Genomic DNA, 222,500 nt, shown 5'->3' on the forward strand with positions numbered 1-222,500 from the left:
AACAAACCAAAACACCCAGTTTTTATTCATGCACTCCCATGGAGATCAATAAATATGCCTGCAACGTTTGGAGCTGATAGGTCTCATGTTTTTGGAGTTATGGAGGAGACACACACACTGACAGACTGACGGACAGACTCTCTTTTGTTATTATAGCTACAGGGGAAATGATGAAATATTTTTCCCTATTTCAATATTGAAACCAATGCAGAAATTTCGAAACTGGAATTTTCATTAATTGTGGGTGGGTTTGGGGAGATGAAAGAAACAATGACACCATTAAAGATTTGCTCAAAAGTTTTTTCTCAAAATTAACATTGAAGTCCATAGCAGAAGTGGGACTGGCTTAGAGCTCTCATGCTCTTGCAAACTGACATAAGCGCAAAACTCATCAAATAAAGTGTTGAAACTCGTCTCGTCATTTAATAGATAAAATAAAAAATTCAATTATCCGCCTCCAAACTTTCTCCTTCCGCATTCAAACATTTCTTTTAAATTAAATAAGTGGTCACAAATATTTTTGAGGACTAACCATGCACCATCTTACATCATACTCTTTGAAAACTTTATTGGAATACATTGCAACATAATGCACAGGTAGCATTATCTCTTTCTGGTAGATTATTACATTTTTGAAATATTTGTTGCTTTAAGGATATAGTAGCATTTAGGTATAAATAAGCACCCGAGGAAACCGTAAGCTGTAGCAATTATTCCAAACATTTCTGTAGCAATGCTCAACTTTCCTTGGGTGGAATTGTACGCAGGAACAAAAGCAAGAAGGACAAGAAAATAAATCAATATGCTAAATATGATAAATTTTGCATCATTTACAGCTGAAGGGTTCTTTTGTGCTACATTCGCTAAGACTAAGCAAAGAGCAGCAATAATTCCAAGATATACCAAGGCAGATATGGCCCAAGCTAATGAAGCTCCAGAACATTCCAGGATAATTAAACCCGGTTGAATGGCCGAGTTCCGAGTTGGTTCTGAATATCCATAAATGATCCACATAATAGTCAAAGTCAACTGTGGACCCATGCAAATGACAATGCAAAACTTTTCCAAACACTTTATTAATTGATTCCTTGCACTTGATGAGAGAGCTAGAAAAAAATAACAAAGTGATATACATGTGAGCACAGTCAATGAAAGTAACACTGAACAATTTCAATATAACAACAAGAAAAAGAGCAATCAGAGATTGCAAACCCTTGCCAGGATGTATTTTCAGTGGTTTTTAAGGCTTTTGTGTTAAAACAAATATAGCGGACGAACCACGTGACCGATGACGTCATCATTATTTTTGTCTAAACTAATTTATTCCAACATTATGCACAAGAAATTTCATCTTGATCAGATGAAGTTTTGTACTTGTCGAATTATGATGTCATAATGGAGGCACCTATGACATCTTCATTAACATATTTTATTCCCCATGGAGAGTTCTTTACAATAAGCAATGTCTCAATTTTTTCTATTCAACGCTTTCCGAGATATAGAGGTGCAAAGTTTTTCGATTTTTTCAAGATGGCGGCCGAACCACGTGACCTATGACGTCATAATTCTCATAAAAACATTATACAGGTGGAGTTGCACCTACAGTGAAAATTTCCTGTCAATCGGACAAACGGTTGCGGAGAAAATAATATTTATTCTGTGCGGACAAACAGACAAACAAACAAAAGAAAAATCGGTCAGAGTCCGAGGACTTGCCGGAATGTACTTTTTATCATCAATTTTGGACAAATATGGCGGCCGAACCACGTGACTGATGACGTCATCATTATTTGTTTTCTAAACTATTTCATTCCTTGATGATGCTCAAAAAATTTCATCTTGATCGGATGAAGTTTTGTACTTGTCGAATTATGACGTCATACTGGAGGCACCTATGACATCATCATTATCATATTTTATTCCCCATGGAGAGTTCTTTACAATGAGCCATGTCTCATTTTTTTCTATTCAGCACTTTCGGAGATATAGAGGTGCAAAATTTTTCCGTTTTTCCAAGATGGCGGCCGAACCACGTGACCGATGACGTCATCATTGTTTTTTTTCTCCACCAGTTTATGCCGACGTGGTGCTCAAGAAATTGCATCTTGATCGGATGAAGTTTTGTACTTGTCGAATTATGACGTCATAATGGAGGCACCAATGACATCATCATTAACATAATATATTCCCCATTGAGAGTTCTTTACAATGAGCCATGTCTCATTTTTTTCTATTCAGCACTTTCGGAGATATAGAGGTGCAAAATTTTTCGGTTTTTCAAGATAGTGGCCGAACCACGTGACTGATGACGTCATCATTTTTTTTTTCCCAACCAGTTTATGCCATCATGTTGCTCAAGAAATTGCATCTTGATTGGATGAAGTTTTGTACTTGTCGAATTATCAAATTATGACATCATAATGGAGGCCTTGGGCCGAGAGAGTTAAAAATTGGGCACAGTCTATACCAGGGCAAGACAAATATGTGTGTAAAGTTTGGCGATTCGAGGTGAAACTGTGTAGACGTAGTACTATGAACAAACAGACAGACAAACAGATGAAAAATCGGTCAGAGACCGAGGACTTTCCGGAATGTACTTTTTTATCGGCCATTTTGGGCAAATACGGCGGTCGAACCACATGACCGATGACGTCATTAATTGGGCACAGTCTATTCCAGGGCAAGACAAATATGTGTGTAAAGTTTGGCGATTCTATGTGCAACGGTGTACACATAGTGCTGCGCTCAGACAGACAGACAAACAGACAAACAGACAGACAGACAGACAAACCAACCGATCAACATACTTGCCGGAATCTTTTCCGGCAAGTAACAAACAAACGGTCTCAAATGCAATACCCTGTCCTCTGGCGAGGGTAAAAAGAAAGATTCCTCATTGACTTTCTTTTGAAGATTACATTAGTTGCTTTTTTTTATATACAAAGTCGAGGCTCATGTAAGAGCGAACACATTAAGGGTGTAGTACTGGTGAACAGGTGATTTTTTTTTTTTATTATCTTTTTTTTAGCTGAACAGTTTCCTTATAGTCTTATAAACAAGAATCATGCTATTAGAGGTCATAGAAGTACCCCTAATTATTGAAAAATTCAAATTTCAATTCAATTCAATATAATATTTTGCATGAAATTTGTTATGCCAAAGTTACACATTGGCGGATTTGTCGGCGACTACTGGCGACTGGAAAAATCGCCACCACCCGCCGACAATCGTAATGAAACCGTAATGGACGGTCACCTGTAGTCGTGGTTATCGTCCCCAGGTCGGCTGCAGTCGGCAAGAGCCGCAAAGGGGCCAAATATTTTTTTTTATGTTTAAAAACGGCGCGCTCAGTCGCACTCGAAAAAAATCCGCCATGCTGTCGTGATGGAACCGCCATGCTGTCGTGATGGAACCGCCATGCTGTCGTCGGTATCCGTAATAAGAGCGTAAAGCGGCGGCAACCCAGTCGCTCATAGTCTTCCGCAATCGCCCCACCAGCTAGCACGGCAGAGATGCGAATGCCATACGGCCTTCCTGCGGCATCTTCCCGACTACGGGCCGACACTGTTGCGGCTGCATATCGACTACAGAAGAACTGCCACGTCTCCCCTGCGGCTATGGGAGACTGACGACGACAGCAGTAGGACTAGTGGCGGCCGAGTTACGGCCACTGGCGACAGAGATACGACTACCTGGCAACTGCATTACGACATACCACGATTCCATGGCAAGACAGGATGGTGTGAGGGTCTCTGTGGAGTGAGGTCCTGTGGTGCCGACAAGGATATGGCTTTATTGTTTGGACTTGGGACTTTTTGCCTAGGTCACACATAGGCGGATTTGTCGGCGACTACTGGCGACTGGAAAAATCGCCACCACCCGCCAACAATCGTAATGAAACCGTAATGGACGGTCTTCTGTAGTCGTGGTTATCCTCCCCAGGTCGGCTGCAGTTGGCAAGAGCCGCAAAGGGGCAAAATATATTTTTAAATGTTTAAAAACGGCACGCTCAGTCGTCCTCGAAAAAGATCCGCCATGCTGTCATGATGGAACCGCCATGCTGTCGTCGGTATCCGTAATAAGACCGTAAAGCGGCCGCAACCCAGTCACTCATAGTCTTCCGCAATTGCCCCAGCATCGCCCCACCAGCTAGCACGGCAGAGATGCGAATGCCACACGGCCTTCCTGCGGCATCTTCCCGACTACGGGCCGACACTGTTGCGGCTGCATATCGACTACAGAAGAACTGCCACGTCTCCCCTGCGGCTATGGGAGACTGACGACGACAGCAGTAGGACTAGTGGCGGCCGAGTTACGGCCATTGGCGACAGAGATACGACTGCCTGGCGACTGCATTACGACATACCACGATTCCATGGCAAGACAGGATGGTGTGGGGGTCTCCGTGGAGTGAGGTCCTGTGGTGCCGACAAGGATATGGCTTTATTGTTTGGACTTGGGACTTTTGGGAACTTTATTTTTGGGACTTTGGTCCTTTGGAAACTTTATTTATGGGACTTGGGACCAGTGGAAATAATTTGTAGGACTTTATTTCCATTCTCTCTCCCTGCAGAAAAGTTTGATTATTACATTACAATGATACATCTTTATTAACTTTCTTATTGTACATCAAACATCTTTATGCTTCATGTCATACATCATTGAAATGAATAAAGTGAAATGTAAAATAGAGAAATAAAGATTTAAAAAGTTGTCTGAATCGTCTCCAATCGCCGGCGGTCTTATTGCAGTCTTGCGGACGTCGGAGTAAACCGCCATCCGCCCCAATGCAGTCGCCGCGATCCGCCATCGGTCGTAATCTAGCCGCCAGACTGTCGCCACGCTGCCGCCGTGCATCCGCAATGCAGTCGTCGTCGATCTTCAACAGTCGCCATCCCACTCGGGGCGTCGTCCCAATGCAGTCGCAATGTGGCCGCCTGCAATCGCCATACTGCCGCCTGACCATATTTGACCGCCCGAAATCGCCAGTAGTCGCCGAAAAATCTTGATCGCCGGCAGTCGCCAGTAGTCGCCAAAATATCCGCCTATGTGTGACTAAGGCATTATAACTTGGGAAATGCATCATTCTTTTGGGCTGAAATTTGGACAGGATATTCAGAATATCACTTCCTTTAAAATGATGAAGGCTTTTGTTTATAGGAGTAGCCATTGTGGATTTATTGAAGGACAACCAAGTTTTATCTGGTAATTGGCATAATTAGCTAATTAGTGAACATTTGACATAATTTAACAAAATCCTCTCATCAGGTAGTAGAGTAACACATGTATAATACATGTACCAAGTTTTGTGTGAAAAGAATGATAGGTGACATAGAAGATAGAAGTAGAAATGTGTTCTTTGTTTTTCCTTGTTTTTTATTGACGGTCTAATTTATGCAAATTATATGCATGTAATATGACAAAGAAGCGTTGAAACTGGTCTGAGTTAAAGCCAAGATTATATCTTTCAAGAAAAACTGAAAATTAGATATTAACTTGACTTTGTTTTTGTGTAAAGGCCTCTCAAAGGTACCTATGTAGTTTTCTCAATTTTTCACCAGTACTACACCCTTAAACACAAAAAACATAAACGGACACATAAAACATATAATAAATGGAACGGGAGACAAGATGGGGAGAGAGGGGGAAGCACACAAGTACAACAGTGGAGAACAGGGACAACCGGAGATCTGTGGAAGGGAGAGGGCTTGGGGGAGGGTGGGTGGGGGAGGGAAGGGGTACACGGTATAAAGCAAAAGGACACTACTAGGAATTTCAGGATTGAAGTCAGAGATTTAAAAAGGTGGATTTGGGGTAGATTAACGGGAGTAGAAAGTTCAAGGTTTTGGATTGGGGAAGATAAGAGATGGTGGTGAACAGCTGTTTTAAAGACCTGGGGGGAGGTGTGGGATTGAAGAGATTAAGGGAGTTTGTTCCATCGGTGGGAGAAAAGAGGAATGAAAGCGTGAAGGTAAGTGCTCCTGCGATCCAGAGCTAGGTCTTGATTTTGGCAATTTCACCAGAAAAGGTTGCTGGCAGATCTTGTGCGACCTGTAGGAATATTTGCAGGACAGAGCACAGACAGAGCTGGGGGAGCAAGGCCGGAGAGGAGTCGGTAGAAGATAGAAAGACCACCAACCTGCATGTGGTGAGTGAGTGAAAAGCCCTCAGAATCAGTTTCACCGCGGGAGATTTCAATGATCTTGAAAGCTTTGGTTTCAACAGCGTGAAGACGAGCTAGGTGTGAAGCAGAAGCACCCCCGTTAAACAACAATTTCAGAAATAGTCACTGCGATTTCAGAAAGTATTCACACCCCTTGACATTTTCACATTTTTTTGTGTTACAGCCTGAATTTCAAATGAATTAAATTGAGATTTTTTGTCACTGATATACACATAGTACCCTGTAATGTTAAACTGGATTTTTTTATTGAAACTTTTACAAAGTACTTAAAAACAAAATGCAGAAATATCTAATTTACATAAGTATTCAATGCTCTGAGTCAAAACATTGTTCAAGCAGCTTTGGCAGCGATTACAGCTTCGAGTCTTCTTGGATATGTTGGTCTTGGATATCTTACATCTCAAGGATGATCAAAGGAAACTGGATGCACCTGGGCTCAATTTGGATTGTCATAGCAAAGGGTTGAATAATTATTGACTCAAGACATTTCAGCTTTACATTCTTAATGATTTTGTTTCCACTTTGGTGATGATTTTTTTTCCAACTTTGACATCAAGGGGTATTATGTGTAAATCAGCGACAAAAAAAATCTCAATTTAATCCATTTTAAATTCAGGGTAGGTGATGTTGATATTTTTACCAGGCCCTTGCGCTAATCATGGATGCCCTTCCCTCAATTTTAACCTTCCTACTATACCCACATGTGAGGGCGGCATGTGGCATGTTATTACCATCGCCAGAGCAGAGGGTATTGCATTTGAGTCCGTTTGTTTGTCTGTTTGTTTGTCTGTTTGTTTGTCCGCACAGAATAAATATGATTTTTTTCTGCAACCGTTGGTCCGATTGACAGGAAATTTTCACCATAACTCCACCTGTATAATTTTTTATGCTAATTATGACGTCGTATGTCACGTGGTTCGGCCGCCATCATGGAAAAACCAAAAGAAATTGCACCTCTATGTCTCCGAAAGTGCTGAATATAAAAAATTGAGACATGGCTCATTATAAAGAACTCTCCATGGGGAATAAAATATGTTAATGATGATGTCATAGGTACCGCTATTATGACGCCTTAATTCGACAAGTACAAAACTTCATCCAATCAAGATGAAATTTCTTGAGCATAATCTAGGAAAAAAATAGTTTAGAAAAAAAAATAATGCTGACGTCATCTGTCACGTGGTTCGGCCGCCATATTTGTTTTACACAAAAGCCTTAAAAACCACTGAAAATACATCCTGGTGAGGGTTTGCAATCTCTGATTGCTCTTTTTCTTGTTGTTGTTTTATTTTGCATCACTAGAGAAAATTCTTTTTTAATGTTCAGGCAAGGTTTTCAGTTGATCATATTGTTACTCAACCTGATTATATGAAATTCCTTGATGGGTGCCAATCACTCCATATATTTCATACCCAGGTTCTGTTGACGCCAAGAAAAACCTGGCTCCAAGAAAATAACCTCTGTGTCTCTTATGTCATGAATTACATTCATCGTTCTTAATCTTTATTTGTTTGATCGAAGATTGTGGAAACAAAACGTGAAAATGTTTGTGTGTAATACATGATTTCATACCAACATTAGAACCTCAGCGGTGTTAAGCAGTTAATTAGTGATGAAGTAAGTTGTAAATACAATACATGTCTGAACAAAAGCAAGTTTTTGATCTATGACAGGTCAAACCTCATAATTATGAACCCCACCTCAGGGCCTGGAGCCATATATCCCAATCCCATTCTCTTGCACTTGTTTATGAAGGTTCAGACTCCCACATCATGTTTTGAAAAGAGCAGGCTTCGACTTGAAATATATTGTTTTCCAATCTGTCTCACTTGAAACCTTCCGAGTTATATAAATGCTATGGCAGGCTGGTGCAGCTCCATTAACAACAAGGCTTAGAAAGAACCGCCTTTCGAGGCCATTTTCCCCCACAGAGCAGGGGTTGGCCTTTTTCGGGCACATTGGTCCCATTTTTTGAAGCAATGTTTTACTGCCGGATGCTCTTCCTGCCGTCAACCCTGTTAGTCGCCGCTTGCGACACACAGGGAATTACCAGTGAACTTGTACTCAATTGGCCGACCTCGGAAGGATGACAGGCTGAGTCAACCCCCCTGGTGTTAATTCAGCGATCGACCGGGATTCGAACCCAAGATCCTTGGATCCCAAGCCGGCACCCTAACCGCTAAGCCAACACCAGGCTAAACCATTGACTTAAATGGTATTAAAGGAGAAAATTACAGTATTGATTGTGGTGCGTCAATATCCTAAACAATGGAAAGGAAGCAATTCACCTACGTGTGGCAACAGTAATGAGTGAGACGGTTTGCTGGAGAATACACACAATGGTGAGTGTAAGTAGAGTGAAAGCTAATGTTTCTCTCACTCGACAATGCACAGACCCTGGTTCTCCAGGGTAACTGACGGTGTTTACGAAACAGCCTGCAAGTGCACAGAGCATGATGCCATCGATCCACCAGGGGCCGCTGCTTTTCATTGCCGGTGAATTTCTGTGCCAGAAAAGCAACCCAAAAATATTCACGACAATGATGAACCCCAACAAAGCGAAAGACAATAGAATGAGGGCTGGTGCATCAACGTAGGCCAGATATTCCTCCGGCATGGGCAAACAAGCGTCACGCTGTTCATTGGACCAGTGATTCTCTTCACAACGATAACAATCTTGTGAATCTGCAATGAAATCAATTGTACATGTATAATGTATATACAGTCGTGGCCAAAAATATTGGTACCCTTGCACTTTTTTCAAATAATGCACCATTTCTTCCACAAAATTGTTGAAATAAAAAAATATTTTGGTATCCACATATGTATTTCTTTGGTTTGCAGTGGAACAAAACAAAAAAAGATGAAAAAATTATACTAAATCTTAGCTTATTCCGCACAGAAATCCTAAAATGGCCTGGACAATATTATTGGCACCTTTTAGAAGTTGTTAGACATAATTAGTTTTTAAGCAGGTGATTCTCCTTTACTTTGGAATTGAACTCACCTGTGGCGAGTTGCAGGTGCCTGCAATATAAAAATCACTCTTTCAACCAGTTTGAATAGAGAAAAGGAGCCTTCTGCTGGTTTGTGTCACCGTGTGTACCGCAATGAGCATGGAGAAAAGAAATAAAACTGGAGAATTGTCTGAGGAGGTCAAACACAAGTTTGTAGCCAAGCATGGACATTCTCAAGGCTACGAGTCTATCTCCAGAGATCTTGATGTTCCTGTGTCCACCGTACGCAATGTTATCAGCAAGTTTAAGGCCCATGGCTCTGTAGCCAGCCTCCCTGGATGTGGCCGCAAGAGAAAACTTGATAGAAGATTGCAGCAAAGGATTGTTTGAATGGTGGAGGAAGCTCCTCAAGCAACTGCAAACAGATTCAAGCTGACCTTCAGACACAAGGTACGACAGTTTCAACTCGCACCATCTGTCACCAACTCAATGAAAGGGGGTTCTATGGTAGGAGACCCAGGAGTACCCCACTGCTGAGAGAGAGATATATAAGAAAGCTTGACTGGGGTTTGCCAAAAAACACCTGAACAAGCCAAAATCCTTCTGGTGGAATGTCCTGTGGACAGATAAGACCAAATTAGAGCTTTTTGGTAGAGCACATCATCTCTATGTTTAGAGAAAACAAATGAAGCCTTCAAAACACCTTCCCTACAGTCAAACATGGTGTAGGTTCAGTGATGTTTTGGGGTTGCTGTGCTGCCTCTGGCACTGAGTGACTTTAACGTGTGCATTCCATCGTGAAATCAGGAGATTACCAAGGCATTTTGGAGAGCAATGTTCAACCCAATGTCAGAAAGATGGGTCTCCGTCGAAGGTCATGCGTCTTGCAGCAGGACAATGACCCAAACACACTTCAAAAACACCGAGGAATGGTTCAAGACCAAACGCTGGAATGTTCTGCAGTGGCCAGCAATGAGTCCAGATCTAAATCCCATTGAACACCTGTGGGGAGATATGAAAACATCATTTGGGAGAAGGCACCCTTCAAATCTGGGAGAACAGGAGCAGTTTGCACAAAAAGAGTGGTCCAAACTGCAAGTAGGGAGGTGTAGGAAGCTCATTCATGGCTATAGGAAGCGCTGGACTGCAGTTATTTCGTCTAAATGCTGTGCTATCAAATACTAAGTCTAGGGTATCAATAATTTTGCCAATGCCATCTTTTTATTCTCTGATTTAAAAGGATATTGTTGTGTCGTCCAGTCACCCACTGGGTGACGAATGACGATCGGTTTTTTACTCCCGAGGCGAACTCCGAATTATTGGCGGTTATTTTTATAGCGCACGTGCGACGGAGGGCATCAAGGTGCTTACCTGAATGAAAGCTCACGGATTTCTTCATAAACCCATAATAAACAGACACACACGACAAATAAAATGCAACAATAATGAATTTAATGAAAATAAATCAAAGACGAAATAAAGGTTGAGGTAAAATAATTGAAATTCCTACTTTGAGTATTTTCTACTCAGACACAAAAACAGACAAGGTGAAAGGCAAATTTTTTTTTAATGTTCCTTTTCGTGCCGGCCAGCACTTACCTGTGGCCTAAAAATGGTGATCGTGGTGAGGTCTGCAGTACAAGATGGCCCGCAGCCGCTCGCGCGGGAAATGCTCCAACAATGGCGTCGGAAAATGATGCGAGTGCACAGAGCAGTGAAGCAGCTGCTAAAAGGCCCTCCTCTCAATTCCCTGCCAGCAAGCATAACGTGACCCCCAGCTTTCCCAAAGAGCACCACAAACCACCGCCTTATTGCTCTTTTATACCGGCCGCAACAGCCTCCCCCTCCAAAGCATGAAAAGCCCACACAGCACAAGAGTAAATATCACACCAGTTCTGCTCATGCAAGAACCAGACGAGAGATGTGCGCTTCTTCCTCTTTTTCGAAGCTTCTCTATGATGTCATACTGTCTAATCATCGAGCTCTACTGAATCACCCCATGTCTTCTTGATCAATGACGAAACTCGGGGCATGGCCTGCCAGTTACGATCTCTTGGAGGCAAGGTTTAGTTGCCGACTGGGATGTTCTGGGTTCTGTCGGCAGTTATGTCGGTTATTGTTGTTTAATGGATGGTTTTATGGCCAGCCTTGTTGTAATTGTAAAAACATAGGGAGAAACCATCTAGTGCAATCACACACTGGGGGGAAACTAATCTTAACATTTATCCCTATCTAATCACCATAGCTTCACCCCTCGTGTAAAGACACGTAAATAATCTTAAGCTCTAGTTTCCCTACTTAAATACTGTACATCGAGATGTCTCCTACGTTTCCACAGTCCATGCTATACCTATACAATCCTATCTGTACTATCGGATTCCATCATCTATCCCCACAAACGTAACAATATATTAGGTTCTGAATAAAAAACAAAGGTTCTATAATATTGTTACGGATCTCTCCGTCGGACTTCTCCCCTTAAGAAGGGGGGGTCAATCCCCTTGTCCGCGACTGACCGACGTGAGTCCTGGGGGTCTCAATGCCCCTCCCGGTCGGGAGCAGCCAGGGTATTTTGTCTACAAAAAGTCCCAAGGACCTGAGTGCCACTCCTGACCGCGAGCAAGGGAGGGACTCCCGCTCGAACCCTGGTTTCAGATGTTATAATTGCCGAGCGGTGTTAGCAACCCGACGTTCGAGCCATTAGCAGAGACTAACCCGATCCTGAACGTTAGCCAAATCGTGCCACAGGTATTCAATGTGGAAACCTCAAAGACGAACGGATGTGAAGAAGAAGAAGAAGAAGCAGAAGAAGAAGAAGGCAAAAGGTAGGAAATACGAATATGATTTATTACTACTATTTACAAGTATCAAAGGAACCAAGGAAGAAGGAAGAATAAGAAAATAAAGACAGAAAGAGGGACGGACCAAAAGGACACAGTGCAACGCTAGCTTACCTATGGCAGTCTTACTTATTCCCAGGGACAAGACACACAGAACAAACTCACGCACACAGAAGGATGGACTGGCAGGAATGGTTTGGGACGGCAGAGGAGGGTCCCGGCAGATGGTAGGCGTCGAGGTTCAGCTTCAAGCGCGCGCTCCGATCCACGCTTTGGGGTCGAGGCGAAAACCCGGCAAACACAGCCCCGCTTAGGGCTGGCAGCAAGGAGCCGGCAGCTCCACGTATTCGGTTTCACACCGGCAGCTGTCTCACGCGTCCTCCACCTCCTGCGCTCGACCTCACTGCGCCTCCTCCACTGAACTGAACAACTCCACTCAACTCTCTCCCGGTGGATTGCCGACTCTCTGACGCATCTGAACTCATCTGCCGCCTCTCTCCCAAAAATGCTTGTGCGGGCGCTTTTATAACGCCTCGGCGATCAAGCCGCCGGCCTCCAGGACACGCCCATCGGTGAGCTCGCCTCGGCCCTGATTGGCCACGAGGGCCCACCGATCCCGCCCCCAGAGGAGGCGTTGGCAAGGCCACGCCTTGTTCCTGGTGCTGGGCTGACTCCTCCCACCTTCCACTCCGAGATGACCTTGTGGCTAATGGAGTCTTGCTGCGAAAAACCACAACCCCACAGCAGCGGCAGAATGCAGCAAACCACTCAATGCAGTTGGCAATTGACGAAAGGGGAATGTGAAGGGAATCTACCTTGTTTGAATTTGGTGCAATGGAGTGTTAATTAATGGAAGACACAGCCTTAATCTAAAACACATAATAAGGAGATAACTACTGAACAAGGAGGAAATCTATGATTTGCTACGTGATTGTTTATGGAATAACTACGGGCACGACCTTTGACCTTTATACACAACAAATGGTGGAAGGAGGGTGATATTTTACAACAACAATAAAAACACAATTCTCAAATCCATAACACTGCACCCTCCTCCTCTTAGGCACGTCCCGGGCCTATTAACTTTTACCTTTAGTGTGGCACGTAGGTGTAGTTCCCTCTACATTTAACCTGACCCTGAGTGAGACAGTTTTAAAACACAAATAAATATGTCCCGCTGCTCCATTGCACCCTACCTAACAGATTTATGCCCACAGCTAACCGAATTCCGGAATTGTCTTCAAACTAAGTCGTGTCTTCAAACTGTCTTCAATCCTGACAAATCTCACTCTCTTACTATGTCTCTCCGAAAAGATCGACTGGACAACCCTCCCATCTACTTTCTCAACAATCCTCTCCAGGAAGTTCTGTCGCTCAAGCTTTTCTCAAGCTCAAGCTCAAGTTCACTATCTGCCATGATCTTTCTTGGGAAAACCACATTTCCAAGCTGGCCTCCAAAGCCAGTCGCCGACTGGGCATCCTCCGTCGTGCGAAGTCCTTCCTCGACACACCTGAGCTCCTCACCACATACAAGGCTTTTATCCGCAGCTCAATGGAATACTGTTCTCCCCTATGGGCTGGTGCTCCTGCCTCACACCTGGCTCGGCTTCACGCTGTTGAATCCAAAGCTTTCAAAATCATTGGAATCTCCCGCGATGAAGCTACCTCTGAGGGCCTTTCACTCACTCACCGCAGGCAGGTAGGTGGTCTTTCTGTCTTCTACCGACTCCTCTCCGGCCTTGCTTCCCCAGCTCTCTCTGTGCTCTGTCCCCCAAATATTCCTACAGGTCGCACAAGATCTGCCAGCAACCCTCTGATGGTTAAACTGCCGAAATCTCGGCTCTCTGCTCACCTTCACTCTTTCATTCCTCTTTTCTCCCGCCTCTGGAACAAACTCCCACACTCCCTTCAATCCCACTCCTCCCTCCAGGTCTTTAAAACAGCTGTTCACCACCATCTCTTATCTTGCCCCATCCTAAACCTTGATCTTTTCTACCCCCACTAATTCACCCCAGATCCACCTTGTTTGAAATTCCAACTTCTTTCCTGGAAGTCCTGGCAGTGTCCATTTGTTTATACCTCTCCCACCCCCCCCCCCCTTCACATGCCTCCCCCCCATAGCCCTCTCCCTCCCACAGATCTCTCGATGTCTCCATGTCTCTCGGTCCCTGCTCTCAAATGTTGTGTTTGTGTCCTTCCCCCTCTCTCCCCATCTTGTCTACCGCTCCCGATGTTATTTGTTGTATGCATCTGTTTGTATTTCTGTGTGATTAATGTTCGCTCTTTCACGAGCCTCGATCTTGTATACAAAAAAAAAAAAAAAAAAAAAACGACAACATGAACGATGGGGGAGCATTATTTACAGTGACGCTACTTGTATTTACAAAACGCAACCCAGGACCTGCGATTGTTCTTTTGGGGGGTGGGAGGGGGGGGGAAGACAGCCTGTGCTGTATCGATGCACCAGAAAGCACCAAAACGCACCAAAACACCATCAAGCACCAATCGGTGCACAGTCACCACAGTTCATAATAAAAATAAACCAACAAACCCCTGGTGGTGTCTTGCTCTTCGGCTCCCTCTGCTGGCTAATGCTCTTTCTGATGTTGTCTTTCCTCTTTGCCGGCGGCCTATTTGGACTAATAAAAAGGCACACAATGCGTCCATTTTTTATTTATGGCCCACAGGGCCGACTAGGGGTGGTTCACCTGTGTGGCATAGGTGCCCTGTGACCAAGGTCCACCAGCAAGATCTCGGGCCATCATGGCCGGTTCCAGCAGAGGGGCCACGCCCCAACCCATGGGGTCCATCAGTGGTGCTCAGCCACAGACATGTGGTCCATACGTGGTGCATCGATGCAGACAGCTGGTTGCGGGAGTTTCGGGCACACAATGGCGGACTCCCGCACGCTCCCCTCGGCCCCCAGTGGCGCACAGTCCTCGGGTGGGAGACAAGGGAACAGAAAACAGGTGAGCGAGGGGTAAGGTCACAAGGGTACACATCAAACAAGGCAATGCAAGACGAGGTGCGTACGGAGAGCGAAGTGAGAAAGCTCATCCCTACCGTACGCCCCTCCCCCCCCCCCCCCACATATGACCTACACTACCGTTGCCATTACCCCATATTTACAACAATTTACACATTACAAATCCATCGCTACCGTCACGTCTTCCCCATATTTCCCCTATACCAAATTCGTCACCACAATCCCTTTAACCAAAATTTGCCATCATTCATATTCATCATCAATCCTCATAAGGAGGGAGAGATGGAACACAAAGCACAATGTCACACCCACGTCATGATGCATCTCACATTCCAAACATTTGCACCAAAATAATAAAAACAAACCATGGCATGGTGCGGAGTACCATCGTTACCTCAGGTGAGTGGATGTAGATGGTGCGAGGAGATCTCAATCCTAACTACCTTCTAAATGAATTTAATACACTTTACACTACCCGGGGTCTTTCCCTGCAAAACCATTGGCCAACTTACTCTATGGGTTCTAAAAACCAATTCCCATTGACAAACTGTGGTGCTTATAAATTTGGGGTCTCTCTCCCCCGATTCAACTCCCTGTGCCTTCGCACAATTTCCGGGCTGGATCGTGCAGCTCTCCCAGCAGGTCTACCCACCTGCACACCTCCACCACTGCAGTTGCCTCCAAGCTTACCTGCTCCTTGACCTAACCTATCTAACTGGGGAAGGCCCTCCTTGGTGCTTACCCCACTCGGTGCCCTCTCTGGCACTGGGCTACCCGGGTCCGTCCTCCGGATCCTCGGGCCCCATCCACAACTCTACCGGCTCCCAGAGCCCACCTGCGGCCTCAACTGGCCCACATCCTAACAGTGGCGGAGTGCTCAACCAACTACACACACTAACAGGCTACACGCCCAGCCATTTCCACGACACTAATGCACCCATCCAAACACCATTCTTCCACACACACCACAGATGCCAATATCCAACCACAATTTACCTGTACCCTCTACCTAACACTTACACTACCCTCCCTGGGTATTCGTGATAGGGGTCCACTCTCCCCCCATTCACACCTTCGCACCATCCACTCCACTCCACAGTTTCCACCATACTCACTCCATACCATCCATTCCATACTCCATATATTCCATACTCCATGTATTCCACACAACCATTCTCCATACACCTGTTGTTGCACACCTGTGCAATCACTCCTCCTGGTGCTTCCTGCACCCTCCTTCCTCCAGGACCATTTGGTCAACACAACACACATCACCATCACTTACTCATACGCTGCTCCATATACCTGTCCAGTTGCACACCTGTGCAATCTCACCTGGTGCCACCTGCACCCTCCTTCCTCCATGACCATTCATTCAATACAATGCACAATCAATAATTATTCCTCATAAGCTGCTTCATACACTTCCACGCTCAAAACCATTGCCTCAGGCACCCAGATTTTCCCACGCTCACACACACATCTCTCCCCAGCATTGCCTAGCAATTCCTCATTTCACCGATATCAATACTCTCACTCACACGGCATCATATAATCTACATGGTGCCCTGCTAAAACTCGCGCTTCCCAGTCGCCCCTTACATTATTGCGCTCCCTTGTCGTTATCATCCAACTACCCTCTCTATGTCCCCACTACCTGTTCAAAGTCGCTACCTAACCTTACCGTTACCTATGGTCAATCTCTAGGGCCCTACACACTATATCCTAACCCTCCCGGGCTAGTTTTCACTGCCATAAACCCCATAAACCTATTGCTCCTTTGCCCCCGCTGTGAGGGATGGCAGAGTTGCCATCCCACCACATCAGGCATCTCGCACTATAAATTTTGCTCACCAAATTCCAGCCAATCAAAAAATTTCCAATCATCTGCCAATCATTCTACCAATCATCAATCTGCCAATCATCAAATTTTGCTTTTCAATTTCGGGTCCAAAACACTATCATCATCACACGTCTACTCACTTGAGCCTCTCGGTGCGCCAATTCGTTTCCAAAGCCCGGCTTCGCACAGCCGTGCAATGAGTGCGGGTTGTTCGTTGCCGGCGGTTGGATCCGTCTGGCATTCGGTGCAGGGAAGGGGGTTCGCTCAGGCCGAGATCCCAAGGTCCACCTCGGCGCGGAGCCTTTCGGTCTCTCGCCTGATGACCCGATCTCGCCCTGCCGGAACGCCTCAACCGCAAAGGGTCGCCATGGCGACCCTTCCTACCGGGCCGCCCGCTCCGCTGAGCGGAGCACGGACGCGGCCGTTCGGAGCGAGGCCCGGCGTGGATCGCGTACGGCGGTTCCTTTGAAACTGCCATGGTTACGATCCCCGCTGGTTCCCGCTGCACGCAAACCCCGGCATGAAGCGAGGGCTCGCTTCGGCTATAAGTCGATCTAACCGCTATCCCGTTTAGCGTCGATGCTCCACTTGCATGCTTACACCCCGCAGCCCGTTCCTTGCTCACACATCCAGCTGTCTCCATGCTCTTTGTCATTGCACCTTCCCTGACACACCCTCCAGGTTCACTCGTAGACTTCATCACACACCTGACCACCGCACACTTTAGCACACACTCGTCGTTCACACACCTCACCAACACACCTCTTCGTGCCCCCTCCTCGGTCACATCCTCTGTGACAACCACGGGTGTGCACTCACTTGCACACCCAATCACGTGCTTTACAACTAACTTCAGCGTGCATTCCCACACGTACTCGACCATCTCAGGTGTGCTTCCTTTCATTCCAGGTGTGCATCCTCTCATTCCAGGTGTGCATCCTCTCTCACCTGGCACAACCAACTCGTGCTCCGTGTCACTTGCACTACTCTCGCCACCACACTCGGTCGCGCATTCACCCTTACTCTTGACAGCGCACTCTGTACTCATGCACCCGTCCGTTACACACCGTTCTCACGCATCCTCTTGTGCACACTCTCCCGTTACACCCTCCGTAACACTCACCACAGGTGTGCATTCTTTCGTTACATCCTCTGTAACACTCCCACTACGCGCCTCCATGTGCCCCCCCGCACACGCGCTACGACCATCTCACTCTCGACAGCACACTCACTCCTCGGCGCGCACTTTTTCCTCACACACCCCATAGTCGGACATTCTCGCACACCTCCTCCTTCACACTCTGCACCTGTCGCACACTTTACCAGCGGCCTCTCATGAACACCCGGGTCCAAACCAACCCCCAAGCCGACTGAAACTCCCCTCATACCATACACATTTCCGAGTATATCGCCACTCACCTTGGCACCTCGTCTCCGCACCTCCTTCACCACCTGCAAACTCTTTATTTGGTTACCGAGCACACCATCACGAGTTGAGCACCGACCTTGCACATATTCCATCACCTCCTCCCTTATCTCCCTCTGAGTTTCCCTCCGTCTCTTCTTAATTTCACTCACCCCTCTTCCACTTCCTCTAACGTTTGCTTCACCTCTTTTATTTCCCGGTGCGTCACCTCAATTTCGTCCTCTAAGGCCACCTTGACCATTTCTATATGCGTCCTCACCTCCCGGTCCTTTGTCTCCATTGCCTCTGTCACCTCGTCCAAACGCTTTGTCAACCCCTCACGTACCATCCGACAGTCCCTCTTCGTCGCTATTAATTCATTCTTGATTTCTTTTTGTGTCGCTTTAAACCCTCCTAGTACCGCAGTGTTCTTTTCCACCTGCTCCATGAGTTCCTTTTGTCCCACCGTCAGCTGTTCCACCTCCTGCGTCAACTCCTCTATGCCCCCCCTTGTAACTTTGCCGTCCCATTTCTCACCTCTTTCTCCATACGCTTCTCAACTCGCTTTACCTCCTCGCGTACCCCCGAGACCTCCTCGCTTACACCTCGTCTTATCTCCTCTCCCATTTCCTCCATTTCTTTAGTAGATGCCACCCTCATCTGTTCCTATTCATCCCTCTGAGCATACATCTTACCTTCCAACCCAATTTTCACCTCCTCTATCTGGTTTCCCATCCGTTTGATTTCCCGGGCGGATTGCTCACCTATTTCCCGCAATTTGTCTTCCATCTTGTCTTCTAGCCCCGTTAACCCATTCTTCACCCCTTTTATCCCGTTGTCTAACCCCTCAAATTTATTGTCTAAACCCTCACATTTATTGTCTAAACCCTCAAATTTATTGTCTAAACCCTCAAATTTATTTCCCATATTACTTAACCCGTCTCTCAATTGCTCACTAGTACCCCTCGCTTCGTCCCTCATTGCCCCCATATTATTTTCCATTCGTTCCATTTGGCCTCCCAGCCCCCTGTTCTCTTCCATGAGGGCCCGCATTTGCAGCATGAATAGGCCCCAGTCCATTGGCGGCGCTGCTACGGTCACGGGCGTGGCGAAATTTGGTGCCGCTGTAACCACGTGCGCGAGGGCGCCATTTTGCGTACCTGATACCCCCTCAACCACCTCCTCATTGTTCTCCTCCTCCATTTCTCCCACATACATTTCCCCGAGGTCCTGGGTCGACTCTACTCCCTCTAATTCCCCCACCGGCATCCCATCACCTTGACCATCCATGGCACGACTTAAATTTAGATGTTATTACAATCTCGGCCGCTCGTAATTTCGACCCAATTATTTATTTATTTTTTATGTTAAAAAATTTGGTTCGGGCCTCGAATCTCACGCCCAGACACCAATTGTTACGGCCAATAGTACAATTGGTGTCCAAAATTTGGGCTAAATAAAATTAGTCCCAGGTTCGAATCCCACTCCTGACACCAATTGTTACGGATCTCTCCGTCGGCCTTCTCCCCTTAAGAAGGGGGGGTCAATCCCCTTGTCTGCGACTGACTGACGTGAGTCCTGGGGGTCCCAACGCTCCTCCCGGTCGGGAGCAGCCAGGGTATTTGGTCTACAAAAAGTCCCAAGGACCTGAGTGCCACTCCTGACCGCGAGCAAGGGAGGGACTCCCGCTCGAACCCCGGTTTTAGATGTTATAATTGCCGAGCGGTGTTAGCAACCCGACGTTCGAGCCATTAGCAGAGACTAACCCGATCCTGAACGTTGGCCAAATCGTGCCACAGGTATTCAATGTGGAAACCTCAAAGACGAACAGATGTGAAGAGGAAGAAGAAGAAGGCAAAAGGTAGGAAATACGAATATGATTTATTACTACTATTTTTTTTTTTTTTTTTTTTTTTTTTTTTTTGTATACAAGATCGAGGCTCGTGAAAGAGCGAACATTAATCACACAGAAAGACAAACCGACACATAAAACATATAACATCGGGAGCGGTAGACAAGATGGGGAGAGAGGGGGAAGGACACAAACACAACATTTGAGAGCAGGGACCGAGAGACATGGAGACATCGAGAGATCTGAGAGAGGGCGAGGGCTTTGGGGGGGGGGGCATGGGAAGGGGGCGGTGGGAGAGGTATAAAACATATGGACAATGCCAGGACTTCCAGGAAAGAAGTTGGAATTTCAAACAAGGTGGATCTGGGGTGAATTAGCGGGGGTAGAAAAGATCAAGGTTTTGGATGGGGGAAGATAAGAGATGGTGGTGAACAGCTGTTTTAAAGACCTGGAGGGAGGAGTGGGATTGAAGGGAGTGAGGGAGATTGTTCCAGAGGCGGGAGAAAAGAGGAATGAAAGAGTGAAGGTGAGCAGAGAGCCGAGATTTCGGCAGTTTAACCATCAGAGGGTTGCTGGCAGATCTTGTGCGACCTGTAGGAATATTTGGGGGACAGAGCACAGAGAGAGCTGGGGGTGCAAGGCCGGAGAGGAGTCGGTAGAAGACAGAAAGACCACCTACCTGCCTGCGGTGAGTGAGTGAAAGGCCCTCAGAGATAGCTTCATCGCGGGAGATTCCAATAATTCTGAAAGCTTTGGTTTCAACAGCGTGAAGCCGAGCTAGGTGTGAGGCAGGAGCACCGGCCCATAGGGGAGAACAGTATTCCATTGAGCTGCGGATGAAAGCCTTGTATGTGGTGAGGAGCTCAGGTGTGCCGAGGAAGGACTTCGCACGACGGAGGATGCCCAGTCGGCGACTGGCTTTGGAGGCCAGCTTGGAAATGTGGTTTTCCCAAGAAAGATCATGGCAGATAGTGAGACCCAAAATCTTGAGCGACAGAACTTCTTGGAGAGGATTGTTGAGAAAGTAGATGGGAGGGTTGTCCAGTCGATCTTTTCGGAGAGACATAGTAAGAGTGTGAGATTTGTCAGGATTGAAAGACATGTTCCACTTGTTTGACCAGTCTGTGATTTTGTCCAGGTCTTCAGAGAGTGAGGAGGCAGCAGACTGCCGATCTGAGGGAAGAGGAATGGAGCGGCAGAGAGTGGAGTCATCAGCAAAGAGATAGAGAGGATTTTCGAGAGAGTCAGAGAGATCATTGATGAAGACCAGAAAAAGCACGGGGCCCAGAACACTGCCTTGGGGAACTCCAGCCTGAACAGGAAGAGGAGATGAGAGAAACCCATTCAGGGCCACACGTTGACGACGACTAGAGAGGAAGTCCGCCAGCCATGCGTGGAGATTTCCATGGATACCAAAGGAGGAGAGTTTGGTGAGCAGAGCGGGGTGCCAGACCGTGTCGAAGGCACGTGATATGTCGAGGGAGACAGCTCTAATTTCCTGTTTGGCATTGAGGACCTCCATCCATTGTTGAGACAGCAGAAGCAGCATGTCCAGAGTAGAGTGACCTGGTCTGAAACCAAATTGATGATCAGAGATCAAGCCATTGGAGAAGAGGAAAGATTTCATATCCGAAGCAATGATGGATTCCATGACTTTGCTGATAATTGGGAGAAGGCTGATTGGTCTGTAGTTGCTAGGATCTGTTTTTGCACCTTTTTTGTGCAAAGCGGTGATGTTGGCTGATTTCCAAGCAGATGGCAGTTGACCTTGAGCAAAAGAGAGGGTGAAGAGAACAGAGAGAGGGTGAGATAGAGCAGCAGAGCAGGATTTTAGGACCCGTGGGCTGATGCCGTCGGGTCCAGTTGCAGAATCAGAGTCGAGGGTTGACAGAAACTTTTCCACCTTGTCAGGAGGAAAGGACACAGAGTCCAGGAGCAGCAGGGTACGACTGGGTATGGTGGGTACAGAGAGGGATGGGTTTGGGACACAAGATTTAGAGGCAAACACAGAGTTGAGGCATTCAGCTTTTTCACGTGCGGAGTCAGCTGTGTAGCCGTTTGAGGTAAGGGAGGGGATGGAGGGGGAACAAACACCAGAAACGGATTTGACCAGACGCCACCAGGATTTGGAAGAGGGAGACAGATAAGAGAGTTCGGTCTTGAGAACGGAGAGATATTGTTTCCTGGCTCTCCTGAGGGTGGACACACACTTGTTTCGGGCTTTGTGAAAGGAAATGAGATTTCCTTCCGTTGGATTTGCTTTCTAGGAGACGAAGGCAAGTTGTTTCTGGGCAACAGCCTCACCACAAGATTCCGTGTACCATGGACGGGAGGAAGGGTATGACAACTGAAGACGAGATGGGATAAATCTGTGCATGAGAGAGAGCAATTTACTTTGGAAGAATTCCCAGGATGAGTTGATGTCAGAGGTGGTAGAGATGGGAGACCAGTCCAGATGATTGATGGCTGCTTGAAGACCGTTACAGTTTGATATTTACAAGTATCAAAGGAAGGAAGGCGGCAAAAAGGGTTGGCGTCAGGAAGGGCATCCTGCCGTAAAACATTGCTTCAAAAAGGGGACCGAAAAACAACAACAACCACGGTTCCCGAAAAAGGCCAACCCCCGCTTTGCGGGGAAAAATGGCCTCTAAAGGTGGTTATAAAGGAACCAAGGAAGAAGGAAGAATAAGAAAATAAAGACAGAAAGAGGGACGGACCAAAAGGACACAGTGCAACGCTAGCTTACCTTATGGCAGTCTTACTTATTCCCAGGGACAAGACACACAGAACAAACTCACGTACACAGAAGGATTGACTGGCAGGAATGGTTTGGGATGGCAGAGGAGGGTCCCGGCAGATGGTAGGCGTCGAGGTCCAGCTTCAAGCGCGCGCTCCGATCCACGCTTTGGGGTCGAGGCGAAAACCCGGCAAACACAGCCCCGCTTCGGGCTGGCAGCGAGGAGCCGGCAGCTCCACGTATTCGGTTTCACACCGGCAGCTGTCTCACGCGTCCTCCGCCTCCTGCGCTCGACCTCACTGCTCCTCCTCCACTGAACTGAACAACTCCACTCAACTCTCTCCTGGTGGACTGCCGACTCTCTGACGCATCTGAACTCATCTGCCGCCTCTCTCCCAAAAATGCTTGCGCGGGCGCTTTTATAACGCCTCGGGCGCCTCGGGCGGTCCGTCCCTTTGACCTTTATACACAACAAATGGAGGAAGGAGGGTGATATTTTACAACAACAATAAAAACACAATTCTCAAATCCATAACAATATTAACAGTGAAATTAAGAATTGTGGAGACCAAGTACTTTTGTCAATTTCAACTTATTTTTAGAGAAAATTGTGTTATTTGAAAAAAGTGCAAGGGTGCCAATATTTTTGGCCACGACTGCATGTATGTATACTGTATATATATATATATTGTACAGTGTGTCTGTGTTGTCACTAAACTACTCCCTCAAACTTTTCTGAACTCGTACCAAACTTCTGGTATCACCCCTACCTCTCCCGTGTGTATGTCCTAAGACCTAAGGTGTTTTTTCTGTGTAAAATTTTTCTTTTATTTATTTTTGAAAAAAAAAAGCATGTAAGACATCAGCAATCATAAAGCTTGCAGTGTTTACGTGAGAAATCTCTGAGGATGTCCTGGAGACTCAATAGCTCAGTGGGCTGTCACCACATAAGTGATGAGGTCTGTAGGTTTGAGTCCTGGGTTGAGTGAGAATTCTTTCACACCAGCCCCATGCAGGAATTTACTTCCTGTTTAATAAATACTAGCTGAAAGCACCCGTCATTGCCCGGGTTCTTTTTGAATGAATTTACTACTATAATTCAGCTTTTACTCGCAGCCGTAGAAGATTGACCAATATAATTCAGCTCAGCTTTTAATTGCGAAATGGGCCCAGCCCGGCCGATGTGGCCTCGACCGGCCTCGTCACTGAGCCTATAACCTTCCCGGGGCCCATCCCGACATTTTTAGTTCTTTTTGAATGAATTTACTACTATAATTCAGCATTTACTCACGGCCATAGACGATTGACTACTATAATTCAGCTCAGCTTTTAATTGTGAAATGGGCCCAGCCCCGCCGAGGTGGGCATTGACCGGCCTCGCCACCTAGCCTATAACCTTCCAGGTGCCCCTCCCGACATTTTTGGTTCTTCTTCAATGCATTTACTACTATAATTCAGCTTTTACTCGTGGCCGTAGAAGATTGACTACTATAATTCAGCTCATCTTTTAATTGCGAAATGGGCCCAGCCCGGTCGAAGCGGCCTCGACCAGCCTCGCCACCTAGCCTATAACCTTCCCGGGGCACGTTCCGACACTTTTAGTTATTTTTGAATGAATTTACTACTATAATTCAGCTTTTACATCGCGGCTGTAGAAGATTGACTACTATAAGTCAGCTCAGCTTTTAATTGCGAAATGGGCCCAGCCCGGCCGAGGTGGGCCTCGAACGGTCTCACCACCTAGCCTATAACCTTCCCGGGGCCCGTCCCGACATTTTTTGTATTCGAAGTTTCCTCCTATCTTTCACCGTTCAGGAGATTAGCGCGCGCAGACAAACAAACAAACAAACAAACAAAAACTTTCTTTTATATATATATATAGAAGATATATACTGTATATACGTATATATATATATATATATATATACATATATATATATAAGTTCAAAACACACCTGGTCACAAGTGTGCCGCACTGACCGGGTCCTCAGTCGAGGTCCTCAGCATCATCCCGTTTCGGCCCTTCAACCTCGATACGGTCAGCTAAGGTGGGCCAGCAGGGCACGTACACATCCAAATGCAGCAACTGCATCTGGATGCGTACATACCCCCACCCCCAGCCAGTGCGAACAACAACAACAACAACAACAACAAAAACAACAACACCTCCACATCCAGAATCCACAGCACCAAACAAACATGGTGGAACACTCAAACACCCACCTTTATACTCTTCACCACTCACCAACAAAACACACCAGATCATTCACACACACATACACACCCATACACACACATACATACAGAACACCAACCAAACAACCACCTACACTTACATCATACACCACTCAACACACAAAAACACACACCCATGCAAAAATTAATTCATGCAAAAACACACACCCTCACCCACTCACTCATATACACAAAATAAGAAGTAATAATGATAACAAAAAAAAACAAACAAAAAAAAAACCACCCACAACCAACCTCCACCGTTCGACGTGTCTCCATAAACTTCCTCCATATCCAAAATGAGCCTTTCAAGGCAACCTGGGCCACCTTGTCACACATCCTCCTTCTTTCTGTCCCACACACTCCCAGCCTAGCAAGAAATGCAGAAAAGGAATTGCCAATATACCCTCTACACCCCACCTCAAATGGCTGACACGAAACACGCCAACCCTTCTCCTGGCACTCTGCCTCCAGCTCACTGTACTTTCCTCTCTTCCTCTCGTGCACCTCCTCCATGTTCTCTTCCCAAGGTACCGACAACTCCCCTAAGATTACCTGTCTTGTTGCACTTGACCAAATGACAATGTCAGGCCGCAAGCTTGTCACACAGATCTCCTCTGGGAATACCAATTGTGGCTTTAGGTCTGCCACCACCTGCCAATCACAAGCATCTGACAGCCCTCTTGCTTTCCACCTCCTCCTCCTCTTCCCACCTCTTTCCACTTGGCCCTCTTTGACAAACCACACCTCTCCCCCATCAGTCTCCTTCTCCACTCTTCTCTCTCTCTCGATCTCAGCACCTCTTGTTGCACCATCTGCACCACCACCGCCAGCACCTGATCATGTCGCCACCTGTATCTTCCTGCTGCCAATGCCTACTGAGCATGCACTCAGTGCATGCTGCACCGTTCCCACACCTACACACAAATAACATCTCTCCTCCTGCAACAACCCCCACAATCTCAAGTTTACTGGTGACGGAAGCACATCATACGTTGCCCGCAACAGGAAATTCAACAATATTGGCTCCATCCTCCAAATCTCTTGCCACTTCAATATCCTCACCCGCACACCTTCCCACTTAGTCCAAGCACCTTGCTGTGCCTGACCGACTGCTTTCACATATCTCCCCTCCTCTTCCTTTCTTCTCAACCCCCTCTCAACCATCTTCCTCCTCTCTTTCACACATGCCTTTCCCCATCGCTCATGCTCCATCCACCCCAAGCCATGCTTCCCATGCTGTACCATCCCCATGACCTCCTCCTGTTGCAACCGCTCCTCCATCTCGTCCACCTCTGCTCTTGCATACCACTTCCGACTTCCCTTCTTCTCTGGGAGAGCATTCTTTACCACTGCATCACTTGAATCCCACAACATCATGAACTCCCGCACCCTCACCACCTTAAACTCCTCGGTTAATGATGTCAAGGGAAACTGGAGTTTTCCACCCTGACCATAAAAGTTCAAATTGACCCTGACCATACAATTTGCATTGTCAGCTGTGAGACCTTATATAGACAGGTGTGTGCCTTTCCAAATCATGTCCAATCAATTGAATTTACCAGAGGTGGACTCCAATCAAGGTGTTGAAACTTCTCAAAGAAGATCAAAAGAAATGGGAGGCACCTGAGCTAAATTTCAAGTGTCATAGCAAAGGGTATGAATACTTGTGTAAATGTGATATTTCAGTTTTTTCTTTTTAATAAATTTGCAAAACTTTCTAAAATCCTGTTTTCTCTCTGTCATTATGTGGTATTGAGTGTAGATTGTTGAGGGAAAAAATGAATTTAAACGATTTTAGCATAAGGCTGCACCATAACAAAATATGAAAAAAGTGAAGGGGTCTGAATACTTTCTGAATGCACTGTAGATATGTATATATCGACACGATAATACTCTTCTCCAGTCGGTCTGTCTGGTGCCCGTTCAGGGAGGGGCTTCACCCATTCAGGGAGGAACTTCAAAAACAAATCTTCGCAAACAAAGGGAGGTGCAAAGCGCCCCTCACTTCATATAAGGGATCGTTTCTCTGTTTAGGTTTAACATTGAACTGAAATTACGTTTCTTGGCTTCTACAGGACAAAATTGGCTGCATATTTCAGAAGTCAATGCTTTGTACGTTGAGGTAATATGTTCCAAATTTCAGCATCGTCCATTTATGCATTCTTGAATTTTATCTAGAAAAGCCTCAAAATCACATTGATGTCTTTTTTCTTTTTTTTGTATACAAGATCGAGGCTCGTGTAAGAGGAGTCGGTGGAAGACTGAAAGACCACCAACCTGCGTGCGGTGAGTGAGTGAAAGGCCCTCGGAGTTAGCTTCATCGCAGGAGATTCCAATGATCCTGAAAGCTTTGGTTTCAACAGCGTGAAGCTGAGCTAGGTGTGAGGCACGACCACCAGCCCAGAGGGGAGAACAGTATTCCCTTGAGCTGCGGATCAAATACTTGTAAGTGGTGAAGAGCTCAAGTGTGCCAAGGAAGGACTTTGCAAGAAGAAGGATGCCCAGTCGGCAACTGGCTTTGGAGGCCAGCTTGGAAATGTGGTTTTCCCAGGAATGATCATGGCAGATAGTGAGACCCAAAAGCTTGATTGACAGAACTTATTAGAGAGGATTGTTGAGAAAGTATATGGGAGGGTTGTCCAGTCGGACTTTTCGGAGAGACATAGTGATAGTGTGAGATTTGTCAGGATTGAAAGAAATGTTCCACTTGTTTGAGCAGTCTATGATTTTGTCCAGGTCTGCAGAGAGTGAGGAGGCTGCAGACTGCCGATCTGAGGGATGAGGTATGGAGCGGCAGAGAGTGGAGTCATCAGCAAAGAGATCAGGCCGATTTTCCAGAGAGTCGGAGAGATCATTGATGAAGATCAGAAAAAGCACAGGGCCCAGAACACTGCCTTGGGGAACTCCAGCCTGAACAGGAAGGGGAGATGAGAGAAATCCATTCAGGGCCACACGTTGACTACGACCAGAGAGGAAGTCCGCAAGCCATGCATGGAGATTTCCATGGATACCATAGGAGGAGAGTTTGGTGAGCATAGCGGGGTGCCAGACCGTATCGAAGGCATGTGATATGTCAAGGGAGACAGCTCTGATTTCTTATTTGGCATTGAGGACCTCCATCCATTGTAGAATGTCCAGAGTAGAGTGGCCTGGTCTGAATCCAAATTGATTATCCGAGATCAAGCCATTGGAGAAGAGGAAGGATTTGATGTCAGATTAGATGATCGATTCCATGACCTTGCTGATTAATGGGACCAGGCTGATTGGTCTGTAGTTGCAAGGATCTGTTTTAGCATATTTTTTGTGTAAAGAGGTAATGTTGGCTGATTTCCAAACTGATGGCAGATGGCCTTGAGCAAAAGAGAGGATGAAGAGAACAGAGAGAGTGCGGGATAGAGTGGTGGAGCAGGATTGTAGGACCCGTGGGCTGATGCCGTCTGGTCCAGTTGCAGAATAAGGAGTCTATTCTGTCCTTCTGTACTACCCTTGTGTTTTGAGGAGGACCAAGTAATGCTCTAGAAATGTTTATATGAAGGGGTGCCCTACATCTGGCAAATAAAATACATTTACTTCTTCATGTTTTTGTATGAATCAAATTGGCGCCCCTTTATATGAACTTTTCTAGAGCATTACTTGGTTCCTCCAAGAGCACAAGGGTAGTCCAGCATGTACAAGATATTTTTTGAATGCCCCTTATTTTGTATTGTTTGGCATTTTCTACAAGCTATGGAATGTCCCTTCTTTTCTTTACTTTGCCACATGGCACATACCCTTATATAAAGCGATCTTTTCTATGCCCCTGACATTGTACCTGTAAGGTATCTTGACAAACTACGATCGATTGTAGCACACGTTTATTCACTCTGCCGATACAGGCCCGATTAACTGCAGCGCCATCTGAGCTGGGGCGTAGGGATACAATGCGGTCACGGTGTAGGGATACAACGGTAAATATTTGCAGCTTCATACATGACATCCTCCCCTTTAAGTCCAAAATTACCAAGAGCAATACGTGCTGGATTTCCAGAATTGACATTTCAAAAGCAACATTTCCAAAACATGTGAAAATATGTGTGCAAACGATTCCTGAGAATAATGAAAATAAGTGAAAATAGAACATGTGTCAACGTGAAAATAGAACATGTGTCAACGTGAAAATAGAACGTGTGTCACGTGAAAATAGAACATGTGTCAATGAGAAAATAGAACATGTGTCAACGTGAAAAAAAACATCTTCAAAGATTCAACCGGTCGGGTGCTTTTCTCTCACGCATTGAGCGTCGCGGTGTACCAGTGGATACAGAGTCTGAGGCGATCCCTTTGGGTGGCGGTGTACCAGTGGATACAGAGTCCGAGGTGATCCCTTTGGGTCGCAGTGTACCAGTGGATACAGAGTCCGAGGTGATCCCTTTGGGTCGCAGTGGACCAGGGGATACAGAGTCCGAGGTGATTCCTTTGGTCTCCACGAAGGGTGTAGCGTTCACAGTGGTTTTCGGGGCATCCAAGCCGGCTGGAGCGGCCACGATGATCTCCGGCAGTGGCGGGTCGAACTGTTGTCCTGACTGTGACGATGCTGCAGGCTCTATCGACTCACAGTGACGGTAGGTTATGTGGTCCTGATGTCGAAGAATTTCGCGGCCGTCCTGCAGGCGAATCACGCAGGACAGTGGACCTGGCTTCTCGATGATGTCCCCCGGTAGCCACGTCGCACCTGCACCAAAATTTCGGGCAAACACTGGATCTCCAATGTTGATACAGCGACTGTTGGACGACGTATCGTGCACCAACTTTTGATTAAGCTGGCTCTGATAAACATTTGATGATATGTCTGGTTTGAGATTGTCAAGTGTCGATCTCAAGTGTCGTTTCATCAATAACTAAGGCGGAGCTGCACGGGTTGTTGATTGTGGCGTGATGCGGTATTTGAACAGGAGACGAGCAAGCTTTATTTCCAGGGTTCCCTCCTGAAGTTTCTGCAATCCGGGTTTTGATAATTCCCACGGATCGTTCGGCCAAGCTATTTGAAGCCTGGTGATGTGGGCTGACAAACTTATGTTTGATGCCGTTCCGACGTGTGAACTCGGCAAACTCGGAACTGGAAAAACACGAACCGTTATCACTCACGATCATCCTGGGCAGACCATGAGTGGCGAAACAACGTCTGAGTCTTTCGATGACAATGACTGACGTAGTACCACGCGTCACATAGGCATCAATCCATTTTGTGTGCGCGTCCGTGATGATTAGAATCATGCTGCCGTTAATAGGCCCAGCATAATCGAGATGTAGGCGATGCCACGGTTCGCTGGGCCATTCCCAGGGATGCAGTTGCGCTTTCGCAGATGTATTCCGGGTGCTCTGGCAGGGGTAACAATGTCGAACATGATGTTCGATATCAGCATCAAGATTCGGCCACCACACATAGTTTCTAGCGAGTGACTTCATCTTCACAATCCCGGGGTGACAGTCATGGATTTCATCCATGACCCTGGAACGCAGATTTTCCGGGATCACGACACGACATCCCCAGATTAGGCAACCATTTTCCACGCTGAGTTCGTTTTTACGTGCTTTAAAAGCCGCAAAAGCTGGGTCACCCTCAGGTAGCAAATGCCATCCAAGCTGTGCAGCCTGGACAGTTCTGGACAAAATGGGGTCTCGTCGAGTATGGGTGCGGATCTGGCCGGAATCGACAGCACAATCGTCCAGATGATCCATCATTGCAATAATGGATCCTTGTGTCGGCGAATCATCAACGGATTCTGGAAGGGGTAATGGACTCATGGCATCTGCATTTGTGATAGACGAACCGGGCTTATAACATATGGTGTAGTCATAAGCAGCGAGAAACAGGGACCAGCGGATGATCCTGGGCGGTAGAGTGTCAGATGTCGCCTTAGTTGGACCAAACAGACTGATTCGTGGCTTGTGATCAGTGCGAATCGTGAAATGATGTCCAAGAAGATACTGGCGAAATTTGCTGACGCCGAAAACGATTCCCAATCCTTCCTTGTCAAGTTGGGAATAGTTCTTCTCTGCCGGGGACAACGTTCTGGATGCAAATGCAACAGGTCTTTCCGTACCATCACGCATCATGTGTGATAATACACTCCCCACTCCATACCGACAGGCATCGCATGTCAGCACAAGATCCTTCTCTGGATCAAAAGAACGAGAACATTGGACGATTTGAGCAGATCCTTAGAGGTCTGGAATGCTGATTGTTCAGTGGACCCCCAGCTCCAGGAGACTCCTTTCCTCAAAAGCCGATAAAGGGGACCCAAAACGTCGGTCACATTCGGGATGTAACGACCATAGAACTGAAGCAAACCGTGGTATGACTTCAGTTCGGTCATGTCTCGTGGAGCAGGAGCATCCTTGATAGCTCGGACTTTCTCATCTGTCAGGTGTAGACCCTCGGCATCAATAGTATGACCCAGGTACGTGACTGATGGCACCATAAACTTGGACTTGTCTCGACGCAAAAGTAGGCCAGAGTCCGAAATCTTCTTCAGAACTCTATTCAGGTTTTGTAGATGTCCCGCTTATGGTGAGAATCAATGTGAAACAGGTCACACGATTCTGAGTTGTCGGAAACAGAGCTCATCTGGTCAAACTCAGGTTCCTCCGAACCGATAAACTGATGAATCTTCTTGTCAGCAGCTTTCCCTTTTCCCGATTTGCGAGTGATGCAAGCTGGAGAAATATGGCCAGTTTTCTAACAGAAACGGCAGGTGGCAGCTTTGAACCGACACGTCTCCAGAGGGTGCTTTCCGTTGCACCGAAACATTGGTTGTGTGTTTGAGACTGCACTGACTTCTGATGAAGAGCCTTGTTCCAACGTTTTGGCTGATCATGATCCAACCGATTCACAGCAGGGCTGGTACCAGACGAGCGAGTGGTCCCGAAGCTTGTAGCGTTGCGTTCAGCACTTTCCATGGAAATGGCGGTGTCTCTGGCATTTTGGAACATCAGTCTTCTCTCAGCAAGCAGGCGTCTACGAGTGCGGTCATCGGAAATGCCAACCACCAGCAAATCACGGAGCATGTCGTCAATCATGTCCCCAAACTCACACAGATGTGACATTTTTTTGAGGTGTGCAATGAAGTCTGCGATCGACTGACCTTGCTGCTGTCTGCACATGTAAAACTTAAACCGACTCAGGATGACTGAAGGAGATGGATTACAATGTTCCTTCAAAGCGGCCTTGAGCTCTGCATAAGTGAGCTCCTGGATTGTCCAAGGACGAATCAGGTTTTTAACGAGTGTGAACGTCTCACCCCCACAAACGGACAGGAAGACGGCCTTCATCCGGGCTTCGGTCGTGATGCCGTTTGCCTCGAAGTAAAAAGACAACCACTCAGAATACGTGTCAAAACCCCCTCATGAGGGTCGAATTCATCGATATGGCCGAAAGAAGTCATGGTCTAGATGTTTATCCTCGTCACCATGTCAGGTATCTTGACAAACTACGATTGATTGTAGCACACGTTTATTGACTCTGGCGATACAGGCCCGATTAACTGCAGCGCCATCTGAGCTGGGGCGTAGGGATACAATGCGGTCACGGTGTAGGGATACAACGGTGAATATTTGCAGCTTCATACATGACATCCTGAAAAGGATGTTTGCGTTTGCGGGGGTGAGACGTTCACAGAGGTTTTCGAGGCATCCGAGCCGGCTGGAGCAGCCACGACGATCTCCGGCAGTGGCGGTTCAAACTGTTGTTTTGACTCTGCCGATACAGGCCCGATTAACTGCAGCACCATCCGAGCTGGGGCGTAGGGATACAATGCGGTCATGGTGTAGGGATACAACGGTGAATATTTGCAGCTTCATAGATGACACCGACAATGCTAATTGTATGAAGCTGACAATGAAAACATGAAAGCACTCGACAATGCTAATCAATTGTGCTTTGCACGCGTGGGTTCGAATCCCATCCTCGTCGCCATGTAAGGTACCTTGACAAACTACGATTGATTGTAGCACACGTTTATTGACTCTGCCGATACAGGCCCGATTAACTGCAGCGCCATCTGAGCTGGGGCGTAGGGATACAATGCGGTCACTGTGTAGGGATACAACGGTGAATATTTGCAGCTTCATACATGACAGTACCCAAGAATCTTATTTGGTTTGAAGGCCTCAGAAGCCTCTTTTGTTTAATCTCGAACTTTCTGACTCTCTCACAGCTTTATGTCAACTGTAATTCACCATCTGGTTTCATTTTTTTGTAGTCACTAAGATGGTTTAAGACTCGGTTGCAGTAAAAAGTGAGAAAATCGGACTAATATTGCTGTTTTAAAAATGCATTTTAATGGCAGTTTTGAACATATTTGGTCGAACGTAGTGGGGATGGGGAGGGAGGGTGAGGAGGAGAGGAGGGAGAGGAGAATGGGGGGAAAGGAGAGAGGAATATGAGGGAGGAGAGTGTGGGTGGAGAGTGAGGGAGGAGAGAATGGTGAAGAGGAAGAGGAGAGTGAGGGGAGAGGAGAGTGAGGAGAGAGGTGGGGAGACAAGTGAGGAGTTGGAGAGGGATGGAGAGGAGAGGGGGGAGGGTTGGGTCCCCACTATGCAATTAGTTATTTATTATTACTTTGTAAAATTACAGCAACTGAAAACTGAAGTTAGGGATCGAACCGTAGTCTGATTATATTTTTTCATATTCCAGGGGTATATACAGACTTGGCATTTAATATGGAATATTTTTTTTGTGGGGGTGAACTTGCTTTTCAAGATGTCTTACAACCAAAAGTTCATTGGAATTATGTTGAAATTATTCTAGATTCTGTTAATGTGACCTTTAAAAGAAACAAAAACCACATTTGACATTTCGAAACAAATAAATTGATCCTTGAAAGTGGTGTAAACTGATATCGAACTCAATTCATGGACAGTACTGTGTTAAACTTCTATACGTTTTTGGGAAGTATCTCTTTATTTTGCACATGAGCCAAAAAATTTAATTTTAACAAAGTTTAATTACGACTGGGATTACAGACAGTAAAATTACAGTTCAGAACTTCGTGAAACCCCCACGAGCATTCAGGAGAGCACGTACACGTTGAGGCATGCTGTTCACGAGATTTGCCAAGGTTTGGACAGGAATCGCTTGCCATGCAGTGACAATAGCCTGCTGCAATTCACGCACAGAGGTCGGCTGCTGGTCCAAGTGGTCGATTTGACGTGTTAATTCTGCCCACAAGTTCTCTATCGGATTCATATCCGGGGACATGGCAGACAACTCCATATGCTCTACAACACGGTCAGCAAGAAAGTGTTGGATCATGCGAGCACGATGAGGCCGTGCATTGTCATCTTGTAAAGACAAAGTTTCCTCGAAAGGCTGCACGAGCAAATGGAAGCAATGTTTCTTCCAGAATGGCCCTGTACTTTAACTGGTTCAGGTTTCCATTCATAACAACCAGGTAAGTTTTGCCCCCTGCATGAAACGCAGCCCAAATGGTCACCCCACCACCTCCAGCTTGGACTCTTGGCACTATACAATCTTTGTTGTGGGCTTCATGCACTTGTCTGCGCACTCGGACGCGGCCATCTTGACGATAGACCAGAAATCTAGACTCGTCACTGAAGATCACGTGATTCCAGTGTCCTGGCTGCCATTGACGGTGCTCTCTGGCCCACTGCAATCGGCGCTGGCGGTTTTGTCTGGTCAGGCGTGGCTTTCTCAGGGGATGCCTGGCACGATAGCCTGCTTGAACCAGCCGTTGGTTGACTAGCCTTCTGGATACAGGCACATTTGTCAGTTGCTGCCACTCAGCCCTAAGCCGATTAGCTGACTTGGTACGGCCATTGCAATCTAACCGGTGCAGCTGGCGATCATCCCTCCTTGTTGTTCTGCGGTGACGTCCTGGCCTCGGTATTGGAGTAGGGACACCCCTCTGAGCATTTCGTTTCAGGATCTTTGACACCTGACCTTGAGTGATGCCATACTGCCGAGCAATAGCACGCTGTTTCATGCCGTAATTTCGTAAAGCCACCACTCCATGACAAACAGCATTGTCGAGTTGACGGACCATCTCCAGAGGAAGCGGCAATAACTTTTGGAGACGTGCAGCAGTTGTTTTCCACTAATACAGAACGCAACAACCCTTGTATACCCGAATGTGAAGCCAATCATCAAATGCACATGTCCGTACATTTTGCCACACCACCTGTGATATAATCCTGTTGTTGACTTCTTGCTGTGACACACAATCAGTGACATGGTTCTTTTAACAAATAAATCACCAAAGTGTAAAAGAAACTCACCAGATTGATATACTGAGTTAGGAAAGTAAACCCAAGTCAAGAAAAAAAATATATTCCATATTAAATCCCAAATTCTGTATAAGGTTTATTTAAGGTGAGTTAACTCTTTTCCAATTATCTAATTAAACAATACTTCGAAAAACTTTGTACGTCATAAAATGCATATGTGGACTGACTATTGAGTGCAATATTTATTAAATAATAACGTTTGGTTTTAAGCAATTATTTATTGCAAAGTGAAGTGTTTTCGATGCCTCAAGTTGAAAAATGAACAACAGAAGTAAATCAGTCCAGGCAGGTTCTTCGTCCTCTCTTCCCCCTCAGGTCAAGTTAGATGTGTCAACTTCCCCCTTCTCCCACTTCTCTCCCATTTCTCGTACATCCTCCCCCCCCCCCCCCCCCCGCACCCCCCCCCTTCAACCTGTCTGGGATACAGAATATAGAACCAACGACAAGTTTGTGAATTCACTTAAATGTGATGAATTTAATGTGCGTGAAGGAACATAACACTTCCTATTTGCATTCAACGCCATCTTACTATAATTCACCAAATGTCTGTCCGTCTGTTTGATGGTACCGCAAAAATGGCTCAACCGATCGAAACGATATTTTGTGTGGGTAATCCTGGGATCTCCAGGAGTAAAATAGGCTATTTAGTTTTCCCAATTTCAGCTTTGGTCTCCAGTATTCTCAGGTTTGGACTCCCGCATAACATTCATGTTCGCATAACGTCCATTGTGATGATGTTCTCATTGTGACGATGTATGTGTTCATGGTAGTGTTTGACATGACGGTGTGAACGTAATTTCGTAATGTTTTTCGTTTCGTAATCCTTTAATGAACGTTTAATGCCCTTTGATGTCCGGGGCCGCACGCGCGCTACACTGGACGGGCCAGCGTGTGCCTTGCCCTTCGCCGTCAGGCTCGGGTAAACCGCTGAGCCCCATCCGTGATGGGGCCTGGGGCTTGAGGCAGTGTCCTTTATGAAAAGTATAATAAACGCTGTCTCCATCGATCTTGCCAAGGCCGTAACAGCCGTAACGTTTAATCTCTACATGAGAGAATTCCACATAGCTATTTGGGCGGTGAATACGCCAACAGATCGCTGTCTCCATCGATCTTGCCATGGCCGTAACAGCTGCAACGTTTAATCTCTACATGAGAGAATTCCACATAGCTATTTGGCTGGTGAATACGCCAACAGATCGCTGTCTCCATCGATCTTGCCAAGGCCGTAACAGCTATCGGCTCAAAATCCTTTTAACTGTTGATTTGGTACAGTTACATGTATCGGGAATTTGGTACACGTATCGGGAGTACATATGACATAGCGATTGTGAACACGATTATCGATCACGAATTCACGATCACGATAATAGTGTATCGATCACGATTTGAAACACGATGGAATAACATTTACAGATATGAACAGTGATGGGGCTTTTATTGAAATTCTAAAGATACTGTTCAGATTTCGATGATTTGCGTGTGAAATGATTCAACGGATGTTTATAGAATCGTTTAAAATAAAAAAAACCTTCAATTTCTGATATTTTGCCATCGCCATATGCAGATTCCCCACGGTCCCACGATCGATGTTTCTGTACGTAAACGTACCCGTTTGTTTGTGAACGGGTACGTTTTTCATGGAAGTCCTTCACGAGATTGCTGTCCATGTTTGACGTGCGACTGAAGGTGCTACAGGAATGTGGAATTTATTGGTTTCATGCTTTAGCATTCACAGTATCTGCATGGCCTGTTTGCTTCTGGCCTCCCACCCATGCGTAGCACCGGGTATCTCCTGTTCCGCACAAACGGCTGCACCGATCGCTGCACAGCTGCACCGATCGGACTCGGTGACCTCGGACAAAGACTTTTTATAAGGATACGGGTTGAATCCCGGCTTGAGAGAATTCCAACCCCCTCGCCGCCATCACGGCCGTCTCTCCAACTCACAATCCCACGAGAATGCGGAAAGGATGACCCAAAACAAATATAAACATCATTAAACATCATTCGTATATAAACATCATTAAAAGTAAATAATGACCTCGGGCAAAGTTCAAACGACATTTATTCTCTACATGAGAGAATTCCACAAAGCTATTTGCGCGGTTAATACGCTAACAGATCGCGAGCACGATTTGAAACCCGATGGAATAATATTTACCGATATGAACAGTGATGTGGCTTTTATTGAAATTCCAAAGATACTGTTTAGATTTCGATGATTTGCGTGTGATATGATTTAACGGATGTTTATATGAATCGTTTAAAATAAAAAAGCCTTCAATTTCTGATATTTTACCTTTTCATTTGGGCCTCCAAATTGAAGCCCCGCCCCGAGGGCGGGTACCGTTGCTAGTTTCACTTAATTTCGTGTTTTCAAGAACGTAACCACGATGTTAACCGAGGACCAATTGTACTACGTGCCACCAAAAGCTTCCAGAGAAATATTTTTTATTTTAAATCAAATGTTCGAAAGTCATTTAAATCATTATTATACCAATAAAACATTTTCACCAGTTATTCTGATTAATGGACCCATGTTGTAATTGTTTTCTGCAACCAGAAAAATTCGGGGATGTTGAGTTGAGAGGGGATTTATTTACTTATTGTTTACATATTTACCTCCGCCAGTGAAAGTGGATGGAGGTAATGTTTTCACCTCTGTCTGTTTGTTTGTTTGTGTGTGTGTTTGTTTGTTTGTTTGTTTGTCAGTGAACAGGATATCTCGAAAAGATTTTGGTGAGTATCCAGATACAGATGCGGCCTATCAGTAGGATACAAAACGTAAACTGTTCAGCTTGGTTGGGATATGTGCTCTACTAGAGTGCCAATCTAGTTACGTATTTATTTGTTGTGCTACCAGGGAACACAACCTAATGCAACATGTTACAACAACTATGTGTATCAATGTAGTATCACTCCTCCATTTATATGTTGGTCACATTGCGGCCTAAATTAAAAGGGTTGAACCACAAGCTGTAGGAGGTGTAAAACATTGAACAATCCAATTAAAACAATTGTTCGTGTGCATACCGAGAGAACTGGAGATTTCCCCGGGATTACAGGATACACAATCAAAGCAGCAGAAAGGTTCACCTTTACGGGCCACCTTCCGTGTTCCAGGTGAGCACGGCTCACTGCAGATTGACCGAGGAACCTGCGTTGCAAATGAAAATTTGAATATACTCCATTTTTTAACTTGCTGTAATAACTTTGTATGCATTTACTTTATTACTTGTAAAACAGAAGATCTTTCAAGTATATTGGTTGGTCTTGTGCGTTATTCTGTCTGTCTGCCTGTCTGTTTGTTTGTCTATCGCCTACAGGTCACAATTTTCAACCCGATCTTCACGAAACTTCACCAAATAGTAAAGTTGGTCATAATCAAGAAGCCTATTGTTTTGGGGGTCAAAACGTCAATAGGTCAACATAGGCCAAGGGTCACCAACTTGTGTCAAATTTCTAAAATCCTCAATTTTCATCCAATTGACTTGAAATATGAACAGCATTTGCAGATTGAGTCACTGAATTGGGAAACCAACTATTTTTGAGGTAAAAAGGTCAAAGGTCAACTCAAGGTCAAACTTCCAGAATCATCAATTTTCATCGGAAAAATCATCAATTTTCACGCCATTGACTTGATAATTAAACAGCAATTGCATGGTACCTCACTGAATTGGGAAAGCAACTATTCTGGAGTCAAAAGGTCAAAGTTCAACTCTAGGTCAAACCTCTAAAATCATCAATTTTCATCCGAAAAATAACCAATCTTCATCCAATTGAACCAAGCTTTGATTAAGATCATCAATTTCAATCTTAATGAAATAGATCATTTGATGTATCCATGACAACGTTTTGTTGCCCGGGCGGCGGGAGGGGTGGATTTTGCAAGGATCTTGCTCTGCACAACGTCTTTCTTGTTTGTATTTGTTCCCATGACATATAGCGAAAAGTGAAAAAACATGCTGAATATGGAAGTAGAGTTAAGGGTAAAATGTACAGAGTGGCCACAAAGTCCCTACGCATAATAGTGTGTCCTCTGTTATTTATTTGTTTTATTTGTTTTACAGGTACGGCTTCAGCATGATGGACACCAGTGAGTACAAGACAGAAGAGACTGATAACTTGTGTTTAGGTTCACGGCCACACGCGAGTAGGAGCAAGTTTTGAAGACATAAGGACAACTTTTTCACAGAGGTTCAATGAGCCAGCTGTTAAAATGTGTGAGAGAAGTCTCGAGGCAACAGCTATCCTGCAACAAGATTGAGCACCAGCACATTATGCTCTCACAGTTAGAGAATATCTCGACGACAAATTCAGTGGACAATGGATTGGACGTGGATCTTGAGATAGTGTGGCCTCCTCGAAGTCTGGACTTAACAACATATGACAACTCGCTTTGGAGCATTTTGAAAGAGGAAATTTCTCATCTCCACCTAACAACAGTTGAAGACCTCAAAACAGCTGTCAGGGGCTGCTTTTATGACCTCCAACCCTCAACGTGGAAGACGTCCAGAAGAATATGGATAAAAATTCAAATTTGTGTGGAGAATGGAGGGGAGCATACAGATAAATTCCAACTAAATTCTAACTGCGTGCATAGGGTCTTTGTGGCCACTCTGTAGAATCAACTATTACATTCCACAGCTAATGTTGGCCACATGCTTCAATGATTCATCTGGACAAATCCAGAGGAAATTCGCTCAACTTTGCTGAGACTTTGTTTCATTGGTAAATGATGTTTCTTTTCACAGTTGAGTGTGTATCCCATCAGATCTGTTTGCAAACACGGGGGTCATTGGTCAATTGGACCAAATTTTCAATGGTCTTCACCACCCTGTAGCTTCACCGAAATGCTTGCCAGACTCGGGGGTCTTTTGGGTCCACAGAGTATTTTGGGTGCTCGGGGAATATTGGGTCTTTTGGGTCTTCAGAGTATTTTGGGGACTTCTGGGCCTTTTTGGGTCATCTGGGTCGTTTGGGTCTTCGTGGTCATATGGGTTTTTGGGGACTTTTTGGGGTCATCTGAGAATTTTGGGTCCCCATAGACTTTTGGGTCCTTGCGGGCTATTGGGTGTTTTGGGTCCTCGAGGTCTTTTGTGTCGTGTGGGTCTTAAGGATCTTAGGAGTCCTAAAGGGTCTTGAAAGGTCGAAGGGGTCTCAGCAGGCTAAAGTCTAAAAGGTATATTTCAATAGTACGTAACACTAATTAATACACGTTTGTAATTAACAGACACAAAAAGTTTGACACACACACACACACACACACACACACACACACTTTGTCCATTTGTACTCTTTTGGGTCTTCGGGGTGTTTTGGTCTTTAGAGTATTTTGGGTCTTCGGGGTCTTTTGGGCTTTTTTTTTTTTTTTTTTGTATACAAGATCGAGGCTCGTGAAAGAGCTAACATTAATCACACAAAAAGTCAAACCAACACATAAAACACAAAATAAGGGGAGCGGTAGACAATATGGGGAGAGAGGGGGAAGGACACAAACACAACATTTGAGAGCAGGGACATCGAGAGAACTGTGGGATGGAGAGGGCTTGGGCGGAGGTGGGAGGGGTATAAAACATATGGACACTGCAAGGACTTCCAGGAAAGAAGTTGGAATTTCAAAAAAGTGTATCTGGGGTGAATTAGCGGGGGTAGAAAAGATCAAGGTTTTGGATGGGGGAAGATAAGAGATGGCGGTGAACAGCTGTTTTAAAGACCTGGAGGGAGGAGTGGGATTGAAGGGAGTGGGGGAGTTTGTTCCAGAGGTGGGAGAAAAGGGGAATGAAAGAGTGAAGGTGAGCAGAGAGCCTAGATTTTGGCAGTTTAACCATAAAAGGGTTGCTGGCAGATCTTGTGCGACCTGTAGGAATATTTGGGGGATAGAGCACAGAGAGAGCTGGGGGAGCAAGGCCGGAGAGGAGTCGGTAGAAGACAGTCTTCAGGGTATTTTGGGTCTTTGGGGGCATTTGGGTCTTCAGGGTCTTTTGGATCATCAGACCTTTAAGGGTATTTTGGGTCTTCAGGGGCTTTTTGGTTTTCGGGGAATTTTGGTTCTTCATCATGTTTTGGGTCTTTAAGGGTATGTTGGGTCTTCAGGGCTCTTGGTGGTCTTAAAGGTCTTGGGTGACTTCAAGGGTCGTCAATGGTCTGAGCGGTCTCAGTGGTGTAAACGTAATTAAGAGGTCATGGACGGTATTTGGGTGTGAATTTTATTTGACGAATAAGAAGCCGTTTCGGTCGCATATAAACAAACACAAGCGTTACGCCTAGGTCCCCCGTCGGGGATGTGATGTGAATTGACAAAGTGGAAGACGCAGAAAACATGCTCTGATATGATATTTTACTCACAAGGGTCTGTAATACATGGAGGCGGCTATCTTGGATTTTGACGTGGCGACCCCATTTTCAATAGCGTTCTTCCTTATGCCTAGATACACCCACACACCAGATTAGAAGTTGGTACTTCGCTTATTTTTCAAGATATTCCGCTCACAACGTTCAGACATACATGGCGGCGGTCATCTTGGATTTTGACGTGGCGACCCAATTTTCAATAGCGTTGTTCCTTATGCATAGATACACCCACACACCAGATTAGAAGTTAGTAGTTCGTTTATTTTTCAAGATATTGTTGCGGATTCGGGGGGTCGGCGCTCCCTTTACCAAGGGGGGGGGGGTTAATCCCCTTGTCTTTTAAGCTGGCCGTCCCCCAATCCTGGAAATTATAACGCTCCTTTCCAGTCGAGATTGGCCAGGGTGATTGGTCAATGGAGTCCCAAGTACCTGAGTGCCAATCCGACCGCAAAGCAAGGAGATAATTCCCGCTCGGACCGCGGACAAGATGGAAATTTCTGAGCGGTTTAGCAATCTGAAGCCCGAGCCATTAACAAAGGACTAAACCTGATCAAAGTGGTTCCGAATCATGCCACAGGTATTCAATGGAGAGAAAAGACGAAGACGATCGAATAAGAGGAAACCAAAGTAAAGAAAGAACAAATATGATTTATTACAACAACCAAAGAAGAGGAAACGTAAGGGAAAGAATATACAAGAAGAAGAAGAAGCAACCTTACAGGGCAACCTTACCTATACAGTCTTACTTAACACCAGGACAAACAGACTGACTTACACGGGAGATGGTAATGGGTAGGGGAGGAAGGCTCAGGCAGATGGTAGGGTGTTGAGGTCCAGCTCCGGTCCACTCGAGTCCGGCTCTGGGTCTGCGGCGAAGAACGGCCGGCAGCTTCACGTGGCTTTGGCGCACGACCGGACCTTTTCATATGTGAGGGCTGGACTCCTGCGTACGTAATAGGTGCGCCTGCTACCTCTCTCTCTCTCAATGTTCATACGCGCCTTTCAAACGAGATCATCAATCACCAGGTGCGCTCTGCGCAGTCCGTACTATTCGAGCTCTCCCGCGCAGTCCGTGAAAGGGCTTGGCGCATGCGCTTATATAGTGCCCCTTTGAAATCAAGCCGCGTATTCTCGCACTCCGCCCACCGGTGAGCTCACCTCAGCCCTGGTTGGTCAGCCGACAGGGCCATGCCTCGTTCTGGGCACTCCGCCCCCTTCTTCTCTGGCTTGACCACGTGCGTAATGGCGGCCGGGAGAGGCAGCGAACACTGCTGGCAAGGCGCGTACCACAATTTGGAGAGAGTCAAGCCGCAAATTGAATGGAACCGAAAAGGACCTATCTTATTTAATTAATGCAACGCAGATGCAACTATTGGGAACACAGCCTTATCTGAAACACATATTAAGGAAATAACTAAAGTCCTATGGTGTCCTATGTGTTGCTTGTGGACTAACTATGGGTGTGACCTTATTAAATGAAGAGAATTATTTGCAAGAATTATTTACAAGTATTTACAAGTGAGTGGTTCTAAAAACCGCAACAATATTTCGCTCACAAGGTTCAGAGATATATATGGTGGCGGCCATCTTGGATTTTGATGTGGCGACCCCATTTTCAATAGCGTTCTTCCTTATGCCTAGATACACCCACACACCAGATTAGAAGTTGGTACTTCGCTTATTTTTCAAGATATTCCGCTCACAAGGTTCAGACATACATGGCGGCGGCCATCTTGGATTTTGACGTGGCGACCCAATTTTCAATAGCGTTGTTCCTTATGCATAGATACACCCACACACCAGATTAGAAGTTAGTAGTTCGTTTATTTTTCAAGATATTGTTGCGGATTCGGGGGGTCGGCGCTCCCTTTACCAAGGGGGGGGGGGGTTAATCCCCTTGTCTTTTAAGCTGGCCGTCCCCCAATCCTGGAAATTATAACGCTCCTTTCCAGTCGAGATTGGCCAGGGTGATTGGTCAATGGAGTCCCAAGTACCTGAGTGCCAATCCGACCGCAAAGCAAGGAGATAATTCCCGCTCGGACCGCGGACAAGATGGAAATTTCTGAGCGGTTTAGCAATCTGAAGCCCGAGCCATTAACAAAGGACTAAACCTGATCAAAGTGGTTCCGAATCATGCCACAGGTATTCAATGGAGAGAAAAGACGAAGACGATCGAATAAGAGGAAACCAAAGTAAAGAAAGAACAAATATGATTTATTACAACAACCAAAGAAGAGGAAACGTAAGGGAAAGAATATACAAGAAGAAGAAGAAGCAACCTTACAGGGCAACCTTACCTATACAGTCTTACTTAACACCAGGACAAACAGACTGACTTACACGGGAGATGGTAATGGGTAGGGGAGGAAGGCTCAGGCAGATGGTAGGGCGTTGAGGTCCAGCTCCGGTCCACTCGAGTCCGGCTCTGGGTCTGCGGCGAAGAATGGCCGGCAGCTTCACGTGGCTTTGGCGCACGACCGGACCTTTTCATATGTGAGGGCTGGACTCCTGCGTACGTAATAGGTGCGCCTGCTGCCTCTCTCTCTCTCAATGTTCATACGCGCCTTTCAAACGAGATCATCAATCACCAGGTGCGCTCCGCGCAGTCCGTACTATTCGAGCTCTCCCGCGCAGTCCGTGAAAGGGCTTGGCGCATGCGCTTATATAGTGCCCCTTTGAAATCAAGCTGCGTATTCTCGCACTCCGCCCACCGGTGAGCTCACCTCAGCCCTGGTTGGTCAGCCGACAGGGCCATGCCTCGTTCTGGGCACTCCGCCCCCTTCTTCTCTGGCTTGACCACGTGCGTAATGGCGGCCGGGAGAGGCAGCGAACACTGCTGGCAAGGCGCGTACCACAATTTGGAGAGAGTCAAGCCGCAAATTGAATGGAACCGAAAAGGACCTATCTTATTTAATTAATGCAACGCAGATGCAACTATTGGGAACACAGCCTTATCTGAAACACATATTAAGGAAATAACTAAAGTCCTATGGTGTCCTATGTGTTGCTTGTGGACTAACTATGGGTGTGACCTTATTAAATGAAGAGAATTATTTGCAAGAATTATTTACAAGTATTTACAAGTGAGTGGTTCTAAAAACCGCAACAATATTTCGCTCACAAGGTTCAGAGATATATATGGTGGCGGCCATCTTGGATTTTGATGTGGCGACCCAATTTTCAATAGCGTTCTTCCTTATGCCTAGATACACCCACACACCAGATTAGAAGTTGGTACTTCGCTTATTTTTCAAGATATTTCGCTCACAAGGTTCAGACATTTATATGGTGGCGGCCATCTTGGATTTTGACGTGGCGACCCCATTTTCAATAGCTTTCTTCCGTATGCCTAGATACACCCACACACCAGATTAGAAGTTGGTACTTTGCTTATTTTTCAAGATATTTCGCTCACAAGGGTCAGACATATATATGTTGGCGGCCATCTTGGATTTTGACATGGCGACCCAATTCTCAATAGAGTTCTTTCTTATGCCTAGATACACCCACACACCAGATTAGAAGTTGGTACTTCGCTTATTTTTCAAGATATTTCGTTCACAGTGTTCAGACATATATATGGTGGCGGCCATCTTGTATTTTGACGTGGCGACCCAATTTTCAATAGGTTTCTTCCTTATGCCTAGATACACCCACACACCAGATTAGAAGTTGGTACTTCGCTTATTTTTCAAGATATTTCGCTCACAATGTTCAGACATACATTGCATCAGACATACATGGCGGCGGCTATCTTGGATTTTGCCGTGGGTTGCACCCACACACCAAATTCGAATGTGGTCCTTCGCTTACGCATGCATGCACGCACGTACGCACGCATGCCCGCACGCACAGACGGACGGACGGACGGACGGACACACGGACGGAGGGGAAAGCCATAGTCCCCCTTTCGCTCTGCGGTGCAACGGGGGACAATAACCATACTGGTGAGGTCACCCGTGGGAATCCCACGGGCATCGACGTGTGTGACATTTCGACATATTGAGTTCCATGCTGCACCTGCATATTCAGTTTTACGAAATGGTTACTGGCAATTTATCAGATCCACAAATGATGTAATCTACACAATGTATTTACATCTGATAACATGTGAATGCATGTGCGTGCACATGGGAAATACAGTTTGAAATGTGTGATTACACATCTTGGAAAACGTGAGTTCAAGAGCTCAAATCCTCTCCCTCCTCGTCCACATCCCTCCCACATTACGCACACTGCACCAGGGAGTGGATCACCCACATGGGAGTGGGTCACACACACACACACACACACACACACACACACATACACACACACACACACACACACACACACACACACACACAACTTGTTTTTTTATTTTTGTTTCTCACAATTCTATCTCTCATGATTTTATATTCTTATGTCAAATTACACACACACACACACACACACACACACACACACACACACACACACACACACACACACACACACACACACACACACAACTTGTTTTTTTATTTTTGTTTCTCACAATTCTATCTCTTATGATTTTATATTCTTATGTCAAATTACACACACACACACACACACACACACACACACACACACACACACACACACACACACACACACACACACACATTATCCAATACTTCATCCGGATTCATTGCAACTGCTCTTGTATATGTTTGCTGAGCACACATTACCTTCCAATGTCTTTGTTGCTCAGCATCCCGTGCAAATCTGGGTTAACGTTCATTGGCGGTCTTGTTCTGTTCCCTCATTATTTTATTAATTTTGGAGATAGCATTTACAAACGCGAGTGGCAACACGTAAACGATGCACCGCCTTTCTCCCTACGTGCAGAGTACCTATTTGCAACTTGTTATTGTGACTATGTCTAAAGAATGAAACATTCCGATGATATAAAGAATACAGCTCAAATGGAAATGTCCCTGGGAAAAAAGTATTTTGGGCGGTGTATAAGCCCATTACATTGCACCTTTGTGTCCCACAAAAATAAAAGTTACTCTTTTAGTTACAGCATACAAAATGACATTTTTTAAATTAAAGATTTCAAATAAAGTTATTTTAAGTGTACGTGGACATAACGTATAAAATAAGAACGAAAAAATATCTCACGGCAATCTCCCATCTGTGTTTATTTATTTATTTTATACTTGTGAATTACATGTCCATGCACACGTGAAATGGAGTTTGTTTTTCAATCCTGGATGTAAGAACACGGTTCAACCTTGAAAGCTCGTGTGAAAAAAAAAGCATCGATGGAATGAATGGAGTGTTTAAAGAGGATTACCTCTACTTCCGTATAATAATGATGAATGAAATTAGAACCGGAACGAAGAAATATCTGTCGGCAATTTCCCGTCTGTGACGATACGTGAATGAAGCTGTACCCCTCTCCCCACATTATTGTGACGATGTATAAATTAAATATTTCATCATGACGACTGTCATCAAATGGAAAAGTGTGCCACAAATTTTAAATATGTCTCCGCATTTTCCAGTCTGTTATTTTAGGCGGTATATGACAGACCGTGCGGCGAATTTCTAAAATGTCTCAGCGATTTCCCGTGTGTGCGTGAATTTTCTCAATTATTGCTGACACCGAGTCTAAAATCATCGCTAAAAATGAAATCAGATGGTGAGTTAGAGTGGAGACAAAGGCGTGAGAGAATGTCAATGGCCTTCTCTGTTATAGGCCTTTGAAAATTCATTTCGTTCTATAAACGGTAACTTTCATCGAAGTTTCTTCCCGTTTTTTTTTCAACCGAGTCTAAAACCATGTTAGCGCCTGTGAAAAATGAAATGAGATATCGAAATAGAGTTGAAATAAAACTTTGAGATAGAGCAAGACACAGCTGACCTCACAAAAGAGGCCTTGAAGCTATGCGAGTAAACAAAATAGTGGATATTTGTTTTTGAAGCTCCTCACAGACCGTGTGTAGCCACTCCCCCGGACAGAAATATCACAGACAGACAGAATCACCAACGGAGAATATAATATAAAAACGTTTGCTCTATTATAATAAGATTCCGTCGACTGTGGGTTTTGCACGGTTGTCCATTTCTAAAATAACACACTTTTTCTGAACTTATTTTGCTTTATGTCTTGTTTCTTTGTGCAGCTATCAAGATAAATTATAAATAACTCCATATGGGGAATAGGTGCAGTTAACAATGATGTCATTGGTGCCTTAATTATGACGTCATAATTCAACAGGTAGAACGCTTCGTCTGATCAATTCGAAATGTATTGAGCGCGATCTACGAACAATTATATTAGAGAACATATATTTAGGATCCAATCGCTCACATGGTCTGGCAGCCATATTGGATTAAAGGAAGAAAAAAAACCTTCAAAAACAGGAGAGTTGGCTCGCACAAAGTTGACGGTGGAGGGTAAGTATTCTTTGAATACCAATTAGTTGTTAATGTGCTAGCTTTGTTTTATTTCCTGCCATGTACAGGGTGAATGATTTTGTGTTTGAAAAGTAGATTTTTTTAGAGCAATCTCAAGGATTATTTTAACTCAATAACAGTGAGAATATAATTCGGTCAATTACAAATGCGTCTCGTAACTCGTCGACGGATTTAATGTGGACCTCTTTGATATGTCCAGACCTGGCTTGTGACGATTTCTCTATTATCGGGTCATTTTATCATTACAAATCCAAGAACATGGAATGGTGATATTGCTTTTCTTCAATGGTGTTCCAATTGTTTCCAAGGTGATAGCAGTTATGCACCCTTTCCAAAAAATATAAAATACATATAATGTGGGGTGATCTACAACAAAGTCCCTATTTTCAATATTGAAACACTTTGTTGTTATTATACAGTAGGTAGAGCATTAAAAGTTTATTTAAAAGCTTGTTTGTTGCCATTGATATTTCCATCCTGTTGGTCAGGAAATAATCCAAAAACGACAGTCAAACACAGCCAAAGTGGAACAAAACTGCTTGTTTGGTGTGGAATAACATCGACGCAACTCATTGAACATTACAATCTCTACAATATGACTAACGGACAGAGATACCAAAGTTATATCCCCAAAGGCTAAAAAAAAACTTTCTGCCAAAAATTCAGAAATGGGACAACACAGGTGAAACGATTCTTCTGCAAGACTAGCAAGTTGCCCGTGCCCGCAAGAGATTTTTAAACAGTGTAGGGATGGTGGGGGCAAAAACACAAGTGGCGTTCTCCGCCATGAGCCGACAAGCTGGGAGCAACAATTCGCATTTATTGCCACATCTGATTTCAATTTAAATGAATTAATAGTAGTGATATAACAATTTCTCCATTTGAAACTGTTCGATATTTGTATGTTTTTTTTTTAAATAATAAAAATGTAATGAAAAAAAAAATACTTTTTTTTGTATTGGTGGCAAAACCAGTGACCAATTGCAAATTAATAGTGGGATGGTGCCCCTCCACACTTGTCGACTGAAGTTTGTATTTCGTTTTCGACTGAAGTTTGTATTTCGTTGGATACCTGTTAAATAAATCAATTAGAAAGTTATATCCCCAAAGTTTTTTCTGTTTTACCAGAGGAGTTTCTCAGGCGTTCAGTGGAAAATGTTGCAGAACTGTTGAAAAAAATGTGATAAGAACGAATTAGATTAAATTGAAATTTGATGTTAACTATTTTGGATTGGTCACTTCCACCTTGGTTGTTATTATATGCCTGTAGGATTTTTTTTAGTTTCAGATAATATTGAAGGTAATATTTCTTGGTGAAATGGAGATGACTTTAGTCAAAGGTAAAAATAAATATTTGTGAAGGAAAAACGAAAATGCGACAAAGAGACTGGAAGAGGAGAGAGGAGGAGATTGGAGGGAGAGGAGACGGCCATGAGAGAGACAGCCGTAAGCCACATCGAGGCTGCAAGAAGACTTTTTTGATATTGGTCGCAAATGAGTTGAGGCTTCCCGTGAAAGGGATTACCCACGACATCATCCTATATTGCAATTTCAATTAAACCTGCACGTCATGTTTTATTACCGCGCGTGAGTTATTCTTGGAGAGAAATCAAGCGCCTCCATTACAGGTCGATCGGCCATTTTTTCCTCGATGAGGCCGTCTGCCTGGTGCTCCGTGTTTTGTCGTTGGGATTCCAATATCGACATCATCGTGTGGATTGCCATTGGTTCTAATATCAGCTCGATTCCCATAGCAACCTCTCACCTCATAACTCCTCTTTGAAGCCATGCTGATAACTGCCTGTTCTTGTCATTCTGCACGACTTCAACCTTCACCCCACATGGGGATATGTGCACGGACTTTGGGAATGTTACATTCCACTCACGTTTGGCGTGTCATGAGTTTATTGCTTTGAGAGCATTGGGGAATTATGGTACCATCACATGTATTGTTAATTTGATGCAAGTGACATTTTCATTGTACTTTCTTTAAGAGTGTTATCATTGTGTATGTGAGAGTTCTGAATACAATTACTTGTTTTGTTCTACAATTGCATTGGTGTGGTTTTACTATGGTTTATTAGAACACTCAAAATAATATCTTTCTCCCGCGTTCCCTCTCGAGACTCTGAGGGGAACCGTAACCGGAGTTTGGGGAGGTAACTCGTAACATTAACAAATTAAAACAGCAATAAATGCCCTTTAGGAAAACAACAGTATTTTGTTGTTTTATTTACATTAACAAATTGATATTTCTATATCGAAAATAGCAACTTAATTACGTATCACACGCTGAGCTCTCACATCTGCACCGACATATAAAATAGCAGGAAATATAACAATCTCACCAAACTGTTGGCACTGTTCCACATGATGTTGTTGGTATCAATTCTCAATCCACTTCCCTGATCCTCTGAGGAATCGAAAGATCCAACGACCTTGATGTAAAAATTACTTGTATTGTCCATTTGCCAGTTGACAAGTTCATAAATTGCTGGTGGATCTCCATTTTCATCGAAGGTAATCGTTTCTCCTATGTTGTTGATGTAACGTACCCTCCACAAGTAATACAAGAGCTTAAAAACAAAGGGAAAATGGTGAAAATATTAGTTAATAGATGGAGACCGGCAAACTAGAGATGTGGGTAAGCGTGAGGAGTCAGGTGAGTAAGCATGAGGAGTCAGGGAAGATTTAAGGGGTGAACGAGATGGATATAGGAACAGACACTCAGAAGGGAAATATATGAGCTCCATGATGCGAACGCATCCCCAGAGGAACGTAACGGTTTCACTGCGCACACTACTCTCAACATCTCCAAGGAAGAGAACAAGCTTGGTATCGAAACGTCAAGCTTTTAATAAAAAATTTAAATTATTTTACTGCTCAGTGTCCTATTGGATAAGTGGCATCAGGTTTCAAAGATCAATCAAAGACATGTCATGACCTTCACCAGGACATGTGTTTTTTTAGTGTTTTAAGGCTTTTTTGTGAAAACAAATATGGCGGCCAAACCATGTGACCGATGACGTCATCATTATTTATTTTCTCCACCAATTTATCCATAGATGACACAAGAAATTTCATCTTGATCGGATGTAGTTTTGTACTTGTCGAATTATGACATCATAATGGAGGCAACTATGACTTCATAATCAATACATGTTATTCCCCATGGAGAGTTCTTCACAATGAGCCATTTCTCAATTTTTTAGATGCAGCGCTTTCAGAGATATAGAGGTGCAAAGTTTTTCAGTTTGTCCATGAATGCACCCATACCATGTGACATATGACGTCATCATTATGAATAAAAATTCTGCAGGAGGAGATGCACCTCCTCCTGCAGAATATTGTGAAATTTCCTGTCAATTGGACCAACGGTTGCAGAGAAAATCATATTTATTCGGTGTGGACAGACAGACAAACAGACAGTCAGACAAACAATCAGACAGACAGACAAACAGACAGACAGACAAATGGACTCAAATGCAATACCCTCTCCTCTGGCGATGGAAATAACAACACTTATGAAAATAGTATAACTTAATGGTATTCCCAAAAATATCCCCCCTCCCCAAGGAGTTTTGCGACTTACCATATTTCCCCCAACCCTCTGGACACCCATTCAGAAGTAAATTTCATTGTAGGGAATTTAGAATGGTGAGGCAAGGTCTGATCCTTTCAATGACATGATCTAACATATGATAATGTCATGAATGGTCTGATCCTAAGTTTAAAGAAGCCTGTGCCCCAGTAGCGATGTACGGTGAGGCGAGCGTAGCGAGCCTTTCCACACTCGTAAATAAAATCTACAAATATATATATTTTTTCGCTTTAGTTGAGGTGTTTTACCTGCCAAGGCTGAAATTTGATACCGTCAGCACAGGTTCCATTGGAAAACGGTCCACGCCCATTAACACACAATTGCAGATCATATAAAGCGTTCGCGTAGGTGTACACAGCCATGTACGTGTTGTACGTCACTCTCAGCTGTGAAACGTCAGTGAACGTTGTATCAACGTTATTGAGTTGTTCGAACCCGGAGCAAGGCTGTTGATTTTCACGCTCCTCATCCCATGTGCAGTTAAAAACAATTCGCCACAAGTCCATGATGAAAAGATTCAGTGATTTATTGTTCTTTTTCTCATCCATTGTTGAGTTAATTGTTTGTGTCCACAAGGGTTTGTTGGAATCATTCTCTGATTTTTCCAACATCAATTTTATTTCTGATTTTTTCACCAATATTGTTTCTTTTTTTGTAAGCAAGTCACCATCATACTTGGCAATGTGCTGAACATATTCGTTAAAATGAAAATAATCTCTCCTATTTATTGTGTCTTTACTTTCACTGTGCGTGTAAGTTGTAACATTTTTGCAACTTCTGGAATGTTTCATTGCAATTTGGGTTGTTTCACTGCAATTGCCGTTCGTGCTCAAGTCTGTTCCTGCAATGACATTCAAATCTTTCTGCAACGTTCTTGCTACGAATTCAGTGATTACAGATTTCCCAGTGGCATCAGGTTTCAAATTCTTCAAGAAATACTCCAAGCCAGGAATTTTTGCTTTACGCAGTGCAAATCCAATAGTCCCTTGGAAAATGTGCGCATACCTTTGCACAGCAAACATGGAGGAAGAAACCCATGCTTCGCTGGCTATCCAAGTCCTCCTCGAGATGTTGCGTAAAAGAAGTTCATTCACGAAAGGTCTGAAACTCGAATCTCCTGTAAAAGCTACAATCACCGTTACCTTCGTAGACTCCAACGTTTCTCCTAAAATGTAAAAACTTCATATAAACTTCATATAAGATAATGCATTTAATAATAAATGTACATGGTAAAATTAAAAAATTTAAAATAAACATTTTGATGAAATGGTTTAAAAATAAGAAATTGCTAAAAAATATTACCAAGAAATCTAATCTTGTTAACCTCATGTTCTTTGGGAATTATCCTCCGAAAAGCTATGCAAAGACCATTCGGTTCTGCCTCCAATAAAAATTGTGACATTCCTTCCCGACCATAATCGTCATCAAATTCTAAAGTTCCTACATAGATCCATCCAAAGTAGTTGACCAGGCGAGCTATTGCTGTGGCCTGGAATGCATCACTTGGTATTGTTCGCAGGAAGGATGGGTATTCCTTCTTATTGCTGAGGCATTTGCAGGACGATGTGTAGCTTATCTGCAGCAGAAGGATTATAAATAACAAGTGAAAATAAATACAATCAAGTGGTAATAAAACAATTATAACAATAATAAAGATTATTTAAGTTTAAAGCAAGAAAAGTTTCATCAGTTGCTATCACACATACACTGATTTTACACAATTAATTTGCAGCTGGAAGACAGACATAATCAAAGAAGATGAGACCACAGGACAAAACTGATGTCCTTGGATGACAAATCATGCAAGGCAATGTAATTACATAGAGTGCCTTCAGAAAGTATTCACACCCCTTGACATTTTTCACATTTTGTTATGTTGCAGCCTGAATTTAAAATGGGTTGAATTGAGATTTTTTTGGTCACTCATCTACACATAATACCCAAAAATGTGAAAATGGATATTTTTTTTATGCCTCCGGCGACGAGGAATTATGTTTTCAGGTTGTCTGTCCGTCCGTCTATGATAGGTTTTCGTTAACGCGATAACTTGAGAACGGCTAAAGGGATCTTAGTCAAACTTGGTGCAGGTATGTATAATGAGGTAAAGATGAACTGATTCGATTTTGGGGTCACGAGGTCAAAGGCCAAAGGTCATGTTAGGTAAAAATCCTATTACGGCGATAACTTGTGAACCAGTGATGGGATTCTGACAAAATTTGGTACAATTATGTAGAATGATGTAAAGATGAATTCAGACTGTAGCACAACAAAATGTGAAAAACTGATTAAATTTTGGAGTCAAGAAGTCAAAGGTCAAAGTCCGTAACATGTCTAAAACATGAGAACGGATGAAGTGATCTAATTCAAGCTTAGTACAGGTATGGATACTGATGTAAAGATTAACTGATGAAATGTTGGGGTCAAAGGTCAAAGTATGTAATCGGTCTTTAACTTGAGAACAGCTAAAGGGATTTAATTACAACTTGGTACAGGTATGTATAATGATGAAAAGATTAACTGATTAGATTTTGGGGTCCAGAGATCAAAGGTCATGTCAGGTAAAAATGTGATAACTTGTGAACAGCTGAAGGGAATTAAATTAAAACTTGGTACAGGTATGTATAATGATATAAAAATGAACTGGGGCTGAATACCCTATTGACTCAAGACATTTCAGCTTTTAATTCTTAATTATTATTTTTTAATTCCTATAAAAAAATCCACTTTTACATTATGGGGTATTATGTGTAGATCAGTGACAAAAAATCTAGATTTATTCCATTTTAAATTGTAAATTCAGACTGTAGCACAACAAAATGTGAAAAAGTCAAGGGGTGTGAATACTTTCGGAAGGCACTGTATCTATTTTAAAATTTGACCTAAATATTTCACTTTATAACATTTATACAACCATTCAAAATACGACAAAAATGTGCTCACCTGTGGTATGTGATAAAGGCTTATAAATCGAGAAACGATGCTTGAAAACCCTGATCGAGCTTCTCCAATAATGACCTGGGGTGTGCAGGAATCTGCTGGAGTGTCCTGCCTTGTTTCCCCAATGAATGATAGAGTTGCATTCATGAGTCTGTTTGTACTTAAGCAGGTGTCATACATGATATATCCAAGTGTGGTGTTTGGGATCAGTGTGGAATTTTTATTTATTTCATTTATTGCAAAGACCATAACCATAAACCAGCGGAAACGCCTTTCACTGAACCTGTGGTGAAAGGATTTCAAGTTATATGAAACGTCATAATTATGTCATAATTCCCTTTGTGAATTATCTCATAATAGTATTATGTCATAATTCATTATATGAATTTTAAAAGAAACTAGCCGAAAGCACCCGGCGTTGCCCGGGTTCTATTTGAATGAATTTACTACTATAATTCAGCTGTTACTCGTGGCCGTAGAAGATTGACTACCGTACTATAATTCAGCTCAGCTTTTAATTGTGAAATGGGCCCAGCTCGGCCGACGTGGCCTCAACCGGCCTGGGCACCTAGCCTATAACATTCCCGGGGCCCGTCCCGACATTTTTGGTTCTTTTTGAATGAATTTACTACTATAATTCAGCTTTTACTCACGGCCGTAGATGATTGACTACTATAATTCAGCTCAGCTTTTAATTGTGAAATGGGCCCAGCTCGGCCGAGGTGGGCCTCGACCGGCCTCGCCACCTAGCCTATAACCTTCCCAGAGCCTGTCCCGACATTTTTGGTTCTTTTTGAATGAATTTACTACCATAATTCAGTTTTTACTCGTGGCCGTAGAAGATTGACTACTACAATTCAGCTCAGCTTTTAATTGCGAAATGGGCCCGGCCCGGCCGAAGCGGCCTCAACCGGCCTCGCCACCTAGCCTATAACCTTCCTGGGGCCCGTCCCGACATTTTTTGTATTATAGATTTCCTCCTATCTTTCACCGTTCAGGAGATTAGCTTGCGCAGACAAACAAACAAAAACTTTCTTTTATAAAATAGAGAGAAGAGATTATTTGAAACACAAAAATGTAAAGAAGTAACACCAATATCTAAAACACTTCAACAGCAACATCGAAATAATTAAATCTACTCAATTGTTGTGGAGATAACGAAATATCAGAAATTGTGTCATTAGCAAAGATTCCTCAAAGTTTCGGATACATCGTGAACTAGGACGACACTCGGTAGAGAGCATAACTATGTCAGGCTGAACAGTTTACGTTTTGTATCCCACTGATAGGCCGCAGATCTGGATCTGGACCTGAACCAAAATCGAATCAGCTTGTTCTAGTCAAATTACCAAATCATCCACCAAGTTTTGTTATAATCTATCCACAACTTTTTGAGGCATCGTGCTATAGCATATATCGTTTATGGCCCTATCTCTCAATGTTTAAGAATCACTTTATATAAGCATCTAGTCTACCTTCGCTTAGCGGTTAGGGTGCCGGCTTGGGATCCTAGGATCCTGAGTTTGAATCCCAGTCGATCGCTGAATTAGCACCAGGGGGGTTGACTCAGCTTGTCATACCTTCCGAGGTCGGCCAATTGAGTACCAGCTCACTGGTAATTCCCTGTGTGTCGCAAAAGGTGACTAACAGGGTTGGTGGCAGGGAGGGCATCCGGTCCATAAAACATTGCTTCAAAAAGGGGACTACAGTGCCCGAAAAAGGCCAACCCATGCTCTGTGGGGGAAAACGGCCTGTAAAGGTGGTTCTAGTCCACCTTCGATGGAGGAGGTAATATTAACAGAAATTATCTTATTCGGATCCGGATCTTCACCAAAATCGAGTTAATACGTCCGTGACAGACATGTCACAGAATTAAACCTTTTTCACTAAGTTTCATCTGAATCCGTCCATAACGTTTTGAGATGTTGTGCAATATATCGTTTTTTGGCCCTATCTCTCAATGTTGAAGAATCACTTAAATTATATAAACTACAACAAAAACACGAAAACAATTGAATGGACTGTAAATCCTCAAAGCACTTGAAATTTGGAGATGGAATAGCAAGTAGTCGTAAACTGTCGAAAGTATAAATATTTTACCTTCTTATGATGTCATAATAACATCTGACACTAATGCTTCTTGAACAATATTGGTTGGTAACAGTAGTTAAATGCAATTCTTATAACATTATTACACATGCTCATATAGAGTAACACAGTGAAAATTTTGTTTCAAAGACAGCAATAACCCAACGTATGAGGCTTGTCTCTACATATCCATGTTTTAATCGCAATCCAAAGGAATGTTGAACTCTAATTAAAGTTTTTAGAACTTTGAAAACTCCTTTAATAGCTCAATGTCGTGAGCATACATGGATGCACTATGATCTCAAAAAGTTTGAATAATTACCGAAAAACATAGAAAAATGTGGAATATCATCATTTATTACTTGCAAAATCGAAGATTTTTCAAGTATATTGGTCGGTTCCGTTTGTGGTTCTGTCTGTTTGTCACCGGCCTACAGGTCACAATTCTAAACCGATCGTCACGAAACTTCACCAAGTTGTATAAGTCGTCCCAATTGAGAAGCCTATTGATTTTGAGGGCAAAGGTCAAAGGTCATCTGGAGGTCAAATTTCTAAAATCGCCATTTTAAATCCGATTGACTTGAAAATTGAATAGCATTTGTATATCAAGTCACTAAATTGGGAAATGAACTATTTTTGAGGTCAAAAGGTCAAAGGTGAACTTAAGGTCAAACTTTAAAAATCATCAATTTTCATCTAAAAAGCCGTCAATTCTCAACCGGTTGACTTGAAAATTGAACAGCATTTGCACATTGATTCACTAAATAGGGAAACCAACTATTTGAGGTCAAAAGGTCAAAGGTCAACTCAAGATCAACCTTCCCAAATCATCATTTTCATCTGAAAAATCGTCAATTTTCCTTCTATTGACCCGAGCTTTGATGAAGATTGTCAATTTTAATCTTGATGAAATGGACAATTTGCTGTATCAATGGAATTTTTTTTTTGCTTGGGGAGAGGAGGGTTGTATTTTGCAAGTATCGTGCTCCACATGACGTCCTCTTGTTGTTTTGTGTTGTGTTTGCTTAATGTATAATCTCACAAGAAAATAACATCGTTAAACAAGGTGAAATGTAGAGGTTGAATGAAGGAAAGAGAATGAGGCAAGGGGGTTGCATAGGTCTACCAGCAAAGAAATGTTTCATGTTCTCAATGTGATTTTGTGGAAAAAATGGGAAATGGGGAAAAAATGTAGCAATAAAAAAAAATAATTATTATTTAGTTAATTTATTTAAATAGTTAATTTTAAATAAATAGCCAAAAAGAATTATTTTTGCACAACAAAACATATTACATGAGGGTATCCAATGAATAGCATACACATATTTACATCAACAAGTGTATCAACTCAACGACCATAGCAGAGTGCAAATCTTGTTATGAGTTTAATGAACGAGGGTTATGATAAATCACACTTACTTGAAACAAGCACTCAACTGCGGATTCTCCCGAAGAGACAGTCCCTGTGTCTGTGTGCCCGTCAGTGGGAAAAGGGCACCGATCATGACGTCTCCGGGTGAAACTACTCTGCGCAAAACTTGATCTTCACCTGATTTGCACAAAGCCGAGTCCGAATGACAAACCTCCATCGGGAATAACGACGAGGAAAATGCTGCCCAAAATACGATGATGTGAACGAACACACAACGAGATGCAAGAAATTTGATCTTCCTGGATGTGTCCATGATTTACAAACTTTTCCCGGAGTGAAACAACCCAGTAAGATTCATTAAGGATCAACTGATATATACTCTGGGTTTCATTCCATGGTGAGTAAATCCGAACCCCAAAATTAGAAATTCCCAAAACACTAAATTATATATTTTATAAATTCTCATCTCCCAAATGTGTTAGCTCAAAGTTAAATAAAAACTAACCACATATTAATAAATATCCACATCATATATAATAATGATAATAATAATGATGCCCTTCATGTTTAATTACAAACAGTTTTTCCAAAGAGATGTTTATGATGGTTACGAACACAGATTCCCACAATTGTGTGGATTTTAATGTCATCAGTAAATCTTGAAACAGTAAGTAAAGTAAAGCTTGTACTGTGTTATTGTATCAACTACATAAAGTTTACTTTTTCAGTTGCAAATTGCGCTTCTGATCATCGATTTGTTATTTCAATCTTAAAACACGAATTATAAAATTTCCTAATAACTATTTTTGCTGATCATGGCAAGTTTGTGGGAATTATTACTAGTTTGATTTTTCTCCTGGATTTGTAAATGCTTGTTACCCTCGCCAGAGTTGCATTTGGGTCCATTTGTCTGTTTGATACTTACGAAAATCGAAGTTTTTAAAGTATATTGGTTAAAATTGTGCGTTATTACTTTGCAAAATAAAAAATAAAAAAATTGGACAAGTTTGTTGATCACTCCGGTTTTGTGTTTGTTTGTGTGTGTGTTTGTGTGTGGGTTTGTTTGTGTGTGTGTTTGTTTGTGTGTGTTTTGGTGTTTGTCTGTCCGCTCACTTATACTTGCCTACAGGTCACAATTTTAAACCGATCTTCACGAAACTTCACCAAATGTTAGAGTTCGTGGTCCGACAAAATCCTATATATATTTGAGGTCAAAAGGTTAAAAGGTCAACATAGGCCAAAGGTCAACAACTTTTTTTCGAATTACTAAAATCCTCACTTTTCATTTGATTGACTTGAAATTTGAATAGGATTTTCATAGCAGCTAACTGAATTCAACCACCAACTATTTTTTGAGGTCAACATCGGTCACAAGGTCAACATAGGCCAAAGGTGAACCACTTTTTTAAAATTTCTAAAATCCTCAATTTTCATCTGATTGACTTGAAATTTGAATAGGATTTGCATATCGGCTTACTGAATTCAACCACCAAGTACATTTGAGGTCAACATTGGCCAAAACGTCAACATAGGCCAGATTTCTAAAATCCTCAATTTTCATCTGATTGACTTTAAATTTTAAGAGGATTTGCAAATCTGGTCACTGAATACAACCACCAATTATTTTGGGTTCAACATAGGCCAAAAGGTCAACAAAGGCCAAATTTCTAAAATCCTCAATTTTCATCTGATTGACTTGAAATTTTAAGAGTATTTGCATGCCAGATCACTGAATTCAACCACCAATATTATTTATTCATCATAGGCCAACAACTTATTTTAGGGATTTCACAAGTATTGTGCTATGCAGGACATGTTTCCTGTTTGTTTGTTTGTCTGTCTGTTTGTCCACACAGAACGTGATTATGTGTATTAATTACATTCGATCCTTTAGAACCCAAAGACCCTTAATGATCCTTAAGACATTTTCAAACATTTGCAACCCTGAGACCCATTAAGACCATGACTACCCTAAGGAACATGAAGACCCGCAAAGATGCTAATACCCATAAAACCCTGAGAATCCTGAAGACCCGTAAACCCTTCAAGACACCTAAAACACATTAGTGCCTTCAGGACCCTAATATTATTTGAGACCCCTAAGACCTTGTATATCCATTATAAGCTCAAGACCATTTCAGACCCCTAAAACCCCTATCCAAACTCTAAGAACATTTACCACCCTTTATAACCATACCACCCTTGACACAAAAGACCCAGAGGATTCAAAATACCCTTAAATACTCCAAAGACTGAAAAGACCCCAAAAGACCCTTAAATACCATAAAGATCCTGAAGACCCAGAAAACCAAAAAACCCTGAGGACCAAAAAGACCGTGAAGACCCAAAAGACCCACAACGACCAAAAAGACCACAAATACCCTTAAATAGTCTGAAGAAGCTAAAGACCCAAATGACCCAGAAGACCCAAAATATACAGAGGACCCAAAATACCTCAAAGACCCAAAGACCCATAAATTTGATCCTCAATTTCTAAAATCCTCAATTTACTCAAAAAAGACACAAAAGACACAGAGGCCAAAAATACCCCGAGGACCCAAAATAACTATTATCCTGAGGACCCAAAATAACTAATATCCTGAGGACCCAAAGGACACAAAAGACCCAAAAGAAGCTGAGGAACCAAAATATTCTGAGAACCCAAAAGACACAAAAGACCACGTGGACCTTGAGGACCCCAAATACCTGTAAAGACCCCCAAACACAATTGAAGACACAAAATACACTGAAGACCCAAAATACTGTGAAGCCCCAAAAGACCCTTGAAGCCCCAAAATACCCCAAATACCCAAAAGACCCTGATGATCCAAAATATACTTAAAGACCCCACAAACCCAAAAGACCACAAAGACCCTTTTCTTTTCTTTTTTGTATATTCAGTTGAGACTCTTATAATAGCTAACACATGGAACATATAATATAATAAAGGGAGCGATAGACAAGAGGGGGAGAGAGAGGGAAGCACAACAACAGTAGAGAACCAGGACAATGGGAGATCTGTGGAAAGGAGAGAGCTGGGTGGGTTATATGGTGCAAAACATGCTGGACACTACAAGGATTTTCAGGAAAGACAACGGAATTTGAAGGAGGTAAATTTTGGGTGGATTAACAGGGATAGAAAGTATCAAGGTTTTGGATGAGGAAAGATAAGAAGAGATGGTGGGGGACAAAAAAACCCCAAAAACCATTAAAGACCACGAAGACCCAAAATATCCAAAATACCCCAAAGACAATGAAGACCCTTAAGGATCCAAGGACCCATAAGACCATTTAGACCCATTAGACCAACTTGGACCCTTTATACCAATCGACCAGCTTGGACTCTTGACCACTCGGACCTTTTTTAGATTACAAATAAATTACAAATAAATAATATCACGAGTATTACAAATAAATTTGTACAAAAGAAATGTTTGTATTATGATTGGTGCAAATCATAACAACACAGTCAGTCACGTCATTATCCTCAGCTAAAACAAGCCCATGCCTATGCAGCGATGACTTGTGGTGAGGCGAGATAAGGGGAAAAAGAGAAAATCTAAGAAATAAGCAATACAGCGAAGGAAAGAACTTAAATTCACAAAATACCGATGGGGGGAGTGAAGCCTCGAGCGACCAGGCCGCGCACGTGGTGCGAAAAGAAAACGATGAATTATACACAAGTTTGCATGAATTGCAAATCAACACCAACTAGAAAACACACTGTAACACATACACAACAAGAAAAATAGCAATCAGAGATTGCAAACCCTCGCCAGGATGTATTTTCAGTGGTTTTTAATTGCTTTTGTGTTAAAACAAATATGGCGTCTGAACCACGTGACCGATGACGTCATCATTTTTTTTTTCTAAACCAATTTATTCCTAGATTATGCTCAAAAAATTTCATCTTCATTGCATGAAGTTTTGTACTTGTCGAATTATGACGTCATAGTGGAGGGACCTGTGACATCATCATTAACATATTTTATTCCGCATGGAGAGTTCTTTACAATGAGCCATGTCTCAATTTTTTCTATTCACCATTTTCCGAAATATGGAGGTGCAAAGTTTTTCGATTTTGCCAAGATGGCGGCCGAACCACGTGACATATGACGTCATAATTATCATTTAAAATTATACAGGTGGAGGTGCACTTATGGTGAAAATTTCCTGTCAATCGCACCAACGGTTACAGAGAAAATCATATTTATTCTATGCGGACAAACAGACAAACAGACGAACAAACGGACTCAAATGCATTACCCTCTCCTCTGGCGATGGTAATAAACTAACGAGTGGAAATTTGACGAAGACAAGAATGGAAAAAATACTTTAACTTTGCTGCCGTGCAGAGGTCGAAGTCGCTTCCTTGCTCGAGGGACCGGAAACGGAAGTTTACGGACTGATGTACTGACGGACCGACGGTGCGCTATCTCATAAGCTCCCCGGAACTACGTTCAAGTAGTGAACGATAATGTAATATCAGATAATGTAATGAATCCATTTGAGAAAGTTTTTCTGATTGTCCAATCCCAAGAAAGACAATTAAACTGCATCACCTCAGAGTGTATGACCACGTTGTCATGGTCCTCGTTTATTTTTCAACAGCAGAACATAACATTTTGGTAAGAAAATACAACCGAGAGCACCATATGACACAGTGACAACTGCAAATGTGATTATCACAACGTTAAATTTCCCACGAGTGCTAATGTAAGCTGGAAAGAAAGACATGTACACCAAACAAAAGAAGAGCATACTGAAAGTGATAAACTTGATTTCGTTTTCCAGTTGTGAGAGTTTTCTTGCCTGAAAAGCCAGGGTGGTACAGAAAGCAGTGAGCAATCCTACATATGCCATGGCACAGGAAGGCCAGATGGGCTCGCTCCTCACGCATTCCAAAATGCTCGTCCCGACACGGGATTCCATATTTTGGGAAGGTTTGTCGTGACCGAGGAGAATCCATCCCGAGCAAATGACCAACTGTGGTAACGTACAAGCACTCGCGAATACAAAGGGTTTCTTCAGGATAACCCATACCCTGGAGCTTGGTAATGTCACTGCGTGGATGTAAGACACAAATTTCTAAAAACTTGCATGCAAGCAAAAAATTATGGTGAATGATGCATTGTACAAAAGCAACACAATTTATGGTTACAGAGAGTCGTTACAAAAAAATTGAGGGTTACAGAGAGTCGTTGCAACAAAATTTAGGGTTACAGAGTCGATACAACAAAATTTATGGTAACAGAGAGTCAATGCAACAAAATTTAGCATTACAGAGGGTCGTTACAGCACAATTTAGGGTTACAGAGGGTTGTTACAACAACATTTAGGGCTACAGAGCATTGTTACAACAAAATTTAGGGCTACATAGGGTCATTAGAACATAATTTAGGGTAACATAGGGTTGTTACCCATAAATTTAGGGTTACAGAGGCATTACAACAAAATCTAGGGTTACAGAGGGTCATTACAACAAAATTTAGGGTTACAGAGGATTGTTACAACAAAATATAAGGTTACAGAGGGTTGTTACAACAAAATTTAGGGTTACAGAGGGTCATTACATCAAACTTTAGGGTTACAGAGGGTTGTAACAACAAAATTTTGGGTTACAGAAAGTCGTTACAACAAAATTTAGGATTACAGAGGGTCATTACAACAAAATTTAGAGTTACAGAGGGTTGTTACACCAAAATTTAGGTTTAGGGTAACACCAAAATTTAGGTTTAGAGTTACACTAAAATTTAGGTTTAGGGTTACACCAAAATTTAGTTTTAGGGTTACACTAATATTTAGGTTTAGGGTTACACCAAAATTTAGGTTTATGGTTACACCAAAATTTAGGTTTAGGGTTACACCAAAATTTAGGTTTAGGGTTACACCAAAATTTAGGTTTAAGGTTACACCAAAATTTAGGGTTAGGGTTACACCAAAATTTAGGTTTAGGGTTACACCAAAATTTAGGTTTAGGGTTACACCAAAATTTAGGTTTAGGGTTACACCAAAATTTAGGGTTAGGATTACACCAAAATTTAGGTTTAGGGTTACACTAAAATTTAGGGTTAGGGTTACACCAAAATTTAGGATTAGGGTTACACTAAAATTTAGGTTTAGGGTTACACCAAAATTTAGGTTTAGGGTTACACTAAAATTTAGGTTTTTTTTTTGTTTGTTTGTTTTTTGGATACTGAATCGAGGCTCGTGAAAGAGCTAACATTTATTTCACAAACAAATCAACCAGACAAACAAAACACACAAAAAGAGGGAGCGGAAGACAAGATGGGGAGAGAAGGGGAAGCACACAACCACAACATTTGAGAGCAGGGAGAAGTGTGGGAGGGAGAGGGCTTGGGGGCAGGAGGCGTGGGAGGGGGATGGCGGGGGGGGGGAGGTATAAAACACAAGGGGACCGAAATTAGCGGGGGTAGAAAAGATCAAGGTTTTGGATGGGGGAGGATAAGAGATGGTGGTGAACAGCTGTTTTAAAGACCTGGAGGGTGCAGTGGGATTGAAGAGAGTGAGGGAGTTTGTTCCAGAGGCAGGAGAAAATAGGAATGAAGGAGTGAAGGTGAGCAGAAAGTCTTGATTTTGGCAGTTTAACCATAAGAGGGTTGCAGGCAGATCTTGTGAGACCTGTAGGAATATTTGGGGGACAGAGCCCAGAGAGGGCTGGGGGGGCAAGGCCAGAGAGGAGTCGGTAGAAGACGGAAAGACCACCAACCTGCCTGCGGTGAGTGAGTGAAAGGCCCTTGGAGTTAGCTTCATCGCGGGAGATTCCAATGATTCTCAACGCTTTGGTTTCAACAGCGTGAAGACGGGCTAGGTGTGAGGCAGGAGCACCAGACCAGAGGGGAGAGCAGTATTCCATAGAGCTGCGGATGAAAGCCTTGTATGTGGTGAGGAGCTCAGGTGTGCCAAGGAAGGACTTCGCACGACGGAGGATGCCCAGTCGGCGACTGGCTTTGGAGGCCAGATTTGAAATGTGGTTTTCCCAGGAAAGATCATGGCAAATAGTGAGACCCAAAAGTTTGAGTGACAGAACTTCTTGGAGAGGATTATTCAGAAAGTGGATGGGAGGGTTTTCCAGTCGGTCTTTTCAGAGAGACATCGTAAGAGTGTGAGATTTATCAGGATTGAAAGACATGTTCCATTTGTTTGCCCAGTCTGTGATTTTGTCCAGGTCTGCAGAGAGTGAGGAGGCTGCAGACTGCCGATCTGAGGGATGAGGAATGGAGCGACAGAGAGTAGAGTCGTCAGCAAAGAGATAGAGAGGATTTTCAAGAGAGTCAGAGAGATCATTGATGAAGACCAGAAAAAGCACAGGGCCCAGAACACTTACAGCACAGGTTTAGGGTTACACTAAAATTTAGGTTTAGGGTTACAACAAATTTAGGTTTAGGGTTACACCAAAATTTAGGTTTAGGGTTACACTAAAATTTAGATTTAGGGTTACAACAAATTTAGGTTTAGGGTTACACTAAAATTTAGGTTTAGGGTTACAACAAATTTAGGTACGAAACTCTTTTACAGAGCATCAGTGCTGCCGAATCAGTTTTTGGGAAGGGCTATACTTGGTGGTTTTGCATGACTTTACCAGGAGTAGTTGGGGCAGAAAATTTAGAATTTGTTCATTGTGTGGTTGATAGGTCGCCTTCTCTTAATGAGGGACACCGTGGGATCTTTAACATCCACCAAATAATTCCAGCAGATCAGATGACATAGTTTATGTCCATCCGAGGGACGACACACACATTGATGAATCACCTGCCTGTTAAATAACGTGTTGGTAAATTAGGGCTGGGTCGGGATTCGAGCTCAGGCTAGACAGCTTAGAGGTGAGTGCGCACATCTCTAGGCCATCCTGCCAGCCCAAGATGGTGATAGAGATACGATTAGGTAGAGCATGGGAATAATGTGTTGACATGGGAAAGGAGGTAGCAGTGAAGGTAAGAGTGGATATGTATGGAGCATATGAGATTGGGTGTAGGATGTAAACAAAGTATCTACCATATTTACTCATAAGTAGGTCGAGGAGCTAGGCCTTCACCTGTCCCACCGCATACACTTTGGTGACCGAGCAATTTTTTATCTTCTCCTTTGTGCTCTTAGTCCCCTTCCATTTTTTGTATAAAACATGAATTTTTTTCTATAAAACAATAGCCCTTGAGCAGTTTGTCCCTCACAATCCTAAGCCGGTCATGCCCGCTCGCTCAGCTACCAATTGAAACCTGACACTCCCTCACCAAATGCAAACTGTCTGGTTCCACCTTTTAGTCTCCTTTCAAATGTGGAATTGTCTCCCTGGATCTATCTGATTGTGTTCTTCTCTTTGCTCCTTTAATGGTGAACTTTTGCTGTCTCATTTTATACTCTCTTCCTCTTCCTGACCTTCTGTATTGTCACTGACAACAACTACCAGAAGAGCAGAGAAACCGGAAGTTGCATGAACAAGCAGAGAAACCGGAAGTTGCATGAATAAGCAGAGAAACCGGAAGTTGCATGAACAAGCAGAGAAACCGGAAGTTGCATGAAGGAGCAGAGAACATGGAAGTTGCATGAATGAGCAGATAAACCGGAAGTTGCATGAAGGAGCAGAGAAAATGGAAGTTGCATGAATGAGCAGAGAAACCGGAAGTTGCATGAATGAGCAGAGAAACCGGAAGTTGCATGAATGCACAGAGAAACCGGAAGTTGCATGGATGAGCAGCGAAACCGGAAATTGTATGGATGAGCAAAGAACCCGGAAGTTGCATGAATGAGCAGGGAAACCGGAAGTTGCATGAATGAGCAGAGAAACTGGAAGTTGAATGAATGAGCAGAGAAAATGGAAGTTGCATGAATGAGCAGAGAAAATGGAAGTTGCATGAATGAGCAGAGAACCCGGAAGTTGCATGAATGAGCAAATAAACCGGAAGTTGCATGGATGAGCAGATAAACCGGAAATTGCATGAATGAGCAGATAAACCGGAAGTTGCATGGATGAGCAGAGAAACTGGAAGTTGTATGAATGAGCAGATAAACCGGAAGTTGTATGAATGAGCAGAGAAACTGGAAGTTGCTTGAATGTAATCTGACTCAATTTATTCTCAAATGTATAATTTTAATTGGCTGGTATTATCAACCCCTTCTCTCACATGTGGAACGGTCTTCGCAAGTCTGAGGTGTCATGCTCTTACCCCCAAGACCTGAATCCAGAGGCCGCCCGCCAAATCATCGTCTGTTTCGTTTCTATTTCGGAGTTTTTCTATGCCCACGGAGTCTCTAACCCCACGTAGTCTCTAACCCCACTTTATCGTGGACCTCCTTCCCACATTGTCTACCACATTATTTTCCTCTTACCATCCACATATTGTGGATATACCACATATTGCCTCTTAGCCCTCTATTATATTCTTATATGAACCTCGACCCATATAGTAAACAAAGTAAGCCAGAATCTGCTTCTTTGTGTTTGCACAGACTTCTTAAATTGTCCGACTCACCCTGGCTCGAGGAGGGTCAATTATCTGTAAGATCTATGTGAATTATATTGGGAAATGGAAGTGAAATAAGAGTCTTCGTTACGTTAAATAATGAATGGCTGGAAGACTTTATTGTGAGTTGAACCGGAAGTGATTCTTGAGTATTTCTGCAGTGACTATTGCACGGCCAAATCACTCCAAACTAGTCTGGCCTTGCACAATTTTACATTAAGTGCTGCTATAGAAATACTGTTTACCTCGTAGATTAAGGAGCACCTGAGCTATCATGTTTATAATAGTGACAATCACCAGTGAGAGAATAAAGCACATTATGGGCTCTTTCAATTGGCAGCCCATCTTATTTGGCTTGCCAATGAACATTGCACTCCAACCAAAGCAGCCTGCCAGCACCAACAGCAAACAGGCCTTCGTCGCCGTCATCATGTGATGTTGTACCATGATCGATGCCACTGATATGATCAGAACAATCCCCAGCAAGTCCATGGTGAGCAATATCATGGCCAGTGGCTCGGAAAATGCCAGAAATTCCTCAGGCATGGGGATGCAAGTGTCACGGAGGTTGGTCGACCACGTCGTCATTGGGCAACGATGACATTCCGCAGAATCTATTGAAGAGATAGTCAAAATAAGTTCACTCGTCAGGAGAGTAATCTTTATATGCGTAGGGTAGAGTAGATCTGACTCCTCTGAGCTCGCAAGGTCAACGTGACAAAACATTATTGGATCACATTTTTTTACGACGATGCACCTGATAAGAATTTTTGTCATTTTCTCACATTTTATAACTTAAAAAATCCGAGCCACCACCTGACGCCATGATATCTGAGGATAGATCCATATAAACAATGCTTAATTTTTTTTAAAGCCCAAATATTTTTGGATTTCAACATGGTGAGTTGGCGAACTCCGATCATCAAATATGGTATCAGATGTGAAAAATAACTGTTAATTAGGACTTTATAACGAGCGGTAAGATTGGCGAAGAAGGAGTCACCTGACCTCTCGAATGCACTAATTGCTAATTATTCAAAAAACGAAAATAGTACAAACACAACCTGTACGTCGTCGATGGAAAGGTAATTTCACTGCCCATCCAACAACATCAAGGGTGAAAAAATGGTTTGTAGAAAAAGGTTACCAACTTAGCTAACTTCACCAAATATACACCCTGCAAAATCTTTAAAAGAAGCTATTTTGACCCATACACCGATATAGTTGTTTAGAGAGTGCATTCCGATTGTCTGACAACAAAATAGATTTAAAATATCCAATTTAATTAAGCTGTAATTATTTATGGTGATTGTGAGAATTGGTGTGTTTTTAACCAAAGCTGGTATAAGATCCCATGCTCTACAGTTGGAACACCAAACAATTTACATGTTCTGGCCCTTGATGGAAAAACATTTAATATTGTCTCCCCAAAAGCATTACAATATTATGTTCAATTTTGTTGATATTTCTGTTCAATATTTTGCAGCTTGATAAATAAAATGTTTGTCTCAAAATATGTGCTTAAATATGGTAATCAAACAGATGTACATTTGATCCCGGGCAATGCCCTTTGTAGGAGGAGGAAAGGTGGAGGTGGGAGGAGAGAGCGGAATTGGAATTGGGTGGGGTGGGTCCCACCGGAGGGAGGGGATGGGGTGGGAAGAGGCAGGGGAGGAGGTGGGAGGAGGGACTCAGCGTTGCCACGCCGGATATCTTTGCTAGTATATTATATAATTCCTCAGCCTTGTTTTCCGAGGCTTAGACATGTGGTTCAAGCCCACTCTAAGTCATTCTAAAGAATTAATAAATGGTACGAGCACCTTCCTCGTTTGGCATTCAGCATAGAGCTCAGCATAGAGCTCAGTATAGAGCTCAGCAAAGAGGCAGCTTTCTTGCTTGGCATTCAGAGTAGAGCTCAGCATAGTAACAGCTTCCTTGCTTGACACCCGACAAAAATAGAGCAATTCTGATCGGTTCATCTGATCATGTGCTTGTGAAAGAGGATATCTATCTGACCATTCTCAGAGAGCCTCCTCAGCGTCGACGAGTCTGGCATTTCACACAGGCCAACTGGCACGGTCTGCAAGCAGCCACCAATCATCTGGACTGGTTTCCCATCACTACCGCCTCAGACATCAACTCTTCCTGGGAATTCTTCCAAAGTAAACTGATCTCTCTCATGCACAGATTTATCCCATCTCGTCTTCAGTTGTCATACCCTTCCTCCCGTCCATGGTACACTGAATCTTGTGGTGAGGTAGTTGCCCTGAAACAATTTCCCTTGACTCCTGGGAGGCAAATCCAACTGAAGGCAATCTAAGTTCCTTTCACAAAGCTCAGATCAAGTGTGTGTCTACCCTCAGGAGAGCCAGGAAGCACTATCTCTCGACTCTCAAAACTGAACTCTCAAACATGTCTTCTTCCTCCAAATGCTGGTGGCGTCTGGTCAAATCTGTTCTGGTGTTTGTTCCTCCTCCATCCCCTCACTTACCTCAAACGGCGACACAGTTGACACCACACGTGAAAAAGCCGAATGCCTCAACTCTGTGTTTGCCTCAAAATATTGTGTCCCAAACCCATCTGTCTGTACCAACCTTACTTAGTCGAACCCAGCTGCTCCTGGACTCTGTGTCCTTCTCTCCTGACAAGGTGGAGAGGTTTCTGTCAAACCTCGACTCTGATTCTGCAACTGGACCAGACGGCATCAGCCCACGGGTCCTAAAATCCTGCTCTGCCGCTCTATCTCAACCCTCTCTCTATTTTCTTCACCTTCTCTTTTGCTCAAGGTCATCTGCCATCAGCTTGGAAGTCAGCCAACATCACCGCTTTACACAAAAAAGGTGCAAAAACAGATCCTTACAGCTACAGCCCAATCAGCCTTCTCCCAATTATCAGCAAAGTCATGGAATCCATCATTGCTTCGGATATCAAATCCTTCCTCTTCTCCAATGGCTTGATCTCCGATTATCAATTTCGATTCAGACCAGGTCATTCTACTCTGGACATGCTGCTTCTGCTGTCGCCCTTGACATATCATGTGCATTCGATACGGTCTGGCACCCCGCTCTGCTCACCAAACTCTCCTCCTATGGTATCCATGGAAATCTCCATGCATTGCTTGTGGACTTCCTCTCTGGTCGTAGTCAACTTGTGGCCCTCATCTCCCCTTCCTGTTCAGGCTCGAGTTCCCCAAGGCAGTGTTCTTGGCCCTGTGCTTTTTCTGGTCTTCATCAATGATCTCTCCAACTCTCTGGAAAATCCTCTTTATCTCTTTGCTGATGACTCCACTCTCTGCCGCTACATTCCTCATCCCTCAGATTGGCAGTCTACAGCCTCCTCACTCTCTGCAGACCTGGACAAAATCACAAACTGGTCAAATAATTGGAACATGTCTTTCAATTCTGACAAATCTCACACTCTCAGTTTGTCTCTGCGAAAAGACAAACTGGACAACCCTCCCATCTACTTTCTCAGCAACCCTCTCCATGAAGTTCTGTCACTCAAGCTTTTGGGTCTCAATATCTGCTATGATCGTTCTTGGGAAAGCCACATTTCCAAGCTGGCCTCCAAAACCAGTCGCCGACTGGGCATCCTCAATCGTGCGAAGTCCTTGTTTGGCACACCTGAGCTCCTCACCACATACAAGGCTTTTATCCGCAGCTCAATGGATTACTGTTCTCCCCTCTGGGCCGGTGCTCCTGCCTCACACCGAGCTCGTCTTCACGCTGTTGAAACCAAAGCTTTCTGAATCATTGGAATCTCCCGCGATGAATCTGATTGTGAGGGCCTTCCTCTCACTCACCACAGGCAGGTGTGTGGTCTTTTTGTCTTCTACCGACTCCTATCCGACCTAGCTTCTCCAGGCCTCTCCCTCCCACAGATGTCCCGATGTCCCTTTTCTCTGCTCTTGTGCTTGTGTGCTTCCCTCTCTCTCGCGATCTTGTCACCAGCTCCCTTTATTGTATGTTTTGTGTGTCCGTTTTTTTGTGATTGATGTTAGCTCTTACACGAGCCTCGATCTTGCATACAATAATAATAATAATAATAATCATAATAATCATAATAATAATAACCATAGGTTGGTAATAACAATGCAGGCTTTGATGAGCCTATAGTGGCCGCTCCTCCTGCATCAAAGTTGTTTGTCAGGAAACTCATATTAATACAAGGATATATTTTTCATTTTACACGTTTTCCTTCTTTCTTTCATGTCTCTCATGTCATTTAATGGGCTTTCAGCACCATCCCATTATAATTGGAGACTGCAGCTGTGTGCAACTGACTCTAATGAATCAGATGGATTGGGGTCAATAAACAAGTTTTCAACACTCTTTGGTACCTTCTTTCGAGAGTTCCTCTTGCTCACCAGTGGGTGCATGCAATGTGTTCTGATGAGTTCCTGACATGTCCATGAGATGCACTTATTTTGTATGTGTGGTCGAGACTTATAGGAAGGAAATCACCTGAGAGTGAGGGCAGTAGGGGCCCCAGTTTTACAGAGTAAGCAAGAGGGAGACTAAGGGAGACAGAGGGATAAAGGTGGGCGCGATTCGGAAAATTTTAAGTCCGCTTACCGCTTATCCGCTCCGCCAGCCCGTGTAGTCCGATTCGCTTATCCGCTTCAGCGGCCGAAAATCTTAGTCCGCTTACCGGTTATCCGCTTATCCGCTTCGATTCGATTTTTTAAAAGCACTTCGACGTTTTTAAAGCGATTTTTGACGTTTCTAAAGGGAATTTAATGCTTTTTAAGCCTAAATAGCCATTTCTAACTACTACAAAGACAAACAAAGCTTTTAAGATCAAAAATATACATTTTTATTTAAATAAAATTTATTCAAAATTTATTGAAATAAAGTTTTCCACTCGACTCTACTCTACTCTACAGTTAATTTAAATATAATTTTAATATATGCAAGTTACATTAAAGAAAAATCAATTTGCCCATCCTTTCTTTGACAAGAGAGTCTACTAGTCAACAGACTAGCAGTCTGTTGACTAGTCCTCGTCTTCCTCCTCCACCTCGTGGGCCTTCTTGAGGATTTGGAGGTTGCCCTTCATGAAGACGAGGGCCTCGAAGTTCGGTGCAGCCAGGGCCGACCTCTTAGGCCTGAGGATGTCCGACCCGTAGCTGAACACGCGCTCGACCGAGGCAGAGCTCGGGAGCGGCGTGTTATGCCTGAGAAATAGTTACCCAAGCATCAGGGAACTCGAGCGGGAAGAGATTGGGCGAGAGCCCCGGGTTCCCCCTCAGCGGCTTCCTCGACCAGTTGTTGACCTCTTCCCTGATCTTCTCCTCGAGGTTCTCCTCCTGCTGCCCCTCCTCCATGGCGAACAGGTAGTCCGTACTGCTCGAGCCGGGCTGGGGTGCTGGGACTGCTGGTTTGCGTCGCTCGTGTGCCTGTCCCTGGCACTGCCGCTGGGCTGGAGAGTCAGAAATCTCTCCATCTTGACGTTATTGCCGCTCTAGCGTCCAATAAAATATTCAGTTTTCACTTATTATTCACTTAAATAAATATTCACAATTCTAGAGTAACGGCTCAGGCTAACAGCTGATTTGGCGAATCGCGATGCGCTTTAATTTTTCGGTAGTCCGCTTACGCTTATCCGCTTCGGTTTCCGGGGGTTGTTCCGATTCGCTTATCCGCTTCGAAAACGTTAGTCCGCTGCAGCGGATAAGCGGATAAGCGGACTTTCGAAGCGGACCGCCCACCTTTGCAGAGGGAGAGAGAGGGAGAGAGAGGGAGAGGTTGCGTACGTGTGCCAGAGTGGCCAGACGGAAGCTTCTCCTCAGTGAAAGACACATGAAAGCACGCTTGGAGTTTGCAAAAAAAGCACCTAAAGGACTCTCAGACTGTGAGAAACAAGATTCTGTCGTCTGATGAAACCAAGATTGAACTGTTTGGCTTCCGTCTGGCCACTCTGCCATAAAGCCCAGATCGGTGGTGTTGCAGTGATGGTTGTCCTTCTGGAAGTTTCTCCCATCTCCACACAGGATCTCTGGAGCTCAACCAGAGTGACCATCGGGTTCTTGGTCACCTCTCATACCAAGGCCATTCTCCCCCAATTGCTGTTTGGCTGGGCGGCCAGCTCGAGGAAGAGTCCTGGTTGTTCCAAACTCCTTCCATTTAAGAATTATGGAGGCCACTGTGCTCTTGAGAACCTTCAATGCAGCAGAGATTTTTTTTTGTAGGCTTCCCCAGGTCTGTGCCTCGACACAATCCTGTCTCTGAACTCTGCAGGCAGTTCCTTCGACCTCATGGCTTGGTTTTTGCTCTGATGTGCATTGTCAGCTGTGAGACCTTATATAGACAGGTGTGTGTCTTTCCAAATCATGTCCAATCAATTTAATTTACCACAGGTGGACTCCAATCAAGGTCTAGAAACATCTCAAAGATGACCAAGAGAAATGGGAGTAACCTGAGCTAAATTTCAAATATCATAGCAAAGGGCCTGAATACTTATGTCAATGTGATATTTCAGTATTTTTTTTTAAAATAAATTTGCAAAACTTTCTAAAATCCTGTTTTCTCTTCGTCATTATGGGGTATTGAGTGTAGATTGATGAGAGAAAAAATGAATTTAAACGATTTCAGCATAAGGCTGCAACATAACAAAATGTGAAAAAGTGAAGGGGTCTGAATACTTTCTGAATGCACTGTACGTTGATGTCTGTGAGTCGGGGTGGGTTCTATTTTACACAATGAGAACCTATCAAATTTAACTAAAAACCAGCATCCAGACCATCACAGATATCATCAATATCACCCATCGAGAGCAGTGGTTACTTGTTGTTGGGAAATCTTTGAAACATTCAGATTATTTGAATCATGACATACTTGTTAGGTTGGAGTATTCTCCTTCAGTGCAGGGGATGCAGTCGAAGCAGCAGAAAGGTTCTCCTTTACGGGACAACTTACGCGTACCAAAGGGACAGGCCTCACTGCAAATCGATTGTGGAACCTAAAAATATGCACTTATCATATAGAACCACAAATATGTGAAAGATATCGCAGGAAATATCACAACAAACATGCTAGAATTGAAAACTTTCTGAGGTTTTGGGAAATTCCATGAAACAGCCTTTGGAACAAATACTGTATATAACAGGGAACACCTGAAAATGTTTCTCAGCTTGAACGAGAAAATATCACAAAATCGTCCCCGAAATCAGAAAAATAAAAACAAGGTGGATCCTTTGGGCCTTGATATGGCCTCCCTCTTCTGTTTGATAATGCGGAGATTGCAACGAGCAAGAAACAATGTCATCGTGACCACTTCCGTAATCCTTCATGCTGTAACTCAAAAACAATTCCAAGAACGATTTGTGACACCTACATAGTAACATGACTGACATCCTTTTATCACCCATCAAATAATATGCATATCACCCATCATAAATATAAAACAGGAGTGTCTGTCTGTCTGTCTGTCTGTCCGTCCATCCCAAAACTACTCCCTCAGTTTTGGGGCTTTCCAATTTCTCCAAACTGTTCTCCCCTCTGGGCCGGTGCTCCTGCCTCACACCTAGCTCGTCTTCACGCTGTTGAAACCAAAGCTTTCAGAATCATTGGAATCTCCCACGATGAAGCTAACTCCGAGGGCATTTCACTCACTCACGGCAGGCAGGTTGGTGGACTTTCTGTCTTCTACCGACTCCTCTCCGGCCTTGCTCCCCCAGCTCTCTCTGTGCTCTGTCCCCCAAATATTCCTACAGGTCGCACAAGATATACCTGCAACCATCTTATGGTTAAGCTGCCAAAATATAGGCTCTCTGCTCACCTTCACTCTTTCATTCCTCTTTTCTCCCGCTTCTGGAACAAACTCCCTCCCTCTCTTCAATCCCACTCCTCCCTCCAGGTCTTTAAAACAGCTGTTCACCACCATCTCTTATCTTCCCCCATCCAAAACCTTGATCTTTTCTACCCCCGTTAATTCACCCCAGATCCACTTTTCTGAAATACCAACTTCTTTCATGGAAGTCCTAGCTGTGTCCATGTGTTTTTTTGTTTTTTTTACCTCTCCCAACCCCCTTCCCATGGCTCCTCCCGCCAAGCCCTCTTCCTCAAACAAATCTCCCAATGTCCCTGCTCTCAAATGTTGTACTTGTGTGCTTCCCCCTCTCTCCCCATCTTGTCTCCCGCTCCCTTTATTGTATGTTTTATGTGGCCATTTGTTTTGTTGTGATTAATGTTAGCTCTTACACGAGCTTCGATCTTGTATACAAAAGAAAAAGAAAAAAAGCGAAAAGCGGGGTTAAGCAATGGGGTGCGTACGTGTGCCGTACGTGTGCTGTGTGCCGTACGTGTGCCATCTCTGCCTTTTTTTTAATTCATTTTCTCGGCAATCATTGGGAGCCTTCTCCCAATTATCAGCAAAGTCATGGAATCCATCTTTGCTTCGGATATGAAATCTTTCCTCTTCTCCAATGGCTTGATCTCTGATCATCAATTTGGTTTCAGACCAGGTCACTCTACTCTGGACATGCTGCTTCTGCTGTCTCAACAATGGATGGAGGTCCTCAATGTCAAACAGGAAATTAGAGCTGTCTCCCTTGACATATCACGTGCCTTCAATACGGTCTGGCATCCTGCTCTGCTCACCAAACTCTCCTCCTTTTGTATCCAGTGGGAAACCTCCACGCATGGCTTGCGGACTTCCTCTCTAGTCGTAGTCAACGTGCGACCCTGAATGGGTTTCTCTCATCTCCTCTTCCTGTTCAGGCTGGAGTTCCCCAAGGTAGTGTTCTGGGCCCTATGCTTTTTCTGGTCTTCATCAATGATCTCTCCAACTCTCTGGAAAATCCTCTCTATCTCTTTGCTGATGACTCCACTCTCTGCCGCTCCATTCCTCATCCTTCAGATCGGCAGTCTGCAGCCTCCTCACTCTCTGCAGACCTGGACGAAATCACAGACTGGGCAAACAAGTGGAACATGTCTTTCAATCCTGACAAATCTCACACTCTTACGATGTCTCTCCGAAAGGAATGACTGGACAACCCTCCCATCCACTTTCTGAATAATCCTCTGCAAGAAGTTTTGTCACTCAAGCTTTTGGGTCTTTTGGGTCTGCAATCATCTTTCCTGGGAAAACCACATTTCAAATCTGGCCTGCAAAGCCAGTCGCCTGCAAAGCCAGATACATATATCTACGACAAACCTCCTGTGGAACGTCTTGGGGTCCCAGCAGATGTTCTAAGGTCGGTAGGAGGTTTCAAAAATTCCTAAATAAAATTATGATTTTGAAATTGACTCCGTACAAACCTTCCGCGAATCCGGAAACCCGATATTGTGGTGTACCAATATGGCGGCCCGCCATCTTGGTCATCCCACTGAACCTCACTGAGTTCTTAACACGCCATTTTGTTTGGCCTACTCAAAAGTGCCTTGCCTTGGAAAGACGATCGATAATTATCATTACATAATTCTTGGATCTGACTTGACGTCACTTCCTGGCATTGGCCCTGGATACAACCTCGTATCGCTCGGTGTGGGTGAAAACAAAACTCTCCGCTGTATTGATTGCGTCAGCGTTGCAGTTGGTTCACCTCGGTTTTTAGCTTCTGTTTCGTGTGTTTTGATCGCTTGTTGCTTATACATTGTATATTTTAATCAAGAGTGTAACATTCTGGGACCAACAAAGTTTGTAACCGCATATTATGGCATATAATTATGCAGACGAATTGGATACTGTCGCTCGTGAGCGGTACGAGGAGAAACTCCGTGCTGTGGGTATGGGTTGGGATAGTTTGCCCGTCAGTGTTGAGAGGTAGAGGGGAATCTGAGACAGTAGTTGGGGTAATTTGTCCATCTGTGTTGAGAAGTCGAGGGGAGGTAGAGGTCAGTCCCACCACGTCGGTCATGAATATGCACTTGAGTTTCTGATGTCATTTCGGATATTTCTGGCGGAATTTCATATTTTATTTAATCTGTGAACATGGCAAATAATGATCAGACTCTCATGGATTCATACCCGAAATGAAATGTTCAGAACAAACGCAGGTGTATTTTGATGAAGGCTCCCACCGCTTGTTGGTGTCTGGATTTTTCCTACCGACGGCGTTAACCTATTTGATTTCCCCCATCTTTCGCGGCATTTCACACGATCGGGAAATATGCAAAATGACAGTGATTTCCTCACCATCATATTAAGATTGTGGCAACCAACAGCACAGCAACTTTTCGGCATTTTTCGTGGTTTGTATTAGACAACACAAGAAAGAAAGCTATGGCACGGCACGGCACGCGACACTTCCTAACACTGAACGCCTTCGTTGCTATGTGTTACTACGCAGTTGTTTTCACCCAGTGGATTATAGACCGGTCGCTTCCGGTAAAAGTACCCGGATGTTCGGATCCAATAATTGAAGCGTATCACCAAAATCTGGATTCTGATATGAGAATTGGATGCTGTAGACTAAATAACTCCAAATCTGGAGTGAAATCTGACAAAATTTAAATTAAATCGATAAAATTAAAATATCGATTAAAAAAATCGATTAAAATCGATTTAAAAAATTATATAATTAAAAATTATATAACTAAGTGTATGTATGCATTTATTTAAGCGAGGCTGTGATTGTCGTTCTGGTGTTTTTTTTTAATTTAACTTAATTGTTTTTAACTTAATTCTTACTTCCAGGGGAACTGCTCGGACATGCGTTTTTGAATGAAACGTTTTTAGCAAAGAACACTTTTTTAGTAGTCGGGACAGCTGTAACTGTGAGAGTCAATTCTGAAGTTGGAATTTTAAAGATTGGTTAGGATTAAGAGTTTGTGGAGCTTTTCGCATTGTGGTTTTTAACCGTGTGCGGAAATGAAATAAATGGGTGGTGTGGGGGCAGGGGGAGGGGGTGGTGGAGGTGGGACCAGTTGCAACTGCTAAATCAGAAAGCATCTGAAAATGCAAAGCCTGTCCTCGTCCGTTTGTATCTCGACATCTTCTTCTTCTTCTTCAATTGGCTCAAAATAACGAAAATGGTTAAAAATAAATAAATTGATGATTTATGCAGCCTTGACCTTTGAGCTTTAGAGCTAAAAAAACAATCTGCTTCTAGCTTTTGATTGGTGAACAAATTAATTGACCCAATATGCAAATTATAAAAAATTCACATCAATCACATGAAAATTGATGATTTTATTTAACTCTGACTTTTGACCTTTTGACAAAATTATTAATTTGCCTTCTCCATCTTCTCATAATAAAGCTTTGGGGAAAATTTGATGATAAAACTCAAATGGTAACTAGAACGCCACTCAGTAGAGCATATACTCCCGCCGTGGGTTTAGTTGGAATAATACTGTTACGGTTCTAAGCCGCCCTTCTTCCCATTACCAAGGGGGGATTAATCCCCTTGTCTTTGCTGGGCTTGGCGAAACCAAGGCTTGATACGTCCCTTCCGGACAAACGCGGAGTAGAGTCTCGGGACCACTTCTCGCTCGTACCTAATTCCCCGTGCTGCCACGGAAGCGAGGAAGCAAGCCTCGCACGAACCATGTGTGGTTTGAGTATGCCGAGCGGATTGGGTACCACGTGATCCGTGCAGTTTTAATTAGTGGAACCCGATTTAAGCGGTTCTACCCGTACCACGCTTAGCCAATGAATAAACCACAGGAAAGGTCGAATGGAAGAAAGGAAGAACACAGGTTTAATTATTCCCACACATATGTACAATGATCGGGGATGCAGAGACACAGAGCAGCCTGAGACAATCTTATCTTAAGCCCAGACAACAGGCCCGTCTCACTCACACAAGGAATTACAGATGGGTAGATGATCAGCCAACGCGTCGACGTGGTCATCCAGAGACGGCCTCCGTTCGGCTCTCCACGGTCCCGGCACGTCCCGAGAAGATGGTAGCAGGCGATGGCAGGAACCCATAGCGCCTCTCCCGAACAAGGCAGATGGCGAGGTGGGACGGCAAAGGGCGGGACATTTAGCTTGGCTGGCGATTACTCAGCCGTTCTCACTCGCACGACTTAATGTGCTGTATATCGGTTCATGCGCGTCTGGCTGCGCCCGCGTGTCTGTACAGTTCTCGGATGCTGCCAACTTCTCTTCCTCGATCCTCTGAGCTGGTTAGTGCGTGCGAGTTCTTTGACGCTCTACACTTGTGAGTCCTCTGTTCAACAGCTTTCCCGCACGAGTCCTTGTGCAAGTCCTTCACCACTAGTACTTTCATGCAAGTCCTCTTTCTACTGCCGTGTGCACGCCAGTCCTTTAGGCAGCAGTCCTTTCATGCAAGTCCTCTTTCTACTGCCGTGGGCATGCCAGTCCTTTCATGCCAGTCCTTTCATGCAAGTCCTTTAGGCAGCAGTCCTCCCGCGCTAGTCCTCTCGAGGGCTTTGTGCAGCGGGTTTTATAGCTATGCCCGCGAACCTTCTGGAACACTCTCGACCCTTCTCACCACGCGCTGTGATGCAACGCCGCCGTCACCACCTCTGAGCCCTGATTGGCGGCTCGTGCTTACCATCAGCGCTTCTGCTGCTCTGCCCCGGTCCTCCTAGCCTGCCTCGTGTTAACTTGCCCAAAATGAACCAACGTTAGCGCAAAAGAGATTGAGGCTACGGACATTGGATAATCAGTGGCAGTAGGGCCTATTCTCCTGACTCTACTTCAATGCAGAACTAACAATGGAAAGGAACTAAGCTCACAAATACTAAGACATAACCTATACGATCGCGAGGCTACATGTTGCTTGTGTGACTAACTATGGGGGGCAAATTTTAACCTTTATTAGACTCTCTTTACAAACTCAAAACCGCAACACTGCCCCCCTCCCTCGTCAGACTCATCCCTGAGTCGAACCTACAAAAACTGGAACGACCGGTTTTGAGAAAGATCTGGGACTAACTTTTAATTATGTGTGACATTTAGATGTGGTTCCCCCTAACATTTACTCTAACCCGTGTATGCGACAGTTTTACAACACTAAATATGTCCCATCTACTGCGTTGAGTAATTGACTAACAGACTCACACCCACAATTAACCGAATTGCGGAATTGTTTCCAAACTAAACATAAAGACAGTGGGCAGCATTTTTATATGCAAGCACAAAACTTAACCTTATTTACAGTTCTATGACCCAGGACCTGTCCTTTTTGGAAAGAAGATTGGAGGGGAAGAGAAAGCACAGCAAAGCACAAATACACATTCCAAAATCACATTGCATTTGCTGTTGGTGTCTGAATGAATGAATGAATGATCGTTTTAAGGCCATTTTCCCCGCTAGAGCGGGGGTTAGCCTTGCGGGTCCCATGACAATCATGGTTCCCTGTTTGAGGCAATGTTTTTATTGCCGGATGCCCTTCCTGGCGCCAACCCTTAGTCACCTCTTACGATGCGCAGGGATACGGTGTACCTATTCTAAACCGGGGTACACACCGGGAGCTGTTGGTGTCTGGCATCTTCTATCTTCTGTGTGCACATATCGAACCGGCAAGCCCCCGGACCGGCATACAGGCCATTCCAGCTCTTCGGGGCTTAATAAACTTACAATCTTCTCGGCCCTAGCACACAAAAATTAAAAAAAATGCACAACAAGTGTGTTCGTTTATTTGCCAGCAGGGCCAATCCTATGTGGTCCAACTGTGTGACATTGATGCCCCTCAAAACAAGTGGTCTGAAGATGCAAGGTGAGTTTGCAGCAAAGTGCTGTACAGCAAAAGTGTAAGGCCACAAAACTTGTGGTCCATAAGTGTAATGTGATAATGTGCAGCAAAGTGTCTGCGGAGGCAGGGTGCTGCACATGTGCAGCAAAGTTATAACAAACAAAAAGGATATGGCAGCAAAGTGCTGTGCAGTTCAGCTGCACATGTAAAGCAAAAGTGCAGCAGGGGTGCTGCACAGGTGTAGCAATGTGCAGCTGCAAGTTCCACCTCCAAAATGGTCCTGGGGTGGGGGGAGAGACACAGCACCACCAGCAAAGTGGAAAGGGCACAAAAGTACACAGTCAAACAAGGTAATGCAGCGCAGGGGCGTGGAAGAGCGAGCAGAGCAAGCTCGTCCCTAACCGTTCGTACCCCCCAATGTCAGCTTACACTACCCTTGCCATTCCTGGTATTCACAAATTCAAATCCGTCTCTAGGTCTTGTCTCCCATATCCCCCTCTACTCCAAATTTGTCTCCCAATCCCTCCCTGGAAGGAAGGAATGGAACAAACACAATGTCCCATTACGTCATAATGCGTCTTACACTCAAATATTGCACTTGGTCTTGATGTGGAGCTTCATTCTCCTCGGTGCATGGATGTGGATGGCGCGAAGGGGACTTCTCTCATCCTAACTACTCTACTGATATTAACTCTTAAACTACCCGGGGTCATGCCCTCCCAAACGGCCATCTTTAAACTATGTGGTTCTAAAAACCGGATTCCCATTGACCACATGGTGCCTTCCAAAATTTGGTTCTCACTCCCACTGAATTTTCATACTGTGCCCTTGCACAATTTCGGGGCTGGGTCGTGTGGCTCCACTAGCAGGTCTACCTACCTGCGCACCTACACCACTGAAGTCGCCACCCGAGCTTACCTGCTCCTGCTACTACCTAACTGGGGAAGGCCCCTTCTGGCTCTTTACCCCTCTAATGCCCTCTCTGGCATTGGGCTACCCGGGTCCTTCCCTTGGATCCTCGGGCCCCACTGAACAACTCACGACTACCTTAACTGGCTCCCAGAGGCTACCTGCGGCCTTACCTGGCTGACAAACTACCAGTGACGGAGTGCTCCAATAACCATACGCACCAATTAAGCCACACGCCCAGCCATTTCACTGACTCATGCACCCAACCAAAGCACTACTTGCCACTTCTAGCACCACAGGTGTCAATATCCAAACAATTTACCTGAGCCCTCTACCTGGCTTTAAACTACCCACCCCGGGTGTCCGTGAATGGGTCCATCTCCCCCATTCACTCCTTTGCACCATTCCTTCCACACCTTTTATTCCACACCATTTCTTTCACACACCACTACTCTCGCAGGCCTTTTGTGCTCACACACTACTTTCCTCGCACACCTCAAACACAATTGCTTTTGTCTCCCATACAACTCCTCACACACACAGCATCATCTAGCTAGCTGCTTTTCCCCTAAGACTCGTGCTTCCCCGTCATCCCATTAAACTAAGCACACCCTTTGTCATTATGAACCATCTAATCTCTCTACGTCCCCTCGAAAATACAAATGTCATTACTTAAATCTTGTCTTCTAAAGTCAGCTAAATTCCCTATCAATTATCCTAGCCCGCCCTCGGCTAGCTTCCGTGCCCCATGGAGGTAACCATCGCTGGCCCCCCATGTGCATGTCACTGCCATCCCCCTAATCTAATCCTCATGAGCCCGGATGTGAGGAATGGTACAACTACCATTCCCCCCACGCAGGGTACCATTCCCCAACACTACTGCTATTCGTCCACTATACTCGAGCCTCTTCATGCGGAAATACATCGCCATTACGGCTCGACCTTGAGAGGCCGAGCGATCCATGCAGATGGTTTGTCTACTGTTGGTTGGGTCCGTCCGGCATTTTCAATTCAGGGGAGGAGGCATTGAAGGGCCGAGGTTCACAGCTCCATCTCTGCGCGGGGCCTTGCGGTCCCACACACGATGGCCCAACCGCCCATGGTCGGAGCACCGCAGCCACCAGGGGGCGTAGCTCCGAACTCTCCTACGTCCCCTTGAACCTTGCCGATCGCCGCCACGGCGCGGCACCAACATACAGGGTGGGGGCCGGCACGAACCGTGCACGGCAGTCCTTGTGAAACCGCCGCGGCATCGATCCCTGCCGGTCCCCGCTGCAAACAACTCACCGAGGGCTCACGTCGGCTATTCGTCGTGCTAAACGCTACCCCGGTCTGCGTCGATGCTTGAGCCGCGTTCTCGCCACTCGCGACCCATTCCACACTCGCACACCGAGGCGTCCCTGCACCTCCCATACACTCCCTTCATTTTGTTACAGCACTCTCCTGTGCACACTCTTCCCTTACACACTCAGGTGCACACCACCCAGGCGCACTCATGCCATTCACACACTCCATTATCACATACCCTCGCGCACACCCTGGCGCACTCATACCACTTGTTGTGAAAAACCAGTCGGGTCCACAACTTTAGTCCATCTGGTGGTTTAATTCCATTAAGACCATGACATCATTCTGTAATACAGGAAATGCAATAGGAATAAGGTTTGGCATCACATGGGTCCATCCATAACATTCAATGCAAGCAAGCTTAATATTCTATGCAGGCGTACCGTTAGCGAGTCCACTAGATGTAACATGTCACAGGAGAAGTCCCCATGAGCACCGACCGCAGGGGGTCTTATAGCCGTGCCCCTAGCGGTGTCAGCGAGCAATGATCATCACCTGGGTTCAGCATTAGTACGAATACGATTTCACTACACCACTCATGCACACCGTTACACACGCTCTCGTTATGTACTCCGTAACGTCCACGGGTGTGCACTCTCCTGGTACACACCCAATAACACGCTCTGGTGTGCACTCCTGCACACTCTCTACAACATGCGCTGGTGTGCATTCTCTCTCACTCTCCTCGGCCATCGCACACTCTTTTTCCATACACCCTTCTCGTGCACATTCCGTCATACACTCGCGCTCCGTTGCACACTTCTTTTGCACACGCGCGCCATTCACCCTCGTACACTGTATAATGGACCTTCCACGACCGCCCGGGTTTCGTCTCGATCCCAAGCGTGCCAAAAATCTTTTCCCGCCAAACACATTCCCGCTCACCTTAGGGACATTTTTCTCCGGCAACACCACCTGCAAACTTTTATTGGGGTTAGCAAGCCCGACATCACGATGCAAACACAGACTTTGCGCGGAATTCCATTTTTCCTCCCACGATTCATTTCCCGATTCTATCTCTGCTGTCTCTTCGGCCCCAATCATTTCTTTTTCAATTTGAATTATTTCTTTTTCTAGCTCGACAACCGCCAGCGCGCAACAAATTTTATTTTCCAATTCGGCGGCCATCAGCTCTTTTACACCCCGATTCCCGATTTCTATTCCCTCAGACAATTTAGCCGCGCTCTGCTCTACCCTGCTCTCCATGTGCTCCTCGCACCGCGTTACCTCGTCGTGTACCAATGCGACCTCCTCGCCCAGCTTACGCCTTTATGTCCTCCCCCATCTCTTTTATTTCTTTCTTTGATGCCACTCTCATTTTTTCCAATTCCCGGGTGGATTTGTCCCCCATTTCCTTCAATTGACCACCCATTTTGTGTTCCAATTTTTTCATATCGCATCTTGCTTCTTCCCTCATTTCCTTCAAGTTATTCTCTTGGGTGTCCATTTTCCCATTTATTTTATTTATGTCATTCTTTTGGGCGTCAATTATTTCCCTTTTTGATTTGTCCCCCATTTCTTTCATTTCTTTGGTGGCTTTGTCACCTTGGGTGTCCATTTTTGCCTTCATTTCCTTCATTTCTGCCATGAATTGCATCATGAGTGAAGACAGGTAAGAAACCGCTGGCACCGCGGGCTCGGCTCTCGCCGCCACGTGCGAGGTGCCGCCATTTTCTACCCCTGCTGCCGGCCCCTCATCAATGTCCTCCTCTTCTCCCAATTCTTCCCGTGGGTCCTGGGTCATTAATTCCTCCTCATCTACCTCATCCTCTACCCCCACCGGCATTCGACGCTTTGGCTAGTCATGGCACGAATTTAAAATTTTGAATTTTAAAACGAAATTTCGGTCGCTCGTGATTTTGGGCTGAATTCGTCCAAAAAAAATTAGTTAGGGTTCCAAATTCCACTCCCGGACACCAACTGTTACTGCCAATATGTAAAATTGGTGTCCAAAATTTTGTCTAAAAATTTTGCCCCAGGTTCCAAATCCCACTCGTGACACCAATTGTTGCGGTTCTATGCCACCCTTCTTCCCCTTACCAAGGGGGGATTAATCCCCTTGTCTTTGCTGGGCTTGGCGGAACCGAGGCTTGATACATCCCTTCCGGACAAACGTGGAGTAGGGTCTCGGGATCACTTCTCGCTCGTACCTAATTCCCCGCGCTGCCACGGAAGCGAGGAGGCAAGCCTCGCATGAACCACGTGTGGTTTGAGTACGCCGAGCGGATTGAGTACCATGTGGTCCGTGCAGTTTTAATTAGTGGGACCCGATTTGAGCGGTTCTACCCGTACCACGCTTAGCCAATGAATAAACCACAGGAACGGTCGAATGGAAGAAAGGAAGAACACAGGTTTAATTATTCCCACACATATGCACAATGATCGGGGACACAGAGACACAGAGCAGCCTTAGACAATCTTATCTTAAAGTCCCAGACAACGGGCCTGTCTCACTCACACAAGGAATTGCAGATGGGTAGATGGTCAGCCAACGCTTCGACGTGGTCGTCCAGAGATGGCCTCCGTCCGGCTCTCCACGGTCCCGGCACGTCCCGTGAAGATGGTAGCAGGTGATGGCAGGAACCCGTAGCGCGTCTCCCGAACAAGGCAGATGACGAGGTGGAACGGCAAAGGGCGGGACTTTTAGCGTGGCTGGCGATTACTCAGCCGTTCTCACTCGCGCGACTTAATGCGCTGTATATCGGTGCATGTGCATCTGGCTGTGCCCGTGTGTCTGTACAGCTCTCGAACGTTGCCAACTCCTCTTCCCCGATCCTCTGAGCTGGTTGGTGCGCGCGAGTTCTTTGACGCTCTCCACTTGCGAGTCCTCTGTTCAACAGCTTTCCCGCGTGAGTCCTTGTGCAAGTCCTTCACCACTAGTCCTTTCGTGCAAGTCCTCTTTCTACTGCCGTGTGCGTGCCAGTCCTTTAGGCAGCAGTCCTTTCGTGCAAGTCCTCTTTCTACTGCCGTGGGCACGCCAGTCCTTTCATGCAAGTCCTTTAGGCAGCAGTCCTCCCGTGCTAGTCTTCTCAAGGGCTTTGCGCAGCGGGTTTTATAGCTGTGCCCCCCCGAACCTCCTGGAACACTCTCGACCCTTCTCACCACGCACTGTGATGCAACACCGCCGTCACCACCTCTGAGCCCTGATTGGTGGCTCGTGCTTACCTTCAGCGCTTCTGCTGCTCCGCCCTCAGCTCCGCCCCGGTCCTCCTAGCCTGCCTCGTGTTAACTCGCCCAAAATGAACCAACGTTAGCGCAAAATAAATTGAGGCTACAGACGTTGGATAATCAGTGGCAGTAGGGCCTATTCTCCTGACACTATTTCAACGCAGAACTAACAATGGAAAAGAACTAAGCTCACAAATACTAAGACATAACTATACTATCGCGAGGCTACATTTTTCTTGTGTGACTAACGATGGGGGGCACATTTTAACCTTTATTAGACTCACTTTACAAACTCAAAACCGCAACAATACGTTTTGTTTAACATCCCCTCTCCCCAAAACAATAAATGAAAAAGAAAGTAAGCCCCAACTGTCAGAGAATTAATTTTGATATATCTAGGAATTAAAGGAGAAAAACATCATTTAAGAATAAGAATAAAAGCTTTAATGCAGTAAAACAGAAAAATCTTTCCCAAAAAAATTTCCCCAAAATATTCCTGGATCTGGAAAAATATCCTGAGCTTCACCAAAAACTAATCAATTCTTCCTTATCGCAAGGGCAATCATCCCACCAACTTTCATCCAAATCCGTTCATAACTTTTCCAGATATCTTGTTCACAAACACACGAACACACGAACACACGGACAGACATGATCGAATGCATTACTCCCTGGCGGGAGAAAAAAGGTTCCATCCCAGACACGGACACGGACACGGACACGGACACACACACACACACGCACACACGCACGCACACACACACACACACACAGGGACACACACGGACACACACACATGGGAACACACACACACACTCACAGGACACACACACACACACTCACGGGACACACACACACGGGACACACACACATACACACACGGACACACACACTCACGGGGACGCACACACTCACGGGGACACACACACGCACAAACACACACACACCATTCAAGCTTATGGAAAGTTACGAGGAGCGGCAATTTGACATCTCACCCCAAGCGTCATTTTTCCTCGATACGCCACTGCTCCTGTGCACCTGGATCTGTTTTTATAATTCCCTCCAGAATGTCTCGATGACCACAGCATTTGACCACAAGAACCTGATACCAACTGTAAAGCATGATGGGGGAAATGTTGTGGTTTGGGGCAGCTTTGCTGCATCAGGGCCTGGGCAGCTCACCATCATAGAATCCACTATGAATTCTTCATTGTACCAGAGGGTGCTTGAGGATAATGTGAGGCCATCCGTTTCAACAACTGTCGGAAAGTTGAAACTCAACCGAAGGTGGACCATGCAACATGACAATGACCCTAAACATACCAGTAAATCCACCAAGGAATGGCTGAATAGAAAGAAATGGAGGGTTCTGGAATGGCCAAGTCAAAGCCCGGATCTAAATCCCTTCGAGATGTTGTGGGGACATTTGAAACGACCTGTGCCTGCAAGAAACCCCTCAAACATCGCACAGCTAAAACAAGTGAATCCACTTGGATTCCGCCCAGGTTGGCACATGGAAATTATGATGTAGCATAATTATCATCTCGGGTCAAGATTTGAAATTATGCCATGGTTTTTGTAAAATTGCTACTAGTATTCACATTATGTACTTTTCTTTTGATTTAAACATCCATAAATACAAAACAAATAGTTTTGTAATCTTAAAAATTTATTAAATGTACAAAAAATGGCCTCTGGGTCCTCTGGGTCATTTGGGTCCTCTGGGTCATTTGGGTCCTCTGGGTCATTTGGGTCCTCTGGGTCATTTGGGTCATTTGGGTCCTCTGGGTCATTTGGGTCATTTGGGTCATTTGGGTCCTCTGGGTCATTTGGGTCCTCTGGGTCATTTGGGTCCTCTGGGTCATTTGGGTCCTCTGGGTCATTTGGGTCCTCTGGGTCATTTGGGTCCTATATTCCTATCCTATAACATATATATCCTATAACCTATCCTATATATATCCTATATCATATAACATATATCCTATATATCCTATAACATAACATATAACAAATATATCCTATATTATGTACTAGCGAGCGGCCGCGTACCAGCCAAAGGGGTAGCCCATGGTTAGCCTAAATATAGATTTGATGACGTCATGTTTACACATCTGAGCGACAGAAACTGTCTACACATCTGAGCGACAGAAACGTCTACACTGTTGGAGCTTCACTTTTGGAGAGACAGAAATTCCCAGGCAAACGCTATAACGCACCAGGTTTACAACCTGTGCGTTAATAATTCTGCATGGAGGAGTGGGCAAAAATTTCTCCCAGTCGAAGTCAGAGACTGGTAGACAGTTATAAGAAACGCCTACTTGAGGTTGTTTCTGCCAATGGGGGCAATACCACCTATTAGAGCCAAGGGTGTACTTACTTTTTCCACATGCGAAATTTGCATTTATGTTTATTTAAATTATATAATGGGTGACAAAATGTAAATGTTTCATGATATTTGTTATATTATATCACCTTTATCTCTCAATATTGTTGAAATGAAGATCAAATAGCTGTATGTTGAAATATGTTAAAAAAGTCAAAACTTTACATGGGGTGTACTTACTTTTTCACGTGACTGTATATAAGGTCTCACAGCTGACAATGCATATCATAACAAAAACCAAGCCATGAGGTCGAAGGAACTGCCTGCAGAGTTCAGAGACAGCATTGTGTCGAGGCACAGATCTGGGGAAGCCGACAAAAAAATTTCTGCTGCATTGAAAGTTCCAAAGAGCACAGTGGCCTCCATAATTCTTAAATGGAAGAAGTTTGGAACAACCAGGACTTTTCCTAGAGCTGGCCCCCCGGCCAAACTGAGCAATCGGGAGAGAAGGGCCTTGGTAATAGAGGTGACCAAGAACCCGATGGTCACTCTGGTTGAGCTCCAGAGATCCTGTGTGGAGATGGGAGAAACTTCCAGAAGGACAACCATCACTGCAACGCCACCGATCTGGGCTTTATGGCAGAGTGGCCAGACGGAAGAAAAAACAGTTCAATCTTGGTTTCATCAGACCACAGAATCTTTTTTCTCATAGTCTGAGAGTCCTTTAGGTGCTTTTTTGAAAACTCCATGCGGGCTTTCATGTGTCTTTCACTGAGGAGAGGCTTTAGGCCACACTTTAGGCCACGAATCCGCTTTATTAAACTTGTTTTCAGAGTAAGATTACGATTTTACTCGCAGTGTTAGTGTGAGAAATTTCTGAGGAGATCCCAGAGATTCAATAGCTCAGTGGGCTGTCACCACGTAAGTGATGAGGTCCATGGGTTTGAGTCCCGGCTTGGGTCAGAATTTTTTCATACTATTCCGACGCAGGAATTTGCTTCCTGTTTATTAAAATTTTATATATATTATATATTATATATTATATATATATATATATATATATATATATATATATATATATGTATATATATATATATATATATATATATATATATATATGTATATTGCAATGATTTACCATAGTTCTCATGTCACTTACCACTCGTAGGCCACGATTCCATTTTATTGAACTTGTTTTCAGCGTAAGATGTCGATTTCTCGGTGCAGATGAATTGAAGGTGCCAACAACATAAAACTTCAGTGAAGCTCCCACCATTTGCCAGTTAATGATTTCATATATAGCTGGCGGATCTCCGTTTTCATCAAAGCTCACGGTTTCTCCAAGGTTGTTTAAAAAACGAACTTTCTTTAAATAGTACAGCAACTGAAATGATGCAACAAAGTGTGTCGTCACTATAACATCACATTAACCATCTGTAGATATTGTTAAACTGTAATTGGTAGCACGTGACTTAAAAGGGAGAAATGGGAGAAAGTTGTGTTGTAAATGCAAGTTTAACAAAGGTTTACAAAGAAAGACATTTGGTCAAAATACGACCTTCAAGACAAAGAAAGACATTTGGTGATCATTCAATTCGCCTTCTGTATGAGACCGTCTGCATGTAATCGAACATCTGAGGTCTTATTCGTTCGTCTGCAGCACAAAGCTGTGGGGTAGCATCATTGGCTGAGCGTGCAGCTGTGCTGATCATGCAGTGCCCCCTGCTGGTTAGGGCAGGAATTTGGAGAAGATGGCTTGGAAAAGAGTATACATACCTCTGAGCCATCCTCTCAGCCCATAATATCTGAGGTGCATATATTTAACCCTTGGATGCAGTGATTGGGCCTCGGAGGCCCACAAGGTTTTTTTGTTTGCAAAAACTATGCAGTACAATTTTTTTTTGGGAATGAGCCTCATTTTCACCGACTTTCATGTTGTTACATAAAATTCAGTGACATAAAAAATTAAAAAAATTCATTCAGGTTCGTGGGAAAATCTTCATTCTTCACTTGTAACCAGAAAATCCGACACGAATGCAGGCCTGGGGCCTTCGAGGCCCCGCATAAATGTTGATTGTACTACTATGTTATATCATTATTTTCTTGATATGAGCCTCATTATATGCTCCGATAACTTGGTTACAAATAATTCAGTGACAAAAATATGAAAATTTCATTCAGGTTCGTGGGAAAAGCTTCATTCTTCATTAATAACACTAATGCAGGCCTGGGGTATTAGAGGTGCCTCAGAATTTTTCTTGTGTTATATCCATGTTATATATATATATTGCTTTGCATCGACTTGGATTGAAAAGGGATATGAAAGAAAAAAAAATCTAAAAAAATCTAAAAATGAAAAAAACATCACACGAATACATCCGTTGGGCCTCCGAGGCCCAATGGCTGCGTTTATGTAGGATTTTTGACGCCTGCATTAGGCTGGTCCACAGATATATGTAATATTTAATACTATTAATCATCCATGCTCCACAAGGCTGCCCTTGTTCCTATGTTTATAAGGATCATATGGACCAAATATGAGGTCCATTAGAACTTATTTAGAGGTTGCTCAAAAAATAACATTTTTTATTCATCCTGTTTTTTTTCAGATGGCAGAAATTCGCAGCTCTTCCACGGTTTGGTTGCTGGGCAAGTCTGAAAAGGAAATAATATGTGGGAGACTACCAACCAAAGGACACACATTGCAGAAAATGGTGTACCATCACATACAAGAACACCATACAGTTCGTGAAAGTGCCAAACATAGTGTACAAGCTGTGTGTGCATACTGGGAGAAAGCACGAATTCCAGTGCAGAGAGTAGATTCCTGTGAGCGCCAACTTTTGAAGTTGTGTGATGCCTACAAACTGGTAAAGAAAAATAGAACCAAGACATTCGAAAACTATACAGTGAAGGAGCAGATGTTCAAAGATGATCTTCAATCCCTCATTGATATCTCACCAAATGATGCGCTTGAGAAAATGATGAATGAAGAAGACAAAGCATTCCTTATCATGCAGCGTGAGGATCCCTCAAGTTCACGTATGGGATCTGTGGACAACACCCTGGCAGTGAAGGAGAACAGAAAGCATATCAGGCTTGAGAATGAAGATAAAAGAAAGAAGAAACATGCTGCTGAGACTCTAACAGCACTGCAATCTGTTCCATCAACATCGGCTGTGGTTGATGATGATGATGAGTCTGAGATTGAAAGCTCCGATTCAGGGGACAATGAATTCAAACTCCAAAGTCCATCTTCTGCCAAACAGGTGAAAAAGGCTCCCATCAAGATGATCACTCCAGCAATAGTGGCAACTCTGGACAGAGTAAATCTCTCAGATCGGCGTGCTATGTTTGTGGCCAGTGCTTCTGCACAATCTCTTGGTCAAACCATTGAAGACAAGTGCAAGCCAACAATAATAAATAATTTGAGTAATTGAAAATAGATAATTATCTATGAATTGATGTATGATGCTAAAAATTCTGTATCTTATTATTCATTAAAATTTGTCAACATTTTGAGCAACCTCTAAATATTGTCCAATCAAGCTCAAATTTTCAACACAAACTACTTTCTTCAATAGGAATAGGGGCAGGCTAGTGAAGATATGAAAATCCAATCTTCAAATTATTGGATCACCCTAGCCTGCATTTAAGGGTTAATAGCATCGATCTTCCAGGTGTACCAATTAAAACACAACTTGGGTATGTTTAAATTGCATCATGTAATCTCTATTTTAATTACTAGGTCATTTAATTACTAGTACTTTAATTACTCCCTACAGGAGCGGCAGGAAGTACAGCATGTTATTATATTATTTGGGGTATATAGATTACATTAGATCTAGGCTCGTATCTGTGGTGGACACGATAACCATAGATTGCCTCAAGGATGTCGGATTCCTGCAGATTTTTTAAAGTTTCATGTTAAACAGCAGTAGTGACTGTTTAAAAAGGTAATAATATGTGTTTGTGGTTTATATATAAATATATTTTTACTTCTTGCAGGGTTGCCCCCACCATACGCGGTGATATGCTATTTATACTTGTTAACATGGCATTTGTTGAAGGAGGAAAATCCCCTGGGGAGAGGGGATATTACTAGTATTAATATTGTTTTGTAATAACATTAAGATTATGCGATTATCCATCGTGTTGTTATTACTTTTGTTATTATAAGCGGGCTTGGAAAAACGCCATTATGAGCTATCTTTACATGGGTATACACCTTAGCATTGATTTCGCCCAAGGTGGAAAACCCCTTAATGAGGGGAGCAAATTAAGTCGCTACAGACTCCGTCATGTGACCTTTAGTCATCCTGTCAAGTGTGGTTGAGATTGGAAAAGTAACGACCGAAATTTTCACGGTTGGACAGACAGAGACAACCTATTGCGTATTTTTGTATGTCAATGATTCTTACCCATCCCCAGCACCTTACTCTCCTTCAGGTTAGGCGGAATCTGCCAATCTTTTGCCCAATGTATGAAAGCATCTAAACGTTCCTGAGTGTCTATGCCATTCCCTCATCCACCCAATCAGGAAGTTCTTCATAGAACTCTAATAAATGTGTTCAGCATGACCTAGCTTCAGTATTGTAAAAGTTAAGGCCCCTGTGAGGTTCGAACTCATGACCTCTGGTTTACAAGACCAATGCTCTAACCCCTGAGCTAAGGAGCCAGTGGATATGGACGCCACAGTGACTTCATTTCCTGTCTCCTTTGACGACTTTTAAATTCCAATGTTCTCATCCTGTACGGTTTTCACTTGGATATTGTGCAGATTAATTTATCCAAGCTTCACCTTGTTGTAACATCCAGATCTGTATGCCAAGCAAATGATAGAGCAGATGTCTATCCGTCTGAGAAACCCCAACCCACATGAGATTAAGCTGTAAATAATGGGATAATAAACTCAATGAAGGTGAAAAATAGATATTAGGCCGGCAGCCCAGAGCATTTTGGTCAAACGAACAAGGTACCAATATCCGAGTTCAGAAACATTTATTGTGTAACCCAACATATTCAGATATGGATGTCTTCCGGTGTGGACCCCTGCTGCGTGGGGCCCCTGGGGCCCAAAGAGGGGGGGGGGCAAATAATGGGCTGGATAAAACATTGGGGGTACCACATGAACCCAAGTGGAAATCAACAGGTACATCTCACAGAGCACAGAGTGACCACCGGCAGACACATTTGCCTCTGCATAGGCCCCTTCAAAGGGTCCCAAAATTTGGGCTGGATTAAACATCGGAGGTACCACATGACACCAAGTTAAAATGAACAATTGCACCCGACTAAGTATAGAAAACCCATCGCCAGGCAGATTGTCTGCTGCATAAGGCCCGCCAGACACACCCCAAAAGTTGACCCTGGGGGCACTGTGGTAGAATTGGCCGAGAACATATATCAAAAGTACCACATGAAACCAAGTGGAAATCAACAGGTACATCTCACAGAGCACAGAGTGACCACTGCCAGACAAATTTGCCTCTGCATATGCCCCCCAGACCCCCCTCAAAGGGTCCCAAAATTTGGGCTGGATTAAACATAGGAGGTACCACATGAAACCAAGTTGGAATGAACAACTACACTCTCCTAAGTATAAAACACCCATCGCGACAGATTGTCTGCTGCTTAAGGCCCGCCAGACACCTCCAAAAAGTTGACCCCGTGGACACTTTGGTCGAGTTTAGTTGGCCTAGAACATATATTAAAAGTACCACATGACACCAAATGGAAATCAACAGGTACATCTCACAGAGCACAAAATGACCACTGCAAGAGAGCCTCTAAAAAGGTCCACAAATTTGGGATTTTTTTTTTTTTTTTTTTTTTTTTTTTTTGTATACAATATCGAGGCTCGTGAAAGAGCGAACATTAATCACACAGAAAGACAAACCGACACATAAAACATATAACATAGGGAGCGGTAGACAAGATGGGGAGAGAGGGGGAAGGACACAAACACAACATTTGAGAGCAGGGACCGAGAGACATGGAGACATCGAGAGATCTGAGAGAGGGCGAGGGCTTTGGGGGGGGGGGGCGTGGGAAGGGGACAGTGGGAGAGGTATAAAACATATGGACACTGCCAGGACTTCCAGGAAAGAAGTTGGAATTTCAAACAAGGTGGATCTGGGGTGAATTAGCGGGGGTAGAAAAGATCAAGGTTTTGGATGGGGGAAGATAAGAGATGGTGGTGAACAGCTGTTTTAAAGACCTGGAGGGAGGAGTGGGATTGAAGGGAGTGAGGGAGTTTGTTCCAGAGGCGGGAGAAAAGAGGAATGAAAGAGTGAAGGTGAGCGGAGAGCCGAGATTTCGGCAGTTTAACCATCAGAGGGTTGCTGGCAGATCTTGTGCGACCTGTAGGAATATTTGGGGGACAGAGCACAGAGAGAGCTGGGGGTGCAAGGCCGGAGAGGAGTCGGTAGAAGACAGAAAGACCACCTACCTGCCTGCGGTGAGTGAGTGAAAGGCCCTCAGAGATAGCTTCATCGCGGGAGATTCCAATAATTCTGAAAGCTTTGGTTTCAACAGCGTGAAGCCGAGCTAGGTGTGAGGCAGGAGCACCGGCCCATAGGGGAGAACAGTATTCCATTGAGCTGCGGATGAAAGCCTTGTATGTGGTGAGGAGCTCAGGTGTGCCGAGGAAGGACTTCGCACGACGGAGGATGCCCAGTCGGCGACAGGCTTTGGAGGCCAGCTTGGAAATGTGGTTTTCCCAAGAAAGATCATGGCAGATAGTGAGACCCAAAATCTTGAGCGACAGAACTTCTTGGAGAGGATTGTTGAGAAAGTAGATGGGAGGGTTGTCCAGTCGATCTTTTCGGAGAGACATAGTAAGAGTGTGAGATTTGTCAGGATTGAAAGACATGTTCCACTTGTTTGACCAGTCTGTGATTTTGTCCAGGTCTTCAGAGAGTGAGGAGGCAGCAGACTGCCGATCTGAGGGAAGAGGAATGGAGCGGCAGAGAGTGGAGTCATCAGCAAAGAGATAGAGAGGATTTTCGAGAGAGTCAGAGAGATCATTGATGAAGACCAGAAAAAGCACGGGGCCCAGAACACTGCCTTGGGGAACTCCAGCCTGAACAGGAAGAGGAGATGAGAGAAACCCATTCAGGGCCACACGTTGACGACGACTAGAGAGGAAGTCCGCCAGCCATGCGTGGAGATTTCCATGGATACCAAAGGAGGAGAGTTTGGTGAGCAGAGCGGGGTGCCAGACCGTGTCGAAGGCACGTGATATGTCGAGGGAGACAGCTCTAATTTCCTGTTTGGCATTGAGGACCTCCATCCATTGTTGAGACAGCAGAAGCAGCATGTCCAGAGTAGAGTGACCTGGTCTGAAACCAAATTGATGATCAGAAATCAAGCCATTGGAGAAGAGGAAATATTTCATATCAGAAGCAATGATGGATTCCATGACTTTGCTGATAATTGGGAGAAGGCTGATTGGTCTGTAGTTGCTAGGATCTGTTTTTGCACCTTTTTTGTGCATGGATTAAACATGGATGGATTAAACATTGGAGCTACCACATAATATACAACCAAGTTAAAATGATCAATTACAATCTACTATTAAGTACAATATATCTATCGATTGTCTGCCACATAAGGCCTGCCGGATCCCCCCCCACCCCCCCAAAAAAGAGTCCCAAAATTTGAGCTAGATTAAACATACCACGTGAAATCTATTTTACATGACATCCAACAGAATTTACAATATATATGCTTAATGCATCCAATGAGTAGATCACTATCAGAAAATCCTTATGATTCTTGAGAGGGTTAGATCTCTGTTTCACTTTCCGAGTCATCACTCCAAGCATTTTTGGAATTTGAATCATCGTCAGACACATTAGCAATATCTTGTTGGTCACTCTCGAGATCCTCTATACTGTCCTCCTCTTGTTCCCCTTCCTGGAAAAGATAATCTGGCAGGGCAGGTCCCAAGAACCAGTCTGGGGTATAGCACCCGTTCTTTTCCTTCCATCCGTAGTTCACAGGATCCAAACCATGTCCTGGATGTGCCGAGTCAGCATTTCCCCAAAGGATGCTAATGAAGTGTGCCCGTTGCAATTTGTTGTGTACAGTCTTTGCACAAGGTGGAAGAAGTGCGCAGTCAACCTTCTTCACATTTGACATCGGGTTTTCCTGAAACAAGATATGTATGGATTCAAATTTAGTTATCCACAATCAATTTCAATTCATGCTGAACTATTTGTATTCAAGATGCCCTTTCGTTTTTCAAAGTCAGTGTTTCCTCAAGTCACCACTTGGATAACACTTAGCTATTTTCTGAAAATTTACTCTCTTCAAAAAGCTCCCTTTGTGGGCATATCTGCTGTCGGGTGCATAGAAAGAGGATTTCACCATAATGCTAAAATATAGCCCCAGAACAAATTAGTGATGCAATAATATACTAGTTTAGTTTTCTGAAGTTATGTCGATTCATTCCCCTTCCCTCAATGAAATTATTTCTTTGTGAAAGACTACTTAAACAATAGAAATAGCATAGGTATACTAGTACCTTATCCATTTTCCCAGTCATCTGACACAGTTTTACGCGTCTGGCCTCATTGACATCCTTCACCTCACCCTTCATGCCATACAAGGAACAAACAAACTCTTCTGCTCTACTCTGGTCTGGTTGATCTTCAGAAGCTACTCTGCCGAAGAACTGGATGAGTGGTCCTTCTATGTCTTTCTCTAGAACTTCTAGAGGCTTCCTTTTACCCTTCCTGTAGAATGCAGTGGTGAAGTCAGAGCTGATAAATGCATGAAGACCTGGCATGGCTGCAGCTGGCAAGCAGAATAAAAGAGTGTTGTGTTCCTGGAATATTTTGTCCAAGACTAGTTAAACAACCTATGTCGATCAGGTAGCCTAATTGTGCAACAGTGCACATGCCTAGCTGAGCATAGCCTAGCCTAGGCCTATATTATATAGTAGACCTGCTTTCATTATCTGATCAGATACATTTAGTCACAAGAAACAGTTCCATGCCATTTCCATGACTTTTTAACAGTAGGCCTAATCTATGATGCCATTATTCTATTTTACATGTAAGCTCATAAACCTCAATTTACTTACATTCATCTCGAAGAAGATCCTTCTATCTTTAACAACAAGACATGGCCTTGACCATTGTTGACTCTCAAAGCAGATGTTAAAAGCTCTGCTGCCACCTATGTTTCATTACAAAGGCTGTGGCGCCCTCTTTGGAAGTGCAGACTCAGATTGTCTGGTGCTCTCTACGCAGAGGAAAATTTGTCTGGTAGTGGACATTCTGTGCTCTGTGAGATGTACCTGTTTATTTAAACTTACTTGCAATTATACCATACCATAGTGTCCACGGGGTCAACTTTTGGGGGTGTCTGGCAGGCCTTATACAGCAGACGATCTGTCCAGCAATGGGTTTTTTTATACTTAGCAGAGTGTAATTGTTCATGTTAACTTGGTTTCATGTGGTACCTCCTATGCTTAATCCAGCCCAAATTTTGGGACCCTTTGAAGGGAGTCTGGGGCGGCCTATGCAGAGGCAAATTTTTCTGTCGGTGGTCACTCTGTGCTCTGTGAGATGTACCTGTTGATTTCCACTTGGTTTCCTGTGGTACCCCCAATGTTTGATCCAGCAGTAGTGTATATATGTTGCTTCTGGGACACTCTCATTTTCCCATTGACTTACATGTTAATTTTTCCCCTCCCTCATTGCCCCTAAACACCTCTATTTCTCTCACCCTGTTCTTTACGAACCTTCTAACCTTTTGACATGTTATCCTTATTCATTAGACCACTTAAACAATGGTCCTTCTGTGTGAACCTGTGATCCTTCTGACCTTATGGACCTTTTAACCTTTTACTCTTAATATCATCTGGTGAATCATCTTTGGCCCACTCAAACAACGACCCTACAAATATTTGTTTATGTGTGGGAAATAATTTAATTCTCCTACAACTCTCCTCACCGTCTAATACATTAACAAAAAATATGTTTGAGTTTGGTTCTTTCTCAAGATATTTTAACTGAGCTAAGATAAAATGGTAAACCTCCCTCAATGTTCTTGTTTGAGCGCCTCCAGTGCCACATACCATTTTAAAATTAAAGTATATATTTTCCTGGCAACCATCAAAGTTTTCCGTCCCCTCAAAAATATTTCCATCTTTTTTACCCAATTCACCGGTATTTAAATTAATTCTCTTATTTGTTTTGTAAATTTTTTTACCAGTTGTCTTTTCAATTATACCTATTTGATATTTTTCACATTCGTTATGTTTACCATTTATATACCAAGGTTGATTACACCTCCACTCTTTAGTCTGGTTGGTACTTGGTTCGATCATTTATATAATAGTAAAAAGGCGGCGGTAGCCCGTTAAAATCCCTAACCCCCCTTTTTAACTTATCACTTATATACTTATATAACCATAAGGGAGACTATCAATTCCGTTTTCTAAAATAAACCTCTTATCATCAAAAGCCCCCAATGCTTTCTTATTCACCTCTTCTGAATATAATTTATGTTTATAACTTCTTATTCCATGAATCTTTCTAAACTCTTCTTTCTTTGTTGTTAAACAGTTATAATAATCCTTAAAGTTTATTGTTTCTTTAATGACATTTTTCTTTATGCCTTTTAACTTCTTATCAGTTTTTTCAACGTTATTCACAATGTATTTATAAGCATAAGCCTTAGACCTCAATCCCACAAATTCACTCATGACATTTCCTCCTAATTCATCCTTAAACTTTCCAATCACCTTTTTATTTTTAGAAGAGAACAACTCACTCTCTGGACTGTAATTACTAGTGTCATAGATATTAATGTCCTTTTTCATGTCTGAATAAACATCATCAGTATTAATTTGCAAAATAAAACTATCTGTATCCATATAAAGTAGATTAACATCATTTTGATATTTCTTCCTCAAGTTATCATAAAAGTAATCATACATTAATGACTTTGATAAATCAAGAATTGATGTTCCAATATAAATAGGTTTGTTCATTTCAATACTCTCTTTAATCAAATGGATCGCACAAAAGTTCTCAGTAAAGACCTCAGCTCTAGTAAAACTCGGTCTATTAATTAATTTTGATGCTTGTTCCCAAGATGTTGATAGTCTGATATTTTGTCTTTTCCTCACATTCTCCATGGTCTTACCAAAGACCGCATTATTCATCAATTTATAAAAGTCTTTCTCAAAATCTGTTTTTGACTCTGTTCTTCTTTGTGTATTAAAATCAATGTACCCCTTCAACCAATGACTTTGATTGAACTTTAGAACCCTATGGATCTTCTCTACTCTTAGACCTTTTGATAAATATTGTCGCAAATTTCTTTGGTGTAGAACATAATTTTTCTTGTTATATAATGTAGTAAGTAATTTTTCTGTTGATTCACCTATATTAAATGATTGTTGATAATCACTTAACCACTCCTTCTTTGGACTTTCCTTTTCACAAGCAAATGGGAGATCTTTGTGTAGGTTATGAAGTTCCTCTGGATATTTCAAATCGACCTCAAAATAATAACCAACCTTTGAATCATCCAATTCTTTTTGTGTAGAGATACATACATCTTGTAAAACCTTTTTGTAATCTTTTTCCTTTACCCATCTAAGTTTTCCATAAGGAAGAGCCTGAGACATTGCCCAGCCATACAGGTTGTTCGCATCATAATAAATCAAGTAGGAGCTCTCTACCGATGGATCATAATTTGGAATGTACTTGTTATTTGCTTTAGCATATCTCTTTGAACAGACTTGTGAAATTCCTCCTCTCTTTGCCTTTTCAATCATCAAAAGCATATCAACATCGGTTAGCAAATCCAAATCTTGTTTTGTCATTTTTAACATCGCGCTCCAAGCCAATCCAGGAGCAGTGTAATAGTGAGCAGGATCCAATCCATATCCAGAATGACAGATTGTTCTGAAAGCCTCAAACACATCAGCCAACAAAAGCACATCAGTTTTGAGGTACAAATCGTGATACTCACCAAGATTCTTAATGTTATATTTTTTCCAAACATTTTGTGCGTGTACATAATCTTTATCAGATATATGACTATTATTTAATTTGTTATAGAAATTTTCTTTTAAAGGAAGTTGTGTTTCATTGAATCTCTCAAATGAGTCCATATAGTCATAGGGGTAAATTCCCTTTTGTGTTAGAAAATCTTTATCTAAAAAATACTCTGAAAGACATGGAAACTCTTTTAGATTTTGAACCAAGTTAGCCAATGGACTTGCCATGAATTTAAATGTATCAATAAATCTGATATGAGTAATAGGAGATGTGTGAATTGTTTTTGTGAATGAAATGTATTTCTGATCTGTGTTTGGAATTGCTGAGATACTTCCAGAAGTCTTTGAGAGTTCCTTGATAAATAGATGTGTATCATAATGAGCGTTGTTATGAAGAAAGACAGGAATGAAAGAGGGGAGTTGATAATTAATATTACAACTTTGATGAGCCGGACCTCTATATTTACCAGTGAGATGACAATGGTCTCTAACCTTTCGACCTTTACCAATTTTCTCCTCACAAATATGACAGTCATTGTTTTTTATAAATTCCCTTTTTTCTTTACTTGTTAAGGACATTGGTTTATTGGTTTCTCTCATTATCTTGGTTAATCGAACACAGTCTTTTTCTAGTCGTTTCACAAACTCCTCTGGGGTATTTGAGCCTCTATACATCTATAACTTGTTATATTTATCACCAACGGATGATTTGATATAATAACAAAAACCACAAGGAGTATGTTTTTGATATTTATTTGTGTATGATTCTTTTGGATCTGGAGAAGCAGTATCAATTTTTTCTAAAATACTTTCAAAATCAGCATATATAACAAATGGATGTTTTATTGTTTTCTTTTCATCTTTGAATGTGATCTTTGAGTCTTTTTTAGGCATGTTGATTACCGTTGATTTATGTTCACCACAATAATTTGAATGTTTATCTAATCTTTCTTGTGTATGGAAGAAGTTAAGACAACGCATACAAATATATATTTTATTTGTTCTTTTACATACTTGTGGTTTTATTAATTTTGTAATATCTTTGATGTATGTATAATGTGAATTTTCCTCTGAATTAAAATATCGAAGATTAATATGAGTTTGTTTACAATTGTCAGAAAGCTTTAAAACCTGAATGTTGTTTGTTTCTGTTCGACCATAAACATTAACTGATAAATTATTCATCTTTTCAAATTTAGGAATATCATTTAAAGTCATCGGAAACTTTAGATCTTTCGTATTTAATGTATTCTCATATTTTTTATAATGAGATACTCTTTCATCATGAAAATGTGGAGGATGTAAGTGTGCTAAAATAGACCAGAGAAAACATTTATTGTCTTTATTTTTGATGTTGATAACTGCTTTTCTATTTTTGATAACACTGGGTAAATCAATGTAAGAAGAAGCTTTTAGAGGATCTGATTTAAGAATATGAATCTCTATGTAAATAATTTTTCCTATATTGAATCCACTTCCTACGATTGAATTATCCACATCTTGCTCTTGTTTAATAAGTTCATCATAGACTCCTGATGTTTTAAAATCTTGATATGAAGATATAAAGTGTGGCTCAGTTCTCATGTATGGTGTATCTATAACTCCTTTATCCTTTGTCATTTCTAATTTTACCCCCATATAAAATTTAAGTGGTTTCATTTCTTTTAGTGTTTTTTTCAATCAATGTTTGAACAGCAGGTTTGACTATTTCTACAGCATCAACTATAGACTTTGGTTCGGGAGGTTTGAAGTTAAAGATTCGAATCCTGATATGTCTTTTGAAAGCACCATCAGTATTTTTAATAGTAAACAATTTTGACAAGTGTTTGTTAGTTTGAAGATGGGCTTTAAACCCCTTCTTGAGGATGGTTGTTTTACAGACCTTACAATGTTTTGTTTTAGGTGGAAGAGGGGAAAGTTTGTTAAGAATGTTGTATGTACGTTTTGCGGTGAGAATATGTTGTTTATAATATTTTACTTCCTTCTCGCAAGTATCACAATAAACCATATTTATAGCGTGAGAAAACGTGGTGTTTTATATATATCACTGTGCTTAAAATAAAACACTTTTGAGCTTTACAGCTCCGTTTTATATATATCGCTGTGCTTAAACTAAAACACTTTTTCACTCAGAATCATCGAAGTCATAACTATCACATGAATACTCAGAATCATACTCAGAGTCAACAATAAAGCTACTCTCATAACTATCATTTGAGCACAAACTGTTAGTATCATAACTATCATCTGTGTTCAATGAAATACTATCATCACCATCGTCTGAGTTCAATGAAATAGTAAAATCTTCACTGCTGTAATGACTCATATTTAATTAGCAGAAAAAACCTTTCCATCTATACCAATATACTTTCTTTCATTAACGGATTCAATCTCTACATTTTTAATATCAAAAGTTATCTTTAAATAATCTCTAACTATCATAGAACGAAATGACATTTCACCAGAAATATTAACATCATTCATTTTACTTAGATCTACACCCTTTGGATTATTAAAGTAAATACAAATTTCTCCACGAGTATTGTTGATGGTCTTATCATTCTTTTTCAAAGTATCGTGGTCAATCACCTTTTCAAGCTTTGAATAAATTGCCAGGAGTAGAGGAGAAACTTTTGTTAGATTTACTTTAATGGATGTCTTTCCAGGTATAGTTAGAGCTCTTCCTTTAAATGAAATAGAGGGGCTCATGTTATTTTCCATAACTGGTTTTACCCAAAAATTTCCATATTTATCTTGGTTCAATTTAACATCTTTGACATATTTTTCTATATCTTTCACGGAAGTAGAGATTGATTGAAATTTGTCTTTTGTGCTTTGAAACATTGTATTTATTAATGAATAAACTTGCGTTTAGTTTAAGTAAAAATTTACCATATAAATATGATAAGTTCTGAAGGATATTTAGAATTTCCAGACTCTCCATATGATAAATTAGAGAATTGTCCGGCTTGTGATAGAGTGGGGCTTAATAATGAGGGTTCATATAAACAATGTATTTTCTGTGATTTAATTTTAATTAATGATAATAAAAAATATAAAAATATATATAACTCTTTTAAATTAGAACCAAAAATGAATTACTTTACAAGATTAATAAGAGAGATGAATGTTAAGTATTGTGATGATAATACACCATTTCTTTCAAGGGAAGAGACTATTTGTATTGAGGAAATGTATAAGGGTTTAATGATATTTATTATTCAAAATAATTTTAATGGAAATGTTAATACAAGATACTATATAAATAAAATAATGAATTATTTTGAAATTAAACCCGAACTCAGGATAAAATATAGAGTTTCTAAAATAGCTCAAAAAAAGTTAGATGACTTGTTTTCCAAATATATAAATGAATGATTTTTTACCCATTTGGGAAAATAAGATAAAATTTAATAACCATAAAAACATTCCAAATTCATTGAGATGTCTCATAGTTGGTTCAAGCGGATGTGGAAAAACCTGTTTACTTTTAAAGATGCTCCTTGGTCCTAATTTTTTAGATTATGATAATTTAATAATTTTTACAAAGTCTAGTTTTCAACCCGAGTATCAACTACTCTCACAGGGTTTTAATGCAGGTCTTAAAAAGAAAGACATTATCGGTTTATTTAAACTTCAAAACAAACTAAATGATTATAATATTGAAGATATAATACAATTATTTTGTGATACACAGAAATCAAATTCGAAACCAAAACCCATAACTTGTATTCTCAGTGATAATACGGATGATATACCTTCACCTCAAGATTTAGATAAATCAAAAAAGAACCTCGTCATCTTTGATGATTGTGTTAATGAGAGAAACCAAACAGTAATGGATAGCTACTATACAAGAGGGAGACATTCTTCTTGTAATTGTATATATCTTAGTCAATCATATTTTCAACTCCCTCGACGCTCAATAAGAAACAATGCCAATACTTTTATTTTATTTAAGTTAAATTCAATAGATGTAAATAATTTTTGGAGAGATAATTGCTCTACGTTATGTAGTAAAAAAGAATTTGAAAATTATATGAAACACACGATTGAAAAATATAAATATATTGTTGTGAAACAAGATGAGATATTAAAGGATGTATTTTTATTTTAAACATAATTACATATATAAATGATAACTATTATTATTAATCTTGTGGGTAAATCTGCTTCAGGAAAGAACTTTCATAAATCTAAACTCTTGAATAGTAAAAATGAAAAGATTGTAAGTTTTTTTTTAAAACACCCTATGATTCGTTGTGTGAGTACTACAACCAGAGCAAAACGACCAGGAGAAGTAGAAGGGAAAGATTATTACTACATTTCAATGGAGGAACATATGCGATTGAGGAACGAAGGTCAAATATTTGAGGAGGTCTCTCTTGGTTCTACAAAATATTCACATTGTAAGAGTGAGTTAAATAAAGTAAAATCTAATGGTCTTGGGATTTTAGAAACTAATCCTGAAGGAATGAGACAAATTATTAAACAATTGTGTGGTGATGGAGTTAAGATTTTATCATTCGGTTTTGATATCGATGAGGAGACTCAAAGCAAACGTATGAAAAGCAGAGATACAAGTATTAGTGAAGAAGAAATAACAACTCGTATTAATACCAATAAAGAATTTGATGAAATATGTAAAGAAAAGGCTTTATTTCAACACATTTACTATAATGACAAAGAAAAGTAAAATTTTCCCATTGACCTTTACAATTCATTAAATGATATTTTTCAATAAATAAATACAGAAAATGAATACCGAAGAAAGAGTAAGAAAGTTTAAAGAACATCAAGAGTTGGTTTCAAAAGTTGTAAAGCAACAGGAAGAGATAAAGAAGAAACGGAGACAGAAACTAACTGGTGAAGAAGCCTTTGAAAGAAAACAAGAGAAATTTTTTAAACCGCTTTTAAAAACTCAACACCCTACAGTTCCCACGGTAGAATTTACTCCGAAAAAACTTCAAATGCTCAAAGATTTTAGTCAGATAACAAAACAAGAACTTGGAAAATTAGAATATAATGATGAAGAATTATTTCAGAAACTTGAGGAGGTAAATCAACCCCCTAATTATGTAGTGGAAGCTCTTCAAAACAATGAATATTTGGCAGATTCAAAAACCAGAGCAGGTCTCATTCCAACAGAAGAACCAGCAGTGTTCCATCTTGTGAAAGAAAAGGTATTGATATTTAATGATGAATTGATGTTCTTGAGTTCTACTCAACCAAATGTTAAATTAACTCCAAGATTAATGTTTCTTCTAACAAACCCCGGATTCAGCGGTTCAAAATATTTTGAGGAACCACTTGATATGGAAAGAGAGGAAGATAGGGTATATATTGAGTTGCTAAATGAACTTGATTATGGAGTTTCTGTTGCTGGTAAAAGTAAGAAGAATGAGAAGGAGAAACATATTATTGATGCTTTAAGTAAGCTTGGTTCGGGTGTTAGTTTTCTTCCAAATGACCCATCACAATTAGTTAATAGGCTATTATTGTTGTTAGGTAGTAAGAAGGCTGGAAACAACAATTGTTTTAATGAATCCTCAGCCATTTTAGATCAGTTGATGAATATGAAAATAATTAATAAATGTCAATACAAAGATATTTTATTAGATATTAAATAAGATGAGAAGCACAATTCTTAGTTTTAATTTCACAACAAGCGATTACACAGCTTCATTCCCTTACCCACTACAACTTGACCCCCTTACCTCATATGAGGCATCTTTATTGTCGATGGAAACTTATAATACCTTGTTTAATATCACAAAGAAAAACAACAAGTTTAGTTATAATCCAGGAAGTGGATATAAAACTATAACCGTTTCACCTGGAGCTTACGAGATTTCTCAAATATCTTCAGAAGTCTCTCGCCTTATGAAAGAAAAAGGTGATGAACCAAAAAATATTGTAATAGATATTCAAAAACACACTTCAAAATCAACTATTAAACTTAAAAATAATTATAAAGTTGATTTCACGATTGAAAATTCGTTCAGAGAGCGATTGGGTTTCTCTTCAAAAAAGATTGAAACTAACGGGACGTTTTACTGTGATAATGTTATCCAAATATCCTCCGGTATAAATTCAGTATTAATTCATTGTGATTTGATTGATGGTGCTTATAACGATGGAATAAGAACAAATACAATATTTTCATTCAGTGCATACTCAACCCCGATTGGTTATAAATTTAATATGGAACCAAAAAATCTTGTCTATTTACCTGTGTCAGGAAAAACCATATACAGAGTAAATTTGAGGATAACAGACCAAGATAATCGTATGATATCCTTTAATGATGAAATTATATCCATCAGAATTCACCTACGTGAAGTTTTTCAATAAATAAATAATGGTTATTGTGAGAAAACACGAGTTGGGAAAATATAAAATAATTACAGGGGAGGGCATGTACCATTCACCATACTATACAAGGTATGTGGGTAGAGGATACTATAAACCAAAGAGACAACGGGGTGTGGGTCATCAATTTCGAAATAAAGGAGATGGGATAATTGATACTCTAATGGGTATTGGTTCAACCATCCTTAAACATAAAGACCTAATTGGTTCAACTGCTTCTGCCGGGGGCTCCGTTGCGGGTGCTATAAAGAGTATAAAAGATGCTCAAAAGGAGTCTCATAAATTACAAGCAATCAAAGAAATAAAAAAAGGTAAAACTCAACTATCTTCACAAGAACGACAAAAAATCATTAAAATACTTGGGTCAGGGTTTCAACGATTTTAATACTATATAAATACAAGTATGGAAGCGATTGATAGTATCTATGATTTGGATGATACAATTATCATTTCAAACTCCACAAAAAAGGAAGACTATTTTAAGGTAAATGCTATAACAGGAACAGACTGGAATTCAAACGGCACAAAAAGTTTTGAAATAAATAATCAACAAACTTACTTGAATATAGCTGATAGTTTCTTGCTGTGTAAATTTAAATTCACTAAGGCTGCGAATAATACTAATGCTACACTCGTAAATGATTTCTTCTGGAAAATGTTTGATAGTGTTCGCCTGTATATTGGAACACAAGAGGTTGAAGCGGTTGATTATGTCTCTGCTACATCTGAAATGATGAAATTTACCCTATATTCGTTTGGTGATAGAATGGGTAAAGGAGCTGTTGAAGGTTTTATTCCTGATATGTCAACGGGTACAAACACAGACCCTGGTTATAGTCAAAGGAAGGCAATGTATAATGATGACACAAAACCAGAGAATAGTTTTACCGTAGCAGTACCTCTGAATGGTATATTTGGATTTTGTGATTATGACAAAGTTTTGTATGGTCTTAAAATTAGATTTCAACTACAAAGGAATGATAATGTAAATAGGTTGCTTTTTGGGGTTGAAAATGCTTTTGGAGACAACAATAAATTTGTTATTAATGATTTGTGTTGGTATATCAGTGAATATACTCCTAATCTTAAAACGGAAGAGATGTTAAATAGAAGACTTAACTCAAGGAAACCGCTAAATGTATCATACCTTAAAAGAAGATGTCAACACGTTAAACTGGAACACACTACCTACACTTGGAATTTGGGTGTTCTTCAAGGAAAGCCACGATACCTCTGGCTCATTTTTAAAAAACCAGATGGAGAGGATGGTACAAATAAGAATAATGTGCTGAGTGATAATGCTAAGGTGAAACAACTTCGGGTTTCTCTTGATGGCACATTTTATCCGCGAGATAGATTGGAAATTGATTGGGAAAAAAATGATTATGCGGAAGCCTACAAGTCCTACCAAAAGGTGTGTGAAAGCAACGGTAATAATGATCCTATTTTGGATATGGTTGCGTTTCAAAAACTTTATACAATCTACGCAATTGACCTGAGTTCTCAAAAGGAAACTATAAAGTCTAATCGAGTGGATACTTCTCTATACATTGAAAGAGGGGAGAGTGAAGAAGTTAATGCATATTGTTTGCTTTTGGAGGAAACAGAATTACAGATTAATACAGATAATGGTGTTATGATTAATATCACATAGGTTTTTTCTCATAAATAAATGGTTGGGGTATATGTTAATCAAATCAATCTTAATAAATTAACATCTTGTATTCAAAATCAAAAGCCTTGTATTATTAATGTTAATACAATTCAAAGAAAAGGAGCTGTAAGAATTGATGTTTTACTCACACACACACAAGTAAAAACACTAAATGATGTTGGATCTCTTAAAATTAAAATGACGAAACCTATGTTAAAGAAATATTCAATAGACGAGTCAAGAGGAGGATTTCTCCCATTTCTAATTCCTTTATTTGCTGGTTTAAGTGCGGCGGGAGCATTGACTGGTGGTATTTCAGCAGCGGTAAAAACTGCTAACGAAAGGAAGGCACAACTAAAAGCTCAAAAAGAATTGGAAAGACATAACAAGGAGTTGGAGAAACAAATTAGTGGAAGTGGTGTAATTGTAGATTTTGCTCAAAAACTTGAAAGTCTACCTGATAAAGCGAGATTGTTGGTTGGAGATATGCTTTCCTCTATCGCTCAAGCGGGTGTTAAACTAACTAAACGGGGTAATGGATTGTATCTTTCTCATAAATAAATGGATAAATGGTTTAAACAATTTGGAAAGAATACAACGTCAAATATAGAACTAGCTAAGTATTGTAAAACACTAAAAATTGATAATGTGGTTATTTGTATGAGAGATGAATTAATACATATAAATAAGAATACAAAGAATATTATTATGAATTTAGACACACAGAATGGTTCTCATTGGGTTTGTATAGTCAGGATAAATATTATTTTGATAGTTATGGTATGCCACCACCTGTTGAAGTAATACAATTCTTACAGAATGGTGTTTATCAAACATTTCAAGTTCAAGAAATTAATTCTAAATGTTGTGGTCAATTATGTTTATATGTATTATTTCAACTCAACAATAATGAAAATTTTTATGATATCATTTTTAATCTAATATAAATGACTTATGTTGGAAAAGATGGTTCTATCTTTGGAAAATCCTCTCAGGATATTGATTTATCAAATTATTATACAAAGGCACAGGCTGAACGACAAAAATATAGTGTAAGTAAAAATATTAATATGAAGAATACTTATAAATTAATCAATTATCCAAACCCTACAGATGCGAATGACTTAATTAGATTAAGTGATTTATCACAATATATATATTTAAAGAAAACAGCACATTTTGTTAAACAAGTAAAATTTACAACCACAACACCTGGTTATACTGACCATACACCTTTCCTCATTGAATTTAACTACCTGCTTACAATTGAATTTTATAAAGAAGGACATATAGTTAATATGCGAATTAATAAATGGGGGTATGATATGCCTGATTTAGGGTATAATTGGTCTTTTTCAATAAACATAGAAGACCTACATGATTTTAATCAGTCTCGTAAAGAAGAATATTATCCACTTGGTGAGGATAAGGATTTATGTGGAAGTACAATTAGTAAACAACAAATACATGGTTTTAAGAAAAGAAAAATATATGATAGTATAGCGATGGTTAGCATGACAAAGAAGGAAGGTCATGAGATAAGGATAGAAAGCCAAGGAATACAAACCAATTTGGTAGTGGGAAGATGGGGTGGTATTACCTGTCATAATATTAATCTCACATATATTTCTGATACATAAATGGCAGGAAGAAGACTACAAGAGAATTATAATTTTTGTATTCAAGGATACCTACAAGAAAAGGGTGCTCGGTATTACATACCTTATGATTTGGAGCATATACATGGGAATTTTGTCATTAAAAACTGGCCTTATACTGATATTGTTAAACCCACAAATAGAGACTTGTTTAAAATATTAAATAAAAATGAACTTCTCAAAGTTATGAAATATAAAACTCTTTTAGAAATCGTCAACAAATTTTATTGGTATCCTATTATGAGAAAAATAATTATAGATACAAGAATATCTCAAAATCCAGATGAGTATATGTATAATATTCTTTGGGGTTCAAACTCAAGGGTAGCAAGGGATGAGGAAGGAGTTGAAGAAGAGAAGGAGGAAAGAGAGAAAAGAGAGAAGGAGGAGAGGGAACAAAGAGAGAGGGAGGAGAGGGAGATGGAAATCAGAGCGATTCAAAAAAGAGTGGATGCATTACAGCAAGAAGATCAATCTCAACTCACCGAAGAGGAAAATAAAGAAAGAATGAATGCTGTGAAAATATTGATATCAAAAATTGCTAAGATAAATGAGGAAGGAGTTAAAGAAGAGAAGGAGGAAAGAGAGAAAAAGGAGAAGGAGGAAAGGGAGAAAAAGGAGGAGGAGAGGGAGAAAAAGGAGAAGGAGGAGAGGGAGGAAAGGGAGCAAAGGGAGAGGGAGGAAAAATATAAAAAGATGGAAATCAGTGAGATTCGTAAAAGATTGAGTGTATTACAGCAAATAAATCAATCTCAACGCACCGAAGAGGAAATTAAAGAATTAACAACTCTTATGAAGATAATGCTTTCAAAAATAACAACGTCAATGTCTTCAATTTCAGGGAGGAGATTTAAACGAGAAAGTGGTGAAGAAGAAGAAGAAGAAGAAGGAAAAGATTATGTGATTGATGATGTTGGTGTCCTTGACTTTAGTTAGTTTTTATTTGTAAATAAATGGAGGAGAGAGTGAAGGCATTCCTTAGGATTCTTTATGTTTTAAAAATAAAGATTGAAATGTATATGTTGAAAACCAAAAAGGTTTTGATACTCTGTCGGAATTTTTCTGATAAATAAATGAGTTATTGTCTCAAATGTAAAAAGAAAACTAAATCTAAAAATATCTCTTATATTAAAGCTAAAAATAATAGAGTTTATCAAAAAGGAATATGTCAAGTATGTGGCTCTAAAAAGTGCCAATTCATCTCTCCTAAAAGAGGAGGAGACATACAAAAGTTTCTGTCAGGAAGTAAATTTACAACAACTGGAATTCCAGGGGAATTACACCTTCCAGGGTATTCTTTCTGTGGTCCAGGAACAAACTTGGATAAAAGATTAGACGAGGCTGACAATCCTAAACCTTGGTCTAAACCTCCAAATAGGGTTGACGAAGTGTGTATGAAGCATGATATTGCTTATGGGAAAACCACTACGTTGACTGAAAAACATAAAGCCGACAGCGAAATGTTGTATAATTTGTCTTTGATATAAAATCCAACGTTGAGAGAGAAAATTGATAGGTTTATTGTGAGAAATTTGATAAATGCTAAATTGAAACTTGGTCTTGGTTATTCCTCAAAAAACTATTAGGCTCTAATGATGTCATCAAGACTGAGGAGCTTTTGGCTGAAGAATTACACAAACCTATAATCACAAAGTTTAAAAGAAGGAAAGTTTATTCTAAATACACTGACCACATATGGTCCGCTGTTTAATCGAACTAAATAATGATAAGGGATACAGGTATGCTTTAACCGTTATTGATTTGAGGAGTAGATTTGCCTGGGTTGTTCCTTTGAAAAACAAGAGAGGTAATACTTTAATGTTAGCCTTTAAGCTAATATTTGATAGAAATAAAAGGAAACCAAAGAAGTTATGGACCGATGAGGGAACAGAGTTCTATAACAAAATATTTATGAAATTTCTTAAAGGGGAGGGTATTAAATTATACAGCACCTTTAATGAAGGAAAGGCAGTTGTTATTGAGCGTTTTAATCGTACTTTGAAAGAGAGACTATATAAAAAAATTCACACAACTCGGTTCTCAAAAATGGGTGTATTTAATTCAGGATATTGTAGATAATTACAATAATACAGTTCATTCATCAACAAAATCAAAACCATCGGAAACATTTACAAAATTAGAATATGAAAAGGAGATTAATTTGAGAAAGCCCAAGTTTAAAGTTGGTGATATTGTAAGAATATACAAATGGAAAAGTCATTTTGAGAAAGGTTATACACAAAAATGGACTCGTGAATTATTTAAAATCATTGATGTAATGGATACAGTCCCTTGGACCTACAAATTATATGATTTAAATGGAGAAGAAATCTTGGGTTCATTTTACGCACAAGAATTACAAAAAACACAAGTAAGCAGTTAATACCCTTGAAAATAATAAATAAATAAATAAAATGTAATGGGGATACGTTTTTAAATCTGTGAACCCCAAACACAGAATCCCACAACTTTTTAGTTGGGGCTTAACTTTTGTGTGTGCATAATGGGGATACGTTTTTAAATCTGTGAACCCCAAACACAGAATCCCACAACTTTTTAGTTGGGGCTTAACTTTTGTGTGTGTATAATGGGGATACGTTTTTAAATCTGTAAACCCCAAACACAGAATCCCACAACTTTTCAGTTGGGGCTTAACTTTTGTGTGTGTATAATGGGGATACGTTTTTAAATCTGTGAACCCCAAACACAGAATCCTTCAACTTTCCAGTTGGGGCTTAACTTTTGTGTATGTGTGAGTGAGTCATAATAATATACAAACCCTAACCCAACCCCATCCCTAACCCAAACCCATCCCTAACCCAACCCCATCCCTCACCCAACCCATCCCTAACCCAACCCCATCCCTAACCCAACCCCATCCCTAACCCAACCCCAACCCTAACCCTCACATTCAAAATCCCATCCCTAACCCAACCCCAACCCATCCCTAGCCCTCACATTCAAAATCCCAACCCTAACCCAATCCCATCCCTAACCCAACCCCAACCCTAACCCTAACCCTCACATTCAAAATCCCAACCCTAACCCAACCCCATCCCTAACCCAACCCCAACCCTAACCCTCACATTCAAAATCCCAACCCTAACCCAACCCCATCCCTAACCCAACCCCATCCCTAACCCTCACATTCAAAATCCCACCCAAACCCTAACATAATCTTTTTTTTCTTCTTTTTTTAAAATATGTATTTCTTTTTTCTTTTTTTCCTCTTCTGCCAATTCTGTCTTTCAAGGCTTTCAAGTTTGAAGAAGTAGAAATGGGAAGAAAGAATTTTCCAGCATTTTCTTCCTCGAACTTTCTTGATATTGCTTAAATCAAGCGTCATTAAACAAAGAACATTGTTCATTGCTTTAGAATCCAAAGAGTCTCCAAGATGGACCCCACAGGTAGAGTCTCCAAAATAAAACCAACTTTCCAAGTTCCCAAGGTATAACCACATTCCTGTTGAGCCTCCAAGATAGGTATCACATTCCGAGTCATCAAAACAAAACCCCCATTCCGAGTCTTCAAAAATATAACCATCTTTCCAAGTCCCCAATGTAGAACCACAATTTTCAGAAATATTGGGGGTTTCCGTGATAAGTCTCACATAGTATAACTGCGGACCATCAGGGAAAACTTCCCTTTCCCAATTTTTTAGGGTTTCTATGATGTGTCTCACATAGTATAACTGCGGACCATCAGGGAGAACTCTCCTTGCCCAATTTTTTAGGGTTTCTATGATGTGTCTCACATAGTATAACTGCGGACCATCAGGGAGAACTCTCCTTGCCCAATTTTTTAGGGTTTCTATGATGTGTCTCACATAGGAAAACTGCGGACCATCAGGGAGAATTCCCATTTCACAATTTTCAGAAATTTGTGGGTCTCCAATGTATGACTTGTATTCTGGCTCATCAAGGTAGAACTTGTTCAGTGGGTTTTGTTTTGATAACTCACAACAAGTATCATCATGGTAAAACTCTTTTTCAGGATTTTGTGGATCTCCAAGGTATAACTCTTTGGCTGGGTCATCAAGGTAGAACTCGTTCTGGGGGTCTTGGTTGTTCAAAATGTCTTCAAACAAAAAAATAACTTCATCCCAAGTTGTGTTAAAAGCAGAATTTTCATTTTGTATCTCAGATACAATTTCCTGTGAAAGAAAATAACAATGTATTAATTTAATACAATATTTTTATTTGTATAAATCAAGCTCTATGAATATTAAAATAAACTTTGTTAACTCTTACACGAGTCTCAACTAAAAAAGGGAAAAAATTAAAATAAATAATTAAATTAATAATTAATTAAATAAATAAATAAATAAATAAATAAACAAACTTACCTCCATTAATAAGAGGTTCGAGTCCAGTTCATCAATCTGAAGGTTGAGTTCTACACAGGTAGTAGGACTCCAAGGAATAGCAAAGTTATCCCATTCCATTTCGGCATAGTAGTCCATTCTCAAGTGAAGCAGAAAGCGTGTTTGAAAAAGCCTGTGTGGTCGGTGCCTTTTATAAGGACTGGGTGTGTCATTTCCTGTGGAAATTCCCTGGGCGTGTCTTAACTGGAAATGATGTGATGGGAATTCCCTGAAAATTATGTAATGTATTACCTGGAAATGACACAATGCTAAAGAGTTTATAAAGTGGGTGGGGCTTAGCAAAAGTGGGTGGGGCTTAGCAAAAGTGGGCGGTGCTTCGAAAAAAGTGGGTGGGGCTTCACAAAAAGTGGGCGGGGCTTAACAAAAGGGGCGGGGTTTACCAAAAAAGTGGACGGAGCTTAACAAAAGGTGGACAGAGCCTACCAAAAAGTGTGTGGCACTGGAGGCGCTCAAACAAGAACATTGAGGGAGGTTTACCATTTTATCTTAGCTCAGTTAAAATATCTTAATGAAGAACCAAACTCAAACATCTTTTTTGTTAATATATTAGATGGTGAAGGGAGTGGCAAGAGAATTAAATTATTTCCCATGCATAAACAAATATTTGTAGGGTCGTTGTTTGAGTGGGTCAAAGATGATTCACCAGATGATATTAAGAGTAAAAGGTTAAAAGGTCCATAAGGTCAGAAGGATCACAGGTTCACACAGAAGGACCATTGTTTAAGTGGTCTAATGAATAAGGATAACATGTCAAAAGGTTAGAAGGTTCGTAAAGAACAGGGTGAGAGAAATAGAGGTGTTTAGGGGCAATGAGGGAGGGGAAAAATTAACATGTAAGTCAATGGGAAAATGAGAGTGTCCCAGAAGCAACATATATATACACTACTTCCAGCCCATTATTTACCCCCCTCTTTGGGCCCCAGGGACCCCGAATACAAGTCGGGGTCCAAATCTTCCACATTCTTCCCTGCCTCCCAGATTCGTCAAGGCAGAGCGGTCACGGTCATTGTGCCGATTGGTCCCCATGGACCGACCCTTTCCCACTTGCCGCTTCTCTCTTTCTTTCTCTTTCTTTCTAACTCTGCCGTGGCCCTAACTTCGTGAAGGCAGGGGTACACCATCCTGGATGTGGGGGTTGTCTGGGTCGCCCCTGCAAGATTGATCGACTGTCTCCGAGCCACGGGCTTGTTCGAGAGCACTCTCTAGGGCTACACAACAACAACTTCCACATTCTCTTCGATACAATTCTTCCCTCCATGTCTTCAAGACAGCTGTTCACAACCATCTTAAGTCGACCCCCACCCAAAGCCATGATCTTTTTTACACCCGTTAAACCACCCCCACCCCTCAATTTTTTTTGCATTTGAAACCATCTTGTCCACCCCTTGCATTCTCCCTTACCCCTCATTGTTACCAGCATCCCTTGTTTGTCCGTCTCCATCTACCTTCTCCCTCCGTCCTGCTGTTGGCATTCTCTCCTTCTCCTCCTGATGTTCCTTTTATTATGTTGCGTCCTGATCCGCTCTGTTTTCTAGCTTTTACACGAGCCTTGACTCTGTATTCAAGAAAATAGTAGGCCTCAGTGAAGTCAGAATCCTGGCCAAAAGGTTGAATTATACAGTATAATTGGACAGATAATTGCAGATAAACCCAGAAAATCTGTCCTGTTCCCAATCAAAGAAACTGTGACTTTCATATTTTATCTCCACACACATCTTCCATCTTCCCCATATATGCCGGCAGCCCAGAGCATTTTGGTCAAACGAACAAGGTACCAATATCCGAGTACAGAAACATTTATTCTGTAACCTAACATATTCAGATATGGATGTCTGCCGGGGACCCCCTGCTGCGTGGGGCCCCTGGGGCCCAAAGAGGGGGGGCAAATAATGGGCTGGATCAAACATTGGGGGTACCACATGAAACGAAGTGGAAATCAACAGGTACATCTCACAGAGCACAGAGTGACCACCGACAGACAAATTTGCCTCTGCATAGGCCCCCCAGACTCCCCTGAAAGGGTCGCAAAATTTGGGCTGGATTAAACAAAGGAGGTACCGCATGAAACCAAGTTAAAATGAACAATTACACGCTGCTAAGTATAGAAAAGCCATTGCCAGACAGATTGTCTGCTGTATAAGGCCCGCCAGACACCACCAAATGTTGACCCCGTGGACACTATGGTATGGTATAATTGCAAGTAAGTTTAAATAAACAGGTACATCTCACAGAGCACAGAATGACCACTACCAGACAAATTTTCCTCTGCATAGAGAGTACCAGACAATCTGAGTCTGCACTTCCAAAGAGGGCGCCACAGCATGTGTAATGAAACATAGGTAGCAGCAGAGCTTTTAACATCCGCTTTGACAGTCAACAATGGTCAAGGTCATGTCTTGTTGTTAAAGATAGAAGGATCTTCTTCGAGATGAATGTAAGTAAATTGAGCTTCACGAGCTTACATGTAAAATAGAATAATGGCATAATAGATTAGGCCTACTGTTAAAAAGTCATGGAAATGGCATGGAACTGTTTCTTGTGACTAAATGTATTTGATCAGATAATGAAAGCAGGTCTACTATATAATATAGGCCTAGGCTAGGCTATGCTCAGCTAGGCATGTGCACTGTTGCACAATTAGGCTATCTGATCGACATAGGTTGTTTAACCAGTCTTGGACAAAATATTCCAGGAACACAACACTCTTTTATTCTGCTTGCCAGCTGCAGCCATGCCAGGTCTTCATGCATTCATCGGCTCTGACCTCACCACTGCATTCTACAGGAAGGGTAAAAAGAAGCCTCTAGAAGTTCTAGAGAAAGACATAGAAGGAACACTCATCCAGTTCTTCGGCAGACTAGCTTCTGAAGATCAACCAGACCAGAGTAGAGCAGAAGAGTTTGTCTGTTCCTTGTATGGCATGAAGGGTGAGGTGAAGGATGTCAATGAGGCCAGACACGTAAAACTGTGTCAGATGACTGGGAAAATGGATAAGGTACTAGTATACCTATGCTATTTCTATTGTTTAAGTAGTCTTTCACCAAGAAATAATTTCATTGAGGGAAGGGGAATGAATCGACATAACTTCAGAAAACTAAACTAGTATATTATTGCATCACTAATTTGTTCTGGGGCTATAGTTTAGCATTATGGTGAAATCTTCTTTCTATGCACCCGACAGCAGATATGCCCACAAAGGGAGCTTTTTGAAGAGAGTAAATTTTCAGAAAATAGCTGAGTGTTATCCAAGTGGTGACTTGAGGAAACACTGACTTTGAAAAACGAAAGGACATCTTGAATACAAATAGTTCAGCATGAATTGAAATTGATTGTGGATAACTAAATTTGAATCCATACATATCTTGTTTCAGGAAAACCCGATGTCAAATGTGAAGAAGGTTGACTGCGCACTTCTTCCACCTTGTGCAAAGACTGTACACAACAAATTGCAACGGGCACACTTCATTAGCATCCTTTGGGGAAATGCTGACTCGGCACATCCAGGACATGGTTTGGATCCTGTGAACTACAGATGGAAGGAAAAGAACGGGTGCTATACCCCAGACTGGTTCTTGGGACCTGCCCTGCCAGATTATCTTTTCCAGGACGGGGAACAAGAGGAGGACAGTATTGAGGATCTCGAGAGTGACCCAACAAGCTAATGTGTCTGACGATGATTCAAATTCCGAAAATGCTTGGAGTGATGACTCGGAAAGTGAAACAGAGATCTAACCCTCTCAAGAATCATAAGGATTTTCTGATAGTGATCAACTCATTGGATGCATTAAGCATATATTTTGTAAATTCTGTTGGATGTCATGTAAAATAGATTTCACGTGGTATGTTTAATCTAGCCCAAATTTTGGGACCCTTTTTTGGGGGGTGTGGGGGGGATCCGGCGAGCCTTATGTGGCAGACAATTGATAGATATATTGTACTTAATAGTAGATTGTAATTGATCATTTTAACTTGGTTGTATATTATGTGGTACCTCCAATGTTTAATCCATCCCAAATTTGTGGACCCTTTTTAGAGGCTCTCTTGCAGTGGTCATTCTGTGCTCTGTGAGATGTACCTGTTGATTTCCATTTTGTTTCATGTGGTACTTTTAATATATGTTCTAGGCCAACTCTACCAAAGTGTCCATGGGGTCAACATTTGGGGGTGTCTGGCGGGCCTTATACAGCAGACAATCTGTCTGGCGATGGATGTTTTATACTTAGCAGAGTGTAAGTGTTCATTTTAACTTGCTTTCATGTGGTACCTCCTATGTTTAATCCAGCCCAAATTTTGGGACCCTTTGAAGGGGGTCTGGGGGGGCCAATGCAGAGGCACATTTGTCTGTCGGTGGTCACTCTGTGCTCTATGAGATGTACCTGTTGATTTCCACTTGGTTTCATGTGGTACCCTCAATGTTTGATCCAGCCCATTATTTGTCCCCCCCCCCCCCCTCTTTGGGCCCCAGGGACCCCGAATACAAGTCGGGGTCCAAATCTTCCCCATTCTTCCCTGCCTCCCAGATTCGTCAAGGCAGAGCGGTCACGGTCATTGTGCCGATTGGTCCCCATGGACCGACCCTTTCCCACTTGCCGCTTCTCTCTTTCTATCTCTTTCTTTCTAACTCTGCCATGGCCCTAACTTCGTGAAGGCAGGGGTACACCATCCTGGATGTGGGGGTTGTCTGGGTCACCCCTGCGAGATTGATCGACTGTCTCCGAGCCACGGGCTTGTTCGAGAGCACTCTCTGGGGCTACACAACAACAACAACTTCCACATTCTCTTCGATACAATTCTTCCCTCCTTGTCTTCAAGACAGCTGTTCACCACCATCTTAAGTCGACCCCCACCCAAAGCCATGATCTTTTTTACACCCGTTAAACCACCCCAACCCCTCAATTTTTTTTGCATTTGTATCCATCTTGTCCACCCCTTGCATTCTCCCTTACCCCTCATTGTTACCAGCATCCCTTGTTTGTCCGTCTCCATCTACCTTCTCCCTCCGTCCTGCTGTTGGCGTTCTCTCCTTCTCCTCCTGATGTTCCTTTTGTTATGTTGCGTCCTGATCCACTCTGTTTTCTAGCTTTTACACGAGGCCAACTATGTTCTAGGCCTATGTTCTAGGCCAACTCTACCAATGTGTCCACGGGGTCAACTTTTTGGAGGCGTCTGGCGGGCCTTATGTAGCAGACAATCTGTCTGGCGATGGGTTGTTTATACTTAGGAGAGTGGAGATGTTCATTCTAACTTGGTTTCATGTGGTACCTCCTATGTTTAATCCAGCCCAAATTTTGGGACCCTTTGAAGGGGGTCTGGGGGGACCTATGCAGAGGCAAATTTGTCTGTCGGTGGTCACTCTGTGTTCTGTGAGATGTACCTGTTGATTTCCACTTCGTTTCATGTGGTACCCCCAATGTTTGATCCAGCCCATTATTTGCCCCTCCTCTTTGGTCCCCAGGGGCCCCACGCAGCAGGGGGTCCCCGGCAGACATCCATATCTGAATATGTTAGGTTACACAATAAATGTTTCTGTACTCGGATATTGGTACCTTGTTCGTTTGACCAAAATGCTCTGGGCTGCCGGCATATATGGGGAAGATGGAAGATGTGCGTGGAGATAAAATATGAAAGTCACAGTTTCTTTGATTGGGAACAGGACAGATTTTCTGGGTTTATCTGCAATTATCTGTTCAATTATACTGTATAATTCAACCTTTTGGCCAGGATTCTGACTTCACCGAGGCCTACTATTTTCTTGAATACAGAGTCAAGGCTCGTGTAAAAGCTAGAAAACAGAGCGGCTCAGGACGCAACATAACAAAAGGAACATCAGGAGGAGAAGGAGAGAACGCCAACAGCAGGACGGAGGGAGAAGGTAGATGGAGACGGACAAACAAAGGATGCTGGTAACAATGAGGGGTAAGGGAGAATGCAAGGGGTGGACAAGATGGATACAAATGCAAAAAAGATTGAGGGGTGGGGGTGGTTTAACGGGTGTAAAAAAGATCATGGCTTTGGGTGGGGGTCGACTTAAGATGGTGGTGAACAGCTGTCTTGAAGACATGGAGGGAAGAATTGTATCGAAGAGAATGTGGAAGTTGTTGTTGTTGTGTAGCCCCAGAGAGTGCTCTCGAACAAGCCCGTGGCTCAGAGACAGTCGATCAATCTCGCAGGGGTGACCCAGACAACCCCCACATCCAGGATGGTGTACCCCTGCCTTCACGAAGTTAGGGCCACGGCAGAGTTAGAAAGAAAGAGAAAGAAAGAGAGAAGCGGCAAGTGTGAAAGGGTCGGTCCATGGGGACCAATCGGCACAATGACCGTGACCGCTCTGCCTTGACGAATCTGGGAGGCAGGGAAGAATGGGGAAGATTTGGACCCCGACTTGTATTGGGACGTCCGATAGATGTAGAATGTGGAAGTTGGTTTCACAGGTGGAGCAATGGCGGAACAAATGAGTGGAGGTGGAGCAGTGGTTCTGGGTGAGCGGTGATTTTGAAAGACATTGCGAGATATACAAGAAAGCTAAACCAGCAGCTTCTCCTCACACACAACTACTGGTTTAGTGTCCACTCCAAAGGATGGTGTGATGCCCCTCCATGTGAATAGTCAGGGCGACCTCAATGGTCAGCACAGAAATCACATTCAGAGAAAGCATCTCAAGGCTGAGAGAACGACACCTGAGCTTCCAAGTTGTCCCACTCTGCATGTCGTAGAGACATCAAAACAAATCTACCACCCAAATTATACTTTGCACAGGAAATTCAAAATGGATGTTATTTCAAAACCATCACTTTTACACATTCAAATTTTTTTTACCTGCCACGGCTCAAACGAAGTTGAGGTTGTACAGGATTCATTTTCAAAGGGTCCATTGCCAGGTACACACCTTTCCAGATCATGCAATGAATGCGCTATGGCAGAGACTGCCAGGTATGTGTTATAAGATACCCGGAGTTGAGACACGTCTGTGAACGGTGTTTCAACTTTGTCCAGTCGTTCAAGTCCTGTGCACATTTTTGTTGATGTATCAATTGCATTCCAGGAGCAATTGAAGGTAATTTCCCAGAATTCCTCGAGAAAAGCTTGCAAAGACATTTTGTGTTTCATAACACCTGCAAACAGAGTATGGTTTCCACTGCACGTAATGAATTTACAAAACAGATGTCGAATGTCATGGAGGCAACCGATTTCTCATCATACACTCGAGATTGTTTTGTAGACCAAAATTGAGGCTCATGGAGGAGTGAAATGTTGAAAGACAGCAGGTTTGTGGACAGATATACACTCAATGGGGAATATGAAGACAAAGGCATCACACGTGAGTGGGTTAGAAGAAGAAATAAAGGAGGGCAAAGAGAGTAGAAGAGCTGAGAGTGGGTATTGGAGAAAGCATGAGGTGACAATCTTGAATGACTCTATGAAGGGACATGAGACAACAGACACAGACATTCGATTTCACAGAAGGAATTCAGAAATAATGTGATGCAGTTTTCAGAAGGTGGAACCGAGACCTCCCAGGTCTCGAAGCATCCACCTCCATTTCAGTAAGGGATCATGATTGGAGAAAACAAGGATTTGATGTCAACTGCAAAAATTGGGGCAACGCCCCTGGGCTCACCTGGTAGAACCAGGGAACCACTGACAGATGTGGATGACCCAAAAGATATGTACCGGAGAATAAAGTCAATACTTATTTTGGGGGGAAAACCCCTGATTTATTTTATGCCATGACCAAACTTTGGTAAACCATTGGTGATGAAGGTTGTAGTCAAGTTTCATCTTCTGTGTTTCTTGAGCTCCTCACCACATACAAGGCTTTCATCAGCAGCTCAATGGAATACTGAATACTGCAATGTAGAAAAGATCAAGGTTTTGGATTGGGGAAGATAAGAGATGGTGGTGAACAGCCGTTTTAAAGACCTGGAGGGAGGAGTGGGATTGAAGAGAGTGAGGGAGTTTGTTCCAGAGGCGGGAGAAAAGAGGAATGAAGGAGTGAAGGTGAGCAGAGAGTCTTGATTTTGGCAGTTTAACCATAAGAGGGTTGCAGGCAGATCTTGTGCGACCTGCAGGAATATTTGGGTGACAGAGCCCAGAGAGAGCTGGGGGAGCAAGGCCGGAGAGGAGTCGGTAGAAGACGGAAAGACCACCAACCTGTTTACGATCCCTCAGATGGACGTTAAACGGACGTCCCATCTGCCGACGTTCGTTTGTGGACGTTAATGACACCAAGGTGTCCTTCGCGAAGAGTAGGCGAGCTATCGCAGGCACCCTCAACAAATTACAAATCCTTGCCCTGACTAGTGAAACGTCAGGCCTGGCCAACAGGTTCGTGACAAACTCAGCCCAAGCTTCCCCCGGCCGACCCCTCAAGAAAGTTGGGCTAATGAAGAAGAAGTCACAGGAAGAAGATCGTGTTGAAAACAGAATGACATGCTGTATTAAAAATTTATTTATATCGTGTTAAAGTTAAAGGATTCTGATGTACAGTCCCATACTCCATACTGTATGACAAAGACTCTGTCCTACCGAAACAGTTTCTTGACAATCGTCACACTGCACTGGTGGTTTGCCATTGCATTCCCAGAAGTATTTCAGAAAGGATTATTATTATTTATTTTTTTTGAATACAGAATCGAGACTCCTGAAAGAGCTAACATTTATTTCACAAACAAATCAAACAGACAAACAAAATATATAAAAAGAGGGAGCGGTAGACAAGATGGGGAGAGAAGGGGAAGCACAAAAACACAACATTTGAGAGCAGGGATATTGGGAGATGTGTGGAAGGGAGAGGGCTTGGGGGGAGGAGGCGTGGGAAGGGGTGTGGGGGTGGGAGAAGTATAAAACACAAGGACACCAAGGACTTCCAGGGCAGAAGTTGGTATTTCAGAAAAGTGGATTTGGGGTGAAATTAGCGGGGGAAGAAAATATCAAGGTTTTGGATTGGGGAAGATAAGAGATGGTGGTGAACAGCTGTTTTAAAGACCTGGAGGGTGGAGTGGGATTGAAGAGAGTGAGGGAGTCTGTTCCAGAGGCGGGAGAAAAGAGGAATGAAGGAGTGCAGGTGAGCAGAGAGTCTTGATTTTGGCAGTTTAACCATAAGAGGGTTGCAGGCAGATCTTGTGCGACCTGTAGGAATATTTGGGGGACAGAGCCCAGAGAGAGCTGGGGGGGGGGGGGGCAAGGCCGGAGAGGAGTCGGTAGAAGACGGAAAGACCACCAACCTGCCTGCGGTGAGTGAGTGAAAGGCCCTTGGAGATAGCTTCATCGCAGGAGATTCCAATGATTCTGAACGCTTTGGTTTCAACAGCGTGAAGACAAGCTAGGTGTGAGGCAGGAGCACCAGCCCAGAGGGGAGAGCAGTATTCCATTGAGCTGTGGATGAAAGCCTTGTATGTGGTGAGGAGCTCAGGTGTGCCAAGGAAGGACTTCGCACGACGGAGGATGCCCAGACGGCGACTGGCTTTGGAGGCCAGATATGAAATGTGGTTTTCCCAGGAAAGATCATGGCAGATATTGAGACCCAAAAACTTGAGTGACAGAACTTCTTGGAGAGGATGATTCAGAAAGTGGATGGGAGGGTTGTCCAGTCGGTCTTTTCGGAGAGACATCGTAAGAGTGTGAGATTTGTCAGGATTGAAAGACATGTTCCACTTGTTTGCCCAGTCTGTGATTTTGTCCAGGTCTGCAGAGAGTGAGGAGGCTGCAGACTGCCGATCTGAGGGATGAGGAATGGAGCGACAGAGAGTAGAGTCCTCAGCAAAGAGATAGAGAGGCTTTTCAAGAGAGTCAGAGAGAACATTGATGAAGACCAGGAAAAACACAGGGCCCAGAACACTGCCTTGGGGAACTCCAGCCTGAACAGGAAGAGGAGATGAGAGAAACCCATTCAGGGCCACACGTTGATGATGACTAGAGAGGAAGTCCACCAGCCATGCGTGGAGATTTCCATGGATACCAAAGGAGGAGAGTTTGGTGACCAGAGCGGGGTGCCAGACCGTATCGAAGGCACGTGATATGTCAAGGGAGACAGCTCTAATTTCCTGGTTGGCATTGAGGACCTCAATCCATTGTTGAGAAAGCAGAAGCAGCATGTCCAGAGTAGAGTGACCAGGTCTGAAACCAAATTGATGATCAGAGATCAAGCCATTGGGGAAGAGGAAAGATTTCATATCCGAAGCAATGATGGAATCCATGACTTTGCTGATAATTGGGAGAAGGCTGATTGGTCTGTAGTTGCTAGGATCTGTTTTTGCACATTTTTTGTGCAAAGCGGTGATGTTGGCTGATTTCCAAGCAAATGGCAGATGACCTTGAGCAAAAGAGAAGGTGAAGAGAACATAGAGAGGGAGTGAAAGAGCGGGAGAACAGGATTTTAGGACCCGTGGGCTGATGCCGTCAGGTCCAGTTGCAGAATCAGAGTCGAGGGTTGACAGAAACTTTTCCACCTTGTCAGGAGGAAAGGACACAGGGTCCAGGAGCAGCTGGGTACGACTGGGTATGGTGGGAACAGAGCGGGATGGGTTTGGGACACAAGCTTTAGAGGCAAACACAGAGTTGAGGCATTCAGCTTTTTCATGTGCGGAATCAGCCATGTAGCCGTTTGAGGTGAGGGAGGGGATTGGAGGGGAACAAACACCAGAAACAGATTTGACCAGACGCCACCAGGATTTGGAAGAGAGAGACAGATAAGAGAGTTCGGTCTTGAGAACGGAGAGATATTGTTTCCTAGCTCTCCTGAGGGTGGACACACACTTGTTTCGGGCTTTGTGGAAGGAAATGAGATTTCCTTCCATTGGATTTGCTTTCCAGGAGACGAAGGCAAGTTGTTTCTAGGCAACAGCCTCACCACAAGATTCCGTGTACCATGGATGGGAGGAAGGGTATGACAACTGAAGACGAGATGGGATAAATCTGTGCATGAGAGAGAGCAATTTACTTTGGAAGAATTCCCAGGATGAGTTGATGTCAGAGGCGGTAGAGATGGGAGACCAGTCCAGATGATTGATGGCTGCTTGAAGACCGTGCCAGTTGGCCTCAGTGAAATGCCAGACTCGTCGACGCTGAGGAGGCTCTCTGAGAATGGTCAGAGAGATGTCCACTTTAACAAGCACATGATCAGATGAGCCGATTGGAGCAGAAGAAGAGCAGCAGACATTTTCAGGGAAGTTAAACATAATCAAGTCCAGAAGAGAAGATGCTCCGTTGACTGAGATCCGGGTCGGGAAATTGACAGATTGTGTCAGTCCCAGTGAGTCACAGAAGTCCTTTGCTGAGGAGCCATGGCTGGTGAGAGAGGTACCCACACCCAGCCACCTGGCATGGTGACAATTGAAATCACCACATATGAGGAAGAGAGAGTTGGGATGGATAGATAGAAGTTGGTCCATGTTATCAGACAGCGAGATGTAGATGGAGTCATCACTGTTTGGTGGGCGGTACAACACACATATGAACAAAAGGTGGGAGCAAAGGGGAAGCGGTAGCCAAAGGTATTCCTGGGGGTGAGGTGGAGAGAGGGCAGTGCAGGGCGAGTGAGGAAGAGAGTTTTTTATAAAGATAGCAACCCCACCTCCAGGACGAGGCTCAAGTCTATCATACCGGAGGAGGGAGTAACCTGGGAGAGATACCAAGGAATCAGAGACATCATGAAGGAGGAAAGTTTCTGTTAAGCAGATCACGTCTGGTTTGGCAGAAGCAACCTGTATGGAGAGATTAGTCAAGTTTGAGCGAAGGCCCCGGATGTTTGAGGTCCATACCGTTAATGAAGAGGAAGGCGGAGAATCGGATACAGAACAGGGGATGTGGATGTGGAAGAGGAGGAAGTGGTAGTGAGAGCTGTTGAAGGTGTGTCAGAGATTTCAGAAAAGCTTGGAGAAAAGGAAGAATGGGGCAGACAAAAGGTTTGATGGTGATTGGGTGAGTCACAGTGAGGTGTTATTTGAGGAGGGGGAAGAGCGAGGCAGAAGGTTGGGGGAGATGAAGGTGAAAGTTGGAAGGGGGAAGAAGCGGGGAGGATGCTTTGACGAGGATGGGTGAGAGGGGAGTCTAGGAGGGGAGGAGCGAGGGAGAGTCTCGGAGGGGAGGGGTGTGGGGGGAGTTTAGGGGGGAAGGGGCAAGGGGGGAGATTTGAAAGGGATGGGTGATGGGGAATATTTGGAGGGGAGGGGCAAGGGGGAAGATTTTAAAGAGATGGGTGATGGGGAAGATTTGGAGTGGAGGGGCAAGGGGGTATATTTGGAGGGGAGGGGTGATGGGGAAGTTTTGGAGGGGAGGAGTGATGGGGAAGTTTTGGAGGGAAGGGGTGATGGGGAAGATTTGGAGGGGAGGGGCAAGGGGGACGATTTGAAAGGGATAGGTGATGGGGAAGATTTGGAGGGGAGGGGCAAGGGGGAATATTTGAAAGAGAAGGATGATGGGGAAGATTGGGAGGGGAGGGGCAAGGGGGTAGATTTGGAGGGGAGGGGTGATGGGGAAGTTTTGGATGGGAGGGGTGATGGGGAAGTTTTGGAGGGGAGGGGTGAGATTGGATTTTAGAAAATGTACGATTAATGGGAAACAAACATTTATTGCAAAATGAGTTTCTTGTGACCTTCGAGTCAAAAATACGTTTGAGGATGCTGAAGGAGGGGTGGAGTGTAGGAGAGTTTCGGGAATGTAGAAAAGAGGCACTGTAAGAGATGGAATTTTTTTTTGGGAATGAATAGATTTGGTGAGCAAGTCGAAAGCATCCTTTTATAGAAGAAGAAGAAAAAGGTGTTATAATATATGACAGAATACAGTTCTTCAGGGGAAAGTTTAAACATTTTTAAATTGAGCAGTGAAAACTATCTGGGGAAATGGAAAATGGAAATGGGGGTGAAACACGTGATCGAAGAACGAACGAACAAATAAGATCAACGAATAAACGAATAAGAACAACAAATAAGAACAGAGAAGGAAAAAAAACAATTTTTTTTTTTGAGTTGGGGTGAAAGACTGGGACAAAAACAGAGAACGAAAGTAATTGCAGCACAATCGACGGACCGCTGAGAGAAAAACAAAGCCTGAAGGTCAGACACGGTAGCCTACTAGGCCACAAAATACGCGACACTAATTAAATTCGACACGAATTTGTACTTTATTCAGGATGCCGGTGATGGCTCGCCTACTCTTCGTGAAGGACACCGTGGCGTGGGGTCTACCAACTAACGCCAACAGACGGGATTCCCGTTTAATGTCAATCCTGGAAATGATGATTCACACTGCCAAAGAATCACCACGATGCCACTTTATAGCTTGGTTGGGATTCGAACCCAGGGTAGACAGCTTGGAGCCGAGTTTGTGTGCCTGCCAGCCCTTGTTTAAGAATTAAGCGATTTAAATCAAAACAACGGACCAAATTTACTAAAGTCGTTTAGCGAGCGTCTTGTCAACACACGTCTAACCCTTAAACACTGACAAAAACATTGTTGTACACGCACAGCGAAACACATGCCTAACACACGCGAATGGTATAAAATAATATAATATAATATGATAATATAATAATATTATATTATAGTATAATGGTCCAAATATACTGGTCTGCGAGCTAAAGACTGGTGGTACCACCAATCGTAAGGTCGTGCAACCAGTCACGACAGGTCGTGACTGATCGCACTACCGATCGTGAGGTCGTACAACAGGTGGCACCACCAATCGTCAGGTGGCAGGACCAGTAGCATGACCAATCGTGAGACTACTTGACCCGCGATCATGCATGACTGGTGGTGCGTCCATGCGCGACTGGTGGTACGACCATGTAAGACCTGTCTACGACCTCTTACGATTTGGAATCGCAAGTCAGAAGTTTTGAACATGACCATCGACCTTGCTGCGACTGATTTTGCTCTGGCGATCACCCACGACCTCTGCGACCAGTCGCGCGCTCTTTCTATGATTTGCCCGCAATTCACAAAATTTTCGGTCGCAGCTCGGTCAGAACCTGGTCGCAGGCCCGGTGTGACTGGGGCTTTAAGCTCACTGAACTAAAGTCCAGGTGAGGTAATGCTACATTCCATGACCTTGCTTATAATTTGAAACAAGATCAATGCCCTGTAGTCAAGGATGAGTTTTTGCAACATGTTTGTGTATGGCAGTCTGCAGAGATGTCGGATCACTTCCAGGCAGTCACAAACTGACCCAAGGAGAATGTTCGAGTAAACAGAGTAGAAGGAGGATGTGGAAAAGCAGCAGAGCAGGTTCTTAGGCCACACACTGATTCCGTTTGGGCCTGACGCAGTCTGAGTCGAGGTTTTCGAGAAACCTATCAACCTTCTCAGTATCCAGGAACAGGTGGGTATGAGAGTGTAGGTTAGGTATGGGAGTGAGGGGTTGAGTACACAAGATTTGGAAGCAAACACATAATTGAGGCATTCGGCCTTTTGATCCGCAGTCGACAGTGGTGCCATTTTCAGTGAGGAGAGGGATGGAAGGCATACATACACGAGAGAGAGACTTGACAAGGTGTCCACAAGTCGTTGAATAAGTGGTTCTTCTTTTTCTCCGCCCGTGGAACCCACATCCTCCCTCCCTCCCGCCACCCAACAACAACTCCTCTCCCACCCCTCTCCAAATTTCCAGTTTTTCCTTCCTGAGATGTTGTTTCTGTATACGCTACATCTGGTCCACCCCATGTATACGTCCAACCACTCATTCCTTCTCACACCCAATATTTGTCCCAGTCTCCCTCTATTTTATCCTTCAACCCTGCTGTTAGTACGTTGCGTCTCCCTCTCCCTCTCTTCTGTTGCCTCCTGATCCATTCAGTGTTCTAGCTCTTCCACGAGCCATGATCTTGGATACAAAAACAGGAAAGCTTTGAGTTTTCAGTGTTTTCTGGTTTTCCTGAGCGTGAACACACATTTCCTCTGGGCGTTGTGGAATGATAGAGATTGCCTTCAGTTGGATTTGTCTTCCAGGAAGAGTAGGAAGTTGTTTGAAGGCAACCATCTCACCACATAATTCTGTTTACTAGGGGCGACAGGATGGGTTTGATAACTGCAGACGAGATGGTCTAAATACGTGCATAAGGAAAAGCAAGCTTGTATGGAAGGATTCCCAGGTAATATTAATATCAGAAGAGGTGGAAATGAAGGACCAGTCGTGACCTGAGAGGGCAGCTTGCAGTCCCTGCCAGTCAGCTTAGATGAACTGCCAGACTCTGCGGCGCTGAGGCAGGTCTCCGACAATAGCCAGAGAGATGTTAACTGGCACGTGATCAGTTGAACCAATTGAAGTAGAGGAGGAAGGGAAGGGTAAATATCCTGCAGGGAAAATTATGGGTCAGAATGTTTACTTGATTGGGTAAAACTTGGGTTTTACTCTCGTATGTCCCATTATACTTGCTACCCACAGTATGACAAAGGGATTATTAACGAACAAAACTTACTATAATGTTGATACGCTGACACAATGTGTTCATTTCCGCCGATGTACTTTGTTTGGAATCTACAGATAGAGAATAAAGTAACCGGCACCTGATAGGAACTCCTGTAAATGGTCCACGGCACCTCGTCGCAGCCCGAACCCGATTGAACCTTCAAAGATGTCTGCAAAGCGAGGAATTTTCAGCGACGGTGAACTGATCCATGCCTCGCTTCCTATCCATGTTTTCCCAGTTACATTGTGCTTCAAGATGAGTTCTGCTAGGGGGATGAAATCCATGTCGTGTAGAAATAAAAGGATAACCGATCCTTTAGTTTGTTTCAAAAACTGACCTGTATATGAGAAAGCAAGAGGAATTTTTAATCTAATTGCAATATAATGTTAAATGCAGTGATCCATGACGTCAAAATACTTCATTTTCATAAATAATTTATCAAAGGCATCGATTTTTTGATAATTGTCCTCACCAAGATTCCAAAGATCGGTCCTGTCATGTTCTAAACCCATGCTTCTCTGGAAAGCTACACAGAGACCATCCTTTTCTCCCTCGCTAATGAACTGCGCCACACCTTTGTTGCCGTAGTCGTCATTCACTGCAACGGTTCCCACATAGTCCCAGCCAAGGAACTTGACAAGGCGTGCGATGGCAATTGACTGCACCGCATCGCTGGGAATTGTTCGAAAGAAGGAAGCATAAATATTTTTGTCACTCAGGCAACCGCAGGAGGAAGCGTAGCTTATCTGTCACAATAAAGCAAGAAATTGAAGGTTACTGAACATTAGTACATCTCTGGACAATACATATATATATATATATATATATATATATATATATATATATATATATATATATATATATATATTGTTGCGGATATGAGGATTGCATTTTTTTGATTGTGTTGTATTATATTGGAAATGGTGATGAACATTGTTGAATATGGCCCCTCCTGCCTCCAGAGTTGGGTAAAGGTAAAAAGGGCGTCCCGGTAGTTAAGTCCATGAAACACCACATTGAAGGACACGATATAACCCTTGTTCAGTAGCTTATATCTTATTATGTGTTTTAGAGTAAGGCCTTGTCTTCCATTAGAATGACACTCCATTGCACCGAATCAATTAAGAATAGCTCCCCTTCAAAACTTCCATTTCCCAGCCAAACTCTCCATCTGCGGGTAAAGCAGTTCACAAGCGTGGGGTGCACGCCCTCTCATTTCGCTGCTATAGTGAATATGTGTTCCGTGCTCTGTTTGAACAGGAGGGGCGGGGTCGCCCGGGAGAGGCAAGCCCAGGGTGCGCCATGAAGGGCGGGGCTGTTCAGCCCCATGCCCAAATAAGGAAACAAGCCCGTGGCTCGCCACGAGGGGCGTGCCGTCGGCGCCATGCCCAAATAAGGAGACAAGCCCGTGGGATTACCATACAAGGTCACGAAACAGAGCACGGGGGGGAGGGCGGTACCAAAACCGAGGAGGGCGTGTCACACCCGCGCTGAAGGTTTGAACAGAAGGGTGCGATGATCACTGGGAGAAGCTACACGAGAGATACGGCAGATGAGTCCAGCCCCGTTTCAACCAGCAAGTGACCCTGCCGGCGTGCGCTGTAAAGCCGAATACAAGGAGCTGCCGGCGTGCGCTGTAAAGCCGAATACAAGGAGCTGCCGGCATGCACTGTAAAGCCGAATACAAGGAGCTGCCGGCTCCTCGCTTCCCGCCCGGAGTGGACCTGCTCGCTGTGCCCTGTGATTCCACCTGCTCATCCCTCCAAACGATTCCTACCCTTCCATCCATTTGCGTACGTGAGTTTGTTCTGTTCGTGCTGTCCTGGGTAGGTAATTAAGTCAGTATAAGCTAGTAAATTGCACTGTGTTACCTGCTTTTTCATGTCCGCTGTAAATACCCGTGACTGCTCTTTTTGCTTATGTGTGTGTAAATAATAATAAACCCCGTTACTCTTCTGTACGTCTTCTTCTTCTTCTTCCTCTTTGCATTCGTCATCTTAGTCTTTTCCACATTGAATATCTGTGGCGCGATACGGCCAACGTTTGGGTGAATCGGGTTTAGTCGGGGAACAACTGTTCGGCCGCGGTACCTCCGCTCGGTAAATAAGATCCAATCCGCGGACCGTAACAATTGGTGTCAGAAGTGTGGGATCGGACCCGAAGCACGCTTAACGTGCTCAAAATTACAAGCTGCTGGAAATTGTTTTGTTTTTAAAGAAAAACCCGAATTTTGAAATCGCGCCATGGCTGGTCAAGGCGACGGGATGCCGGTGGGAGAGATACAATGGGGTGGAATCGACCCAGGACCTCGGGGAAATGTATATGGAGGATGTGGTTGAGGGGGTATCAGGCGCACAAAATGGCATCCTCGCGCACGTGGGTGCAGCGGCACCAAATTTAGCGGCGCCCGCGACCGTAGCAGCGCCGCTGGTGGATTTGAACCTTTTTATGATACAAATGAAGGCCCTTATGGACAAGAATAGTGAGCAATTGGAAGCCAAAATGGGGAACCGGATGGATGCTCAGAGTGAGCAAATGGGGAACCGGATGGATGCTCAGAGTGAGCAATTGGGGGTAATGAGGGACGAAGCGAGGGGTACCGGTGAGGGATTAGACAAGAAATTTGGGAAGTTAGACGACAAATTTGAGGGGTTAGACAACGGAATAAAAGAGGTAAAGAATGGGTTAACGGGGGTGGAAAATAGAATGGCTGCCCAGGAGAATCAGATAGAGGGGGTGAAAAATGGGTTGAGGGGGTTAGAAGATAGGATGGAAGGCAAATTGCGGGAAATAGGGGAGCAATCCGCCCGAGAAATTAAACAAATGGGAGAGCAGATAGAGGAGGTGAAAATCGGGGTAGAAACCAAACTGGATGCTCAGAGGGATGAATTGGGACAGATGAGGGCAGCATCTACAAAAGAGAGGGAGGAGATGAGGGAGGAGATACGACGAGGTGTAAGTGAGGAGGTCTCGGTGGTACGCGAGGAGGTAAAGCGAGGTGAAAAGCGTATAGAGAAAGAGGTGAGAAATGGGACGGCAAAGTTACAAGGGGGCATAGAGGACCTGACGGAGGAGGTGGAACAGCTGACAGTGGGACAAAAAGAACTAGTGGATCAAGTAGAAAAGAATACAGCGGTACTAGGAGGGTTAAAAGCGACACAAAACGACATTAAAAATGACTTAATAGCGACACAGAGGCAATGTCAGATGGTACATGAGGGACTGACAACGAAGTTGGACGAAGTGACAGAGATAATGGAGACGAAGGACTGGCAGGTGAGGACGCACATAGAGACGGTCAAGATAGCCTTAGAGGACGAACTTGAGGAGACGCACTGGGAAATAAAAGAGGTGAAGCAAAAATTAGAGGAAGTGGAAGAAGAGGTGAGTGAAATTAAGAAGGGACGGACAGAAACAAAAAAGGAGATAAGGGAGGAAGTGATGGAGTATGTGCAAGGTCTGTGTTCAAATCATGATGGTATGCTCACTACCCAAATAAAGAGTTTGCAGGTGGCGAAGGAGGTGCGGAGACGAGGTGCCAAGGTGAGTGGCGATATACGAGGAAATGTATATGATGTGAGGGGAGCTTCAGTCGGCTTGGGGGTTGCTTTGGACCCGGGTGTTCGTGAGAGGCCGTTGGTGAAGTGTGCGACAGGTCTGGTGTGTGAAAGAGGAGGTGTGCGTGAATGTCCGACTCTGGGGTGTGTGAGGAAAAAGTGCGCGCCAAGGAGTGAGTGTGCTGTCGAGAGTGAGTCGGTCGTAGCTCGTGTGCGAGGGAGCACATGGAAGCGCGGTGTGGTGAGTGTTACGGAGGAAGTAACGAGAGAGTGTGCGCAAGAGGATGTGCGAGAAAGGTGTGTAACGGACGGGTGCATGAGGAAAGAGTGCGCTGTCAAAAGTAAGGGAGAATGCACACCTGTGGTGAGTGTTACAGAGGATGTAACGAGAGAGTGTACACCTGTGGTGAGGGTTACAGAGGATGTAACGAGAGAGTGTACACCTGTGGTGAGTGTTACAGAGGAAGTAACGAGAGAGTGTGTGCAAGAGGATGTGCGAGAAAGGTGTGTAACGGACGGGTGCATGAGGAAAGAGTGCGCTGGCGAGAGTAAGGGTGAGTGCGCGACCGAGAGTGGAGGTGAGAGTAGTAAGAGTGACACGGAGCGTGAGTTGGTTGTGACAGGTGAGACAGGAAGTACACCTGGAATGGAAGGAAGCACACCTGGAATGGTAGAGCGTGTGTGGGAATGCACGCTGGAATTGGTAGTGAGGCACGTGGTTGGGTGTGCGAGTGAGAGCACACCTGTGGTTGTCACAGAGGAGGTGACCGAAGAGGGGGCGCGAAGAGGTGTGTTGGTGAGGTGTGTTGGTGAGGTGTGCGAACGACGAGTGTGTGCAAAGGTGTGAGGTGGTCAGGTGTGTGACCAAGTCTGTGAGTGGAATGAGTGTACCTGGGTGTGTAAGAGAAGGTGCAATGACCAAGAGCAGGGAGACGGCTGGATGTGTGAGCAAGGAACGGGCTGCGGGGTGTAAGCATGCAGGCGAGGCATCGACGGTAACCGGGTTAGCAGTTAGAGCGACTTAGAGCCGAATCGGGCCCTCGGTGCGTGCCGGGTTTCGCGTGCCGCGAGGACCAGCGGGGATCCGAACCACGGCGGGTCCGAAAGGACCGCCGTACGTGATCCACGCTGGGCAGCGCTTGGAACGGCCGCGTCCGTGCTCCGCTGGGCGGAACGGGCAGCCCGATAGGAAGAGTCGTCATGGTGACCACTTTTTGTTGAGGCTTTCCGGCAGGTCGAGATCGGGCCATTGGATGGCTCCGTACCGAGGTGGTGCGTGGGATCTCGGCCCGGGTAAACCTCCTTCCCTGCACCGAGTGCCGGACGTATCCAGCCGCCGGCACCAAACAACCCGCATTCATTGCTCGGCTTTACGAAGCCGGGCTTTGGACAGGAATTGGCGCACCGAGAGGCATTAGTAAGTAGACTTTGATGATGAGGATAGTGGTCTGGACCCGAAATTAGAAAAACAAAATTTGATGATTGGCGAAGGATTGGCAGAGTGATGATTGGCAGAGGATTGGTAGAGTGATTGGCAAATTTTTGATTTGTTGAATTTGGACGAGCAAAATTTATAGTAAGAGATGCCCCATGTCATGGGATGGCCAATCCACCATCCCCCAGGGGGGGCAAAGGAGCACTAGTTTTATGGGGTTTATGGCAGTGTAAGCTCGCCGAGGGAGGGTTTGGATAACGATAGGGATCTAGCGAAGATGACATTAGGTAACGTTAAGGTTAGTTAGTGACACTGATACCTGTAGTGGGGACGCAGGTAGATTAGAGTGGATAATAATGACGTGGGAGCGCAATAGTTTAAAGGGACGACTGGGAAGCGCAAGTTTCAGAGGGGAGTAGTTAGATGAGATGATGTCGTGTGTTTGAGGATTGGAAGTGTATTGTGAAAAGTGTGTATGGTGAACAGGTGTGATTGAACAGGTGTGATTGCACAGGTGTGCAACTGGACAGGTGGATGGAGCAGTGTATGAGTGATGGTGATGGTGATGTGTGTTGTGTTGACCAACTGGTCCAGGAAGAGGAGGAGGGTGCCGGGGGCACCAGGTGTGAGTGCACAGGTGTGCACCAACAGGTGTATGGAATACATGGAGTGTGGAATATATGGAGAATTGGAATGGATGGTCGTGGAGTGAGTATGGTGGAAATTGTGGAGAGGAGTGGATGGTGCGAAGGTGTGAATGGGGGAAGAGTGGACCCCCATCACGGATACCCGGGGCGGGTAGTGTAAGCGTTAGGTAGAGGGTATAGGTAAATTGTGGTTGGATATTGGCATCTGTGGTGCGGGTGAAGAATGGTGATTGGATGGGTGCATTAGTGTTGTGGAAATGGCTGGGCGTGTAGCCTGTTAGTGTGTGTAGTTGGTTTGGGCACTCCACCACTGTGAGGATGTCGGCCAGGTGAGGCCGCAGGTGGGCTCTGGGAGCCGGTAGTTGTGCATGGGGCCCGAGGATCCGGAGGACGGACCCGGGTAGCCCAGTGCCAGAGGGCACCAAGGGGTGACAGAGCCAGGAGGGGCCTTCCCCAGTTAGTTAGGGTAGGGTGAGGAGCTAGGTAAGCTCGGGTGGCAACTACAGTGGTGGAGGTGTGCAGGTGGGTAGACCTGCTGGGAGAGCTACACGCCCCAGCCCAGAAATTGTGCAAGGGCACCGGGAGATGAATCGGGGGAGTGAGACCCCAAATTGAGAAGCACCACAGTTTGGTGAATGGGAATTGGTTTTTAGAACCCATAGTGTAAGTTGGCCAATGGATTGGCAGGGAAGACCCCGGGTAGAGTAAAGTGTGTTAAAGTCATTTAGAGGATAGTTAGGATTGAGATCTCCTCGCACCATCTACATCCACTCACCTGAGGCGACAGGTACCTCCACACCATGCCAGGTTGGTTTAATTATTTTATTGTGCAAATGTTTTGGATTGTGAGACGCATCATGACGTGGGTGTGACATTGTTCTTTGATGTTCCATCTCTTCCTCCTTATGAGGATTGGTGATGAATTTGATGATGGCAAATTTTGGATAGAGGGATTGTGGAGACGAATTTGGTATAAGGGAAATATGGGGAGATGTGACAGTAGCGACGAATTTGTAAATGAGTAGATTTTTGTACATAAGGGGTAAGGGCAAGGGTAGTGTAGGAGACAGGGGGGTGACGTATGGTAGGGACGAGCTTTCTCACTTCGCCCTCTGTACGCATTTCACCTTGCATTGCCTTATTGATGTGTACCCTTGTGACCTTACCCCTCGCTCATCTGTCTTGTCCCCCCTTTTGTCTCCCACATGACCTGTGCGCCATTGGGCACCGAGGGGAGCATGCGTGAGTCGGCCATTGTGCGCCCGGAACTCCCAGAACCAGCTGTCTGCATCGATGCACAACATTATGGACCACATGTCTGTGGCCGAGCACCACTTATGGACCCCATGGGTTGGGGCGTGGCCCCTCTGCTGGAACCGGCCATGAGGGCCCGAAATCTTGCTGGTGGACCTGGGCCACAGGGCACCGATGCCCCACAGGTGAACCGCACTAGTCGGCCCCTGTGGGCCATAAATAAAATAAATAAAAATGGACACGTTGGGTGCATTTTATTATCACAAATAGGCCGCCAGCAAAGGAAAAGACAACATCTGGAAGAACAAATAATAATAGCCAGCAGAGGGAGCCGAATAGCAAGAGACCACCTGCAGGGTTAGGGGTTGTTGTTTTTATTTTTTATTGATGAACAGTGATGACTGTGCACCGATTGGTGCCTGAGGGTGTGTTGGTGCGTGTTTTGGGTGCTTTCATGGTGCATTGATGCAGAGCAGACTGTCTCCCCCCCCCAGAAAGAACGATCACAGGTCCTGGGTTAGTTTTGTAAATAAAAGTAGCGTAAATTGTAAATAACTAGGGCATTGCCCGTACGTGGGTGCCCGTTCCGTGGCCAAAAAAAAAAAAAAACGCTACCCGTACGCTCTACCCCGCCCGTACGCCCGTAAACAAAAAAAGCAACGCTCTTCGCTTCCGCCCTTCGCTCTGACTGAATTGGGAGAAATAATGCGCATAAGAAATCGAATTACGTACCGTAATGGCGGTCAGCTCGTAACGCGCTCAGCTCCGCTCGTCTCACATCGGCCACGCCTACGCAACAGAGCGTTCTGTGATTGGCTGCCGGAAGATAAGTCGTCACTGTCCGGAAGTTCGCAAATCGCAGTTAGGATGAATCGTTTTAATTTAATCGCAGTTTGAAAAGAGGGGAAAAAAGAAAAGCCTTGCCTTGCTGCAAACAGCTGCTGCAAACAACAACAACATGGAAGGCTGCACTGTCCGGAAGTTGGCATATCGCAGTTACGATTATTTTAGTGTTAATGGCCAATTATTCAATTAGCGCCAACGTATTTTGGCTGTTTGCAATTTAATCGCAAGGAAAAGTAGAAAGAGAAGAGGGAAAAAAAGAAAAGCCTTGCATTAACGCATTAACGCTTGCATTGCATTAACGGTTCGGCACACGTGATAGCTCGCTGCTCTCTGATTGGTTGAAGCGTTTTTTGGACATATCTCGGTAGGTACTTGTCCGATTAATTACAAACCTTGAAAAGGCACATCCTCGGGTCCCCAGCAATATACCTGGCAAGTTTCAAGTATATCGGACCCGTGGTTGTCGAGAAACAGCGGTCACAGACAAACACACAGACACACAGACACACAGACAGACACACAGAGATTGCTGGAATTATAGATAGATGCTCCCCACCGTCAGTGTGTAGTTTGAAGACCATTCCGCAATTCGGTTAACTGTGGGCGTGAGTCTGTTAGGCAGGGTGCAATGGAGCAGCGGGACACATTTATTTATGTTTTAAAACTGTCGCACGCAGGGTCAGGTTAAAAGTAGAGGGAACCACACCAACGTGTCACACTAAATAAAAGTTGTAGGCCCGGGCCGTGCCTAAGAGGAGGAGGGTGCAGTGTTGTGGATATGAAGATTGCATTTTTTTGATTGTGTTGTATTATATTGGAAATGGTGATGAACATTGTTGAATATGGCCCCTCCTGCCTCCAGAGTTGTGTAAAGGTAAAAAGGGCGTCCCGGTAGTTAAGTCCATGAAACACCACATTGAAGGACACGATAAAACCCTTGTTCAGTAGCTTATATCTTATTATGTGTTTTAGAGTAAGGCCTTGTCTTCCATTAGAATGACACTCCATTGCACCGAATCAATTAAGAATAGCTCCCCTTCAATACTTCCATTTCCCAGCCAAACTCTCCATCTGCGGGTAAAGCAGTTCACAAGCGTGGGGTGCACGCCCTCTCATTTCGCTGCTATAGTGAATATGTGCTCCGTGCTCTGTTTGAAAAGGAGGGGCGGGGTCGCCCGGGAGAGGCAAGCCCAGGGCGCGCCACGAAGGGCGGGGCTGTTCAGCCCCATGCCCAAACAAGGAAACAAGCCCGTGGCTCGCCACAAGTGCCGTCGGCGCCATGCCCAAATAAGGAGACAAGCCCGTGGGATTACCATACAAGGTCATGAAACAGAGCACGGGGGGGGAGGGCGGTACCAAAACCGAGGAGGGCGTGTCACACCCGCGCTGAAGGTTTGAACAGAAGGGTGCGACGATCGCTGGGAGAAGCTACACGAGAGATACGGCAGATGAGTCCAGCCCCGTTTCAACCAGCGAGTGACCCTGCCGGCATGCGCTGTAAAGCCGAATACAAGGAGCTGCCGTCATGCGCTGTAAAGCCGAATACAAGGAACTGCCGGCGTGCGCTGTAAAGCCGAATACAAGGAGCTGCCGGCTCCTCGCTTCCCGCCCGGAGTGGACCTGCTCGCTGTGCCCTGTGATTCCACCTGCTCATCCCTCCAAACGATTCCTACCCTTCCATCCATTTGCGTACGTGAGTTTGTTCTGTTCGTGCTGTCCTGGGTAAGTAATTAAGTCAGTATAAGCTAGTAATTTGCACTGTGTTACCTGCTTTTTCATGTCCGCTGTAAATACCCGTGACTGCTCTTTTTGCTTGTGTGTGTGTAAATAATAATAAACCCCGTTACTCTTCTGTACGTCTTCTTCTTCTTCTTCCTCTTTGCATTCGTCGTCTTAGTCTTTTCCACATTGAATATCTGTGGCGCGATACGGCCAACGTTTGGGTGAATCGGGTTTAGTCGGGGAACAACTGTTCGGCCGCGCTACCTCCGCTCGGTAAATAACATCCAATCCGCGGACCGTAACAATATATATATACAGAATTGGCATTTCATATGGAATATTTTTTTTTTCTTGACTTGGGTTTACTTTCGTAACTCAGTATATCAATCTGGTGAGTTTCTTTTACACTTTGGTGATTTATTTGTTGAAAGAACCAGGTCACTGATTGTCTGTCGCAGAAAGAATTCAACAACAGGATTATATCACAGGTGGCGTGGCAAAATGTACAGACAGGTGCATTTGACGATTGGCTTCACAGTCGGGTATACAAGGGTTGTTGCATTCTGCATTAGTGGAAAACAACTGCTGCACGTCTCCAAAAGTTATTGCCGCTTCCTCTAGAGATGGTCCGTCAACTCGACAATGCTGTTTGTCATGGAGTGGTGGCTTTACGAAATTACGGCATGAAAGAGCGTGCTATTGCTCGGCAGTATGGCATCACTCAAGGTCAGGTGTCAAAGATCCTGAAACGAAATGCTCAGAGGGGTGTCCCTACTCCAATACCGAGCCCAGGACGTCCCCGCAGTACCACAAGGAGGGATGATCGCCAGATGCACTGGTTAGTCCACAATGGCCGTACCAAGTCAGCTAATCGGCTTAGGGCTGAGTGGCAGCAACTGACAAATGTGCCTGTATCCAGAAGGCTAGTCAACCAACGACTGGTTCAAGCAGGCTATCGTGCCAGGCGTCCCCTAAGAAAGCCACGCCTCACCAGACAACACCACCAGCGCCGATTGCAGTGGGCCAGAGAGCACCGTCAATGGCAGCCAGGACACTGGAATCACGTCATCTTCAGTGACGAGTCTAGATTTCTGGTCTATCGTCAAGATGGCTGCGTCCGAGTGCGCAGACAAGTGCATGAAGCCTACAACAAAGATTGTATAGTGCCAAGAGTCCAAGCTGGAGGTGGTGGGTGACCGCTTGGGCTGCTTTTCATGCAGGGGGCAAAACTGACCTGGTTGTTCTGAATGGAAACCTGAACCAGTTCAAGTACAGGGCCATTCTGGAAGAAACATTGCTTCCATTTGCTTGTGCAGCCTTTCGAGGAAACTTTGTCTTCCAAGATAACAATGCACGGCCTCATCGTGCTTGCATGATCCAACACTTTCTTGCTGACCGTGGTGTAGAGCATATGGAGTGGCCTGCCATGTCCCCGGATATGAATCCGATAGAGAACTTGTGGGCAGAATTAACGCGTCAAATCGACCGCTTGGACCAGCAGCCAACCTCTGTGCATGAATTGCAGCAGGCTATTGTCACTGCATGGCAAGTGAATCCTGTCCAAACCTTGGCAAATCTCGTGAACAGCATGCCTCAATATATACGTGCTCTCCTGAATGCTCGTGGGAGTTACACGAAATACTGAACTGTAATTTTACTGTCCGTAATCCCAGACGTAATTTACCTTTTGTTTTTGTTCAAATTTTTTTTTTGGCTAATGTGCAAAATAAAGAGATACTTCTGGAAAACGTACAGAAGTTTATCACAGTACTGTCCATGAATTGAGTTCGATATCAGTTTACATCACTTTCATGGATCAATTTATTTGTTTCGAAATGTCAAATGTGGTTTTTGTTTCTTTTAAAGGTCACATTAACAAAATATAGAATAATTTCAACATAATTCCAATGAACTTTTGGTTCGACGACATCTTGAAAAGTAAGTTCACCCCCACAAAAAAATATTCCATATTAAATGCCAAGTCTGTATGTATATATACATATATATATACATATATATATATATATATATATATATATATATATATATATATATATATATATATATATATATATATATATACTAGTGGGGTCACCCGTGGGAATCCCACGGGCATGGACGTGTGTGACATATCGACATATTGAGTTAGATGCTGCACCGACACATTCAGTTTCACAAAATGGTTGCTGGCAATTTATCAGATGTACAAATGATGTAATCTACACAATGTATTTACTTCTGATAACATGTGAATGCATGTGCGTGCACACCCACACACACATACACACACACACAAACACAAGTACACCCACATACATATATACACACACACACATACACACACGTACACCCACACACATATAAACACACACATATATACACACACACACACACACACACACACACGTACACATGTACACACACATATACACATACACACAAACATCTCGTTTTTTCATTTCTGTTCCTCACTATTTTGTCTCTCTCTTATTCACAGACACACAAACACGCACACACACACACACACACACACACATACATACATCCACACACACACACACACACATACATGCACACACACAAATTCCCCCCCCCCCCCCCCACACACACACACACACATATACACACACACACACACACACACACACACACACACACACATATATATATTGTTGCGGTTTTGAGAACCCACACAGGTAACATCATTAAAGGTTAAAGGTTGCACCCCATAGTTAGGCCACTAGCAACACGTAGGTCACCTTAGAACGTTAGTTATTTCTTTGTATATGTGAGATAAGGCCATTTCCAATAGTTATCATTGCGTTGTGTAAAACAAATAAGAGTAGGCCCCCATTCAGTCTGCAGCCCTCCCTCCAATCGACTCCATTGAGCACTATCCAGTCTGCACCCCATGCCCCATTGCGCCCATCCAGTCTGCACCCCATTGCCCCTCGCAGTTTGTTACGCGTTGGGCCCGTAGCGTTAGCTGCCAGTTGCTCGCTCATACCAGCCAAATGCCACGAGGTAAGGCCTGAAAAGGGGGTGGAGCGCAATGGTGGGGGTGTGGCCACGTCAGGCAGCCATCAAGGGCGGAGCTGGTAAGGGCCACCAGCCAATCAGGGCTGAGGCGACATCGCCTGACAGGGTGTGGCTGGAGATTCCAGAGGGTTCGCTGGGCGTGGCAATAAAACCCTTTGCGCGAGGCCCCCACCTCAGATATGATGGGAGAGGCGCTTGGGTTGTGAACGAGTTATGAGCCAGGGTCCTCTGTTGAACGAGTGATGAGAATGGAGAGGCGCTTGTCAAGTTTGTGAGCTGAGTTATGTCAAAGGACTTTTGTGAGGACTTTTGTGGAAAGGCGCTTTGGTGACATCATTGTGGAAGTGGCGCATTGTACCTAGTGATACCAGGAGCGCGTATAAAGGCGCCAGTACAACTATTACGTACGCAGAATAATCGCCAGCTTACCGATCCCCCCCAGTGTAATTGTCCGATCCGCGCCACCGACATGGGACGATCTCATCTGCCGTCTACCGCCTACCATCACCAGCTGCTTCGTGGTACAAGTTGGGGACCAGAGCGAGCTATGGACGCCATCGGTGGACCCTCAACCCGACCATCTACAACCCTGTGTGAGTGAGTCTGAGTGCGAATGGGCCCGTGTCCAGGGATAAGTATAGTATAAGACTGTATAAGGCTGCCCTGGGTATCTGCTTCTACCTCTTCATTGTACATTGCTTCTCCTTCTCCTTCCTTCTACAAAGTATAATAAATTCCCTGTTCTTCCTGTTTTCCTCTCAATTCGACCGTCTTAGTGATTTCTCCATTGGGAAAGCGTGGCACGATCACAACCGCTCCAATCGGGTTCGTTCCCGTTAACGGCCCGAATCCCGGCTCGCTAATCGCTCGGCGTGTCCACTAATGCCATGGTTCGGGTGGAATTATTTCCTTGCTTCAAGGCCGGTGTTAGTACTTAAGTAATAAGACTAATACGGCTTACAACCCTATTTAACACCGACAGGAAGAAACGTGATATCCCCGGGATCGCGTCGGCTAGTAAAAAGACAAGGGGATTAATCCCCCCTTGATAAGGGGGAGGCCGACGTTCAGAGATCCGCAACAATATATATATACACACACACACACACACACACACACACACACACACACACACACACACACACACACACACATATATATATACAGTCACGTGAAAAAGTAAGGACACCCCATGTAAAGTTTGGACTTTTTCAACATATTTCAACATACAGCTATTTGATCTTCATTTCAACAATATTGATAGATAAAGGTGATATAATATAACAAATATCATGAAACATTTACATTTTGTAGTCCATTGTATCATTTAAATAAACATAAATGCAAATTTAGCATGTGGAAAAAGTAAGTACACCCCTACATTTATCACTACTTCAAATACCTAAAATTAGAATCAGGTGCAAATGTCAGGTGCAAATGATTAGAACATCGTTAGAGAGGATCTTGGAGGAACCTGTCTTATTTAAACCTTAGACATTTAGTTTGGTTTGCTCTTTGTTGTTGAAGTGTGCAGCGTCACCATGCCCAGATCAAAAGAGCTCTCTGATGCCTTCAGAAAGAAGGTCATAGATGCCTACGAGTCTGGGAATGGATTTAAAAAGATCACCAAACAATTTGAAATCAATCATTCGACTGTCCGAAAGATCATCTACAAGTGGAGAAGATTCCAAACAACTGCCAACTTATTCAGGCCAGGCCGCCCCAGCAAGTTCAGCCCGAGAGCAGACCGCAAGATGCTGAAATAAGTCTCTAAGAACCCCAGAATGTTATCACGGGACCTACAGATAGCTCTTGCCACTGTTGATGTCAAAGTGCACAAGTCTACCATTAGAATGAGGCTGCACAAATTTGATCTACATGGGAGGTGTGCCAGGAGGAAAACTTTGCTGTCCAGAAAGAACATCAGGGCAAGCCTAAAGTTTGCCAATGAAAACCTCAGCAAAGACCAGCACTTCTGGAACAATGTGCTCTGGACAGATGAGTCAAAGGTAGAGTTATTTGGCCACAGTACCAGAAGACATGTTTGGCGAAAACCAAAGACAGCATTTGACCTCAAGAACCTGATGCCAACTTTTAAGCATGGTGGTGGAAATATTTTGGTTTGGGACAGCTTTGCTGCATCAGGGCCTGGGCAGCTCAACATCATAGAATCCAATATGAATTTTTCATTGTACCAGAGGGTGCTTGAGGATAATGTGAGGCCATCTGTCGGGAAGTTGAAGCGCAACTGAAGGTGGACCTCGCAACATGACAATGACCCTAAACATACCAGTAAATCCACCAAGGAATGGCTGAAAAGAAAGAAATGTAGGGTTCTGGAATGGCCAAGTCAAAGCCCGGATCAAAATCCCATCGAGATGTTGTGGGGGGATTTTAAACGAGCTGTGCATGCAATTGTGTATGGTGAATATTGCAATTGTGCATCACATTTTTGTTGAATAAATTATTGCAAAGTCAATTTTACATTGTTTTTTGTTCAATTAGATCACCTTTATCTGTCGATACTGTTTAAATGAAGATCAAATATTGATATGTCCACATATGTTAAAAAGATTTAAAAAACATTTCATGGGGTGTACTTACTTTTTCCACATGCTAAATTTGCATTTATGTTTATTTAAATGATACAATGGACTACAAAATGTAAATGTTTCATGATATTTGTTATATTATATCACCTTTATCTATCAAATATACATATATATACATATATATATATATATATATATATATATATATATATATATATATGTACATATATATATATATATATATATATATATATATATATGTACATATATATATATATATATATATATATATATATATATGTACATATATATATATATATATATATATATATATATATATATATATATATATATATATATATATATATATATATATATGTACATATATATATATATATATATATATATATATATATATATATATATGTATGTATATGTATATATATATATATGTATGTATATATATATATATATATATGTATGTATATATATAATTATATATATATATATATATATATATATATATATATGTACATATATATATATATATATATATATATATATATATATATACACACGTACACACACACATATACACACACATGTACACCGGCATACACACACACACACACACACACACACACACACACACACACACACGTACACCTACACATGTCCCACGGCACATGTATACTATATCCCACATCCCACATGTATATACATGTTTAAAGTGTACGTGCCCTTCCCTCCTCACTCCTCCCTCCTCCCTCCTCCCTCCTCCCTCCACCGCCCGGCAACGCCGGGTACTTCTGCTCGTAAATAATAAAATAAAAACGAAGAAATATCTCTCAGCAATTTCCCGTCTGTTAATTTATATATTTTACAAATGTGAATTACACGTCCATGCACACGTGAAATGGAGTTTGTTTTTTCACACGTGAAATGAACACATGAACCTTTACTTCCGGATAATAATGTTGAATGAAATAAGAACGAAGAAATATATGTCGGCATCATTGTTGACGTTTTTGTGATGACTGTTTGTGACGTTTGTTTGTGACGTTTGTGACGATCCAACACGTAATATATCTTAACGGAAAAGAAAAAGCGAATTTTTTTATATATGTCGACATTTTCCCCGACTGTTATTTTAGGCGGTGTATTTTCGTGTATCATCATGGCACGATTTTAAAAAATATATCTCTGCATTTTCCCGTGTGTGCATGAATGTTCTCAATTATTTCTGACACCTAGTCTAAAAACAATCGATAAAAATTAAATCAGATGGTGAATTCGATAAAATCGTGAGGGTGACTCAATGAATGGGCTTTATTTTACAGGCCTTTGAGAATTCATTTCGTTCTGTAAACGGAAACTTTCATCGGATTTTCTTCCAGTTTTTTTTCAACCAAGTCTAAAACTATGTTAGCGACTGTTAAAAATGAAATGATATATCGAATTTGAGTTGAAATAAACCTGTGTGAGAGAGAAAGACAGCACAGGCCTAACGAAACAGGCCTCAAAGCTATTCGAGTTAATAAAATGGTGGATATTTGTAAACATGAAGCCTCTCCAAGAATGGGTGGAGCTACTCTGCAAACGGACTAAGCCACACCCCGGACAGACAGACAGACAGACAGAATCACCGTAGCCGATTATAATATACATATTGTTACGGTCCGCGTTTAAGGATGTTGTTTGCTGAGCGGAGGCGCCGCGGCCGAACAGTTTTTCCCCGACTAAACACGATTCACCCAGACGTTGGCCGTATCGCGCCACAGCTATTCAATCAGGGAAAAGACAAAGACGACGGATGTGAAGAAAAGGAATAAGAAGACGAGAAAAAGGTTGAAAATACTACTAAATTTATTTACTATTTACAGGCTCAAAATAACCAAGGAGAAGGAAAGATAATAAAATAATATACAGAAGCTTTTAGAGACACAGGGAAAATACTAGCTTATACAGACTTAATTACCTACCCAGGACAGAACAAACAAAACAAACTCACATACGCAAATGGGGAACTTGCAGGCAGGAATGGCTGGAAGGAGAGGAAAGTCCAATGGGGCCGGCAGCACGATCCGTGCATTGGGCAGCCGCCGTTTCTTCGCGGCCCTGCTCCAAACTGCCGTCCAGGCCCCAAACGGCTGTCGAGTCTTGTTGCTGCTGCAGACGCTGCTGCTGGCGAGCAAGGTGACGAATAGCAGGCTTTGTGCTTCCCTGGATGATCTTCTGCTTTTGGACCTCACAACTCAGCTCTTGTCATAGCTCATCTCTCTTCTCAGCTCATCTGCCTTGGACCTTTTTGTGACTCTCTTCTCCTCTGACGACCCAGCTCTTTGCTTTGCACCTCACCACGCAGCTCAGCTCAGCTCATCTCTCTTCTCAGCTCATCTGCCTTGGACCTTTTTGCGACTCTCCCTCCTCGGGGAACGTCCCGCGGCGGGTTATATAGGCCCCGCCCCTCAACCTTCGCGAACCTCCTTGATGTTTCTCTCCACACCCTCTCCAAGTCCAACCCCTTGTTCGTGGTTGGTTGAGTGGGGCTGACTCACTCCTCCCCTCTATGACGAGGTGGGGACCCGCCTTTCTTCCCCAACCCTGCCTCGTGGTCAATGGCGGCAATTGGAGGGGATGTAATTGACAATTTGAGGCTTGGCCATTACGAACGGGGAAATGGAGGTTTTTGGGAATGGGAATGAAGGGAATCTATCTCTTTCACTCGGTGCAATGGAGTGTCATGTTAATGGACGACAAGGCCTTACCCTAAAACACATAATAAGGATATAAACTACTGAACAAGGGTCTTATAGTGTCCTGCAATGTGGTGTTTCATGGAATTAACTACCGGGACGCCCTTTTTACCTTTACACAACTCTGGAGGCCGGAGGGGCCATATCCAACCAATGTTACACAACAATTTACCACAATACAATACACACAATCAAAAAAATGCAATCCTCATATCCACAACACTGCACCCTCCTCCTCTTAGGCACGACCCGGGCCTATAACTTTAATTTAGTGTGACACGTAGGTGTAGTTCCCTCTACTTTTAACCTGACCCTGAGTGCGACAGTTTTAAAACATAGATAAATATGTCCCGCTGCTCCATTGCACCCTGCCTAACAGACTCACGCCCACAGTTAACCGAATTGCGGAATGGTCTTCAAACTATACACTGACGGTGGGGAGCATTATTCACAGTGACGCTATTTTATTTACAAAACGCAACCCAGAACCTGTGATTGTTATTTCTGGGGGGGGGGAGACAGTCTGCTCTGCATCGACGCACCATTAAAGCACCAAAAACGCACCAATACACCCTCAAGCACCAATCGGTGCAGTCACCACAGTTCATCAATGTTCAATAATAAAAATAAAATCAACAACCCCTAACCCTGCAGGTGGTCTCTTGCTCTTCGGCTCCATCTGCTGGCTATTATTATTTCTTCCAGTTGTTGTCTTTTCCTTCATTTTCTTACTGGCGGCCTATTTGAACTGAAAATGAATTGCACCCAACGTGTCCATTTTTATTTTTTTTATTTATGGCCCACAGGGCCGACTAGTGTGGTTCACCTGTGGGGCATCGGTGCCCTGTGGCCAAGGTCCGCCAGCAAGATTTCGGGCCTTCATGGCCGGTTCCAGCAGAGTGGCCATGCCCCAACCCATGGGGTCCATAAGTGGTGCTCGGCCACAGACATGTGGTTCATAATGTGGTGCATCGATGCAGACAGCTGGTTCTGGGAGTTCCGGGCGCACAATGGCGGACTCACGCACGCTCCCCTCGGCGCCCAGTGGCGCTCAGGTCCTCATGTAGGAGACAAAGGGGGGACAAGACAGATGAGCGAGGGGTAAGGTCTCAAGGGTACACATCAATAAGGCATTGCAAGGCGAAGTGCGTACGGAGAGCGAAGTGAGAAAGCTTGTCCCTACCGTACGTCACCCCCCCTGTCACCTACACTACCCTTGCCCTTACCCCATATGTACAAAAATCTACACATTTACAAATCCGTCGCTATCGTCACGTCTTCCCATATTTCCCTCATACCAAATTCGTCTCCACAATCCCTCTATCCAAAATTTGCCATCACCAATTCATCATCAATCCTCATAAGGAGGAAGAGATGGAACATCAAGCACAATGTCACACCCACATCATGATGCGTCTCACATTCCAAACATTTGCATCAAAAATAATAAAAACATGGCATGGTGTGGAGTTACGTCACCTCAGGTGAGTGGATGTAGATGGTGCAAGGAGCTAACTATTCTCTAAATGACATTAACACACTTTACACTACCCGGGGTCTCTCCCTGCCAATCCATTGGCCAACTTACACTATGGGTTCTAAAAACCAATTCCCATTGACCAAACTGTGGTGCTTCTCAATTTGGGGTCTCACTCCCCCGATTCATCTCCCGGTGCCCTTGCACAATTTCTGGGCTGGGGCGTGTAGCTCTCCCAGCAGGTCTACCCACCTGCACACCTCCACCACTGTAGTTGCCACCCGAGCTTACCTAGCTCCTCACCCTAACCTATCTAACTGGGGAAGGCCCCTCCTGGCTCTGTCACCCCACTCGGTGCCCTCTGGCACTGGGCTACCCTGGTCCGTCCTCCGGATCCTCGGGCCCCATCCACAACAACTACCGGCTCCCAGAGCCCACCTGCGGCCTCACCTGGCCGACATCCTCACAGTGGTGGAGTGCCCAAACCAACTACACACACTAACAGGCTACACGCCCAGCCATTTCCACAACACTAATGCACCCATCCAAACACCATTCTTTCACCCGCACCACAGATGCCAATATCCAACCACAATTTACCTATACCCTCTACCTAACACTTACACTACCCGCCCCGGGTATTCGTGATGGGGGTCCATCCTTCCCCCATTCACACCTTCGCACCATCCACTCCACTCCATCGTTTCCACCATACTCACTCCACGACCATCCATCCCAATACTCCATATACTCCACACTACCATTTATTCCATACACCTGTTCCTCATACCTGTTGTTGCACACCTGTGCACTCACACCTGGTGCCACCTGCACCCTCCTTCCTTCCTGGACCATTTGGTCAGCACAACTCATCACTATCACTCCCTCATACACTGCTCCATCCACCTGTTCAGTTGCACACCTGTGCAATCTCAATACAACTCACACTCACAATCATTTACTCATACCCTGCTCAATACACTTTCGATCCTCACACATACGGCATCATCTCATCTAACTACTACCCTCTGGAACTTGCGCTTCCCAATCGTCCCTTTAAACTATTGCACTCCCTCGTCATTATTATCCACTCTAAACTACTTGCGTCCCCACTACAGGTGTCATTGTCACTACCTAACCTTAACGTCACCTAAGGTCATCTTCTAGGTCCCTACACATTATCCAAACCCTCCCTCGGCGAGCTTACACTGCCATAAACCACATAAATCTAATGCTCCTTTGCCCCCGCTGTGAGGGATGGTGGATTGGCCATCCCATCACATGGGGCATCTCTTACTACCATCCCCCCAGTCCTCTGACGCTACGAGCCCCCGTCGCAAGAGGTACTGGGTCCTGCCTCGACATCTAGAGCCGAGGCGATCCATGAGGGCGCCTGCTCGCGCATAAGGTCTTATCCGGTCGGCATGGATGATCCGAGGGGGGGCCCGTGGCCCCATTTTGATCTTAACGACCACGTCACAGACTTGCGACAGGACGACTCCCGGGCCTTGCCAGGGGGGAGGTGAGTTTTGGGCACCTACCCTTCCGCCTCCGGGGATTAAAGAACCAAATCTTCATCCCCGGAGCGTATTGACTCCCCTGGCTCCGGTCGTCGTACCTGCGCTTCATCTTGGCCCCTGCCAGATGGAGCTGGCGGCGGGCAAAGGCATGGACGCGCTCCATGCCTTCCTCCAGGTGACGTGCGTAACCCTCCCTCGGCGGTGTATCCGTGGTGTCTGGCACGGGACTGCATAGCAAGTCGGTGGGAGCCCGTAACTCCCGCCCATACATAAGCAACGCTGGACTGCATGCGGTGGCCCCGTGCTGGCTAGTTCGGTAGGCCATCAACAGGTACGGGAGATGTTCGTCCCAGTCATCCTGACGGGTGGTGGTGAACAATGCCAGTTGTTGGATCAATGTTCTGTTGAATCTTTCCACCATCCCGTCAGATTGTGGCCGCAAGGGCGTGGTTCTGGTCTTTCGAATTGACAGGAGTCTGCACACATCTTTTAATAATCGACTCTCAAATTTTCGTCCCTGATCGGTGTGCAGCTCCTGTGGAATCCCTTGCCGACCTACAAATCCTTCTACGAAGGCCTGCGCCACAACCCCGGCTTCTTGGTTGGGGAGGGCGTAGGCCTCCGGCCACTTGGTGAAATAGTCCATTACAACGAGGATATACTTATTACCTTGGTGGGTGCGGGGCAGCGGTCCTAGAATATCCATAGCCACCCGCTCAAGGGGGGCCCCCACCTGATGTAATTGAAGGGGGGCCCTCATCCTCCGTGCTGGTCCCTTTTTGGCAGAACCTGCGTCGCATCTCCGACACCAGTCCTGTATGTCGCGCCCCATATTCACCCAATAGAACCTCCGGCGGACCCGAGATATTGTCTTTGTCCTGCCCAAATGGCCGCCGGAGCGGGTACCATGCACCTGTTGCAATATGACGTTCTTAAATTTGTCAGGGACTATCACCAGCCAGGAAGTTCTATCAGAGGGAACCTCCACCCACTTGCGATACAAGATGTTGCCTTTCAACTCCAGGGTCTGCCACTGAGCCCAATACACCTTTGTTTGCGCCCCGAGGGGGGTGACCTCTTCCCCCTTTGGTCTTTGCCCCAATTTGACCCAATTGAACACCGGTCCCAGGACAGGATCCTTCTGCTGGGCCGTGCTCCAAGCCAAATCTCCAAATTCTTCATCTGCGGTTAGTGGCAAAATTGGCCCTCTCACCCGGGTTGCCCGGACGATGAGAATCGGGGCAGAATCGCCCAATTGCTCCCTCTCCTCGTGTCTCGCACAAAATTTGCAGTTTTCCCCCAGACAAGGACGCCGAGAGAGTGCGTCTGCATTACCATGGGCCTTCCCGGCCCTATGGGTCACATTGAAATCGTACTGCTGCAACTTTTCCAACCACCTTGCAATTTGGCCCTCCGGTTCCTTGAACCGAAGGAGCCATTGCAGGGAGGAATGGTCAGTTCGAACCGAAAATTTCCGCCCGTACAGGTACGGGTGGAAATGGTTCATGGCAGCCAGCATAGCCAATAACTCTTTGCGAGTGACACAATAATTTCGCTCGGGCCTACTTAAGGCCCAACTATAGTAACCAATCACTCTCTCCACGCCCTCCTGTGTCTGAGACAAAACTGCGCCCAATCCTTCCTGGCTCGCATCTGTGTCCAGGGTAAATGCCCCGTTGCTAGTGGGGTAAGCTAGAAGGGGTGCGGATGTTAGACACCCATTCAATTTTTGGAAGGCCTCGTGGCACTCCCGCGTCCAATTAAATCGCGTCCCCTTCTCCGTAAGCCGGTGGAGGGGACGGGACAACTCTGCAAGTTTCGCCACAAGGCGCCGGTAGTAGGAGCAGAGTCCTAAAAATCCCCGCACCTCTTTGATGGTATGTGGTGCGGGCCACTCCTCTACCGCTTTAATTTTGTCTGGGTCCGTTTTTACCCCCTCGCAGCCGATCACGTGACCTAGATAGGCCACCTCTCTTGCAAACAAAGTATACTTGCTCGGGTTCAGCTTTAACCCTGCCTGTCTGAGGCACCCGAACACCTGGTCCAAATTAGCTAACGCCTGGGGGAAGGTCTTGGCATGTACCAGGACGTCATCCAGGTATACCAGGCATGATTGCCATGGCATGCCGCCTAGCACATGCTCCATTAATCTCTCAAAGGTGGCGGGGGCGTTACACAAACCAAACGGCATCACAGTGAACTGATACAGCCCCTTACCTGTGGAAAATGCCGTTTTCTCCTTCTTTGTCCGATCCATCTCCACCTGCCAATACCCACTCTTGAGGTCCAAAGTTGTGAACCAATTTGAGCCCGCAACGGCATCGAGGGTGTCATCAATCCTTGGCAGGGGATATGAGTCCTTGAGTGTCACGTTGTTTAGCTGGCGATAGTCCACGCAGAACCGCGTGGTCCCATCTTTCTTTTTGACCAGCACAACAGGTGACATCCAAGGACTTCCCAAGGGCTCGATCACGCCTGCGTCGAGCATCTTTTCAACCTGCTCGTCAGCTTCCGCCCTCTTGCTCCAAGGGAGCCGTCGGGCGGCCTGACGAATAGGCCATCTGATGTTTCACCAGGCCCGTACGTCCAATATCCTCGGTGGACAAGGAGAAGAGGTCCAAATGGGACCCAACCTGTTTGTGTAAGGCCTCCCTCTGGGTACCTCCCAACTCTATGCTACTCCGATTTACCATCTCGCAAATGGGATCGGGCCAATTCCTAGAACTTATTGAAGGCTCCCCCTGGGGCCGGCTCGGCTGGATGTTCTCGCCCCTCACCGACGCGACTTCTCTAACTGGGGTGCAGCCAGCTACCTTCGTGCCCCTTACTATAGTGCGTGGTTCTGTGCTAATATTAATTACTCGGACGGCCACTACCGGCCCGTCCGTTTTTACAAGGGTGCGGCCCATGATTAAACCAGGTATGGATCGCGCTGCCACCGGTTCGACCAGGCCGCAGGATTCCTGCCATGTCGGGCGGGCTAACCATCGGGCCGGCACTACGGCCTCGGTCCCCGGAGGGATGGTCACGGCCTCCGGAGCCTCCAGCTCCACCCTCTCGGCCGTGCTCACCCCCTCCAATGGTAGCTCCTCCACCCCCCATTGCAGGATCCCCCGGCTCAAGTCGATTTTACAACCGCCGGCAGTCAACAATCCAACCCTATTAAGCACGGGTCGCACACCTCCGCCACCCAAACCTCTATCTCTTGCTTTACCGATCCCAACTTGAGGGTCACAAAACCACGCCCTATGATCGGAGCCGTTGCCCCGGTAGCCAGCTGCAAGCTATGATTTTCCAGACGCTGGATTTTACCCCAGCCGTCTGCACTCGAATTAAGGACCACGGGGCTGATGATCGTGGCGCTGGCTCCCGTGTCCACCACGGCGTCTACCCCCAACGCCGGCAATTTTGCACCGAATTGTCAAACTACCCGGTCCAATTTGGCCACAATGAATGACCTGTCACGTCAACGAGGGCTTCTCCCCATCCCCTACTGCCGAACACCGCCCTGCATGCCCGGCACGTTCTAGTTTCGCGGGCCCTGGCGGGGGGGTGTCTGAGGTCGGCTAGGCCGATCGATACGGGGCGGAGTTGAGGGCATCGGCGGGCGGGGACTGTCCCAGCGCGGAGCTCGACACTCCCACGCACGGTGACCCATCCGAGCACAATTATAGCACCTCACCTGGTAAGGTGCTTGCCTCCGGTATTCCAAATTTCCCCCCCTGTATGTCCGAATCGGGGTACTCTGTCGGGGACTACCGGGGGCCACCACTGGAGCCGCCTGCCATGGTCCAGGTCCCGCCAGACGCCGATCCACCAGCCTCCGGACCATGCTCTCCAGGTCAGGGCCCCCTTGGGGGGCCGCCCCCTATCACGGGCCCCACCTGACGCACCGCCACTGCATGGCGCTCGCCTCCCCGGGCCAGGGGCCTCGCTGCTTCCCAACGGGCTGCAGCGTCGGCCGCCTGACTCATGGTCTGCGGGCGCCACATGGCGAGCTGTTGCCGGAGCTCCAGATCCGGAAGGGCCTGAATAAAGTGATCCAGCGCCAGGCTTTCCTGGGAACTCGCTGCCATGTCCGCGTGTGCAATCCCGACCGCGCGGCGAATATCGTGAGCAAGTTCCCCGATGGTCTCCTGGGGCTTGCGTTTTCGCTGCGCAAGTTGAGCTTTATCAAGCTCGCTTTGCTGCTCGATACCGAAACGGTTAATTAAAGCCGCACGGAGAGCTGGCAGGGTGAGAGCACCCGGTGGTAAAGCTGTCAGCACCTCCGCCGCCGCACTGCGCAGTGCCCCTACCAGGTGTACTCCACCTTCGTCCGGATTCCAACCGTTGCCTTAACACACGTACTCAAACTGCGCCAGGTACGCCCTCAAATCACGCTTGCCGTCATACGGCGTGAGTGGGACCTTGTGGGCGCCCGAAGGTCGGACCCCGCGCGTCACTCCCTGCGGGATCAACGCGGGACCAAACCGCTCAGGCTCCCACAGTACGCTATTCCCGGGGGGCTCCCGCGCGTCCCCCGTCCCTCCAAACACTACCCCTCGTGGTGTCGATGCCTGGGTCGCCCTTCCGCAACCCGCTACCCACTCCATACTCGCACACCCTTGCTCACCAGCACCCCCCTCACTCCCCATAGCCAGACCTCCTTGCACACCTCCTCTTTCCATACACTCCGGACCAGTCATACATCTCACTATTGGTCCCTCATGAACACCCGGGTCGACACCACCCCCCAAGCCGACTGAATCTCCCCTCACACCATATACATTTCCGCGTATATCGTCACTCACCTCCGTACCTCGTCGTCGCACCTCCTCTGCCACCTGCACACTCTTTATTTGGTTAGTGAGCACATCATCATGATTTGAACACAGACATTGCACATACTCCATCACTTCCTCCCTTATCTCCTTTTTAGTTTCCCTCCGTCTCTTCTTAATTTCACTCACCCCTTCTTCCACCTCCTCTAATTTTTCCTTTACCTCCTTCATCTCCCTGTGCGCCCCCTCTATCTCTTCCTCTAACGCCACTTTAACCGTTTCTATGTGCGTCCTCACCTCTCGGTCCTTCGTCTCCATTACTGCTGTCACCTCTTCCAACTTCTTCGTCAACCCCTCATGTACCATCTGACATTCCTTCTGTGTCGCTATTAATTCGTTCTTAATGTCTTTTTGTGTCGCTTTTAACCCCCCGATTATTGCAGTGTTCTTTTCCACTTGGTCCACTAGTTCCTTTTGTCCCACTGTCAGCTGTTCTACTCCCTTCGTCAGACCCTCTATGCCCCCCTGTAACCTAGCCGTATTATTCCTCACCTCTTTCTCCATACGCTTTTCACCTCGCTTTACCTCCTCGCGTATTCCCGAAACCTCCTCACTTACACCTCGTCGTATCTCCTCCTTCATCTCCTCCCTCTCTTTTGTAGATGCCTCCCTCATCTGTCCCAATTCATCCCTCTGAGCATCCAGTTTGGTTTCTACCCCGATTTTTACCTCCTCTATCTGCTCTCCCATTTGTTTAATTTCTCGGGCGGATTGCTCCCCTATCTCCCGCAATTTGTCTTCCATCCTATTTTCTAACCCCATTAACCCATTTTTCACCCCCTCTATCTGATTCTCCTGGGCAGCCATTCTATTTTCCACCCCCGTTAACCCATTCTTTACCTCTTTTATCCCGTTGTCTAACCCCTCAAATTTGTCATCTAACTTCCCAAATTTCTTGTCTAATCCCTTAAAATTATTGTCTAACCCCTCACCGGTACCCCTCGCTTCATCCCTCATTACCCCCAATTTGGCTTCCAATCGCTCACTCTGAGCCCTCGCTTCGTCCCTTATTTGCTCACCCATTTTGGCTTCCAATCGCTCACTATTCTTGTCCATAAGGGCCTTCATTTGTATCATGAAAAGGTTCAAATCCACCGGTGGTGCTGCTACGGTCGCGGGCGTGGCAAAATTTGGTGCCGCTACACCCACGTGCGCGAGGACGCCATTTTGCGCGCCTGAAACCTCCTCAACCACCTCCTCCATATACATTTCCCCGAGGTCCTGGGTCGATTCTACCCCGTCTATCTCTCCCACCGGCATCCCGTCGCCTTGACCAGCCATGGCGCGATTTCAAAAATTCGGGTTTTGTAAAACAAAAGCAATTTCGGTACTTTGTAATTTTGAGCGCGTTAAACGCTTCAGGTCCGAATCCGACTCACCTGACACCAATTGTTACGCCAATTGTACAATTGTGTCCAAAATTTGGGCTAAATGAATTTAGTCCCAGGTCCGAATCCGACACTCCTGACACCAATTGTTACGCCAATAGTACAATTGGTGTTCCAAAATTTGGGCTAAATAAATTTAGTCCCAGGTCCGAATCCGACACTCCTGACACCAATTGTTACGGTCCGCGGTTAAGGATGTTGCTTGCCGAGCGGAGGCGCCGCGGCCGAACAGTTTTTCCCCGACTAAACCCGATTCACCCAGACGTTGGCCGTATCGCGCCACAGCTATTCAATCAGGGAAAAGACAAAGACGACGGATGTGAAGAAAAGGAATAAGAAGACGAGAAAAAGGTTGAAAATACTAATAAATTTATTTACTATTTACAGGCTCAAAATAACCAAGGAGAAGGAAAGATAATAAAATAATATACAGAAGCTTTTAGAGACACAGGGAAAATACTAGCTTATACAGACTTAATTACCTACCCAGGACAGAACAAACAAAACAAACTCACGTACGCAAATGGGGAACTTGCAGGCAGGAATGGCTGGAAGGAGAGGAAAGTCCAATGGGTCCGGCAGCACGATCCGCGCGTTGGGCAGCCGCCGTTTCTTCGTGGCCCTGCTCCAAACTGCCGTCCAGGCCCCAAACGGCTGTCGAGTCTTGTTGCTGCTGTAGACGCTGCTGCTGGCGAGCAAGGTGACGAATAGCAGGCTTTGTGCTTCCCTGGATGATCATCTGCTTTTGGACCTCACAACTCAGCTCTTGTCATAGCTCATCTCTCTTCTCAGCTCATCTGCCTTGGACCTTTTTGCGACTCTCTTCTCCTCTGACGACCCAGCTCTTTGCTTTGCACCTCACCACGCAGCTCAACTCAGCTCATCTCTCTTCTCAGCTCATCTGCCTTGGACCTTTTTGCGACTCTCCCTCCTCGGGGAACGTCCCGCGGCGGGTTATATAGGCCCCGCCCCTCAACCTTCGCGAACCTCCTTGATGTTTCTCTCCACACCCTCTCCAAGTCCAACCCCTTGTTCGTGGTTGGTTGAGTGGGGCTGACTCACTCCTCCCCTCTATGACGAGGTGGGGACCCGCCTTTCTTCCCCAACCCTGCCTCGTGGTCAATGGCGGCAATTGGAGGGGATGTAATTGACAATTTGAGGCTTGGCCATTACGAACGGGGAAATGGAGGTTTTTGGGAATGGGAATGAAGGGAATCTATCTCTTTCATTCGGTGCAATGGAGTGTCATGTTAATGGACGACAAGGCCTTACCCTAAAACACATAATAAGGATATAAACTACTGAACAAGGGTCTTATAGTGTCCTGCAATGTGGTGTTTCATGGAATTAACTACCGGGACGCCCTTTTTACCTTTACACAACTCTGGAGGCCGGAGGGGCCATATCCAACCAATGTTACACAACAATTTACCACAATACAATACACACAATCAAAAAAATGCAATCCTCATATCCGCAACAATATATATATATATATATATATATATATATATATATATATATATATGTATGTAATAATAATGAAGAGTTCAGGCGCAAAAACCGATAAACGCCATTTTTGATGAAACTGAACTATGTTTACCGAAGTATATGTTTCAATACCTCCGTTTCAGTAGGCAAATCATTTTCTCCCAAAACCCGATCGCGTCCACGTATTTTAAGATACAGCCCATGTCATTTTGATGGGTTTCACCTAGAATGCACAGCAGAAAATCTTGATTTTCTCATTTCAGCAAAAATGGATATATCTGTTTTTGCATCTGAACTCTTCGTATGTATATATATATATATATATATATATATATATATATATATATATATATATATGTATGTATATATATATATATATATATATATATATATATATATATATATATATATATATATATATATATATATATATACACAGTGCGTATCACAAAAAAGGTAATCCGAATTTAAGGGGTTAATATGCAAAGGTTATTTCGTTTGACAATTTACATGTGGTTTACGAATTATGAGGAGATCCTCAGCCTTTCATGCATCATTGCTGTCACACATGGCCGAGTACAAGTTCATTGAAAATGACAAGTTAAAATCGCATTTTTACAAGTTTGGCTAATCGGTGCAAGACAGTTTGAAATGGACGCATTACTTGTCGACTGCCAAGTTGATTATGTAAAATTGTTAAGCTGGTCTGGTAAACGTCGGTTGCGTCATCCTTTGTTTAAGATGGGTATTTAAGCTGGGCCTACAGTGTACGGGTTTAGAGACAGTCTGAGTCATTGAAAAGATGGTTCAACTTACGACTGAACAGCGGACCTTCGTGGTTGCAACCTTTCACCAAACTGGAAGTTTACAGCGAACTCGTGATGCGTTTAGGGAACATTTCCCAGAATGGGAGCCTCCAGTAGCCAAAACCATCTGGGCGAATGTTAGAAAATACCAAGAGCATGACACCAGCTTCAACCGCAACAAGGAGAATTTTGGTAGGAGGCGCACTGGGCGATCGGAAATGAACATTGCAGCAGTAAGGCAGCAAGTTTTGGAGCATCCTCGGGATACCAGCGCAAGACGAAATAGGATGGGATTGCCTTCGGCAACATTCAACCGAATCACAAGACTGGACCTCCACCAACATCCATATCAGATTCACATCCGGCATCAACAAACGCCAGGGGATATTGCCAGGAGGCTGTTGCTTGCAAAATGGTTGATAGCACGTTGCGAAGCAGATGTCAATTTCCTGCGGTATCTCGTTATCGGCGACGAAGCTGCTTTCGCCATGGACGGCAAGGTCAATACCCATTCTGAATTCTGCATGAAGGAGTGGGCAAAAAATTCTCCCAGTCGATGTCAAAGACTGGTAGACAATTATAAGAAACGCCTACTTGAGGTTGTTTCTGCCAAAGGGGGCAATACCACCTATTAGAGCCAAGGGTGTACTTACTTTTTCCACATGCGAAATTTGCATTTATGTTTATTTAAATTATACAATGGACTACAAAATGTAAATGTTTCATGCTATTTGTTATATTATATCACCTTTATCTATCAATATTGTTGAAATGAAGATCAAATAGCTGTATGTTGAAATATGTTGAGTTTGCAGCGAACTCGTGATGCGTTCAGGGAACGTTTCCCAGAACGGGAGCCTCCAGCAGCCAAAACCATCTGGGCGAATGTTAGAAAATACCAAGAGCATGGCACCAGCTTCAACCGCAACAAGGAGAATTCTGGTAGGAGGCGCACTGGGCGATCGGAAATGAACATTGCAGCAGTAAGGCAGCAAGTTTTGGAGCATCCTAGGGATACCAGCGCAAGACGAAATGGGATGGGATTGCCTTCACCAACATTCAACCGAATCACAAGATTGGACCTCTACCAACATCCATATCGGATTCACATCCAGCATCAACAAACGCCAGGGGATATTGCCAGGAGGCTGGTGCTTGCAAGATGGTTGATAGCACGTTGCGAAGCAGATGTCAATTTCCTGCGGTATCTCGTTATCGGCGACGAAGCTGCTTTCGCCATGGACGGCAAGGTCAATACCCATTCTGAATTCTGCATGGAGGAGTGGGCAAAAAATTCTCCCAGTCGATGTCAAAGACGGGTAGACAGTTATAAGAAATGCCTACTTGAGGTTGTTTCTACCAAAGGGGGCAATACCACCTATTAGAGCCAAGGGTGTACTTACTTTTTCCACATGCGAAATTTGCATTTATGTTTATTTAAATTATACAATGGACTACAAAATGTAAATGTTTAATGATATTTGTTATATTATATCACCTTTATCTATCAATATTATTGAAATGAAGATCAAATAGCTGTATGTTGAAATATGTTGAAAAAGTCAAAACTTTATATGGGGTGTACTTACTTTTTCACGTGACTGTATATATATATATACAGACTTGGCATTTAATATGGAATTTTTTTTTTCTTGACTTGGGTTTACTTTCTTAACTCAGTATATCAATCTGGTGAGTTTCTTTTATACTTTGGTGATTTATTTGTTAAAAGAACCATGCCACTGATTGTCTGTCGCAGCAAGAAGTCAATAACAGGATTATATCACAGGTGGCGTGGCAAAACGTACGGACAGGTGCATTTGACGATTGGCTTCACAGTCGGGTATACAAGGGTTGTTGCGTTCTGTATTAGTGGAAACCAACTGCTGCACGTCTCCAAAAGTTATTGCCGCTTCCTCTGGAGATGGTCCGTTAACTCGACAATGCTGTTTGTCATGGAGTGGTGGCTTTACGAAATTACAGCATGAAAGAGCGTGCTATTGCTCGGCAGTATGGCATCACTCAAGGTCAGGTGTCAAAGATCCTGAAACGAAATGCTCAGAGGGATGTCCCTACTCCAATACCGAGGCCAGGACGTCCCCGCAGAACCACAAGGAGGGATGATCGCCAGCTGCACCGGTTAGTCCGCAATGGCCGTACCAAGTCAGCTAATCGGCTTAGGGCTGAGTGGCAGCAACTGACAAATGTGCCTGTATCCAGAAGGCGAGTCAAATAACGACTGGTTTGAGCAAGCTATCGTGCCAGGCGTCCCCTGAGAACGCCATGCCTGACCAGACAACACAGCCAGCGCCAATTGCAGTGGGCAAGAGAGCACCGTCAATGGCAGCCAGGACACTGGAATCACGTGACCTTCAGTGACGAGTCTAGATTTCTGGTCTATAGTCAAGATGGCCGCGTCCGAGTGCGCAGACAAGTGCATGAAGCCTACAACAAAGATTGTATAGTGCCAAGAGTCCAAGCTGGAGGTGGTGGGGTGACCGTTTGGGCTGCTTTTCATGCAGGGGGCAAAACTGACCTGGTTGTTCTGAATGGAAACCTGAACCAGTTCAAGTACAGGGCCATTCTGGAAGAAACATTGCTTCCATTTGCTCCTGCAGCCTTTCGAGGAAACTTTGTCTTCCAAGATGACAATGCATGGCCTCATCGTGCTCGCATGATCCAACACTTTCTTGCTGACCGTGGTGTAGAGCATATGGAGTGGCCTGCCCTGTCCCCGGATATGAATCTGATAGAGAATTTGTGGGCAGAATTAACGCATCAAATCGACCACTTGGACCAGCAGCCGACCTCTGTGCGTGAATTGCAGCAGGCTATTGTCACTGCATGGCAAGCGATTCCTGTCCAAACCTTGGCAAATCTCGTGAACAGCATGCCTCAACGTGTACGTTCTCTTCTGAATGCTCGTGTGGGTTTACACGAAGTACTGAACTGTAATTTTACTGTCGGTAATCCCAGTCGTAATTTAACTTTTGTTTTTGTTAAAAAAAAATTTGGCTAATGTGCAAAATAAAGACATACTTCTGGAAAACGCACAGAAGTTTAACACAGTACTGTCCATGAATTGAGTTCGATATCAGTTTACATCACTTTCAAGGATCAATTTATTTGTTTAGAAATGTCAAATGTGGTTTTTGTTTCTTTTAAAGGTCACATTAACAAAATCTAGAATAATTTCAACATAATTCCAATGAACTTTTGGTTCTAAGACATCTTGAAAAGTAAGTTCACCCCCACAAAAAAAATATTCCATATTAAATGCCAAGTCTGTATATATATATATATATATATATATATATATATATATATATATATATATATATATATATATATATATTAAAAGGCAGAGTGTGTGTGTGTCTCCTCCATAACTCCGAAACCATGAAACTGAGTGGCCCCAAACTTCTTTGCATGCAAGCACTCCATTCAAAACCATTAGGGAACAGCTGGCTTGGCAAGCGCTAGCTAGCTGCTTGGTAAATCAGCACAACCTGGGATTCCTCCCTTTCAGTTTTGTGTTGAACAGCAGGAGCAAGTTTCAAAAGTTTGTTATGAAAAACGCCACATTAGCAGCAGGAAGGGTGATGTTATTAACCCAACCCTTGTGGGGTAGATAGAGCACAGTCGATCTTCGCTCAGTTCTGTAAGCAAAACTTACCTCACGGATGTCAGGATTCCTCCAAATGTCTTTATTTAGTGTTTTAAACAGCATTATCGACTGTTTACAAAGCTAATCATGTGTGTTTGTGGTTTATAATATTTTTTTCCCGGTGGAGGCCGTTGGGCCGTTGTCCCCATGAAAACGCCATGATAAGCTATTTATCAACGTTAACTCGATGTTTGTTTGAGGAGGAAAAACCCCTTAGGAAGGTAGGATATTGTTGGTATTAATATTGTTTTAAAATAACATTAATATTATGCTATTATCATTAGTTTTGTTATTAGAAGCAACCTTGGAAAAACGCCACGATAAAGCTAACTTAACACGGATATACACCTCAACACGCAACCCTATTACCGGCAATGGCAGGAAAAACCCGCTTGGGGGAGAAAACCCCTTTGGGGAGGGGGGTCAAATGAATGTGCTACAACCTTCATTGCATAACCCTTAGTTATCCTGTCAAGTTTGGTTGAGATTGGATAAGTAACGATGGATTGTATCTCGGTCAAAAAATCATCAGACTGACAGACAGATGCCAAATTGCATATTTTAGTATGATTTTATCAAAAATAAACTCAAATACTTTTCATTTTAAATAGATAACTATGGTTCTATCTACAATAATAAAATTAAAGTCTTACCTGAGGGATCGAAAACATGCTGAAAAGACGGTTTAAGACTTTTGAAACCATGGAACTGAGCGGTCCAATGATGGCATTTGGAGTGCAAACACTTTCAGATACAACTTTTGTCTCAATCCTATTGACTAAATACCCCAAAGTTCCTTCGAGCACTCTGGGTATCGAAAAGCAAGAATCAATGATAAAATAACCAAGTGTTACATTGGGAAGAAGGTGAGTGTTGCTGTTGATCTCATAAATAGCATAAACCATAGTCATGGCCCACCGCAATGCCCTGGAACTCAACCTGAAGAGGATGATCTGATCAGGTAATGAAATATCTATTCAAAACATGCAACAATTAATGTTACAATAACAAACAAGAAAGAGCAATTAGATATTGCAGACGGTCACCAGGACATCGCTATATAGTGTATTTTGTGTGGTGCGTTTGTTTCGTGTCGTTTTGGATAAAGTTCGTTTTTATATTCAAGATACCTGCCAAACCATGTGACCAATTGCGTCACTATTTTCACACTATGTGCATCAATGGTGTGAGATGGTATTTGTAAAACTTCGCATCGACAGGGTAAGCGCTTTCAGAGAAACAATTTTTTAAATATTTTTCTTGAATCCAATATGGCTGCCAAACCATGTGACCGATGACGTTTTTTGGGCAACATTGTACCCCAATGGTTAGTCGAACATATGTTTAAAATTTCGCATCTATATCCATCCAGTGCTTTCAGAGAAGATCAATAATTTAATTCATGCAGTTTTTGCACAGAATCCAATATGGCTGCCAAACCATGTGACCGATGACGTTTTTTGGGCAACATTGTACCCCAATGGTTAGTAGAACATATGGTTAAAATTTCGCATCTATATCCATCCAGTGCTTTCAGAGAAGATCAAGAATTTAATTCATGCAGTTTTTGCACAGAATCCAATATGGCTGCCAGACCGTGTGACCTATGGCTTAATCGTTTTCAAACATTATTCCCCAAGGCTTGTAGATAATATGTGTGGAGATTCGCATCAATCTAGTAAGCCGTTTTGGAAAATAAGATTTACTGAGGTTTTTTTCATTTTCAATCCAATACGGCTGCCGAACTACGTGACTGATTATGTCATCAATTTAATTCTCACATACAATGTTTATGTAGATCACGCTCAATAAATTTCAAACTGATCGGATCAAGTATTCTACTTGTCTAATTATGCTGTCACAATGATGGCACACATGACATCAACAATATGTTCCCCATGTAGAGTTATTGACTATGAGCGATGTTTCAATTTTTTCCATGGCGCATTTTCGGAGATATAGAGGTGCAATGTTTTCGGTTTTTCCAAGATGGCACTCATACCACGTGACCTATGACATCATAATTATCATAAAAATTCTACAGGAGGAGGCGCTCCAATGGAGAAAATTTTGTGTCAATCGGACCAACGGTTGAAGAGAAAAATATGTTGGAACCCATCTGTGGATCGGTCCCATCGGCCGATGGGTCTGACCCGTTTGGCGACCCATCTGTGGATGCACGAGAAATGACAATGCAGACCCATCGGCCGATGGGTCTGCGCCATCTGCGGATGTGTTGTTCACCTTGAAGGAATGTGTTGACAGAATGGTGCTCTTCAATCATTATTATTCAATCTTTTTTTATTCAATCTTCAATTAGGGTTAGGGTTAGGGTTAGGGTTAGGGTTAGGGTTAGGGTTGTTAGGGTTAGGGTTAGGGTTAGGGTTAGGGTTAGGGTTAGGGTTAGGGTAAGGGTTAGGGTTGTTAGGGTTAGGGTTAGGTTAGGGTTAGGGTTAGGGTTAAGGTTAGGGTTAGGTTAACTCATCCACCATTGATGCATACACATTCCTTCAAAGTGAACAACACATCCGCAGATGGCGCCGACCCATCGGCCGATGAGTCTGCATTGTCATTTCTCGTGCATCCACAGATGGGTCGCCAAATGGGTCAGACCCATCGGCTGATGGGACCGATCCACAGATGGGTTCCAACAAATATACTCACGTTTTGTGGACAAACAAACAAACAGACAAACAAAAACAGCCAAATGCAATACCCTGTTGTCTGGCGAGGGTAACAATCCTAAAAGGTGGACGTTATGGGTGATCTCGATTTGAAATGAAATCATGCAGACCAAGTTGGCAATGGAATGGCAAATTAAATGAGATGTTATATTGTATTGCCAACATATGAATAAAAATATTACCTGTGTGCAATTACCTAAATAAAAATATTACCTAATTAATTAATAAAAAATTATAATATTTTTTGCTGATAAGATGAAGATAAGTAACGATGAATATTGCAGTTTGACATGCTCCTCCTCTTCGACAAGATCGAAAGGATTAGAGTTTAATTGAATTTGACCCATCAATTCCATCTATTAGGATTGGTTCCTAAGCCAAAACATTATGCTGTAGATCCTTTAATTCTCAGAGAAGACCGAGAGAAGCATCAACAATAAAACATCGGACAGCGACATGTTTTGTGCAGTTGTTTATGAACCAAAACTGTTCAAATGCCAACTTCCCAAGGCAGTCGGATACCGAGAACGCTTAGCGTAACTGAACAAATGAACACACAGGTTCCTATTGCGAAACTTTTCTGAAAACAAACAGGTGCGAAGACGCAAGAGCTCGACATTGACGTACACAGACAAGAAGACATTTGCTCCACGAGGTTGCGCATTTAGTACTCTGTGTCAACGTTTGAGAGATGTGGGAGTACAACCGAGTCAGTAGTCGAGTCTGCTTCATATTTGAGGTTTGGGAATTTCAGCAACTTTTCACTGGTTGTAAACTGTCATGATTGTAAAGCTTGGTTGTCAGATCAGCATCTGGATGTTGTAATTATACGATCAGATTTTTACACTTTCTCCTGGAAGGAAAGGGGAAGTGTTGAACATACAAGACATTGGGATCGAAATTTAAACACAGTCGAAATTTAGACCATGGCGCACACCTGACATGGTGTGCACCATCGTCTGCTGATTTATGCTGATTGAATCAGTGAATCAACAAGATCAAGGAATTTTTTTTCCAAGGAACAACTTTCAAAAAAAGATATCAACTTTCATTTGTAGATGAAAGGTAACAACTTAAAAAAAGAAAAGAAAAAGGTAACAGAAAAAGGCGACTTTCACAAAAAGGTAACAACTTTCATTTGTAGATTAAAGGTAACTTACAAAAAAAGGAAAAGGTAACATCTTTCAATCGTAGATTAAAGGTAACTTACAAAAAAAAGAAAAAGGTAACATCTTTCATTTGTAGATTAAAGGTAACTTTCAAAAAATAAAGAGTAACAACTTTAAAAAAAGGAAAGGGTAACTTTAAAAAAAGATAGCTTTCATTTGTCGATGAAAGGTAACAATTTTCAAAAAATGAAAAAGGTAACTTTCATTTTTTCATTTATAGACAACACTTTCGGGAAATATTTGTGCAAAAGTAAAAATATATTGGTCATTGCATTTCTCTTATTTCTTGCCTGGAACCTTCGCAGACCCTTCATAGTTATTTTTCCAAGCAAGAATGATTCGTTTTTCAGGTAAGATATGGACAATTTGTGATTTTGCAAAACGTATGTTGTACGGCTTTCAATTTGATGAATGGGATACTTTCAACAAGAGCCTGCCAAATCAACATTTAAAATAAATCAATATATTTTCATGACCATCCACATCCTCATCATCCGCATCATCATCCTATTTTCAGTTGAATGCAAGACGAATGTCCACCTCAACTGTAGTCGGGGGTATTGACATCATGACTTGCTAAGTGCGACTTTACGAGAGAGCGAGAGCAGGAATTTGCAATTTGTTCAGGGTTCCGGCGATAACTCACCTGCTGTTCGTGAAAGACCGTGGGATCTCTAATGTTCAGCAACAATCAATGTTCTGACTTGGTGGGCTCCATCCATGTCCATCCGAGGGAAGGAGCACACACACATTGATGCTTTACAGTTTATAGATGGCATTGACATTCGACCCCAGGTTAAATAGCTCAAAGGTGAATATGCATACCTGTAGGATATCCTGCCAGCTCCTTCAAAAGATAAGGTTATTTAATCTGTAAGAAAAACTATTTTCTTGGTCATTACAAATACTTATATATCGGAAAAAAAGCAATGGCAAGTCTTGGATTATTGTGAATACTTCATCGAATAATAGCAAATTCTACCTTAATAGAATCGTTTGAATTATATTCGTAATATCACCAGATACAAGGATTTTCATTTTGAAATCATTTAAAAATTTATACTTATTTGTTTATTTAACTTTATTCAATGTATTTATTAAACTTTTATTTATTTAGAAATTAAAAACGTTACAAGCTTTAGAAACTCACGCAGTGCATCGATGCGGTGAAGGCTTTTCAGTCAAAGTTGGACGATCCTTCAGCACAGAGAAATGCACGGGAAAAAAGGCTCCAAGAATGACATCTCCAGGTGCAGATACATTTCGGAGAATACCTTTTACCTTCACCTGGGAATCCGTACACAAAGCCAAAGTTACAGTCTCACAAATAATCATCGTTAGAAACAATGCGGACGCGACATGCTGCAGCGAAAGGGAATTTACAGAATAATTTCCAAATTGTTTAAAATTTAATTTCAACCTATATATTAAATGCATCCTCAAATTCCTTGTAAACAAAAATGTTTTGCTTTCTCCGAGTCACTGGAAATAAGAGAATCCATTTACTGATCACAAGTTCCAACGGCAGAAGCTGTTTTATTATATTTTGAGCTCAATTTGACTCAAATATAATTTCAATTCTCAACGCACCGACTATAATATTGTCACGTTAGTTCGAAATTAAGGCTAATAATGCTTTTGATAATTACATCACATTCATAGAATAATGTCCTCAATTCACCATAATATAAGGTAATTGAAATCCTACTTACATTTCAAATTTGATTCAATAATAGATAAAAGCAGGCCAAGGGCTCAGCAAGGATGATTAAACATTATCTGTCGTTTTTCATTCAAATGTACCAAGCAAACTGTTTTAGTGACACAAACTTTATTTTTAAAAGCGACTTTAGCACTATTCTTTGAAATAATGTCTAGTGTCTTGAGCAGTCCAGCAAGTGCTCAATTTGAAACCATTCAAAAGGAACAGGTGGCTTGGCAAGCGCAAGCTAGCTGCTTGGTAACTGAATACACCTTTCGACATCTCGACATCAAACAATACATACAAATCACCGACAAAAGGACAGTTTTTTTAAATTAAATTAAAGACTTAAAATATTAATCATGACTTTTAGATGCAATTAAAACGTACCTTGTCCAGGGTTCAACACATTGTTTAATTTTTAATATATACATTATAGTACAGCTGCTAAGCTCTCTATATGGGTTAAATTGTGCACTTCATGGTAAAAGCATGAAATCTCCCACATGTGTAACAAGGACCAAGACATTACCTTTTCAGTTATGGCCCACTTCCTCGAGTGCCCAGGGTGGCCGTAAGAGGTCAATGACCTTTGGCCCTATAATTTGCACACATTATGCATATACAGCCTAAAATGATGATATACTATGAACATCATGTTTGATACCTGAATGCGAAATTACACAAGGTTTTGTTATTTAAACTTAAATGTCGATATTTTACCATCCTAATATCATCTTAAGGTCATTTAGTGACCTTTGACCTACTCTGGACATTATCTAGTCAGGCATCAGGCAAGCATAACTGATCGTGTCAAAGGTCAAAGGTGTCAAACACATATCATGTTTGGTATCAAAGTGTAGGAAATACCATGCACATTGCAAAGATGTTACTTAAAATGAAATCTGTTCTTAAGTAAAAGTGTCACCTAAAAATGTACTCTGAATTATGTCATGTATTTTGTGTTGCAGATACCGTAGTATTAATGGGAAAATGATAATGTGTCAGTGAATTAGACTTTCTTTGAATTGCATTAGACAGCTTCAACTGATCACTTCATTTTTCATTGAAACTTAACAGGTATTTAACCTATTGCCACCTTTCCTTTGTACATTGCAGGTAATACTCACTGTCTTCCTCTCAAGCATCTGCAGCTGCACTCCCTCCTTCCATCAAGTAGAAAGTAGCATAGTAGCATATAGATATCTAACAATAGAAATCATTTAACCGATGCCGATTGTATTTTTTTTCCCCTATATTGTTTCAAAGATGCAGAGTTGTGATCGAGTTGATGTTGTGTGGGATGTATACCATCCAGATAGTCTGAAAGCAACAACCAGGCAGAAGAGAGGCACAGGTACTAGACGAAGAGTGGCTCCAGGTGTAGCTGTTCCAAAGAACTGGAAACAGTTCCTACGTATTGATGAAAATAAGACAGAATTGTACAGCTTCCTCTCGCAACAACTTGCCCACTTAGAGATTGAAAGCAAGGAAGTATTTGCAACTGATGGTTGTGAAGCAATGAGCTCTTCCAGTGAATCGGACCTTAGAGGACTAGCCCCTTGTTTTCAAGAAGAGGCCGATACCCGCCTGTTCCTGCATGTTGCAGATGCTGTCAGCAAGAGCCACTCAACAGTATGTGTTCGCACAGTAGACACCGATGTCGTAATAGCGGTAGCCATCTTCGATGCCATAAATCCTGAGGAACTTTGGGTCGCATTCGGCACAGGCGCAAGTTTTCGATATGTAGCCATTCACAAAATGGTTGTAGCCTTGGGTTCCAAGAAAGCATCTACTCTTGGCCTATTCCATGCTTTAACAGGGTGTGATACCGTGTCTCAATTTGCAGGAATTGGGAAGCAGAAGGCATGGGCATTTGGGCAACATGGAACTCCTTTCCCGAGGTTACTGAAGCATTTGATGAACTTGCACAGATGCCTGTAGACATCAGTGAGAAATCTATGGCTCACATTGAGCGCTTTGTTGTCCTCTTATACCACAGAACAAGTGAGTTGACTGAAGTCAATGCCGCAAGAAAGCAGATATTTGCTCAAAAGGCACGTGCTTTAGAGAACATTCCTCCTACCCAGGCAGCACTCACAGAACATGTCAAACGAGCTGCCTAACAAGCCAACTGTTGGAACCAGTCACTGGCGCTGAACCCAGAGCTTCAAGCCCATCAGACTGGGGTTGGACCGAAGACACCGGTGAGTGGCAGCCCCTGTGGACCAAACTTCCAGAGGCATCTAAAGTCTGCTATGAACTTATCAAGTGTGGTTGTAATGTCTTGTGTCATGGTAAATGCAAGTGCACAAAAGCGGCCATCGCTTGCACTGATCGGTGTACCTGTCCATGTGTTCCTGCCTGTACCTGTCCACCTGTCCATGTGAAGTCTAATGTGTTTCTGCAATGTACATTTGAACACAAGGGCTGCAGTGCATCGAGTACTTGAAGATATAGTTAATACAGTTTGAACCTTGACCAAGTTAAGAAGTAGCATACTCGTGCCCGAGTATGATCGGAAGAGGTTGCAAGCTATCAACTTAATCTCCGCTGAGCAGTACAACTTGGACTGTGAATGCCATGCAGATACACTTTGGTTTAAAGACAACTGATGCATATTTCAGTGGATAAAGACTATTTATGTTGTGTCTACATGCAAATTAAAGCAAGTCTATGCACACTTAAATATTAGCTTTCTTTCATAATGGAGGAAGCACAAATTAGTCAAAAATGTAACATATGAGATTTTGTTATTTATTGTTATTCATGTGAAAGTTTTACCCACTTTTAGTTAAAATTTAACCAAAACTGTTTTTTTTTACTTATGTACCAACTACAGATTGAAATTAATGGTCTATTAAATATTTAGGTATCATAGCTTTCTTCACAGAAAAGGTGCTTTATATGACGTAAGAAAAAGAAGAAAAAATGATGCAAAAGTTCATTGACCCCAATTTTGGGTAGAAATGAACTAAAACTGTTGGGGTATTGTTTTTACTATTATTTCTAGTGTGTACCTACAATAGATTGAAATAAATGTTCTAAATTATTTAGGTATCATAGCGTTCTTCCCAGGAAAGGTGCTTAAAATGACGCAAAAAGAAGAAAACTTTCTGATCTGATCATGTGCTTGTCAAAGTGGACATCTCTCTGACCATTCTCAGAGAGCCTCCTCAGCGTCGACGAGTCTGGCATTTCACTCAGGCCAACTGGCACGGTCTTCAAGCAGCCATCAATCATCTGGACTGGTCTCCCATCTCTACCGCCTCTGACATCAACTCATCCTGGGAATTCTTTCAAAGTAAATTGCTCTCTCTCATGCACAGATTTATACCATCTCGTCTTCAGTTGTCATACCCTTCCTCCCGTCCATGGTACACGGAATCTTGTGGTGAGGCTGTTGCCCTGAAACAACTTGCTTTCGTCTCCTGGAAAGCAAATCCAACGGAAGGAAATCTCATTTCCTTTCACAAAGCCCGAAACAAGTGTGTGTCCACCCTCAGGAGAGCCAGGAAACAATATCTCACCATTCTCAAGACCGAACTCTCTTATCTGTCTCCCTCTTCCAAATCCTGGTGGCATCTGGTCAAATCTGTTTCTGGTGTTTGTTCCCCCTCCATCCCCTCCCTCACCTCAAACGGCTTAACGGCTGACTCCGCATGTGAAAAAGCTGAATGCCTCAACTCTGTGTTTGCCTCTAAATCTTGTGTCCCAAACCCATCCCTCTCTGTACCCACCGTACCCAGTCGTACCCAGCTGCTCCTGGACTCTGTGTCCTTTCCTCCTGACAAGGTGGAAAAGTTTCTGGCAACCCTCGACTCTGATTCTGCAACTGGTCCTGACGGCATCAGCCCACGGGTCCTAAAATCATGTGCTTCTGCACTTTCACTCCCTCTTTCTGTTCTCTTCACCCTCTCTTTTGCTCAAGGTCATCTGCCATCTGCTTGGAAATCAGCCAACATCACCGCTTTGCACAAAAAAGGTGCAAAAACAGATCCCAGCAACTACAGACCAATCAGCCTTCTCCCAATTATCAGCAAAGTCATGGAATCCATCATTGCTTCAGATATTAAATCTTTCCTCTTCTCCAATGGCTTGATCTCTGATCATCAATTTGGTTTCAGACCTGGTCACTCTACTCTGGACATGCTGCTTCTGCTTTCTCAACAATGGATGGAGGTCCTCAACGCCAAACAGGAAATTAGAGCTGTCTCCCTTGACATTTCACGTGCCTTCGATACGGTCTGGCACCCTGCTCTGCTCTCCAAACTCTCCTCCTTTGGTATCCATGGAAATCTCCACGCATGGCTGGCGGACTTCCTCTCTGGTCGTAGTCAACGTGTGGCCCTGAATGGGTTTCTCTCATCTCCTCTTCCTGTTCAGGCTGGAGTTCCCCAAGGTAGTGTTCTGGGCCCTGTGCTTTTTCTGGTCTTCATCAATGATCTCTCTGACTCTCTTGAAAATCCTCTCTATCTCTTTGCTGACGACTCTACTCTCTGTCGCTCCATTCCTCATCCCTCAGATCGGCAGTCTGCAGCCCCCTCACTCTCTGCAGACCTGGACAAAATCACAGACTGGTCAAACAAGTGGAACATGTCTTTCAATCCTGACAAATCTCACACTCTTACAATGTCTCTCCGAAAGGACCGACTGGACAACCCTCCCATCTACTTTCTCAACAATCCTCTCCAAGAAGTTCTGTCGCTCAAGCTTTTAGGTCTCACTATCTGCCATGATCTTTCTTGGGAAAACCACATTTCCAAGCTGGCCTCCAAAGCCAGTCGCCGACTGGGCATCCTCCGTCGTGCGAAGTCCTTCCTTGGCACACCTGAGCTCCTCACCACATACAAGGCTTTCATCCGCAGCTCAATGGAATACTGTTCCCCCCTCTGGGCTGGTGCTCCTGCCTCACACCTTGCTCGGCTTCACGCTGTTGAGGCCAAAGCTTTCAGAATCATTGGAATCTCCTGCGATGTAGTCAACGCCGAGGGACTTTCACTCACTCACCGCAGGCAGGTTGGTGGTCTTTCTGTCTTCTACCGACTCCTCTCCGGCCTTGCTCCCCCAGCTCTCTCTGTGCTCTGTCCCCCCAATATTCCTTCAGGTCGCACAAGATCTGCCTGCAACCCTCTTCTGGTTAAACTGCCAAAGTCTAGGCTCTCTGCTCACCTTCACTCTTTCATTCCCCTTTCTCCCGCCTCTGGAACAAACTCCCCCACTCCCTTCAATCCCACTCCTCCCTCCAGGTCTTTAAAACAGCTGTTCACCACCATCTCTTATCTTCCCCCATCGAAAACCTTGATCTTTTCTACCCCCGGTAATTCACCCCAGAGTCCTTGCAGTGTTCATATGTTTTAATCCTCTCCCACCTCCCCCCAAGTCCTCCCGATGTCCCTGCTCTCAAATGTTGTGTTTGTGTCCTTCCCCCTCTCTTTTGTGTCCTTCCCCCTCTCTCCCCATCTTGTCTACCGCTCCCCTTGTTTTTTGTGTTTTGTGTGTCGGTTTGTCTTTTTGTGTGATTAATGTTAGCTCTTTCACGAGCCTCGATCTTGTATACAAAAAAAAAAAAAAAAAAAAAAAAAAAACTTGAGGTAAAAGTTCATTGACCCCTGGCGGCCATGTTGGAATAGGTACAATGTGGCCCATATGTGAAAAAATGTTACAAATGGTTAATAATAACAATGAGGAAAATTTGGTGCTTTTACCATGAAGTGCACAATTGAGGTGCTTAGCACCTGTACTATTAACTCAGGGGTGTTGTTGAGTGCACGAAAAAGTGCATGTGTACGTTTCATAAAATGTTAAAGTGCACGTGTACATTCCATAAAATGTTAAAGTGTATGTGTACATTCCATAAAATGTTAAAGTGCACGTGTACATTCCATAAAATGTTAAAGTGTATGTGTACATTCCATAAATTGTTAAAGTGTATGTGTACGTTTCATAAAATGTTAAAGTGTATGTGTACGTTTCATAAAATGTTAAAGTGTATGTGTACGTTTCATTAAATGTTAAAGTGTATGTGTACGTTTCATAAACAGTTAAATATATGTGACGTTTCATAAAATGTTAAGGTATATCTGTACGTTTCATAAATAGTTCAAGTGTATGTGTACGTTTCATTAAATGTTAAAGTATATCTGTACGTTTCATAAAATGTTAAAGTGTATGTGTACGTTTCATAAATAGTTAAAGTATATGTGTACGTTTCATAAATAGTTAAAGTGTATGTGTACGTTTCATAAATAGTTAAAGTATATGTGTACGTTTCATAAATAGTTAAAGTGTATGTGTACGTTTCATAAATAGTTAAAGTATATGTGTACGTTTCATAAAATGTTAAAGTGTATGTGTACATTCCATAAAATGTTAAAGTGTATGTGTACGTTTCATAAAATGTTGAAGTGTATGTGTACGTTTCATTAAATGTTAAAGTGTATGTGTACGTTTTATAAATAGTTAAAGTGTATGTGTACGTTTCATAAATAGTTAAAGTGTATGTGTACGTTTCATTAAATGTTAAAGTGTATGTGTACGTTTCATAAATAGTTAAAGTATATGTGTACGTTTCATAAATAGTTAAAGTATATCTGTATGTTTCATAAATAGTTAAAGTGTATGTGTACGTTTCATAAATAGTTAAAGTATATGTGTACGTTTCATAAATAGTTAAAGTGTATGTGTACGTTTCATAAATAGTTAAAGTATATGTGTACGTTTCATAAATAGTTAAAGTATATGTGTACGTTTCATAAATAGTTAAAGTATATGTGTACGTTTCATAAATAGTTAAAGTGTATGTGTACGTTTCATAAATAGTTAAAGTATATGTGTACGTTTCATAAATAGTTAAAGTATATGTGTACGTTTCATAAATAGTTAAAGTGTATGTGTATGTTTCATAAATAGTTAAAGTGTATGTGTACGTTTCATAAATAGTTAAAGTATATGTGTACGTTTCATAAAATGTTGAAGTGTATGTGTACGTTTCATTAAATGTTAAAGTGTATGTGTACGTTTCATAAAATATTAAAGTGTATGTGTACGTTTCATAAAATGTTGAAGTGTATGTGTACGTTTCATTAAATGTTAAAGTGTATGTGTACGTTTCATAAATAGTTAAAGTGTATGTGTACGTTTCATAAATAGTTAAAGTATATGTGTACGTTTCATAAATAGTTAAAGTGCACGTGTACATTCCATAAAATGTGAAAGTGTATGTGTACGTTTCATAAAATGTTAAAGTGTACGTGTACGTTTCATAAAATGTTAAAGTCTATGTGGCGTTTCATGAAATGTTAAAGTGTACATGTACGTTTCATAAAATGTTAGTGTATGTGACTTTACATAAAATGTAAAAGTGTAAGTGACGTTTCATTAAATGTTAAAGTGTATATGTGTGCATTTCATAAAATGTTAAAGTGTACGTGTACGTTTCATTAAATGTTAGTGTATGTGACGTTTCATAAAATGTTAAAGTGTATGTGTACGTTTCATAAAGTGTTAAAGTCTATATGTAAATTTCATAAAATGTTAAAGTGTACGTGTACATTTCATAAAATATTAAAGTGTATGTGTACGTTTCATAAAATGTTAAAGTGTATGTGTACGTTTCATAAAATGTTAAAGTGTATGTGTACGTTTCATAAAATGTTAAAGTGTATGTGTACGTTTCATAAAATGTTAAAGCGTATGTGTACATTTCATAAAATATTAAAGTGTATGTGTATGTTTCATTAAATGTTAAAGTGTACTTGTACGTTTCATAAAATGTTGACGTGTATGGGTACGTTTCATAAAATGTTAAAGTGTACGTGTACGTTTCATAAAATATTAAAGTCTACGTGTACATTCCATAAAATGTTAAAGTGTATGTGTATGTTTCATAAAGTGTTAAAGTCTATGTGTACGTTTCATAAAATGTTAAAGCGTATGTGTACGTTTCATAAAATATTAAAGTGTATGTGTACGTTTCATAAAATGTTAAAGTGTATGTGTACGTTTCATAAAATGTTAAAGTGGACGTGTACATTTCATAAAATGTTAAAGTGTATGTGTACGTTTCATAAAATGTTAAAGCAAATGTGTACGTTTCATAAAATATTTTAGTGTATGTGTCAGTTTTATAAAATGTTAAAGTGTATGTGTACGTTTCATAAAGTGTTAAAGTCTATATGTACGTTTCATAAAATGTTAAAGTGTACGTGTACGTTTCATAAAATATTAAAGTGTATGTGTACGTTTCATAAAATGTTAAAGTGTATGTGTACATTTCATAAAATGTTAAAGTCTATGTGTACGTTTCATAAAATGTTAAAGCGTATGTGTACGTTTCATAAAATATTAAAGTGTATGTGTCGGTTTCATAAAATGTTAAAGTGTATGTGTACATTTCATAAAGTGTTAAAGTCTATGTGTACGTTTCATAAATTGTTAAAGTGTACGTGTACGTTTCATAAAATATTAAAATGTATGTGTACGTTTCATAAAATGTTAAAGTGTATGTGTACGTTTCATAAAATGTTAAAGTGTATGTGTACATTTCATAAAATGTTAAAGTGTACGTGTACGTTTCATAAAATGTTAAAGTGTACTTGTACGTTTCATAAAATTTTATAGTGTATGTGTACACTTCATTAAATGTTAAAGTGTATGTGTACGTTTCATAAAATGTTAAAGTGTTCTTGTACGTTTCATAAAATTTTATAGTGTATGTGTACGTTTCATTAAATGTTAAAGTGTGCATTTCATAGAATGTTAAAGTGTACGAGTACATTTCATAAAACTGTAAAGTGTACGAGTACATTTCATATAACTGTAAAGTGGACGTGTACATTTCATATAACTGTAAATTGTACGTGTACATTTCATATAACGTTTACGTATACGTGTACAATTCATAAAACATGTGATGAAAAAAGGCAATGATATGTCTTGGATTATTGTGAATACCTCATCGAACAATAGCAAATTCCACCTTAGTAGAATAGTTGAATTCCATTCGTAATATCACGAGATACAAGCGTGAAGGAGTTTCATTTTGAAGTCATTTAGAAACGTTAACAATTTATTTATTAAATTTTATTTATTGAGTTTATTATACTTTTATTTATTTTATTTATTTGGAAACTTTAGAAACTCAGGCAGTGCATCGATGCAGTGAAGGCTGTTCAGTCAAAGTTGGACGATCTTTCAGGACAGAGAAATGCACGGGAAAAAAGGCTCCAAGAATGACATCTCCAGGTGCAGATACATTTCGGAGAATACTTTTTACCTTCAACTGGGAATCCGTACACAAAGCCAAAGTTACAGTCTCACAAATAATCATCGTTATAACGAATGTGGACACGACATATGGTTTGATTTTGTTTTTCAAAAAAACATAAACCTACCATAAACATTTCAAAACAATTTATTGGACATGCATGTTCCGATTTTATTCAAACGTGTCAAAAGCACAGTACATGATGGCATACACGTGCGCCTCACTTTATTTTGCGATCTGATCAAAGATGGCCAACTCAGAGTCTCTGCTGTGTATGTGGGGGCCCCCAGCAAACCTCATCTGTGGGGCCCTTTCTATTGGAGGGCTAATAATTTTGTGACAGATCTTCATGCAAAGAATCAATTCATACCTCGGTTCCGGAGGGGTGAGTGAAGTATTAGAATGACCGGCTCTGTCTCTCTCTCTGCGTGTATCAGTCATTCCACACTTTCATGGGCAATATATTGTCATGTCTCGGCTATGCCTGTACCAATAATTGCAACCAAACTCGATAGGATAGTAGTATGGGTCAACCAGAGTGTTATATGTGGCCAACAATGAACTAAGTCAAATGTAAATCGCTGCTCATTACTGCCAGGATAGCTTATGTGGGCATAATGCTGAGTATGTTAAGAATTAAGATAATGCTGACCTACATCCTCAATGTCCTTCCGCAAGATGGAGGAAATGATGTAACATCGAGTAAACGATTCACAGTAAATTTCACTCGATTTACGTTAAGGTCGTTGGAAAGCTATTTAACGAGTAATAAAAACATTTAAAACTAGCGCAATGCGACTGTGTCACCAATATGCCTCTGCATAGCCCCCAACGGGTAGATGCCCTCTTTCACTGTCTTAAAAATAAACAAGTTTGATTTAAATCCCCTCAGCTGTTTTAGAGTATCACATTTTTACCAGCCTTGACAGGTTTCACATTGACAGGTGAAGCGCTTTCAGAGAAGGGATTTTTTGAAATATTGGCTTTCAAGCTAATATGGCTGCCACACCAGATGATAAATAAGATGAAAAATGTACACACTGCATATGTATGGGAAGAGGATCACGTTTGTGAAGTTTCGTGTTGATCGGACAAAGGTTCTTTTTTTTTTTTCTTTTTTTTTTTGGGGGGGGATACAAGATCGAGGCTCGTGAAAGAGCGAACATTAATCACACAGAAAGACCAACCGACACATAAAACATATAACATCGGGAGCGGTAGACAAGATGGGGAGAGAGGGGGAAGGACACAAACACAACATTTGAGAGCAGGGACCGAGAGACATGGAGACATCGAGAGATCTGAGAGAGGGCGAGGGCTTTGGGGGGGGGGCATGGGAAGGGGGCGGTGGGAGAGGTATAAAACATATGGACACTGCCAGGACTTCCAGGAAAGAAGTTGGAATTTCAAACAAGGTGGATCTGGGGTGAATTAGCGGGGGTAGAAAAGATCAAGGTTTTGGATGGGGGAAGATAAGAGATGGTGGTGAACAGCTGTTTAAAGACCTGGAGGGAGGAGTGGGATTGAAGGGAGTGAGGGAGTTTGTTCCAGAGGCGGGAGAAAAGAGGAATGAAAGAGTGAAGGTGAGCAGAGAGCCGAGATTTCGGCAGTTTAACCATCAGAGGGTTGCTGGCAGATCTTGTGCGACCTGTAGGAATATTTGGGGGACAGAGCACAGAGAGAGCTGGGGGTGCAAGGCCGGAGAGGAGTCGGTAGAAGACAGAAAGACCACCTACCTGCCTGCGGTGAGTGAGTGAAAGGCCCTCAGAGATAGCTTCATTGCGGGAGATTCCAATAATTCTGAAAGCTTTGGTTTCAACAGCGTGAAACCGAGCTAGGTGTGAGGCAGGAGCACCGGCCCATAGGGGAGAACAGTATTCCATTGAGCTGCGGATGAAAGCCTTGTATGTGGTGAGGAGCTCAGGTGTGCTGAGGAAGGACTTCGCACGACGGAGGATGCCCAGTCGGCGACTGGCTTTGGAGGCCAGCTTGGAAATGTGGTTTTCCCAAGAAAGATCATGGCAGATAGTGAGACCCAAAAGCTTGAGCGACAGAACTTCTTGGAGAGGATTGTTGAGAAAGTAGATGGGAGGGTTGTCCAGTCGATCTTTTCGGAGAGACATAGTAAGAGTGTGAGATTTGTCAGGATTGAAAGACATGTTCCACTTGTTTGACCAGTCTGTGATTTTGTCCAAGTCTTCAGAGAGTGAGGAGGCTGCAGACTGCCGATCTGAGGGAAGAGAAATGGAGCGGCAGAGAGTGGAGTCATCAGCAAAGAGATAGAGAGGATTTTCAAGAGAGTCAGAGAGATCATTGATGAAGACCAGAAAAAGCACGGGGCCCAGAACACTGCCTTGGGGAACTCCAGCCTGAACAGGAAGAGGAGATGAGAGAAACCCATTCAGGGCCACACGTTGACGACAACTAGAGAGGAAGTCCGCCAGCCATGCGTGGAGATTTCCATGGATACCAAAGGAGGAGAGTTTGGTGAGCACAGCGGGGTGCCAGACCGTGTCGAAGGCACGTGATATGTCGAGGGAGACAGCTCTAATTTCCTGTTTGGCATTGAGGACCTCCATCCATTGTTGAGACAGCAGAAGCAGCATGTCCAGAGTAGAGTGACCTGGTCTGAAACCAAATTGATGATCAGAGATCAAGCCATTGGAGAAGAGGAAAGATTTCATATCCAAAGCAATGATGGATTCCAGGACTTTGCTGATAATTGGGAGAAGGCTGATTGGTCTGTAGTTGCTAGGATCTGTTTTTGCACCTTTTTTGTGCAAAGCGGTGATGTTGGCTGATTTCCAAGCAGATGGCAGTTGACCTTGAGCAAAAGAGAGGGTGAAGAGAACAGAGAGAGGGTGAGATAGAGCAGCAGAGCAGGATTTTAGGACCCGTGGGCTGATGCCGTCGGGTCCAGTTGCAGAATCAGAGTCGAGGGTTGACAGAAACTTTTCCACCTTGTCAGGAGGAAAGGACATGGTGTCCAGGAGCAGCAGGGTACGACTGGGTATGGTGGGTACAGAGAGGGATGGGTTTGGGACACAAGATTTAGAGGCAAACACAGAGTTGAGGCATTCAGCTTTTTCACGTGCGGAGTCAGCTGTGTAGCCGTTTGAGGTAAGGGAGGGGATGGAGGGGGAACAAACACCAGAAACGGATTTGACCAGACGCCACCAGGATTTGGAAGAGGGAGACAGATAAGAGAGTTCGGTCTTGAGAATGGAGAGATATTGTTTCCTGGCTCTCCTGGGGGTGGACACACACTTGTTTCGGGCTTTGTGAAAGGAAATGAGATTTCCTTCCGTTGGATTTGCTTTCCAGGAGACGAAGGCAAGTTGTTTCTGGGCAACAGCCTCACCACAAGATTCCGTGTACCATGGACGGGAGGAAGGGTATGACAACTGAAGACGAGATGGGATAAATCTGTGCATGAGAGAGAGCAATTTACTTTGGAAGAATTCCCAGGATGAGTTGATGTCAGAGGTGGTAGAGATGGGCGACCAGTCCAGATGATTGATGGCTGCTTCAAGACCGTGCCAGTTGGCCTGAGTGAAATGCCAGACTCGTCGACGCTGAGCAGGCTCCCTGAGGATGGTCAGAGAGATGTCCACTTTAACAAGGACATGATCAGATGATCCGATTGGAGCAGAAGAAGAGCAGCAGACATTTTCAGGGAAGTTTTTCATAACCAAGTCCAGAAGAGAAGATGTTCCGTTGACTGAGATCCGGGTCGGGAAATTGACAGATTGTGTCAGTCCCAGTGAGTCGCAGAAGTCCTTTGCTGAGGAGCCATGGCGGGTGAGAGAGGTACCCACACCCAGCCAACTGGCATGATGACAGTTGAAATCACCACATATGAGGAAGAGAGAGTTGGGATGAGTGGATAGAAGTTGGTCCATGTTGTCAGACAGTGAAATGTAGATGGAGTCATCACTGTTTGGTGCACGGTACAACACACATATGAACAAGAGGTGGGAGCGAAGGGGAAGCCGTAGCCAGAGGTATTCCTGGGGGTGAGGTGGAGAGAGTGCAGTGCAGGGCGAGTGAGGAAGAGAGTTTTTGATAAAGATAGCAACCCCGCCTCCAGGACGAGGCTCAGGTCTATCATACCGGAGGAGGGAGTAGCCCGGGAGAGATACTAAGGAATCAGAGACATCATGAAGGAGGAAAGTTTCTGTTAAGCAGATCACGTCTTGTTTGACAGAAGCAACCTGTATGGAGAGATCAGTTAAGTTTGAACGAAGGCCCCGGATGTTTGAGGTCCATACCGTTAATGAAGAGGAAGGGGGAGCATCAGATACAGAACAGGGGGGAGGAGGGTTAGGGTAAGATGTGGAAGAGGTGGAAGAGGTAGGGAGAGCTGTTGAAGGTGTGTCAGAGATTTCAGAATAGCTCGGAGAAAGGGAAGGATGGGGCGGACAAAAGGTTTGATGGTGATTGGGTGAGGCACAATGAGGTGTTATTTGAGGAGGGGGAAGAGCGAGGCAGAAGGTTGGGGGAGATGGAGGTGAGAGTTGGAAGGGGGAAGAAGCGGGGAGGACGCTTTGAGGAGGGGGAGTAAGAGGGGGGAAATTGAGAAGCAATGAGGGTGGGGAGATTTGAAGGGGAGGGGTGAGGGGGGAGTTTGGGAGGGAAGGGACAAGGGGAGGGATTTGAAAGGGATGGGATATGGGGGAGATTTGGAGGGGAGGGGTGAGGCAGGAGTCTAGGAGGGGAGGGGCGAGGGGGCGTCTTGGCGGGGAGGGGTGAGGGGGTAGTTTAGGAGGGAGGGGCAAGGGGGGAGATTTGAAAGGGATGGGTGATGGGGAAGATTTGGAGGGGAGGGGTGATGGGGAAGATTTGGAGGGGAGGGGTTATGGGGAAGATTTGGAGGGGAGGGGTGAGATTGGATTTTAGAAAGTGTACGATTTATGGGAAACGAACATTTATTGCAAAATGAGTTTCTTGTGACCTTCGAGTTAAAAATACGTTTAAGGACGCTGGATGGAGGATGGAGTGCAGGAGAGTTTAGGGAATGTAGAAAAAAGGCACTATAGGAGATGGATATTTTTTTGGGGATGAATTGATTTGGTGAGCAAGTCGAAAGCAGCCTTTTAAAGAAGAAGAAGAAAAAGGTGTTATAAAATATGACGGAATACATAACTTGAGGGGAAAGTGTAAACATTGAAGGTTAATAACAGTGAAAACTATCTGGGGAAATGGGGGAGAAACACGTGGTCGAAGAACGAACGAACGAATAAGAATGAATAAACGAATGAGAACAGAGAAGGAAATGTGTGTTTTTTTTTGTTTTTTTTTTTTTTTTTGTTGAGTTGAGATTTACACAAGGAAGTAGGCTATGGGTGAAAAGACTGGGAATACAGAGAACGAAAGTTATTGGATCACAAACGCCGGACCGCTGAGAGAAAAACAAAGCCTCAAGGTTGTACAGTGTACACTGTACAAGGCCTCAAGACACGACACGAATTAACACGATTTTCAATACAGGTATGAAAGATTTGCACCGAAAAATCTTCGTCGGGACACAATATACGTACAACACCATAAATAAATACAGTTTTAACGAAAATACAAATGGGAACAATCACTTAACTTCGATTTCAAATCGTTCGCGACGCGGCAAAGGCCTTGCTCGCGACACGGCAAACAGACGATCAATTTATGAAAGATAAACACCGAGAAACAACCAAAGTTGCACACAATAACTTCACACACCGAAAGATAAATACAGTTTCGACAAAATACAATTGTGAACAGACTTAACTTCGAAAAACGTGGAGACCGTGTGGAGCTTCGAAAATCCCTGCCACCGTCTCCGAGATCTCGCGAGACTCTCAAGAGTCTCGTTTTTCGTTTTTCTATCCAAGATGGCTGCCAAACCACATGACCTATGATGTCATTATTTTCCATATATATGCAACCGTGGTGCTAGATGATATTTGTAAAATTTCGCTTAGATAGGGTAAGTGGCTTCAGAGATATAATTATTTAATATTTTCCTTCAATCCAATATGTCTGCCATGCCATGTGACCAATGATGTTTTAGTGATCATCTTTTAATCGCCATGCCTAGTCAATGACACACGTAAAGTTTTGAGTCAATTGATTTGGTGGTTTGGGAGAAGATTTTTTTAAGGTTGAAGGTTAAATCCAATTTAGCTGACATCACATGTGACATGATGTCATAAATTTAATATATCCATACAAATAGCTCATAGATCATGTGCATGCAATTTTCGATTTTTTTTTTTTTTTTTTTTTTTTTTGTATACAAGATCGAGGCTCGTGAAAGAGCGAACATTAATCACACAGAAAGACAAACAGACACACAAAACAAATAACATCGGGAGCGGTAGACAAGATGGGGAGAGAAGGGGAAGGACACAAACACAACATTTGAGAGCAGGGACCGAGAGACATAGAGACATCGAGAGAACTGTGGGAGGGAGAGGGCTTTGGGGGGAAGGCATGGGAAGGGGGGGGGGGTGGGAGAGGTATAAAACATATGGACCCTGCCAAGACTTCCAGGAAAGAAGTTGGAATTTCAAACAAGGTGGATCTGGGGTGAATTAGTGGGGGTAGAAAAGATCAAGGTTTTGGATGGGGGAAGATAAGAGATGGTGGTGAACAGCTGTTTTGAAGACCTGGAGGGAGGAGTGTGATTGAAGTGAGTGTGGGAGTTTGTTCCAGAGGCGGGAGAAAAGAGGAATGAAAGAGTGAAGGTGAGCAGAGAGCCGAGATTTCGGCAGTTTAACCATCAGAGGGTGGCTGGCAGATCTTGTGCGACCTGTAGGAATATTTGGGGGACAGAGCACAGAGAGAGCTGGGGGAGCAAGGCCGGAGAGGAGTCGGTAGAAGACAGAAAGACCACCTACCTGCCTGTGGTGAGTGAGTGAAAGGCCCTCGGAGATAGCTTCATCGCGGGAGATTCCAATGATTCTGAAAGCTTTGGATTCAACGGCGTGAAGCCGAGCCAGGTGTGAGGCAGGAGCACCGGCCCATAGGGGAGAACAGTATTCCAATGAGCTGCGGAAGAAAGCCTTGTATGTGGTGAGGAGCTCAGGTGTGCCTAGGAAGGACTTCGCACGACGGAGGATGCCCAGTCGGCGACTGGCTTTGGAGGCCAGCTTGGAAATGTGGTTTTCCCAAGAAAGATCATGGCAAATGGTGAGACCCAAAAGCTTGAGCGACAGAACTTCTTGGAGAGGATTGTTGAGAAAGTAGATGGGAGGGTTTTCCAGTCGATCTTTTCGGAGAGACATAGTAAGAGTGTGAGATTTGTCAGGATTGAAAGACATGTTCCACATGTTTGACCAGTCTGTGATTTTGTCCAGGTCTTCAGAGAGTGAGGAGGCTGCAGACTGCCGATCTGAGGGAAGAGGAATGGAGCGGCAGAGAGTGGAGTCATCAGCAAAGAGATACAGAGGATTTTCCAGAGAGTCGAAGAGACCATTGATAAAGACCAGAAAAAGCACAGGGCCCAGCACACTGCCTTGGGGAACTCCAGCCTGAACGGGAAGGGGAGATGAGAGAAATCCATTCAGGGCCACACGTTGACTACGACCAGAGAGGAAGTCCGCAAGCCATGCATGGAGATTTCCATGGATACCATAGGAGGAGAGTTTGGTGAGCAGAGCTGGGTGCCAGACCGTATCGAAGGCACGTGATATGTCAAGGGAGACAGCTCTGATTTCCTGTTTGGCATTGAGGACCTCCATCCATTGTTGAGACAGCAGAAGCAGCATGTCCAGAGTAGAGTGACCTGGTCTGAAACCAAATTGATGATCAGAGATCAAGCCATTGGAGAAGAGGAAAGATTTCATATCCGAAGCAATGATGGATTCCATGACTTTGCTGATAATTGGGAGCAGGCTGATTGGTCTGTAGTTGCAAGGATCTGTTTTTGCACCTTTTTTGTGTAAAGCGGTAATGTTTGCTGATTTCCAGGATGCTGGCAGATGACCTTGAGCAAAAGATAGGGTGAAAAGAACAGAGAGAGGGTGAGATAGAGCGGCAGAGCAGGATTTTAGGACCCGTGGGCTGATGCCATCTGGTCCAGTTGCAGAATCACAGTCGAGGTTTGACAAAAACTCCTCCACCTTGTCAGGAGAGAAGGTCACAGAGTCCAGGAGCAGTTTGGTTCGACTGGGAAAGGTGGGACCAGAGAGAGATGGGTTTGGGACTAAGGATTTTGAGGCAAACACAGAGTTGAGGCATTCGGCTTTGTCACGTGCGATGTCAACTGTGTGGCCATTTGAGGTAAGGGAGGGGATGGAGGGGGAACAAACACCAGAAACGGATTTGACCAGACGCCACCAGGATTTGGAGGAAGGAGACAGGTTTGAGAGTTCATTGTTGAGTGAGGAGAGATAGTGCTTCCTGGCACTCCTGAGGGTAGACACACACTTGTTCCGAGCTTGGTGGAAGGAACTGAGATTTCCTTCAGTTGGATTAGCCTTCCAAGAGGCAAAGGCAAGTTGTTTCAGGGCAACTGCCTCACCACAAGATTCAGTGTACCATGGACGGGAGGAAGGGTAAGACAACTGAAGGCGAGATGGGATAAATCTGTGCATGAGAGAGATCAGTTTGCTTTGGAAGAATTCCCAGGAAGAATTGATGTCAGAGGCAGTGGAGATGGGAGACCAATCCAGACGATTGATGGCTGCTTGAAGACCATCCCAGTCGGCCTGAGTGAAATGCCAGACTCGTCGACGCTGAGGAGGCTCTCTGAGAATGGCCAGAGAGATGTCCACTTTGACAAGCACATGATCAGAAGAACCGATTGGAGCAGAAGAAGAGCAGCAGACATTAGCAGGGACGTTAGTCATAAACAAGTCTAGAAGAGAAGATACTCCATTGGCTGAGATCCGGGTCAGGAAATTGACAGATTGTGTCAATCCCAGTGAGTCACAGAAGTCCTTTGCTGAGGTGCCATGACTGGTGAGAGAGGAACCCACACCCAACCAGGTGGCATGATGACAATTGAAGTCACCACATATGAGGAAGAGAGAGTTGGGATGAGTGGATAGAAGTTGGTCCATGTTGTCAGACAGTGAAATGTAGATGGAGTCATCACTGTTTGGGGGACGGTACAGAACACATATGAACAAAAGGTGGGAGCGGCGAGGAAGCCGTAGCCAGAGGTACTCCTGGGGGTGAGGAGGAGAGAGGGCAGTGCAAGGAGAGTGAGGAAGAGAGTTTTTGATAAAGATAGCCACCCCACCACCAGGCCGAGGCTCAGGTCTATCATACCGGAGGAGGGAGTAACCAGGAAGAGATATTAAGGAATCAGAGACATCTTGAAGGAGGAAAGTCTCTGTTAAGCAGATCAAGTCTGGATTGTCAGAAGCAACCTGTATGGAGAGATCAGTCAGGTTTGAGCGAAGGCCCCGGATGTTTGAGGTCCATACCGTTAATGAAGAGAGAGGGGGAGCATCGGGTACAGGACAGGGGAGGGGAGGAGTAGGGTAAGATGAAGGATGAGAGGGGGAGGTAGGGAGAGCAGTTGTTAGTGTGTCAGCGATTGCAGAAGTGTTCCAAGAAAGGGAAGGATGAGGAGGATGAAAGGTTTGAAGGTGAAGGGATGAGGCACAGTGAGGGGTTGTTTGAGGGGGGGCAGAGGAAAGAAGAAGGTTGGGGGGGGTGGAGGTATGAGATAGAAGGGAGACGAAGTGGGGAGGAGGCAGCTTTGAGGAGGAGGGGGGAGGAGGGAGCATTGGAGAGGAATTGTATGGGGGGAGATTTGAATGGGAGGGGTTGGGGGGGAGTTTTGAAGGGGAGGAGTGAGGGGGGAGTTTAGGAGGGGAAGGGCAAGGGGGGAGTTCAGGAGTGGAAGGGCAAGGGGGGAGTTCAGGAGTGGAGGGGTAGGGGGGGAGTTTAAGAGTGGCGGGGCAAGGGGGGAGTTTAGGAGTGTAGGTGCAAGGGGAGCGATTTGGATGGGAGGGGCAAGAGGGGAGTTTAGAAAGTGGATGATTAATGAAAGACGAACATTGAAAACAAATTGGGTTTGTTGTGATTTTCAAGTTAGCAATCCGGTTCAGAATGATGGAGGAGGGATGGAATGAATGTGAATTTAGACCATGTAGTGAGGGAGACGTATAAGATATTGAATTTCTTTTTTTTTAGGTGGAATGAGTTGGAGAGGAAATTGAGAAAAGCCTTTTAAATAGGAAGAAAAACAGCGTGTTGTAAAATACCACTGAGTAAAACACTGAAGGGGAAAGGTTATACATATTTAAATAATATTTAAACAGAACCGTGAACAATCTTATGTGCACAAAAATACCAACGGGGGGAGAGCCGAGAGGGACCACCACGAGTCACGTGAAGGGCAAACGGTGGATGGCAAGGAGTTAATGGGGGCGGGGCGAACAGCACAACTGGACAGAAAATACAGGATGAGTCAACAGTACACGTGGAGAAAGGAAAATAAATGTTTTTGGTTTTTTTTTTTGTTTGTTTGGTTTTTGGGGGTGGGGGTGGCAGGGGGAGGTGGGGATTTAGAACGTTAGACAGAGTATTATGTTCGGGGTAGAAGGGAAAAAAACTAAGAGCCAAGCAAAACACGATTAAGATAACAAACACCGACGGCGGTACAACTACAAGGCCGCACACGAGGAGCAGAACACGATTAAATAATTACAAGTTACAGGAAATTCAAACCAAAAGTAACTATAATCAAAACAATAACGCATGGACGATAAAATAACGAGTTGAAATTTGACAATCTATCTGGGGAAATGGGGGAGAAACACGTGGTCGAAGAACGAACGAACGAACGAATAAGAATGAATAAACGAATGAGAACAGAGAAGGAAATGTTTTTTTTTTGGATTTTTTTGAGTTGTGATTTACACAAGGAAGAGGGCTATGGGGTGAAAAGATTGGGAAAACAGAGAACGAAAGTTATTGGATCACAAAAACACGGACCGCTGAGAGAAAAACAAAGCCTCAAGGTTGTACATTGTAAACTGTACAACTACAAGGCCTCAAAAAAGACCCGAATTAACACGATTTTCAATACAGGTATGAAAGATTTGCACCGAAAATCTTCGTCGGGAGACAATATATACACCATAAAATAAATAGTTATAACGAAAATACAAATGGGAACAATTACTTAACTTCGATTTCGATGGATAGCATGGAGAGCTGAGAATAAACGAACCCTCGCCAGCAAGACCGGAAACGGAGTCAAGGATAAGGAATTTTAGGATAAGTTTTAGGATAAGGAATTCGATAATCCAGTTTTACGATAAGGAATTCGATTATAACATTTTTGGGCTGGTATACCACTTCGCCTATGATGCCATCATTATCATGCTTTTGTTCACCATTGGGAGTACTTGACAATGTGCCAAGTCTCAAATTTTTCCATTCAGCCTTCAATCCAAAATGGCTGTTTCCGAGAAATTTTTTTTCATTTTTGTGTTTGTTCCAAGATGGTTGCCATACCACGTGACCTATGATGTCACAATTGATAAAATCATTCTGCATGGGTGTCACTCCTACTCTGAAAGTTTCGTCTTAATCGGACATGTGGTTGCTGAGAAAAAAGGTTTAGCCCGTACGGACAACAGACGGACGGACGGAAGAAAGGACGGACGGACAACACGAAAACATAATGACTCCGGCCACCTTCGGGGTGAGGAGAAATCAGAGATGGCAGACCCTCACCAGGACGTATTTTCAGTGGTTTTTAAGGCTTTTGTGTCAAAACAAATATGGCGGCTGTACCACGTGACTGATGACGTCATCAGTATTCTTTTTCTCCACCAATTAATCACTGGACGCTCAATAAATTTCATCTTCATCAGATGAAGTTTTGTACTTGTCGAATTATGACGTCATAACGGAGGCACATATGACATCATTAACACATGTTATTACACATGGAGAGTTCTTTACAATGAGCCATGTCTCAATTTTTTTTATGCAGCGCTTTCTTTTCATGCAGTTAACTGATATGTAAATCCCATTCAAATTTCAAGTGAATTGGATGAAAATTGAGGATTTTAGAAATTTGAAGTTGCTGTTGACCTTTGGCCTATGTTGACCTTTTGGCCTATGTTGACCTTTTGGCCCATGTTGACCTCAAAAATAGTTGGTAGTTGGTTTCAGTATGTTTTATGTAAGTTTTGTGAGGTATGCACTTATAGCCTGTCCCGGCTGCTGCACACACCCACTCAACCGAAAGCGGATGCTGCACACACACCCTCAACCAAAACTGCTGCACACACACTCACCCGAAACCAACTGCTGCACACAACCCCTAAACCAAAACTGCTGCACACACACAATCACCCGAAACCGGCTGCTGCACACACAACCTCAACCAAAACTGCTGCACATACCCACTCAACTGAAAGCGGCTGCTGCACACACAACCTCAACCAAAACTGCTGCACCCACCCACTCGACCGAAAGCGGCTGCTGCACACACACCCTCAACCAAAACTGCTGCACACACACACACTCAGCCGAAACCAGCTGCTGTACACACACCCTCAACCAAAACTGCTGCACACACCCACTCACCCGAAACCGGCTGCTGCACGAACCTCAACCAAAACTGCTGCACATACCCACTCAGCCGAAGATTTTATGTGGCCTGGGAAAATAATGTTCCTTCACCCTCTTCACAATCTCCACGTACGGTACGTTACCTCTCCAAGCTTGGAAAGTGACACCAACGATCGTATTACCTGGTATACTTCTGCTCCAACGACAGACAGCAATATCTCCCTCTTTTTGTTCTCATCGGTGATCTGGTTCTCCTCACAATGGAACGAATATCTCTCAATGTCAATGTAGGCCTCCAGGACTCTCCCCGGCTGGAACTCGTCCAATTTTCCATAAACCGCCATTTCAAGAATGTAGTTTGACTCGTCGGCAATTATGTAATGTCCCCAGGATCCAGTATCACTCCTTGAAGTTCATTAACAAAGGTTTATTGCAAGCGAAAACCAAATTCATTCAGCAGGCAGCTATAATCACAACAAGCATCTCCATCTCCATCTCCATCTCCATTTCCATTTCCATTTCCATTTCCATTTCCATTTCCATTTCCGGCACGGCGCGTTCACTAAGCTCCGCTCTTCCGGATCCGGATGTATATTTTTAAAACTTCAAATATCACATTGAAGCAAATTAACACAATTAACTTACACCAATATCTCACCATTTCACCACCACACCACACTCAACACCTCTGAGGAAGAGAACTAGTTTTCTCTCAAAACGTCAGGTGATTTTTTTTATTTTTTATGAAGATGGACTACATAGGCACGGACTGTGAAGTGTAGTCCATCGAGGGCAGACTTAATAAATGGACTACATAGGCACGGACTATGTAGTCCATCGAGGTCAGACTTAATAAATGGACTACATAGGCACAGACTATGTAGTCCATCGAGGTCAGACTTAATAAATGGACTACATAGGCACGGACTCACTATGTAGTCCATCGAGGGCAGACTTAATAAATAATTTTTAGATGATTTTTTTTTTTTTAGTTTAATAAAGAGCTCGAAATTATTTTACTGCTCAGTGTGCTATCTTTTACAATATATATTTATATACAGACTTGGCATTTAATATGGAATTTTTTTTTTCTTGACTTTGGTTTAATTTCTTAACTCAGTATATCAATCTGGTGAGTTTCTTTTACACTTTGGTGATTTATTTGTTAAAAGAACCATGTCACTGATTGTCTGTCACAGCAAGAAGTCAACAACAGGGTTATATCACAGGTGTCGTGGCAAAATGTATGGACAGGTGCATTTGACGATTGGCTTCACAGTCGGGTATACAAGGGTTGTTGCGTTCTGTATTAGTGGAAAACAACTGCTGCACGTCTCCAAAAGTTATTGCCGCTTCCTCTGGAGATGGTCCGTCAACTCGACAATGCTGTTTGTCATGGAGTGGTAGCTTTACGAAATTACAGCATGGAAGAGCGTGCTATTGCTCGGCAGTATGGCATCACTCAAGGTCAGGTGTCAAAGATCCTGAAACGAAATGCTCAGAGGGGTGTCCCTACTCCAATACCGAGGCCAGGACGTCCCCACGGAACCACAAGGAGGGATGATCGCCAGCTGCACTGGTTAGTCAGCAATGGCCGTACCAAGTCAGCTAATCGGCTTAGGGCTGAGTGGCAGCAACTGACAAATGTGCCTGTATCCAGAAGGCGAGTCAACCAACGACTGGTTCAAGCAGGCTATCATGCCAGGTGTCCCCTGAGAAAGCCAAGCCTGACCAGACAACACCGCCAGTGCCGATTGCAGTGGGCCAGAGAGCACCGTCAATGGCAGCCAGGACACTGGAATCACGTGATCTTCAATGACGAGTCTAGATTTCTGGTCTATCGTCAAGATGGCCGCGTCCGAGTGCGCAGACAAGTGCATGAAGCCTACAACAAAGATTGTATAGTGCCAAGAGTCCAAGCTGGAGGTGGTGGGGTGACCGTTTGGGCTGCTTTTCATGCAGGGGGCAAAACTGACCTGATGGTTCTGAATGGAAACCTGAACCAGTTGAAGCACAGGGCCATTCTGGAAGAAACATTGCTTCCATTTGTTCGTGCAGCCTTTCGAGGAAACTTTGTCTTCCAAGATGACAATGCATGGCCTCATCGTGCTCGCATGATCCAACACTTTCTTGCTGACCGTGGTGTAGAGCATATGGAGTGGCCTGCCATGTCCCCGGATATGAGTCCAATAGAGAACTTGTGGGCAGAATTAATGCGTCAAATCGACAACTTGGACCAGCAGCCCACCTCTGTGCGTAAATTGCAGCAGGCTATTGTCACTGCATGGCAAGCGATTCCTGTCCAAACCTTGGCAAATCTCGTGAACAGCATGCCTCAACGTGTACGTGCTCTCCTGAATGCGCGTGGGGGTTACACGAAGTACTGAACTGTAATTTTACTGTTCGTAATCCCAGTCGTAATTTAACTTTTGTTTTTGTGAAAAGAATTTTTGGCTAGGGTGCAAAATAAAGAGATACTTCTGGAAAACGTACAGAAGTTTAACACAGTACCGTCCATGAATTGAGTTCGATATCAGTTTACATCACTTTCAAGGATCAATTTATTTGCTTCGAAATGTCAAATGTGGTTTTTGTTTCTTTTAAAGGTCACATTAACAAAATCTAGAATATTTTCAATATAATTCCAATGAACTTTTGGTTCTAAGACATCTTGAAAAGTAAGTTCACCCCCACAAAAAAAATATTCCATATTAAATGCCAAGTCTGTATATTCGGTAGAGGAAATAAATATCCATAAACAACAAGAAGCAACACATTTGAAGCGTGAAGCATGCCGGGATACGTTGAAGCTACGCCTCTTTCATTGTGTGTTTGTTTACGTTGTAATTAGTAGGGGACCAGCTAATAGATTCCGTGACCATTTTCTCAGGACCATGGTTTGAAGGCATATTTTGAATGATTAGGCAATACTAAAATTTTTAGCCGGAGGACCCCTTGCAAAAGTGTGGGCTAACTTACCTGAGGGAGAAATCCAAGATGGCCGCCAATAATACTTATTTGGCCATATTTCCACTTCTAATTAAGTTAGAAAGATGATTTTTGTGTCTAAATATATGTTTGAGATAGAGGTGATCTCCGACAGAACGCGACTTGTGTCACCTATGTAGCTTAGGGCATGAACGCCAGCTCTCAGGACTCTGAATGCCACAGCCTTTCCAATTCCGAAGTATGTTGCCACTGTATCGCAACCAGTGAGTCCATGTGCTGCTAACAGGTCTGGGATGATTTCACGATGCTGGTCAACGGTGGCATTGATATCAATCACTGCACGACCATGAATTGGCGAAACCATCAGGACAGAGGTTCAAGCTGGTATGTCACCTTGGCAACAGAAGTGAAGCAGAAGAACAAAGATGTCAGTGTCGTCTGCAACCACAAGCATTTTCTTAGCCTTCACCTCTGCCACTTGTTGAACAATAATGGTATCCGCCTCCTCCTGCATTGTTTTCATGTACAGGTGCTTGATGATGACACCACTATTAATCTCCACTCGCACATGGTCACTTCCAGTGAGAACAAGCTTGTTGTCAGCCACAACCTGGATAAGACCATCCTTGGCATCAGATACAGTCACGTGAAAAAGTAAGTACACCCCATGTAAAGTTTTGACTTTTTCAACATATTTCAACATACAGCTATTTGATCTTCATTTCAACAATATTGATAGGTAAAGGTGATATAATATAACAAATATCATGAAACATTTACATTTTGTAGTCCATTGTATAATTTAAATAAACATAAATGCAAATTTCGCATGTGGAAAAAGTAAGTACACCCCTACATTTATCACTAATTCAAAAACCTAAAATTTGAATCAGGTGCACCAGCTCAGGTGCAAATGATTAGAACATCGTTAGAGAGGATCTTGGAGGAAACTGTTTTATTTAAACCTCAGACATTTAATTTGGTTTGCACTTTGTTGTTGAAGTGTGCGGCGTCACCATGCCTAGATCAAAAGAGCTCTCTGAGGCCCTCAGAAAGAAGGTTATAGATACCTACGAGTCTGGGAAGGGATTTAAAAAGATCTCCAAACAATTTGAAATCAATCATTCGACTGTCCGGAAGATCATCTACAAGTGGAGAAGATTCCAAACAACTGCCAACTTGTTCAGGCCAGGCCGCCCCAGCAAGTTCAGCCCGAGAGCAGACCGCAAGATGCTGAAAGAAGTCTCTAAGAACCCCAGAATGTCATCATGGGACCTACAGGTAGCTCTTGCCACTGTTGATGTCAAAGTGCACGAGTCGACCATTAGAAAGAGGCTGCACAAATTTGATCTACATGGGAGTTGTGCCAGGAGGAAACCTTTGCTGTCCAGAAAGAACATCAGGGCAAGACTAAAGTTTGCCAATGAACACCTAGGCAAAGACCAGCACTTCTGGAACAATGTGCTCTGGACAGATGAGTCAAAGGTAGAGCTATTTGGCCACAGTACCAGAAGACATGTTTGGCGAAAACCAAAGACAGCATTTGACCACAAGGACCTGATACCAACTGTAAAGCATGGCGGTGGAAATATTATTGTTTGGGGCAGCTTTGCTGCATCAGGGCCTGGGCAGCTCACCATCATGGAATCCACTATGAATTAATTATTCATTGTACCAGAGCGTGCTTGAGGATAATGTGAGGCCATCTGTCGGAAAGTTGAAGCTCAACCAAAGGTGGACCTTGCAACATGACAATGACCCTAAACATACCAGTAAATCCACCAAGGAATGGCTGAAAAGAAAGAAATGGAGGGTTCTGGAATGGCCAAGTCAAAGCCCAGATCTAAATCCCATCGATATGTTGTGGGGGGTTTGAAACGAGCTGTGCATGCAGGAAACCCCTCAAACATCGCACAAGTGAAAGAATTCTGCATGGAGGAGTGGGCAAAAATTTCTCCCAGTCGATGTCAGAGACTGGTAGACAGTTATAGGAAACGCCTACTTGAGGTTGTTTGTGCCAATGGGGGCAATACCACCTATTAGAGCCAAGGGTGTACTTACTTTCTCCACATGCGAAATTTGTATTTATGTTTATTTAAATTATACAATGGACTACAAAATGTAAATGTTTCATGATATTTGTTGTATTATATCACCTTTATCTATCAATATTGTTGAAATGAAGATCAAATCGCTGTATGTTGAAATATGTTGAAAAAGTCAAAACTTTGCATGGGGTGTACTTACTTTTTCACTTGACTGTATTCCCTGTTTGACAGGATCAGCAGATGCAGCAACAGCAGCTGAGCTCTTAAAGCGCAGTAACTCATCATAGCTGCATGTGATGCGATAGTCATAGATATGACCAACAACTGTCTTCGAGTCCCTCAGAAGTATTCCAAGTGCCACTTGTAGAGGAGTTGGATTGTTCATTATCACGTCTGTGATAATAATGGCAATCAACAGCGATGGTAAAGTTTTGTCCAACTTTATAGACAGAGCAGCCAGTAACCTCATCAATGTACTAGATGCGTCCTCAGCAGCAATATTCATATCAATGTGCACTTGGTACATAGACTTGTCACAGGTGATTGACCTGCACTCCTTCAGCAAATGCTTGGCCAAAATGCTAACGCTTCTTTCAATGTCGTCACTCTCGTCATCGTCCTTAACCATCTTCAGCATCAGGGCAGCATGCTTGTGGAATACAATTAGGCTGGCATAACCAGGAGTTGTAAGGACACTCCTCTACGAGACGGTAGCGTATGAGTGCACAGCCATGACTATCCTGGTATTCCTTGAAGAGTTCAAATGAGTTCCAAATCCGACCTCTGTCGGCCTGTATGATTTATATCACATGCTGCAGGGCTTCCTCTGTCTCTGACTGTTTGGATGTGCCTTTTGGATCCTCTGAAAGGCACCGGTTGCTCACAAATAAGCGCATGCAGGCCTTGTGATAATGAGCGTCAACTGCATGCAAGTCACTGACGGCGCCTTCAATGCGACTTTGGACTTCATTTGCCCAGTGGTCGTTACGAGAATGACATTTTTCCAGAAGATAATCCTTGTAGGGCTTACCACCATGCTCAGTATGGGTTGAACGACACAGGAAGGATGGTCTCCATCTTGTAGGATTCTTTGGATCCTTGTTTATTTCACAGGCTCTGCCACAGTTCAGGCAATGAAGCTTGAAGTCAAACACTGACGATGACCATCGTCATCTTTTGGCTGGCGGGGCACCCTCATTATTCTTATACTTGGCGAGGTTTGTTTTTGATGTATACCGAGACACGCAGTTTCTGTGCTAATAGATCTTCAAGTTCTCATTTTCAGCAAGCTGTGTTTCAAGTTCTACATGCAAGGTGTCCCCATAAGCTTTGCTCGCATTGATGATCGTTTCTATTCGTGCCACACCAGTAGTCTCTGAGAGCGATGTCTTCTCATCACACTCAGTGCCATACCGGAACTTAAAGACGCAGCCCCGCTCCATGGTTTAGCTCTAGATTAAAACAAAGAAAGCAAATATTAATTAAGTATTAATGTTGACAATTTTAGGGAGAGAAAAAAATGCTCTGTACACGTCACATCATGTCATTCCAACTTTAGGCTCCTATTGTCATCAGAATATCTGAAACGTAATGGTAAATCAATGTGATATTAGTAGAAAAACATGTTTATCAAAACGTTACAGAACCCATTCATGATAGTGTGGGGGTTACCCCCATTGGGACACAATCCACGGTCACGGGACCAGTGGGGCTATGGATGGTATGGGCGTGGCGTGTGCTCGGTGGGTGGAGCCACGCCCCCTTAAGAGTGTTGGGTTTTGATATATATGATTCCGGAGTTCCGGTCGTTTTTCAGTCCGTCGGAATAAACGAGCCTTGAACCTGCTACGAGCGTCTCACCTCCTTGTTACCAGCAACTCCTACAATAGCATCTTTGTGGTTACAATGGCAACATCAAAAAGTTTATTTATCACATCCATCCCATCATGATTTTAGTGTTAGAAAACATTTAACTAAGGCCAAAAATGTATGGTTTTATGTTATATATCTTTAACACTTATTTCAAACATCAGAATGGTCACTTTAGATGGTTACCATGGCAACAGAAAATCGTAACTCATCAAACCTATTTTATCCAATACATTGTGGTCATTAGCATATACCTAGGAAATAAAAACAATGCTCTAATAAACATTTTCTTGAAATTTATTGCAGTTTTGCCATTTTTACCACCTTTTACCGACTTAATGGTAGCCATATTGCTAGTTACCATAGCAACGATACATGCAATACTTCTCAAACCCTTTCTGTAGAAATTATTGGACCCCAAAACATATATCTTGGCCAAAAAATAATTTATCTGTGGCAGAAAACATTGAAATATTAGGAATTTTCGAATTTTAGTCCCTCGCGGCAGGCATCTTGGACGCCATCTTGAATATTTAAAATTGCTCAAGGGTGACAGATCCACACCACCCTTGATCTCATTATATACACCCCAAAGATGAATAATCAGCAGAGAAAAAAATTATATCAGACATTTTGGGGTCAGGGGGAAATATGGCCTTTGGCTGCCGGACTACAGAGGGTGACTGGCTTTGGATGCCAGCTTGGAAATGTGGTTTTCCAAGGAAAGATCATGGCAGATAGTGAGACCCAAAAGCTTGACTGACAGAAATTATTGAAGAGGATTTTTTGAGAAAGTAGATGGGAGAGTTGTCCAGACGGTCTTTTCAGAGAGACAAAGTAGAGTGTGAGGTTTGTCAGGATTGAAAGACATCTTCCACTTGTTTGGCCAGTCTGTGATTTTGTCCAGGTCTGCAGAGAGTGAGGAGGCTGCAGACTGCCGATCTGAGGGATGAGGAATGGAGCGACAGAGAGTGGAGTCATCAGCAAAGAGCTAGAGAGGATTTTCCAGAGAGTCGGAGAGATAATTAATGAAGACCAGAAAAAGCACAGGGCCCAGAACACTACCTTGGGGAACTCCAGGGGAACAGGAAGGGGAGATGAGAGAATTCCATTCAGGGCCACACGTTGACTGCGACCAGAGAAGAAGTCCGCAAACCATGCATGGAGATTTGGAAGAAGGTGAAATTGGATGAAGAAGATGTTTAATGTACGGTAACAGGAACCATTTAATCTTTTCGAATAAAGCGTGACAGACACGGAAGGAGCACAAAACAACAACAACAACAACAACAGCTCTGCCACAAAAGGTTTTCGTGTGTTTCACTGTATTTTTCATCCTCTTTGAGATTTTCAGATAGATGTGCCATGTGGTTGTGAAGCGCAACATGATGTGTCTGATTAAGCCCGTCAGTGAAGCGATTGGCAGCCATGCATGACTAGTGTTATTGGAAACGTCTAGGTTGCACAACTGGAGTTTCAAGATGCTTTAGCTGATGTGGGATGCCCCTCTTTGTGGGTGGCCCCCTGCGGCTGCGGGCTCCTCGGGCGCCTATCGGAAGCTCTGGGCCAACTGGTAGACTGGCGGCCATTTCAGTTGTAAAAAAAGCGATATTGAACGTGTCCTCAACCTTCTCTCGGACATGCATTTACCAATCTCAATCTAGGCACACTGATAATGAACAATGGGTTACATATGCACATCATATTTTTTCTAGATCAGATCCAAGATGGCTGACAGGTGGCCATTTTGTTACTTAAACGTGTCCCCATCCATTTATTGGACATGCATGGACCAATTTTCTTCAAACTTGGCACAAAGACAATACATGAGTATACATATGCAGAAGATTTTGCTTTATCATCCAACCAAAGATGGCTGACTGACGGCCTTTAACCAAATACAACAAAATTACTAAAACCATGGTGAGGCAATGACATTTTATGTCTTTTTCTTCTTGGTTTCTTCCGTTTTGTGTGATCTGCTTTCATTATATGACCCATTACTTCCACATGAATATACACATAAAAATAACATCCAGCAACCTTGTGTTGGAGTTCCAGCATGTTTTTTCGAGCGGTGGATTTCAAATTCAATGAGAAACTTTTTATTCAAACTCGAAAAGCATTACAAAGAAACTCAGTCATGATTCTTCTTCTTCCATAGAAACAGCTTGAACATTGGCAACATACTCTGCCCAGATCTTCTTCAAATTCATGAGAATCAATTTATTCAAACTCGGAAAACATTATGAGGAAACAATTTGCTTCTGTCTTCTTCTTCCTCAAACTCTCGCCCCATGTGCCTGTGTTGGTGTGACGTGCGTTGACCTGGGTGGTGCCTCATCTGCTAAAAATGAGCTATTTTAATTGCCCCCTTTTTGTGCAATCTGCTTTCATTATATGACCCATCACTTCCACATCAATACATACATAACTAGATGGTATTGTTATGTCGGTGGGGTAGGGATTACCTTACAACAGGCAGGATGTATAAATTAACATGCTCCGGATGTCAGGTGAGAACCCTCACCATGTAGTAAGTTTTGTTTAGCCGGTGGTCGCATAAGAGTGAATAATTGTGGCCATATGAGGATGGCCCTTGTGTTAATTAGTTGTAGGGATTATGTTAATTCCCCTGTTCGTCAAACCTCAGTCATCTATCCTTTATCCTTTTTGGCACCGCACCATAGACACCAGTTAGAATCGCCATTAAACCACACTAAATAACAATAAAAATCACCAGGAAGCCAGGACATTGAGTGCTGCCACTAACTACACTATTGGGAAGCTCACATCGCGGTAGAGCAGGCCGAAGACACGCCCCGAGGAGCCGTGATTGGCCAGGGTGGAGTAAAAAGGTACTCACTGATTGGCAGAGAGAATGGGCGAGCAAGAAGCGGAATGCTGATTGGTGAAGCGCTGGGCTGGTGGCGTTGGCCTGCGGAGATTGGAAGAGAAGCGCCGATGACGTCATGACCTGACGTTAAAAGAACTCTCGGACAAACATTTTCTCTCTTGCCTTTTGCCCTTCACGCCTTCATATTTCCCTCAACGACCTCTTGCTCCCTTTCTTCTTCTCCCTCACACTCTTGTTTCTGTTCACGTTCTGGACCTTGCGAGCAATTGTGCGTGGGCGACGGGCTCCAGGAAGCGTTCAGAACGACCGTGTTCAGAGACGCCATCGGGAGATGTGCAGAGGCAGCAGGAAGAACCGCGGCCCGAGAACTGCGGTTCTCTGAGTGGACAAGCTCTGCTGGTTGCTGGAGCGCGGCAGTGCGTGACGAGGCCGGGGTAAGCGAGACGTCAGACTAGGCATAGCCAAGTGCAAACGAGCAGACTGTGGCCTCCTTCCCACCAAGAATGCCTCGGTGTCCGGACTGCGCAAATGGGGCATTGACAATTCCTGACAAGGTTCAAGCCACTCACAGATAAGTGCCATAATCACTATTCCTTTCCAACGTTCTTTTATCCCTTTGTCTGTGTTTAAGTCTGGTGTGGAGGATCCCGTTTAGGAATTTAGTTTTACCGTCGTGTTTTCTGGTTATCGGTATTTTCTTTCAATAAATCATTTTGTTATTTTCCTTGTACATTTTAAACCCGTCTTTGTTTGAGTTATTTCTGCAAGTTCGGGAATCGATGGCGGGACCACAGGTACGCTTCAGTTTTCTCATCCCTTTCTTCCTCTGGCACAGATATATAAAGTCCGCATTTGAACTGAACTCCCAGGAGTAACGCTCGATTGCCTTTCATGACTCTCCCGGTGTTAATTGAGAGCAGTCACAAGAAAACGGTGGCTTGGGCGGTGCCACACCTGATAAAAATGTGCAATTTTATTTGCCCCCTTTTTGTGCAATCTGCTTTAATTATACAGTCATGTGAAAAAGTAAGTGCACCCCATGTAAAGTTTTGACTTTTTCAACATATTTCAACATACAGCTATTTGATCTTCATTTCAACAATATTGGTAGATAAAGGTGATATAATATAACAAATATCATGAAACATTTACATTTTGTAGTCCATTGTATAATTTAAGTAAACATAAATGCAAATTTCGCATGTGGAAAAAGTAAGTACACCCCTACATTTATCACTACTTCAAATACCTAAAATTAGAATCAGGTGCACCAGCTCAGGTGCAAATGATTAGAACATCGTTAGAGAGGATCTGATAGGAACCTGTCTTATTTAAACCTGACATTTAGTTTGGTTTGCACTTTGTTGTTGAAGTGTGCGGCGTCACCATGCCTAGATCAAAAGAGCTCTCTGAGGCCTTCAGAAATAAGGTTATAGATGCCTACGAGTCTGGGAAGGGATTTAAAAAGATCTCCAAACAATTTGAAATCAATCATTCGACTATCCGGAAGATCATCTACAAGTGGAGAACATTCCCAAACAACTGCCAACTTGTTCAGGCCAGGACACCCCAGCAAGTTCAGCCTGAGAGCAGACCGCAAGATGCTGAAAGAAGTCTCCAAGAACCCCCAGAATGTCATCACGGGACCTACAGGTAGCTCTTGCCACTGTTGATGTCAAAGTGCTTGAGTCTACCATTAGAAAGAGGCTGCACAAATTTGATCTACGTGTGAGGTGTGCCAGGAGGAAACCTTTGCTGTCCAGAAAGAACATCAGGGCAAGACAAAAGTTTGCCAATGAACACCGAGGCAAAGACCAGCACTTCTGGAACAATGTGCTCTGGACAAAAGAGTCAAAGGTAGAGCTAATTGGCCACAGTACCAGAAGACATGTTTGGCGAAAACCAAAGATGGCATTTGACCACAAGAACCTGATACCAACTGTAAAGCATGGTGGTGGAAATATTATGGTTTGGGGCAGCTTTGCTGCATCAGGGCCTGGGCAGCTCACCATCATATAATCCACGATGAATTCTTCATTGTACCAGAGGGTGATTGAGGATAATGTGAGGCCATCTGTCGGAAAGTTGAAGCTCAACCGAGGGTGGAGCTGCAAACATGACAATGACCCTAAACATACCAGTAAATCCACCAAGGAATGGCTGAGAAGAAAAAAATGGAGGGTTCTGGCATGGCCAAGTCAAAGCCCGGATCTACATCCCTTCGAGATGTTGTGGAGGGATTTGAAACGAGCTGTGCATGCAAGAAACCCCTCAAACATCGCACAGCTGAAATAAATTTGCATGGAGGAGTGGGCTAAAATTTCTCCCAGTCCATGTCAGAGACTGATAGACAGTTATAAGAAACGCCTACTTGAGGTTGTTTCTGCCAAAGGGGACAATACCACCTATTAGAGTCAAGGGTGTACTTACTTTTTCCACATGTGAAATTTGCATTTATGTTTATTTAAATTATACAATGGCCTACAAAATGTAAATGTTTCATGATAATTGTTACATTATATCACCTTTATCTATCAATATTGTTGAAATGAAGATCAAATAGCTGTACATTGAAATATGTTGAAAAAGTCTGAACATGGGGTTTTACTTACTTTTTCACGTGACTGTATGACCCATCACTTCCACATCAATACATACATATAGTGTAGGCTGTTATGTCATTTCGTGTTTTTTTTTTGTTAAAAGCAAAATTCCACTTGATTCCTTGTCTTTGGGGTGTCACATGTTCGAAAAAATAGGTTGTTAATTTTTTAAAACGGATTAAGGGTGTCAAATCCAAGATGGCCGCCAAAATATATAAATTCCATTAAAACTGGTATTCTGAACACAGTATGAGGTCCAAATTAATGATAATACCCATAATTTCAATACCAAGGAGTTCAAAAACAATTAATTTCAATATGGCAGTCAAATTCAAAATGGTGGAAAAATCCAAGATGGCCGCCACTTCTTAAATAACCACAGTACAAAAACTTAATGTTCTTGATAACACAAATTGTGAATGATGACATAGGTCCATTTTGGTGGTAATGCCCACATAAGTAATGCTAGGCCGTTGGGGAAACATGTTACTGATTCGTTGAAATCGGTGGATGCCAGCCATAGTGAGAAATAGTGAGAAAATCCAATATGGCTACCACTGTTTTACACAAAGGTCCACATTGCTATAACAATGATAGCGTAATGTAATTTCCTGTTTGACCATATTTAAATATTCCTGGCTCACAATCATCCGTTTTACCTTACAAGTCCTCATGTTCATCTCCCACAATGTTCTGAGCTGATTGTTCATTGTTGCTACAGCCGTAGTTCAAACAGCTACAGACCTCTCTGCATGGGAGTTTATTGCTGCGGCAACTACAGGAGTTTCCTTTGCATCCTGATTTGCAGCCACATTTTACCAGCTTAGTCACGGCCTCTGGTGCTGGAGGGTTCAAACACATCACCGGAAGAAATCTATTTTCCTCTGACTTCCATCCGTAGTCAGTGGGAGAAGGAAGGGACGGTTGACTTTCGCATGCCTGCATCCATATCATTGCAATATAATGTGCTCGCAGAATGTGTGGTGTCAATGATCCAGAGGTTGGAGGCAGACTCTCTCCCTCGGCCTGTCGATTTGCGTACAAGAACCATCGTAGTGCATTTACTTTGGTGTGTGTTTTGGATCTGTACAACAAGCAAACGAACCTTTCCAGTTGGTCAATTGCGTTTGGAGAGGGTGTAGCAGCAGATTTGCCAAGTGAAGCAAGTGAATCCAGTATCATATCATCGCAGGACATGAACACCTTCATACACCAGTCCTTTGTCCTGCCGGCGAACCTGCCACACATATCTGATCCTGTGAAAGAATGAAACCCGAGAATAGCTGAGGCACGGTTAACTCCTAACTTTTCAAAGATAGGTTTGACTGCAATTTTCCTATTCAGTTTTCCTTTTCCGGTAAGGAAATATGTCTCAGCAGGTAGCTGTGGATACATGTGGATCATCAGCAAGAAGACATCGGTATCTGGAGAGTCTATTACAAGTTCTACATCGCCGTTAACTGTTAGGGCATGGAGCAAGAGTAACGTATCCGCTTCTTCATGACCGTGTTTTACCAATTCATCAGGCACACTTACATTGCCTTTTGTCTCAGTGCCGAAGGTTACCATGAACTTCTTCAATTTGTTGGCAGAGCTGTTGCTGTGATCCAGAGTCTTTGCAGCTAAATACTCTACAAGTTCTGCCTTGGTTTTGACACTTGAAAGGAAGTCCTTCAAGGAAATATTCTGGATCAGTGTACTATCTTGGATGTGATAGTAGGTCGAGTTTCCCTTTGTTCTCTTTTTTCTCATTTGCTCTTTCAGAGAACTTTCGACGTATCTGTCAAATACCAGTCACTTCGTCGTAGTTAGCTGCAATCCTGATAAGCTTTTCAAGAAATGACATGGCAAAATCACTGCATGTTTTCATTTTGTCTGTCTTGGAGATGGAGTTAACGAGGGCCATGCCATCTATGACTACAACTTTAAATTTCTCAGACATGTCGGACATGTCAGTTGAAGCTTCTTGCTCAGGCTGCGCTTCTTGTACTTCAGGCGCCTCGGCTTGGGGTGGTACTTCAGTTTGGGAGTTTTCACTCAATACTTGGTCGCCAGAAACACTCGGTATGGCATTAGCTGGATCGCTTGTGGCTTCTGTTGGGCTAGGTTGCTCCTTGGTAACTAGCGCTTCAAGATGATGAAGGACCTTAGCCTTGTCATATGCTAGGAGAAGTGACCCATCCGAAGCGAAAAGGGCACGTGGAACAATTCCAAATTCATACTTCCCAATACAGTCCTTTAGATCAAGGTCTGGATGGCTTCTTGATGCTACTATAAACCTCTGTAGGAGTCCTCGTTCTTCTTTGACTTTAATGAGTTTGTCACCTGCTTTCACTTTCTTCACTGTGTTGGCACTTTTGAAAGTGCCTATGTTATTTCTCTTCATTGGATCCCACACTGAAAGTTTTCCTTCTGTAAGGCGTTCTTTGACAAATGTCTGGAACAACTGTTGTCCGATGGCATCACGGTCTACTATGTCCTTTGTTACCTTTTCATCAATTACTTTCTTGGTAAGAAGGTTACACAGTTCACTCTCATCGGTTACGAATGGGTCTCCATGAACAACAAATACCTCTGTCAATCTAGCGGAATTTCTCATTACTCGGGTGGACTTTCCCCCTGTGATCTCGTGGTGTTGGTCTCTGGTATCAGCACCTTCCATGCCATATTCTCTTTGAAACTCCTCTACTAGATTAGACAAGTCAGGTGCAATCAGGAAGAAACGGTCTAGAGCTCTCTCAATTTGGGTTATTCCAGTAATGCCTCCAATGACCTTGAGTTTGCGGTTCTCCTGCTCAGTTCCGTGATCTGGACCTATTGAAGTGAATGCAGCAATCCCCTTCGTCACACAGAAATTTCCTTTCAGGAGTTCTGCCCAGACATCTGGAAAAACTTGTTCTGTTTGCTGCATTGTTGACAGGTGCAAAGGGAGCAAACGTGCGTAGTTCAGGTGGTCGTGAGCAAAGAAGTACTTGATAAGAGCTTCAGTGCTTTCCATATGCAGCAGCAGGTCCCGTTGTCTGGTAGCTCTAATATACTGAAGGATAGTTTGAAACTGCCTCAAGTAGTTACGGATGTAGTGTTGAATTGGTGCTGGATTGCTTTCAAACTGTCCCAACTTTGTGAGGATATCTCTAGATTCGAACATGGTCATGGTTTCTCTGACGGCATCTCTGAGGTTTTGACGGTTGCCTGTGTTCATGCTGATATCTTTCTGATATGCTTTTTCCAAATCAATGGACTCTTCACTTAGGAACACTTTCTCTTCTGGTGCTTTTGTTAGGAACCTGTCAAAGTAGAGATGGTATAGAGCAAGCATTGTTACAGTATGTGCTTCTAGGGACCTTTAGAGATGTTTTCCATTTAGGATTTGCGTTACGGTTGTTGGAGAATATAGTCCAGCTTCGACCCAAGCCTGGTCAATGCCGCTTCCTTCTGCCATATTGAAATTGAATTTGAATTTGACTGCCATATTGAAATTAATTGTTTTTGAACTCCTTGGTATTGAAATTATGGGTATTATCATTAATTTGGACCTCATACTGTGTTCAGAATACCAGTTTTAATGGAATTTATATATTTTGGCGGCCATCTTGGATTTGACACCCTTAATCCGTTTTAAAAAATTAACAACCTATTTTTTCGAACATGTGACACCCCAAAGACAAGGAATCAAGTGGAATTTTGCTTTTAACAAAAAAAAAACACGACAGCCATTTTTAAGACATAGCAGCCTACACTAATAACTTGATGGTATTCATAGAATACTTACCCTGCACAGTCAACTTGGAGCGAGCCAACTCTTCTGTTTTTGAATGGTTTTTTCTTTGATCCAATATGGCTGCCAGACCACGTGAGCGATTCCATCATAAATTTATATTCTCTAATATAATGGTTGCAAAGATCACGCTCAATAAATTTCAAACTGATCTGACCAGAAGTTGCCTCTGTCAAATTATGATGTCATAATTAAGGCACCAATGACGTCATTGCTAACAACGCTTATTCCCCATAAGGAGTTATTTACAATGAGCCATGTTTGAATTATTTCCATGGCGAGGTTGTGGAGAAATAGAGTTGCAACATTTTTTGGTTTTTTATAAGAAGGTGCCAGTACCACGTGACCTATGATGTAATAATTATCATTAAAATATTCTACAGGTGGAGGTGCTCCTGTGGTGAACATTTCGTGTCCATCGGACTAACAGTTGGATATTTTTTTTTTCATACTGATCAGATCAAGCGTACTTGTCTAACTATGACGTCATAATTAAGGCACCGATGACATCATCATTAACATATCTTATTCCCCATGGGGAGTACTTCACAATGAGCCTTGTTTCAATTTTTTGCATTGAGCTGTTTCGGAGATATAGAGGTGTAACGTTTTCCAATATGGCGTTCGTACCACGTGACCTATGACATCATACCTAGGGATATTGGTGGAGAAAACAAAATAACGACAACGTTATCGGTTACGTGGTTTGGCGGCTATATTTGTTTTAACACAAAAGCCTTTAAAAAAAAAACACGGAAAACATGTCCTGGTGAGAGTCTGCAATCTCCGATTGCTCTTTCTTGTTTTGAATTGGATTACAATTTCCACTTGAAGTCTTCTTTGAAAAACCACTGTTTGAAGGTAAACCTTTGGCATTGTAGTTTTGATGTATTTTATTCATGTATGTATATAAACCAGTAGGATCGCTGCGAAGGCTTCCGCAGCCGAGCCTGGGTACTCTGTGGGGGAAATATCCGAGTTATGAAGGCAAAATAATTGGGAGGATTACAATGCTTAAGCCTTAAAGAGACGACGGGACGAATGAACTCAAAGCGTTCATCATCGAATGCCTGAGCTTCATAAGTACGAATCACTAATCGCTTGCCAAGCCAGCTGTTCCTTATCAACCGTTTCATTGGAGTGCTTGCTTGAGTGCTTAAGCTACCTGGCGAGCCCTCAACAATCCTATTCGTAACTAAATTATGCATTGTCCATTCAATCCTGTCAAAATATTTTCGGTGTAAACAGTTTGCATTGTTCTCAAGTTCACTGACGAATAACGTACAGTGATGAAGTCACTCAAAACGATTCAAATAGTCACCTGAAAATCAAAAAAAATCACCTCGAGAGAGACATTTATAAATTAAAATGCATCAAATCACACAAATGGTCAAATTTACCAATGCCAACCCTTGAGATAGACGTGTGTTGGTACGTCACAATGCAGGATTTGTGATGTAACCCTGCCAGTGACATGTTGCCCGACAAGGATCGTGCAATGGGAGCGCTCTTGCCTTAGACCCGTCTCGTCGAGTTATATTATGGACCCGACTATAAACCGCTAGATTGGTGCTTTGCAGACCATTGAGAGTTACATCACAGGGTGTACCGGACCATCGATGAATGTTAAATTGTAGATCCGTTTGTTATCGTTCGCTGGTGGACGTCACAATCCCATGGCGTCTTCTTTTTTTTCTTTTCTTTTTTTCCTTTTTTTGTATACTGAATCGAGGCTCGTGAAAGAGCTAACATTTATTTCACAAACAAATCAACCAGACAAACAAAATATATAAAAAGAGGGAGCGGAAGACAAGCCTGCGAAGAGTAGGGCAGTTGTCACACTGGCATTGCGGTCGCATTCCAAATTCCTTCCTTGATTACCACTGGGAAAGCAGAACAAAAACGCCCAGGGTAGCCCTTACCATTGATTAGACCGTTTTATCAGGAAAACCTGCTTTCAGGCGGAACACCATATAGAGAGTCTTTACTTTGACAATGACTAATTAAAAAAATAGAAATACATGAATTCCCTTTATTGAAAATAAACTTGTAAGATCAATAATAAAGTAATAAAGTTGCAAGTCTTGAAAGAAGAAGTTGCTTTAGATAATGTAGGGGTTATGGGAACACAATTCCATTTTGGAGTAATCTTTTTAATAACATTCCACAGAGTCAATTTTTAGAATTATTTTTTAATTTTTACTTTTACGATACATAGTCATTCCAAGTAATTTCATAGTCACTACTTTGATATGTGCAGACTCCTCGTTGCTTTAACAACTGAGTACAACTTTGGTACAGTGTTGCAGTACAATACCCCGGACGCCACAGCGCTGATAGCAAATATTTCAGTTGCAATATTGTACTTCCCTGCAGTCGTGTTATATGCTGGAACGAAAGCCAAGCAAACTAATAAGAGAAAAAGCATGCTGAAAGTTATCAATTTCGATTCGTTGACGGCTGAAGAAAGTTTCCGCAGACGAAATGCCAAGAAGATGCAAGTTGCAACAAGCAGTCCCAAGAAGGAGAGTGCACAGCCAATCCAGACAAGGGACGTTTCACGACACTCCAGAATGAATGTTCCCGGTCGAGCATAGTCGTTGCGAGCCGGAGTAGCTGGGTTTACAAACACCCAGAGGAAAACAACAATCAACTGGGGAATCATAAGTACTGCACCCATACATTTGTGATGGACACATGATAGCAAATCACAAAGGTTGCAGCAGAGCAAGGTATCTGAAATTGGCAACATCAGTCAGTTCATCAAGTAACATTACGATGACAACAATTTTTTTTTAGTTTGAAATGCCTTTTTAATAAAGATTAATGTATGTTTGATTCTGGAATAGGTACACTTAAAGGTATGTCAGCTCACATGGGTGAGGAGGCAAAGGTGAGCTGATGAGTGGGAGTAATGTCAAGGAAAAAGAAACACCACTTAAATGGTAGAAAGATGGACTAGGATGTAGTTCTACACAAAACAACAAGTTTGAATAAACAATAACACCAGATTGCTGTCCAATTTTACAAAAATACCGGAAAATACAACAAAACAAACAAGAAGAGTGCATACGTCCGCCATGCTGATTATTGTACGTTTTGTATCCCACTGACAGGCCTGATCTAGATCCAGACCTGAACCAAAATCGAATCGATGTGTTCTCGTCACCAAACCAACTTATCCACCTAGTTTTGTCCAAATACATCCACAACTTTTTTTAAATATCGTGCCGTTTTTGGCCCCATCACTCAATGGTGAATAATCACTTTAAAAAACTCTTATATCCAAATCCGGATCTTCACCAAAATCTAATCAGCTTGTTGTTGTTGTTTATTTTATTTTTTTGGATATAAGATCGAGGCTCGTGTAAGAGTTAAAAGAGCTCGTGCAAGAAGTTGTCACCTACCTAACCTGTCCACCAAGTTTTGTCATAACTCGTTCCTTTATGAGATATCATGCGATATATTGTTTTTAGCCCGCTCTATCTCAATGGTGAAGAATCACTTAAATAAATTATGGTATCCAAATCCGGACCTTCACAAAAATCGAATTAGCTTGTTTTTGTCACCTACCCAACTCATCCACCAAGTTTTGTCATAACTCGTTCACAAATTTTTGAGATATCTTGCGATATATTGTTTTTAGCCCTCCCTCTCAATGGTGAAGAATCAGTTAAAAAATGAAAAATTCTCAGATCCAGATCCATATTCGGATCTTCACCAAATTGTCACACACCCAACATGTCCGCCAAGTTTCATCCGAATCTGTCCACAACCTTTTGAGAGATTCTGCTCACAACCAGAAAAACAGACAGACAAACAGTGGTGAACACGTAACCTCCGTCCACCTTCGCTGGTGGTCTGTGGAGGCAATTCCGGCTCACTGAGTGCACCACCTGTCTGCTGAAAAACTTTAGCTCGATTTCATGATACTTGCTTCATCACCTGTTAATACGTGTACGCTCACCTTCATTAACCTCTGACACACTTACACTCAGTACCTTGAAAAACGTCCAAAACAAGTACAAGCTTGTTTCTACCAGTTTACAGTTAATACCTTAAAGGGCTTTAACAAATAATTGTGATCTCTGAGATAAACTTATGGAACAAGCAGCGAAATCAATGTTATAATAGACAAAATGTCCATCGATGGCATTTCTAGAACAAGAGCGACGTTTGTAAAGTTATCCAAAGACCACTTCTGATCACCTTTCAGAGGAATCATGAGCATGATGCTCTTTATAATCAAGCAGATGACCGCAGCAGAAATGAAGGAGCAAGTTAGAGGTCGTCTCACTTTACAGATAACATCCATGGGTCTGCCCATGTAGAGCAACGTGGTGCCCAAACATCCACCCAGGGAAAACAACATCACGGTAATTACGACATTCGATTCCATCGCCCTGGAATCTCTCCAGTTTAAAATGATCAACATAACCAATATCGTTACACATCCAAGGGACACCAGAGTAAGCAAGATAATTGCAATTGGGTCAGAAAAAGCCAAGAATTCGATGGGTTTGAGTGAACAGTAATCTCTCCGCTTGTTTGACCACATGTTCTCTGGACAGTGGAGGCAGTCTGGAGAATCTGCATTTTTAAAGGTCGAACAAAAAAACATTATTAAAATTGGAAAAACTTCCCATTATCTGAACATGTAAAGTACCGTCATATGGTAAGATGAAAAATACCACAATTTAAGAGCTTTTCCATGATTCTTAGACAAATCTTAAACAATGAAATGCATCAATAAGAGAATACACCACAATGAGTTTGACGAGACACCTTAGGTTAGTACTACTAGTGAGATACCAGTGCTACGCACACGCGCTCGAACGTCCAACGACGACTCACACCATCAATCCTGGAGTGATCCATATGCTCATAACTTCCTTATTGGCTGCCTCTGTCCCTCACTGCTCTCCCTGATGCATCGGGGTATTTCTATATTTGATTCTGCCTCTGTATCAACTTGTTCCTGTGTGTGGTCGACCTTATCCCCAGCTTCGACAACTCCATCTATGAGATTCATTCTTAAGACAATCATTATTTTTTTTACTTTTTTGATTCATACTTCAAGAACACACACACACACAGGCCCAGGATGAGGTGCATCACACCAAAGCCAAAACACAGACTGTTGACTCACCTGTAGTATTAGAATATTTCCCATCATTGCATGGGATGCAGTCGAAGCAGCAAAAAGGTTCACCTTTCCGAGTAACTTTACGCGTACCCGGTAGGCACGACTCGCTGCACACAGACCGCGGTACCTGCACAGTAAGATGCACACGTGTCAATGGCAGCACAGCCAGCTTAAACAAATGGTTTTAGATAAGCTTCAAGAAGGACAATCTCAATAGTGCAAAATATTGTCATTATCGAGAAGTGTATTTTGGTCCATAATAAGGAAATGCCATCAGACAGTGAAACTATGGAAACAGTGACGTCACAGCAGGATAAATGGAGGAATGCCATCCTATGTGAACATACAAGGATATACAGCGCAAGGAAGGTTGGCACAGAAGGTCATTTGGCCCTACATGCCTGTGCTACACCAACACCAGAAACCGTAACCCATACACATACAAGCTGACCTCCATTTCCCGCCAATATCTCTGTACCTCCAATGCATCCAGGTACCGGTACCTATCTGGTTCCCCATCAAGCCTATCTACTCCTGCTGCCACTACCTTTCCAGGGAGACCATACTATGCATTAATGACACAATGAGGAGGAGTTTTTGTTGTTATATTATATCCCAAGTGTACAAACAAAAGGTATAAACATGCGAAGCAGGAGTATGGATGAGATCATCCTTTTTTGGCAACCAAATTCCATGAAGGAGGAACAACTTAAGGCAGAATGAGGAAATGACGCAAGGGTTTCCATCCGTGACATTCGCCGATTCCCCATTTGCAGTTTCACCATTGACTGGATACAGCGACATTCAGACCGAGTACGATATTTTGTCCAAGTCCTTCACGAACCTGCTATCAATGCCTGACGTTGAATTGAAGGTGGCACAGGAATGTGGGGTTTCATGAATTTTTTTTTAATACGTACATTATTTGTTAACTGCTAACTGTTATCTCCACGGAGGTCATACGAATATCCTCTTCAACTAAAGTATCGAACAAACCCGGCTATGCAGTCGTTCGACTATCGGTCTTGTTTTGAACATTCAGTGGGTCTTTAACCTGCACACAAGTGAACACCAGCTTGCCATCCTGTTCGCCTGAGGAGAGGGTATTCCAAGATGGAGAAGTGTTCCAAGATACCTCTTTTACTGGCACTGCCAAACAATTAATTTTATTCATCAAATCTGTCAGATATCAAACCCATACCAGACAAGTCATAGGTGAACACACTACCAACCAACCTAACTTGCCATTATAAGAAAAAATTCCACAATAAGTAAAGTTTCACACAACGTTTATGAAAAGACAGAATTCTCACATTGCGTCGTCCATTGCTCCAAACAATTCCACTCAAATTGATTTTCATTTGATGCTCAGGCGTCAAAGACGAATCGAAAATTCCAACAACAGCGATTTTCATTTCCCCTTTTGCATCCGGTTTCCAATTCATGATCTCATACACGGCAGGAGGGTCACCATTTTCATCAAAGGTTACAACCTCGCCCAAGTTGTTTAAGAAACGTACATTTTGCAGGTACAGCAGCAACTTGAAAGAAAATGCAAAAAATAAATATACAAAGGTCTCTGTCGTCTCACAAAGAGGAAGAGTCTCAAAAAAAACGTCTCAAATTAAAACAAGAAAGAGCAATCGGAGATTGCAAACCCTCGCCAGGAAATGCGTGGTGTATTTTGTGTGGTGTTTATTAGCGGCTGTATTTGTCTGGTTTGTTGACGACATATATTTATGTTCAATCCAATATGGCTGCCGAATAACGTGACCAATGACGTCATCAATTTAATTCTCCCATGTGATGTTTGTGTAGATCACGTTCAATAAATTTCAAACCGATCTGATCAAGCGTTCTACTTGTCTAATTATGACGTCATAATGATGGCACCGATGACATCATTATCAAAATATTTTATGCCCCATGGGGAGTACATTACAATGAGCCGTTTCGGGGTTATAGAAAAGCAAAGTTTTAAAGTTTTTCCAAGATGGCGCCCATATCATGTGACTTATGATGACATATGGTGAAAATTCTATGGGGAAAATTACCTGTCAATATGACCATCAGTTGCAAATAGTCGAGGACATGGCTAAGATATGTATGCACATAATTTAGGAGAGGATAACTCAACTGTTATAGGCTAATATGACCCCAAGGAACAACCTGGGATGTGTGCCAAAATCTCTATCCGGGGCAAAAAGCCCGAAAATGACCACGCCCTTTTAAAAATGACCACGCCCTTTTTCAAAGGAAGTGCTACTTCCGACATAGCTGTATCTTCTAAACCGTTGGAGCTACAGATTTTCTGAGATGCTTAAAATGTTCAGAATGGCCATGTTTAGGGGGTCGTATAGAAGAGTGAAAAATCTCCAATTTGGTTTTCTACGAGAAAATGACTAAAAAGCGTTTGGTCAACTTATTTATTACCATACAACTGCCTACATACTGGAATTGCCGTATAATATTAAAGAAAGCGAGCATTTGATTAATATAAAAAAATTGTATTTTCAATCATACTATTATCAATTAAATGGAATGTTAACTTAAAATGAAAAATAAAAAACAAAACTTATTACTTTAGTAGGCAGCAGTATCTAGAGAGCTTAATGTTTCATAGATCAGCAGGGAAATTGCCAAACAGCCAACAATACAACTGACTAACAATACAAACAAACTTTTACAAAGCCAACTATACAAACTTTTAACACCACAATAGTACTGTTTATGTGTCACGTACACCAGGGTCGGGAACAATAACATGAAGAGTAACACAACAGAGTCCAGATGTGAGGATGATGAGCAGTGTTCATTCAGTGATTGGGTTTTTACAACAATCACCTCCCATGCATTTGCAGTACTTGCAACACTTGATCCCAGCTATCCTGCAGGGACACCCATTCTTACAAGCACACTTGCCACACGTGCAGGGATCTGGCAGGCCTTCTGGTTTTGAGATCACAATCTCAGGGACGAATAAACTGCCCCTTCTTACAAAACCATCAGACTCGGCATTCATAATTATGAATGACTTTTATAATCAAGGTGGCGTCTCTAACTGGGGCTTGGACCCACAGTTGCTGTTGGTGAAAGCCTCTATGGATATGTTTCCTTGCATTAGTTGAGGTGCAAACGGTTCTCCCAAAGTCCATCTTGAGGGCGTTGCTATCAAAAGCAGCGACACGCAGGTCGTCAAATACCTCCAGGTCTGTTGATGGTTTGAGACACTTGACCAAGAATGTCTCCACCATCTGTACACCACACCACAGAGGAGCGTGCAGACACCATCCAAGCAGCCTTTCAAGTCTACCTTAAGGAAAGGGCATCACTGTCTCAGTCATTTGATTACTGGAACACATACGTTTCCGACCTGTTCCCAATAGTGAGGAATCTCACCAATTCTCTGCGCTCTGGAGACTGGATTCTCTACCTCACTGCTATGGAGAGGGCAACTTCACTGTTCTTCTTTTTTGGGAGAACAAACTACTGTCGATGGACACCATTATTCCTGCCGGACTGCTATCAACTGAAGGAGAAGTTCACACTCCTCTACAACTCCTACATGAACGGTGGATTTGTCGTGAACACCACCAAGAAAGGTAGTGGAGTGCCCTTTGGCCAGGCACTAGAGCAGTGCTACAACCAGCCTGCTAAAATAAGTGGAGGGATAATTGGGGTCACCAGGAAGAAGGAAGCAGTAGCTCTGTGGGGAATCATCAAGCATAAAAAAGACCAGTATGTTGACCTCCTGAAGATGAAGGATGATGTCGAAAGAGAATTCTCACTTCACCACGACTTCAACCCAAGTACTGCAACTAAGATAGTTGGGATGGTGCAAGACATAGAGGATTATCTCCTGAAGGTATGCAGTCCTCTACAAGACCAGGTAGCACTGAAGAATGTTCTCACTGGAGAAATTGTGACCAACGTAATCGTAGACAAGTTGTTGTGCTGTATCAAGGAGGGCAGCACTGCTTGTGTTAAATTTATCGATGATCGACTCAGAAATAGGTCGATATTGATACACTCAACTATTAGTAAATTTATCAAGTATACATCCCCGAAGACCACCTTAAATTTGGCTCCCGAAGCAGACATCAAAGATGAGACAATCAAAGCTCTCGTGTTTATTGAGTATGGGCGTCACCGGGGGTTCACTGTTGAGGAGCTACTCCAGCATGAGATCACCAACTCTGCGTTTTTCTTGGTTGACAAAGATGGTTACTTGAGGAAGAGTGCCAAATCACAACTTGGGACTGAGCTGCTGAAATTGTGCCCACTAATAGATAAAAAAGGGCCAGAAACCTCCCCACAAACCCACGCCATAGTTATCGACTTCATGGCCTTGGTGAGAAAAGTTCCCTTAAAGAAGCTTGGTCCACCCGTCAAGACAGTCCATGACTTTGCTATTGCCTTGACATCTATGGTCACCAAAGCTGGGCACAACTGTGATGAGATCCACATGGTTTTCGACACTTACAGAGAGGACAGCATCAAGAATGGAGAGAGGGGAGCAGAGGAAAGTCAAAAGAAATGGTTGTCCTTGATGTGATATCACCGAACCAAAATGTTCCAGTGGTATTAGAGAACTTTTGGTCGTCTTCCATCAGCAAAACTGCTTTCCAGGCATTCTATGTTGAGTGGCTCACCACCAATTACTAAGGCACCAAACCGCTATACCTTAGTATATCACCACAGTCATAAATGGTGTCAGCTGGGTGTGCTTCTCCATTCCCTCGGCTCAACTGCACACACGAGGAAGCTGATGACAGGATGATGTTCCATGTGCAGGACATTCTAAGTCACCGGTCAGGACCTACATCCTTGACGCTGTCATCAGGTGACACAGATGTCTTTGTGTGCCTGTTATACCACATCACAGTCAATTGGAGACATCTTGGCCTCCAAGAGCTCTGGCTTGTCCGCAACTCAGGAGTGAAAAGATCAATATTACCACTCCACGATATCTGCATAGCGCTGGGAGACGAGCTCACAAAGTGTCTCCCAGCACTCCATGCGCTGACTGGGTGCGATACAACCAGCAAGATATCAACTAAACTTGCAGCCCTGAACGCTGTCCGCAAACCAGGAAATTCCTCTCTGATCCTGAATTTCGACTGTCCATAGCTAACAGAAAGCGCAATACAGATGGCGGAGACATTATTGGTCACATGTCTGGAACCATCAACCATCAACATCAACAGACCTGGAGATATTTGACGACCTGCGTGTCGCTGCATTTGATAGCAATGCCCTCAAGATGGACTTTGGGAGAACCGCTTGCACCTCAACTAATGCAAGGAAACATATCCATAGAGGCAATCACCAACAGCAGCTGTGGGTCCAAGCCCCATTTAGAGACACCACCTTGATTATGAATGCCGAGTCTTATGGTTTTGTAAGAAGGGTCAGTTTATTAGTCCCTGAGATTGTGATCTCAAAATCCGAAGGCCTGCCAGATCCCTGCACGTGTGGCAAGTGTGCTTGTATGAATGGGTGTCCCTGCAGGATAGCTGGGATCAAGAGTTGCAAGTACTGCAAATGCATGGGAGGTGATTGTTGTAAAAACCCTATCACTGAATGAACACTGCTCATCATCCTCACATCTGGACTCTGTTGTGTTACTCTTCATGTTCCTGTTCCCGACCCTGGTTTACGTGACATATAAAGAGTACTATTGTGGTGTTAAAAGTTGTATTGTTGGTAGTTGGGCAATTTCCCTGCTGATCTTGGAAACATTAAGCTCTCTAGTTACTGCTGCCTACTAAAGTAATAAGTTTTGTTTTTTATTTTTCATTTTAAGTTAACATTCCATTGATAATAGTATGATTGAAAATACAATTTCTTTATATTAATCAAATGCTCGCTTTCTTTAATAGTATACGGCAATTCCAGTATGTAGGCAGTTGTATGGTAATAAGTTGACCAAACGCTTTTTAGTCATTTTCTCGTAGAAAACCAAATTGGAAATTTTTCACACTTCTATACGACCCCCTAAACATGGCCATTCTGAACATTTTAAGCACCTCAGAAAATCTGTAGCTCCAACGGTTTAGAAGATACAGCTATGTCGGAAGTAGCATTCCCTATGAAAAATGGCGTGGTCATTTTTAAAAGGGCGTGGTCATTTTCGGGCTTTTCACCCCGGATAGAGATTTTGGCACACATCCCAGGTTGTTCCTTGGGGTCATATTAGCCTATAACAGGTGAGTTATCCTCTCCTAAATTATGTGCATACATGTCTTAGCCAGGTCCTAGATTAAAAGAAAAGCACACTCACATTCTGTGCGGACAAACAAACAAACGAACCCAAAAGCAATACCCTCTCCTCAGGCGAGGATAATGAGCTAAAATGCACGTAATATAGATTGAAATAAAAGAAAACAACCTCTTCATTGTCATATACATGTTCTTCCAAGACCATGAGATGGTCTTCAAGCAGCCATCAATCATCTGGACTGGTCTCCCATCTCTACTGCCTCTTACATCAACTCTTCCTGGGAATTCATCCAAAGTAGACCTCTCTGTAGACCTCTCTGTAGACCTCTCTGTAGACCTCTGTAGATCTCTGTAGACCTCTGTAAATCTCTGTAGATCTCTGTAGATCTCTGTAGATCTCTGTAGATCTCTGTAGACCTCTGTAGACCTCAGTAGACCTCTGTAGATCTCTGTAGACCTATGTAGACCTCTGTAGACCTCTCTCTCTCTCCCTCTCTCTCTCTCTCTCTGTACACTGAATCTTGTGGTGATACAGTTGCCCTGAAACAACTTGCCTTCGCCTCTTGGAAGGCAAATCCTACAGAAGGCAATCTCAGTTACTTTCACAAAGCTCGGAACAAGTGTGTGTCTACCCTCAGGATTGCCAGGAAACACTATCTCTCCACACTCAAGAATGAACTCTCAAACCTGTCTCCCTCTTCCAAATCCTGGCGGCATCTGGTCAAATCTGTTTCTGGTGTTTGTTCCCCCTCCATCCCCTCTCTTAGCTCAAATGGCTACACAGCTGACTCTGCACGTGAAAAAGCTGAATACCTTAACTCTGTGTTTGCCTCAAAATCTTGTGTCCCAAACCCGTCTCTCTCTGTACCCACCTTACCCAGTCGAACCCAACTACTCCTGGACTCTGTGTCCTCTCCTGACAAGATGGAGAAGATTCTGTCAAACCTCGACTCTGATTATGCAACTGGACCAGACGGCATCATCCCACGGTTCCTAAAATCATGCTCTGCAACTCTATCCCACCCTCTCTCTGTTCTCTTCACCCTCTCTTTTGCTCAAGGTTATCTGCCAGCATCTTGGAAATCAGCAAACATTACCGCTTTACACAAAAAAGGTTCAAAAACAGATCCTTGCAACTACAGATGAATCAGCCTGCTCCCAATTATCAGCAAAGTCATGGAATCCATCATTGCTTCAGATATCAAATCCTTCCTCTTCTCCAATGGCTTGATCTCTGATCATCAATTGGGATTCAGACCAGGTGTTACGTGCTCCTCCCCGACCCCCTGGTCACGGTGTACCTCCGAGCCCCGAGAGGAGTCACGGCAGAAAAATGTGTTATTCTGTATGTCAAAGATCAATGGAGAAGCCACCCCAATTGTTACTCACAAATAAATATTGTATTAAGATCACACAAGAATAACAGAACAACAATAATAGTATTCAATAGTACAATCAGTACTATGATGGTACCATCTGTTTTGTAATATAGAACTCACTGTGCTCCCAGTGAGTGAAACAAGAACATCCCCAATGTCTCTTATTCCCAGCATCAAGCCAGAGTCGATCCACTCCAGCGATCGACAGAACGATGTCCGATCGAGACCAGAATCGCGTTCGGATGGCAAGTACAGTCACCCAGCCACAGCTGCACAAAGGCGCCCTCAAGGTGACTGGGATATCCAAAGGCCCTCCAGGCGACTGGGAAATCACACCCTCGGGTATGGACTTTCACGGCTCACAATCGGTGAACCGGAAATTAATCTTCAAGCCACGGTGCACACACACACGCCAGATACGTCTGAAAGCGGTGAAAACGGCTGATGAAGCAAAGACCTTGCTCAACGCGCGAAGCGTGCGAGTCAAAATGGCTGATGACCCGTTCTTGAGACGTAACGGCCTGTGGAAATGTAACTCATTGATTGGGACTGGTAACTCATTCATTGGGACTGGTAACGAAGCAGATAGACGATTTCGTAAATGAATGTCAGGAATGTGCACGAACGTGGTAATCTCTTGTTCACCTGGTCACAGCCCCGGGCTAGAGCACCCTCCTATTGTGAGGCAAATGGAACTCGCAGCAGGAGGGGAGCGAGTTGGTGCCAGTAAGGCGAGCTGGATGACTGAGCAACATTTCTGCGGAGAAGGGATTAACATTTAGCGCACGGAGGATTAACTCGAGCGTGCCGATATAAACGAGGACAAACTTTGAGTCGAGGCACTTGTCATCAGAATCTCTGCCCAAATGGAACGATCGAGTACGGAACGAGGACAGCGCAGAAGACTGACCAAAGAAGAACCAACGACTTGAATACTAAATTCGTTATAGTATTGTAGTTCTTTATTATATTGAAACAAGTGAATTATTAGTTAATAAAGCTTTGCTTTTGTAAAAGCCCTGTTTAGTTATTTTGTATCCTCCTGAGTCATATAACTATTCCCGAACAATATGGAGGCACCGCTGGGATCAATTGGACACATACAAGATCTTTAAAGGTAAGTGTGTCTTGTTTTTTGTCCAGTATGATTTACGAACCTGGGAATAGTTATTTTGTATATACATGGAGGATTTGGTGTTTGGGCTTCTCTACGCACCATCGGTGCACGGAAGCCCTGATAAGGAAAATATAGATGGGACCCGTTGCTCAGGTGCTGTGCTCGCGACACAAAGGATCCATATGAGCGGGGCCCGGGTGCTGTGTAATTAATTAGTACACAGAGAACCAATTACTAGGGTGCTGAATAATCATAAAGATCCATTTATTTGAGCTAGCTCTCCCGGTGCTATGATTTATTCAAAGAACCAATGACTGTGTGATTAAGATGTATTTTGAGGTACCTTGTAAATAAATGTAATGATGTAACGAATTTTGTAACGACCGTCTGAGGTAAAAGTCCTACAAAATGTCTGCTCGTTTTCTGGCCGAGTCGAAATTGCGTTGAGTTCCTATGGCATGCGCCATTAAAAGCGCTGTATAATGGTTGAGCTCCCTTTATCTCGTTTTGGTCACGCGGATGAGCAGACAAAATGACGAATGCTGCGGCTGGAGCAGTAGAAGCGATTTTTCTTTTAATTGTTTAATGATTATTCGTGTTTTTTTTCTAGCGATTTCTGTAAATACGGGTTTTTGCACTGTGTAAATAAATGTGCCAGTTCGACGCTGGTTATTAGAAGCCTTACCATGCACTAGGAGCAAGACCGTGCCATGAGTGCACCATGAGACGATCTGCTTCCAAGTCGTGTAAGGCCGGTACACTCGTTTACACACCCGTACACGTGTAAAGTAGTTTACACTTGTTTTTTTGCACTTGCTCAAAGCATGCGACTTGCTCGGCGTGCGACAGGGAGCTGGGAAATGGAGTTTTATTTATATATATATATATATATATTTCTCCCAATTTGTGGTATCATGACGAAACGGCTTATATCTTTGGAACGGCTAGTCGGATTTAGACAAATTAAACGGAATTGTGTAGGACGAAAGCCGTGGGTCCAAAGTAAGAAAAAAAAAAAAGGGTGGAGAGAAAAAAAAAAAATTCGCCAATTTTTTCCCACCATTTTATAACACCTAAAAATCGTTCGATCAACATATAAATTAATGACAGACAACGCCATCTCATGCCGGTCCAGAATTATTATGAAAGATGGCGATTGGATGAAAATTGCATACCGACACTTCCTCACTGTCCCTCATTGTCCATCATTTCCATTCCGGCTACCTGTCTCTTGCCCCCGCTCCTTCTCCTTCTCCCTCCCTCTAGTTCACATTGGCGGACGCTTTGCGAGAAGCAAAGCGTTTGTGTGAACCCTCAACCTCAACCTAAGTTGAAGTTCTTGTTGCAGTGTTGTTGTTTTTTGTGTATTTTCTCTGCTCCCCGTGCTCGCATATTTGGTTGGTACATATATTTTTATTGAAAGGTGAAAGATTTATCTGCGATTAAGCTTCAAAATATAAAAATTGATCTGCTTGGTGTTAGTTTAAGCGCTGTTCCAATTTATCCTGGTTAAACACCAAAATCTGTCTATCAAATTTTGTCCAGGTCCATCACTAAGCCTTTGAGACATGCTTCACGCTTAATGAAAGACAATAATTAAGTGCTTTTGTGGAAAGGCAGTGGCAAACCACCCAATGTCACCACTTTCATGAGCTCAGAGAAATAAAAAAAATTCCAAATTCCACTCTGCTGGCTCAATTGAAATCGGCAGCAGAGTGAGAATCAACAGACAATGGAACAGCTAGCGACGAGTGTTTGTGAGT

General features: G+C 43.4%; 3 protein-coding genes and 1 non-coding gene across 4 annotated transcripts in view; all 4 read right to left on the bottom strand.

Moving 5' to 3' along the window:
• Nucleotides 1–624: 624 nt before the first annotated feature.
• Nucleotides 625–58,324, bottom strand: LOC144891249 (extracellular calcium-sensing receptor-like). Its single transcript, XM_078773660.1, has 9 exons — nt 58,155–58,324; nt 54,651–54,930; nt 53,013–53,286; nt 52,607–52,875; nt 51,959–52,096; nt 50,458–50,685; nt 38,360–38,483; nt 8,477–8,869; nt 625–989 (listed from the first exon to the last, which is right to left on the bottom strand). Exons 1-9 carry the CDS (start codon nt 58,322–58,324, stop codon nt 625–627), a joined length of 2,241 nt encoding a protein of 746 aa, XP_078629786.1.
• Nucleotides 58,325–62,691: 4,367 nt separating this feature from the next.
• LOC137424087 (extracellular calcium-sensing receptor-like) lies at nt 62,692–168,609 on the bottom strand. The gene is made up of 12 exons (XM_078773661.1): nt 168,425–168,609; nt 164,075–164,360; nt 130,914–131,187; nt 130,539–130,706; nt 121,887–122,042; nt 97,476–97,747; nt 96,751–97,099; nt 94,071–94,180; nt 90,105–90,329; nt 74,426–74,549; nt 67,835–68,203; nt 62,692–63,170 (listed from the first exon to the last, which is right to left on the bottom strand). Exons 1-12 carry the CDS (start codon nt 168,607–168,609, stop codon nt 62,692–62,694), a joined length of 2,997 nt encoding a protein of 998 aa, XP_078629787.1.
• Nucleotides 93,551–93,623, bottom strand: TRNAT-UGU (transfer RNA threonine (anticodon UGU)). Its single transcript has one exon. It is a non-coding gene; the product is annotated as a tRNA-Thr (tRNA).
• A 40,506-nt stretch (nt 168,610–209,115) lies between the features above and the next one.
• The window catches only part of LOC144891250 (extracellular calcium-sensing receptor-like), a 51,854-nt gene continuing 38,469 nt past the window's right edge, over nt 209,116–222,500 (bottom strand). The window contains exons 5-9 of the mRNA XM_078773662.1: nt 215,157–215,273; nt 213,333–213,560; nt 212,023–212,146; nt 211,326–211,463; nt 209,116–209,489 (exon numbers count right to left, since the gene is read on the bottom strand). Coding sequence (XP_078629788.1) covers nt 209,116–209,489; nt 211,326–211,463; nt 212,023–212,146; nt 213,333–213,560; nt 215,157–215,273 — 981 coding nt within the window. The remainder of the gene's footprint in view (nt 209,490–211,325; nt 211,464–212,022; nt 212,147–213,332; nt 213,561–215,156; nt 215,274–222,500) is intronic.

Source organism: Myxine glutinosa, chromosome 3 (assembly GCF_964187855.1).
Source record: "Myxine glutinosa chromosome 3, kmMyxGlut1.1, whole genome shotgun sequence".
Classification (NCBI taxonomy): Eukaryota; Metazoa; Chordata; class Myxini; order Myxiniformes; family Myxinidae; genus Myxine; species Myxine glutinosa.

Coding starts and splice junctions, on each gene's coding strand:
- LOC144891249 (XM_078773660.1), bottom strand. CDS start 58,324: ATGGAGGTTTGTCATTCGGACTCGGCTTTGTGCAAATCAGGTGAAGAT. Junction 50,686..51,958: donor TCAAATTTCAGCCTTGGCAG/GTAAAACACCTC, acceptor TTTGTTTTTAAG/CTCTTGTATTACTTGTGGAG. Junction 38,484..50,457: donor GGAACAGTGCCAACAGTTTG/GTGAGATTGTTA, acceptor TTTGCAACGCAG/GTTCCTCGGTCAATCTGCAG.
- LOC137424087 (XM_078773661.1), bottom strand. CDS start 168,609: ATGATTATTTGTGAGACTGTAACTTTGGCTTTGTGTACGGATTCCCAG. Junction 97,748..121,886: donor ACCCTTTGAAAATGAATCCT/GTACAACCTCAA, acceptor TCTGCTTGCCAG/CTGCAGCCATGCCAGGTCTT. Junction 74,550..90,104: donor GGAATCGTGGCCTACGAGTG/GTAAGTGACATG, acceptor GCATATTTTTAG/GTTCCACAATCGATTTGCAG.